We start from the raw sequence: 273666 nt of genomic DNA on the forward strand, positions 1-273666 counted from the left end.
TATAACCTTAAGAGCAGGTGATAGGAATGAGCTTTGTTAGCAGTTAACTTGGAGCTAAAAGCAACGTAGACAAAGTATATTTGTTGACAGCATAAAGGTGCTGTAGAAAGGGCTCTTAGTTAAATAAGTGGATGAGGAAATGATCTTGTCAAATGCAAGCCTGGCTGTAGTCAGCAAAGATGCTTTTACAACAGAACCTTCAAGCTTCTTCTCTTTGAACTCTTCTTGTAGTTGGTTGTCTTCCTCTGCTGCTATCCAACATTGCATAATTATGCAGCACGACAGTCCAAGAGTCAAAGTGTTTGAAGTGCTCCTTTAGCATGCCTAGTTATATTTGATGATTAAGGTAGCTGCTTATTCCTAATTGTCCATGTGCTCAACAGGCTATATATAGTTTTCATAAAGGTGCTAACTAGGTAATGCTGCATAGCGTAGTCTTCGTCTTTTAGGAATCAACATTATACTTCTGTTGTGAGGCAAATAACGAGATGAGGTGGATTTTGTTTTTAAAAAAGTAAAAACATCATGACTTTTGCCAAAGGGCAGACATTTACCTGCATGATTCTGTGCTGATGGTCAGCTCCTGAATGCAGTTATTGTGTGCGCAAGAATCCAGTGGGGCTTATGCTCTAACATTATTCTGAAGTCATACGGACTCAAAACATTAACTCTGTCTTTCTCTCCACAGATGCTATCAGACCTGCTTTTTCCAGCACTACTTTTTTGTTTCAGATTTCCAGCACCCACAGTATTTTGCCTTGCTCTAACATTATGATCAACTTAATCCTGGAATAATTGCACCTTCTGCTGCTGTTTTTAAGTTGACCATGGGGAAAGCAATTACATGTCAAGCTCTGGCAGGCAAGTCACTTGCTTTTGCATAGATTGATTAGTGTTATTGGTGCTCAGAGTAGCCTGGAATGAGCTCCACCAACCCCCGTATCCCCAATGAAACATGAAACAATGGGCTTTATTTTTATATCACTTTGAACCACAAGTCACACTCAACACAGCACCTTGCAACCGGCTGATGTTTTATTAGTGAAATGTAGAAAAAAATGCAGGAATGGTATAGATGCCCCATAGTGCTTTTGTCAGAAGCTTCATGCACACTTAAGCTCAGTGCATGCTATCCATACCTATATTCCCAGTCTATTATATCAACTAACATACATATATCTGGGATGAAGCCATCAGGAAAATCTATATTACATAGGATACACAGCGCAGAATGTCCATTCAGCTCAATCAGCCCATACTGGCATTTGTGCTCTACTTGAGCCTCGACTAGTCTCATCCAACCCTGTCAGCACAGTCCCCTTCTTCCTCATATAATTATATAACCTCCGCTTAAGTGCATTGATTCACTTCAACCATTCCCCATGACAGTAAGTCCCACATTCTCACCATTCCTTGGCTAAAGAAGTTTCTTCTGAATTCCCTATTCGATTTTTTGGTGATTATCTTACCTTGATAACTTCTACCTTTGTTCTTTTCCTCAAGTGGAAACATTCTTATAAAAACAAAAAAAACTGCGGATGCTGGAAATCCAAAACAAAAACAGAATTACCTGGAAAAACTCAGCAGGTCTGGCAGCATCGGCGGAGAAGAAAAGAGTTGACGTTTCGAGTCCTCATGACCCTTCGACAGAACTTGAGTTCGAGTCCAAGAAAGAGTTGAAATATAAGCTGGTTTAAGGTGTGTGTGTGTGTGTGTGTGTGTGTGGGGGGGGGGGGGTTGCGGAGAGAGAGAGAGAGAGAAGTGGAGGGGGGGTGTGGTTGTAGGGACAAACAAGCAGTGATAGAAGCAGATCATCAAAAGATGTCAACAACAATAGAACAAAAGAACACATAGGTGTTAAAGTTGGTGATATTATATTATGGTGAAGAGGAAGCGGTTGGGGCCAGGGAACTGGAAATTGTTGATGTGACGTAAGGTGTCAGAGGAATCACGGATGTAGGTGGGAAGGGACTGGACAAGGGGAGAGAGAAGGGAGTCAAGCCGCTTCCTCTTCACCATGGATGTCCAATCCCTCTACACCTCCATCCCCCACCAGGATGGTCTGAGGGCCCTTAGCTTCTTCCTCGAACAGAGGCCCGAACAATCCCCATCCACCACTATTCTCCTCCGTCTGGCTGAACTTGTTCTCACGCTGAACAATTTCTCCTTCAACTCCTCTCACTTCCTCCAAATAAAAGGTGTGGCTATGGGTACCCGCATGGGCCCCAGCTATGCCTGTCTCTTTATGGGGTATGTGGAACATTCCTTGTTCCAGTCCTACTCTGGCCCCCTTCCGCAACTCTTTCTCCGGTACATCGATGATTACTTCGGGTGCCGCTTCATGCTCTCGTCGGGACTTGGAAAAATTTATTAATTTTGCTTCCAATCTCCATCCCTCCATCATTTTCACGTGGTCCATCTCTGACACTTCCCTTCCCTTCCTTGACCTCTCTGTCTCAATCTCTGGTGATAGACTGTCCCCCAATATCCATTACAAATCCACCGACTCCCACAGCTACCTCGACTACAGCTCCTCACACCCCGCTTCCTGTAAGGACTCCATCCCATTCTCTCAGTTCCTTCGCCTCCGTCGCATCTGTTCCGATACCACCTTCAAAAACAGTTTCTCTGACATGTCCTCCTTCTTCCTTAACCGAGGTTTTCCACCCACGGTCGTTGACAGGGCCCTCAACCGTGTCTGGCCCATCTCCCGCGCATCCGCCCTCACGCCTTCTCCTCCCTCTCAGAAACATGATAGGGTCCCCCTTGTCCTCACTTATCACCCCACCAGCCTCCGCATTCAAAGGATCATCCTCCGCCAACTCCAGCATGATGCCACCACCAAACACATCTTCCCTTCACCCCCCCATCGGCATTCCGTAGGGATCGGTCCCTCCGGGATACCCTGGTCCACTCCTCCATCACCCCCTACTCCTCAAACCCCTCCTATAGCACCACCCCATGCCCACGCAAAAGATGCAACACCTGCCCCTTCACTTCCTCTCTCCTCACCGTCCAAAGGCCCACTCCTTTCAAGTGAAGCAGCATTTCACATGCATTTCCCCCAACTTAGTCTACTGCATTCGTTGCTCCTAATGTGGTCTCCTCTACATTGGAGAGACCAAACGTAAACTGGGTGACCGCTTTGCAGAACACCTGTGGTCTGTCCACAAGAATGACCCAAACCTCCCTGTTGCTTGCCATTTTAACACTCCACCCTGCTCTCTTGCCCACATGTCTGTCCTTGGCTTGCTGCATAGTTCCAGTGAAGCCCAACGCCAACTGGAGGAACAACACCTCATCTTCCGACTAGGCACTTTACAGCCTTCCGGACTGAATATTGAATTCAACAACTTTAGGTCGTGACCTCCATCCCCCATCCCCACCCCCTTTCTGTTTCCCCCTTCCTTTTTTTTCCAATAAATTATATAGATTTTTCTTTTCCCACCTATTTCCATTATTTTTAAATATCTTAAAATCTTTTGCCCTCTCCCCACCCCCACTAGAGCTATACTTTGAGTGCCCTACCATCCATTCTTAATTAGTACATTCGTTTATATATCACCAACTTTAACACCTATGTGTTCTTTTGTTCTATTGTTGTTGACATCTTTTGATGATCTGCTTCTATCACTGCTTGTTTGTCCCTACAACCACACCCCCCTCCACTTCTCTCTCTCCGCTCCCCCCCCCCCCCCCCCCCACACACACACACACCTTAAACCAGCTTATATTTCAACTCTTTCTTGGACTCGAACTCAAGTTCTGTCGAAGGGTCATGAGGACTCGAAACGTCAACTCTTTTCTTCTCCGCCGATGCTGCCAGACCTGCTGAGTTTTTCCAGGTAATTCTGTTTTTGTTTTGGAAACATTCTTTTTGTGTCTATTCTATCAAAACTTTTCATAATTTTAAAGATCCCTGCAAGGTCACCCCACAACTCCTCTGTTCAAGAGAAAAGAAATATAGGTATATCACTGTATTTCTGGTATCATCCTTGTAGGTTTTTTTTGCCTACTCACCAGTGCCTCTATATCTTTTTTTATAATATGGCAACCGGAACAGCACACAATACACCAAGTGTGGTCTAAATAACATTCAATACAAGTTTAGCATAACTTACTTTTCAAATCTATCTGTCTAGAAATCGACCCGTGTAGTTTTCCTTCTTTATGGTCTTGTAAGCCTGTGTTGTTACTTAGTGATTTGTGTCCATTATTGTAGCCATGGCACATGTGTGCAATAACACATGTGCTGTGCTGAACAAACTTTGACTAACTTGACATTCACATTTAAAAATATTGAAAAATATCATCTCTATTTAACAGCTTTGGAAATCATTGTATACTCAAACAAGAATAATAATGTTAAGTGTCTTAGCTTTAAACCAGGCATTTTAAAAAAGTGTTCATTGGATGTGGGTGTTGTTGGCTAGGTCAGCATTTATTGCCCATCCCTGGTTGCTCTTGAGAAGGTAGTGGAGAGCTGCCTTCTTGAACCACTACAGTCCATATGTTGTAGGAATACCCACAGTGTGGTCAGGAAGGGAGTTCCAGAATTTTGACCCAGTGGCAGTGAAGGAACGGCAATATAGTTCTAAGTCAGGATGATGTGCATCTTGGAGGGGAACTTGAAGGTAGTGATATTCCCATGCATCTGCTGCCTTTGTCCTTCTAGGTTGTGGGTTTGTAAAGTGCTGCCATAGGAGCCTTGGTGAGTTGCTGTAGTGCATCTTGTAGATGATACACACTGCTGCCAATGTGCATCATTGGGGGAGGGAGTGAATGTTTAAGGTGGTAGATGGATGCCAATCAAGCGGGCTGCTTTGTCCTGGATGGTGTCAAACTTCTTGAGTGTTGTTGGAGTTATACTCATCCAAGCAATTGGAGAGTATTCCATCACACTCTTGACTTGTGCCTTGTAGATGGTATATAAGATTGAAGACTCATCATAAGTGGCTTCACTGTAGGGAACATGAAAGGCAAGACCTGCAATGAATTACAATAAACTCAGCTGTTCAATTCAGCAGTATTGTATAAAAATGGATAAATTGAGAAACCAGATATTTCACAGCAACTTGTTTACCAATTTGCTTATCTATTACAAAGCTAAGAAGATAACTGATAATGCCACGTTATATTCATTTCTCTTTTGCAACAAAGCTTATATTAATTTCAAATTCAAAGCAGAGAACCCAGAGGCTTACAATAGTATTTAATATTTACAGGGTGAAAATTCAGAACTCAAGCACATGTAAGTGCATGCTGAATCACAGTACCCAATCTGATAAGAACCAGGAGTCAGAGAGAAAAGATGAAAAATATCTTGAGCTTCTAATAATTTTCTGGATTTGCCTTGCACCATGAGTGCATGCAAAGGAAACTAGTTCTAACAAAGAGTCATCAACCTGACAAATTAACCCAACCTTCATCTCTCACAGATGCTGCCTGACCTGCTGTTTTTAGCAGTTTCAGCTTTCTCTTTAGTGATTCATGCTAAGGTACAATTTCACAGTCCGGGCAGCTACCAGTATATACAATGAGTGCTGGCAATCAACTATTTGTCTACAGCCAGCACTTATGTGCCTCTTGTTCTTAGATCATCAAGCTCACCAACTGATGCACAATCTTGATATTCTGTTTGATCCTAAACTGAGTTTCCAATCTCACATTTGTCCCACCACCAAAACAACCACCGTTCACTTCTCCAACATTGCCTATTTTACACTTCTATAACTGCGTGTCTTTTTATTATCCCATGATTTCTCCAAGGGGAGAATTTTCTCCCCGTCTGAGGGACTAAGCAGGAGCGGGAGGGCTTGCAGCCGATTGCTGCCTACGATCAGCTGGGTGCCGCCATTTTACGTGGGCGGGCCAATGAAGGCCCGTCCAGCGTGACGCGCACCTGGAAGCGCAGAAACCTCCCTGAGGCACAAAGCTGTTAGTTTCATTATCAATAATTTAAATAAAGAGAAAAAAAAAATTTGAGACATGTCTCCTCATGTGACATTGTCAATGCTGGGGCATGTCAATGAACTTCATTGAAAATTTTTATTCAATTTCTAAACCCTTCATGAACGTCTTCCCGCCCGTGCATGAGGTTTTATGATATATCCGAAGGCAGCGTGGGCTCATGGCGTGCCCGCCAATCTTAAGCTTGGATGAGCTCTGTTCAGAATTTTAATTGATATTTAAATGGCTTTAATAGGCCTTTGAGAGGTCGGCGGGTGCGCAGACGACTCCGGTGCATGCTCGCTGAACTGAAAATCAGAATGACGCGCGGTGACATCGGGACGCACGTCCGACGTCACCGCATCATTTTACGCATCGGCAAGCGGGGCCCACCCCCGCATGCCGACCCGAAGATTCTGGCCCAACACTCACCTCATCGGTCTCCCAAATTTGAGTTTAGAATTCATGTCTCTGGATCATTAGTGCATGCCTTTGGATTGTTAGTTCAGTAACATAATCATTATGCTATCATTCCCCAACAGCTGCATTCAGTAATAGACTAATGTTAGGTTGTTGCTAAAGAGAACATTTCTATGAACATGTTGCTGTGTCAAAAAAGAGGAAAATATAGCTCAGTTCAGGAGGCATTTTCCTACCAATGCCATGAATGACATGACAAAGAATTTTAACATTTTGGGTACTGTCAATACTGTGAAAATCTGAAAGATGGTATTAAATTTTTAAAAGAAGTTCAGACCGACAAAAAGTATTAAAAAATTGGCATTTAAAAAAGTAAACCAATGTATTGGAAATGTAACATGTTGAAGATAAAAGATGCTTTTACTTGCAAAGATTTTACCCCTCCAAATAGTGTGTAACAGAAGCTAGCAACATTTATTGATCAAAGATGTTTTGACTCCATTTCTCCAACTTTTTACTGGATTAAATGGGACATATTGCCAAGAATCATTTCTAAGATACTTTTTAGTATTTCATACGGTCATAATTACAGATAAGGGAGAAGAATAAAACATAAATATGACATGCTTGAGTTACCAATCATTTTTGAATGTTTATGGTTTGAGTTTATTTTGATCATAATCTACTTTAGCCCAATAAAATTAGCTACTTACCTGGCATTTTACAGTTCAGCAATGGGGATTGTCCAGTTTCACATTTTAAATCACAAGCCAACATCACTGTTACTACATATAGTTTCTAGTTTAATTCTCATTGAAGATTGATTGAAAGTTTTACAGATCAAAAATTTACCAAAAAAACTATTATTCATTTAAAGCTGGCATACAATTCACCCATGTTTAGAGTGATTACAGCCCACTCTTATGCCCCCTCTCCATATATATATATATATATATATATAATATATTACACAATAATTTGAATCACAATATTTTATGATATTGATAAAGCAAAGTATCAACAAAATTTATCTTATTCACTTTTTTAAAACAGTCCTTAGGTTGAATACGCAAACAATGCAGTTGAAAGCACTCTTTCCCAATTATCTTTGTTCATGTTGATTTTTTTAAATGTACAAATGCGTATGTAATCTTTTCTTTAAAGAAGAATGCCAACTAGTAAATTTAGTGTGGATCTTTAAACCTTTCAAAAGCTCTCCAGTTATTTGAGGAGCTTACAGAAGTGCATACTAGCAAATGAAATAAATGGAACATGGGTATGTATTCTCTTCAACACTCTTCATTTACAGGCAGTTCCTCTCTAACCATAAGCCCCCATTATGAACATTACATCATGTCCAAAAAACATGGAACTTTCTTAGTTTATATTAAAATCCACAAAGTTTAGAATACAGAGCGGTTAAGTCTTACCGTTGTACTGGATATTTCATTTCAAAATGAACATTGAAGAAACAGATAACATTGTAGTATTTAACTAAATACACACCCCAGTGTTTCCCTGACATGCTAACTATATTCAGTTGGCTGTACAAAGTTTTGCTAGCACATTAAAGCAGCACACGGTCTTGCATAAAAGTGAGGGATAAATGATTGAACAGATGTGCACTTTGGGAAGAAATTAAAGCACAGCATGACCTCATATTTCCTTATCTATAGCTTATGCTCGTAAAAGAGGGAGACATTTCTAATGAGCAGGAACTGCAAGAGAGCTGAATTACTAAAAAGCTACCCAATGGGTAAATATTGGGAGTTCCATCATTAAAAATAAAGTACAAAACTAATCACTATATGTCATTTGTTTTAAAAATGGAAAAGTAATCAGGGAAATTATTTAAATAATATACAAAGGCAGCAATGAGTCAAAGACAAACATTTAAAATTAGTATTCAGCAGTCACACAAGGCAAGTTATTAAATCAGTTTTTACAATCCTTTTGTCTATGCAGCTGCCAAAGCTATGGACTGTAGATAAAATTTAAAACTGATGTCACAGTAAACGTGAAACTTCAGCTAAGAACTTCAAAGTACAAGACAGGAGCCTGCTAAAATGCACATTATTCACTCCAATGAAGACTAGATTCATCTCATCAAAGCAAAGCATTACCAGAAGTAACCATATTGCTCAACGTAATGAATATATACATTCTATACACCAATTCACCATTTTCATTTTAAGTTGATGTAACTGTATGTTTAAATGTGAAACTGATGTAGCATTTTCTTTGGCTCATTCTGCATCACTGGATTACTTCAACATAATTGGCAGGGTACAAGCCAACTTGTCCATTCTCCAGTCGCCCCTTACACCAGCCTTGCTCATCTTCATCTTCTACCTTTGTCAGTTCATCCCCTTTTACAAAAAGACAAGTGTATTAGTTAGGATAAAGCAACACACTTCAAGAGATTTTAAAAGAAAAAAAAGCATCATTCCTAAAGCTAAAATGGTATTCATCAAGAATGCACGTCACCCATTAAATAATGAATGCAAAGTTCAATTACATGAATAACATACTACCCATTATATTACAAATTGTTTTAAATGCTTAAAAGTAATCTGTTAGAGATACTGCACAGGGAGTTCCTTATTTTCGTAGAAGTACATAACTGTAACCATTTTAAAATGTCAAAAAAAATTACAAATCAACATTCTTTTGGTTTTCTTACTTATACTTGAATAAACTTAAAATTAGGGTACGCATTACCCTGGAGACATTAACTAGAGTAAAGTGGTACGAAAGTATAATAATTTTCATAATATTTTACTGGTTTGCTGTAAAGTAGGTGTATGGGTGTGAGTGTAGATGGTTCGGTCTGAGAGATTTAATTACTTTTGGAGTCAGGTAGACTGCAAGCTTGAAATTATCAAAAGGTGTAAAAATGTACTTGAAATGTTAATGAATGAACATGGATGCTGACTTATCAAGTAAGGCGCGAAGGGAATTTGCATTTTTAGATAAGTAAAGGGATTGTTTAGATTTCAAAGGATGTTAGTCTGTTTACAATTAGCTAGATAAGCAAGGCTAAGAAGTGCATTTATTTTTTCCCCCAAAGATTACTGACAATATTAGCAGCATGAAAGTTTTTATATTATGGGAAAGACATATGGAACAATGGAATTTATATATTAAAGAGAGAGAAACATATATAAAGGAAAATGAAAGGCTATGTTGACGACCACATAAGACCTAGTAGGAGTGTGTGAAACAGCCTTGAAGAAGCTTCCAGCCATTTGTCCACAAGTCTGTTGTGTCCAGTAACTGAAGTTGCAGAAAGCCATTTGGAATTCCGCTGTCAAGTGGGTACTGTGTTAACTTGCTTTTTTTTTAAAATCTAAAATCTATTTTTGACCTGTTGCTTTAAAGGGTGTGTATAACTGGGGCTCAGGTTAATTAGGAATTTTAGGGATTGTTATAGTATTAAGTAATTGTAGGCTAATATTTGTGCTTGAAATCTTTCATTTTGTTAATAAATATTTTAATTAAAAAAAATTCTCTAAAGGTCATGGTGGACTCATTACTTCTGAATTCAGTGTACACATCCTCTCGTAATAAATACAAATTGCAAAACCGCTGTGACAGCATGGCTAAGGTTCCTTTGTGGATTTGGTTTGCCTGCCACACTTCATCTGCCATGTCATAACAAAATCAATACAAACACCAGCCCAGGATGCTTCAGTGTTTCTGTTATTTCAAATTCACACATGCAGCTCCTTCCTATTCAAAGGACTTGGTAAATCTAATCTATTTGATTTTTAACAGAAGTACTGATTGTAAAACAACGTCCACAAAGGTCTATAGCAAATATATTTTGTTACAACAAGAATTCATCAAGGAACTTTAGTCAAAACATTGATAAAATTCAGTGCAATCTGCCCTTTTATCAGAAAACAACTTAAGGCTTTTGAATTTCTGATGAAAATTAATTGACCTGAAACATTAGCTCTGTTTCTTTGCGAAATATTTCCAGTATTTTCTGCTCTTCTTTCATGGTTTTTGTTGTGTGACTATAGTTTTCTAAAAGGATAATTAATTACTGGCTTGTATGAAGTGGGAGAAAACCTCCTCAGGTCATTATGTGTAATGATATTATAAATGCCTTCATGACTATTTCCTCCGGTCAGTACCTCTTGTGAAATCAACTCTTAAATAAAAGGCTGTTTTTTACTCAACAAACTTAGCAATGCTGTGAAGTTAGCAAATGTGACGAATATTTATTTACCTTTACCATGAGTTCACTACACATAGTGACAAAACCAGTTCTTAAATTTCATTCTTGAATGATAAAAAAAACATCAGCCCTTGTGAAATTAGTTGGTGGCGTGGGGGGAGGTGGTTGCAGAGAATGGGAAGAGAAGAACAATGTTAGAGGAACCCAGGGATACAACAAGCTTCTGCATGAAGATAATATTCCATTCAGGGGATATCAAGTTGGAATATATTTCTTCTGAAAAAGTCTACCATACAGGCATTGCACAAATTTTGGTATCTTGTAATAAATTAGCATTGTTATAATTAAACTAAGAACAGAAAAACTGCCTGCACTCTTAGTTGCAAAAAGATGTCATACAGGAAAAATGTAAAAAAAAATGTGGGAGGAGGAAAGAAGAGAATTTACATCAAATATACTGTGTCAGAAATGCTTTTAACTGATGGAGCCATATGTAGAATAAGTAAAGAATGCATGCTGTGGGACCACTCAATAGGGAAGTTATTTCAAAAGTAGACATAGAATGTCTTTTTCTCAAAGGGATAATTCAAGGAATACATTATAGCAAAGTTAACAATATGATAATTTTTTTTCTATCCTTCTTTCCTCCCAGTCTTTGGACCCTCATATCTTTATACATCCTCTTAGGTGTTGACTGCTGCTTTTTGAACAAAACTTGAGATAAATATTCAGCAACATAGTAGTTTTAACAAACAGAATATCTTAACTATTAATTATTCTAAGCTACCAGAAATATGCCTCCAGAGGATGTCAGTTTATTCCGTGATTAGAAAGGATCTTTTCTTTGTTTAATGAATGTGCTTAATTGTTCAAAACATGAGCAAGCATTATTTATATATTCTATTAGCTATCTCTTAAAAGGGAAAAAGGTGTGACCTATAAACTGTTTTTCTGTAACTATCTGCTTTTTATTCATTCATGAGATGTGGGCATCACGGGCAAGGCCATTATTTATTGTTCATCCTTAATTGCCCTTGAGAAGGTGATGGTGAGCCACCTTCTTGAACTGCTTCAGTTTGTGTAGTGTACGTACTCCCACAATGCTGTTAGGGAGTTCCAGGATTCTCACCAAGCAACAATGAAGGTATAGTGATCTGGTTCTAATGCAGAATGACAAGTAATTTGAAGGGAAACCTGCAGTTGGTAGTACTTGTACGAGCCTGCTGCCCTTAGTCTCCTAGGTGCGAGAGGTCGCGGGTTTGCAATATACTGTCGATGAAGCCTTACAGAGTTGTTGCAGGGCATCTTGTGGATGGTACACACTGAAGTCACAGTGCCTCACCAGTGGAGGGAGTGAAAGTTTAAGGTGGTGGATAGTGTGTCAACCAAACCTGGATGGTGTCGAAGTTCAAGTGTTTTTGCAGCTGCATTTATCCAGACAAGTGGAGAGTATTCTTTTACACTTCTGACACGCGTTGTAGTTGGTGAAAAGGCTCTGGGGAGTTAGAATTCCCAACCTCTGACTTGCTCTCGTAGCTACATTTAAGTTTCTGATCAACAGCCACTCCAAGATGTTGATTATAGGCTATATAGCAGTGGTAATGCTGCTGAATGTCATGGGGAGGTGGTCAGACTCTCTTGCTGGAGATGGTCATTACCTGGCACTTCTTTGACACAAATATTACTTGCCACTTCATCAGCCCTACAAATTACATTTTATTGCATTTGTGAATGGACTGCTTCATTAGCTGAGGAATTGCAAATGGAACTGATTGCTGTAATCATCCTCACTTCTGACCTAAAATGAAGAAGTGATGGTAATTGATGAAGCAGCTGAACACAGTTGAACCTTGAACTCAGCCCTGAGGAACTCGTGCAATGACAATCTGGGGTTGAGATGATTGGTTTCACACAACCATAAATTCGTGAAGCATTCCATATTTTTACACTGAATGTGGAGGGTGCAGTTAAAGGTGTTTTGCCTTAATTAAATTTAAACAAAAAAAAAACCCACAACCGTTTTTCCTTTGTGTTAGATATGACTCCAGCCAGTGGAGTTTACTGTGCCCACAACACCCCTGCCCCCAGGTTTCCCTCTGACTTCAATTTCACTAATGCTCTTTAATGCCACACTTGGTCCAATTTTATGCCTTGACTTGGAGGGCAGTTTCTCTCACATCACATTTGAAATTCAGCTCTTTAAATGCTTGGATGAAGGCTGTAATGAGGTTTGGAATTGAGCAGTCCTGGCAGAACCCAAAATGAGCAGTGATGAGCAGGTCATTGCTGTGTAAGTGCCACTGAATGGAACAGTCGATGACAGCTTACATAACTTCACTGATAATTAAGAGCAGGCTGATGGTGTGCTAACTGGCCATGTGGGAATTGTTCCTGCTTTTTGTGGACAAGACATACTGAGCAATTTTCAATTTTGTTATAGTGTTTCAGCTGTACTTGAACAGATTGATTAAGGACATGGCTAGTTCTGGAGCCCAAGTCTTCAGTTCCACAGCCAGATATTGTTGGGCCCACAACCTTTACTGCATACATTGCCTTCAGCCATTTCTTGATATCATGTGGAGTGAATTAAATTAGCTGAAGTTTAGATTCTGTGATGGTGGAGATCTCAGGGTAAAGCCAAGATAGGTCGTTCACTTGGCACTTCTGGCTGAAGATGATTCTAAACGCTTCCGCCTTGTATTTTGCAGCTGGCATATAAAAGTAGGGAAGTCTTGCTACAATACAGGGCATTGGTAAGAAAGCACCTAGAGTACTGAGTACAGTTCAGTCCCCGTACTTAAGGATTGCATTGGAAGCAATTCAGAGAAGACTCACTTGGCTGATTCCTGGGATGAAGGGGTTGTTTTACAAGGAAAGTTGAGCAGGTTGGGCCTATACTCATTGGACTTTAGAAGAATGAGAGGTGATCTTATTGAAACGTATAAGATTCTGTGGGGGCTTGATAGAGCAGATGCTGAGATGATGTTTCCTCTCGTGGGGGAATCTAGAACTAGAGGCACAATTTAAAAATAAGGTGTCTCCCATTTAAAAAGGAGAAGAGGAGAAATTTCTTCTCAGTTATTCTTTGGAATTCTATCCCCCAGAGAGCAGTAGAGATTGTGATATTGAATACATTCAAAGCTGAATTAGATTTTTAATCTATAAGGAGTCGAGGGTAAGGGGAGCAGGCAGGAAAATTGAGTTAAGGCCATAATCAGATCAGCCATGATCTTATTGAATGGAGGAGCATGGTCGACGGACAACTGGTCTACTCCAGCTCCAATTTCTTATGCTCATCTGCCAGAGCACCAGTCTGGCAGCTGCGTCATTCAGGACTCGGCCAGCTCAATCAGTAGCATATTACTGAGGACTCTATTCACAGGGTTTTAAAGGAAGCAGGTGAAAACATTATCGATGACCCAACTATAATCTTCCAAAATTCTCTTGATTTGGAAAGTGTTCCTTTAAATTGGAAAATTGGGCACGTGACCCTATTTCATAAAGGCAACAGAGGAAAACCATGAAATTATAGACCAGCTTAAATTTCACCCCTCTCCTATTTTTACTTAGTTCTGTTGAAGGGTCTTGAGGACTCGAAACGTCAACTGTACTCTTCTCCACCGATGCTGCCAGACCTGCTGAGTTTTTCCAGGTATTTCTGTTTATGGATTTGTGAAGGGTGGTTCATGCCTGAAGAACATGATACATTTTTCTAAACAGATGACTAATGTGTGGACAGGGAAAGTCTATGGATCTTATTTATATGGGCTTCCAAAAGGCATTTTATAACGTCCCTCATAAGAAACTATTAATTAAAGTTGAAGCTCTTGAAATTGAAGGAAAACTATTTACTGGCTTAGGAAATTAGAGGGGCAGGAGACAGAGAATAGAAAAAATAGGCATGCACTCCAATTGGTAGGACATAACCAGTGATGTCCAACATGGATCTGTGTTGGGGCCTTAACCATTCACTGTGTTTATTAACAACTTAAATGATGGAAGAGATGACGCAAAAAAGGCAGCATTGTTAGCAGTGTAAATTGAAGCATAACATTACAAAGGGACAGTGATAGAATAAGTGAATTAGCAAAAAACTGTGCTAAATGGATTTCATTCATGGAATCCTCGCTTTTATATCCAGAGGGTTAAAATACAAGGGTGTAGAAGTCATGCTTCAGCTATACATTCAATGACATTACCATCACTAAATCCCCCACTATCAACTGCCTGGGATTACCACTGACTAGAAACTGAACTGGACCAGCCACATAAATAATGTGACTGCTAGAGCAGATCAGTGGCTAGGAATCCTGCGTCAAGTAACTCGCCACCTGACTCCCCAAAGCCTGTCCACCATCTACAAGGTACAAGTCAAGAGTCTGATGGAACACTCCCAATTTCCTGGATGAGTATAGCTCCAACAACACTCAAGAAGTTTGACACCATCCAGACCAAAGCAGCCCACTTGATTGACACCCCATCCACCACTGTCAACACTCACTTCCTCCATCACCAATGCACAGTGGCAGTGTGCACCATCTACAAGATACACTGCAGCAATTCATCAAGGAACCTTCCAAACCTGTGACCTCTGCCATTTAGAAGAACAAGGGAAACAGATGCATGGGAACACCACCAACTGCAAGTTCCCCGCCAAGCCACAAAACATCCTGACTTGGGAACATATCACCATTCTTTCACTGTTGCTGGGTCAAAATAATGCAATTCTCTTCCTAACAGCACTGTGGGTGTACGTATAACACAGACTACAGCAGTTCAAGACTGCAGCTGTACAAGGTGGCTCACTACCAGTTTGTCAAGGACAATTGGGGATGGGTAATAAGTGTTGGCCTAGCCAGTGACACCCACATCCTGTGAAAGAATAAATTTTTAAAAATGCTTCAGCTATACAAAATTATATATAGCGGGAGAACTGTGGTGTAGTGGTAGTTTCACTGGACCAGTAACCCAGAGGCCTAGGCCAATGCTCTGGGGACATGGGTTCAAATTGCACCAAGGCAGCTGGTGAAATTTAAATCCAATTAATAAATTTGGAATATAAGGCTAGTCTCATTGATTGAAACCATGATAACTATCATCAATTGTGGTAAAAACCCATTTGGTTCATTAATGCCCTTTAGTTAGAAATCTTCCCTCTTTACCTGGTCTGGCCGATATGTGACTCCAGATACGCTGCAATATGATTGATTTTTAACTGCCTTCTGAAATGGTTTAACAAGACACTCAGTTCAAGGGGAAATCAGGGGTGGGTAACACACATGGGCCTTGCCATGAAGTCTACATTCCACGAGCGAATGAAAAACAAAATCAGCCCCTCAGGAGCTTAAACTTCCTGGGCAATTACAGCACTTGTCGCATGTCAGGGCTTCTGCAAGATCCTGCCATGCATGACAGACTTAAGTACAGATTTCGTCACTATCTCTGAAGATTCAGGCCAGTATACATGACTGAAAGAAAGTTTAGATATCTTACATATACGAGATAGTGACATGGAGCAACACTATTTAAAAATGCTCGTTTCCATGACAAAAGTTATTTTTTTTTGCTGTGTAACAGTGTAAAGTGAAGAAAAAGTGAAATTTTAGATTAAAAAAAACTTGGTTGTCTATTAGGAGTCTTGAACCATGGCCGTACATCAGGGCCTCATTGGAACTTACTATAATCCATCTCAAGGCCATTCAACATGTTACAAATTTTAACAGCTCACATGAAAGCATAGAAAAACTTAGACGCAGGGAACATAAACTGACAAAATATCTTCAACATCCCAGGAGCAAAAGTAAAAGTGTGAAAACAAAATTGGAACAAATTTAATATTGAATCAAGATGGAGGAAGAACAGGGGTCAGTATATAAGATCCAAAGTCATACTGTTCCCCAGATTCACATAGTGAATACACCATAACTAACATTTTGCTGAAATATTGAAAGCTCCAAGATTCCACATAATAAAATTATTGAAATTGCATTCCAGAAGGGCTCATTGAGTCTGCATTGACTCTTTTGAAGAGCAATTCAGTTAATCCCAGTCTCTCCCTCTTCTCCCATATCTCTACAATTTTTTTCTCTTTCAAGTATTTATCCAATTCCCTTTTAAAAGCAACTATTGAATTTATTTCCACTACCCTGTCAGGCAGCACATTCCAAATCCTGACCACTCATTACATAAAAAAGATTTGCTTCATGTCACCTCTGGTTCTTTTGCCAATCACAAAGCCCAGAATTTCAACTTCTTTCAAATTATTCCATTTAGCTTGTATTCTCTTTCCTCGTTCTTCCTGCCAAAATATATCACCTCTCACTTTTCTACATTGAATTTCATGTGCCACGTGTCCATCCATTCCATTTGCCTATGTCTTCCTGAAGTCAAATACTGTTTTCCTTATTGTTTATAGCACTTCCAAATTTAGTGTCATATGCAAATTTTGAAATTGTGCCTTGTATCTCTAAGCTAAAGTCATTAATGTATATCAAAAACTGCTGTGTCCTAGTATTGAACCTCAGGAAACACCTCCTCCAGTCCAAAATACAGCCATTCACCACAACTCTCTTTTCTACCCTTTAGCCAATTTTGTATCTCTAAGGCAATTTTGTATCCCACAGGCTTCAACTTTGCTAGCAACTGTTTTTATATGGTACTTTTTTAAACACCTTTTGACATTCTTCATCTTGCATTATCTTCATCCAACTTCTCTGTCACCTCATCAAAAACTCAATCAAGTTAGTCAAACACAATTTGCCCTCAACAAATCCATGCTGGTTCTCCTTTATTAGTCCATACTTATTCAACTGGTTGTTAATTTTCTCCTAGATTATTGTTTCTAAAAGCTTATCCACCATCAACATTAAATCTGACTGGCCTATTATGGTCAGGTTTATCCTTCTCTCCTTTTTTGAACAAGGATGTAACATTTGCAGTTCTTCAGTCCGCTGGCACTCCGCCTGCATTGAAGGAAGATTGTGGCCAGCACCTTTGCAATATCTGCTTTTCTTCCCTCAGAAACCTAGGATGCTTCCTATCTAGACCAGGTGACTTACTACTTTTAGTACCTCCATTTTCATCTCATTCAATATCCTAACAACCTCCTCATTTACTGTAGCTTTTGCAAAGACATATGATCTGGACTCACTCAGAGACCCACTTGCTAAATAAGGTGGGCAGGCCTTTAGATTCAACTAGACATCCCAGTCAACAAAAAATGGCAACCATCTTTCCAACCACTCATACTTCCTACCACAAACCAACTGAAAACAAGAACTACCCTAATAATGCCTGCCCTTGACATGCAGTTCTATCTATTATGATCCAGGAATAAAATTAGATCCAAGTTCACAGGTCTCTGGATACTCACCTGCTTTGAAACTAAGCTCATCATGTTCTTGTCCTTCATAATCATACAATGCTCGCACTCGGACTTCTGATCCTGAATGATCCTCATCAAAAGGATTATCACCATTTGTTTCATTGCAGTTGAAGGGGTTGTTTGTTTCTTCATCTGACCATTCTGTGGTGTAGTTTTGGTTCTTTTCATAGCTGCTAACACCAAATTCCAAAATATAAAAAAATTAGTTACTATACTTGGCAATCAAATTATTAATCATTAGAAGTCTGTACACTTCTCGGGCCAACTGAAACTGACAATTTTTTTGAATGTAGTCTGCACATCAAGAAACACTGATTGTGAGTCAAACTAAACAGAGTATGATCAGGGTATGGGGCAATGTATTGGTGCTCTAACATCAACAATGGAAGAGTCCAGGGTGATCACTGAGCAATTCCCCACACAGTTATCCATCTAATTTTTTCCATAGTTATGGGAAAGGGAGGTCAGAGATTATCACAGGGAGGTGAGGGGTCAACAAAGAGAAGAGTAAGAAAGTAAGGAAATCACCCTGGTCACTTTCATGTATTTCTGAGCATCTGGTTGTAAGGGCTGGTAGTAGGGTTCCTCTCCTCCCAAGCTTCTCAAGGTATTTGCAAATATGCAAATACAGCACATATAGAATTGCAGCAGGAAAAAATATAATTTTATAAATGCTAAAAATGAACCTATTTTTGATTTGATGATACTGAAAAAAGCAAGTATAAGTTGGATTTACTGTGAGGCGAAGAGATGAAGTTGGGTAGCACTGTTCAAAAACAGTTAGATCCATCACTCCTTGTTCAATTTTGCTATTTATTCCCATTTTCTAATCCAGTTAAAAAAAAAGTCAGTTGTTGGTTCAGCAGTACAGGCTCGGGGAAAGTCCAAGATTTAATGTTCAGTCTGTGCTAAGCTAGTTGCTTTCATCCAGGTTGGTGGTGGTGCAGCCACTATATCTTGTCTCATTACTCCGCATTAAGGAAAATAACCTGCATTCCTATTTCAGTGTGTCCATGCTATAAGTGCTATTGTATATGTTCCTGCTGAAGATAGGATCAGGCTCAATTGTAATGTCATGCAATTAAACATCTTGTTCACGCTCATTGTCAGATATAAAATCTAACCAAAATGCTAATGGAATGTCAGCCTTTATCCCATAAGGGTTGGAGTACAAAAATTAGGAAAATATGCTTCATTTGTACAGAGGCATCGTAAGATCCAATTTGCGGTACGGATTTGAAAAATTATCTCTGTCTTCCTCTCCACAGATGCTGTCAGACCTGCTGAGCTTTTCCAGCTATTTTTGTTTTTATTGCAGTACTGCATTCAGTTTTGGGAACTGAGCCACAAGACAGATAATGGAGGGAGTGCACCACAAATTCACCAGAACATAGGACATAAGCGGATACATTATGATAGTTGCATGAACTTGGCTTTTAATCCCTTGAGTTTTGAAGGTTAAGGGCTGATCTAATCAAGGCCATTAAAATGAAAAAGGGATCTGATAGAATAGACACAGGAAACTATTTCCTCTGGTGGGGGAATCCAGAACAATGAGGCTAATCTTAAAGTTAAGAGCTAGGTCATTTAGGAGTAAAATCAGGAAGCATTTTTTTTTTTTACACAAAGGTTAGTGGATGCGAGGACCATTTTAGCTCTCAAGCATGGTTTGAAGGGCTGAACAGTCTACTCCTGATCCTATGTATTCGTATGGAGAATTTGAATAAGGTAGTGGAAGGGTGACTATAATCTAGCTAACCATCAACTATGGAGGAAGGGTGTGAAAAATTGGCAGAAAAGGTAAAAAAATAAAGAAATGGACAAAACCACATCTTTAAGTGCTCTCATTTACTCCAACAGCAAGCTATGTTGGCAGTTTACTATTATTTAAATTCAAACAGAAAAATCAAGAGAAGCTATTTTTGGTAAAACATGCCAATTATGAGTATTAAGACAACATTATTCATTCTTGCACTCTTTCAGCTCCAGTGATGAGCACAAATACAGCTTTAATTCTTCCCCTCTCCTCCCACCAAACTGACTGAAATTTGTAAAGAACTGAAAATTCCAAACTTTTAAAAAAATTTAGCATGCAAATACACAGCAACTATTTAAATTCAATAACATGGTCGCACTAAATTAGAAGAGCCACAGGAATCAATAAGATAACCATTGTTAAGGTGGCAAGTAGTTCAACAAACGTTAGGAAGATAAAAGCAGGTAAGTGTAAAAATGGCAACTCTGTAATTAAAGAAAAGGAAGAGATATATTTAGAGCTTTTTGCAGCAGAGGCCACACTGCACAAATCCATGCAATAGTCAGTACACTGACTCTGTGGAACCTAGGATCAAGAAACATTAAGCAGTAGCATGAAAGTGTGAATTTCATCAAAAACAATCTTTCACCAACTTTTTGGTTATTGTGTTCTCCTTTTCGTCGACAGGTTTGCCATTCTCCTCTTCCTCAAATGGGTTACAACTGGAACGTATCGAGTTAGTAGCACTCCGGGCAAAAAGACTGCCATTTGGGAAACAACATCATTAAGAGCAAGCTCTTTTCACCATGAAATTCAAACAATGTGTTCCATCAGCTAATGTAAATGAAATTAGTTATGCCACTGACCAGCTTCATAAATTATATTTGTTAAACACCATTATTGTGATTTGTCTAAAGATAAAGAAGTTCACCTGCACAACATAGGGCATTCTGTAATAACAGCAAAAAATTCTTACTGATTAATCCAAATCTTCAAATTAGGTTTGTATAGACAGCCTTTTGTTTTATTCTAATATAAGCTTTGGCAGCAAAAGTTTGGTATTCTGGGTTCAAAGGTTCCCTCTGTAGCCACATCATAAATTGCAGCACAGTTCTGTGATTATTTAATCCAGAATTTCTGCATAAAGAAACTAACTCTGATATCACTTGGCAGTGGAGCAATGTAAATTTTCTGAAACCCCACTGCAACCAGCATGGCCTTGTTCAAAGCAGGAAACTTATTGGAAGTTTTTGAATGTGCTGCCTGTGATTTTCCTAGCCACATGTGAGAACCCACTGCTGGTGAAGGGTCTCCACGCTGTAAGTTTGATTCAGGCACTAATGACAAGCCTGCACAAGTCACCAAAAATGAGCATTATTTGCAAATTGTTCTGATAGTATAGTCAAGCTGTAGAGGGTGACTTCTGAAACTGTAGATTCCAGAAAGCCAGTGATTTTAATCATGGACAGATAGGGCAATTTGCTGCAAAATTAAACAGAACAATTAAAAAAAAAAACAATTGAAATATTCAGTGCATGTCATGCAGAGGTGAATTTCAAAGTTACAAATAAAATAAACAATTAAGGGGTAAAGCATTAACCTTCTTTGGTTCATTACTAAATGAAGTAATCTGGTTCTGTATCAATCTGTTGGGATGGACAGCAATAATTGTTCTAAAAAGCATCCAGGCTTCAGTATAAAACTCTCAATTCATAAGCATTGCATAACTTGATACAAGAAAATTATCTGCAAGAAGCAAAAATTCATGTGTGTTTAATTACTACATGGCTGCAATGTCTGCATTGTCAGCTCCAAGGGCTGAATCTTCTGTTTGGCGAGCAGGGGCGGAGCGTAAAACGACATGGGGTGACATCGGGCGTGCGTCCTGACGTCACCCCGCATCACTTAAGATTTTCAGATTGGCAAGCGCGCAGCCGACTTGGTTGCACACCTGCTGACCTGTCAAAGGCCTATTAAGGCCATTAGACAACTAATTGAAATCATTAATGGACAATGTCACATGAGGGGACAGGGCAGCGAAATTTTTTTCTCATCTCTATTTGAAGTTTCAAATCTGAGCCGATCTCCGAGGCAGCACTTTGGGGAAAATGTTGCCCCAAGTTCTTTATTATTTCTCTCCTGTAAAACTGGTAGTAAATGTAGAAATATTGAATCTCTTACCTGCTGTATGTGGGAGGCTGGGATGCTTGATCTCCTGTCTGATTGATACTAGTCAATGTCACTCCATCCCCAGTCTTTTTAGGTTTTTCCCTCCTACTGAGTGTGCGATTGAGGTCGGCACACCATTCCTGTTTATTTACAGACAAGAGCACATGAAAAACAAAGCATTTTCTGGCCACAATGTTGTTGCATTCTGCTAAATAGTGTATACAAACAGTAAGCATTTTCAAAAAGATGAAAATTAAAGGCCATTTTTAACATTTCTATCATTATCACCCTGTAATATAGTCAAACTAGTCATAGTAATCAGAATCTAAAATAGTATACAAATGTTAAACACTATTTTGCAAACGTATTTCTTCGCCTTTAACAGTCGTACACTGACTCGTGGCGTTTTTGAGTCAAAAGTTTAAGTAATAATAAAACACATATCCTCACACTGCCATCAAAGTTAAGACAGATTTGTGGTTCCTACATTGCTCACATATGCATGAAGACAAAACATTTGATACACATTATCTACTACCAGCCTATCTCTAACCTCCTTTTCCTTTAAAGTCCTCAAAAATATAGTTGCCTCTCAGCTCTCTGCTCATTTATCTCTATTCAGAACAATTTCTACCCTGCTCACAGCACTGAGGCCGAAGTCATGAATGACACCCTCTGTGACCTTGGCGTTGGTGTGTTATCCCTCCTGTCCTCTTCAACTTCTCTTGCAAATTTCAATATGGTCAATTATGCTATTCCTCTATACCAATTCTTCTCTTGTACAGCCATCATACAGTTTCGCTATTACTGGTCTGAATTCAGCCAGCTTATTTCCTGCAAAGACTTCTCTTCCTGCCCCTTCATTATCAAAGGTTGAATTTTGGCTCCCTCTTTTTCCTCATCCACAATATTCAGATATTCAGTAATGTCATCAGCAGGCACAGGATTAGCTTTCTGTTCACACTGAGCTCTAGCTTTCCAGCATTTTCCCTGACCCGCAATCCTCTCTGTGCCGTCAGATGTCCTGACTGTTGCTATGTCATAAATAAAGATAAATTCCAATTTCAGGTCCTGCCATAAACACCACTCCCTTGCCACTGACTATTCCCTTCCTCAATCACCTGATCAGACTAAATTGTTTCAACTAAAGTTTCAAACCCCATATCATAATCCATCAACATGACCACTTAAATACATGTCCATCCGTTCTGCTGTTGAAATTCTTATCCACTTTTATCACAGCTAGATTCAATTTTCTCAGTATAATCCTTGCCAGTTTCTCAAACCGCATCCCTCCACAAATTCTAACTCAGTTGACTGTAACCTGACTCACTCAGCCAAAACTCTTGCTTGAGCTGACATATTGACTTCCTATCCCCTAATAAAATGAATTAATCCAAATTCTGGTCTTCAAATCATCCATTGTCTTGCTCAAACTTTCTTCTGCAACTTCCCCCAACCTAACGTTCCTTATTGCACCCTTCAGCTGGTGAATTCCTACTACTATTGGTGACAAAGCCTTCAGTTATATTGGACCGAACCTTTGGAACTCTGTTCCTCAATCTATCGGCCTCTTCCTTCATGTTAAAAAAAAATCTTAAATCATATCTTTTCAACTAGGGTTTTGGTCCCAATTCCCAAACCATTTCTTCGTTTTGTTCCTTTTATTTTTGCCCCCTAATGCTAAGTACCTTGGGACATTCTTCTGCATATGGTCCCACCATAAACACTAGCAGGCATCACAGGCAATAATGAGTCTGAAACTCATTAGCAAGTCACCATCAGCTTAAGCAGTCTTTGCATGACCTCTATTACCAATTGCTGAAAGGTTTTCTTACAAATGTGTGCTTTTTTAAAAATAAACACAGATCTTCCCTCTTTGCTCCCCTTTAGGCCTGTTGAAAGCCAAATTAGAAGTATCTTCCAAAAAAGCATACAAACAGCAGCTAAGATGGAAGCAGGGCAATGATGCGTTAACTCGGCTCAAATGGTAGCATTCTCACCTCTGGTTCACAAGGTTGCACAAATTCAAGCTACACACTTGAACACAAGTCTCAATATAGCACTGCTGGAGCTTCCACCTTTTGGATGAGAATTAAACTAAGGGCTAATCACCCACCACCTTCTGGGACATTACAAGGTCCTGTAAAATTATTGGACGGGCAAGGTGTTTGCCTGGTAACCTGGAGCATTTCTCCTTCATCCCAGTGTCCATTTATTCACATGCTGTTTGCGGGAACCTTGCTGTTCAACAAATTGTCTGCATAACAAGAATGATGACACTTCAAATTAAACCATGATTGTAAAGCATGTTAGGATGGAATGGGGAAGGGATAAGCACTGTATGAATGCATGTTCATTCTTTTTTTAATGGGCCCTTTTGACTTCCACCTTATTTTTCTCCTTCCCAGTGAAGAAACTACACCTCAAGAGGAATAGTTTCATTCAGAAGATGCATCCTGAACACTCAGCACCATTCCTTAATTAAGATCTTCCAACGACCTATGTTGCCTGTATTCAGTATATCAGTGAACATGTCAACTGATTAACTACAGAGTTACTTGAAGCATTCTCTCATATTCTCTCATTTATATTATGATGAAATTTACAAACTTAACAGGTGAAAGAAAACTTACTTCATCCTGATAAATGTTAGCCAGAAAAAAAATTGGAAGAAAGGTTAAAAAATATAATACTATCTAATCTATTGTCAAATAACTCAAAATGTATTCAAAAAGCCAACATATGTTATGCTAAGATGCTGGAATAAAGTTTCCTAAATTAAATTTAGATAATTGCCTTTCAAATAAGATTGAAATACATGACACTTTTGAAAGAACTTCAACAGCACATAAGTTTCAAAGATGAGTTAAAATTGTTATCCTGGGAGTTGCAACAGTGATTACACTTCAAAAGTACTTAATTGGCTATAACGCACCTTAGCAAGGTGCTATAGAAGTGCAATTCATTTGTAGATGTAATTTATCTGGATTTTCAACAGGGTTTGCTAAGGTGCCCATAACAGGTGAATGAATTAGGTCACAGAATGTAGAGTCTGGGCAGAATGGATTGCTAGCTGACTTCAAGACAGAAACAGAAAGTGGGAGTAACTCTTTCGAGTACAAACCCCTTCCCATCTGTTTCAGATGAAGTTACATTGTTTCATAGTTTGCCATTGTGAGATTTGAACTCTTGATCTTGGGGTTACAAACCCAGTACCATAACCACTTGGCTATTTAGGCCAAGCTTAGAAAGTGGGAGTAAAGGGTAGTTATTCAGAGTGGCAGAAGATGGGAAGCAGGTGTTGCATAAGATAAGTGCTGGTACCACTGCTTTTCACCACTTGCATTAACAATTTGGACTTTGGAATCAGAAACCTAATTTCTAAATTTGCAGATGACACCAAATTGGACAGGATAGTCAATACTGAGGAGGACTGCAACAAATTACAAGAGAACATTAATAAACCTGCAGAATGGGCACATAGTTGGCAAATGAAGTTCAACGCAAATAAACATGAGGTAGTATATTTTGAAAAAAAAAACCAGGAGATCACTTACTAAGTGGAAGGTGCAAGTCTAGGTGGGGTAGAGGAACAAAGGGATTGCGAAGTATACATACAACAATCACTAAAAGTTGAGCCAGAGGTTGGCAAGGCTAGATAAAAACTTATAATTCCACTCAGACACCAAAGATTCCTGGGAGTGGGAAAAGCAATTAGCCACTCACAAAGGTGTACTAAACCTTCAAAATCAATCACCAGCTTAAAATTACTGTTACATATTTGCTAATGCTAAAAAATATTAGAGCCTAAAGTTTATTCACAGAAAATTACAGGCCCCTGTGAAAGCCCAATTCATTATACCATAAAGACCATAAGGTTTAGGTTGGCTATGGAAAAGGACAAAGAACAATCCAGAGTAAAAGTAGTTAACAGGGGGAAAGCCAACTTCAATAGTGTAAGAATGGATCTGGGCTGAATAAACTGGAGTCAAAAATTGGCAGAAGAAATGGTAGCTGAACAGTAGGCTACCTTCAAAAATGAGATAGTTCAGGCACAGTCAAAGTATACTCCCTCAAAAGGGAAAGGTAGGACCAACAAGTCCAGAGTTCCCTGAATGGCAAAAGAGATAGAAATTTAAATTAGGAAGAAAAGGCATGCTTATGACAGATGTCAGGTAGAAAATACAATTGAAAACCAGGCTGAACATAGAAGGTTCAGAGAGGAGATGAAAAAGTAAAGAAGAAAAGCAAAGAAGGAGTATGGAAAGAGATTGGCAGATAATATAAAAGGATATGCAAAAGTCTTCTATAGGCACATACATTGTAAAAGGGTGGTAAAGGAGGAGTAGGGCCGATTAGGGACCAAAAAGTGGATTTACACATTGAGGTAGAGGGTATACCTGAGGTACTAAATTAATACTTTGCATCTGTCTTTACCAAGGAAGAAGATGCTACCCAAGCCATGGTGACATAGGAGGTAATTCAGACGTTAGAAGAGTTTAAAATTGATATGGTGATGGATAGGCTATCTGTACTTAAAGTTGATAAGGCACCTAAACCAGATAATATGTATCCAAGGATACTGAGGAAAGAAAGAGTGAAAATTGTGGAGGCACTGGCCATAATTTTTCAGCCTTCCTTAGACTCAGAAGTGGTGCCAGAGGACAGCAGAATTGCAAACATTACAAAAAACTGTGTAAAGATGAGCTCAACAACGACAGGCCAGTCAGTTTAACTTCAATGGTGGGGAAACTTCTAGAAAAAATAATTAGGGACAAAATTAATAGTCACATGGATAAATGCAAGTTAATTAAGGAAAGCCAGTATGGATTTCTTAAGGGAAAATTGTGTTTAACTAATTTGGAGTTAGGATTGATGCTGTTGATATGGTGTATAAGGACTTCCAAAAGATATTTGATGCAGTGCCACACAAAACACTTGTGAGCAAAGTTATAGCTCATGGAATTAAAAGGATACAAAATTGGCTGAGTGACAGGAAACAATGAGCAGTGGTTAATGGATGTTTTAGGGCTGGAGGAAGGTTTGTTGTAGAGTTCCCCTGTTGGGACACCTGCTTTTTCTGACATGTATTAATGATTTAGACCTTGGTGTACAGGGCATAATTTCAAAATTTTCTGATGATATGAAACTTACAAGCACTGTGAACTGAGAGTAGCATAGTGCAGAACTTCAAAAGGACATAGACAAATTGGTGGAATGGGAAGACAGGTGGCAGATGTAATTCAATGAGGAGAAATGTGAAGTAATTTGTTTTGGTCGAGACAATGTAAAATAAAAGGTACAACTCTAAAGGAGGTGCAGGAACAGAGGGCCCTAGGTGTATATGTGCATTAGTCATAGAAGGTGACAGGACAGATTGAGAACATGGTTAATAAAACATACAGTATCCGGCACTTCATTAATAGGGGCATAGAGTTCAAGAGGAAGGAGGTTATGTTGAACTTGTATAGGACACTGGTTTGGCCTCAGCTGGAGTATTGCGTCCAGTTCTGGGCAACACTCTTTAGGAAGGATGTGAAGCCATTGGAAAGAGTGCAGAAAAGATTCATGAGAATGGTTCCAAGTGTGAAGAACTTCAGTTATGAAGTTAAATTGGAGAAGTTAGGACTGTTTTCTTTGGAGAAAAGAAGTTTCACAGGAGATTTGATAGAGGTATTTAAAATCATGAGGGGTCTGGACAGAGTGGATGGGGAGAAACTATTCCCACTCGTGAAAGGATCAAGAACGAGAGGACACAGGTTCAAAATAATTAGCAAAAGTGGTATGAGAAAACAATTTTTTCACATAGCAAATGGTTAAGGTCTGGATTGCACGTTCAATCCAGGCATTCAAAGACTGTTATTTTAAGAGGAAGAATATGCAGGGTTACGGGGAGAAGGTGGGAGAATGGCATAAAGTGAATTGCTCAGAAAGCAATTGGCCTCCTTCTGCACTGGAATGATTTAGTAATGCTGTGAATTTGCAAGTTCTCTGGAAGGAAATAAGTTACATTATATAGTGTCTTTAACAATAGTAAAACATCCCAGGGCACTTCACGGGAATATTATAAGCAATATATGACAATGTGCCAAATAAGGAAGTATTAATCAGATTAAAACTGCTTGGTCAAAGAATTAGGTTTTAAGGAGTGTTTTTAAGGAGGAAAAGAGGACGAGTAGTGAAATGGTTTAGGAAAGGGGGTCCAGAGGTTAGGGCCTTCTAAGCTGAAGGTGCAGCCACCAGTGGTGGGGCATTAACAGTCAGGATGCTCAAGAGCTCAGAATTAGAGGAGCAATATTTCAAAGGTTTGTGGGACTGGAAGTGACTACAAAGAGGGAGAGGGATGGAAAACAGAGGGATTTTAGAATAAAGATAAGAATTTTCAAAATCAAGGCTTTGCTTAACCAGGATGTAGGACAGTGAGATTTGGTGTGGGTTATAACACAGGCAGCAGAGTTTTGGGTGATCTCAAGTTTAGGGCAGTTAGAACATGGATGGTCAGGCAGTAGTGGATTGGAATAGTCAAATCTAGAACTAACAAACAGATGTACGGGAGTTTTAGCAAATAAGCTGAGTCAGGGGAAATTACAGAGATGGAAACAGGCAGTCTTAGTGATAGTGTGGGTGTGTGGTCAGAAGTAATCTTGGGCTCAAATATAACACCAAGGATGCAAACAGTCTGGTTCTGCCTCAGACAGTTGCCAGGGAAGGGGATAGAGTTGATGGCTAGCGAATGCAGTTTACCGAAGGATGGCAGAAGACAATGGCTTCTCAAAATTTAACTGGAGGAAATCTGGATGTTGGACAAGCAAATCTAGAGATAGTTGATGGGTTAAATGAGATTGCAATGAGCTAGCACTGAGTGTTGTCAGCATACATGTGGAAACATGCTGTGTTTTGGATGATGTTGCTAAGGAAAAGTATGCAGGTGAGAAATAGTAAGGGGCGAGGACTGGTCCTTGGGACAACACCAGAAATAAGGGAGTGGGAAGGGAAGCCATTGCAAATGATTTGCTAGAACCAGGCAAATACAGTCCCACCCAGTGGAACAGCAGTGGAGGAACATTGGAGGCCGGAGGGTGTGGTCACCTGGGTCAAAGGTTGCAGACAGGTCAAGAAGGATGAAGAGAGATGGTTTACTTTAGTCATAGTCACCAAGACGAAGTCAAAGGGACTGAACAGACATCTTCATCCAAACTAATCTTGTAATCATTAAACAATCAAAAAAAAACTGTTTACTTTGAGTTTTAAAAGGATAAAATAGGAAAGGGGATAAAAGATAGAAAGGAGGAAAGAAATCATTCAGTTATAGCTGACTATGATAAAATCAGCATGGAGACATCAATGCTCTACAACAAATAATGGGCAGTTCTGGGATGCAGCTTTACATAAAATGTTTGAAAGAAAACAAAATAACTTTTTTTGATTTCCCCTCATGATGGTATGCCGATCCTCATTCAATCAAATCGAGTTGATAATTACTGATAGTACTAAGCAGTTTTTGGTCATCTTTCAGACTTTGCCTGTTGGGTTTTTAAGAGGCTGTAATGAGGGATTTTTAGTGTGCTCATATCAATATGTGCTTTCCATAAAAATACCAAATAAATACAATAAAAATAAATAGAAATGAGTTGTTTTATGTGCCTGTGCCCAAATGATTTTTGATCAGTCAGAAAAATAAACATATGAAAAGAATGAAATAATTAAAAGGTAGTTATTGCACAATTCAATTTCAGAAAACTATTTACAGTACTATCAAATTTTCCCAAGTAAAGATTTGTTGCTTGACTAGATTTTAATTTATGAAAGTGATGGTCAGGAACATGATCTTAAACTTCAAGAAACACGTAAGGGCATTAGAAAGGGTATAGAGGTGGTTTCCCGGCTATTACCAGAGATCAGGGATTTCAGTTATGAGGAGTGATTGGAAAAGTTAGACTGTCCATCTTGAAACAGAAATGGTTCACGGAGGCTCAGTAGAGATTTTCAAGATAAGAGGTTTTGATGGAGTAGGGAATTCCTTCTGGTCAGTGGGTCAATAACTAGATGGATTCAAAATCATTGGAAAACAATCTAGAGCCGAAGAGAATTTTTTTTCATGCAGAGAGTTGCCGTCATCTGGAATGTTCTATCAGAAAAGGGTGGTGGAAGCCAATTCCATGAATAATTCTAAAAGGGAGTTGGGCAGGTAATTAAGGATGAGGAATTTACAGGGTTCTGGACAAAATTAGGGACTAAGTACAATTGTTCTGTTACAAAACCAGTACAGGCACATGTGCAGGCTGAATAACCTTCTTCTGAGTTGTGAGTTTCTAAGATTCTATGATTCTAAACAGAACGATTTTATCACCAAAAGCCTGGTGATCTTCAATATAAACTGTACAACACAGCATTTTATACAAGCTAGCAATTCAGACTTGAGAAACATGCAATTATATTCATGCATGCTTACTAATCAGTTTGAACATGCACACTCATAACATTAGTCATAGTCTTAGACTTATCAAGACAGCATGCATTTGCAAAATAAGTTACAAAAATATACAAATCACATCTTGAAAATGCACAGAAAATGTCAAAAAGCACATGGAGCTCTTACATTCATCTCCAGCTTCGGTTGTATTCAAACTTAGTGTGTCTGCTGTACAGTAGTGACTGAGGACAGATTCAAAATTTTGTAGGATTTACATTACTGCAGGGGTCTCAACCTTCTTGCTTCTGAAGTCCCCCTCCTGTGTTACAAAGCTTTCAGAGGCCCTCTGTGACATAAGTATTTCTTCTGTAAAAATATTCTCTCAATGCTGCTTGTACTCACCATATTACAGCTGCTGCTATCCTGACAATGCAAAAAAAATTGGTCTCTTACTCTCATCCCACTTGCTCTTACTCCTCACCTGACCCCCCAGTCTCCCTCTTTCCTCCTCAAACCCCACTTCCTTCACCACCTGTTCGTGGCACATCAGCCAGTCCAAGTTCTTTGGTCAATCATCTGCCAAACAGCTCTTTTCCCCCACATCGCCAACATTTTTATAACTAACAAACAAATACAAAAAAAATGGAAAATACACTTTAAAGGCCTGTTTGATTTTACACCAAATTGCACTTTTGTTCAGATTAATGTTTTATTCCTGGCGACTCCAGAGAAATCCCGAATGGTTGAAATTCTAGCTGGGGGCCAACATTGAGAATGAACAATCAAGTCTGCTCGTGATGCTTCCCTTGGTAAATCAAGACTGCTAACACATTGAAGCATTTTAAGCCAGAGGTCCATGGGAAAGTTCACAGGATCCACCGTAAATAACTTCCAGAATTTAAAGAAAAAAATAAAGGTGGGATCAAACAGGTGGTTCCAGTCCCAACTCAGGTCTCCCACCACTCCAAGTCTGTTGCACGGCAGCAGCAGTTGCTGCTCGGTCCATCCAGCACCCCCCACCACTTCCTGAGAAGGGAGAGGAATGGCAGTTGATAGTCTGAGTCCAGGTCGCAGAAGAAGAAGTGAAGTTAGGCACTGCGGGCCAACCAGCACTCCTGTAACCAGTGAATACTTGTAAGATAGCAGAAGAGAAAATGGGGGGGAAAAGTTAGTGCAGAAGTTTTAAAATGAATGTGCAAAAGGTTTTGCTGATACCAAGTGTCAATCCTAATAGCTTCCCAATGTTGACATATTCTGCTCTTTTTCCCCCAAGACTGCAGCTTGCTGTTTGAACCGATCAGTGCTTTCTCTCCTTGCAGTTACCACCTTGTCCCTTCTTCACTGATTGACAATCATAACTGTATGAAGAAGAATGGGGCAAAAGAGTTCAAATTTGAAACAGAACTGCCACTGACTCACTTCAATAGCTGCAGCCATGATGCTTGAACTGAATGAGTTGCAGTTGCTGCTGGCGATGTATGGCAGTGAGAGCACCAGAGTGAGGGGTGCAAATAGAAGAGCAGCTGTCCCAGTTAGTCCAGGGAAGTGGGAAACAACTACCCAAGCAGCATGGCGTTAGGACAAATGTGGAGAGGGACGAAATGTGCAGCAGGACCTGGGAGAAGAGCAGGGTGCAGAGCACTCAAGTATGGGGATCTGGACCCAGACTATCAACTGCCATTTCTCTCCCTTCTCAGTGAGCGGCAGGGAGTGGTAGGGCGGGGGTGCCCGGCTGGACACAGCAGCAGCTGCTGCCACCATGAAACAGACTTTTGGGAGTGGGGGAGGTCTGAGTTGGGACTGGAACCATCAGTTTGATGCCGCCTTTACATGATGGCGTATCTTTCCTTTTTTAAAATAAAATCTGATTTTTTTTTTAAACTCCTGGAAGGTTATTTATGGTGGATCCCTTGAACTTTCTCGTGGACCCTGGCTTAAAACGCTTCAATATTTTTTGAGGCTGTACATGATCAAGCGCTACATGAAAGCAATTTACAAAGAAATGAAAAATGTGGTCAGTAAGTTGAAAATAAATTAATGCAAATGATATGCAAAAGCAAGTGATGATGCACAGGTAGAAATTATACAAGCAAAAACGTCATTTAGGCATAACTGGCAAGCATTTCTAACCTCTCTATTAAAGATGCACAATACTGAAGTTTGGATCGCAATATATCACTGCACTGCAAATGATGCATGACAAATCCTTCCCTAACTTGTCAAACATTGGGGAATTCATTCTAAAAAAAGTCATCTTGAATTTAACGACCGCAATTTATGATATTTGATTAATCATTTTGTTTTATCCCACTGAACACCATGCAATTTAGTATTCTAATTGAATGCGTAGAATTTGTTAGCCTATAACATCTACTGATAGAAGTCATATTGTGTATTGTGGATTGTTTTCACAGAAGTTGTGCACATTTTATTTTGGCTTCCTTCACAGAATTGTCTTGGAAACCTTTAAAAAAAGGTTGTTTCAATTATTCTGGCATTATCCTACTCATTGGCATTGAAGTTAACATAACATTCGTTCAAATAAATGCCCATTGACTTTGGAACAGATGCATATCAGAGAATATGTTCAAAGACTCAATAAACATGTCCATCTCCACTATTCTTCCCATGACCTACATTATCCACTGTCACTGATAGTAAACAAAACATACCAGAGACACAAACTTAACCAGTAAAACCTGGTGACAGCAGAACATAGATCAAACAACAAGACCAAAACATTGGCTTCTTTTTAAATAAAGTTGCAGGCAGCCTGCACAGTATGAAAGTTGCGACAGCCTCAGTGTTTCGGTGATTGACAAAAACCCTACAATATTAACCTGTATATAGAGAACTGCCAAAATGACTCTACTTGCATTCAACAATGCCGTTGCCATGCAGGGAAATAATATAAATCTAACAGCATTTACTAACAGTCATAAAATAATGAAAAATTAGTCTAAGAAGCAATTTCAGTTGTATGATGCCAGACATGAATTCAAGGATTCAGGTGAACAACAATAACTTTGTATTTATAAAGCACCTTTAATGTAAGAATACATTACAAGGCAATTCATAGGGGTGTAATCAGACACCAAGTTAAAGGAGGAGATTTTAGGATAACTTGATTAAAGAGGTACATGTTAAGGAGTGTTTTAAAGGAAGAAGTGGTGGAGAGAATTCCAGAACTTAGGGTCTATGAAGCTGAAGACACAACCACCAAGAGTGCTGCAAAGGGAATGGAAGGTATACAAGTGCCCAAAATTGGAGGAAGGCAGGGTTCTTGGAGAGTCATAGATTGGAGGAGGTTATGGAGATAGGAAGAATTAAGGTCATCATGGGATTGTACAATAGGATGAAAACTTTAAAATCATGATATTGGAAGACCAGGAGCCAGTAATCGAGCAGAGGAGTGATGGGAGAAAATGAGACCTAATGCAAGTTGGATGAGATCAAGTTTATGGAGGGTACAAAATGAGACACAGCCTGGACAGCACTGGTATAGTTGAATCTGAAGCTAACAAAATCAAGGGTTAGGGTTTCATCAACCAATATGTTGAGGCAGGGCCAGAGACAAGCAATGTTACTGAGTTGGAAATAGGCAATCTTTGTGATGGAGAGGATATGGAGTTGAAAGCTCAGCTTAGGATCAAATAAGACACCGAAGTTGGAAACAGTCTGGTTCAGCTCGACAAAATGCAAGGAAACAAAGTTGGTGACCAAAAACAATGAATCCTGTCTTCCTAATTTTTATTTGGAGTACATCACAGCTATTCCAGGACTGGATATCAGGCAAGACGTTTGATAACATAGAGGCTGCAGAGGGGTCGAGAGGCGTGAAATAGAATTTGATGTTGTCAGCGTACACGTGGAACCTGATGACATTTTCAGATTGTGTCATTGAAGCAAATTAGAGTAGAAATAGAAGGGGGCCAAGAATACAAGGAATTCCAGAGGTAATGTCAAAGAAAAATGCAATGAACTCACTAATAATGAATTATTTATTGATTCCATCTATATTTTATTTGCAATTAAGCTTTTCTTAGCACGGTTCATTCATTATTAATTAATTAAATTTTATGTTCAAACAATGACACAATGTTATTGAATTCTGACAAGTGGCCCCATTATTGAATCAGACAGTACAAATACCTTTAGGTTGTAATGAAGTGACAATCATAAGGAAAATCATAAGAAATTAGAATACATGAACAAGCATAACAGATGGAGAAATAAAAAATAAAAAAACTATTTTTTAAATTAACCATGTTAGGGAAATAATTGCCATTAGAAGGAGTATCCCTTTGAGAATGCCAAGTCACTGAAGTAGTCGGATTTCATTCTTTGCTCCAATTAACTTGCAGCAAGAAATGGAAGAAATATAGACAAATATGTACCCTGCATAGAACTATAATTAGCTATGAGATAAAAGCAAAGAAACGGAGTGAATCAGATAAATTTCTAATTGTGCTACTGCATTCAATTCAGCTGTCATACCTCAAACTGTGGCCAGTTCATGGGCATTCCTGGACCAAATGTACCTCTGAACCATTTAAGATCCTCCTTGGGGTCTGCTGACTTAATAGCACATTCCAGCTCTTGATAAACAGCGCTATAACTTTGAAAGTAAATAACAACAAAGCTGAAATTTCTTTAGTCACACATTTACATTGTACAAAAGACTACGACAATCATTGTGTGAATGTGATTCTTCCCCACACCCTGCGTTCCCCCCCACCCTGCCCCCAACCCACTGTACTATTTCTAGAGCACATAATTCAAATACATTTGTAAAGCTACTTTATTATCAGGACACTCAAGAATTAGCAAATGAGGGGGAGATGGTGGCGTAGTGGTAATGTCATTGGACATCTAGAGGCTCAGGCTAATGCTCTAGGGGATTGTGGGTTCAAATCCCAACATAGTACTTGGTAGAATCTGAATCCAATTAATAAATTTGGAATAAAAAGCTAGTCTCAGTAATGGTGACCATGACAACTATCATTGATTGTTGTAAAAGCCCATATGGTTCACTAATGCCCCTTTAGGGAAGGAAATCTGCCATCCTGACCTGGTCTGGCCTACAATGGAGTCTAGACGCACAGCAATGTGGTTAACTCTCAAATGCCCTCTGAAGTAGCCTAGCAAGCAACTCAGTTCAAGTGCAGTTAGAAATGGGCAACAAATGCTGACATTGCCAGCGATGCCCACATCCCCTGAAAGAATTTTTTAAAAATGATTGTTTCTTTTTGAAAACCACAAGAAAGCAATGGTTTCCAGTTGAAAATCATTCAGGCTTCTGCAGCTTCTGACTCCTGGTACAATCACCAAAAAACAGAAATCATTACAGCTTCTGCAAATCCTGTCTACTGGTCCAAATGGTAAAAGAAAACAAAAGAACAAAACTGCTATAATTGCAATTCTTTTTATAGCTAGAAAGATCTTTTCATGCAGTTAAGCAATCAAAGATTTCTTTCTGCTGCCTGTAAATTTCAGATAAGAAACAAGCTTATGACCAAATCATAGCTTTGTCTGGACTTGATCTAGACTCAATTGTTGTAAAGACTTTTTTAAAAATCATCTTTGTCCCATCACTTCTTGATTTTGAGCAGCTCTAGCAAACTGGCTTATTTGAATAATCCTTCATAGTTCATCATACAGCTTTAGCTTTATGCAAGGAGCCAACTTTGTGGGGAATGTGGAAAGTCTAGCTAATAGGTCAAACTTAAAAGGACGTGGACACATAAAAAAAGATAAATAGCTGCCCAGTGGAGTAAATATCATTTCTACCATTAGAAAGTGCCAAAATTAATCTTATCGATTTGTCAACCCTTGGCAAGGCTGGGAGCAGTGAAAAGTGGTAGACAAAAATGAAGTGAAAGGAATCTCATTGCAGAGGCATGAAGTGAATTATTTGGAAAAGTAACTTCTTAAAAAATTAATTCATTCACGGGATGTGGACTTCACTGGCTGAGCCAGTATTTATTGCCCATCTCTAGCTGCCCTTGAGAAGGTGGTGCTGAGCTGCCTTCTTGAAACGCTGCAGTCCATGTGGCGTAGGTACATCCACAGTGCCGTTAGGAAGGGAGTTCCAGGATTTTGACCCAGCGATAGTAAAGGGACAGCGATATATTTCCAAGTCAGGATGGTGAGTGGCTTGGAGGGGAACTTCCAGGTGATGGTGTTCTCATCTATCTGCTGCCCTTGTCGTCCTTCTAGATGGTAGTGGTCGTAGGTTTGGAAAGTGCTGTCAAAGGAGCCTTGGTGAATTCCTGCAGTGCATCTTGTAGATGGTACACACTGCTGCTACTGTGCATCGGTACTGTGCATTGGAGGGAGTGAATGTTTGTGGATGTGATACCAATCAAGCAGGATGCTTTGCCCTGGATGGTGTCAAGCTTCTTGAGTGTTGTGGGAGCTGCACTAATCCAGGCAAATTGGGAGTATACCATCACACTCCTGATTAGTGCCTAATAGATGGTGGACAGGCTTTGGGGAGTCAAGAGGTGGGTTACCCGTCACACAATTCCTAGCCTCTGATCTGCTCTTGTAACCACAGCATTCAGTTTCTGGTCAATGGTAACTCCAGGATGTTGCTTGTGGGGGATTCTAGTGATGGAAATGTTATTGAACGTCAAGGGGCGATAGTTGGATTCTCTCTTGGAGATGGTCATTGCCTGGCACTTGTGTGGCAAGAATGTTAGTCCAAACCTGGATATTGTCCAGGTCTTGCTGCATTCGGACATGGACTGCTTTAGTATCTGAGAACTCGTGAATGATGCTGAACATCGTGCAGTCATCAGCCAACATTCTCACTTCTGACCTCATAAAGGAAGAAAGTCATTGATGAAGCAGCTGAAGATGGTTGGACTGAGGACACAACCCAGAGGAACTCCTGCAGTGATGCCCTGGAGTTGAGATGACTGACCTCCAACAACCACAACTATCTTCCTTTGTGCTAGGTATGACTCCAACCAGTGGAGAGTTTTCCCCGATTCCCACTGACTCCAGTTTTGCTAGGGCTCCTTGATGTCACACACTGTCAAATGCGGCCTCGATGTCAAGGGCAATCACTCTCACCTCACCTTGGAAGTTCAGTTCTTTCACCCATGTTTGAACCAAGGCTGTAATGAGGTCAGGAGATGAGTGGCTGGGCTCCTCTATCATTGAAGATGGGGATATTTATGGAGCCTCCTCCAGTGAGTTGGTTAATTGTCCACCACCATTCATGACTGGATGTGGCAGGACTACAGAGCTTAGATCTAATCCATTAGTTGTGGAATCCGTCTACCACTTGCTGCTTATGCTGTTTGACACGCAAGTAATCCTGTGTTATAGCTTCATTAGGTTGACACCTCATTTTTAGGTATGCCTGGTGCTGCTCCTGGCATGCCCTCCTGCACTCTTCATTGAACCAGGGTTGATCCCACGGCTTGATGGTAATGGTAGATGGGGTATACGCCAAGCCATGAGGTTACAGGTTGTGTTCGAGTACAATTCTGCTGCTGTTAATGGCCCATAGTGCCTCATGGATGCCCAGTCTTGAGTTGCTAGATCTGTTCAAAATCTATCCCATTTAGCACAGTGGTAGTGCCACACAACACAATGGAGGGTATCCTCAATGTGAAGGCGGGACCTCGTCTCCACAATGATTGTGTGGTGGTCACTCCTACATGTATGTTTTTCCCTCTTGTTGTTCCCTCACCACCTGCTGCAGACCCAGTCTAGTATCTATGTCATTTAGGACTCGGCCAGCTTGGTCAGTAGTGTTGCTACCAAACCACTCTTGGTGATGGACATCGAAATCCCCCAACCTGAGTACATTCTGCACCCTTGCTGCCTCACCTCATCAGCTGAGGGAGGGTGGTACGTGGTAATCAGCAGGAGGCTTCATGGGGTCCGGAGTTGATGTTGAGGGCTCCCAGGGCAACTCCCTCCCAACTGTATACCACTGTGCCGCCACCTCTGCTGGTTCTGTCCTGCTGTTGGTGATAGAGGTGTCTGGGACATTATCTGTAAGGTATAATCCCACGAGGATGACTATGTCTGTGAGACAGGTCTCCCAATTTTGGCACTAGCCCCCAGATGTTACTAAGGAGGACTTTGCAGAGTTGACAGGGCTGTAAATGCCTTTGTTGTTTTGGGTGCCTAGGTCGATGCTACGTGGGACATCCGGTTTCATTCCATTTTTGTGACTTTGTAGCGCTTGTTACAACAGAGTAGCTTGCTAGGCCATTTCAGAGGGCATTTAAGAGTCAACCACAGTGCCGTAGTCACATGTAGGCCAGACCAGGTAAGGACAACAGATTTCCTTCCCTAAAGGGCATTCGTGAACCAGATGGGTTTGACAATCTTTCCATGGTCATCATTAGACTTTTAATTTCAGACTTTTTTATTGAATTCGAATTCCACCATCTGCTGTGGCAGGATTCAAACCCAGGTCCCCAGAGCATTACCCTGGGTCTCTAGATTACTAGTCCAGCGACAATACCACTGCGACATCGCCTCCCCAAACTTAATAGTATAGCACCTGACCCTGTTTGATGGCTGGCATAATGGATTTGCACTTGCATGTGGTAGGTCCAGTTTAATATATTAGGGCACCCAAAGATGACAGCAATGCACCATTCCACAGAGCAAACAGTGGCCAACTTCAACATTTTAAACTACTTGTAACAAATGCACAAGAAAAAGGCATGCTTTAAAGGAATCTGCTGCCTGGCCAATATTAAACTTTTAACCAACATTAAGTTTCAATCAACACTGCTAAAATACATTATCCGGCCATTCATCACTTGCCTTACTGTGGGATCTTGGCACGTGCAAACTGGCTGCCACAACTGCCTATTTGACAACAGTAAAGGAGACTTCAAAATATATCCGCTTTGGAATGTGAAAAGCTCTATAAAGTGATTTTTTTTTTAAAAAGCTATACAACATTATCTACTATCATGACCAAAATTTGCATTACGCAGAATTAATTCTCCCACATTTATTGCTTGCCCATGCCATGCCTCATCAAACTTATATCTCTTTCCCTGCAAACTTATATTATTTTCACTGCATCTCATGCACGCCAACACCTCAATAGGGCGCGTCTCTAAGATACAAGGTATAATTAAAAGCCAGTCACAGCATGAAGTCATAGTTAATAAAGTGAGCTGCATGAAACGTAGTCATGTATTGACACCTAGGTGGGAGCAGGTTGTGTACGTCTGTCATTGTAAATGCACTCCTTTAACTTGTATCATTTCTACAAATACAACATTTATAAGATTGTAATGTTTTGGGACTGTCTCTTTAACCTAGGGTAAAATGGAGTAAAGGGGTCATGTGACCTGTTCCAAATCCTGGTTGCTATGGAGACAGTAAGGGCTAGAATGATTTACTGGAAGACGGTTTAAGATGGGGAGGGGGGAGGAGGGAGAGAAAGAAGGGTTAGAGGTAAGAGACCAACTCCAGGAGAATTTAAACGAAGCTGGAAGATTCGCCTAGCTTTGGCTAGAGGGAAGGATGTCCAGGATAACCCTCACTGTGAAAGTCAGTTCCAGGATTGTAAGTTCTCCAGCTGTAAAAGGAAAAAGGAAGCAAGCTATCAGAAACTGAGAATAACTTTGGACTGGTTCCTGGAGAATGAAGAGTTCTTAAGGGACAGAGTAAATAATGTATAACTGTGGGGGGGGGGGGTGATTTTCAGTCTTTTAAAAGTTAAATGGTGAAACTATTCTGTAGTATTTAGCCAACGTTGCTTATAGTTGGTTTGTTTCAATAAAGGTCTTGAAACTTGAAATCTTGTCGTGTGATCCTTTCAGTCAGTCAATGGAAGTTTGAATTTCTTTTAAGTTATCAGTCTCTACGGGGATTGTAACACAAGGTGGTCAATGTACATTTCCTGTGTCATGCCCAAGTGGAGTTAACACTGAACATGTGCAGCCCACTTCAGGTTCAGGTAGGCACCTCTGAAAATTTCTCGGTATTTCCTCCTCTAGTTTCTTGAGGCTAAGATGTATTCCCAATGGACAACGTTGAAGCTATCAACAGAGGCTTTTCAATTCATTGCCGACTCATGCCGTACTAATCGTGCTGGGCATGGGAGTTCCTGGGTGGCTGTAACATCTGGTGCAAATACACCTGCAGAAAGTGAGGCTTGTTCAACTTTTAGCACAAAATGGGTGAAAAACCTTCCGCCTGTTGCTGTTGAGGGGCATGGACTTCATCTGCATCGAATCAATAACCTGCAGGAGACATGCTGGCACTCCAAGATAGCAAGTTGGTTGACGAAGCATGGAATTTGGAGCCACTCAATGATCCAGGCCTTTGGATGGGGTGGGTGAGCAATGGGGAGGCAGGGTTGCGAAGGAACACATGTAAGAACACAAAGGTCAGCAGTAGGCTGGAGGAGCTTTCCTGTTCCTACCAGCTCCACAGAAAATAAAGGGTCTTATGATGTTTTATGATTGGCCTTCAGAGGTCACTTCAAGTACCGTTGGTTATGCTGTTTAACACCTGTGCAAATGAGCTGATTATGTGTAGTGCATGCTCTGCAATTTTTACCTTAAAATTGCAGTTGGAATTCTACGTTTATCAAATGACACCAATTTATATGACCTGAAACAGGCAGGCAAGCCAGTTGCCTATCTAAAGGTTCCTAACAAGTTGGTAGCAATTGTAGCACTAATGTAAGCTGGTGACACAACACCATTTTGGGCTGTTACAACTGGTGATCACAGTTAAGATCGATTCTAGTATCTCGAGCTGCATTCACTCAAGCTGAAAGCCACCATGCTTGATGAACAGTGGGATACACTCTGTTACATATGGAAAGCAAAGAGATTTCTTTAAGGTTTCCAAGAGGTGGTCACCCAAAGGCAGACACAATGATGGATGAAAAGGATTTGAAGAGGGTAAGCATCCAATATGAGGAGGAGTAGGAAGAAATCACAGGGGTCTCCTGAAAGTATTGAATATTTGTTCCAAGGACTAGAACTTGGGGTGGAACAGCCTTGAGCAACACCATGGCACTGTGGAAAAAGTGGTTGCCCAAGAAGGAAGAACTGAGTTTATGAATCAGTACTAATGGGGATTCAATAGCAAAAGTTGTGAACCATGATTCTCTTAAGCGTGCGTATCAGTCCCAAATGCCTCCCTGGTGTTAGGATAAAGAACATCATGAAGTAAAAACAGAAAATGCTGGAAATATTCAGTTAGTCAAATGACATCTGTGAAGAAAGAAACTAATTTAAACTTTTCAGGTTGATGATCTTTTGTCAGAATTGGAGAAAATTAGAGATGTAACAGATTTTAGCATGTACAAAGGCAGGGGGAGAGAGCAAAAGAGAAGATTTGTGATAAGGCGGGAGGCACGAGAGATTAAATGACAAAAGAAATGATGGCGCATGGTGAAAGCAGATGGCAATGGGACAAGTAAAGAAATAATGGTTGGGTCTACAGGAAGTATAAAGTATAAAGTGAAAAGCTGGGGACAGAGATTACAATCTAAAATTGTTGATCTTAGCGTTGAGTTTGGAAGACTGTAAAGTACCTGATTGAAAGATGTAGTTCTTTTCCTCAAGCTTACGTTGGATTTCAGCTGAACAACAAAGGAGGCCGAGGACAGAAACACTAGAGTGGGAAAGGGGCAGGGAATTAAGGAACAGAATGCACTGGGTGCAGAAGCTCTTGGAAAGAAGGAGAAATCAGGTGAAAGCTATAGTCCATGTCAAACTAACCACAAACTGGATTAATGTCCTAAGAAAAATGTTCCAGGCATTAGAAAGCAGATTAAGAAATAACAACCACAAAGATAATAATGTCAGGATTACAACATACCAGACAGTGCCGAGACAGTTGGGTTAGAGAGGCAAATGCATGCATGCTTTTTATAGCACATAGCTTAGGCTGACACTCCAGTTCAATTCTGAGACGGTGCTGCACTGTCAGAGATGCTGTCTCTGGAATAAGACATTAAATAAATTGTTTACCTGTCCTCTCCAGGCAGAGATCAAGGCCCAGGGCACCACCTGAAGATTAACAGGTTGGGTGATGTCCTATTTACAATGTATCCCTCAATCAACATTGCAAAAATGTTTAATTTGTCATTTAACAGGTTGGCGTTTGTGGAACTTTGCTATAAACAAATTGGCCCTTGCATTTCCTTACGCTGCAAAAGTGTTTACACTTAAACAGTATTTAATTGGCTGTAAAGTGCTTTGGGACATCCTGGGGTTGTGTAAGACCCTACATAAATGCAAGCATTTCTTCTGTGAATGTTATAAGTCACTTAAAATGCTGAAGGTAATTTTGTTTGTGACTACTTCAAGTGGTGCAATTATTCAATGGTTCGGTTTGACATGCTTCACAATAGACACATTATGTTATTATTTACCTGGTAGTAGAAAGGTCAAGATGTTGCTTCACCTCCAATAGGACCTCTCGAAAGAATTCTAGTCTCTTGTTTTCAAACTGCTGACACTGCTCGAAGACTTGCTCCATGTTTTCAATATATTGTGGTGTGGACTTATTCAGTTCATCTAGATTTTTCTCATACTTTTCCTTCGTCTGAAAGTGAAAAAAACCTTCATAAAATCCATATCAGAAGATGTGCCATACTCCAAATAGTATGATTTGTGAAACATATAAGCAGGACTCAAAGTGCTAGCTAACCTGCAATATTCTTACATGCAACAATTTATTTCTATTGTAATAAATAAGACTTTTCTTTTAAAACAGTATTTGTATGCAGCATTTAACATCGCAGATGAAAGAGAATGGCTGACAATCTTCAATTCTTAAATAGAATCAGACAATCTTGCAGGTCTGTTTAGTAGTTACTCTTGCCAATGTTATCACAGGCAGGTATGTTTGTAACAGGAAGATTCATAAGGACAAAATTTCTAAGGAGAAAGAAGAACATTATTTCTTTTGTTACCTGATGCAACCCAGGTTAGGACTGCTGAAACAGTCTTATGAACTGCCCCGCCATTCACAGGATCATGGCTGATCTGATTTCAACCTCAACTCCACATTCTCACCTATCCCCAATAGCCTTTCACCCCCTTGCTATTAAGAATCTATCTCTGCCTCAAAAAATATTCAAGGACTCTGCTTCCACTGCCTTTTGAGGAAGAGAGTTCCAAAGACTCACGATTCTCAGAAAAAATTTCTCCTTATCTCTGTCCTAAATGGGTGACCCCATATTTCTAAACAGTGAACCCTAGTAAAAGATTCTCCCATAAGAGGAAACATTTTCTCCACGTTGACCCTATCAAGACCCCTCAGGATCTTACAGGTTTCATTCAAGTCTTCTAAACTCAAGTGGATACAAGCCTAGCCTGTCCAACCTTTCCTCATAAGACAACCTGCCTAATCCAAGCATTAGGTTAGTAAAGCTCTCTGAACTGCTTCCAACGCATTTACATCCTTCGTTAAATAAGGAGACCAATACCGTACACCATACTCCAGATATGGGCTCATCAATGCCCTGTATAACTGAAGCATAACCTCCCTACTTTTGCATTCAATTTCCCTTGCAATAAATTATAACATTCTATTAGCTTTCGTAATTACTTGCTGTACCTGCATACTAGCCTTTTGCGATTCATGCACTAGGACATCCAGATCCCTCTACATCTCAGAGTTCTGCAATCTCTCACCATTTAGATAATATGCTTCTTTATTTTTCCTGCCAAAATGGACAACTTCACACGTTCCCACATTATAACCCATTTGCCAGGTCTTTACCCACTCACTTAACCTATCAATATTGCTTTGTAGCCTCCTTGTGTCCTCTTCACATCTTACTATCCTACCTATCTTCCTGTCATTAGCAAATTTAGCAACCATACCTTCGGTCCCTTCATCCAAGTCACTTATATAAAAATTGTAAAATGTTGGGGCCCCAGCACTGATCCCTGTGGCAAAGCACTCGTTACATCTTGCCAACTAGAATAAGACCAATTTTATGCCTATCCTCTGTTTATTGTTCTATCCATGCCAATATGTTACCGCTCTACAACATGGGCTTTTATTTTTTGCAATAACCTTTGATGTAGCACCTTATCAAATGCCTTCTGGAAATCTAAACACAGTACATTCACCGGTTCCCCATTATCCACAGCATATGTTACTTCTTCAAAGAACTCAATAAATTGATTAAACATGATTTCCCTTTCATAAAACCACACTGACTTTGCTTGATTACCCTGAAATTTTCCACGTGCCCTGCTTTAACATCTTTAATAATAGCTTATAACATTTGCCCTATGACACATGCTAAGCTAATTGGCCTGTAGCTTTCTGTCTCCCTCCCCTTTTGAATAAAGGAGTTACATTATCTATTTTCCAATCTAATGGAACCTTCCCCGAATCTAGCAAATTTTGGAAAATTAAAACCAATGCATCAACTATTTCACTAGCCACTACTTTCAAAACCCTAGGATGAAGTCCATCTGGGCCTGGAGACTTGTCAGCCTGCAGCTCCAACGATTTGTTCAGTACCCACTTCCCTGGCAATTGCAATTTTCTCCGAGTTCCTCCTTCCCTTCTATTTCCTGATTTATAGCTATTTCTGGGACGTTAATTGTATCCTCTATAGTGAGGACAGATGCAAAATGCTTATTTAATTCTTCTGCCAGCTCCTTATTTTTCATTATTAATTCCCCAGACTCACTTTCTATAGGACCAATGCTCACTTTGTTAACTCTTTTTTTAAAAAAAAATATTTATAGAAACTCTTACTATCTGCCTTAACGTTTGTAGCTAGCTTTCTCTCTTACTCTAATTTCTCCTTCCTTATCAATCGTTTGGTCATTCTTTGCTGTTTTTTAAATTCTGCCCAATCTTCTCACTGCCACCTATTTTTCATTACAAAAGCAATTACATGCTTTTTCTTTAAATTTCATACTATCTTTAACTTTAAGTTAACCATGAATGGTGGGTCCTTCCCTTATAATTTTTCTCCTTGAAATGTTTATATTCTCTGTATTCTGAAATATCCCCTTAAATGTCCACCACTGCATCTCTAGTGACCTATTCCATAGCCACCATGCCAGTTCTCTTTAGCCAGGTCCACTTTCATGCCATCATAATTGCCCTTATTTAAGTTTAAAATACTAGTCTCAGACGCACTCTTCTCTCACTCAAAATTCAATCATATTATGGTCACTGTTATCTAAAGGCGCCTTCAATATGAGGTAATTAATTAAAATGATCATGTTACACAATACCAGGTCTAGGATAACCTGCTTCTGGTTGGCACCAGAACTTGCTGTTCTAAGAAACTATTCGGAAAACATTCTAGGAATTCCTCATCGAGGCTACTTTAGATTAAAATCCCTTAAGATTATCGCCATACCTTTCTGACAAGCTCCTACTATTTCTTCCTTTATACCCCATCCTATTGTATGGTTACTGTTAGCAGGCCTTTATACCTCTCCCACAAGTGACTTGTGTTTATCATTTCTCATCCCTACCCAAAGGGCCTTTACATCCTGGTTTCCTGAACTTAGGACATCCCTCTCTATTGTGCTAATTAATTCTTTAATAGCCGATCCAGCCCTCCACCTTTTCCTAGCTTCCTGTCCTTCTGAAATGTCATGTACTCTTCAATATTCAAATCTCATTCTATGTCATCCTGCAGCCATATCTCTGTAATGATTATCAGATCATATTTATTTCTATTAGCGCTGTTAGTTCTGTTTTATTTCAAATGCTACCTGCATTCAGATACAGAGCCTTTAGCTTTGTCCTTTTATTATTTTTGTATTCTCTTGCCTTATCTGCTAATTTACACTTAAGATTTATACATCCTGTACGCTGTCCCTTTCCTATTGTAGTCTGTTTATCATTTCCCACAGCAATACCTTTTTCCCTTGCCTTGTTTCTACTCTTTGATTTGCCACATCTTCCAAATTTGATCCCTTGCCCCCACTATTTAGTTTAAAACCCTCTCTACTTCCCTAGTTATGCGGCTCACTAGAATATCAGCCCCAGCACAGTTGAGGTGTAGACCATCCCAAGGGTACAACCTGCCACTTTCCCCAGTACTAGTGCCTGTACCCCATGAACCAGAACCCACTTCTCCCACACCACTTTGAGCCATGCATTCATCTCTCTAGTTTTATGTACCCCATGCCAATTTGCATATAGCTCAGGTAATAATCCAGAGATTATCTTTGACATTCAGCTTTTTAATATAGTGCCTAGCTCCTCATACTCTCTATGCAGAACTTCTTTCCTAGTTTTACATATGTCGTTGGTAACAACATGGACCATGACAACTGGATCTTTCACCTCCTGCTGCAAGTTCCTCTCCAGCCTGAGCAGATGTCCGTAACCCTGGCGCTGGACAGGCAACACAGCCGAAAGGCCTCTCACTCTTTTCTGCAGAGAACAGTGTCAATCCCCCTCACTAAACTATCCTCTACTACCACTACATTTCCTTTTGCTCCCCCACTTGAAGGCTTCCTGTACCGATGCCATGGTCAGTTTGATCATCCAAGCTGCAGCCCCTGCTCTCATCCAAATAAAGTGAAAGAACCTCAAATCTAAAAGACAATTTTGCAAAGGCTGAGGCTCCTGCATTCCTGCCTTCTGGGTCCTCTTACCTGCCTTACATTTGCACCCTTCTGCCCCTGACTACTAACCAAATCAGAAGACCGTCTTCTAAAGGTCCGCTGGGACTGTATGTTTCTCACTGGTTCGGAGTTTCTCCATTCTAATTTCTTTGCTTGTATTCATATTTACTCTCTGCACAGGTGTTGGGAGACTCAGAGATGAGGGGGTTCCAATACAGAAAATTAGTGGCCAATTAGTGACTGCCTCTTGGTACAAAGCATCCAGGTAATTTCCCCCTTCCTTGAGGTTTCAGTGTCTGCAGCTAGGCTTCCAGCTCAATGGCTATGAGCCAAAGCTCCTCAAGACTCAAACACTTACTGCAGACATGTTTGCCCTGGATCACACTAGCATCCAGGAGCTCCCACATGCTGCAGCCTTGACACATCACCTGCCCTGCCATCCTTAACATGGTTTAATTAATCACTTAATTATATTATAGCTATATTTAAAATTAACCTTACCACCAGTTTGCATACTATTTTAAAACTTAGGACTGGAATAGACCTTAACCGCTCAACTGATATTCACCAAACAGTTAGCTTCTTTCCCTGTACTGGAGTAAGAAACTATTCCTACAGTATGAAAAAGTTAGAAAAAGCGAAAGCGAAAGGAACACCTCCTCACTGAACTCCTCCACTCACCAAACTCCCAGGAATGCACTCAGTTCCAAAGCTACATTCATTTGTTATTAGACACTGAAATACCAGAGGCTCAATACACTCTGTACCTTTGCTTTCTCCAATGTGAAGGAGTTATGGTTCATCTGTTGGGTGGGCGGGGGTTATTAGGTAGAATAAGCAGGGGGTTTCTTGGGCCTTGCTTGACCTGAAACCATGAGGCTTCATGGGGTCTAAGATCAAGTTTGAGGATGCTCAGAGCTAAGCCTGCCTTGACTGACTATATGGCCAGGGTTTTCCAGCCCAGCCTTCAGCAGGCTTCATCGCGGCGGAATGGGAAAATTTGGAGCGACATTAAAAGTCAACAGCTGTCCAAATTTTCCCAAATTTGCCCACACTAAAGATTGTTGATGGTGGGACCTGAAATTCTCGGCCTACATTATTATTCCCCCACTCTAGACCTGTTAGGGATGGTAGCTTTCCTTCCCCGTAGGAAATTATGAACTAGTTGAGCTTGTAAACTCTGATGGTCATTTCTCTTGGTGCTAGCCCATGAACTACTAGATTTAGTGAATTCAATTTCACAACATATGGATTAATGTCTGTGTAAGAAAAATAATGTACACAATGTAGCAAAAGAATGTAAGTTCTTATTACATTCCTTTGTGCACTATTTTTCAAAGGACACCGGTGCCCAGATGTTACTGAAGAGAATGTCACTGAGTTGGCTGGAGTGGGACTGTATGTTTCTCAATGATTCAATGTTTCCCAATTCCAATCTATATGCTTGTATTCATACTTACTCTCTGCACAGGTATTGGGAGACTCAGAGGTGAGAGGGTTCCGATACAGAAAGGTCTGAAAATTAGTGGCCAAAAACAAAAAGGTCTGAAAATTTTTTGTAACAAGTAATTGTAACACATTTTATGATCCATGGTGGATGCTAATGCTTCAAGGTCACTTCAAATAGAATTACTAGACTTCGCGTGGGTAGAAACATTAGTTTTCCCTTTGTTTACCTTCTATTATCATCAAGACTGTGGACCGATGCATTTGAATCAAATCACCAAAGTGATTTCAGCATTCAGTGTAATTAGTGCATGCAATTCAGGTTGAAGTCCATACTAACAACTGAACATAAACTTGCTGGATTATGTACATGTAAAGTGAAACAAAGGGCTACGACAGTGCTTCACAAACTATTTTCCAATGTGACCCATTTTAACTCAGCAGCACCTTCTGAAGGGTAATTAGGGATGGACAGCAAATGGGACACCCACATCCCATGAAAGATAATATTAAAAAACTCTTGAAAACTAACATGATCCTAGAGACTGGCAAAACAGCAATAAAGCATCTTAGTAACACTCAGTATATAATTAAAGTTTGTGTACTACAGATCAACACATCATATAATATGAAAATCTGCGTTTTTAAAGTACTTGGTAAAAATATTACCTTTATATACTCAAGTAGTTTTCAGCCTAGTTCCCTACATTCCCTGGTGACAGAACATGGAATGAATGAGACTAGGGCTCCACTGCTCCTGCCTGCTGAGACCTGGGATCCACCAAGTGGCTAGCAGCAGAGTGCGTCCGCCTGGTGAGATGAGTGGTGACATCCCCAAGCCTGCTCCGTCTCGTTACTTGTGGTGATTTCCAGACTTGGAGATTCTCTCCTCCTGGCTCATGTTGGGGGTGCCAGTGGCCAGAGGGGGGGGGTCAGAAAGAAATTCCATTAGCCAAAAGTCAAGAATTCCGCCAAATGGTGGAAATTTCTCGTCCCTGGAGACTCAGCCCAGCAGGGGTAGCATTCCTGCTTTCCCCTCATGGGTTTACGCTATCATTTGAGTGTATGTTAAAGGCAAAAAAAAAGTGGTGTGCAATTCTGCATATCCATCCATTACACGAAAGTATGATCTATGAAACCCAAGTGGTTGTGTATTCTACTGTGTTAGCCATTTTGTCACCTTGGGATAGTTTCAGAATACATAAAATAGTACAATATAATAAAATTACCTTTTGAACATCCTGCTTAGATTTTTCTACTTTATCTTGCACTTTCTTCAGTTGTTCTGGATTTACATTTGAATCAGCTTTGCTGTTTGATTCCCTGGATATTGCTATTTTCTCTTCTTTACAAGCTACATGATAGGCCTTCTTGGCAGCTTCCACCTCAAAAAATCAAAAACAAAAGTTGTTTGGTTAATTACCAATTAAACTTTCCTTTCTTAAAAAAAACTGGAAAGATGCAGCTCCTGAATTGCCACATGTAAAAGATTAGCCATAAAAGGACATATTTGGCAAAAATTAGGCCATAAATTGTAGCACTGATCAAATTATGTCTGGCAACAAATAAAACTGTATGACAATTACTCTTAATTACTCAGATTTGTTTTTATGGAATTCTTGAACAGTTTTCCTTTAATAGCAAGTTATCAGAATTACATAGGATTTGCAGCACAGAAATAAGGGTTTCCCCTCATTCTATTTACTTCATCTCACCCTAAGAACACACATCCTTTTTTGGTTTGTGAAATGTCCCCTTTTTTCCTTCATTTTAGAAAGCATCCATACTATAAACAGCAGTTTGATGCAAAGTGGTTTCTCTTTGCACTGATATTGCAGTTAAAGTGTAATTTAAAGTCAGGGCCAAATCTGACATTGGAGGTGCAGCAAGTGTCTTTCTGTTTCCTTTCAGAGTCAGTTTATAACTTGGTGTAAGCGGATTCAACTTTGTGCCAATCTCAATCTTAAACTTATAGAGCATGATTGTACAATACAGCTGTACCTCTTCTGGTCAAAAGAGTAGACAAAAAACTTGCTAGTAGTTCTCTGCTAGAACGTGTCATCTGGAGGTAAATCACATGATTCTTCCTCATTCTGTGGCCAAATTGGAGAAGATCGATCTTTGGTTTTCCCCTCCTTTTTTTGGCCTTCATTCAGAACTTAGAAATCCACTTCAAATGTGTTGCTCATAATATATTTGAAAAGATTTGTGTAATGCTATTCACAGTCTAGCCCTGATAGATCATTTGTTACTCCCTACCTCCTTCAATTTCTTGGCCCAGGGTTTCTGTGCTTTACGGAATCCATCCTCTGCCTCTTTTGTTTCTTTGAAGTTTGCCATCATTTGCTTGTGGTAGGCCTCCTTCTGCCAATTCTTGACTTTTTCAAAGTCTTCATTCATCAATGCAGACTTGACCTCTAGGTGCAGCTCACTGACCTTTTCTGCCTCAGTCATTAATGATATCCATGCTTTCTCTAAAGTTCCATACTGCGGTCCTGCAAAGATCACAAGTCAACAGATATAAGGTCATGCGCTTGTATAAATTATATTGGCTATTCTAAGCAATTCTCAAAGTATTACATTATCCACATTTAGCTTAACTTCAATTTTACTGAATGCAAAACCATATTTATATTAGTGAATGCAAAGAATCTGGATGAATTGAACAGAAAGGACAAGAATGTAATATGGGCAAGGGTCAATTGTACTTAGGCCGCTAATTTATCATAGGGTGACAAAAGAAGAAATGGTGTTCATGACATCGGAAGTGCAGCCCCAACATGTTATTTATTGCAAAGGATTTTTTAATAAACTATGTAAAATTGTATCTGCTTACATGAGCCTACTGGTGTAGGAATCAGGAGCTTTCATTGTACTACACAGTTCAACCGTTATTCTCTATCCTGTGTACCAATTCTTGGTGTCAACTGTTTTAAAAGTTAGAACCGGGTAAGACTTGACCAAGAAAAGAGACAGACAACTTGCTCCCAAGCCTCAAATCTTGAGATGACAATGCAAGTCAGATTAATTAATACATAATTTGAAATGAAAACTGACAAATTATCTCAAATGATACTAATTCAGCTCCACAAAATTTCACCTTGCAAATGGTATCAAAATATCAATTTGACAGCTTTCATTTTTGGAACATAAATACCATTAACTAGAACAGGCTATTTTCTTTACCCTCAGCAAAGTTGGTGGTGTTTAAATTACAATGTGATATTTGTTGCAAGTTTTGAGAGGGCTTTAAAAGGTCCCTACTTTCTCTCCAATTTCTTTCATGCACATGACATGCATTGGTGATGATGTAGGTGGCCAAACTCCACAGCTTCTGTCAATGGCACTCTGAACCAGTAGTTGCATGTCAGAGGTCAGAGACAACTCTCCAAGTTTCACTTCCTATTTTAAAGGTGAAAAACTCTATGGCATGAGGAGGAAATCAATCTTACATAATACAATGCTATTGTACAGCCTATGTGCTGTATTATACAGCATATGCGCCAGTGCACTCTATTACCCACTTCAGTATTATATTGCTACTGTAAAAAACAAACTAGCTGTTTATCACAAAACTGATTCTATTTACACCGAACGATTAATGCTTGTGGCTGATTTCACTGAGTGAGATCCCAAGTCAGTAGTGTGGCTGAATTTACCCTAATAATGTAAGGTTTCATTCAGCTAAATAGTATGTCTTAATAATAGGAAATTAATGCATGTAGTGATGCAACTTTTTAAAAAAAATTTTGCCTTTTTCCATGACTTATACACAAAGAAAGCTTTAACCATAACATTTTGTTAGGGACATAATTATTAATATACTTAAACACATACAGCACAGAGGTGCTTTATTGTAGAGAAAGACCACAGTAATATTTAATCATACTGTCATATGTATTAACAACTATATCTTGGTGGACAATGCAATATAACTCCCTCATTCAAACAAATATATTTATGGTGAAATAATATATAGAAGTACAAATTGGCTTCCTTCATTTACATTTGCTTTTGGTTTAAAAAAAAGCAGTAGCTAACCCATTGGGAACCATATACTGTAATGTTCTATGTCCTAAAGGCAACGAATAGAGTTGGTACATTATCACAGATTCAATTGTAATTAATTAGTGCTGGACTGAACTGCTGGATTAATTGATAATGCACTTTACAGAGTTAAAAACTGTGAGAAGAACTCACTCAGACATTTTTAAGCTTGATCCATTTAAAACAAAAACAGAAAATACTAGAAACACCCTGGCCAGGCAGCAACTGTTGACAGCACGCAAATCAGTTGACATTTGATGTAAAACTTTTCCCCAGACAGTTTTGAGGAAGGATTTATATCTCAACCATGAACTGACTTATGTTTTATCATTAGATGCCCCAAGATTTCAGATTCCCAGCTGCAGCATTTTGTCTTTTGTTCATAGTGGTACACTTAATTTTCCAATGAGTTTAGGTATTAAGTTTTCATTCATTAAAGTTTTCGGCAAAGCAAAAATGATTAATGGTGAAGGGAAGCATTATTTTTGCTATTTAATTTATATTATTTTATATTACAATTTAAAGTCTATTTGAAGATTCTTTTTTCAAAGAAAATTTTTTTTGGGATTCCATCAATGAGAAAATTTTTAGGGCCCTTTAGAAAATTTTAAAATCAGGCTTAAAGGTGGCCAATCCTGCATAAGGGAACAGGATTTGGAAAAAATCCCACCCCAATAACATCAATAATCACTGATAAATACCTCTAATCAATACATTAATGACATCAATTATTTGAATATCTGATGTTTGCCACCACTAAGTACCTCAGCAATTCTGAGAAAAAGGTTTGATACTAGGATCCCAGCTCCTAAGATATTGGAAACTACTGAAATTATGGCATATTAAGACTATATTTTAATTCCCCATGGTCCTGAATGTATTCCTCCACATGTTTCTTATACTCTGTTCCAAATCTCTGTGGAAGTGATTTTAATATGAGAGGCCCTGCTTCAATGACTTGTGCATGGCATGTCGGGAAATTTTTTTTAAAAAAAGATAATTCGACAGTAACTTTACAAGGAATTAAATAAATACTAAAGGGGAAGATTGCAGGGCTATGAGGAAAGAGAAGGGGGAATGGAACTAACTAGATAGCTCTTTTAAGAGCTGAAAAAGACATGATTGGCCAAACAGCTTCCTTCTGAGCTATAATATTCCAAGATTTGAAGCCAGCATGCATCCTTCTTCTTGTCAAATTAATCAGTTACAGTGTACATGTATTTAAGAGTATTTATTCGAATACCACTTACATTGTGCATTACACCGAAGCATGAAAGCTTAGATTAACTTAAAAATTGGCAAAGCAAGACAACACATGACTGAAACTTAATATTACCCAAAACGGAATTATCTTTCATTAAAACTGTCTGAGTTCATCAACTCCAGGCTCATCACTGTCAACAAAAAGTATTTAGGGTTTTCCTACAAAACTTTGGATGAGAAAGATGTATACAATTGCAAGATCTTTCTTTTTAATAATTGTAAAAATTGTGAATCCTCAAATTTGCTGAGAAGTACCAGAAAAGTACCATTCTAACCCACTGTAGGACACTTTTATACAAATCATAGTGTATGATGATCAACAAGCCTTGAAACAGATGTATTGTGTAACAACAAAGTTGTGATGTTACCATGCGTGCAACGAGCAGGAGGGGTGGACTATGGAACATCGCATTTGGAGAAGGCATTGGGCTAAAGAACTTACAAGAGCTACAAGCGTGGCAACAAGTTGAAACTTGCAATGACTGGGCTGATCGGATAAGTGTTGAGACAAAGACAATGGAAGGTGCAATCAGTAGAAAATGCCTGTGATGGACAATGGAATGATTGAACGCCAAACAGATAAGCTGAAATTGACTTTTGGGCAAATATGGTCAGAGACAGCAAGCATGCTGACATCATGGTAGCTGGAATGTAGCCAAGAATTTTAAAGGTCGGAGCAGGATATGATCTGTATTGCAGTCGGGAAGGAGTGATCTGTTCAGTCACTGGAAGATATGCAAGTGGTCAGTGGATCGACCACCCAGGGTGAGCCCCAGCAGCAGGGATACCAAGCAAATGGTAAGTATTGTTTTCTATAACTTGAAAATAAGGTTTAGTAATGGCTCCACCACATATAAGTGGAAATAATACTCTCCGTGTCTGTCGTTATTCTAAGAGGTCCAACTCAAAGTATTGATTTCTAAACTATCCTTCACTAAATACTTCCATAAGCTGAGAAAGAGAACTGACAGGAAACTGAATCTGTATTACTTCATTGGGAAATTGCACAGGTTAGGTTAGAGCACAATCAGACAGCGTGATAGTAGGCAATTGTTGCTTTTTCTTCTTTCCATTAAAATAATGCATTTAAAAGTAGTAACCTGATACAGTTCTATTAATACAGCTGAAAATGGGTTGGATCACTTAAAAAAAGAGTATCTTGAATAAAGACGTCCAGTCCTCCACCTGTGAGAAACCGGATTTGAAGATCACTGAAAGTGACTCAAAACAATTTGAGCTTTCTGACCTAGTGCAATTAGTGAAATCTGCCAATTTCAACCTTTGGCATAGCCAGTTTGTGGGCAGGATCTGATTCAGGCAAGTTGAATCTTGAACCAGTGTAAAAGATTATAGAAAACAGAAAAGTTTAAAAATCTTCAATATTTTGCACTGTTTCGACTGATTCCACATGGATAACACTGAACGCAGTAGCATAAGTGAGCTTCAAATAATAAATTTGACAAACCAAGAAATATGTAATATATAGCTTTAATTGACAATAAAGCCTTTTGAGAATCTTTTGATTTGGATAATCATAGGGCAAAAACTCAACCTTTACCTTTCTCTATCTGCTGTTTCCACTTTTTGGCCCATTCTGTAAGTTGTTGAGCATAATTCTTCTCTATCCGAGCACGGTCATGGAGGCAAGTCATGAGCTCACTACAGAGTCTGTGGCCATCATCAAAGCGCTTTACTGTGCGCTTATAGTTTCCAACCTATACATACCAAGGAAAGAGATTAATAGTGCTTAATGAAAATTATGAGTACTTGTTTGCTAGCTGCAAGGAAATGAAATAGCCAACTGCATCAAGTTAGCACAAAATGTAAGAAGCTTTGGTTCAGTAGTAAGACTCTTGCCTGTGACTCAAAAGTTGTGGGATCATGCCTACCCCACAGCACCACCCCTACACCACATGGTGCAATAAGAGTGAGTGCTGCATTGTTGCATGCACTCTCTGTTGGATGAGACATTAAACTAAGGCCCCAGTTTGCCTTCTCAAGTGGACATGAAAGATTCAATGACACTATGTTGAACAAGTGTAGGGAGGACTTCTCCCGGGTTGTCCAGCCAATATTTAACTCAATCAGCATCATTAAAATAAAACAGATTATCCAATCTTTGTCTCACTGCTGTTTGTGGAACTTTGTTGTACTCAAATTAGCTGCTGTTCACTGAATAGTGCCATGGGATCTTTTATGTGAGACAGTAGCCAAGGTTCAACAACTTATCTGAAAGGCTGATTGCCATGCTGCTTTGATTCTGAATATCTACTTCATTTTAAGATATATGCCGAAAAAGGGTTTTAAACCAGCCAATAGTGCAATACAGTTAACTACATGATTAGAAGAAATAAACATGGCAGAAATACTATTTATTACATAAACAATGGTTAAATTCTGCTTTTATCAATCATATTTTACATGAATGCTGTGGATTTGTGTTGAACAGATACTATTTTCTAGAGTATTCTGATGTAATTTTTTTGGTTTGTTGGATGCTTTTAACTTGATTAAGGAGAATATTACAATGCTATACAGAGATGATATCTAGAGTGGTCAAAATATATTTGTTTGGAGTCAAGAGACAGTAGAGGTACCATTACACTGCTGGGCGTATTTTATAGACCACCAACTAATGGGAAGGATATAAAAGAGCACATTTGCAAGGTAATTACAGAGAAGTGCAAAAACTATATCATAGTGATAATGGGGGATTTATAAACTGGGGTTTCTGAAATGTGTTCAGGAGAATTTTCTAGAATTCTCTGGCCCAATGAGGAAACAGCATTGCTGAATCAAGTGTCTGTCAGAGAACAATAAGGTAAGAGTGATCATAGAATCACAAGGTTTAGGTTAGCTGCAGAAAATCACAAGGAGCAATCTAGAATAAAAGTACATCATTGGAAGAGGGACAATTTCAATGGGGTGAGAACAGATATAAACCAGTTAAACTGGAATCAAAGGTAGGCAGGCAAACTGGAAATGAACAATGGGCTTTTTTTAAAGAGAAGATAGTTCAAAAAAGACGAGGTGCATTTCTACAGGGGTGGGGGGATGGAAGAGTAAGGCAAGCAAAGCCAGAGCTCCCTGGAGGATCAAAGAGATAGAAGAGTAAGATAAAGCAGTAAAAGTGTGCATATGACAGATGTCAGGTAGCTAATGCAAGTGAGAACCAGAATTCATACATAAAGTTCAGAGGGAAAGTGAAATAGGAAATAAGAGAAGCAAAGAGAGAGTACGAGAAGAGGTTGGCGACTAACATAAAAGGGAATATAAAAGTCTTCTGTTGGCATATAAATAATGAAAAGTTGATGAGGAGTGGAGATCAATTAGGAACTAAAAAGGGGATTTATGCATGGTGGCAAGCAGCATGGCTGAGGTACTATATGAGTATTTGCATCTGTCTATCAAGGAAGAGGATGCTACTGAAGCCATAGTAAAAAGGTAATTGAGACTCTGGAAGGGCTAAGCATTGATAATGGGAAGGTATTAGAAAGGCTGGCTGTACTTAAAGTTGATAAGTCACCAGGATCAGATGGGATGCAACTGAAGATACTGAGGGAGGTAAGGGAGAAAATTGCTGAGGTACTGGCCATAATCTTCCAAACTTCCTTAGATACAGGAAGATGATTGGAGAATTGCAGATGTTACGCCCTTATTCAAAAAAAGGTGTTAGAATTAACCCAGCAACTACAGGCCAGTCACAGTTTAACCTTGGTGGTAGGAAAGCTTTTAGAAAAAATGATCAGAGATAATATTAAGATAATATCACTTGGACAAACATGGATTAATTAAGGAAAGCCAGCATGGATTTGTTAAAGGTAAATTGTATTTAACTAACAAGATTGAATTTTTTGATGAGGTAACAGCAAAGGCTGATTAGAGTATTATGGTTGATGTGGTGCACATGGACTTGCAAAAAGCATTTGATAGAGTGCCACATAATAGCCCTGCCAACAAAGTTGAAACCCATGGAATAAAAGGGACAGTGGCAGCATGGGTAGAAAGTTGGATAAATAACAAGAAACAAAGATTATTGGTTAACAGTTGTTTTTCAAACTGGAGGGAGGTGGGGATCTCCAGGGGTCAATAAATACTAGGACCACTGCTATTCTTGATTTACTTAATGACTAGACTGGTTGTGCAGGGAACAATTTAAAACTTGGGACATATTACGAGCTGAGAAGGATAGCAATAGACTTCGAGAGGACATAGACAGGTTGATGGAATGGGCGGACATGTAGCAGATGAAATTTAATTTTGGTGGGAAGAACGAGGGGAGATAATATAAATAAAGGGAGCAAATCTAAAGGGGGGGTGCAGGAACAGAGACACCTAGAGTGTTTGTACATAAATTGTTGAAGGTGGAAGCAGAGGTTGAAAAACTAGTTTAAAAGACATTTGGAGTCCTGAATTTTATGAATAGATGCATAGGGTACAAAAGCAAGGAAGTTATGAATAATCTTTATGAAACACTGTTGGCCTCACCGCAGTACTATGCCTAATTCTGGACATCATGCTTTAGGAAGCACATGAAAGCTTTAACGAGGGTGCATAAAGAGTTACAAGAATGCTTTCAGTAATGAGGGGTTTCAGTTACTTGGGTAGATTGGAGAAGCTTGGATTGATCTCCTTAGAGAAGGTGGAGAGGAGTTTGTTAGAGCTAATTAAATTCATGACGGATCTAGGCAGAGTCAAGAGAGAGAAACTGTTCCCACTGACGGAAGGGCTGAGAACCAGAGGATACCAACGTATGGTGAATGGCAAAGAACCAATGGCGACAAGAGGAAACAGGTTTTATGCAGGAAGTGGTTCGGATCTAGAATGCCCTACCTGAGAGGACAGTGGAGGCAAATTCAATCATGGCTTTTAAAAGGGAATTGGATAAGCAGCTGAAGTGAAAGAAATTTGTGCAGTGCTATGGGAAAATGGTGGGAGAGTGGGACTAGCTGAATTGCTCTTGCAGAGATGGCAGGCATACGCTGGGCTGAATCAACATTCAGCTTTGTAACTATTCTATGATTCTGTAAAAACGAGCTTTCAAAATATTTTGGTGCATTAAAGGTGATGAGCTATGGCAAATACGACGAACACTACTAATTACCAATCTGTAGCCATTTCAACTTACATTAGTCATGCTTAACTGTCATCATGGCTGATGAATTGCTTTCTTTGCAGGATGCGAAGGACAGGTAAGATCATTTAACAAAAAATGAAGGATTAATATGGGCAATTCAGCTCAGCCAATGCAACACCTGATTGGCAATGAGTCACACAGGCTATGACATTCCAGATTTGATCTCCATTCTATGTCGAATTAGCTAGTTCCAGCTAATGCAGCAAAATGCACATTGCAACTATTCTCCCTATTCCTGGGAAATGAGAGGGGAAGGTAATTAGTTAGAGTAATTATTCTGGATTGTCAACCAGTGACTTGTACTGAGTACTGGCAGGCAAGGTCAGGTTTGTCTGTATTGCCCACGCGCCCCACCACCCCCCATTGTTGAATGGCACATGAGGCTCCCAAATGAAAAATGGCCATTAAGGTGTGCTACTAGATGGGTGCTAGCAATAGTGGAGTTCAGTTCATTTAAAAGAGCATTCGACCATCCACACACAAAATATACAAGAGCAGTGCTGGTCAGTCTATGCAATATTTAATGAAAAAGATCTGAAAAACTCAAAAAGGGCTCCAGCTGGATTAGCATTCAAAACAGCAACAAAGGCTGACATTCTGGGTGTGACCCTTCAAAAGGACCATTCAGAGGAAGGAAATGTTAAACTTCAACAAGTTAAATGGTAAACTTTCTTGCTTTGTCAGATGTTATTTAATCGGCACAGTATTATCAGCAGTAATGACTTTTGCTTTTATCTTGAATATTTTCAATACGTTTTGTTTTGCAATTTCAGCTCTACACAGCCAAAAGCACAAGACAGACTAAAACCTTCATGATCTCATGGTATGGTCCACAAAGGAATTAAGAGCTACTAAGGAAGCGAAGCAATATACAAGTCCAGCTTACATTGTAAACTTCACCTGACAAGTAACTTTGCTGAAAAAAATTACCTCATTACCTTGGTTTATCGAATTTTGCAGCATAGGTGGTGGTCATTCTGCCCATTACACCTGTGCTGACTTTCTGAAAATGTTACCCCTTGTCCTTTCCCTGTAGCTTTTAAATTAACATTTCAGTTAGAACTAGTCCTACCAAGTTTCCAAAACATAAACCTGTCTTTTCTTTAGTTTTGATGCTGATGGATTTGTTATGTATTTCTAACATTTTTCTATTCTTGTCTAGGAAGTATAGTTATGGGGGCAGGACCATAATGATCCAAGACTACAAAAAACGCACAATTTGCAAACATGGTTTCACTTGCTTCATCTTAAATGAGGTCTTTGCTTCTTTTTCAAGTTTAACAATACCCCCCAACTGTTTAAGCTTCACTGAAGTTGTGCCAAACAGCAATGATTTCTGTTCATTGGTGTACTACTTGCAGATGATACAAGTTGCAAGACAAATTTAGCTCTTCATAATACTGATTAAAACATGCAGGCTATGTTCTGAACCACCTACAAGATATTGAAAAACACAATATTTTACAGTAATGTGTTTTGCAACACTGTTGCGAAATAATTATTGCCATAAGCTTCACTACAGTGCTTTGTACTGAAAGAATGAAGTATTCCAAAATATAATGTTGAAACTGCTCTTAGAAATATCATGCAGCTAAATGGCACTAAACTTGTTGGTTTTTAATAAGATCCATGAACGCAGAGCAAGAGTTCAGGAAATTATGTTTTCCTGCATCCCCTCTCTACACATGCATATAATCATTTAAATATTGTATTTGATATCAAACTTAGTTGGTGACTGAGACCTTAATCAGACAACAGTGAATGAAATATGCTCTAGCAGCAGGGATGCAAGTACTAGAAATGCATATGCTACTTAAAAAGGTCTAAGCTGTACCTCTGGCAATATCACATCACTTAAAAATTTCCATGTATCCTTCAGAATATGAACATGTTGATGTTTTCTCCAACTGAGTGATATCCAATCTTTTCTTCAACTCAGCCAAAAGCCAACTGTGGCTTAAATGAAAATTTACTTGGTATGTTTCAAATTAACATTATCACGAAAGTATAATTTTCAAAATATTATTTTGATTTATTGTAAAAGTAGGTTAATAGTGGGGTTTGGATAGTTTCTCTGTGCACGTGTGTGTGTGTGTGTGTGTGTGTGTGTGTGTGTGTGTGTGTGTGTGTGTGTGTGGAGGAGGGGCTAATTGAATTGCAGACAGTTGGCCTGGAGGTTTTGCTTCATCAAAAGAAGCTAGGTTTGAAATGTTAAATACATAAACATGGCTGAGGTTTTAGAATGCGAGGTAAGGAGAATTTGCATTTCTAGATAAATCAGGGTAGTCTGAATTTCAAAGAGACAGTAGGATGTTACATCTAGCCAGAGAAGCTAGGCCAAGCACTGTATTTGTTTTTCCCAAAGGTTACTGATAATATTAGCATCATTAAATGATTTATATTATGAGAAAGGTAAAGTTCCAAAGACATATGGAAACAAATGGGATTCACATTAAAAGGGAGAAACATGTAAAAAGGAGAAGAGGCTGTGTGTCAGGGAAGGCATTGTGAGGTCTAACACAAGTGTAAGAAGCTCCAGTATATGTGCATTCAGCCAGATGGCTACAGAAACTGAAGCTGGGAAAAGCCAATTTGAATTCTACGTATTGTGGTAACTTGTTGGCATCTGTTTAAAATCTTTTTTTTAAATCGTTACCTTAAGAGGGTGTAACTGAAAGCCAGGTTAATTAGGGGTTTTAGGAGTCATTATAATAGTAATTTGTTGATCTATATATGTGCTTGAAAGTTTTTCTTTTGTTAATAAATATTTGATGTAGTTTTTTTTAAGAGTCTTGGTGGACAAATTACTTCTGAATTCAGGGCAGGCATCTCAAAATAAATTACAAATTGCAAAACTGTTGTGACCACATGATCAAGTTTCCTCTGTGGATTTGATCCACCTGGCACACATCATCTGCCACGTCACAACAAACTGGTGGCTCTTTGTGGGATATTTGAAACTTTTGACTGGTTTGGAGTTAGTAAATCTTAAGGTTACAAGTACGAGAACCACTTTGAATTCAGGAGATGATGTGAGGGATTATTTTTCAAGTGGTGAGACTGCAAAAATGGTTGTATCCAAAGTTAAAAGGTTTTGCAAGTAGAAGATATAATTCTGATTGAGTTACAGAAAGTATCTAAGGGTAACTTAACAGACTTGTCTGATAAGTTGCAGTTGAGATTGCCTGTAGGGGCAAAGAAAGCAGACATAGTTGAAATAATAACACAGCATTTGAAGTTGAAAGTGATACACGACACTAGTGAGTCACAGCTGGAGGTAGTGAAACTTCAGTTAGAAATGAGGAAGCTTGAATTTAAACAAGCAAAGGAACTGAAAATACTTGAATTTAAGGCAAAAGAAAAAGAGATATTTTCAAAAAGAAATGGAAATGTGAAAACGATCTCCAGATAGAAAAATTAGCAATGGAGGAGAGAGAGAAGGAAAGAGACAGAGTACTGACTTAAAAGGCTGGATTTTAAAAAGAGACATCAGATGCTGAGGAAAGTTCTGATGTGAAAAAGTTGTTAATCTAAAACTCAGTGGGGAGATGTTTAAATTTGTGCAAGCTCTTCCGAAGTTTGAAGAAAGAGATGTGGACACGGTTTTTATTTCATTTGAGAAGATAACTAAACAGATGAAATGGCCACAAGAAAATTGGACACTGTTGTTACAGTCCAGGTTAGTGGGTCAAGCACATGAGGTTTAAATTTCAGTCAGAAGAAATGTCAGTTTTAAGGATGTGGTAAAAAAGGCTATTTTGAGTGCATATGAGTTGGTTTCTGAGGCATACAGGCAGAAATTTAGGAATATACAAAAATAGCCTTGGGCTTATATTGAGTTTGAGAGAGTAAAACAAAGTAATTTTGACCGGTGGATGCTAGCATTAAAGATAGAGGCAACATATGCAGCTCTTAGAGAAGTAATTCTTTTGGAAGAATTTAAAGATGCAATTCCTTCAGTAGTGAGAACTCATGTGGAGAAACAGAGTTAAAATGCAAGACAAGCAGCAGAAATAGCTGATTATGAGTTAGTTCATAGATCTAAACCTTTTTCTCATCACCCTCTTAAATCAGAGAAGGATAGAAAGTGGGAAGGTGAAAGGAAGGTGGGTAGTCAGGGAAGAGAAGGAGTAGGTGGAAATTCCCAGCAAGTTTTTTTCTCAGACTAAAAAGGAAGGTGCTGAGGTGCTGGGAAGTGACACTCAAAAATTGAGGTGTTTTCATTGTAATAAAGTTGGACACACAAAGTGTGTTGGAAATTACAGGGAAAATCTGTTGGAATTATTAGGATACAGAAAAGTTCTGCAAGTAAAAATACTGTGGATTCAAAGGTTCGGGCACAGGAAAAAAACAGTGGTTTGTGTACAGGTAAAATGGGAAGAATCAGTGATAAGTAAAGAAGTGGGAATGTGCTCACAATTTATCCAAGGGGGTTCTGAGAAGCAGGGTGCAGAAATGCTTAAAGCTTTTGTATGTGAAGGGGAAGCCTTTCCATGTGTACAGGGTGGAGTAGGTAAAGATATTAAAATTTTAAGAGACAGCGGCTAGTCAATCCTTAATGTTGTGGGACAGTGATATTTGTTGTTCAGAGGGAGTATTACAGGAACAGGTGAGATTCATGGAGTGTAAATGGGATTCATGGAGATGCTAAACCTATTCCATTGTAGAAGGTTAAATTTAAAGAGTAAGTGGGAACCAGGTGAGGTGATTGTTGGAATAGCAGAAAAATTGCCCAATGCAGGGGTTCAATTTATTTTAGGTAATGATATGGCTGGGTCTTCGATGTGGGTGATGCCTAACATAGTTGAGCAGCCTGTAGAGGTGTTTGCAACAGAAGTGTTGCAGAAAGAGCATCCGGGATTGTTTCCAGATTGTGTGGTAACAAGATCACAAGCTCACAGGCCAAAACAGAGAAAAAAGGAACATAAAAGGCATGGAAAGGTGTTGAAGTTCAATTGGCCGACATTGTATTTGATAAGATTGTTCAAGAAGAGAGAATGGAGGGGAATGCAGCTGGGGTATTAACGGAGGGGGGGGGGGGGGCGGGGAGTACATCAGGTTGCTATGCCATTTGGATATGGAAATGAGATCCTGAGAATAGCTCATGAAATTCCAATGGAGGAATACTTAAGAATTAGAAGGACACAGGCAAAAATACAAAAACATTTTTATTGGCCTGGATTGCATAGAGATGTAGTCAAATTCTGCAGACATGTCACACATGTCAGGTGATAGGGGAACCACAAGCAGTGATTAAGTCAGCACCTTTAATTCCAATTCCAGCATTTGAAGAATCTTTTACTAGGGTCATGATTGATTGTGTAGGGCCCCTCCCTAAGACTAAAAGTGGAAATCAGTACTTACTGATAATAATGGATGTGGATACAAAGTTTCCTGAAGTAAAACCTTTGAAAAATATTACAGTAAAGAGCATTGTGGAAGAGTTGACTAATTTTTTTTTTTACAAGATAAGGCATTAAGCAGGCTGCCTACAGAAACCGAAGCTGGGAAAAGCTACTTTGAATTCTAACGTCTAGGGTATTGCGGTAACTTGCTGGTATCTGTTTAAATTTTTTTTTAAACTTTTGCCTTAATTGGGTTGTAACTGAAAGCCAGATTAAATAGGGGTTTTAGGAGTCATTATATTAGTAATTTGCTGACCTACGTATATGCTTGAAATCTTTTCTTTTATCAATAAATGTTTAATTTAATTTTCTAAAAATCTCTAAAGTCTTGGTGGGCTTATTACTTCTGGATTCAGGGCACGCAACACAAAATAAAATACAAATCGCAAAACTATTGTGACCGCATGATCAAGTTTCCCTAATGGTTTGATCTGCCTGGCACATATCATCTGCCGCATCATAACACATACTGAATGGAACCCAAGTAAGGTTATGCAAACATATTTAGTAATAAGTTTTATTAATAATGTTAATTAAATTTCCACAAAAAATGTACCATATACACTCAAGTAATGGTTCATATCGTGTAAAGGTTGACCCCTGATTTCTGTCTAAAAAGATCCAAACTCTGCACTGGCCACCTGCTCGCAGCTGAAGTCAAACTCACCCTGATGCATACCTACTCAGTGATAGAATCATTGAACAGCACATTAAAGGCAGCTGTTCAGCTTCTTGTGTCTGTGCACATCAACACATGATGTCAAGAGTACCATCTCACTGGTGTGCAGTGTTCCCGCAAATCCCACCCTCTAATATGGCAACATTGTATCAACATGGAACGGCAGATACCCAACCCAGTTCAAACTTAAAGTTGTCGAGACTGCACAGCAGACAAATAATTATGCAGTAGCTACAGAATTCAAGATATCAAAGATGAATGTTAGAGATTAGAAGAAGCTATCTCCACAGTTTAAACAGATGCCCAAGAATAAATGCGCAGAGGAAAGCCTAGCATGTAGCTGCAGTTGGAAAACAAAGTTACAAAGTACATCAATGAAAATCATCAGAATTGATTCTATTTCTTTCCAAATCTTTGCCCTAAAACAAGCAAGAACATTAGGTGTCGCAGATTTCAAAGCCAGCCCTGGATGGTGTACCAGGTTTATGAAGAGGAACAATTTTGTACCGTAACAGAAGGTCAATATTTCACAGTGTCTTCCAGTAGAACTTGATGGCTGATTTATCACAATTCAGCAATTTATAATCAAACATCGACAAAAGAATGGATACAGATTGGCCTGTATTGGGAACATGGATGAGACTCATGAATATTGACATGCCAGCCAATCAAATGGTGAGACAAGTTAGAGAGAAAACAGTGTTAGTGAAGTCAACTGGCCACGAAAAGAGTAGGTTCTGCTGTCATGTATATCAACGGGACAAAGCTAAAGCCAGTGGTGGCGTTCAAGAGAAAAACCCTCCCAAAACAGCAATATCCAAAAGGAGTAGTCGTGCACGTTCACAATAAAGGGTGGATCGATGAAGGTAGCTTGAAAAAATGGCTGAGGAAAGTTTGGAGTTTCCAACCAGGAGGTTATGCGAAAAAAAGTCTTCTCATTTTGGGACACATTCAGTTCACATCTTGTCGATATGTTGTTGCTGAAGTTAGATTACAAAACAGTGATATTGCAGTGATTCCTGGTGGTCTAACTAGCTTTGATCAACCATTGGGTGTCTCTCTAAACAAGCCTTTCATGAATACCATGAGAAAAAAGTGGAAGGACTAGATGATCAGAGGAGAGAAGACATTCACCAAGGGAGGCAGAAATACCGGCTCTGACATTAGCAACCCTGTGAGAAAGGGTTGTAAAAGCTTGAGATGAAATCAGAATGAAGATTGTCATCAAATCTTGCAAGAAATGTAGGATATCCAATTCATCTGACAGCACAGAATTTGATTATTTGTGGAACGATATGGCTGATGACGACATGATTGCTGATGAAGATGATGTTGATGATCCATATGTTGATGCCATTCAAGAAAAATATTGGGATGCGTTATTTGGCTCTGAAGACGAGGAGGGGAGTGATTTTTATGAACTTTAATAAACACTCATTGCATGCTCTGCTGCTAAGTAGTATTCTTTGCTGTGCCATGAAAGAAGCTTAATGCAATTGTATAAATTTGTATATATGGCTTTTGTTTTTCATGAATTTGATAAATGTGATGAATTTACTGTACACAAATTAATGTCTGACTCCATGGAGGTTATTATTTATTCATAAATGAAAATGCTAGAGTCCATTATTAAGGAAGAAATAGCAGGACATTTAGAAAAGCTTAACGCAATCAAACAGAGTCAATATGGTTTTGTGAAAGGGAAATCACATTTGACAAATTTGTTTGAGTTCTTTGAGGATATAACAAGCAGAACAAGCAGAGTTGATAAAAGGAACCGGTAGATGTAGTGTATTTGGATTTTCAGAACGCGTTCGATAAAGTGCCACATAAAAGGTTACTGCACAAGATAACAGCTCACGGTACTAAGGGTAATGTATTAGCGTGGATTGAGGATTGATTAACACAGAAGACAGAGTCAGGATTAATGGGTCTTTTTCAGGTTGGAAAGACGTAACTAGAGGAGTGCAACAAGGATCAGTCCTAGGACCTCAATTATTTATTATCTATATTAATGACTTGGAGGAGGGGACAGAGTGTAGTGTATCCAAATTTACTGATGACACAAAAACTGGTGGGAGGGCATGTTGCAATGCAGACGTAAGGAATCTGCAAGAGGATATAGATAGGTTGAGTGAGTGGGCAAAAACTTGGCAGATGGAGTTTAATGTAGAAAAGTGTCACATTTATGGTGCAAGTCCAACATTTTCATTAACACAATACAACAAATAGGGAGCAGAAGTGGACCATATGGCCTGTTAAGCCTGCTCCGCCATTCAATATGATCATGGCTGATGTTGACCTTCAACTTCATTTTCCTGTCTTCTCTCCATATTACTTGGTTCCCCAAGGCTTAAATCTGACTATCCCAACCTTAAATGTGTTCAATGAGGGAGCATCAGCAACTTTCTGAGGTAGAGAATTCCAAAGCTTCACCATCCTCTCAGTGAAATAATTATTCCTCATTTCATTCCTAAGTGATCAGTCCCTTATCCTAAGAGTCTAGCCATATTTTAGACTCCCCAGCCAGTGGAAACAATCTCTCAGCATCTACCCCATCAAGCCTCTTCAGAATTTTGTATGTTTCAATTAGATCATCTCTCCAGCTTCTAAACTCCAGAGAATATAAACCCAATTTACTCAGCTTCTCATCCCAGAGAACAATTTAGTGAACCTTCGCTGTATCGCCTCCTTGCAAGTGTATCCTTTCTTTACTGCGGAGACCAAATCCGCACCCAGTATTCCAGATGTGGTCTTACTAAAACCCTGTACAATTGTAGCAAGACTCCTTTACTCTTGTATTCCAATCCCCCTGCAATAAAGGCCAACATGCCATTTGCCTTCCTGCTTGTTGCACCTCCATGCTAACTTTCTGCGCTCCTTGTATGAGCACACCCAAGTATCTTTTAACATCATCACTTGACAAGTTTCACGCCTTTTAAAAAATATTCTGCTTTTCTATTCTTAATACCAGAATGAACAGCTTTGTACTTCCCTAGTCTATACTCCACCTGCCATCTTATTGCTTATTTAATGACCGGGACTTTTGATCCCGTCGTGGGCAGGACCTGGCACGGGCGAAGTGGCGCCCCAGCCAGAAGTCCATTGATTTGCGGCGGGACGGAAGATCACAGTGGCGGGTGGGTGCAGAAAATCCCGCTGAATAGTTCATTGATCCACCTAGCTTGGTGTCAGCAGCAAACTTAGGTATATTACTCTCTGTCTCTTCCTCTAAGTCATTAGTATAGATTGGAAATAGCTGAGTTTCCAGCACTGATCCCTGTAACACTCCACTATTCATCACCTGCAAACTTGAAAAAGCCCCATTTACGCCCACTCTCTGCCTTCTATCTGTTAATCAATCTTCTATCCAAGCTATTACCCCAACTTCATGAGCCCTTATCTTGCTTATTAACCTTTTGTGAAGCACCTTATTGAATGCCTTTTGGAAATCCAGGTATACTACATCTGCTAGTTCTTCTTCACTAGTTACATCCTCAAAAATTCTAATAAATTTGTCAAACAGGGTTTCCCCTTCGTAAAACCATGTTGATTTGTTCTAATCATACTAAGTGCATTGTCAAGAATTCCTTAATAATAGATTCCAGCATTTTGCTAACAAGTGATGTCAAGCTAACTGGGCTGTAGTTCCCTGTTTCTCTCTCACTCCTTTCTTGAAAAGTATTGTAATGTTTGCCACCTTCCAATCTGATGGGACCATTCCCAAAACTAGGTAATTTTGGAAAATCATAGCTAATCCACTATCTCTGCAACTATTTATTTTAGAACTCTAGGGTGTAGGCCATAGGTCCCAGGGGTTTGTTGGATTTTAATTCCTAAAATTTCATCAATACTTTTTCTCTCCTGTTATTAATTTCCTCAGTCTTTTTAGCACCTAGGTTACTGTCTATTTCTGGCATGAAACTTGTGTCTTCTACTGGGAAGACAGAAAATATTTGTTCAATGTCTCTGCCATTTCCTTATTTCCCATGATAATTTCCCCTATCTCTGCTTCTAAGGAACCAACATTTACTTTAGCTACTCTCTTCCTTTTAATATTCCAAGAAAAGCGCTTACAATTTATTTTAATATTTCTGATTAGTTTACTCTCATTCTAATTTTTCCTCTTTTAATCAACTTTCTGGTGGTCCTGTGCTGGTTTCTAAAACTTGCTAAGGTGTTTTGCAACATTGCAAGCCTCTTCTTTTAATCTAATACTATCCTTAACTTCCCGAATAAGCTATGGATAGGTTTCTTTTGCTGAATTTTTGTTTTTCAATGGAATGTATTTTTGTTGAATTTTGAATTGTTTCTTTAAACGTTCCCCATTGTTCATTTTTCTTTTATCTATTCTTTCACGGGAAGTAGGCATCACTGCCAAGGCCAGCATTTGTTGCCCACTTCTAACTGCCCTTAAAACTAGTGACTTCCAGAGCCTTTTAAGAAGACAGTTAAGAATCAACCACGTTTTTATGGGTCTGGAGTCACATGTAGGCTAGACCAGATAAGGACATTAGTGAACGATTGATGATAGTTTCATGGAACCATTACAGAGACTTAGCCTTTTATTCAATATTTTTTATGAACTGAATTTAAGTTCCCTGAGCTGCTGTAGTGGGATTTGAACCCATGCCCCCAGGTAACTTCCAAATACCTCTGAATACTAGTTCAGTGACATTACGATTACAACATCAACTCCTTGTGCCTTTTAGTCTATTTACACAATTAACTTAAGCAAGTTCTCCCCTCATACCTATGTAATTGGCTTTAAGTTTTAAGATTCTTGTGTATTATTGGAATATGTCACTTTCAACCTTAACATGGAATAAAATGGTATTATGGTTAATATTTCACAGTGGATCTTTTACTATGACATTACTAATTAACCCTGCTTCATTACACAATACTAGATCTAAGATATCTTTACCTCTAGTTATTCCACAACATATTGCTCCAAGAAACTGTCACAAAAACAGTCTATAAACTCATCTTCTAGACTACTCTTGCTAATTTCCCCCACAATTACATTGCCACTCCTCAGAAGAATCAGCCCACAGTTTAAACTGAGCACATCTTGAATTAAATGTTCAATCAGGGCACAAATGCCTCCAAACCTACTCAAAACTGAGGAGAAAATTTTCAGGGTTTAAAATTACAATATTGAACGTTTGATGCCTACTGAAAAGAAAATGGCCATAAAATGGCCACAATGCTGTTTGGAAGCTCCTCTCTCAACTGTAACTTCCAAATACTGCACAACCCATCCTGCTCCCACTACCCAAGAGCGCCAAACTTTATGCTTGAAGCTAAGGTGCAATGTAACAGTACCAAGATTGACCTTGTGACCTTTTTTGTCTTTTTAAACAGAGATTGACTGTGCTTTCTGTTCTCCAAGCATGAGTAAACTTATGCTATATACTGCTTTACAATATTTTGGCAACAAAAAGCAACCTAATGAACCATGGAGGTGATTTGGGAAAATATTAATGAAAAAGGAATACATTTGGTTCAGCCACTACATAAATATATGAAGCGTAAAAATTTTGCTAATGTCTTCCTCCACACTAACATCCCCCATACCAATAAACTGACATTTGCTTTACACACAAGTACCATTCCTTCACAGTTTAAGGGTGGCAATTTTCTCCAAAAAGCATAAATCGTTTTGATTCAAACTTAGCATGAAATCCCTATCCAGGTCAAAGCTGGTAACTAGTAGTGCTTTTTGCTTGTCCTATCCATTATTTTCCTAAATATATATAACCCAGTACTACAAATTGTGAAAAAAAGTGTGTATGTTTGATGAAAATTTTGAAAATTGAACCAGACTGAACAACACAGAAAAAATTGCAGGATGAAATAATAGGAAGACAGCAATTCAACCATACCTCCCAAAAGCTATCACTGGGTGCTTCAATCACAATTGAATCATCATATGACATGATGGTGCTTTACGTGTTCCAGAGCTGGCAGTTGGAGATCTTCCAAAGCTAAAAAGATAGTGAAAAATAAGTATTAGTGGAAACATAACATAGAATAACACAGTAACTAATTACTTTTCAAGCATATCTGACAGGGATTTCATCATCTCCAAAGCAAAGCTTGAACTAGTTGATCAGAAAGTATATTGGAAGGCTGTATCTAGTCTCTCTTCTGTATGCACAAGTGCACTGCTTCCCAGCTCAACACATTTCTTCTGCTAGAGGGACAGCAAAGATCTATACTGTCTATGCTGGTTGACAGGAAAACTGAGTACCGCAAGAAATATTTTTGATCCCTCTTCCCTTTCTTTACTACTAAACATGATCACAGAACTTAAAAGTATACACCCAATGTTTAGGATTTTAAGTCTTATTGCAGGCTTACAAAGCTGTATTTCAGTCAGCACACAGTGAAACCTATTCTAAGTTGCCCTGTACATCTATTTTTTTCACTCCCTTACTCTAGCCCCTTAACAGGAACTTTCAGTGGATGGCACCATATTTGATACCACTCTTCTTCTGATAAATCTTCCAGTATATGGGTGCAATTTCCCATCCGGGACCAGGTCCCGTGGCGGGGGAGGGTGTTGGGACAGGGAGTGTTTCCAGCTGCGGAGGCCGACGGGAAATCCCATGGAATCTTGTATTCCCGGCGGCATTAATTATGTAGTCGGGGGTTTCCCAACATCTAGTCAGGGGTTTCCCAACATCTAGCGCACCGGGGCGGGCTAGATGACGTGCATCTTGCCATCATATCTGGACACCATATTTAAGAGGTGCCTAGACATCCAACTTATCGCCAAGTCCAAAAGAGATGGCAGCAAGCGGAGAGAGAGGTCCCACACCTAAGTTCAGTGATACATCCCTGCTCATCCTCCTTGACCAGGTGGAGGTCAGGAAGAGTGTTCTTTACCCAGCTGAAGGGAGGAGGCAGTCGAGCCAGGAAACCAACCGTGCATTGGTGCAGGTCGCCAATGATGTAAGTGCCCAGGCTGTCCAGCGCAGGTCAGCCATCCAATACCAGAAAAGGATGAATGACCTCATCTAGTCCGCCAGGCTAATGAAGTTTCAGCTGTTCAGACTAACCACAATGAAACTGATATGTCAGGGGACAAGAGCCTCAGTGGTAACAACATAAGGTCATGCCTCATAGCCCCACTGCAATGCATCCACTTTGCCCCCTTCCCCCTTTCACATAGAGAGATCAATGCTGTATGCAAAGGGGTGGGGGGAGAATGGACTCAGGCGCAGAGGGCACCAACAACCTATGCAAATGTCATGTCTCTCTGAGCCTTATCCTTGCACTGGACGGAGCTGACCTACAGCCCTTCTGGACAACTTGCAGAGCATTAAGGCCATGCTACGCAATCAAGTGGGTTACCTCTAAGAGTGGAAATATGAGAAATGAACATGAAATTGCTATGTACAAATGTTTGCAACATACAATTCCTTTCAAATCCACCTTTTCTGTTGTCTTTGAGCAGGCTAATTTGAGGCACAACTTGGTGAGAACAGCAGAAGATGGGAGGGGGGCACCCACATCTGCAGTTTCTCACGGGATTCAAGGACAGGGCTGCCCAGCTGGCAGGTGTGGAGCGAGAGCGGGCAATTGGAGATGGGGAGACTGGATTTGGGCCTCCACCCAGTAAGGATCCATGGTATAGAAGCCTGAGGCAAAGGGTGCCTCCACGCTGGAGGCAGCTCAGGCTGTCACTCACTCTCTCTCTCACTTACAGGTGAAGAGGCCAAGGTCCGAGCCAGGGGCATCCCTGTCAGTCCTCAGCAGAAGCCCAACTCCAGGTAGGAAGCAGGAGAAAAGACAAGAGAGAGAGATGTGCACCTGTAGAAGTATTACAGCAGACACCTGCACCCTCCACCAGCCCAGAGACACACACCTCACGGTTATCAGCTCTAGTGTAGGAAGGGTCTCACACTCTTGGTGATCACCGCACAGACACGCCCATAACAGGAGGAAGCAGGGTCAGCTGGGGAAAAGACATCTGTGAGGTCCAAGTCCAATAAAGGGCCTCTGGAATCAGCCTTCCAACTAATGGCAGAGAGTCAGCAACAGAAGGGGGAACATCAGGCAGAGGAGTTGGAGGTCCTCAACAGCAGTATGTCTTCCTGCTGGCTGACAAAGTGCTGTCGACCTGTGTGTGTGCATTGAGATCTCCACTGGGAGACTGGCGGACTCCACGGAGATCCTAGTCCAGCAGATCCTGCCAGAAATGTGCACAGGCCTGAGCTCCACCACAGTAGCCATGGAGGAGCTTCTGCAGTTGACACGAGAGGGTGACAGGGCAGCTCGACCTCTCTCCAGGTGCCCTTTCCCCTCTAGAAGTCAGGCCAGGGTTGCTGGGAGGAGGAGTGGCAGCTGGACACCCCTGGGACATCCACTCAGGAATCTCACGAGGTTATCCGGCCATTCTGAATACCCTCTGCCCGTGACCACTTCAACCTTATTTTCTGGCACCACAGGGGGAGCAGCTGGCTCACAGGAGGACAGTCAAAGGAAGCCGGGGTCCTACCGGCCTTGGTTCTCCAGGGGACGGCCGCCAAAGTCATCCAAGGCAACAGGGCCAGCTAATCAGCAGGCTGCCTCCACCCCTGCTGTGGATGTCAGGGGAGCAGCTATAAGTAGTACCGGGCCAAGGAAACTCAAGAAATACTGATCATAATCAGTTGCACGGGCAAACAACTGATTATCACAATTAGGGAACTTATGTAACTATAATCACTATCACTTCATAAATGCCTACAGTCTTGTTTCAGCGTGGTCCTTAAGACTTACCGAGGTTCCAGTAGGACTTTCACCTGCAGCCATTAGCAGGATGCAAATCAGCTTCACTCTAGCCTCTGGCAGGAATCATGAACCATCAGAAGATCCCGCCATCATTTCATGCCGGCACGAAACCAATTTTTGCACCTTCTGGCGAATTCTTCCCCCACCCACTGCCATTGAACTTGCCGATGGGGGCATGGGAGAATTTCGCCCTATATATTTTGTAGAATAACAATGCCCAATCTACATATTCCAAATTATACTTTTAAACTGATCCTTTACATCTTAAAAATGATAGCATTTTATCTCAAACTACAATGAAAATCAATGGAAAAACCCTGTTTTGGAAATGCCAACATTTATCTGCAGTACCTGTTACGCCTGTATGTGATGGTGTGACTGGTATTTACAGCGTTAAAGGCTGTTACATACCTTGGAAATACTTGTGCACTTCATATAGGAAAATGTATGACTCTGCAGGGAAACATTTGTTTTTACTTGTTGGAGGTTGGTGTCACTGGCCAGGCCAGCATTTATTACCCATCCCTAGTTGCCTTAGTTCAAAGGGCATTTAAGAGTCCACCACATTGCTGTGGATCTGGAGGACCAGGGAAGATTTCCTTCCCTAAAGGACATTAGTGAACCAGGTGGGTTTTTATAACAATCAATGGTTTCATGGTCATTATTAGATGATGATCTATCATCTAATCTAATCATCATTAGACTTTTAATTCCAGATTTTTATTGAATTCAAATTCCACCATCTGCCATTGGCAGAGCATTACCCTGGGTCTCTGGATTACTAATTCAGTGACAATACCACTACGCCATCGCCTCCCCCAACATGATCTCCCTCTAATTTAGATAATGTTGTAGCTTGTCAGGTTCAGGTTTTTAAGAATCTGTATACCAAGTATAAATGTACTAAGTATAAAAATAAGTAAACAATACTTCAATATACCATAAATACTTGAACTAAATACTTATTCATAGGCCACATTCATCTTCACTAACCAATTCCTGAACTATACTGCTAATGTTTTTATGGCAAAATGGTTGTTCAATCTCTGTCTTGGTCAGAAATTTTCTGCCATAGATTGCCAAAACTATTCCCCTACCTTGCCTGCCAACAATCGAAAACAGTACTTCCATGTGATAACACCAGACTTATATTGCAGCACTTAATCCCTGACTTTGCAAGACATGTTAGTAAATAAACAAAACTTCAACAACCAGGAATGATCCAAGTTTATAATCCCTGATAGAACGAATATACTGTTTGATATGGTGTTAATGCACAATGATTATTTGTTTGGTGCTTTCAAAGAAATAAACAAACTTGGAAAAAAAAGATTTACCTAATCAAAAACTTATAGAATACATTTACTGTTTGTGCGAGCCATTTTCTTCATCTACAACATTATAGTGTTATACATGAAAGTAATATCAATCTCATTTACACTGAACTACACCCTTTTTATGTATCATAGTTTGGTGACAATGTGTAATAAAATCCAATTTCCTGCCATTTGTGCAAAAAATCTTGCAGAGGTGAAACTTGATAATTTTATCACCAGGGTGCTGGGACCAGAACAATTCCTGACAATATTTGAAGAGAAACTGGCTGCATTGAGATAGGCAGCGGCAAGGCCTTGGAGGGATTTGCAATCAAAGTTGAGAATTTTAAAATCAAGACATTGTTTGACCAGGAACCAAAGTAGGTCAGAAAGCACACAGGTGATAGGTGAATGGGGCATGGTGAACGTTAAGCCACAGCCAGAAGAGTTTTGGGTGACCTCATGTTTACAAGGATAGAATGTGGAAGATCAGTCAAAAGTGCACTGAAATGGTCAAGAGGTAACAAAAGCATGGATGAGGGTTTCAGCAGATGAACAAAAACAGAATTACCTGGAAAAACTCAGCAGGTCTGGCAGCATCGGCGGAGAAGAAAAGAGTTGACGTTTCGAGTCCTCATGACCCTTCGACAGAACTTGAGTTCGAGTCCAGGAAAGAGCTGAAATATAAGCTGGTTTAAGGTGTGTGTGTGGGGGGCGGAGAGATAGAGAACAGAGAGGTGGAGGGGGTTGGTGTGGTTGTAGCGACAAACAAGCAGTGATAGAAGCAGATCATCAAAAGATGTCAACAACAATAGTACAATAGAACACATAGGTGTTAAAGTTAAAGTTGGTGATATTATCTAAACGAATGTGCTAATTAAGAATGGATGGTAGGGCACTCAAGGTATAGCTCTAGTGGGTTTTTTTTTATTTTATATAATGGAAATAGGTGGGAAAAGGAAAATCTTTATAATTTATTGGGAAAAAAAAAAGGGGGAAACAGAAAGGGGGTGGGGATGGGGGAGGGGACTCACGACCTAAAGTTGTTGAATTCAATATTCAGTCCGGAAGGCTGTAAAGTCCCTAGTCGGAAGATGAGGTGTTGTTCCTCCAGTTTGCGTTGGGCTTCACTGGAACAATGCAGCAAGCCAAGGACAGACATGTGGGCAAGAGAGCAGGGTGGAGTGTTAAAATGGCAAGCGACAGGGAGGTTTGGGTCATTCTTGCGGACAGACCGCAGGTGTTCTGCAAAGCGGTCGCCCAGTTTACGTTTGGTCTCTCCAATGTAGAGGAGACCACATTGGGAGCAACGAATGCAGTAGACTAAGTTGGGGGAAATGCAAGTGAAATGCTGCTTCACTTGAAAGGAGTGTTTGGGTCCTTGGACGGTGAGGAGAGAGGAAGTGAAGGGGCAGGTGTTGCATCTTTTGCGTGGGCAAGGGGTTGTGCCATAGGAGGGGGTTGAGGAGTAGGGGGTGATGGAGGAGTGGACCAGGGTGTCCCGGAGGGAGCGATCCCTACGAAATGCCGATAAGGGGGGTGAAGGGAAGATGTATTTGGTAGTGGCATCATGCTGGAGTTGGCGGAAATGGCGGAGGATGATCCTTTGAATGCGGAGGCTGGTGGGGTGATAAGTGAGGACAAGGGGGACCCTATCATGTTTCTGGGAGGGAGGAGAAGGAGTGAGGGCGGATGCGCGGGAGATGGGCCGGACACGGTTGAGGGCCCTGTCACGCGCATCCGCCCTCACTCCTTCTCCTCCCTCCCAGAAACATGATAGGGTCCCCCTTGTCCTCACTTATCACCCCACCAGCCTCCGCATTCAAAGGATAATCCTCCGCCATTTCCGCCAACTCCAGCATGATGCCACTACCAAACACATCTTCCCTTCACCCCCCTTATCGGCATTCCGTAGGGATCGCTCCCTCCGGGACACCCTGGTCCACTCCTCCATCACCCCCTACTCCTCAACCCCCTCCTATGGCACAACCCCTTGCCCACGCAAAAGATGCAACACCTGCCCCTTCACTTCCTCTCTCCTCACCGTCCAAGGACCCAAACACTCCTTTCAAGTGAAGCAGCATTTCACTTGCATTTCCCCCAACTTAGTCTACTGCATTCGTTGCTCCCAATGTGGTCTCCTCTACATTGGAGAGACCAAACGTAAACTGGGCGACCGCTTTGCAGAACACCTGCGGTCTGTCCGCAAGAATGACCCAAACCTCCCTGTCGCTTGCCATTTTAACACTCCACCCTGCTCTCTTGCCCACATGTCTGTCCTTGGCTTGCTGCATTGTTCCAGTGAAGCCCAACGCAAACTGGAGGAACAACACCTCATCTTCCGACTAGGGACTTTACAGCCTTCCGGACTGAATATTGAATTCAACAACTTTAGGTCGTGAGTCCCCTCCCCCATCCCCACCCCCTTTCTGTTTCCCCCTTCTTTTTTTTTCCCAATAAATTATAAAGATTTTCCTTTTCCCACCTATTTCCATTATATAAAATAAAAAAAAACCCACTAGAGCTATACCTTGAGTGCCCTACCATCCATTCTTAATTAGCACATTCGTTTAGATAATATCACCAACTTTAACTTTAACACCTATGTGTTCTATTGTACTATTGTTGTTGACATCTTTTGATGATCTGCTTCTATCACTGCTTGTTTGTCGCTACAACCACACCAACCCCCTCCACCTCTCTGTCTCTCTATCTCTCCGCCCCCCACACACACACCTTAAACCAGCTTATATTTCAGCTCTTTCCTGGACTCGAACTCAAGTTCTGTCGAAGGGTCATGAGGACTCGAAACGTCAACTCTTTTCTTCTCCGCCGATGCTGCCAGACCTGCTGAGTTTTTCCAGGTAATTCTGTTTTTGTTTTGGATTTCCAGCATCCGCAGTTTTTTTGTTTTTATTTCAGCAGATGAAGTTGGGTGATACTGTGGAGGTGGAATGTATGCCCGGAAGCACATTTCAGAGTCAAATACGACACCAAAGTTGTAAACAGGCTGGTTAAGTCCCAGAATGTTGCCAAGGAGAGGAGTAGAGTCAGCAGCTAGTGTTACATATGTGTACATTAAGATTATTTTTATTTGGAAGTTGTAACTTGTAAATAAATGAAAGAACACCTGGTCTGAGGGGCTGGCAGAAAGGCCTGAGGTAATTGCAGATCAAAGTGTGGCCCATGTTATGTTGGTGAAGCCATGATGTGAGGTATTAGAAGATAAACAATAGGAGCCTTATTAACTATCTCGAGTAGACGGTCTGTCTTGTAAGCACTTAAGAGAGAGTTTAAATTATTCATGTAATTTCCCCAGATCAGAGAAGGGTTTGAAGGCAACTGGAAACAAGGGAAAGTTTGAAGTATCCACATATTTTTAACTTTAAACTTTTCATTTGATCTGAAAAGTAATTGATTTGCATTCCAATGTGAAAACAAATCCTATGTGTCACACTGTCAAGGAGATGGGTTGAAAGGGGAAGTTTCCTTTGATTTATTTATATCTGCTGTTTTCACAGTCTATGAGGCAGTCAGCCTAAGTGAGAAGGCAGTCTGTGTCCAGAGCAGCTTGATAGAGAGAGAAAGAGAGAAAGACAGAGAGAGAGAGTCAGCCAGCAGCAAGGAACAGATATTCCCCCTGGAGCCAGGGGTGCTGCTAATTTGGAACCAGTGTGCAAGGATGTGAGTAAGGCCCATGCTCAAACTGGAGAAATCCAAATTTCTGAGATGTTGAAGTAGGGCTGGAGGATTCACCTAGCTGGATATTAGAGGGAGAATCCCTAAGAAACCTCTCACCTCAGAATATAATATTGCACCCAAGGGTATTCAGGGTGAATTCCTGGGAACTGTGACAAATCTCAATTTGGTTCCAGGAGAATTAAACAACCACTCATGAACCTAACATAAAAAGGGATTCTCGGTTGAAACTAAAAGCAGAATGGGGAGTGTTCTGTTCAGGGTGTTGGTTTAAGATATAAGTGCTTATGAGATATAGTGGTATGTTAGTAGTGCTTGTTTTGACATTTGTCACATTAAAATTAAAGTTTTTGTTTAAACTGTGGAATCCTGTTACATGTTCTTTTCTCCAATGAAATATTGGGAAGATTGAAACCATTGTTCACGGTCCCCACTGCAAGCTCCATTCCCTATTGTTACGATCTCAGTAGAGGCTGGTATCTTTTAAAACAAAATTTGAATTTTCAGTTATTAACTGAAAATTTCTGCTCACCCGGTACTGGATATCAGATGAGAAATAGAAAGGGGCCAAAGATAGAAGGTATGCAATACAGAAAAAAAGTTGAGCTATCTTTGTATCCCAGGATGAGCTTGCAACAGTAAGCAGCTTTCGTAGACAAGAGCAGGATCCAATAGCGTTTAATCTGGTCCAGCCACATCTGGCGGTGAATGACTAAACCCAGTTATCCACCATATCCTTTCAAGACTTCACCATTGGACTTAATGGAGCAGAGATGAGGGCCGTACCAAGGATATTGGATAGGGTAATAGAGAATAATGATTTCACTGGGGACTAAGGCATCAAAGGTGAAGGTGAGGGTGCAGCTCAGCAAATCAAAATCTGCATAAACGTTGTGGCAATTGGAGGGCCAAAGCTTAGACAGTTTGGATTTTGAAAGTGTAGTTCTAAATGAATTGGGGATCGAATGTCTCTCAAGAATCAGCCTCACCTCAGTGTTAGCATAAGACCATAAGACATAGGAGCAGAAATTAGGCCATTCGGCCCACTGAGTCTGCTCCACCATTCAATCATGGCTGATAAGTTTCTCAACCCCATTCTCCCGCCTTCTCCCTGTAACCTTTGATCCCCTTACCAATCAAGAACCTATCTATCTCGGTCTTAAATACACTCAATGACCTGGCCTCCACAGCCTTCTGTGGCAATGAATTCCATAGATTCACCACTCTCTGGCTAAAGAAGTTTCTCCTCATCTGTGTTCTAAAAGGTCTTCCCTTTACTCTGAGGCTGTGCCCTCAGATCCTAGTCTCTCCTACTAATGGAAACATCTTCCCCACGTCCACTCTATCCAGGCCTTTCAGTATTCTGTATTCAGCACTCTTGCCTTCAAGTCAAAGTTGTTGATTCAAGCCCCACTCCAAAGACAGGGACACACAATCGTCAGTGCAATACTGAGGGGATGCTGCAACATTGGGGATTGTTTTTTTCAGGGGCGTCTTGCACAGATTTACAGAAATAACTTGCATTTATATAGCACTTTTCTTGGCCTCAAGACGTCACGAAGCACTTCAAAATCAATGAGGCAGTACTGTTTGCCCAGAGCAAGATATTTTGATAGTGCTCATTGAGGAATAAATGTCGGTCAGGACACTGGGAGAATTCCACTGGCTGACTTCAAATATGCCATGGAATCTTTTACATCCACCCAAACTATCCAACAGGGCCTCGGTTTAATGCTTATATCTAAAAGACAGCACCTCCAACATTGCCTCTGTACTACACTGAAAATTGTGTGCTTATGTCCCTGGAGTGGAACTTGAAATTATGACTTTGACTCAGAGGCAAGAGTGTTAACATGGAGGTGAAGCTGATGCTTAAGAAACATTGGTCACAATGGAGCATTTTCTTCGATTAGATCAGGATAATCTAGCTCATGAATAGAAGTGCCATCAAAGCACAATATCAGTGATGTAATAATCTAAGTATAAATTAAATTAATACATTCACATTTACACATTCTTGGCAGTAAAACAAACATGAAAAACAAACTTAAGCAATGAAATCCAGGCAGGCTGATAGGGAACTTGAAAGGGCATCATTATTCATTGTACTACTGTCAGCTGCAAAGTCTTCCCCTTTTTAAGGCAATTATTCAATCAGTTGCAATAATGTCAAACTCAAGCCGTTTCTCAATATCCCTGACTACCAAATACGCTAATGCTATGTGGCCAGTTATTTTTCACTATGTGCAGGGCTCTTATGCATTTTTTGGAGCTCTTAGCAGTGCAATAGTCATGATCAGCACTGTAAATAGGCAAAAGCGTGATATTAGCAGTGTGTGAAATTCAATTTTGGCAACTCAAGATGAATCTCACCTCCAGGTGTTACAGGAACTAAAGTTGCATGGCATCACCCATTATTAATGATTCAGTTGAATTTGTGCAAATTGCAGGTATCAGCATACCAGATGTGCAATGGATTAGCCTCAAACTGGGAGCGCCGTCGTCTTGATCATGGTCTTTCCCCTGCAATAGTGCTTCACCTTTCCAGCATAGTGCAGAAACTTTCTTTGTATTTGTACACAATCCCAAACAAATTTCTCATTTGTAGAAACATTGCTATTTCTACAAATTAATCTCAAGAGGGGAGTGGTGCTTTTAAAGAGATCAATGCAAGAAAAGATATATTTCACTATTCTGCCATTCTTCCATAATTTGTTTAAAAGTTACTAAACTCTTTCCATCTCTGCAACGTCATATTGTAAAATATATTGGTAATCTACAGAAGGTCTATCTTTAATTCTCCTTGGACATTTGCTCATTTTGACTAGCCTGATGTGACGTTTTCCCTCTTTCCCCTTTAGCAATCACTGTATTGACCATCCATTCATATTTTCTGAAGCTATGAAAGTTGATGATGTCACAAAAAATTTGGCCCATAACTTCCTAACTCCAGGGAGTAAAAACTAGGGCCGGGGGGTGGGGAGCAACCTCAAAGATGCGCTGCGAAGCAACCCCCCAACCCCTCCCTGAAGTTCCCAGGTAAGGGCTACATGGCAATATCCTGAGAAGTTCAAATTTCCCGAATAGTTACCCAGGAAAAGTTAGAAGAATTAAAACCACTTCTAACCCCTGGTAACTATAGTACTGCACCCCCTCCCAACCCCTCCACTGACCATCCACCTTCAACCAACCAACCTCCACACCCAACACTGACCACCTGACTCCATCCTCCTGACCAACCAACACCCCTTCCCCCAGGCTAACTGAACCCCACCTGCCCGACTGCACCCCCCCCACCGACCCCGTCGACCCACCAATCCCCACCCGCCCCAACCAATCAAGCACACCCCCCAATCCTACCCACTTACTTTACAAATTTACCTTCTCCCTGGTTTCTGAAAATGGGTGGACCTTTAAACTTACTTGCTTCAGAGCAGCTAGTGCTGTAAAAAGAGGGTATGGTTTCCTTACCTCCCACTCTCCAGCCTTCTACACAAGGTCTCAGCAACGTGCTGCACTAGACAGTTCTCACCCCGCCTGAGTTGGAAGGCTGGGCAAGAAAGGAGCAGCTGAATTTCGAGGGAAGAAACTAGGAGCAGAGTGGCAATCCAACTCTGATTAGCACTCCATGGAAGTTCAGGCCCTTTGTGTTTATTATTGCCCATGATCAAAGGTTGTTTTTTGTGAGATTAGTGTGTGTTCTTAACCTCAGAGTGGTTTGTCTCAATTTAAATTATTTCAGCAGCAAGCTCATGTGAATTTAAAATAAAGATGATCATTTATCACACTTCTGCCTCAGAGGTTTTAACACGACTTCTCACTCATGCTATCACACACAAATGGATACAGATGAGGAAAAGAGCAATAGAATTACAAGTTGAAATGATTTTAGTCTCCTTCATAGCAGGCCTGCAGTTTCTTAGCTGAACTATATCTGTAGCTGGAGTGGAAGTCAGGTTAAAAACAAGATTTACAGTAAGCTGTGAGGTTTATGGTAGTTGAGTTGCCAGGAAGTCTGCTTTCAGGTGAAGTTGAGTTGCCAGGAAGTCTGCTTTCAGGTGAAGTTGAAGGTTAGAACAGACTGGGGGTCGGGGGCGGGGGGGGGGGGGGGGGGGGGGGGGGGGGGGATTCCTTCTCCTTCTTCAAAAGTACAGCTGCTTTACCTTGGCTGCACCATCTTGCAGCTGGTTAGATGGCTTTTCAGATGTCAGTTGGAATCTCTTATGGTGTTTCTCTGCTCAGAATAGCTTCTGCCGTAACTTTTAAAAGCAGGTACAAACATGGCTGCCTTAACCATGCAAACTATGCATGCCCAAAGAACACTCCCAACTAAGGTAGTGAGTTGGGCCAATACACATCCTGTGCTGTGGCTTTTTACACGAGCATTTGAGATGAGGGACAGCCACAATACAACAAAAGGCTGACGAGACTTATTTCATATTTGTCTAACTCCCATTGAGTTTCGGTGTCTCAACTGCCAATGTTGAGGCAGGAAGACAACTTGGCTGGTATTATAGTCCTGGTTGTTTACAGTTCATCCATAAAAGAAGGATGTGTGCATTTCACAAGTGACTGGGATTGTTGATATTTTACTGAGGTATTTACTTGAGTTTCAGGTCTTATCTAGAGCCGATATTGCTAAAGTCACATGATGTGTTATCAGCCATATTAAAATCTGTTGTGTCCATTTTATAGAATACAGCTTTAAAATTTTTACTATCTTCATGCCTTTACTGGGCATGACAAAGCTCACTTTTAAAATATCAAACTCCACAATTCTAACCTAACATAGTTAACTTAAATGATGTTACTATTTATATTACATACCTATCACTGCAATCTTTTTGGCGTTTCAGTAAATCATATGTAAATCCCCTGGGCTTTCACAAATTTTAACAGGATTTGGCACTATGCAGCTCTAAATAAATTGCTATCATGTGGTCTTCAACCAAAGTTGTATTCATAGATCACAAAATAAAAACAAAAATACCTGGAAAAACTCAGCAGGTCTGGCAACATCTGTGGAGAGGAACACAGTAAACGTTTCGAGTCCGAATGACCCTTCAACAGAACTAAGTAAAAATAGAAGAGAGGTGAAATATAAGCTGGTTTAAGGGGGGGTGGGACAAGTAGAGCTGGATAGAGGGTCAGTGATAGGTGGAGATAACCAAAAGATGCCACAGACAAAAAGACAAAGAGGTGTTGAAGGTGGTGATATTATCTGAGGAATGTGCTAATTAAGGGTAGAAAGCAAGAAAAGCAAGGTACAGGTAGCCCCAGTGGGGTGAAGGAATCAAAAAAGGCTAAAAGGGAGAGATAAAACAATGGATGGAAATACATTTAAAAATAATGGAAGTAGGTGGGAAAAGAAAAATCTATATAAATTATTGGAAAAAAAAAAGAGGGGGGGCGTGGAATCAGAAAGGGGTGGAGATGGAGGAGAGAGTTCATGATCTAAAGTTGTTGAACTCAATGTTCAGTCCGGAAGGCTGTAAAGTGCCTAGTCGGAAGATGTGATGTTCCTACAGTTTGCGTTGAGCTTCACTGGAACATTGCAGCAAGCCAAGGATGGACATGTGGGCATGACAGCAGGGTGAAGTGTTGAAATGGCAAGCAACAGGGAGGTCTGGGTAATGCTTGCAGACAGACTCCATTCTCTCTCCCCTTGTCCAGTCCCTTCCCACCTACATCCGTGATTCTTCTGACACCCTACATCATATCAACGATTTCCAGTTCCCTGGCCCCAACCGCCTCCTCTTCACCACGGACTTCCAATCCCTCTACACCTCCATCCCCCACCAGGATGGTCTGATGGCCCTTAGCTTCTTCCTCGAACAGAGGCCCGAACAATCCCCATCCACCACTACTCTCCTCCGTCTGGCTGAACTTGTTCTAACACTAAACAATTTCTCCTTAAACTTCTCTCACTTCCTCCAAATAAAAGATGTGGCTATAGTTACCCGCATGGGCCCCAGCTATACCCGTCTCTTTATGGGGTATGTGGAACATTCCTTATTCCGGTCCTACTCTGGCCCACTCCAACAACTCTTTCTCCGGTACATCGATGATTACTTCGGTGCTGCTTCATGCTCTCGTCTGGATCTGGAAAAATTTATTAATTTTGCTTCCAATTTCCACCCCTCCATCATTTTCACATGGTCCATCTCTGACACTTCCCTTCCCTTCCTTGACCTCTCTGTCTCAATTTCTGGTGATAGGATAGACTGTCCACCAATATCCATTACAAGCCTACCAACTCCCACAGCTACCTCGACTACAGCTCCTCACACCCCGCTTCCTGTAAGGACTCCATCCCATTCTCTCAGTTCCTCCACCTCCGTCGCATCTGTTCTGATGATGCCACTTTCAAAAACAGTTCCTCTGACATGTCCTCCTCCTTTCTTTACCAAGGTTTTCCACCCACGGTGGTTGACAGGGCCCTTAAACGTGTCCGGCCCATCTCCCGCGCATCCACCCTCACACCTTCTTCTCCCTCCCAGAAACATGATAGGGTCCCCCTTGTCCTCACTTATCACCCCACCAGTCTCCGCATTCAAAGGAACATCCTCCGCCATTTCCACCAACTCCAGCATGATGCCACCACCAAACATATCTTCCCATCACCCCCCCAGCGGCATTCCGCAGGGATCGTTCCCTCCAGGACACCCTGGTCCACTCCTCCATCACCCCCTACACCTCAATCCCCTCCCACGGCACCTTCCCATGCAACCGCAGAAGGTGCAACACCTGCCCCTTTACTTCCCCTCTCTTCACCGTCCAAGGGCCCAAACACTCCTTTCAAGTGAAGCAGCATTTCACTTGCACTTCCCTCAATTTAGTCTACTGCATTTGTTGCTCCCAATGCAGTTTCCTCTACAATGGAGACACCAAACGCAGACTGGGTGACCACTTTGCAGAACACCTTCGGTCTGTCTGCAAGCATTATCCAGACCTCCCTGTCGCTTGCCATTTCAACACTCCATCCTGCTCTCATGCCCACATGTCCATCCTTGGCTTGCTGCATTGTTCCCGTGGAGCTCAACGCAAACTGGAAGAACAGCACCTCATCTTCCGACTAGGCACTTTACAGCCTTCTGGACTGAACACTGAGTTTAACAATTTTAGATCATAAACTCGCTCCTCCATTCCCACCCCCTTTCCGATTCCCCCCCTTTTTTTTCCAATAATTTATATAGATTTTTCTTTTCCCACCTACTTCCATTATTTTTAAATGTATTTCCATCCATTGTTTTATCTCTACCTTTTAGCATTTTTTTGATTCCTTCACCCCACCCCACCCCCCTAGGGCTATCTGTACCTTGCTTGTCTTGCTTTCTACCCTTAATTAGCACATTCCTCAGATAATATCACCACCTTCAACACCTCTTTGTCTTTTTGTCTGTGACATCTTTTGGTTATTTCCACCTATCACTGGCCCTCTAAGCAGCTCTACTTGTCCCAACCCAACCATCCACCACTCCCCCCCCCCCCCCCCCCCCCACCTCCCCTTTAAACTAGCTTATATTTCAATAGATAAAAACAAAAAACTGCGGATGCTGGAAATCCAAAACAAAAACAGAATTACCTGGAAAAACTCAGGTCTGGTAGCATCAGCGGAGAAGAAAAGAGTTGACGTTTCGAGTCCTCATGACCCTTCAACAGGTTCTGTTGAAGGGTCATGAGGACTCGAAACGTCAACTCTTTTCTTCTCCGCTGATGCTACCAGACCTGCTGAGTTTTTCCAGGTAGTTCTGTTTTTGTTTTAGCTTATATTTCACCTCTATTCTATTTTTACTTAGTTCTGTTGAAGGATCATTCGGACTTGAAACGTTAACTGTATTCCTCTCCACAGATGCTGCCAGGCCTGCTGAGTTTTTCCAGGTATTTTTGTTTTTGTTTTGGATTTCCAGCATCCGCAGTTTCTTGCTTTTATCTTTGTATTTATAGATATCTGGTTAACTGCTAAATTATTAGATATGCTGTGGTTGATGGCTTTTTCAACTGATGTAAAGATAAATCTACATAATGAACTTACCAGCAAAATTTAGCCCATGGAAGAAAGGGTAAAGTATTAGTTTCAATACAAAGTTAGCTAATGATAGGAAGCAGAGAGCAGTGGTGAATGATTGGTTTTCAAATTGGAGGAAGGTATACAGTAGAGTTCCCCAATGATCCATACAATGGCCACTAGTTTTCTTGATATATATTAATAAGCTAGAATTGGGTATGCAGAACACAATTTCAAAGTTTGTAGATGATGCTAAACTTGGAAGTATTGTGAACTGTGAGGATGGTGATAGACTTCAAGAGGACATAGAAAGCTGGTGGAATGAGTGGACACATTACAGATGGAGTTCAGTGCAGACAGATGTGAAGAACGAGGGGGAGCATCATAAAAGAGGCACAATTTTAAAGCAAGTGCAGGAACAGAGACACTGGGTGGGAGGGGGGTGTGTATGTGGGTTTGTGTACAAATTGTTGAAGGTGGCAGGACAGGTTGAAAAAGTAGTTAATAACGCATAGAGCACAAAAGCAACAAACATATGATGAGCAGTTTATAAAACACAGTTTCAGCCTCAACTGGATTATAGTGTCCAATTCTGGGCACCACACTTTAGGAAGGATGTGAAGGCTTTAGAAAGGGTGCAAAAAAGATTTATGAAAATAATTTCAAGCTTGAAGGACTTCACTTATGTGGATAGATTGAAGAAGCTGGGTTGTTCTCCTTAGAGAAAGTTAAGAGTAGATTTGATAGGGGTTCAAAATCATGAGGAGTCTAGACAGAATAGACAGATACACACTATTCCTATTTGCAGAAGGATCGAGAACAACACGCTATCAAATTAAGCTGATTAGCAAAAGAACAACAGTGACCTAAGAAAAAGCTTTTCTATGCAGATGATGGTTAAGATCTGGAATGCACCACCTGAGAGTGTTGGAGGCAGATTCAATCGGAGCTTTCAAAAGGGAATTGGCTAAGCACCTGAAGATAAAACATTTCCAGGGCTATGGGGAAAGGGCAGGGGAGTGAGACTAGCTGGGTTATTGTTGTCAAGAGCCAGCATAGATATGTTGGGCCAAATGGCTTCCCTCTATGCTGTAACCATTCTATGATTTTATTATCTACAAAAAGAATTCAAGCAATTGCATTATTACAGCACATTTATGATGTTGCAAAGTACTTTAGGACCAACTAATTACTTCTGAAACTGTCATTTTTATATGGGTGGAAGTGGCAGGCAATTTGCACACAGGAATGATATATAAGTAACCAGTTAATCTGTTCTGGTAAAAACAGAAAAACTGCGGATGCTGGAAATCCAAAACAAAAACAAAAACAGAATTACCTGGAAAAACTCAGCAGGTCTGGCAGCATCGGCGGAGAAGAAAAGAGTTGACTTTTCGAGTCCTCATGACCCTTCGACAGAACTTGAGTTCGAGTCCAAGAAAGAGTTGAAATATAAGCTGGTTTAAGGTGTGTGTGGGGGGGCGGAGAGAGAGAGAGAGAGAAGTGGAGTGGGGGTGTGGTTGTAGGGACAAACAAGCAGTGATAGAAGCAGATCATCAAAAGATGTCAACAACAATAGTACAAAAGAACACATAAGTGTTAAAGTTAAAGTTGGCGATATTATCTAAACGAATGCACATTTGTTTAGATAATATCACCAACTTTAACACCTATGTGTTCTTTTGTACTATTGTTGTTGACATCTTTGGATGATCTGCTTCTATCACTGCTTGTTTGTCCCTACAACCACACCCCCACTCCACTTCTCTCTCTCTCTCTCTCTCCGCCCCCCCACACACACACCTTAAACCAGCTTATATTTCAACTCTTTCTTGGACTCGAACTCAAGTTCTGTTGAAGGGTCATGAGGACTCGAAACGTCAACTCTTTTCTTCTCCGCCGATGCTGCCAGACCTGCTGAGTTTTTCCAGGTAATTCTGTTTTTGTTTTAATCTGTTCTGGTGTTGCTTGGGGGAAAATTAAACACTAAGTGCCTTCAGCTTCAAATTGCACCCTAAGATCTTTTACCCAAGGCTGGCAGTTCTTCAGTGTAAAGTCTCATCCAAAAGACAGGATCAGTTAATGGTAAGAAATGATAGAGCAGTAGAAGGAGATAAGGTTGAAACATTAAGTTTGAAACATTTAGAAAGATAACTGAATAATGTGATCGTTGAATTAACTGATATAGAGTGGTAGGAATTATTCCAGGCTTTGAAGGGTTATTTTATGAAAAAAGGTACAAACAACTGGACATATTTTCATTGGAGAAATGAAACTGAAGGGAGGAACAAGACAGATTTTCAAAATAATGAAAGGTATGGATGAGGAGGAAGAAAACAACCACTCTCTTGGCTAAGAAGTTAGAGGACACAAATACAAAATTCACAAGCCATGAGCTAAACTAGGATTAGGAGAACTCTTTCCTCCTGCTCCCCCTCCTCACCATTAAACTGTAGCTCAATAAATGCCCACTGAGAAGTACTAAGGATTGAAAAGATATTAAATGCTTGATTTCCCCCTCGTATATGGGGGTGAATTAGAGTTCCTTAAAGTAGCAAATCAACAAGCGGCACATGTGGATAGAAAACCTTTGATTAAATAGTGATATATAATGCATCCAGCAGTCTTGTGGGTTTAGCAGCCTTTTTTTTAGCTGGGTCTTTTCTTGCATTCTTCTGCAAGTCATGATCTTTTCCACAATGTTCAGGAAACAGAAGTGGGGGAGGTTGGGGGAATGGACAAAAATAATGTTTCTTTCAATTCTTCAAAGACTCATTTTTCTCACTATGAAGGCCTTTTACCTTGATCGTTTGACCTCGAGTCATTCTTCATCCAATGACATTACGGTCTCAGTCATCTCTAATCTCCAGCGGAACTCAAGATCGCCTTCGTTGCTGAAGCTGTAGCCAAGAAATTGGCTTTCCTTTTTCATGCTCTGTGGACTGTAGCTCGTAGCCAGTGTTTGTTTAACCAGTGGTAAACCCTAAACGAATTTTCACGCTCATGTTTTCTTTCCTAACATAGAAACATTTGGCCCTTCGAGCCTGCTCCGCCATTCATTATGATCATGGCTGATTATCCAACTCAATAGCCTGCTCCCACTTTCTCCCCATATGCTTTGATCCCTTTCACCCCAAGAGCTATATCTAACTCCATCCTGAAAACATACAATGTTTTGGCCTCAACTACTTTCTGTGGTAGCGAATTCCACAGGCTCACCATTCTCTGGGTGAAGAAATTTCTCCTCATCTCAGTGCTAAATGGTCTATCCCGTATCCTCAGACTGTGACCGCTGGTTCTGGACTCCCCCACCATCGGGAACATCCTTCCTGCATCGACCCAGTCTAGTCCAGTTAGAATTTTATAGGTTTCTATAAGATCCCCCCTCATTCTTCTGAACTCCAGCAAATATAATCCTAACCGACTCAATCTCTCCTCATATGACAGTCCCGCCACCCCAGGAATCAGCCTGGTAAGCCTTTGCTGCACTCCCTCTATAGCAAGGACACCCTTCCTCAGATAAGGAGACCAAAACTGCACACAATATTCCAGGTGTGGGCTCACCATGAAAAATGAGTCATCCAGCAACCTTCTCTCAATTGCAGACCAGATAACAAAAATAACTTTTTATCCTACAGGTGACCATTCACTCACCTCTAGCCTTCATTCCTCTCTCCCTCTGTACACCTTTTTTAATCTATCGTTTAGCATTCCACTACAGTCAGTGCTAATTTGAAGTTTCTTCTTAGCTGCAACCAAGCTGTCCTACATAGTGTATCTTCATTTGCTTGCCGCAAGTGCTAATCAAAAGCTAAATTCCATTCCAGTAAATACTTTATCTTTCAAAAGCCAAAAACTTTAAACACCAGCGTTCCAAACTGATTACAGATTGACTGTTTTTTTTTTAAAAGGAAACTCCTCTTCAGTAACATGGTCAAATTTCTTATCTGTCACATCCTGTCAGTTACCCCCATCTGGCTATTTCATGACATCACTAGAGAAGAGCTTCTATATTAAAAACACACCGACCAGTGTTTTATATTTCAAAATTTAAACAAGTTGATTGACTTGTTAGTGCACACAGATTATGCAAACAGTTTGCAAAACTGCAATGCAATATTTTTCCAGTTAAGTGATTCTACATTGTTGACGTATAAGTAAGCTTCCTGTCTGTTCACTTTTAAGTTTCCCCTTTTAACATCATTCAGTTGTTATAAAACACCTGTTGGAAATTATCTTTTACATCTGTACAGTACTTTTACATCTCTTCTCAAAGTTTAAACTGTTGCAATTAAAATCCAAATACTCCATTGTCTTGCAGCCATTTTGATTATTCTTGTTAATTCACTTCAGGCCAGAAATTAATGTGCATGTTTTTAGAAGTTCTGATTTTTTTCTTTTTCTGATGGCATTTGTAAAATCACCTGAATATCAACTTACTATAACCCTTCTTTTTATTAATTTGGAAAAAAATGCTATAGACTACTACTCTTGTATATAAAAAAAATCTCAAAAACATAGAGAAAGTTCAAAGTATTATTTTTCCAGAAGCTTTTTATCCCAGGCAGTATGACAGGTGCTACCAAAATTGTGCACTCAAATAAAAATTTAAATTTTGTTTAAATACAAGGAATAGATAGAGTATAAACACTTCAAAGTCCCACCACTGTGCTTTAAGGAGTTTGCAGTATAAGTACCTTATTCCATGAGCATAACTATCATCAAACTGATGGTAAGGACTCTATATTTCCAACTCCTACGCATATTTTCATTAGCCTAATGAAAATTTGGGTTTAATATTAAAAACAACCCACAAAATACAGTTCTTTGTTACAGGTAACAAAGGAATGTGAGAGGGGAAACAGTGCAGATGCTTATTTTTCAGAGGATGTTGGGAACTCATCAGACACAGGCCTGGAGCTGTTCTCCCTGTAAATGGCGAAGCCAGCTTGTGGGGAAAAAGAACCTGGCTGAACTAAAACTAAGTAATAAAAGCATCACTTGATCCTTTCCAGCTTAACCTCTTTGAAATCTTTCTAGGTGCTGGTTATGTGAAATACTACAGAAGATTACTCAAACCAGAAAGTAAATTAAACTTTCCAGCCCTCTGAGGGCTGTTGAAACTAACCCTTTAGTTTGTCATGGAGGCAAATCTTCCGACATTCAAACCATCATGAAAATTGCAAACATTCCATTTAAGACGAAGAGAATAATTTATAAAATTAAGAAGGTGGGACTGTGGCTCTGGAATATAGGCATGACTGGGTGTCAAAAGTTGGTTAGGATGTATAAGCAAATCATGGTACAAGCTGCACTACTGGCTTATTGCTGCTCCACTGGCTCTATCAGCTTTATCAAGAGTACATTTTACTTCTTTAGATTGACCTTCATATCCTCAGGTACCTGCAGATATCCATTGTTAACGTGTTTTATATGCATCTTCAATTGGGTGTAACAATCAAGCATTAGGCCCCTTTTTAAAAATAAAACTTACAAAAGGAATTTGCGTTTGCTCCAATGTACTTGAGTTTTGCTCTGCCATTAAAGCTTGATACTGATCAAACAGTCAAGAATGGAGACACACACCCATCCTGGATAATCCCTCAATAAAGAGAAATGAGCCAAAAGGGTCTGCTTTCTCTTAATGGCAGCTAGCAACAGTATCACAGGAACAGAAAAGTAAATTTAAAAATGCATCATATAGTGCCTCTCATATCTTCAAGATGGCCCTAAACACTTCACATCTTAGGGTACTTGAAAAGGGGAAAGAAAGATTCAACAGAAGTTACAAGAGCAAGGTTGGCGAGGGATCAGATGGAGTAGCTGTCAGAGGCACAGGAGAATAAGAATTGAATGATTATAGACCTTACCAATTGTTTTGACTTGAACAAAGGTGATGAATGACACTCCATTACCGTAGCTTTAAACAATTTCATTTAATCACACATGTACAAAGTGCATTCAAAGCAGAGTCACAATTTGACCTATAAAAAGCAGTCCTTTTAACATGGCGAGTACAAGTTGACTGCGTCACATGAACTATTCTGTTCACACCCAACCATCATATGAACACATGGTTCAACTTTGCTCATGTGGAAAAAATTTTCCGTGTGACTAATGTTCAGCAGTTTTCTTAGGAAAACAAACTATTATTTGTTGGATATGCTGATGTCTCAGATAGCAGCAATAGTAGAATCCCCAGTACAACAGCTAAGAAAAGCAAGCATGCCAATATGAACTAAAAGAATGGAATTAAGTGCAGTATTATTTAAAAATAACTCAATCCACAGAAGAGCCGTCACCATGACAGAAATGTAACAATCTGGACAAGCCAATGTACGAACATAAGAAATAGGCAGAGAAGGCCATTTGGCCCACTGAATCTGCCCTGCCATTCAATCAAATTATAGCTGATATCCTACCTCAACTCTATTTTCCTGTCCCAGCACAGGCCCCATGCACAAGTCAGTCACTTTAAATTACCACGCATGTGAGCTGCATTAAAAAAAATCTAGTGGAGTTTAACACAAAGAAATTGTTCGTGCACTCAAAAAAGAGGGGGAATGTTGCCTGTGAGGCAGCCCAAAATAGGGGTGATAAGGATGGCCACTAATAAATCTAATAAAGAATTCAGGAGAAACTTCTTTACTCAAGCTGGTTACAATGTTGAAGTTACTACCTACATAGTTGAGACACATGGCGTAAATGCATTTAAGGGAAAGCTGGATAAGTACATGAGGGAGATGAATAGAAGTATATGTTGATGGGGTTAGCTGAACCAGGATGGGAGGAGGTTTGTATGCAGCATTAACACCAGCATAGACCAATTGGGCCAATGGACTTTTCTGTACTGTAACTTCTATTTAATTCTATGCAACTTTAGCAAAATTGCAAATAATCCAGATTTACAATCCTGAATAAAATATTGCCTTTAAGGGCTTCAAGTGGAATTTAATGAATAAACCATTTAACCACCCCAGTCGCTGGGGTCAACTTATCAACTGTAGTTAATTTATTTTTAGATTTCCTTGTACCACTGGTATTTTGTCCTCTTCTGTTGTGAAAATGATGCAAAGTGCTCATTTAACAAGTCAGCAATTTCATTATTGTCCACTGTAGTCTCACCTGCGTCTGTCTTTAATGGGTCCAACATTCCCCTTTACCACTATCTCAATATATTTATAAAACCTTTCTCCACTTATCCCCTCTAATAGTTTAAATCTTTCCTCACTGCTCTTAAGTCTTACTGTTTCCTCCATGGATAACCACTCCAAGCAACAGTGACCCTCCTCTGTGTCACTCTCACCTGCTGCTTTCCCACCTTGCCTTCTGATAGTCATCTAGTTCCCCCTTGCCAACTTAGAAGCCCTAGTAAAATTGGGAATCAGAGAAAACTCCCTACTGATAGAGTCATGCCTTGCACAAAGGAAGATAATTGTGATTGTTGGAGGCTAATCATCTCAGTCCCAGAACATTGCTGCAAGGGTTCCACAGAGTCGTGTCCTAGGCCCAACCATGTTTAGCTCCTTCAATGATCTACCCTCCATAAAAAGGTCAGAAATGGAGATGTTTGGTCCTGAGATACTGAGGCAATCCATGCTCGCATACAGCAAGACCGGGATAACATTCAGGCTTAGGTTGATAAGTGGCAGGTAACATTTGTGCCACACAACTGCCAGGCTATAACCATCTCCAACAACAGAGAATCTAACCATCTTCCTTTGATGTTTAATGGGATCACAATTATTGAATCCCCACCAACAACATCCTGGAGGTTACCATCGACCAGAAACTGAACAGGACCAGCCATATAAATACTGTGACTACAAGAGCAAGTCAGAGACTGGAATTTTTGCAGCAAGTAACTTACCTCTTGGCTCCCCAGAGCCTCTCCACACGAGGGTAATAAACATCGGCCTTACCAGTGACACCTACACGCCATGAACAAATAAAAAAACCTTTCAACTCAAAACATCCTGTAGGGTGACAATCCTTTGGATGTCTGCACCAGAAACTATTTTCACTCCCAAATATTACAGTGCATACTCAGTTGAATCCCAAGCTGCACAACTTTCTGCTTGAGGAGCATAATCTTCACACACGTCATGCATATGGATTCACCCTGCATGGTATGCGAGTACAGGAAAGTCGATATCTTTATAAATTTCTGGTTAGGTCATAAGCTTATTGCATCCAAGTTCTGGTCGCCACACTTTAGGAAGGATGCAAGAGTCCTTGAGACGATGCAGAGGAAATTTGCATCTGCTCATGACCATGTACGGACGGTACTAATGTCTCACGGTAGAGCCTGGCCCTAATCACCTTGGAAATCCTTTGCCATTGGACAATGGCCCCACTCTTGAGATTGTGTGGTCATTGGTGTGCAATGACCACAGAATGAAGAAAAAAATCACTCAACAGCATCTTGCACTTGTCCAAATGAGGTTTGGGACCTGGAATGTCAGGACCCTCATAGACAATCCCAAAGGTGACAGCACAATCTGCAAATCACTCACTGGACTCATCAGCCATCTCAGAACCTATCAAACCAGAGGGGAAGCAAGTCATCCTCAACACTGAAGAAAGTGCCTAAGAAGAAGCAGAAAAGGGGATTTACCAGAATGGTTCCAGGGATGGGCTACAAGGTTAAGTTGGAGAAGGGGGAGTTCTTCTTGGAGCAAAGGAGATTGAGGGAGATTTGATAGAGGCATACAAGGTTATAGTAAGCTTAGACAATGTAGACAAAATAAAAGCTGTTCCCATTAGTTGATCATACAAGGACAGAGGACACAAATTTAAGGTTGTGGGCAAGATATGTGGCAGATGCATGGAAGAACATCTTACACAGCGCAGGTAATGGCCTGGACCTTAGTGCTTACGAGAATGAAGTGGAAATTGGCTAGACACTTAATAGAAATAAATTTGCACGGCTACGTGGTAACAGTGAGGGAATAGGACTGACTGGATTGCTCTACAGAGAGCCAGTATGGATCGATGGACTGAATGGCTTCCTTCTGTGCTGTAATAACTTAATGACCTGCATCTCCTTCAGCCATCAAATGCTGCACTCTCTCATCACTTGGCCACAGGCTCCATTTGTTGCCTCTACATTTACTTCAGTTCTCTCAGATTCTGTCAACTTCTTTTGTTCCACGCAGCTTCTGCAAAACCTGAAACAATTTATTTTCCCCACATACCTGTTACCTTTATGTTTAACTGAATTTTGGCTGCAGTCCTTCAAGGCCTCCTAAACACAAACAATTTGATGCCTTACTCCACTTCGGCAAGATCCCAGGCCTTGTTCAATATGTCCAAGCATGCAATCATAAGTGCTATACTTTGTATAAAGTACAATATCATCTGCATCGTCAAAATTGCTGAATGCTTACAAACCAACATGGTGCTCCAAGATCCAATCTGTGGATAGCAGAAATGGATCAAGGCTGCTGATGTATCCTTGTTGAATTCCACTGTAATAATAGAGAAAGCTGACAATTTTTACTACCTTGAGAGTTCATTAGACAGCTCAGGTGTCTCTGAAGAGGAGCTGCACCATTAAATAGAGATCACTAGAAGTGTGTTATCTTGACTTGTGGAAGTCAAGAATCAAACTAACAATCAAATTGCAGGCATCCCAATCAAAGTTCCCTCCAGACAGGTACATTAGTCAATGATGATCAAGAAGCACTTGGACCCAAAGGACCTAAAAAATCCCAACTTAGGCTCCCATATTGCATGGAACAGCACATAACTCGGGTGGCTGGAAACACTGCACATGCACTATTCCGCCCGAGTGGCGCAGTGGACAACAGTTGTACTGGTCATGTCCTCTTCACTTTCAAATCAACTGCTGTATCTCAAATATTGAGCCAATCCACATACAAAATTGCAAACAATGCTAGCTATTAAATTTTGTTTGTATGGACCTTTCAATTTATTTGAGTATGACTTAACTGAATATTCTACCTTCCTTGCACACTATCATCCCAAGCCAGTTAGTTGCAAAATCTTATTTGTATAAAAATATTTCAAATTACTAGAAGTACTAACATTTCCAGGAAGAATGTTCAGTAACTCTTATCTCCTTTGTGTATGAACACACAGTACAAAATAATCTTAGTAAAATGACCATGTCATTTGTGCATGAAATAATGGTGATGAAAACAATGCATGGTTCTTCTCCTTGATAAACTGGCTGACATTTAGCACCCCCTTGAAAAGAAAGAGCAACAGAAAATTGCACAAAAAATGCTCGAAAAGTTAATAGGATTCAGGTTTATATTCTTCATGTTTCTGGTCTATTACCAGCAATGACTGTAAGGAATACCAACTCGTTTGTATGCTGTAATACTAAAAATGGAGATGATATTTTACTGCGCTTCAGCTGGCAGTTCTGGTTTATGAAGAACATGGTTCATTTGAAACCTTGAGCAAAACCAAACACATTTACTGTGGTTTGCTTGTATATTAGGAATGCAACCTTGCTAACCCAGAAAATTACCAAATTTCAGTAGGAGTTATGTCTCTTTCAGCTCATTTAATGTCATCAAAATCAATGGATAGTGCTAAAAATGATTGAGATCCCAAGATACTTTAAATAGCAAAAAAAAACATTCAGTGTAAAGAATTTTTCTGCAGGAAACCAAAACAGTCATATCATAAATGGTGCTTGTTTTACAACTTCGGGCTTGGTACTGTCAACATCATTTAATCTCAGGAGAAAAACAGGTCTAAAGTGCTCCAAGTACAAAAAAGGGATTATCTTAGATTACTTTGCAGAATGTTAGGGTACCAATTTGGGCAGGAAAAAAGAATCACGTCCTCACCTTTGGCATCCTTTCTACATAAATGCCTGTTTCCACATCCCTAACCATGTGTTCTGCACAATCCATGACACTAACTTTTCAAGAACCAATACTCTTCCACGATCAGACAATGGAAAGGCAAGCTTACAGAAAATTATGCATTATTTTCCCTTTCCCATATCTCCATCCAAGGGGGAAAAAAATTGAACTGGGCAGTTTTAAATAAAGATAAAAAAATTGCTATATGTTTGCTAAAGACATAATTTTCAGTGTTTATTGGAAAGAAATGTTATTTTCCCTGGAGTCATTTTGATCTAACTAACTCCCTCAAGACATTCCAAAACCTTTTTAAAAAACATTCTGCTCACCAAGATCAAGTATATGAAAACTGTAGAATAGAACACTTCCAACCTCATGTACCGTAAGCATGATTAGATTTTGTATATTGCTTCAAACTTCGCTCCTAGTTTCAACCCTAACTTTATTTCCCTCATTTTCCACTTCAGCCACACTGAGGCTCTCTGAGATCACCAATTTAGTACTGAATGAGGAACAACTTCTGGTTCAAACAAATATCAAAAAAAACTTCATTGGTAAATGATAATATGCAGAGTTATGTCATTCCAAATACAACGCCACTACTATAACTTAGATCGTAAACTTTCGTTTTCAGGCTAATATACAAATGCCTTCAAATGGTAAACACTCAGATATCGACAATGAAATCTGCAAATCGGTGAAGAAATATACTTGGCCTTACAACTGCTTACTCATTTGAATTTCATTATCATTAAAGAAACTTTAAAACAAAAACTACAGCAGTAAAAAGATGCTGGTTTTAAACTGTAATGATGTCTTATGTTTCAGTGCTGCAATATACACATTCCACGCTCTGCAGTGCAGCAATATACACAACAAATTGTAACTTTCCTTTCAAGAGGAAAACTTCTATATCATCCTTACTTTGTAGATGGTATCTGACATGAAACAACAACCTTTCTTTAATCCAATGCATATTATAAGGCAGTTATGCAATTCAGGAAACAAATCTAATTTGTTTATTCAAGATAAATTTAAATAAAATAATTTCAGCAACTTAGGTAGAGGAGGCCTTTGGGCCCCTTGGGGTCCACTTACACTGCGGCTACCCATCTGAGCTCAGAAGCTGTCGTTCTGGTTTCAACCATGGAAATCTCTGTTTATATTGCCTGGCCCCTGCCCAGCTGGAACTACCTTGTTTAGGAAACAGCTCGGCAAAGGTCCAAATAAACAAATCAGCTGAACTGCTTCCCTAAAAATTAGAAACTGAAATGTTTACACAGAGGGGGGAGCTGGTACCTTTGTAGGAGATCATTTCTCAAATAATTGACCCTGCTAAGCATTTGTCATATCAAGTTCAACACTGCAATGGATTTATACTCCCTGTAAAACTGAAGCATTGTGGAATTAGAACCAGGAAATCACTTTGTTCTAATGCTAAGCTTTCGGTCTAAATGCATTCTTAATATTACACAAAGTCTTTCAACAGAGATTTTTGGTAAAGCAACATTGTACATTAGCAATGTGATTATCTGCACAAATCTTTGCTCAGTTATTTATATAAATAAATAAATCTGACTAGCACATAAAATACAGTACATACTTCAGTTAATGCTATGGTTGCAAACAATCTGTTTCAGCCTGAGACAGTGGCCAATAGGGTTAGGTACCAAGAAACCTATAATATTCAGTACATTCGGAAAATAACAAAGCTATCACAGTGGTGTATCAAGGATGATTCCCTGCACTTTGTCATCAACCAAAGACTCTGGATTCTAACTTTTAGAATTATTAACATGACTATAGTTACGTTCTGTAGATAAAGACCAGCCACACCAGGCTACTGTAATCATGGTTATGTAAATACGTTTGCTCGTTTTATGCATTTTCGGCATGTTTTAAAGGTTTTTTAAAAAAAATTCAAACTGTATTCTAACATATGATCTCAATCAATCCAGGCTGCGTATTCTCCTGACAAAATATCTTCAATGCAGTCTCATTCTCTTCTTACTGTCTGAAATAGGGATAGGTAGAGAGGGAATGATAAACATAGCAAGATTAAAAATCTCAATATCAATGTTTCTCCTCAGAAAATAAACAACCTTCATGATTCAGATTTTGAAGGCATTCGATCTAGTTTTACTTCAAACATTAAATATGGGTCCACTGCATAACTATTTAATAATTTGCAAATTGCTGCTGTCACCCTAAGGAAGTGTTGTTACTTATTGTTGTCAGGTTGCTCATTTACTCAAAACTGACTTAGAAAACAAATTGTTTGGTAATGGGTTCTTGCCCTGATCCCTTTCAGTGAGGAGGCTAGATCTGTTCAACTCTGCACAAAATCTGGCTGGATTCACCTTCCGGCTGCTTTTTTTTCCCATCCTGGTTAAAACATTCCTCCTTAAGGTATAACAATAGTGGTATTGTCACTGGACTAGCATTCCAGGACCCAGGGTAATGCTCTGGGGACCTGGGTTTGAACCCCACCAAGTCAGATGGTGAAACTTAAATTCAATAAAAATCTGGAATTAAAAATCAGAAGACCACCACAAAACCATTGCCAATTGTCGTAAAAACCCATCTGGTTCACTAATGGGAAGGAAATCTGCCGTCCTTACCTGGTCTGGTCTGTGACTCCAGACCCACAGCAATGTGGTCGACTTTTAAAGGTCCTATGAGCAAAGGCAATTAGGATGGGCCTGGTTAGTGAAGCCCACATCCCATGACTGAATAAAAAAATTACTGCATAGGCACCTCGTTCCCCAGCTTTAAGCATCTGAGTTCCACAAAATGTATAGGGGTGCAGTATTTAATATGACCAATGTTAATTTTAATTTTTTTTTGTGTAAAAGTAACCATTTTCAAAATGCACTTGGGAAAACATTGCTAATTTAAACCATTGCCAATCATGCAGGAAATAATTTCAGCAAACAAAATGGCTCTGGTTAGTGTCTTGTGCAATACTTTGATTAAAGAAAAAACAAACTTGCAATTATATAGTGCATTTTATTTTTTACTTTAAAAGTAAACTCATTGCATGAAAATACAGCAGCCAATTTGCACATAGCAAGGTTCTGCAAACAGCATGATATAACAACCAGATAATCTGTTTGTCTGGTCTGCTGTTCTACATAGTGGTAGAAATGAGGCTATCACCTCCATTTCTGAGTCACATTTATACAATGAAGCTGGTGAAAAACATAGCAGAGAACTACTGATTGCAAACTTTTACATATAAACACTGTTTCATACCCTGCTTTTTGTCAGTTTTGTGCCCCAAAGCAAAATTCTGAACAAGTGAATCTTGTCTGTCAAATAATTATTAAAAAGTTAGCAAAGTGATAATTTTTGTAAATTTAATTCCAATTTTTAGGTCCATTGGTAGAATTTTCCCCATTACTTGCTGTTTATAGTTGAAGAAAAGCTCAACTTTTTACTGCTGGTCCACTGCTTTCCTGTTATTAATTTTCCGGCCATGAAAACAGATTTGTGCAAGGGCAAAAATATTCAGAAGGTATGCAAACAGCAAGCCACATAGACAGTGCTCTTCTGTACTTCAACCTGTATAAATATGGCACAATGCTTCACATATAGAGCTAAACCATCAAGCAATGTTCTAGGAGTGAATCAAACAACATCTGCCATTTGTTAGTTTCACCCTTGCCCGTTTAATCTCAAAAATATTTTGTGTCACAAGCTGCTGTAAGTAGGAGCTAGAAAACTTCCAACGAGAGATACTGGGCATTTGGAATCTATGTGAACATGGAAAGCAAGTTTCACCAGATTGAAAGATTGCAAAATGAATAGTACAAGAACTGAGAAGGATGTGTAAATTAGAGCGGGTGAATTCAAAAGGAGAAATAAAATAAGCTAACTAAACATCGGATTAAGAAAGAGAAAAAAGTGCAAAAGGTAAAGTCTTAAAAAGTTTATTTTATTTCAACAATTAAAACCTGAAGGAATGCAACAATAATTTTTTGGTGCCAAGGAGGCACATTGGCAGTAATTAACATTAATTAAGTTATTAAAAGATCTGACAACTAATCCAGCCTTAATTAAATGGCTTAGAACAGGATGCTTGTGACATTTCAAAGCAGCTCTAACTTTGTGGTGTTTTGTTTGCACTTATGCTGTTATGATCCTAGCTGATGTTACTACTGGACAAGCCGGATCCCAGGGTGGAACCCGGTTTGATGGATCCTAACTTTTATATTTTGCTTAGAAAAGTGGGGGGCGGTTACTGAAAAGAATCACAGGAGTCAGCTGATGAACTTTTAAGAATAAAAGATTAACTATATTACAATACTCCTTCACCCACAAATATACCTATACAGATATATAGATTCATAAGGATAACACAAATTACAAAAGCTACCTTCTACTCTCATGTTCAATAGTAAGTACACAGTCCATGTAAACCAAAAGGGGACCTGTGGTCAGGCACACCACACTTTGAAACCAAGTGTCAGATGCTATGGTTCCCTCATCAACCCCCACCCCCACAGCCCCAGACACTTGTCACACAGTGAGCCAACCAATCTCACTGAACTTCATCTTTCACACGAGGCTTTCCAATCTCCACTCTCGAAGAACCCGCTTTGGAATCTCAGCCCAAACGACGTTTTCTCTCGGACGCCTTTCACCTCCAGGGTTCGAATTCTCCTTCCGACGTTCCTCTCCCCTGGATCACCACGTGCATTCAAGCTTTGCCTTCCCTGCACTCTTTCTCAGATACTCAGCCATGCCAACAGAACACCACTGCTTCACATGACCAAAGTAAGGAGTCAACGACCTTTGGCTGTCTCCTTGGATCTTCTGGTTTCTCACAAGCCTATTTTTTTGCTTTAAGTCCGCATCCTGCAGCTTTTTCCCTTTAAGCTTGGAGCCTTCTTCTCTGCTCCTTACTTTCACTGAACAGGATCTTTTTCAGGTTCCTGCTCTTCTCCCTTGACTTCACTTTTTTCCTGGGACCTTTCTCCTGGCCCACTCCCTGGTTTTGGAACTTTTTTTTCATTCTTTGGGACCTGTTTCCTGCAGTTCCCTCTCCTGTGTCCAGCTTCTCCTGACATCTGCTTCCAACTGAACTGAAACTACTTTTCTGTTTTTCTCTCTCTGTGGGTGCCTCCCTCTGGGCCCCTGTTGCTAGACAACAGCATAGATTTTTCTACCTTACATTTGTTTAAACTTCCCTTCAAGAGTCATAAAACCCCATTAAAATGCAGACATCTTTTAAAGTGAAACTAAAACTCCAGTTCCCCCCTTTCTTAACACACCAATACAGAAACACAAATCAAACTTAAACTTAAAGCTAGAACTCATCCCTAACACCCACAATTACAACTTACTTAAACTATCTCTGGTTCCTAACAATGCAAATACAGCAATTTCACATTGTTCAATGCATTCCAAAGGTGAGCCAGACAGCAAGGTACTGTTTCCATGAAACTAACGGCAAAGCAGCACAACTCAGAAAGAAACTTTGGATTTTCACATTTAACTGCACTTTCCATGACCTGAAGTTGCAGTAGTATTTGTGCATCATTAAAGATACAGTAAATGATTGATAATTATATAATTCTTAACCACCATTCTCAACATTTCAATCAAGCTGGCATGTTTCCAGATGGATTACCCTTTCTTTCACATATTGCACTTACCAGTGGGTTTGGCCTATACATAATTCTACACCTTCTCAGAGTAACATGCAGCAGAAAGTCTTTATACCGTACAGGCAGAAGGGTCACAACATAGCCATTGAGACAAAAGACAATAAAAACCATAATCTTATTTGAAAGCTCGGAATCTAGAAAACAGAGACCATATAGACCTACACAAGGTTCCTTAAATAAGAACAAATGTTTGGCGTGCTATTATGCTGTCAGAATCTCTCCGATAAACATTTGTTAGTTCCATTTTGAACTGGGAATTCAATTGGCTGAATCTTCCAATGAGAAGCAATCACTGTAGGATTGCCACTCTTCTTATTTACTTACCTTGCACCATTAGCTCCACATTTCCTGCCCAAACTTCCAAACCAAGTATCCTCAGAAGTGCAAAGCATAAAGTCCTCCTTCACAGTGCAAAATCATCACAAGAAGCCAAGCTGTGCCCTCTTTTTACAGCGCTAGCTGCTGTATTCTGTTAAGTTTAAAGGTCCCAAAGCCACTTCGAGAAGCTACGGAGAGAAATTAGGATGGCAGGGATGTGAGTGAGGGAGCAGGGTGGCAGGGGGTGGGTGACAGGGTAGGGTGGATCAGGGGTAGTCAGGGTTCCAGTGGGTGGGTGGGGTCAGTAGTATAGTCAGCCAGGATTTACAACTGTGTTTTAATCATTGTAACTTTTCCTGAGTAACTATTCTGGTAAGCGAGTCAGAACCATCCGAAGTCTCCAACTTTAACTCAGAGTTTTGGAGGGCTCCAGACACAGGGGAATTCACCATCAGAAGTCCAAACTTCCCAGGAAATTCCCAGGGAGCCCTTGTGTTGCCACCTCCAAAAGCATCTTCCAGGGCTGCGCTGGCTCTCTATAGGAGTAATTTAGCTAGTGCCACTCCCTTACCTTCTTCCCTAGCCCTGCACATTCATCCTTTTCAGATAACAGTCCAATTCCCTCCTGAATGCTTCGATTGAACCTGCCTCACCACAGCCTTACGTAATGCATTCCAGATCCTAACCATTCATTGCATGAAGATATTCCTCATGTCGCCATTGCTTCTTTTCCCAGTTACCTTCAATCTGCCTCCTCTTGTTCTCAGTCCTTCAACCAAAGGGAAGTTTTTCCCTATCTACTCTCCAGAGACCCTTCATGATTTTGAATACCTTTATCAATTCTCCCCTCAACCTTCTCTTCTCCAAAGAAAACAGTCACAACTCCAATCTATGTAACTGAAGTTCCTCATCCCTAAAACTATCATAAATCTTTTTTTTCACACACACAAATGTCTTCACAGCCTTCCTAAAGTGTGGCGCTCAGAGCTGGATGCAAAATTCCAGCCAAGGCCAAACCAGTGTTCTATATTAAAGCCTAGGATGCTGTATGCTTTATTAATTGTTCTCTAAACCTGTGCTGTAACACTCAATGATTTATGCAAATACACACCTATACAATCATCAGACAAAATCTGACATCAACTACATAAGCGATTGGCTAAAACCAGTAACTTTAAGAAGGTGGATTAAAGAGGAGGGGGGATTTAGGGAGGGGCTTCCAGAGCTTGGGGCCTTAATAGCCGAGGCATAGCTGATTGTGCAGCAAAACGAAATAAGGGATGCACAGGAGGTCAGAATTGGAGGAATGTAGAGCCTTCAAAAAGGTTGTAGGATGTTACAGAGGTAAAGAGCGGAAACTACAAGGATTTGAATACAAGGATGAGACTTTTAAATACGAGGTGCTGCATGTTTGGGAATGTAGGTCAGTGAGCACAGGGGTGATGGGTGAACAGGACTGGATAGAACATGGGCAGAGTTTTGGAGGAGCTAAAGTCTATGGAAGGTGGAAGGTGTGAGGCTGCCAGGAGAACATAACAATTGAGTTTGGATGCAACAATATCTTGTACTTGCTGCCATGTGCTCCCACCAGAAGCATCTTCATGGTTGTGCACACCATTCACTAAGTGGAAAAGTCACTAAAGTTGAACATCTAACTGCTTTTCAGAAGTCTCAGTTACACTGAATCACTTTTCAGCAGTGAACAGCACTATTATTTACTGTGTTTAAATTGAGCAAATGTTGAACACTATTAAATAGCAAATGATCTGGCAAACATTGGCAGATGAACATAGCAGAAACTGATGTCAAAGTAAGTCAGGCACATACATTTGAGAGATCTTAACAGTTTCATGTCCAGATTTTTTTATTATAAAAGGCACTGGGTAATTAAAAAAGTTGTTCACAGAGTTAGAATGAACTAAGTCCCTGAGCCTTTCAATAGTGAGGGACGTCAGGACAGAAGGATCGACTTTTCAAAAGTACTTGGTTAGTTGGTAGCTGAAAAGTCTTCTGTGGATAACTAAAATCAAATAAAAAAAGTAATAATTTTAGGTTTATGAATTACAAGCCAGAAGCAAGCACCATTAGTACTGATAATTCTATAGCTGTTGATGGCATAAGACAACCCAAAGACTTTATACTGAATTCTGATGGAAATGCCAACTACTCAATAAACTCGCTCTATGCAGTAACTTAAGAATTTCTTCACATACCATGGTACAAATTCTTACCTAGCAGGATGATCACAAAATCTATTGAATCATTCAAAGAGTATAAAGTTTGGATTAATGAATGAGTGAAAAGAGATGATGATAAGCAGCAGGTTCATTTTTTTCATTATATTATAATTTTTCAATGTTCACACAACTTCACACAGGCAAATCCTAAGACAGCAAGTTAGAAACCAAAGTAATAGTCCAATTGCTTTATTGGATGCTATTGACAATCCAGATTTGAAGCACAGCTGAAAAATTGCACTCAATGGAGATGCTAACATGGACTGATCCACATCTCTACCTTCATATTCATCAAGATTATCCATCAAAGGCCTGACAACAGCTTCAGTGCAGTCCATCAACAACTCTTCTGCTTTGAAACTAGATGATCCAAAACCTTGTCAATTGCAGAAGGCTGAGTGCCTGCTATATATTTTAATCATGTCCACATTTTAGAAAAAGTCCAACAACATAGTGAAACTTCTTGCCTGCGCAGGCTTAACTCAGATTGTGAAGATTGGACAAAAAATTTCCTGTCAGCAATGGGATTTCAATACCATCTAAATGCTTTCCTTTCAAGAGACTCTTATCAAAATCACAAATGACATCCTGTATGACTGTGACAAAGGTAAACTATCACTCCTCAACCTCTCTACCTGTCTGCAGCATTTGACCTGGTTGACCACACTAACTTCCTCCAACATCTCTCCACTGTTTTCCAACTGAGTGGGATCACACTCGCCTGATTCCATTCTTCTCAGTCTGCACTCCATTCCCTGGCTACAGATTCCAGCCCTTGCTTGGCAAAAGTCTGACACTGAACCGGGCTGTTTGCAACCTTACTGGTGTCATATCTGACACCAAGAAAAGCTTTCAACCTCATATCCGTGCCATCGCTAAGGCCACCTATTACCATGCCCATAACACTGCCTGGCTTCGCCCTGCCTCACCTGCTCATCTGCTGCCGAAACCTTCAATGCCTGTGTTACCTCTAGACTTAACTATTCCAACCCATCCCTCACTTACCTCTCACATTTAACCCTCCATAAACTTGAGGTGATCCAAATCTCTGATGCTTGTGTTCTTACTTTCAGCAAATACCACTGACCTATTACCCCAATGTTCATTGACCTATATTAGTTGCTGGTCAAGCAATCCCTCAATTTTAAAATTCTCATCCTTGTTTTCAAATCCCTCCATCACCCAACTCTATCTCTGCAACAAATAAAAAGAGTATTGGAAAGACTCAGCAGGTCTGGCAGCAGCTATGGAAAGAGAAATAGTTAACGTTTTGAGTCCCTATGATTCTTCTTCTATCTCTACAATCTCCTCCAGCTGCACAATCCTCCAAAATATCTGTGCTCAGCTAATTCTGGCCTCATAAGAATTACAGATTTGAATAGTTCTACTATTGGTGGTCATGCCTTCGCCTGCCTAGGCCCCAATCTCTGGAATTCCCTCTCTACATCTCTCCAATTCTCTACCTTTGTTTCTTTCTTTAAAATGCTCCATAAGCCTTCCTGCTTGACCAAGCTTTTGGTTATTTCCACATAGTTAGATTTCTATTTGTTTGATTATTAATTTCCATTACAAAGGACAAGTTAATAGATCTGCAACCATCAGGTGAATCCATTCTGAATGTGTGAACTACATGGGAGCAGGCTATTGAGTTGGATGATCAGCCATGATCATAATGAATGGCAGAGCAGGCTCAAAGGGCCGAATGGCCTACTCCTGCTCCTAGTTTCTATGTTACATTTTACCTGTAATTAGTCTGTTGGAACTTCCCCAATGTCATTGACTTGTCAAAATAGCTGTTAAATTACTTTCATGGCTTCTAAAGTACCTGGGGTACATTTCTTTCATCACAAATAATTTATTAGTTTTCAGCTCGAGTGTACAAGACCCACGTTTGACACTCAATGGAGTGAGTTCCTGTGTGCATTCCCCTGCTCAGGCATGGGGGAGAAAAAAAAAGGCGGCATCTGAAAGAAGCATTTAAAATTTCACATTCCTTGACTGCAGCTCTGGAGGACGGTTAAATTACTTAATTTCCAGTCTGTAATGAAATATCTTCAGCGAATACAGACCAGCCCGAGTCCTTTAATTTTACCAGGTGGACTTTCTTTCTAGGCAGAAAATCATTATAACCAGTGGCTGCATAGACTGCATTTACCAGGCCTGACCACTATCACAATGTTATCCTTGAAAATTCAATTTACATTAAGAGGATACAAACAGAAAATGACATTAGGAACATTACAATGTGAGAAGATTTAAATACAGGTTTATGAGGATATGGCTGAACCATAAAGATGAGCAGGGTGATTAGCAAGCCTTACATACACAAACCTAACAACTAAAATTTACATAACCAAAAGAAAAAAAAATTATCTTGATTTAATTCACTAAATCTATCCTCCAGATCCAACATAGATAGCCAATTTTTCACTGTGGGAATGACACCACACAAGTCCAATATCCAGAGCCAGCAAAAAAAAGCAAACACACTCTTAAATCCTTTGTTTCTCTTCTCGACTCCAACCCAGTCTCACTTCCTGTTTAATCAAAATCTTCCGGTGTTTAATTCTAATTCCCTGTCCTCATGGTGCTTTCTCCAAACAAACACTTCTTGTTTTGAAATAATAAGGCACTGACTCAGTTTGCAAGGATTCTACTCACTATTCACAAGAAGCAGCCCCCAACTCATGTGACAGTGTGTCAGGAGGGAGGGAAGCAAGAATGAGGGCCAGCACTTAATGGAGAGCTATGCTTAAGTGTTTTTAAGATTACTGGTACAGGACATTAAATGCCTTAGTACTTCTCAGGAAAAATAAGTTATTTTGTGTTCTGCAATTGAGAGTATTTACAATATGTGTCCCAACATAACCCAAGATAAGCCTCCCATTTCTGAGTGCAACCATCCAGCACAAGTTTGTTCGATGACCATCCCTCTTCATCTCAGGACTTTCATCCCAACCTCTTGCTTTACTGCCAAGAAAGAGTCTGAGGATTATGTTAAAATCCTTTCATGCTTTTCCACCAAATATTGAGGTAAAACTTCTGATGGTTTGTGCTAGTATTCGCTCAAAATTGGGTAAACCAGCATAAAAGATCAATGAATTTAAAGTACAAGTAATCTTCAGCATATATCCAGATTCCAGGATCTTTTGTGCTGATTTAAAAACATCACACAGGAAACCAGCCCCACCCACAAAACCAGCCAGGCCTCCAGATCATATTAATGAACATGGCATGTGTCTGCCAATTGTGTCTGCTTGCAACTGTTCAAATATGCTCTTCAAATTAAAATGATTCTTTGGTAAAAAGTCATTAGTTTTAAAACTTTTAAAATATTAAGAAAAAAATTACTAAAAAGAAACTGACTACTGGGCACCAGTGAAACTAGAACAATACAGTTTATGTTCAATTATTTAAAATCTGGTTACTCGGATGATTGATTAGACAACAACTTATATTTATGCTGTACAGACACTTGAGACCCTTATTTTTTGCGATAAACCTATTTCCAGCTGTATAAATAAGACTGCACCAAATACATCAAGGAATATTTTTTAATAAAGGGGGGGGTCATATTCTAAAACACTGCCCGATTGTACTAGTCCATGGAAGATTTTACATTTGTGCTTACACAAATGAGTGAGCAGAAACTTGAACCACAACTTCACTTCGGAAAACCAACACAACAGAGCACAGTGTGTTCAGATTGACAGTTGTGCCCCAAGCACAATTACACCATCCATCCCCAAATACGTTTTATCAAAAAAATTATGGTATAGCATCCTGTGTACAAAAAATTCAAACTCATACACTGTGTGTCACAAAACTTAAGATTTCCAGGTTTAGGATTAAGATAAAGTTATTTTGAAGAGCCAACAATTTAAAAGACAAATTTGGCTAGTGCAATAGACAGCTGTTTCCACTTCATGCAACTTTACCCACTGTTGATTTCAACCAAGAAATTGCACAAGTGTAGCTTTCCAAGGCCAGAAGGGACATTTTCAAAAGGGAATTGTCGTGGTACACAGGATAATAGAATTTTTGCTAAATAAATGCAAAAGTTTCTTTGAATTTTGAGCTGCAGCAAAATTAGCTGCTCATTTGTCTAACTGTCCTATTTATTCTCTACTAAAATATGATTAACAATACAAAAAGCATTAAGTTTTCAAAAAAATGTCAATTAATTAATTTAAATAGTTCTTTACCATATTTAAAGATGTATAGGAATAGATTATAAATTCACAGTTCACATGGTGGAAGCACATATCACAAGGTGCAGAGGTCAACTTATCCTGTAAAATGTTACATCATTCTATTTTAATGCCACATGTTGCAAAACCAAATGCCAAGCTAGGCACCAACAAAGGTTGTTGACAGTAGCAAGATATAAATGTGAATAGATAATTTGTACCTTGATTCCGGTTTCTGTATAAACCACGCTCAAATTTCAACCTCATTAGAACTATTGTGTTATAGCCTTTTGTTACATCTTTGCAACATTTACAAATATTTATATCATATTCTGGAACTTCCAGTATATTCCACAAAACAAAGCTGTGATGCTTGTATGACAGACGTATTTTATTGTTAACAGATTTTCAAAGGGATGGAGTGAAAAGTATTATAATGCAAAAGTAACATTGCTGCTGTCTGTGTCCTGCACAGAGACTGGAAATAACAGAGCTCTGAACTACGTAGAAATGCCACCTTCCTTGGCTGGTTTCTTTTATTTCAAACTAGGAAAGAACCAACAGGAATGAGGTCTATCTCCTCATATTAAAATGGCTCAGAAATACATTTATAAAATGTTAGCTTTGTAATGGACTGGAATTATATATACTCAATGCAAAAAGAGATCTCACACTTCTTTACTGCATTTGGGAGTTATATCCAAGTCCCGAGTTAATCCATTTATTTGTGTCCACATATTTCTGAAACTGCTTCGCATTCTCAGAATGTGGGCTACAGCATTATTGTTAGAGAATTAGGTGTGGTAAACAACTGTTATTGTAATTTGTAACATGAAGTATCGTATTTTAAAGAAATTGCCCAGAGTAATATATAATGACATTGAAAACATAGCAGCTTTTTAAAGTAAGGCCTGAAGTTCTGGAATACTCTTCTTACATCTCTCTACTTCACTTTCCTCTTTTAAGAGGCTCCTTAAAATTTGCCTTTTTGGCCAAGTTTTTGGTCATTTGACCTAATATCTCTTATGTGGCTCAACGTCATATTTTGTTTTATAATGCTCTTGTGAAGTGCCTTCAGATATTTTATATTAAAGGTGCTGCTGTTGTAAGAAAACTGTTTGTCTAGTAATAATTAAATAATAACATTGTAGTCAGCTGCTACAAAATCGAGTGCATCATAATTCTGCTGCAATAAAATCTTGTGCCCCAAATGTTTATCAAGAAAATTCTTAAAAATGCATACACAACTCTTGATTTATTTCTCTGGTCTAGCATCCACGGCATTCATTTGTTACGCCTCAAAATCCAATCCAATCAGACAGATATTGCAGTGGTTAGATGACTTATGGAATTTTTGAAACATTCTGCACCAGCCAGCATAGTTCAGACACGAGTCATCCTCTGCTAGAATGTAAAATTGATGAGACTCAACTATTCCTGCATTCAAGAATAAAACCTTAAATATATTTTGGTTAAACATCTTCAGAGCTATGTACTGAAGAAGTGGTAAACTAAATTTCTACATCACTTCAATGATACAATCATTAGAATGCCAGCACAATGGCAGCTAGATAACAGTGTTTCTGACCACCTGGATGTCGCATTCCTAATTTCAATCCTACTATCTTGAGCAGAACTACTTAAATACTGGTGATTGGGTGCGGTGATAAGAGTGACATTTTACTATTGTTAAGCACCTCCTAATAGCTAGTTTGAGGTTAAGGTCTGGGAGAACACTGCTTGTCCATTCAGCCAGGAATGGTATATAGAGCAAGAAAATATGGAAGAGGGAGAGATCTTAAAAAGACTTACTTTTTAAAAAAATACACTTTTGTGAAAAAATTGAATTGTTAATGCCACAATCACACAAGAATGGAAATTTGAAAGCTTGACTCACCTGTATAGCATGAAAAACTTGATGACCTGACAAGTACTAGAAAATTAGTGTCAATGATTTTTTATCTATGAATTAAAATGAAAATTGAACTCCAACTGTATTTTTGAATAAAGCATTCAAGGGCTTGTTAACCCTTATAACAAACATGATACTTTTACAGATTTATAACCATTTAAACTACCAACTTGAAATCAAATCAAACAAAAAATTTAGCTAGATTCTGTCCTGTGAATGCCACATGATACATGTACCAACAACTTTTACCACAGATTATACTTAATGGACTCAGTATTGCATTGCAACCATGTTACCATTAGCAACATTCCTGAGTTTAATTTTTCTTGGTTACCAATGCATAAGCCTCATCAAATACTGTTGATCATTTCTACCTCCCATAACAATTAGGTATTCTCTGCTGGCTGTCAACCATCACTTTGTCTTGCAAAGTAATTTAAAATACATAGGGAACAGAGCAGGTCAATTAGTCTCTCAAGAATATACTTGCCATTTTATGCTCTGCAACATTGCTAGCAGTGACATAAACTTCAAAAACTTCTTTGCAGAGCTGTCCTAATGCAAGTAACATGAATTACCTCATTAAGCTTCCCTTCATGAAGCTATTGCTGTATATATTATTCTTTTAAAATAGAGGTTTAGTCTGTGGGTGTGTCTTAATTGGATTAAAGACAGCTAGTCTGGGTGCTTTGATGTGTACTAGTTTTGAGTTGTAAAAGGGGTAGAGTGCATTTGCATTTTTTGAATAGAGCATTCAAGAAGTGGGGTGAAATCTGGCACCTAGCTAGCAGAGACCAAGCAATATTTTTGTATTACTAATAAAATTGGTACTATGAAAGGGGCTTTATTGTAAAAGAGGTGGAGTTCAAAGGGGCTGGTGATTCAATGAGATGTGCTGGATATAACCGATAGCAATGTTCGTGTGTGCAGGGCAGGGGCAATGTAAGATCAAAGCAGCTGTAAGCCTACAGCTGTCTCCACAGGAACCAAAGTGAAAGAACCTCATTTTGGATTTGTACAGTGAAAATGCTTTGCCTGGTGTCTTGTTAAGTCTATGGGTTGCTGTTGACTTAATGGAGATTAGTTTGGGAATTTGTTAAAAGTCATGATAGTAGTAATTTGTAGCCATGTGTATATATTTAACTTGTGTAAGCTAATAAAATGTTTCATTTAGTTTAGTATAAAACCTCTCGATAACTGGTGGTCTGATTCCTGAATTCAGAGTTGCATCTCAAACGTACCACTTAAAAATATAGGTTATGACTGTTGTTTAAAGTATCCCTCTGGGATTTTTAAATAACTCAGCTTTACCAACTGCTGGGTCATAACACTCCCCCAAAAATCTATGAGGGTCACTTCTCAATGAGTTTGGGATTCAATCCACAACTCCTCAGAGGGCGACATGTCTCGGCTTTGCTGCTTATTGAGGTCAGGTGATTCCTCATGAGTAAAGCATCAGAGATAACCACCCGAGGAATACTTGTCAGATGACGATGGCCACTTACAATAGTCTGACAGCATATAATTGCTCAAAGATTGAACTCTGTATGTTTAACATATTTTTTTGATTTTCTTTCATCATTAGTTTTCCTTGTAGGAAGAGAGAGAGAGAGTGCTTTATTCATAAGGTTAGATGAGAAAGGATTGGAAAAGGCTCAAGTGAAGCATAAATGCCAGCATGGAGCAGTTGGGCCAAACAGTCTGCTTCTCTTCAGTATATCATATGTAATTCTGGCCCAGAACATCCGAACTCCGGTCTCAGCCCATAGGTATCCCCGTAAACAAGATGTGCTAGGGGACCCCTTGGAAGTTCCCAGGCACTGACAACACAAGAACTGCCCGGGAAGTTAAGGCTTCTATGGGCAGTTGTCCTGCATTTAGAAATCTCGTAAACTCTGAGTTAAAGTCGGAGACTTTGGATGGTTCCGACTGACTTTGCAGAAAAGTTTTCCAAGAAAAGTTAGAGGGATTAAAACCAGTTAACTATACTACTGACTCCCCCTACCCCACACCCCCTTGACTCACCATTATCCCCTCAAGCCCTCTGGCTATCCCTCATTCGACTATTCCAGTGACCACCCAACTACCCTAACCACCTCCCCTGCCCACCAACCACCCAAAACACCGCCAACCCTACTACACAACTCATTCCACACCCTCACCCATCCACCTGCCAGCCTATTCTTTCACCCAGTTTCCTTACAAAATTACCTTCTCTCAAAGTGGCTTTGGGGCCTTACACATATAGCAGCTAGTGCTGTAAAAAAAATTGGTATGCCTTGGCTTTCCCCAACCCTTCTGCGCTATGAAGGAGCACTCTACACTCCACATTTGAGGAGGGGCCAAATCAGAATTCTGGTGAGAAACGTGGAGCGCCGGTGCAAGGAACAGAGTGGCAATCCAATGGTGAAAGCCATTCCTGGGCAAATTCAGCCCTCTATGTAACCAACGCCACCAACCAAAAATAGGTTAACTAGTTGTTCAGTTCATTGTTGTATTTGGGGCCCAGCAGTTTGGAAATTTGCTGCTGGTTTTGCCTACAAAATGACATTTCAAATGTAACTCATTGGCTGTAAAGCACTTTGAGGCACCTTGTTCTTTCTTTGAAGAGAGAGTCCTTTATTTCAAATCCATTTCATAACAATACATTCTAAAATACCACTACTTACCCACCTTGTAAAAACATTGTCCAACATATAAATTCCCAGCAAATGTAACATAGCATGATTTAGAATATGCAACGTCAACACAAATCCATTTCCTACACCTTATATTTTGCATGTGTAGAACATTTGGTAGGTTTCATGGAACTCAACAGACACAGATCACCTAATTCTCTGTAACACTTAAAAAAAACCTATTGGCTATGAATGAATCTGAAGTTTTCTTTCTAACTTTTAGGTATACCTGACTGATAAGAAAACGTACTTTGAATCAACTTTATATCAGAACCAAAGATACTGTTCTTTGAATTTACTTCAATAACTTACTCTTGTTTTTGCTAAGTAATTGGCAGTTAACTTGTTTGGTAACTTAGTCCTTACAAAAATGCTCAGTACAAGAGATATTGTATTCTGAAGAGAAGAGCAGTAGAGGAAATTCTGACATTACAGGCGTTTCTAAAAAGCCTACAAACATTTGTGTTTCAAGCTTCAAACAGATGCTTTTACAGCAGAAACTGAATCCCTCAGAAGCAGCCATGTAATTTCTCATAATTACTAGGGGACAAAAATATGATTAAATGCAATAGTGTCAGCTGCCTCAGAGGTGGAGCTGGGAGGACTCATTAAAGGTGAACATAAAATAAGTTTGTCTGAGACGCAGGTATGACAAACACAATTCTGGAGATAAATCGGGGTGTTATAGGAAGTAAATCTTCCATTAGCTTCCTGTAACTGCAAGATTTTTTAAAAATCTACTCCAAAAAAATAGAAAAATATTAGTGTTAAGTATCAAAATTTTCTTGGAATCTTGTCTTTTTGGTACTCCTAGAAAATAAATCTTGTACCTCAGTGCTCAGTGCTTCAGAAAGTTCTAAAACAGCCAGTGAGAAAACATACTTTTGTATAATTTATTTGTTTCATCTACAATATTGTATTATCTCAAAACAGTAATGTACCAGTTCTCTCCATAAATGATGTTTGACCAGCTCTGTCTTCCAGCATTATTTGTTTCAGATGTTTAACACACGGGTTTTTTCGCCTTTTACGGGTGGTGAAATGTTGTCTTTATATACAGTTGAACATACAACAATATCATGTCACACTCCACTCAGTTTAACAATTGGAATCAAGACAGTATTTGAGTTGGCTACTTTTTGGGGACTGTGCCAGCTTTTGCTAAATTTCTAGGTTGTGTGTATGTTATCAAGTAGCATACCAGGTCTTGTGATGAAGAACAAAGAACTGCTGATATTAAGTCAGTTCAGCAGCAAATTAATATTTGCAGGAGTCATGATTTTGCAGGAGTCATCCTATTTTAAATGTAAAAAAAACAGTAATGCAATTAGAGCATATGAAAAAGATATTAATAGGTATGGTGGATTTATCATAATCAAATTTGCAATCTCTGAAACATTATTATCTGTAAAACTTCAAAATTAAAAGCTTCTCTTGAATTGAAAACAAACTGCTGCAAATGTTCAAATCAATAAAGCTGAAGGTCAACAGAAAATAGATTGCCAGTACTGATAATCCAGTGGTTGTAAAGTGTACAGTCATCTTAAAATACCTTTGTTTGTGGTTTCTGATTTCTATTTAACCCAGAAACTGACTACTCCACCCTTTTTTAAATTGAGTAGAATTAAAATCGCACTTCAGTCACATGGACCAGCAGCAGCGTGAATGCTTCATTGCAGACCACACTCTCCAAACAGGCTGTGTACCCGTTTACAATTGAAATGGACAAGTTTTTAAAAAGTGGTTGTCCAGAGTTAAATTTAATGTGACTCAATGAAATGTGTTCAGTATATTCAATAGTCTGACGTCATACCAGATTGCTGTGCTATGTTGCAAGTACTCTTACAGTAAAATTTCAAAGAACAACCCCCAACCCACCCTTAAGGGCTTTACACAAAACTGACGCATATCCCCCATCTGGCAGCTTCAAATGCATTTTTAAACAACTATCTTCATTGCATATTTTAGGATTAAAAACTAGACTCTCTCCCAACTCCAGATGTTTTAATCTGTGTGGAATTGCACAATACACTACAATTGAAGTTTACATCATTCAGGAAACTCAAAACACTTACCCACAGCCTAAGGAGCAGAAAAAAAAATGTCTGTTCTTCAAATCACACATAAGTTTTAAAACCATAGGTCTCTCCCCAACGCACTCAGCATTGTTGTTCCTGCTATACAAAAATGTCTATTGATCGAACCAAGTTTAAAGTAATATTCACACCACTCGCGCCAGACACTGACCACATCCAACAAGAGAAAATCTAACCATCTACCTTGACATTCAATGGCATGGCCATCGGTGAATTCCCCAACCAACAACCTTGGATTACCACTGACCAGAAACTGAACTGGACCAGCCATATAAATACTGTGGCTTTGAGAGCAAGTCAGAGACTGGGAATTCTGCAGCGTGTAACGCCTTACTTCGCAATGTCTGTCCACCATCTACAAGACACAAATCAGGAGTGTGATGGAATACTTTCCACTTGCCTGGATAAATGTGGCTCCAGCAACACTCAAAAAGCTCAACACCAGACAAAAGCAGCATGTTTGATGAGCACCCATCCACCTCCTTAAACATTCACTCCCTCCACCACCGACACACAGTGGCAGCAGTGTGTACTATATACTATACTCTTCAATCCTTGACCTCTGTCTCCATTTCTGGAGATAGGTTATCAACTAAATTCCTGCAGACGCACAGGCTCCTAAAGCTACCCTGACTAAACTTGCTCAAACCCTGTTTCTTGTAAGGTCTCCATTCTGTTCTCCCAGCTTCTTTGTCTCAGTTGCATCTGTTCTGGTGATGTGATCTTTCACACAGGCACTTCTGATATGTTTTTCTTATACTTCCACCAAGAGTTCCCACCCAGTGTGATTGACAGGGCCCTCCAGGGTGTCTAATACATTTCAAGCACTTCAGCTCTCACCCCTTTCCCTTACTCCCAGAACCATATTCTCGACCCCTTCAGCCCCCATATTCAATGGAGGTCATTTTTGCCAGCTCAAGCATGACGCCACTACCAAATACTCCTAGCATCCCTCTTTCCTACAGCAACTTTCCATTCAAGTGCAGGAGATGCAACATCTGCCCTTTCACCTCCTCCCTTCTCACCATTCAAGGCCCAAGCACTCCTTCGAAGTGAAACAGCGATTTACTTCTACTTCTTTTAATCTAGTATACTGTATTTGCTGTTCATGATGTGGTCTACTCTAGATTGGGAAGACCAGTCATAGACTGGGTGACCACAAGTCGCCTGTCATTTTAATTCTCTACCTTGCTCCCATTTTGACCTTTCTGTCCATGACCTGCTACAGTATTCCAATGAAGTTCAACACAAGCACAAGAAAGAACACCTCACCTTTCGCCTACAGCCTTCCCAACTCAATACTGAGGTCAACAACTTTAGACCATAACTTCTGCTTCCATCTTACTCTGTATATTTTTCTTCTGGTTTGCTCGTTTCTTTTTTTAATCCCTCCAAATTACATTCTGATGGCTGCTACATAGACATCCATGACTCACCGGCACACAATCTTTCTTTCTTCACTATATACATTACCACTCACTTGGCTTTTGCATCATGAAATCTATTTTTATCTCCTCTCGCCTGTTCTCCAGCTTCCGTTTTGTTTTTGTTGCCCCTGCCCCCTTCTACTGACTTAAAAACTCTTACATTTCTATATTTCTTCAGTTCTGATGAAAGATCATTGATCTGAAACATTAACTCTGCTTCTCTCCACAGATGCAACCTGGCCTGCTGAGTATTTCCAGCATTTTTTTGTTGCTTCACAGCTTTGATTTGACTGGAAGTTATGGACTTTAACACTTACAAACTGTAGACATGGAACAAAACAATATTTTGCTCCATAAAAGCAAAATACTACAAATGATGGAAATCTGAAATAAGAACAGAAAACACAGGAAATATTCATGTCAGGCAGCATCTGTGGAAAGAAACAGAGTTAAGATTTCAGGTCTGAATGGCCCAAAGCCACTCCTTCCCAGCTGTACACCACTGCACCACCACCTCTGGCGGGTCTCACCTGCCAGTGGGACAAAATATAACCAGGGGTGGTGAAGGAGGAGTATGATGTCAGGCTGTCGTTTAACTATTCTGTGGGACCGATGTCCCATTTTTGTACGAATCCCCCAAATGTTAGGGAGGAGAACATTGAAGGGTTGAGTGGGCTACAGGTCCAGTGCCTAGGTGAACGCCAGGTGGTCCAGTTTATGTGTTTGTCAGTTTCATGTAGCAGTTTGATACAACTGAATGGTTTGCTAGACAGTTAGTAGGCAACCACATTGCTGTGTGTCTGGAGTTACATGCAGGCAAGATCATATAAGGATGGTAAATTTTCTTCCTTAAAAAGCATATTTGTAAACCAGGTGGGTTTTTATAAAAATCCAGTTGTTTCATGGCCCCCTTTAATGATACTAGCTTTTTATTTTAAATGTATTTAATTATCTGAATTTAAACTTCCTACTTGCCATGGTGGGAACAGAACTCATGTCTCTGGATTATTATTCCATTCTTCAGGATTACTAGTCTAGCAACACAACCACAATGCTACCATACCATTATACTGATTGATAGATATGAACATACATATGAATGGGGGACAACTCGATCCCTCACGTCTGCTCTGCCATTTAATAAGATCATGCCTGAGCTAATTTTTACCTCAACTCCACATTCCATATACCCCTGATAACCTTTCACCTCCTTAATTATTAAAAATCTATCTACTTCTGCCTTAAAGATATTCAAAGACTCTGCCTCAACCAACATTTGAAGAAGAGAATTGCAAAGTCTCAAAACTCTCAGAAAAAATTTCTCCTCATCTCTGTCTTAAATGAGCGACCCCCTTATTTTTAAATAGCAACCCCTCGTCCTAGATTCTCCCACAAGAGGAAACATCCTCTCCACATCCACCGTCAAGTCCCCTCAGGATCTTATATGTTTCAATGTAGTTGCCTCTTACTCTTCTAAATTCCAGCAGATACAAGCCTAACCTGCCCAGCTTTTCCTCAAGACAACCCACCCATTCCAGATATTAATCTAGTAAACCTTCTCTGAACTGCTTCCAACGTATTTACATCTTTCCTTAAATAAGGAGACCAATATATATAGTGCTCCAAATGTGGTCTCACTAATGCCCTGTATAACTGAAGCATACCCTCCCTTCTTTTGCATTCGATTCCCCTTGTAATAAATAGTAATATTCTATTAACTTTGCTAATTACTTGCTGCACTTGCACGCTAGCCTTTTGCGATTCATGCACTGGGACACCAAGATCCCTCTGAATCTCAGAGCTCTGCAATCTATCACCATTTAGATAATATGCTTCTTTTTTATTATTCTTGCCAAAATGGACAATTTCACAATTACTCACATTATACTCCATTTGCCAGATCTTTGCACACTCACCTATCCTATCTATATCCTTTTGTAGCCTCATGTCCTCTTCACAACTTACTTTCCTTCTTATATTTATGTCAGCAAATTTAGCAACCATACCATCGATCCCTTCATCCAAATCATTTATATAAATTGCGAAGAGTCAAGGCCCCAGCACTGATCCCTGTGGCACACTGCTCGTTACATCCTGTCAAACAGAAAAAGACCCATTTATGTGCCTAATCTGTTTCCTGTTAGTTAGCCAATCTTCTATTCATGCCAATATGTTACCCCATACGCTTTTATTTTCTACAATAACCTTTGATGAGACGCCTTATCAAATATCTTCTGAAAATCTAAGTACAGTACATCCACTGGATCCCCTTTATCTACAGCCCCTCTTACTTCTTCAAGGAACTCCAATAAATTGGTTAAATATTATTTCTCTTTCACAAAACCATATTAACTCTGCCTGATTACTTTGAATGTATCCAAGTGTCCTGTTATAGTCTTTAATAATAGCTTCTAAAGTTTTCCCTATGATAGATGTTAAGCTAGCTGGCCAATATTTTCCTGCTTTCTGTTTCCCTCCCTTTTTGAATAAAGAGATTATGTTAGCTATTTTCTAATCTAATGGAACCTTCCCCAAATTTAGTGGATTTTGGAAAATTAAATCAACACGTCAACTATCTCACTAGCCACTTCTTTTAAGGCCATAGGATGAAATCCATCAGGACCCGGGACTTTGCAAATTGTGGGAACTGCAGGTTGACAAGTACCACTTCCCTGGTGACTGTAATTTTCTTGAGTTCCTCCTTCCCTTCCAGTTCCTGACTTACAGCCATTTCTGGGATATTACCTGTATCCTTTATAGTGAAGACTGATGCAAAATAACTGTTCAATTCATCTGCCATCTCCTTATTTTCCATTAACTCCCTAAACTCACTTTCTATAGGACCAATGCTCACTTTATTAACTCTTTTCTTTTTAAAATATCTATAGAAACTCTTACTATCTGTCCCATACTCTAATTTTTCCCTCCTTATTAATCTTTTAGTCATGCTTTTTTTTTCCATTTGGTCCAATCTTCTGACCTGCCGCCCAATTTGCACAATTATATGCTTTTACTTTAAGTTTGATACTATCATTAACTTTTTTACTTAACCACGGATGGTGGGTCCTTCCCTTGGAATTTTTCTCTTTCTCATATTAAATAGAAGGAGATACATATTAAATAGAAGAAGATAACATACTGTCAGCCTGTAATTTTATGGAAAAATCAACATTGCATTTAATCTCAAAAGCATATTCTGATATAAAGTAAGCTATATTTTGACAGTTCCATGATAAAGAGTTTCAGATAAACTAAGAGGCTGTGTGCAGAGCAATTATTGAAAATCTATGTTTTGGAAATTATATAACAATTGCTTTACTGCATGGGACAATTGCCTGACTCAGATGTATTATTCTACAAAATCAGCACATGCTTCAAAGAATTTATAGGTTATTCAAGAATATTTAAAAGAATATCTTTCAAGGTTAATGATCATTGCAGTTTGAACCATTCAACATTCCACTGAACAAATAAAGCTATAATTGCTCAGCACATCATGGTGAAAAAGTTCCTAAGCACAAGAAAATAGAGAATAAATTCCTTGAATATGGATCACTTCACCAATGCAACCAAAGTCAAATAGTGTGAAATTATAATCATTAAGGTTTGATTCTGGCATAACAAAATCTGCAAGGCAAACACCAGATGTATTTTTATGACAATATAACTATTTTTGAAACCACTCACTGAATGAAAATAATCGTGAAAAAATGGCATCAGGTATTTTCCTCATCCAAACAAGAAAGCTACAGTTTCTAAATAAAGCTTAGAAATGTCACTTCATTTTTCATAATTATTGAATTTTCATTCTATCCCAATAAATTACTTAATTGTGCAACTGAAATGGTTTACAATTTGCTAAAGACCACTATAAATGAAATTTGAAGGAATGGAGATAACAGTTTACCAGATACAGAATGGCATGGAAAGAAAAAAAAATGTTTGCAATGTTTCACTCATTTCCTCACAATATTGAAGTAGGAATGCAAAATTTGGAGTTTGAGGGGTGGTCTGGCACAGCTTGAACAAGTCATCAAACCTTACAATTGACTGAACAAATAAGAGAAGTCCCGCTCCCTTGTTGGCATCTTTTATTCTCTCTTCCATAAAATGGCAAATTCAAATCCTAGGGGGAGAAGAAAATCAAGCACAATTCTCAACTTGACAAGACTGCAATTTTAACCTGGTTCTCCTACAATAAGTAGAAGTCCCCCTTTAATCAATACTTGAACATTTACAATATATATTACGTTACGCATTTTAAAAAAAGAATCACTACCAGCTTCATGAATATATATGAATTATAGTCCTACTAAACTTACTAGGTAAGTCTTTATCTGGGTGAGGATCTGAAATAAGCAGAGTTGGAAAAAGAATGTGGTTATAGACGCACATCCACTTAACATCTTTAATTATGTTTAAAACACAAATATGTTGTTAGGTATTTAACAAAATTATATACTTTTTAAAAAATCAAATACTTAAAAACTTGAAGTGCAGTTTTTTTTTAATTGTGGGAATAGCTGCATATTAAAAATATTGCAACTTGCTCCATTGAGGGTTTTATTTGCTTTACCAATATTAGTTTGTTAACTGCTAATTAGTTATATTTCTTTATTTGCTTTATTGTAATTTGAAGACATCATCTGACAGTTTGAAATTTAATATAAACTAATTATTATAATCTAATCCAAAAGATGATCACATCAAGCTTGCCATATAGGTAACCTATGAATTACATCTCTGAAACTGAGAAAGAAGTCACTAAACCTGAAAAATATAAATAGTTTTTAAATTAATCAAGAGGAGGGAGCTCCCCCTAAAAAATAAAGGTACTCGCAGTAATGCCTGGATTACTGATATTTTATATCTAAGAACATTGCAGATCAATGTCTACTAAAGGCTCCTTTCATTGTTTCTTCATGCTGGTGGGTTTTTTTGATACTTACTGTTGATTTTCACTCCTCCTTCAAAAAATAACATTACTGTTTAATTAAGACACAAGTTCAAATACCAGCCTGATACTCTTCCCCAAGGGTTAATGTGACCAGTTTCTGGTAGAGGGGTGGAGAGAAATAAAATATTTCAGCATAAAGATCAGTAGTGTAATGGAAATCTCTTCAATTAACACTTATCCTACAGGTGGCAGTTGCACCAAATGCTGCAAAGTGAGAAACATGGTAGGATGACTTCTTCCTCCATGTACAGTAACACTTACATTCTGCTCAGGACCTCCATTAGCATATGGGGAGGTGGTGGCATAGTGGTATTGTCACTGGACTAGTAATCCAAAAACCCACAGTAAAGCTCTGGGGGCCCGGGTTTGAATCCAGGATCTGGAATTAAAAGTCTAATGCAAAAACCCATCTGGTTCACAAATGTCGTTTAGAGAACAAAATCTGCTGTCCCTACCTCCAGACACATGTGGTTGACTCTTAAATGACTGCTGAAAATGGCCTAGCTGCTATCAAACCAGACAGGCTAGCCTGCATCGACCTAGAAATTGGAAAGGACATTGGCAAACTCAGATCTGTCAACCCAGCACAGTCCTCATTACTAATATCTTGTGCCAAAATTGGAAGAGCTGTCCCTAAGACTAGTCAAGCAAACACAGAAATAAAATTTAACTCTCCCTAAAATAAGCTGCTGCATATTTCCCACAGCTCTACATAGGAAACAATTTGAAGGAAAGTAACCACCTGGTTTTGCAATTGGTCTCTTGAGATTAATGGTATAGGAACAAGACACCTACAAGACTCAAATTAGTTCACTTGTTTGCTGCTCCTGCACCATCTATGAAGAACAGCCTTTAAGTTGTCATTTTCCTGTTTGAATGTAAAATCTGGTTACAGGGGAAAAACTTCAGAAAGACATATTCTCTGATTTAGCACAGAAATCACTTTCCAGTGAAATACTGATTTTTCAGTCAGAATGACTTGTGATTCAAAGTCTAAAGGAGATGGCATCTTTCCAGGTTAACAAAGTAAAATAGGAACGTCCATGTGATGTACACCATGTATACATGGACATACATGTATAACACCCATGGAATCATACCTCATGGAAAATGCCCCAAACACCACCATCACCACCCCTGAGGTGGTGGCACAGTGGTATACAGTCAGGAGGGAATTGCCCTGGGAGTCATCAACATTAATTCTGGGTCCCACGAAGGCAGAGGAACCAACAAGAAAAAAAACATTCTTGACCTCATCCTCACCATCCTGCGTGCCACAGATGGATCTGTTCATGACAGTATCGGTAGGAATGACCACTGTACAGTCCTTGTGGAGATAAAGTCCAGTCTTCACATTGAGGATACCCTCCATCACGTTATGTGGCACTACCAACATACTAAAAGGGATAGATTTTCAACAGACCTAGCAGTCATGAGGCACTGTGGGACATCACCAGCAGCAAAATTGTACCCAACTACAATCTGTAACCTCATGGCCTGGCATATCGTCCACTCTACCATGACCAAGTGATCAACCATAGTTCAATGAGAGTGCATGAGGACATGCCAGGAGCAGCACCAGACATACTTAAAAATGAGGTGTCAACCTGATGAAGCTACAGCACAGGACTACAAAACAGCATAAGCAGCGAGCGATAGATACAGCTAAGCGATTCCACAACCAACGGATCAGATCTAAGCTCTGCAGTCCTACCACATCCAGTTGTGAATGGCAGTGGACAATTAAACAACTCACTGGAGGAGGAGGCTCTTCAAATATCCCCATCCTCAATGGTGGGGGAGCGCAGCATATCAGTGCAAAAGAAAACATTGAAGCATTTGCAACAATTTTCAATCAGAAGTGCCGAGTGGATGATCCATCTTGGCCTCTTCCTGAGGTCCCTAACATCACAGGTTCCAGTCTTCAACCAATTTGATTCACTCCACATGATATCAAGAAACAGCTGAAGGCACGGGATACTGCAAAGGCTATGGGCCCTGACAACGTTCCTGCAATAATACTGAAGACTTGTGCTGCAGAACCTGCTGTGCCCCTAGCCAAGCTGTTCCAGTGCAGCTACAACACTGCATTCTACCCAGCAATGTGGAAAATTGCCCAGTTATGTCCCGTACATCAAAAGAAGGACAATTACCAAGTCCAACCCTGCCAATTACTGCCCCATCAGTCTGCTTTCGATCAGTAAAGTGACAGAAGGGGGTCATCAACCGTGCTATCAAGCAGCACTTGCTTAGCGACAACCTACTCACTGATGCTTAGTTTGGGTTCTGCCAGAGTCACTCAGCTTCTGACCTCATTACATCCTTGGTTCAAACATGAACAAAAGAGCTGAACTCCAGAGGTGAGGTGAGAGTGGCTGCCCTTGACATCAAGGCTGAATTTGATCAAGTGTGGCATCAAGGAGCCCTAGCAAAACTGGAGTCAATGGGAATCAGAGGGAAAACTCTCCTCTGGTTTGAGTCATACCTAGCACAAAAGATGATTGTGCTTGTTGGAGGTCAGTCATCTCAGTTCCAGGACATCACTGCAGGAGTTCCTCAGCATAATGTCCTAGGCCCAACCATCTTAGCTGCTTCATTAATGACCTTCCTTCCATCATAAGGTCAGAAGTGAGGATGTTCGCTGATAATTGCACAATGTTCAGCAACACTCGCAACTCCTCAGGTTCTGAAGCAGTCCATGTCCAATTGCAGCCAGAAAGACCTGGTCAAAATTCAGGTTTGGGCTGACAAGTGGCAAGTAACAGTTAATGACCATCTCCAACAAGAGAGAATCTAACCATCGCCCTTTGACCTTCAATGGCATTACCATCACTGAATCCCCCTCTATCAACATCCTGGGGTTTATCATTGACTAGAAACTGAAATGGACAAGCCAAATACTGTGGCTACAAGAGCAGGTCAGAGACTAGGAACCCTGTGGCGAGTAACTCACCTCCTGACTCCCCAAAGTCTTTCCACAATCTACAAGGCACAAGTCTAGAATGTGACAGAATATTCTCCGCTTGTATGGATCTATGCAACTCCAACAACACTCAAGAAGCTTCACAACATCCAGGACAAAGCAGCCCAGTTGATTGACAACCCATCCACAAACATTCACTCCCTCCACCACCAATGAACAGTAGCAACAGTGTGTACCATTTACAAGACACACTACAAGAACTCACTAAGGCTCATTAAACAGTACGTTCCAAATCCACAACTGCTACCATCTAGAAGGACAAGTGCAGCAGGTACATGGGAATGCTGCCACCTGCAAGTTCCCCTCCAAGCCACACACTGTCCTGACTTGGAGCTATATTGCCATTCCTTCACTGTCGCTGTGTCAAAATCCTGGAATTCACACCCTAACAGCACTGTGGGTGTAACTACACCACATGGACTGCAGCAGTTCAAGGCAGCAGCCCACCACCACCTTCTCAAGGGCAAGCTGAAATGGGAAATAAATGCTGGCCTAGCCAGCGACACCCACATCCCATGAATGAATAAAGAAAAATGACAAAAATCAGAATGCACAATGTGCACAAATTAGAATCAAATATCCACATTCAGCCTTGTTGTTGATTGCATCAATAAGTCACCTAATCTTGGTTTAGTGAGTTTCATTAAATGACTTATCCCCTTCTCAAGGGCAACTAAGGATGGACAATGAATGCTGACTTGCCAACGATGCATAAACTGAGGATGAATAAAAACATTGTTTTGTCCATACAACCGATACAATTTCTGCATTTCTTAGCTTGATTGAACTTTCAACAGCATGGGAGATGCTTGGTTAAAAGCAAAAATTATTATAGAAGTATAAAACACTAAAAATAAAATTAAAGAATCACAGGACTGGTGAGCCAAGTAGATTTGAACCAAAGCTGACTTTGTGACCAACTAACCATTAAATAACCAGCTAGCCTTAAACTCCACACATGCTCTACGGCTCTCATTTTAAACAGTGAGCAGAAAGGAGTGAGCAATTGCCAACTGTACACCATCTGTTACAGTGAACAGCTCACAACTTCCTTCACTAGCGGCTGTATACTGGCTTTAAAATATGCTAATTAAAATTGTTTGGGGGGAGGGAAGAGAATAGTAAAACTTGCATTTATATAGCATCTTTCACAACAAAAGGGCAGCCAAAAAGGAGGGGAAAATGCTGAATGGAACTAGAAAAAAATTAACAACTGCTCAAAAAGTAGCTATTATCTCCACAACCCTCTTAATATGTAGCAATTTTGCTGCAATCAAATCGCTTACCCTATTTTTAATGGCCTGTATTTTGTCAGTGGTAAAGTAATAGCATTCGTTGTTGACCTTGAAAAAACCTGCCCACATCTAGCAATCTCTGTGACGTAAATTTGTTGAAAGATCACTATACAAAAGACATCAATTTAAGGTAATTGGCAAAAGAATCAGAGGAAAAGAGCCAAAGAACTGAGGAAAACATTATTTATGCAGCAAGTTGTTAGGCTCTGGATAAATATTTGTAGCTGAAAATTTGCAGCGCAACAGAGATAGAGGAGGGGAATAGGAATGATTGGATAGCTGTTTCAAAAAGCCGACAGGCATAACGAGCTAAATAGCCTCCTCCTGTGCCACATCGTTCTATGTTGCACCTTTCCCATTCCTTTGGGACCAGGAACATTCCTTTGAACCAGAAACCATGTCAAAAGGATCTTGAGATGGCCTGTGAGTGATGTCATCAGGGTAAGCAGCCAATCACATTGAAGAATTTTCTAATAGCAAACTAGGAAGTAAAATACATGGATTAAAAACAAGGAAACATTTCACATTACACAAACACCAGGGACAGAGATTTTTCAGCAATAGTTCTGACTTAGTGTAAACTTGAAATCCTAGTTATACCTCATTAACAAAGCAATATTAGAGTAAAAAGGGGAAGTTCTCATCAAGCTCAGTGATTTCCACATGCAGAGATTTTAACATTATATCTCTGGAGAAACACAGACTGCAACTTCTGGCTTTCCAATTTTCACTGCATAAATGCAGCCTCCAGAAGTTGTAGTTTCAGAGAAGCAATGACAGTGAACACCAAGTTCCGCCATCATTACAGCCACAAAATCTGGGCCAAAGGATGTATTAATTTAAACAGAACTACTTGATAGAGTAAACAATGGAGACCTCAAAAGAAAATTTTAATGTGTCTAATCAACAACTCCAAATGATACCCTAAACCACAAAAATAAAAGTTTCAAGTAGTTTGTGACCATGAGCAAAACCAGATTACAGCCTTATGTAAATATAAATGAAAACTATCAATGTATATGTTTCAGGTACTTTCAATTTTGTGAAATTCACACTGTTACTTGCAACATGTAGACTCTGGCACAGGAGGATGCTTAGGGAAGAGAAATCAACTTGATTTTAAAACCACTAGGTCTGGTGATATGATGAACTCAGCTATTGAGTCTCAATGAGAGTACAAAAAAATGCTCAACTTAATAAATTTGTACAAAACATGGTAAAGCAGTAAAAAAATAAGTTCAGTTGGATTTTAGTCATTTCATTAGTTACGGTTTCAATTTTTTTTTCCTTTATTCTTTTCATGGGTTGTGGGCATTGCTGGCAAGGCCAGCATTTGTTGTCCATCCCTAATCGCCCTTAAAATAAGTGACTCTGAAGAAGGGTCACACAGACTCAGAACATTAACTCTGTTTCTCTCTCCACCGATGCCGCTAGACATGCTGAGTTTCTGCAGCATTTTCTGTTTTTGTTTCAGATTTCCAGCATCCGCTATATTTTGCTTTTATCTTGAAATGAGTGGTTTGCATTGCTGTGATTTGGAGTCACATGTAAGCCATGCCAGGTAAGAACTGCAAATTTCCTTCCCTAAAGGACCAGATTAGTTTTTATAACAACTGATAGTTTCATGGTCACATATACTTGAGGCTAGCTTTATATTCCAGATTTATTCAGTTTAAATTCTACCAGCTGCCATAGTGAGATTTGAATCCATCTCCCCAGGACATTAAGATAAAGTCAAAATACTGTTCTTGAAGAAGAGTCATACAGACTCGAAGCATTAACTCTGTCTTTCTCTTCACAGGTGCTGTCAGATGTGCTAAGTTTTTCCAGCATTTTTTTTGTTTTTGTCCTCAGGACATTAGCCTGGGTCTCTCGATTACCAGTCAATGACATTACCACTACGCCACCATCTCCCAACAAATGTAATATGATCCCCATGGAACACACCTTGTTACAGCCAGCAAAATACTTAAAACTTCCAAGTAGATCTACTTCAGAAATGAGGTGGAACACTGACGCAATCTTTAATATCGGTTAACCGGGTTACTGTTCAACAATAAATACGCCCATATATAGAATTTATCAACAGAAGCACATTTGGGCAAAAATGATCTTGTAAAACTTCTGAAATAAAAGCCCATCCTTTTTAAAACCAATACACAGAATCCACCCACCCTTCCCCAGAATCGCGAATGTATAAGCCCCTCTGTGGGAAAAAAAACTGTATGTCCCACCTGAAGTTCAGCTTCATCAAGATAAGGGAGTGATTAATGAGCCAGTTAACCTTGCTGGCGGTTTTTAAACTGCACCACATTGCTGGTTTATGACATTCAGAAACAAATTGCATCCAAGACCTTGAAGTGGACATGAAAACCTTGCGCGATAGTTTTTTTTTAACCTGCAATCATAAGACCTGGAACAGGCGGAGAACTTCCGTTCACGTTATACAAATACTATTGTGACCGCGCAGACGGATCTGTGACCTTGGAATAAATGAGAAGCTTCCACTATTTTTTTTGGAAACCGTACAACATGGTGAACACGGTGTCAGTTTGCAGGTTGGAACCGGACATGCACGTCGCTTGTAACACAGAACAAGGCAAAGCCGAACCCAGAACACATACCAACACAGTTGCGTCACTTGATGCAACTAGAAAACTCCCAAAACAAACTCTCACCTTTAAACTTTTTTCTCGGGTAGGGCGGGACAGTATGGGTTTGATTAAATAACAATCTACACTAGTCACTTACTGTCTCCTGCCCCTGTTCCCCAGCACGATCACCTGCGCCTATAATTCCCTCTGCAGTGACTAGTAGTTATCGAGGCCTTTTCCCTCCCGATCATCGGCAAACCCTCCCCACCAGATCAACAATCTGCAAAATGAAGCTCTTTTTACAAACCGCCCAGCAGCTCGAAGCTCAGCTCCCGAATTATTAAAATCCCCTCACTCTCACCGTCGAAGACTGGCCTTGTGTTTGCTGGGCTTCTTCCACACTAACTGACAGGCTCCAACACTCCCGATCGCTTTGCCCTCTCGCAGCGAACTCCCGCGCGCGCCCCGCCCCGCCCCCGCGTGTGCGCGCGCGCCCCTCCCCTCCCCTCCCCCGCGTGTCTGTGCGCGCGCGCCGCGCCGCGTCACACCCAACGCGCGCCCTGGCATCATCGAACCCGCTCCCTGCGCGCGCTCTTCTCTGGTTGAAAACAAAAACAGAATTACCTGGAAAAACTCAGCAGGTCTGGCAGCATCGGCGGAGAAGAAAAGAGTTGACGTTTCGAGTCCTCATGACCCTTCGACAGAACTTCTGGTTGAGGCTGGTTATAATTGTGATGGGAAATTCGGTTGCTGTAGACGCTTCTTTCCCTGTGACAGTCAAATATAAACATTTGCAAAGGGGATGCAGGAACAGAGAAACCTGGGTGTGCATATACACAACTATTTGAAGATGGCAGGGCAAATTAAGGCCGTTAAAGAAGCTTCCAGGATCCTTGAATTTCTAATCAGAGGCATAAAGTACAACAGCATAGAAGTTGTGCTAAACATTTATAAATCATTGATGCCCCCCCCCCCCCATCCCCGCAAGCTCCCAACTGGAGAATTGCATCCAATTCTGGGCACCCCACTTTAGGAAGGTATGGCGAAGATTTACCAGAATGATATCAGACAAGAAGGACTTCACTTACATGGAGTTAAATCAAGTGCATCCAATGATTTATAGGTTTTTCATTCTTCCACAGGATGTGGGTGTGGCTGGCTAGATCATCATTTCTGCCCAACCCTAACTGCCCTTGACAAGGTGTGAGCTTCCTTCTTAAAACGTTGCATGTGGTGTGTCATACTCACCATTCAACTATGAATTGACAAAAAAGATACATTTTCTTCCATTTTGGATGTAATCTGACACATCCAACAGTGTAGGAGATAAATGTGAATTGCTTAATCTGTACATTTTGCCTTTCTTGCCTACTTTCTTGCCACTCATGAGAATTAAGTTCTTGGAAAGCATGCAAAACCTTACTGATGCACTTATGGATTTTCATAGACAATTATATGATTTGACAATACAGATTTTCTCTGGCTTTTGTTCAAAATCTCTTCAGCAACAAGTGGAAATGCCAGGAATGAAAAAAAATTAAAGGAAAAATAATTTAAGTTTGCTGTGCTAAGAATTTAAAAGAAAAAGCTTCAGAATTCTGCAGCAGCCTCAAGGCCAGGGAGGAAGCTAGCCTTCAGAAGTTTTATGGCTGTTAGCAGAAGAACAGTTGTGTTGCAACCATTGGGAAGGAAAATAATGAAGGATAATATGGTAGTTGCTAATGCAAATATCCCACATTCAGGGAACATTAATAACCCGCCAGCCCCATTATTCAAAAAGATACACTGAATTCCCTCAACCACAGAGCAAGAATTTCAACCCTACACCCAGTAATCTGTATGAATAAGAGCACAAGAAACAAAATGTGCAGCAAAATAAACCACTCCACTGCTCTCCAACAGTAACAAACAATCCTGCCCCCACCAACCATGAGAAAGAATCGCGAATGCACTTACGGCCCACCCTCTGCCTTGTCTCACAAAATTCTGATTGGAACAGCAAGCTCACTTCCCCACACTCTAGTCCGAGGTATGATAACCTGATATTCAAATCATGTGCACCTGTATACCTGTCATCCTACTGCATAGTCCCTGATCATGTGACATCTGCTAATATTATTGTATTTCTCTCCCTATCTCCTTGGACTCCAGTTCGGACTCATGTTCTGTGCAAAGGTGATAATTCTGAACTGGGAACCTCAAACAGAAACTACCTTACTAGGACTTTTCATGTCAAAACTAATCAACACAAAGGGCAACGTGCTTCATGTTTGGGGATTTCTACAAGGCACATCAACTTAAATTCAACTCAGACCCAACATTTTTAAAGCACTCTCTGGGCTTAATTTAATAAAGGAGCATTTTCATAGGATAGAAATTACAGCAAGGAGGAAGCCATTGTACGCAAGAAAACACTAACATGGAGATGCAAATTTATAAATTGAATTTTTTTTCTAAATGTTCTCCTCATCAGAGGATGGTTTATCATTTTATTTCTAGTGTTTGTACAATCAGTATAGCTGAGAAGAGTTAAAGCACAAATATATTATTCATTGTTGATGGATTCAAGCATCAGCTTCAATATTGTTTTTTTTATTCATTCATTGGATGAATGACAAGGCCAGCATTTTTGCTCACCTGTAATTGTCTTGAGAAGGTGGTTTTAAGCCACTTTCTTGAACATCTGCAATCCATGAAGCTGTAAGCCAGGAAGTTCCAAGATTTTCACACAATGAAAATGCAGGAATGGCAGTATATTTCTAAATCAATTGTGTAACTTGCAGATGATGGTGTTTCCATGCGCCTGCTACCTTTGTCCTTCTGGTGCCAGAGGTTGCGGGTTTGGGAAGTGTTGTCAAAGAAGTCTTGGCAAATTGCAGCTGGGAATCTTGTAGGTAAACATTGCAGCCACAGTGCACAGATGGTGGAGGGACTAACTGTTTAAGGTGGTGGGTGAGGTACCAATCACCAGGCTACTTGGTCCCGGATGGTGTCAAACTTCAGAAGAACATAAGAAATAAGAGCACCAATAGGCCAAAGAACCCCTTAACCCTACTCTGCCATTGAGTAAGATCATGGCTGATCTTCAACCTCAACTCAATTTTCTCTCCCAATCCCCCTATCCCCCAATTCCCTTAGAATTCAAAAATCTATTGAGCTCAACCATGAATATACTGGGTAGTTGAACATCCACAACCTAGGGGGATAAAGAATTCCGAAGATTCACAACACTCAAAGTGAAGACATTTCTCCTCATCTCAGTATTAAATAGCCAAACACTTAGCATGAGACAATGCCCCCTAATTCTAGACCTCCCACAAGAGGAAACATCCTCTCAGCATTTACCTTGCTAATCCCTTAAATGTTTCAATGAGATCGCCTCTCATTCTTCTAAGATCCAGAGAATATAAGTCCATTCTACTCAGTCTCTCTCCTCATCACTCTCCACCTAGAAATCAACTATTGAATCTTTGTTGCATCCTCCATAAGGAGGATGTGTGTGGGACCACTACAGTGCTAAATGTGATAGATTTCAAACAGATCTAGCAACTCAAGACTGAGCATCCATGAGGCACTGTGGGCCATCAGCAGCAGCAGAATTGAACTTAACTACAATCTGTAACCTCATGGCCTGGCATACCCCCCACTCTAATCATTACCATCAAACCAGGGGATCAACCCTGGTTCAATGAAGATTGCAGGAGGGCATGCCAGGAGCATACCTAAAAATGAGGTGTCAATTTGGTGAAGCTATAACACAGGACTACTTGCATGCCAAAAAAGCATAAGTAGCAAGTGATAGATGGAGCTAAGCAATCCCACAACCAACGATTAGATCTAAGCTCTGCAGCCCTACCACATCCGGTCGTGAATGGTGGTGGACAATTAAACAACTCACTGGAGGTGGGTCGCCACAAATATCCCCATCCTCAAAGATGGAGGAACCCAGCACATCAGTGTTGAAGCATTTGCTACAATCTTCAGCCAGAAGTGCCGAGCGGGTGATCCATCTTGGCCTCCTCCGGAGGTCCAAAGCATTACAGATGCCAGTCTTCAGCCAGTGTGATTCACCCCACATGATATGAAGAAACAGTTGAAGGCACTGGATATTGCAAAGGCTATGGGCCCTGACAATATTCTGGCAATAGTACTGAAGGCCTGTGCTCCAGAACTTGCCACGCCCCTAGCCAAGCTGTTCCAGTGCAGCTACAACACTGGCATCTACCTGGCTATGTGGAAAATTGCCCAGGTATGTCCTGTACACAAAAAGGACAAATCCAACCTGGCCAATTACTGCCTCATCAGTCTACTCTCAATCATCAGTAATGGAAGGGGTCAACAACAGTGCTATCAAGCGGCACTTGCTTAGCAATAACCTGCTCAGCTAATGCCCAGTTTGGGTTTTGCCAGGGCCACTCAGCTCCTGATCTCATTACAGTCTTGGTTCAAAGATGGACAAGAGAGCTGAACTCCTGAGGTGAGGTGAGAGTGACTGCCCTTGACATCTAGACAGCATGTGACGGAGTGTGGCATCAAGGAGCCCTAGCAAAACTGGAATCAAAGGGAATCAGGGGGAAAACTCTCCTCTGGTTAACCTCCTCTTCTTTGTAACATATTTTTATATGCTTGTGTGTGTGTGTGTTTTGCGCCAGTGTGTTTACCTTTATAATATTTTTAATATCTTTACCTGGGTGGGCTTTTAGCACAATAAAAACTAACACTTGTTTAAACTCAAGAAAGCCTGTCTGACTGAGTTCTTTGCAATTAGCACGTAAACAGTTAAGTACATGTACTGATTTGGCACATTCATCCCTTTAAATAATTTTGTTTTTAAACCCACTACAATCAAGCAAGGTGAGGGGGAAAAAAGGGGGAGTCCTTTTACCCTTCTTCACCTGGTTATAACAATTTAGATAGTTATCCAATTTTCTTTTGAAGCCCTATATTGAATCAGTCTCTACTATTTTCATAGGCAGTGCATTCCATATCCTAACCATTTGCTGCATTGTAGACAAACAGAAGTTGATGCCCAGGTACAGCAAGCAATTAGGAAGGGGAATGGTATAGTAACCTTTATTGCAAAGGTATTAGAGTAATAGAGTCATGAGGCAATTACACAGGATTTTAGTGAGAAAATACCTGGAGTACTGTGCACAGTTTATATTTGTACCCAAGGAAGGATATACTTTTTTAATCATTCACGGGATGTGGCCTTCACTGGCTGCACCAGCATTTATTACCTGTCCCTAGTTGCCATCGAGAAGGTAATGGTGAGCTGCCTTCTTGAACCACTGCAGCCCATGTGGTGTATTACATCCACAGTGCTGTTAGGAAGGGAGTTCCAAGGTTGTGATCCAGTGACATTGAAGGAATGACGAAATAGCTCCAAGTCAGGATGGTGAGTGACATGGAGGGGAACTTGTAGATGTGGTATTCCCATCTATCCGCTGCCCTTGTCCTTCTAGCACAAAGGAAGGTGGTTGTAGTTGTTGGAGGTCGATCATCTCAGCTCCAGAACATCACTGCAGGAGTTCCTCAGGGTTGTGTCCTTGATCCAACCGTCTTCAGCTGCTTCCTCAATGACCTCCCTTCCATCATAAGGTCAGAAGTGAGGATGTTCACTGATGATTGCACAATATTCAGCACTATTTGCGACTCCTCAGAAGCAATCTCTATCCAAATGCAGCAAGACCTGGACAATATCCAGGCTTGGGCTGACAAGTGGCAAGTAACAATCTCCAACAGGAGAGAAGCTAACCATCGTCCCTTGATGTTCAATGGCATTACCATTGCTGAATTCCTCACTATCAACATCCTGGGGGTTACCACTGACCAGAAACTGAACTGGACTATCTATATAAATACTGTGGCTACAAGAGCAAGTCAGAAGCTAGGAATCCTGTGATGAGTAACTCACATTCTCACTCCCCAAAGCCTGTCCACCATCTACAAGGCACAAGTCAGGAGCGTGATGGAATACTCCCCACTTACCTGGATGAGTGCAGCTCCCACAACACTCAAGAAGCTTGACACTGTCCAGGACAAAGTAGCCAGCATGATTGGCACCAAATCCACAAACATTCACTCCCTCCACCACCGATGCACAGTAGTAACAATGTGTACCATCTACAAGATGCACTGCAGGAATTCACCAAGGCTTCTTCAACAGCACTTTCCAAACTCATGACTACCACCATCTAGAAGGACAAGGGCAGTAGATAGATGGGAATACCACATCTGCAAGTTCCCCTCCAAGTCATTCACCATCCTGACTTGGAGCTATATCGCCATTCATTCACTGTCGCTGAGTCAAAACCCTGGAACTCCCTTCCTAACAGCACTGTGGGTGTACTACACCACATGGACTGCAGTGGTTCAAGAAGGCAGCTCACCATTACCTTCTCAATGGTAACCACGGGCAATAAAAGCTGGCGCAGCCAGTGAAGTCCACATCCCGTGAATGAATAAAAAAGTATATCCTTCCTTGGGTACAGATATCAAAACTGCGCACAGTACTCCAGGTATCGTCTCACTAAAGTCCTGTGTAATTGCCGCATGACTCTATTACTCTAATACTCCAACACCTTTGCAATAAAGGTTACTATACCATTCCCCTTCCTAATTGCTTGCTGTACCTGGGCATCAACTTCTGTTTGTCTACAATGCAGCAAGTGGTTAGGATCTGGAATGCTCTGCCTCTGAGAGTAATAGAGGCAGATTCAATATAGGGCTTCAAAAGAGAATTGGATAACTACCTAAATTGTTACAACCAAGTGAAGAAGGGTAAAAGGACTCCTCTTTTTTTTCCCCCTTACCTTGCTTGATTGTAGCGGGTTTAAAAACAAAATTATTTAAAGGGATGGATTTGCCAAATCAGTACATGTGCTTAACTGTTTACGTGCTGATTGCAAAGAACTCAGTCAGACAGGATTTCTTAAGTTTAATGTTGATGTAAGTGTTAGGTTTTATTGTGCTAAAAGCCCACCCAGGTAAAAATATTAAAAATATTATAAAGGTAAACACACTGGCGCAAAACACACACACACACAAGCATGTAAAAATATAAGTTACAAAGAAGAGGAGGTTAACTTTTGGCCAAATTAAGATTCAACAATAAAAGACAAAGATATAAAGAGTTCCCAGGTTGTAAGTCCTTGGCAAAAATAAAAATACCTCGAAAAACTCAGCAGGTCTGGTAGCATCTGCAGAGAGGGACAGTTAACGTTTCGAGTCCGTCCTATTGCTCACAGCTGAGGCAGTTCTTAAAGACGTCCTTTGTTTTCCTCATGTCAAAGGTACTGTGGAATTTGAAGTTTATTTTTCCTTTATTCTTTCATGGGATGTGAGCATTGCTGGCAAGGCCAGTATTTGTTGTCCATCCCTAATTTTCCTTGAACTGAATGGCTTGTTAGGATATTTCAGTGGGCAGTTATGAGTAAGCCACATTGTTGTGGGTCTGGAGTCACAAGTAGGTAGACTAGGTAAGGATGGCAAATTTCCTTTTCTAAAGACATTAGTAAGCAGATGGGTTTTTACAACAATCTATGATAGGTTCATGGTCACCGTTACTGAGAGTCACTTTAAATTCTAAATTTTTTAATTGAATTTATATTCCACCATGTCCCCAGAGCATTAGCCTTGGCCTCTGGATTATTAGTCCAGTGACATTACCACTACACCACCTTCTTCCCATAGTCTTCTTTGGGATTTCTCTGCTGCCCACAGATTGATGTAGGCAAACAGGGTTCAATTTAATTGAGAAAGAGGGAGAGAGAGAGGCAAGAAGCCTTCTGCTGCTGGTGGCTTCTACTTTTCTGGTGTTAATTTTAAAGGCTGCTACAAAGCAAGCAGAGGTTTTTGTAATAAAAGAAATTTCAAAATGATGGTTCCAATCACATGACTTTTCTTTCCATGGCGATTGAGTATTCCATAGAAGGTAATTGATTGTCTCATATCTGGACAGATCTTGGTTCTTGTGTGATTATTTTTTAATATCCAAGCCATAACTTCTGAATGGCTCATTCTTCCATGTGATGAGCCAGGAAGAAAATATCAACTCTGGGGTGACCATTGTCTCTGTAGACTTTGCATCTCTGTCTTAACAAAAATGGAGCTGTATAGTGATGCAAATTATGGCAGCCATTTCAGCCCATCCTTGAAGTAATCATTGAGATTAGCAGGTGTGACATTCCACAAGAGTTGGCTGACATGCCCTATTTGTAATCTGCATTGGAAACTTCAAGAAGCTTGACAAACTTGCATTTGCAGTCATGTCAGATGACCTCTGGTAGCCATCTTAAGTCAGTGTCTTTGTTTCAACAGTTGAAGCTGCTTTTTTAAAAGAAAGTTCCATTTGTGAGTCCAGCAGATGAAATTGAAATTTAATATTTGGCATCAACAGCTCCATAACAGAAGAGAAGAAAAATCAAGGGCTACAGGGCAAAGATGGGGGAGTGGGCCTAGATGAGTTGCTCCTGCAAAACACTGGCATAGACACAATGGGCTGAATGGCCGCCTTCTGTGCTCTCACCATTCTATGATTCTAAAATCCCTCTGAACACCAACATTTAATAGTTTCTCACCATTGATGTCAGTACGCGGACCACCGGCTTTCTTTATTTATGTAATGATTTGGACCTGCATGTGCAGGGCACAATTTCAAATTTCAAGAGGAGAGGATGGTGGAATGGGCGGATGAGATTTGATATAGAGAAGTGTAAAGTGATACATTTTGATAGGAAGAACGAGGAGAAGTCATAAAAATTAAAGGGTTCAATTTTAAAATGGGTGCAGGAAGAGAGAGACCTAGGAGTATACGTGCACAAATCATTGAAGGTGTCAAGGGAGGTTGAGAAATGCTTAAAAAGTCATACGGGATCCTGAACATTATTAACAGAGGCATATTATACAAAAGCAAAGAAGTTAGGATTAACATGTGTAGAACACTGCTTCAGCTTCAACTGGAGTAATGTGTTCAATTCTGAGCACTGCACTTTAAGAAGGATATGATGGCGTTAGAGAGGGTGCAAAAAAGACTTACAAGAAAAGTTCCAGGGATGAGGGACGTCAGTTACGTGAATAGAATGGAGAGTCTGGGGCTTTCTCCTTAAAGAATACAAAATTGAGAGAAGATTTGATAGTAGTGTTCAAAATCATGAGGGGGTCTAGACAGAGTAGATAGAGAGAAAATGTGGATTAAGTAGCAGTGGGTGGCCATTATGGAGATAGTGACCATAATACAGTTAGATTTAAGAGAATTATGGAAAAGGATAAAGACAGAACAAGAACAAAAGTTCTAAATTTTATGAAAGACAAATTTTATGAAGCTGAGAGGTGATCTGGCACATGTCAACTGGTTACGGCTACTTGAAGGGAAATGGAAGTGACATACCAGAGGGAGGCATTCAAAACTGAGATTCTACGAGCACAATGAATACATGCCCTACAACGATAAAGGGCGGTACTGCCAAATCTAAAGCCCTATGGTTATCTAGAAGTATACAAGTTAAGACAAAGCAGAAAAAGAAAGCTTCTGACAATCACAGAAAACTAAATACTGTAGAAAGCCTTTCTTTCTAGAGAGGAGTATAGAAAGCACAGGGTTAAAGTAAGAAAAGTAATTAGGAAAACAAAGCCAGGATATGAAAAAATATTGGCAGGCAAAATCAAAGAAAACCCAAAGATGTTTTACAAATACATTAAGAGTAAGAGAATAACGAAGGAAAGGGTAGGGCCAATCAGGGATGTACATGGTTACTTGTGCTCTGATGGTGAAGATGTAGGCAGGGTTCTCAATGAGTACTTTGTCTCTGTCTTCACAAAAAAGAGGGTTGAAGCAGACATTCTGCTTAAAGAGGGGTGTGAAATATTAGATACAATAAGCTTAGCGAGAGAGGATATGCTGGAAGGACTGACATCCTTGAAGTTGGATAAGTCACCAGGGCTGGATGGATTGTATTCTGGACTGTTAAAGGAAGCTATGGAGGAAATAGCGGATGCTCTGAGGATCATTTTCCAAGCCTCACTAGATACAGGCAAGGTACCAGAGGATTGGGGGTCTGCGAATGTTGTAACATTATTTAAAAAGGGTCCGAGGGATAGGGCAAATAATTATAGGCCGGTCAGTCTGACCGTAGGACAGGTGAATAAGGTGGTACAGAAAGCTATTGAATGCTTTCCGTTCTTGGATGAGGTATAGAATACAAAAACAGGGACGTAATGATGGAACTGTATAAAACGCTGGTTAGGCCTCAGCTGGAATTTTGTGTACAGTTCTAGTCACCACATTACAGGAAGAACATAATTGCTCTGGAGAGAGTACAGAGATTTACGAGAATGTTGCCAGGGCTTGAAAATTGCAGCTATGAGGAAAGACTGGATCGGCTGGGGTTATTTTCCTTGGAATTGAGGAGGCTGAGGGGTGACCTGATTGAAGTATACAAGATTATGAGGGGCCAAGGTAGAGTAAGCAGGGATGCCCTGCTTCTTGTAGGGTGCATAGGTTTAAGGTGATTGGTAGAAGGATTAGAGGGGACATGAGGAAAAACTCTTCAGCCAGAGGGTGGCGAGTGTTTGGAATTCACTGCTTGGTTTGGTGGTGGAGGCAGAAACCCTTAACTCACTTAAAAGGTACCTGTATTGGCACCTAAAGTGCTGTAACCTACAAGGCTATGGACCAGGTGCTGGAAGATGGGATTAAAATGGGTAGCGAGTTTTTTTCTTTTTCAGCCGGCGCAGAAAAGATCGGCTGAATGGTCTCTTTTCTATGGTTCTACAGTTCTGTTGGTGGAAGCGTTGTGAACGAAAGGACACAAATTTAAAACAATTAGCACAAGAACTAAAAGCAACCTTCTATGCAGCAAGTGATTAGCCTGAGAGGGTCGTGGATGAAGATTCAATTGTGGCTTTCAAAAAGGAATTGAATAAGCACCAGAAGGGAAACAAACTGTAGAGCTACGAAGGGCCATGAGTGGGACTACCTGAATTGTTCTGGCAGAGAACCGACAAGGGCTTGAAGGGCCGAATAGTTTCCTTCTGTACCGTAACCATTCTATGATTCTATTTGAAAAATACTCTGTTTTTCTGTTCTTCCTATCAAAGTGATTAACCTCACATTTTACCACATTATACTCCATCTGCCATTTTCTTGCCAACTTATTGAATCCATCTATGTCCTTTTGCAGAGTCTTTGGGCAGAATCTTATTACCTTAGCCCCTGACACAATGGCAGGACCATTTTTGGGTTTGAAACACGAAGGGGAGAGTTGGTGGTCCAGTGACAAGCACACGTGATAGTTTCTCTTTACCAGAGCAAATTAATTGTCATCCCACTTCAGGGCTCCCTGACCAAATAGAGAGAGCAGAGAGGATGATGCATCCATTCTGTCAAAGGAAGAATTTCTAATGAAAGGGATCACGGCATGTGTCAGAAAAGCTCATGGCACTTGGATTTTTCAGGCTGCAATTACTACAGAAATGGAAAGATTTTTCTCTCTCATATCTGGAGGTCTGCTATGGGATCTGAGAGGCTACAATGGGGTGAGCCTTACCAAGGACAACCTCGCCAACTAAGCAGATGTGGATGGAAGTGGCCAAGGAAGTCAGGAGTGTGGAGACAGTCCTGGAGAGGATCTAGAACCTCAGATAGGAATGGTAAATGAGCGGCGTAACACACTAAGTTGTCAAACCCCACACTCTGACTTACTCAGCATCCTTTTGCATAGAACACCTCAAGTCAACATACCTTGCAACTCCACTCTCGCTGCAACCTAAAGTCACACTCACCCAAAGCCTATTGCCCTCTTGCACCCATGCCTCACAGTACCCCCCCCACAAATGGTGTCTTTCCCTCCCCCGCACACAAGCCATTATATGAGCACTCTCACTTTTCGGCTTTCTCTCCTTGCAGAAAAGAGCACACAACTTGGTGAGAGGCAGAGACCAGGGGGTTGGGGGAAGGGGAGAGTTGGTGGTCCAGTGACAAGCACTTTTTCAGCCATTGGCAATGTATGATAGTTGCTCCAATGGGAAGATCATGTTCCACAAGGTTACAATGTCAGCAGCAACCTGCTACGAGAGCTTGAATTTCCTTAGGCACTAGTACTCAGATATGCCAAGAGAGCTGGTCCTCTGTCTGTTTGGTGTGGATTCCAGTGCTATAGCTGTACTGGAACAACTAGTTCTGGACCAGCAGGGATGTTATCAGGGTCCATAACCGTTGCGCTCAGGTGATATCATATGGATTGAATCGAATTGCCTAAAGACTGGCTTCAGTGTTGGTGGGAACCTCAGATGGATCATCCACTCAGCGCTTCTAGCTGAAGATAATTGCAAACACTTCAGCCTTGTTTTTCACACTCATATGTTGGGCTCTGCTATAATTAAGGATTTGGATGCTTAGGGAGTCTCCTCCTCTCTTACGTTAATTCTTTACAACCATTCATGATTGATGTGCAAGATTGCAGAGCTTTGATCTGACCTGTTGGTTCACATAGCTGTCTATGGTGTGCTGATTCTGTTTAGCATGCATATAGTTGGTTGTAGCTTCATGAGATTGGCATCTCATTTTTGGGTTTGCCCACTGCAGCTCCTGGATTGCTTTCCTACACTTCTCATTGAACCAGTCTACCCTGGCTTGATGCCAATAGTAAACCGAAACATGGTCAGCAGCACCATTACAGATTGAGGCAGTTCAGTACTGAAGAACATAATTGCCAGACTGGGCCCAAGATGTGCAGTGACAGAACCAACACAAAAGAAAAACCGACTTGGCCTCATCATCATCAATCTAACTGGCAAAGATGCATCTGTCCATTACACTATTAGTGGGAATGACCACCACCCAGTACATGTGGCGATGAAGTCTTGTCATTAAGAACACCCTCCATCATGTCGAGTTTACAAGTTGTGGTGGAATGCAATTCTAAGGCGGCCAATGGCTCATAGCACCTCAATTTTGAGCTAAGAGGTCTGCCCTGAATCTATCTCATTTTTCACATTAGTAGTGCCGCATAATGTGATGGAGGGTGTCCTCAGTGTGAAGCCAGAACTTCATCTCAAGTACTATGCTGTGGTCATTCCTACTAATTATGTCATGGGCATCCGTGACTGGTAGATTGATGAAGATGCAGTCGAATAGGTTTTTCCTTTGTGTTGGTTCTCTCACTATGCATTTCCGGCCCAGTCTAGCAGTTATGTTCTTCAGTACTGAGTTGGCTCAATCAGTAATGGTGTTCCTGAGCCATACACGGTGATGTAAATAAGGAAGTAATCCTTTAATATATCATGAACCACGTGCTCATCCTTAGTTTCAGCCTCAATTGCATGTAGTTTTCACCTCTTTTCTGACTGCTTCCTGTTATTGCTAGAATTTACATTTTACATCTCTTGCTGCTTTTCTCTTTTGCCCCTAGTTCTGTCTCCAACCCACTGATGTTTTTCTTCTGGATCTTCCTACATTCATCTAGTGTATCTGCACTGTTCTTCCTGTAGAGATTATTTTTCCTCCTCCTTTAGTTATTGATTAATCCATTTCAAGTCAAGCTTAGATCTTGCTGGTGACAACCAACTCTACCCCTTTTTGACCCCTTCATTGTCTAAGTTGTCAGACTGCTCATCTGGCAGCCAGTGTCTAAATCAGCAGAATTTTTCCCCAATTAAATTTTGGGAAATTGACAGAGTCATCAGTATGTGTCTCAAATTCTGTTCCCTAGCCGATGATTCCATCCCTTTCTCTGTAAATTATGAGGCTAATTCCGATTGTTTACAATCAAGGTGTCATATTAGCCCCAAATGCTGACCACAAATTCTGGTCATCACTGAGACCATATATTTTCACCCCTGTAACATGGCTCAATTTCACCCCTGCCTCAGATCAGCTGCTTCTGAAACCCTCATCCATGCCTTTATTGCCTGTAAAATTCCAACGCACTCCTGGCCAGCCAAAACTTTTGCAGCCCATGTCCTAATTCACACCAAGTCCTGTTCACTTAACCACTTGCACTCACTGATGTACATTGGTTCTCTGCTAAGAAACACCTTAGCTTTAAAATTCCCATGCTGGTTTCAAAATTGCTCCATTTCCTTGACCCTCCCTATTTCTAATTTCCATCTTTACAACCCTTCGAGATGCTTGCGCTTCTTCAATTCCCAACTATCCCAGAGTTTAGTCACTCCACAATGCCTTCAGCTGCCAAGGCTCAAACTCTGGGCTTCCCTCCACAAACACCTCCACCCCTCTCTTTCCTCCTTTAAGATGCTCCTTAAAGTCATCAGCCCGAATATCTCACGTGGTTTGGTATCTTTTTTTTTGATAATGTTGCTGTAAAATTTCCCAAGACAGTTCACATCACTAAATGTAATGAGTCTACACTTGCTTTTTTTTGTTTAGTATGGAGTCTGCATGCTCAGCTGATATGTGTTCCATCTCTCTCCTAATAGAATTTAAGTAAACATCATCAGTTTATGCAATTCCCCATATGTTTTCTGCCAAGTTAGTCAATTTAAAATTATACACTGGCGCTGGTCTTCATCCCATGTAAATGACAGATTATGTCAAACTTTATTAGGTGGTTGCTTTATAATGAAGAGCAGCATTGTTAGAGATGTTGGATTCCATGGTGCTGGAGCAGGTTCTAACAGATCAATTTAAGAATCTGAAAATGGTATATATATATTTTCTTACAACTCTTGCACAATTTTAGTCAAAGTTTATATGGCTCATTGTGAGCTACAAAGAAATCTGAAATGCAAGAACCTAATTCCAAATTTTACTCTATAAAATAACTATTATTCTGACAAAGTTACTGAAAAACCTACTTTTATTGTATAAAACATTGGAGACGGTCTCTTTGCATTCCCAGATGTCAGCAGTCAATATTTACAGAAAAATTATTTTCCATTTGTAAGCCACATTTCAATTTTTGATAGACTGCAATTGTTGAGAGAAGCCCACAAAGTAGTTAATTGCTTCATAATTTTTGTTTTTCTCCCCTGGTGATACGTAAACTGCAATCAAGGTCAAAATAAGCAAGTTGGAACAGTTTTTCACCCTGATGGCTTTAAAAATTACTTCTTGGCATAAGTGATCTTCATGGCATGAGATGGTGTAATTCGGAATCCCTGTAATGCATCACGTGCAGCCCCAGCCTGTCCTTCATTTTCGAATTCCACAAAAGCAATGTCATGTCGGCCAGGTACTAAACGCACCTCTTTGAAACCAGGGAACCTAAGTTATTAAAATAGAAGCAATCTGGTTTGAAAATATGCAAATATTTCAAATAGCAAAAAACACCTTTGATTTGTAGTTTAAATTGATTGTGCAGCTAATTTATTTCAATTTTTGGCTTAAATATACTAAACAAACTATTAAGAGAAATTTTAGCATTTACGCGTACAGAACATTGAGCAAATGCAAAAACAGGAATGTAGCAAATATGAGATGCCAACTCCTGCAGGATAAAACAAACTAATATGAATGGCTTTTGTGACCATTGATGAGCAACAGATCTTTGTTAGGAACTGAAATTCTTTCTACAAATGACAAGAACACATGAAGTAGTTGAATATTATGAAAATGCGCCAATCTTAAGAACACTGTCTAGGCTTCAAAATTTGGATTTGTTGATGTGTTAATGTACAATATTAAACATCAATTCATACAACTGGTTTATACTTATGTTTAAATAATCTCATTTTAAGAAACAGTGTCAGTGAGCAAGTTCTAAACAAGCTTGGCCCTGCAAAGCTCACTTTCAAATAACTCAAATCCACCAACTTGAAAATTATAGTAACAGTGGCACTGCTGTACAAAACTGGAGACACATGCGTTTATGTCTGCAATTCACCCAATCTGCTTAATTCCCGATCTCGGTTGTGCTGTTAAGGGGGAGTACCAAACAGAAAACTGACTTTCTACAGGATTCTCGAGAGTAAAAAAAATGCTGACTGACTGTCTAAGTGGGAGAGGCAGCTGCTTTACTGCAGGTCAGCACACCGCTAGGGCTACTTAGTTCTAACTCTGCCCACCCACCCCCACTCCCCAAGGGTTCTTTTATACTTTACAATGATCATTAAGGTTCATTCACTTCTTCAGGAACCAACCCCCTGGAATTCACTTTAATGCTCAAGTGTTTCAGCTACTCTTGAGGTAATACTTTAAGGGAATCCTTGTATTAGCCTTTTGGCTAAGTGACCCTCCAACTTCTATTTAATACCTTACAACTGTGTATGCCTCAGCTCCCTGTTTTGTTTGCTGGCAGATATCCAAACTGCCTTCTCACAGCTTCCAAGCTAACTCTGATGCCTGCCTTCTGTCATAAGGCTGTGAGGACCCCTGTGGATTTCTTCCACTAGCTACAAGCTAGAACAAATCACCCAGCTGCTTTTCCCTCAAAATCTAAACTGAGATAGAGCGCCACCCGCATTCCATGCAGGTGAATGATGAAGTTAGCATTTTCTCTGCTTGAAGTGCAGGCCTAACTGACTAACATCTCCTGTGGGCTTCCTCAATCCAGTGCAGTCTATATCAAAGCAAAACTGCAACTGCCTTGGTCTGTTCCCAAGCTGAACTGCTGGCTTCTGTCAGCAAACAGATAGATAAACTAAACAAAAAACCTTCCACCCTCATAGCTCATCTGAAGAGATGGCATGCTGTTGGATGGTCTCAAACAGAAATATAAATAAATTATTTTACCCTTCAACACAAATCTTTTTTATTCATATGGATTACAGAATCATTTATATTGCTAACGGAGCTCATGAACCTTTCTCCAGATTCCCTGGGTCCAGAGAAACCCCATGTTGACAAAGCTGCTCTCAGCTTCCTTTCATCAGGAAACTGCACACAATTTAAAGCCTTTGTTGAAGTAAGGGGAGACCCTCTAGTTCTAAAACAAGCCTAATGATAGTCCTCCATTACCCAAGTGTTCCCAGTGTCAACTCTGACCTTAATGAATAAACAAAGCTATCAAAGTGTAATAAAACCAGGCTTGTTCGAATTGCATTTAGAGTTGTGTTTACCAGTTTCAACCAGATACCTCCATTTATCTACAGTTCAAACTTTAGTTCATGAAACTAAAAGTTATATTCTAAAACTGTTCAAAAATAAGGCATCACCTATTTAAAATGGAGATAAGGTGAAATTTTTTCTCTCAGAGGGTCGTGTCTCTTTGGAACTCTCTTCCTGAAAAGTCAGTGAAGCAGTATCTTTGAATATTTTTAAGGCAGAGGTGGATAGATTCTTGGTAAGCAAGGGGGTGATTGGTTATCGGGGGTAGGTGAGATGCTGATTTTAGGTTACTATTAGATCAGCCATGACCTTATCAAATGGCAGAGCAAGCTCAAAGGGCTGAATGGCCATCTCCTGCTCCTTGTTCGTACATATGAATTATGAACTAAATTTTTGCAACAATAGTTTCAGTAGATAGGAGCATCTATGTGTAATCTGAAATAATACCATGTTACTTATTGGCAAAGTAGTTAATAATTAGTTAAAAAGAATGCAAGATATAAGTGGAGCATAGTTTATTGAAAATACTTTTATTTTGGAAAATAGCTGATTTTCAAATAGTCAAATTATAAATGTTAATTGTTCTTCTGCCACTGCAAACAGACACACAAGTTCAAACCAGTTGGCTAAATGAAACTGCCTAAGCATGGTAAACCACCTTACAGATGTGGAATTTGCATCCTCAGCCTGTAGCATATTTTTCCAGTGTTGGTCAGCTTCACAGTAGTCTCAGGCGGGTGTTAAGTTGCACCCCATGTGCAACAGAGTTGCTCTGAAATGCTCTATGTAATGGACATGGAGGTTATCATTTCTGGCAAATAAAACAAACTTTTTTTCCTTTTATTCGTAAAGTGAATAAATCCAAGATAAATTTAGTATTTCCTTCAATAAAAAGGAAGTGTGTTTTGGAGAAAAAAATCCCTTTTTGCAACATTAATACATAAAACAATCCAACTAACATTTATAGGAACTTTCAATTTCTACTTACTGATTAAACAGCATGGACAACATCATCTCATTGGTCTCTTCAGGCAAATTAGTGAGGAATAGAATATAGTTGGGTGGATTGTCTGGTACCTTTGAGGGAGAAAGACAGAATGAATGCTAACGGCTATTATTTCCACATGGGGGAAAAATAAAATCAACTGTAATTTATACATCAAAATAACTTGATTAATTGGGATCTCTCAAACTGCTGGTAAATGCAATTCAATTCCTATTAATATATCACAGATGAATAATGCAACTTAAATGTACACCCTAGACATTCTGTATTATACAGATTCAATTTAACCAGAAGAACTATGAAACCCAAGTTACGTGACACAATCTGGATACTTAATATGTGAGATTTCTTCAGAGAATAGCATCATACATTTTATGATAAAAGATGCATTAACAAACACTGGGGAAAATTTATCTTATTCCTCCCTGCACTGTGGTTTTCCGCTCTACAAAGATGTTGTAATGGAAAAAGTTCGGGACTTAGGAAGCTGTTTTGATGATAGATGCCAAAATTACAACAGGCAGATTTCAAGGAAATAATGATCTGAATCTTCCAAAAAGGGCAACAGTAAACAACTGAACTTAAGTCACTGATGGTCTTTGGAACCCAGAGGAAGTCCTGTAATGTGCAGATGCGAGTTACTTATGGAAAGTTTAAACTTCCAATTTCCAGTCTTACCCTGCCTGGGCTGCTACACGATTCCTTCCAACAGTGGGAACGGATGGCCAGAACCAGGAGACTTCGCCTGCTTGCCAAGATTTATTTGGCTCTTTTCTTATCATGTGCAAAGACTGCTAAGGAGTGCAGCTTGAAGCAAATCAACTAGTGAAGCACTCCAGGATCCACAGCAGCCTGAATGCTCACCTGCCTCCTGACACTGCTCAGCAACCCTCCTGGTAATGTCTAATGTTCACCCCCCCCACCTTGACAACGCTCACCCCTACAAATCCCCCAGACTCACGTTCTGGAATCCCTGGCTCCAGTCCAGCATGTTGGAAGAATGAGTATTGTTGGGGGTCTGCAGGGAGGGGGAATGAGCATTGTTCAAGGTGAACCATGCCGGTGGCAGTGGGGAGGGGGTGTGGGCTGTGAGGGCGTGATGAACATTGTTGTTGGGGACGGTAGGGGTGGTAGTTAGGCTATGCAATTTCAGAGGTTGGTAAGTCCATTTAAAAACAGTATGTCAAAGAAGTGAATGAAGACAGACCTGAAGGGTTGTCTCTTCAGTTCATGAAGAAAAGGGGGCATAGCTTCACTGGAATAACACTCGCCATTTAGCCTCCCACTCTGTTGGTCGCTGGATTTAACTGGAGCTAGGACCAGAGGGTACAAAGGCTCCAGCTTAAAATGGTAAGTGGGCAATTTAAAAATCGCAGTCAGCGGCAGGCGTGCCCACTCCACTGCAACTGGACGATCTGGGCCAGCTTTATTCCTCAAATGATATCACAGCCATCAGATGTAAACCTATCTTCTCAACTCAGGAGAAAACAGCTCCCAATTAGACTTTGTATGAACAAGTCACAAGGCCAGACTCTTGAAAACCATTTGTATTTATATTCCTAGACCTGTTTTTACACATGGACAGCTTTAAGTAGCCTTTCCAGGAGCAAGTAGTTTTGATCCAGTTGAAGTTTTTAATTAAAGAATAACTAGAAATCCTTTACTTATAGAATTACTGTTGCAATAAAGACACTAATTTGACCTTAAATGTCTTCCAGATCCGCTGGTCAAATAAATATATATTGTTGGAAAGACATGGCAGTGCATGTGGTGTGCAATAACAGCAGTATGGGGTAGTTTGTAGAGAACATTGTGATCCACTACCTGTGGGGAAGAGTCTGCTGTGCAAGGAACTTCAACGTGCAATGGTTGAGCTGGAGTCCGAGACATTGTGGGGCATCATGGAGGGGGCAGTTACCAGACACCTTGTTCCAGGAGTTAGTCACACTCCCTTAGGTCAAGTACCACTTTAGAATTAGCCAATAGTCAGGGACAGGAAAGCGTGACTACAAATCAGGTATTTTTTAGTTCATTCAAGGGATGTGGGCGTCACTGGCTAGGCCAGCATTTATTGCCCATCCCTAACTGCCGTTGCTTAGAGGGCATTTAAGAGTCAACCACGTTGCTGTGGGTCTGCAGTCAGATGTAGGCCAGACCAGGTAAGGATGGCAAATTTCCTTCCCCAAATGACATTAGAGAACCAAATGGGTTTTTACGACAATCAGCAATGGTTTCATGGTCATCATCAGACTTTTAATTTCAGGAAGGGAGGTATCAGTATCCAGGAGATAGTGATGGAGGAGCTTTGGCCTTAGACTTTGACCAATTTGTACAAGGTACTTGCAACCTTGCGGATGAGAATAAGACTACAGGATGGATGGGCAAACTGACCACAGAGCTATGGTGCAGTAGACCATTCAAATGGGGGGTGTGATGATGATGATGATCGGAAACAATATAGCCAGGGGAATAGATACTGTTCTCCTCAGACACAACCAGGAGTTTGAAAAGGGTTTGTTGCCTGTCACGTGCCAGGGTTAAAAACATCTGTTCAGGGCTGGCAAGAGTGCGAGGGGAGGATCTAGTCGTCATGATCCATCTAGGAATCAACAACATGGCAGAACATCACTCCTAGTCTTACTTGACAGAGTTTGAGGAGTTGGGGTGCATATTAAATGTAGACCCTCAAAAGGTAATAATCTGTGGATTGTTACCCAAGTCACATGCCAATTAGCACAGAGTCAAGCAAATTAGAGAATTAAACATATGGCTGAGTGGTATAGGAAGAAGGGGCTTTGATTCATGGGGTACTGGCACCAGTACTCAGTGGGAGCTATTCTGTTGGGATTGTCTCCATTTGAACTGGAATTAGCATTCTGGTTAATCATATAATTAGGGCTAGGGCTAGAGCTTTAAGCTAAAAAGGGAGGGGCGTTGGTCAAGTAAAAGGGAAAAGGAGATTTCGAATTCTAAAGAGAAAAGATTAAGGCAATAGAGCAGAAGAGCGATTTGGGCAAAAATAAGCAGAGACAGTGTATGCATAGGTCATGATTTTCCAAAACTTCCCAGATTCTAGAAAAGGTCCCAGCAGATAGGAATTTAGAAACTGTAACACTACTATTCAAGAAAAGAAAGAGGGAGAAAACGGGATTATAGGCCAGTTAGCATGATATCAGTCGCTAAGAAAATGCTGGAATGTATTGAGAAAATTAAAAATCCTAGAATGATCAGTCAACAAGTATTACAAAAGGGAAATCACGTTTGACAAATTTTTTAGACATTTTTTGAGGATGTATCTAGTGGGGTAGATAAAGAGGAAAACCAGTACATGTAATCTACTTGGATTTTCAAAAACATTTCAGTAAAGTGCCACACAAAAGGTTAATACTCAATATAATGGCTCATTGGATTTAGGAGTAATATAAAAGCACGGATAGTGGAATGGTCAACAGATAGGAAGCAAAGAGTAATGAAAAACAGAGCATTTTCAATTTGGCAAGCTGTAAATAGTGGAGGAGTGTTGCAAGAATCAGTACTGGAGCCTCAACTATTCACACTCTATATCAATGACTTAGAAGAGACTGAATGTAACGTATTCAAGCTCATGAACAATTCAAAACTAGGTGAAATGAACACAAGAATTAGCATCAGGAATAAGGCATCTGCCCCATCATTCACTAAGACCATGGCTAATCTGATTGTGGTCTTAAGTCTGCTTTCCTGCTTGCCCCCCATAACCACCTTTGACTCCCTTGTCGATCAAACATGTACTAACTCAGTCTTGAATATATGTTAAATGACCCAGCCTCCACTGTTCTCTGGGGCACAGAATTCCACAGACTAACAACCCAGATTTTAAAAAAATGCTCCTCATCCCCACCTTGGGATGGGACACCCCTAAATTTTTAAAACTGTGTCCCCTAGTTCTAGACTTCTTCACAAAGGGAAACATTCACTCAATATCCAACCTGTCAAGTCCCCTCAGGATCTTTTGCGTCAATCAGGTCACCTCTCATTCTTCATACTAAATTGTTGAGAGTCATGCACCAAGATACCCAGATCCCTCTATACCTCAGAGTTCTGCAGTCTCTCTCCATTTAAATAATATACTGCTTTTCTATTCTTCTTGCCAAAGCAGCTAAGTTCACATCTTGCCACATTATACTCTACCTGCCAAATTTTTTCCCACTCACTTAACCCATCTAAATCCCTCGACTTATGTCCTCTTGACAATTTACTTTTCTGCCCTATCTATACTATCTTTGTGTCATCAGCAAATTTAATTACTATACACTCAGTCCCTTCATCCAAGTTGTTAAGACCCCAGCAATGATACGTGTGCCACTCCAATAATTACAGTTTGCTAACCCAAAAGTGACCCATTTATCCCCACTTTCTACTGCAAGCTATTTTAACAAAGTGACATGACTAAACAATTAACCTGAATGCAAGTTGTGTGGAAGAACACAGAGGTTGCAAAGAGATAGACAGGTTTTAAGTGGGTGACAAGGTGGCAGGTGAGTATAATGTGGGGAAGTGTAAGGTTATCTTTTAAAAGGCATGAAACTTTTAAATGTTAATGTTCAGAAAGACTTGGATGCACTCACACAAGAAACACAAAAAATTAGCATGCAGGTACAGAAAGGAATTTGGAAGGCAAATGGCATGGTGGCCCTTATTCTTGTACTCCAATCCCCTTACAATAAGAAAATCTTGCTACAATTGTACAGCGCTTTGGTGAGATCACACCTGGAGCACCATGCACAGTTTTAATCTCCATATCTAGAGGAGGACACATTTACATTAGAGGCAGTACAGTGAAAGGTCTCTAGATTGGTTCCTGGGATGAGAGGGCTGTCCTATGATGAAAGTCTGAATAAATTAATCCTATACTCTCTAGAACTTAAAATAAGAGATGATCTCATTGAAACATACAAGATTATGAAAAGGCAGTTTTCCCTGGTTGGGCAATCTAGAACACAGGCACAGCCTCAGGATAAGGGGTCAATCATATAGAACTGAGAAGATGAAAAACTTCTTCATCCAGTATATTTGGAATTCTCTACCCGAGTACTGTGGATGCTCCATCGTTGAGTATATTCAAGGCTGGGATGGATAGATTTTTAATTTCTCAGGGAATCGAGGGATAGGGGGAATGGGTGAGAAAGTGGAGCTGAGGCAGATCCACAATCGTATCAAATGTTGAGACAGGCTCAAGGGGCAATATGATCTATTCTTGCTCCTAGTTCTTAAGTTCTTAAAGCATACCTGATTTGCTGAGGAGGTAGTCTGGTTAGAGTTTGAAGTTGCCATCTGTGCTGTTCCCTAAAATTAAGAAGTAATTTGAAGTTTCAGAATATGCAAAAAGAGCTTCCAGACTACAAAGAAATTAAGTTTGCTTCTCATTTTAATGCAAGCTATTTTAACACAAAAAGTGGCGAGAATAAACAACCAACCAAGTTATTAGGCATAAAGCAATATTCCCCCAAACAATATATTGGTATGGTATATTATGGTTAAACAGTTTATTTACAAATTTCCATTTCAAAACAGAATTTGCACCATAATTTGAAATATTTTAGTAAGACATTAAGTGGATGCCAAAGAGTCTTGTCAGTAGTGAGATTTATCTAAAATAACAAGAAAGCACAAGCCCCCTTGAACATAGCAATGATTATTCATACCATCAAGGTACATTGAAATATTACATTTTATAATATAAAATAACACCCAACTTATGGCTATTTCAAAATGTTAATTCCCCCACAATACAAAGCAAACTCCATAGCCACAACTATTATACAATTTGAGTAAATAGCAGCTCAACTCCCGGTTCTAATCAGGGAAAGTCAGGAGCAGCCCAATCTGTACAGTACCATCTTTCCACCCTACCTTTCAGATAAATGTATGAATAAAAGGGTTTTCATTTAATGAGTTTACATGCTGCATCTATTCATATGAATATAGTGTCAAACATTTTAATTCACAATTATGAAATCCTTGAAGGGTTCAAATTTAAATAACAGCCTTGCAGTAGTACTACTAGCAGTTCACTAAGTATAAGATACGTTAGTACTCATCACATCATCCTACCTTAGGTTGTTTTTTTGGGAAATGGGTAATTCCTGGACAATCTAAGACCATAAACTATAAAGGCAACTACAGGCAGTTACGAAGACAACCACTGTCAAATCATCCCATCATACGGTCACAAAGCAACAAAGTGTTGAGTGTCCTCACCTGATTAGCTTTTTTATTTGCTGCAGCTTGTTCTTGGGTCTTAGCCTTTTTCTTTTCTTTTTTCTTTTCTTTATCAGCAAAGGTGCCCCTCATTTTTGAAATTATATCGGAGTCAGTTTTTGCATACTGAATGCGCTGAGGAAAGTACAAATTACTATTACATTTTTCTAGTATATGCCATCCTCCTGTCTTTGTGAACCAAGCAATTCCATATACATAACATAATGAATGCTTTAGTGGCATAAAGTTAAAAAGTAACATGAAAAATTTCTGCATTTTAAAAAAAATGTATTTGTTAAATAAGAAGTAGTTATACAAACTGTTTTCTCTTCCTCCCACCCAACTAAAACTCAATGGTTCTGCACATTTCTGGAAATTAACAATGTTTTTTTTAAACATGGGAGGGTGGGGGGGTGGGTAGGGGGTCAAAAGAAAGGTAAAAGTCAGATTTAACCTTTAACTCCTCTATCAAGCTTAGGACTACAGCAAGACAGATTTTTAAAAAGCGAAAAGCACTTTGCTGTGTGAACATACATGAACAAAAATCTCTTCATAAAATGAAAATCATCTGTGAAAAATTTGACCAAAACCTAAACAAACCACAACTAAATTGTTAGATTTGATAATACCTTTCCTGGTCTTATCATTCAAAAAAAAAAGTGCACATTTCACCACGGTACTGAAATTATTAAACAATAGTGAGAAAATTTTACTTTGGGTTTAACTACCAAAAAATTAATATTTTTAATCAATAATAAATTTACATAGCTGTTGCAGTATTCCTGTCAAAATGAGGAAAAGTTATAAAGTTTATGTTATAAAAGTTAGAGATGTAATATCAAAAAACTGATTAAGCATTCTACATAAATCACATCAACAGAAACTTTTAAACATTCAGAATACTTAAGCTCTTGCAATGGCTCAGTGAGTTGACCCATTGTATAATAGTCACCAGGAAGGTTTCAGATTCATTCTCTGTTCTGTACTGATCTCAACCAAATTTCCAGCTTTTCCGCAACGATAACAGTTTGCATTTACAAAGCATTCCCTTTGTACATGAGGATAATCTCAGCATGTTACACTAAATCAAGGGATATGGCAAGCCAGGAGCAAATGCTTATATCTAACAAAGTTTAAAAGAAAATTAAAAAGCAGGGAAAAACCTATACAAAAACAACAATTAGTGTGAAGTTTCTTCAAACTTTAAAAGACTTAATGGAATTGAAAGAAAATCTGCCAGACAGAACTAAATCTAGAAGTAAATAGGATTTAAATAAACAATACACTTGCTTGGGAGAAGGGTCCCATCTAAATTTTTTTCTATTCATGGGATGCAGACGTTGCTGGCTAGGCCAGCATTTATTGCCAACTCTAATTGCCCTCCAGAAGGTGGTGGTGAGCTGACTTTTGAACCGATGCAGTCCACATGTAGGTACACCCACAGTGCTGTTAGGGAGAGAGTTCCAGGATTTTGACCCAGCAACAGTAAAGGAACAACGATATATTTCTAAGTCACGGTGGTGTGGGGCTTGGAGGGGAACTTCCAGGTTCCCATGCGCCTGCTGCCCTTTGTCCTTCTAGATGGTCGTAGTCGTGGGTTTGGAAGGTACTAAGGAGTCTTGGTGAGCTCCTGCAGTGCATCTTGTAGATGGCACACACTACTGCCATTGTGTATCAGAGGTAGAGGTAGTGAAAGTTTGTGGATGGGGCGCCAATCAAGCGGGCTGCTTTGTCCAGGGTGGTGTACAGCTTCTTGAGTGTTGTTGAAGCTGCACTCATCCAGGCTAGTGGAGAGTATTCAATCACACTCCTGACCTGTGTCTTGTAAATGGTGGATAGGCTTTGGGGAGTCAGGTGGTGAGTTACCCACTGCAACACACACGTACTTGTCTACATTAAAAGGACATCAGCATTGGGAAAATAACATTGCCCCAGGTCAGCCATCTAGGTATAACTCATATTGGATGCAAAGTAAAGCTTCTTTCCCATAACATTTAGGGAAGATCTTGGGTGTTAGCTGTAGCAACATATTTGTACAGCATATTTACAATTTTGTCACACCTAACAAATGGAGGAAATCTTTCCCTAATATTCTTAAATCTGCGCACTGAGCATTTTCCCTTTCCAACATCAGCGCTCCTTTCCAATTAAATTCCATTACGGAGATCTACTGGGTTAGAATTGTATAAAGATTTCACATGATCCCGGAGTTGAGGGGCAACACTTCCCGATGTCTAACTGAATTAAAATGATGTAGTGCCTATTCCATTGTTTAAGAGGGAAGTTCTGGGTCTCAGAATTGAAAGTCAACAAAAGTATTTATTTCAATGCATGCAGATTCCTTTAATTGAAATGAGCTAAATCAGTACTGGAGGTTAAATCCTCTTTTTAAAAACAAAAAGAAAATGAAAACGCACATGCAATTTAGCAGCTAAAAAAAGGGAAAAGATAAAAGGTCCCATCCCTAACTGTCCTCGAGATGGTGATGCTGAGCTGGATTCTTGAACTGCTGCAGTTCATGTGGCATCAGTACACCCAGAGGGCTGTCAGGGAGGGAGTTCCATGATTCTGATGGAGCAAAGGAATGGCAATATATTTCCAAGTCAGGATGCTGAGTGACTCGAAGGAGAACTTGCAAGTGGTGATGTTGCCAAGTATCTCCAGCCTTTGTCTTCCTAGGTGGTAAAAGGTCACAGGTTTGGAATATGCTGTTGAAGGAGTCTTGACGACTTGCTGCAGTGCAACTTGTAGATGGTACACACTGCTGCTACTGTGAAAGGAGTGAATGTTTAAAGGTAGTGAATGGGGCGTTCCAAAGACAAGTATTTAAAGACCACTGGCTCCTCTAGCATGCTTTTTTTAATGTTTCATTTAAATATTCCATCCCGTTTGCCAAGTTTTTTTTGCCTCATCTGTTCTGCTGACTCCACCTCTTGCACCATTTTCTGAAAGATCATGTTACTCCTGCCAGGGTTCCCCATAGGCCTTGGTCCATGTTATCACCCTGCCTCTGCTGGGTGCCCTCTTGCTTCCACTTTCCCTCCTACCAGCACCTGCAACCTACATGGCATCCATATCACTTAAGTCATTATTATGCAACCAAACACACTATCACCCCCCACTTTCTGCTTTGTAAATGGCACTTGTTTACTCTTCCACCACTTTCATTTGCCCTGTCCTGACCCTTTGTTATGCAACCAAGCAGGGTAGATACACCTCCTCTGATCCCATTATCAATGCAAGGCAACGGTTTACATATCTCTTTCAATCTAGTATTTTGTACTTGCTGCTCAGTCCTCTCCACATCAAGGACACCCAACAGACGGGGTGTCTTCTTTGCTGAATACCACTGATTGTCTGCAAGAATGACAGTTTCGTGTGGCTTGCAATTTCAACTGCTTCATCTATGTTCACTCTGACTTCATCATGTTTGGGACAGTGTTCCAAACAAGTTCAGTGTGATAAGAAATTCTGCGGAAAAAAGCTTAGCAGTTTAGGCAGCACCTGTGTAGACAGAGAAGCAGATTTAATGTTTCAGGTCTGTGACCTTTCATCAGAACTGGGAAAAGTTAGATGCAATATGTTTTGGGCATGAGGTGGGTAGGACAAGGACAAAAGGAAGATCTGTGATAGGGTGAATGACAGGAGAGATTGAGTGACAATAGGACCAAACAGAATAGAAATGGGACAAGAAAAGAAGAGAAATAAAGGAACAAAAGATGTGCCTAGAACAGATGTGCTAACTGAAAGAGAAGAAAAATCGAAACAAGAAAAGTAAACCAATGGGGAACAAAGTTACGATTTGAAACTGTTGAACTCAATGTTGCACCCAGAAGGCCCTAAAGTGCTTAACTGAATGATGAGGTGCTACTTCTCAAGTTTCTGTTAAGCCTCACTGGAGCAATACAGTGGGCAGAGGAGAGAAATACCAGCATAACAGCAAGCTGGAGAATTAAAATAACAGGCCACTGGAAGCTTGGGGTCATACTTGCAGACTGAACAGAGGTGTTCTGTAAAGTGGTCACCCAATCTGCATTTGATCTCCCCAATGTAGAGGAGGACACATTTTGAGCAGCGAATACAGTAGACAAGGTTGAAAGTACAACAAGTAAATTGCTGCTTCACCTGAAGGAGTGCTTGGGGCCCTGGGAACTGAGGAGAGAGGAAGCAAAGGGACAGGTGTTACATTTCTTGCGTTTGCACAGAAAGGTTCAGTGGAAGGGGATGGGATGTTGGGGGTGACTGAAGAGTAGGTGAGTGTATCAAAGAGGGAATTGTCCTTTTGGAATGCTTAAAGAAGTGGGGGGGGGGGGGGGGGGGGGGGGGGGGGGGGAGATGTATTTGGTGGTAGCATTACACTGGAGGCAGAAATAGCAGAAAATGATCCATTGGATATAGAGATTGGCAGGGTGGAAGATGAGAACAAGGGAAACCATACTGTGGTTCTATGAGGGAGAAGAGGTGAGAAAAGTAGCACGGGAAATGTGGCACTGTCACGGGCCCTGTCAACCACAATAGGTGGGAAGAAGCGGTCCTCAGTTGAGGGAAAAAAAAGACATCTGAGAATCACTTGTGGATGATAGCATCAGATGGAACAGACGTGACAGAGACAGAAGAACTGGGAGAATAGAATGGAGTACTTAATGGGTGTAGGGTGTAAGGAAGTGTAGTCAAGGTAGCTGTAAGAGTCAGTGGGCTTATAATGAACATTGTCTACATTTGATTGTCTTCATTTCTGGCAATAGGCTGAGAAGTAAAAGAAGGGAAGAGCCAGAGATGGGCCATGTAAAACTGAGAGAAGGGTGGAAATTGGAAGCAAAGTGGATAAAGTTTTCCTATTCAGGATAAGAGCAGGATGTGACACTGATACAGTCATCAATGTACTGGAAAAAGTGTTGAGGGAGGCATCCTCCCAAACCCCCTCCCACATGAGTAGGACCAGAACAAGAAATGTTCGACACATCCTACAAAAAGACAGACATAGCTTAGAACCATGCAGGTACCAACAGCGGCATTTTTTATTTGAAGGAAGTGAGTGGACTTGAAGGAGAAGTCGTTCAGAGCGAGAATAAGCTTAGCTGGGTGGAGGGGGGAGGTGTTGGAGGGGACTGGTTGGGCCTCAGTTTCAGGAAGAAGCAGAGAGCTCTCAAATCATCCTGTTGGGGTATGCAGGTGCAGAGACTGGACGTCCATCGTGGAGGAGTAGTTAGGACCAGGAAATTGGAAACTACTGAGGTGACAGAGATCATTAGAAGAGTTCGGATGTAGGCAGGAAGAGAGCGGACAAGGGAGAAAATAATAAAAGAGTCAAGGTAGGAAGAAATCATTTCGGAGGGACAGGAACAGGCTGAAGTGATAGGTCTACTTAGTTAGTCCTGTTTATAGATTTTGGGAAGGATGTAGAAGAGAGCTGTACAGGGTTGGGGGATTGGGAAGCATTGGAGGGAAGGTCAACGGAGATAAGGTCAGTGACTGTTCTGGAAACAATGGCTTGATATTTGGTTGTGGTCCGGGGGGGTAGGTAGAAGGCAGTGTCAGAGAGTTGCCATTCAGCCCCTACAAGGTAGAGGTCAGTTCATTAGACAACAATAGCACCCACTTTGTAAGCAGGTTTGATGACAATGTTCAGTGCAAGCTTTAGAAGCAGCATATCCCCTCTCTGCTGGGCATGCTGTAGCCCTCGAATTTTCATCTCAGACTTTAATTTCAGCCCCAATTTTATTTCCTGCCGAGGGAGGGGGTGGTGGTGCAGAGCCTGACTGCTCTTTGTGTGTAGACTCCTTATAAAAATGTAGTTGGAATGGGGTGTATGCACCCATGCTGATAACCTCATTTTGTCTTTTTATTCCCCCATTTTCTTGGGCTGGGTGTCTCACTGTTTTAAATTTTTGCTTATTTTCTTGCTTCTTTAAATGTTTCCCTATTTCCCCCGAGGTGATCCTTTGCATCGTTTAAGAATTTTCCACTTTCCTTTTAAGCAGGCTGTAAGGTCATTTAACCTATTGACTTCTGAGTGTGCTATCTGGACACACACAGACACACACTATAGCCTCATTCCAATATATAAAGCTTGTATCATGCTTGTATTACAAATGAAGATGACAAACAGAAATCAAAAGAATAAATATTTTCCTTTACCATCCACCTTTTAATAGCTCAAGTACACAAAATATGACCACTGTAGTGTCAAATTTCACTTCAAAAGCATCAATATATTTTAAATTTCTTTTGTCTCTATTTGAATCACTTTGCACAATGATTCATTTCTTCTGCATTGTAGTCAAATTCACAACATTCTCAACCAAACGAATTTATGCATTTATTAAGAGCTTTAACCTGCCCAGGCTGCACCTCATTCCAAATTTAGAGTAAACATTACTTCACAACGTACTGAACAGTACAAGCATTAATGTTCTGCAGCAGGAAGTTTTTTTCCTTTAATCAATTAACGTCTTCTAATCATTTTCTAGCAGTTAAGGCCAAGGTTACAAATTAGGTCCTCCAACTGGACAACTTTTAAAGTTTTTTTTTAAAAAGTTGTTCATTTACAAAGGCAATTGCCCACAGCTACATCATCACTGAATAAATATACCTAATCTGTGACATGATCAAATTACAAAAATGGTGTGCTGCTTTGTGTGCATTGAAGTGCTTAAGGTGGGGTTTGGTGAGTGAATGAGTGAGTTCGGGGAAGAGGCAAGGAGGTGATCCTTTCATTTTTCTACCTTTCCTCAGCCCCTAGTGGGAAGTCGTGCAGGCACAAAGTGCCCTCGATGACTACATTTGCAGGAGGTGTCACAGCTGCAGAAACGTGAGCTCTGGGTTGTGGAATTCGAGCGACGGCTAGAGTCACTGTGGTGCACCTGCAAGGCTGAGGATTACGTGGATAGCACCTTTAGAGAGGTGGTTACAACGCAGCTAAGAAGAGAAGTACACAGGCAGAGAGGAATGGATGGCCACCACAGTATCTAGGAGTAATAGGCAGGTAGCCTAAGGGCATTCCTGAACTATCTCACTCTCTTACTGCTTTTCTATTTTTGGATACTGGTTCCTGAAGACTATAGCAAGAGCCAAATTTGTGGCACCACAGGTGGCTCAGCTGCACAGGAGGGGAGGAGGAAGAGTGGAAGTGCTATAGTGGTAGGGATTCCAAAGTTAGGGGAGCGGATAGGTGTTTCTGTAGCCATAGACATGACTCCAGGATGGCATATTGTCTCTCTGGTGCCAAGGTCAAGGATGTCACAAAGCAGCTGCAAGACACCCTTTTGGGGAAGGGTGAACAGCCAGAGGTCATGGTTCACATTAGGACCAATGACAAAAGTAGGAATAGGGATGAGGTCCTGAAAGCAGATTTTAGGGAGTTAGGAAAAGAAGTAAAAAGCAGGACCTCAAGGGCAGTATTTCAGGATTACTCCGTGACACATGCTAGTGAGCATAAGACTAGGAAGATTAAGCAGTTCAACACACGGCTGGGGAAATAGAGTAGAAGGAAGGGCTTTAGATTTCTTATGCATTGGGACTGGTTCTGACACAGGTGGGCCTGTACAAGAAGGACAGGGGCAAGGAGGTGGGAAGCCAAGGGGGAATTCAGAATGGATAGAAGAAAAGCTAGCAGTGACAAATAGAGAAGTATTAACTGATGAGGATATATCAGAGTAGTATCAAGGTAAACATACTTAGAAAAACTCAGCAGGTCTGGCAGCATTGGTGGAGAAGAACAAAGTTGACGTTTCGAGTCCTCATGACCCTTCAACAGAACTAAATTAAAATAGAAAAGGGGTGAAATATAAGCTGGTTTAAGGTTGGGGGGGGGGGGGTGGGGTTGGTTGTAGGGACAAGCAAGCAGTGATAGGAGTAGATAACCAAAAGATGTCACAGACAAAAGAACAAAGAGGTGTTGAAGGTGGTGATATTATCTAAAAGAATGTGCTAATTAAGGATGGATTGCAGGACAAGCGAGGTACAGATAGGTCTAGTGGGGGTGGGGTGAAATTAGACCAAAAGGGCATAAAAGGTATAGATTTAAAAATAATGGAAATAGGTGGGAAAAGAAAAATCTTGTATAAGGCAGTAGTTCTGCCTCATCTGGAGTGCTCCATCCAGTTCTGGGTGCCATACTTGAGGAAAGATGTGAAGGCATTGGAGTACAGAGGAGAATCACAAGAATGATTTCAGGGATGAAGAACTGTAGCGATGAGGATAGATCAGAGAGGTTGGGACTGTTTTCCTTTAAGAAATGAAGTCTGAGAACATAAGTTTAAGTCCTACTGATAGAGGTATTCAAGATCCTGAGGGGTATGGACAGGGTAAATAGTGAGAAATTGTTGTCACTCAAGGGAGCATCAAGAACTACCGGGAATAAATTCAAAATAGTTGGCAAAAGGAGTAAATGTGACGTGAGGAAAGATTTTTTTCACCCAGAGGGTGGTTGGAGTCAGGAATAAACGCCCTGAAAGGGTGGTTGAGGCAGCTTCGATCAGAAAAGAAAGAATGTGCAAGGTTTTGGGGATAAGGAAGGGAGCAGGACTAGGTAGAATGCTCTTTCAGAGAGCCAGTGCAGACTGGATGGGCCGCCTGGCCTCCTTCTGCACTTTAAAGATTCTGTGATTCTGTAATGAGAAATTGAGGGGCCTGGCTATATTTTAGAATTTGGATGGTTCATTAGGTATATTATCCAATGAGGATCACTCGTAATAATAAGATAATAGGTCTTCCGCTTGTCTGATCACCCACAAAGGGTCAAGAAGGAATATATGATGGAACAACTGAACCAGTTACAGGTTTCTGATGCTTTGCCTTGCCCATGAAATGGGAGGACAGGAAAGTACACGCATGGGGATGAAATCAACCAAAGATGGGGACAAACACCTCTGGAGGCAATATCGTGTTCTTATTTTTAAGACGTAACCAAGATAAATAGTTCAAATCTCGTCCTGAATATTGCATTGCTTGGGAAATCAATCAAAGTTCTGATCCAAAAGAATGTTACCTTTAGTAAAAGCAAAATACTGTAGCTGCTGGAAATCTGAAATAAAAACAGAAAATGCTGGAAAATCTTGGCAGGTCTGGTCACATCTGTGGAGAGAGAAAGAGTTAATGTTTCAAGTCCGTATGACTCTTTTTCAGAGCTCTGAAGAAGTCACGTGAACTTGAAATGTTAACAGTTTCTCTCTCCACAGATGCTGCCAAATGGTAGCTTTAGGCTTTTCAAGGGCATATAGGCATTCACAATAAATGCTGGCCTAGTCAGTGACAGTGAGAATTAAAAAAGCAGTTATGAATAATATGGCTTACTCTTCTATACATGCTCTTTATTTCTATGTCTTTGTAATACAATATCAATTTTCTATGACTAGTTACTTACCATAGGCTTGCCATAAAATGGAAATCCTTGTAACTGCCGTAAAGCACTTGTGGCGCACGTTATCTCTTTAAAAATTACAAATGCTTGTCCTCTCATTTTCATAGTCTTCAATGCTACAATATCAATTATTTGACCAAACTGAGAAAACAGTGCATATAATGCTCTCTTCAGCTCTACAGAGAAAAATAAAAATGATTAATTTGCTACAATTTCTCTTTTAGAACTTGATATTTCATATATTATAATAACTATTCCATAGCCAAGAACAATGTTAAATAGCTAGGAGCTCACTAATTTGTAACTAGTGGGCATGTATCCACATTCTACCATTTTACTGATATAATTATGCCCTTCACCAGCATGCTCCTTTATTTTTATTTTCTTTGTAAATTGCTTTAAATCAGTAAAATATTATCTTCCCTAAAAAAATGTAAGTCATCAGCATAGTTCTACCACTACCATAGCATATTAACCCAGTAACATCTCTGCATGAAGGACATCAATTGTAAATCAATTATCTGATCAATGCTCAACAAATGCCCTATCAGAAGAGACAAAAAACCAAATTAGATTTATGTTTCAATTACTACTGACAGTCGTCAAAAACAAATTGCCTGCTAAGTTATTCATTACTCATGCACATAAAGGAATCAAGATTTTAGTAATTTATCATGCAGGTCTGATGAAAATGAGCAGCATTAAAACACACTGCACATATTAGCACTGTAAACTTGTGTAAATATTTCCTTAATATGGGCAACAATGACAAGGGCTTGAAGAACAAACCCACATTTACATGGCACCTTTCAAATTCTCAGGAAGCATCCTAAAGTGCTTCACAGTCAATGAATTATGATTGAAGGCAAATGTGACAGCCAACCTGCATACAGCAACATTCCACAAACAGCAAAAAGGTAAATGGCCAGTTAATCTCTTTTGATGGTGTTGATTGAGGGATGAATATTAGCCAGGACTGATTTTCCATATACGTTTGGGATAAACAGATAAATTCTATTCCAAAGGATAATGTGTGCCTTGATTATGTGTTCAGGTTCCTGACATGAGGCTTGTATTCAAATCAAAGGCAAGAATGTTACACAGGCCCTAAACATGCCTAACACAAAAATATCCCAAAGCGTTTCAGAGGCATAAAATTAATACAGAGCCAGAGGAAAAATTAGGAACAGTTAAAAAAAATTAGCAAAAAGAGGTGGATTTTAAGTAGAAGAGCCAAGCAAGATTTGAGGAGAGAATTTTACTGTGGAGCCTGGTGGCTGATAGAGCAAAGGGAGAGAGGGATGCATATGAGGCTGGAATCAGAGGAACAGAAAGAGGCAAATTTTGTGGCTGGAGGAAATGGCCAACATCTTAATTTTATACTCCTAGCTGGCAAAAATCTAATTTCACTGGCATTTCGTCATACAAAATATAAAATCCATTCTGAGATTAGCCACTGTTTTTACTGCATGTGTTAGCTGACCTACGGAATGGTCTCGGTTACCCTGAGCCACCATCACCCTCATTCCATTACAAAAACATTAATTATACAAAATGTGGGCTGATAATTTCAGGGTCGAGATGTTACTCACAAATTAAGTACAAAATCCTGATTGTCATCCGCACCCTCTTTGTGGTTGCACAGAGACTTACAACTTTCGTGGAGATAGACACAGCTGTGCTGTCATGTGCCCTGTGGCTTTCTGGGCATGTCAGTAGTTCTCCTCGACATACCCTAACTTGCCCCAATGGAAGCAGACAGGGTGCAACCCTGTCAGCTTGTTTTCCAGGCTCACTTTTTAAATAAAAGTGAAAATACTGCAGATGCTAGAAATCTGAAATAAGAAAGGTCTGACTGCATCCAAGGAGAGAGAAACAAAGTTAACGCTGTCAGGCCTGCTGAGATTTTCCAGCATTTTCTGTTTTTACCCTTTTTTAAAGTTGGAGATTGGTTTTCCCTGCTTTCTCTACTCTCCTTGGATCTACTTCTGTTCCTTCTATCTCCCTTGTTTCCTTCTGATATGAACTACCTGACCCAGGTCTGCTGTGGTTCGGCGGCTTGAGAGTCAGTTTGTAGCCCTCAGCCATAACTGCGGCTGCCCTTGCAGAAGTACCTACTGTTCCTCAAGATGCATTTTTATATAATGGAGGAGGCAAGTTTTAAATTCCTCTAACAGTCCCAATTCTCTTATCCCTTCGTAAATACGTCTACTTTTTAAAAGCCCGTTAGTCGAACAGGATCTGTTTAATTCTTTTGGATTCCAAATAAGTCTATGTGGGTTTCTTATGGGAATTCCAGCATTGCTAATGATAGCTTCTGGGGCCATTCATAAGCACTTAAGAATTGAGGCTTTGGTCTTTTTGTAATTAAATGTCATGTCAGGGGACAGCGTGGAATAGATTTCATGGGCCTTGACCCTATATCACGAGTGTCCACAATTCTTGTGGCCAATGTAGTTGACCTTCTTAAAAGTGTTAAAAAAAATGTTCTCTATATCTCCCTCTTCAAACTTGGGAACAAATTTGGAGAATTTTAGGGCCTCAAAATCTGTTTCTGGGTTTTGGAGATTTGCATTGTTACTAGGCAGAGTAAAATTTTCCCTAGCAGCCTCAAGTTCTCTTAGGTCTCTGTCTTTCTGTGCCTGCAACTCCATCTCCAATGTTCAGAGCTGGAAAATTCTTCCTTTCTGTTTTCTACATGGCCCCAAACTTTTAAGTGTAAAAGACTCCAAGCTGCTTTGGTTGCATTTATCCCATTTTCTAGAGTTAAACATTAATCTTTCCTTAACTAAAAATTACCACTAAAATAGTAACATGAACCATAAAATAGATATTCATAACAGGATGCATGTGCATTGATCTTTGAAGATGGAAAGGTGTAGCAAAGTATATGGGATCTTGTGATTCATAAATTGAGGCACTGAGTACAAAAGCAGGGGAGTGATGCTGAAACTTTATAAAGCTCTGATTAGGTCTCAAATAAATTATTGCATCCAGTTTGGTCACCACACTTTAGGAGGGATGTGTAGGTCCTTGAGAGGATGCAGGGGAGATTTATCAAAATGGTTCCAGGATTGGGGGATTTTAGTTACAGGGTTAGGTTGGAGAAGCTGGGGTTGTCTTCCACAGGGATAAGGAGATTGAAGGGAAATTTGATAGAGGAGTAAGATTGTAACAGGTGGGTAACAAAAATAAAAAACGTTCCCATTAGTTGATGGTGCAAGGACTAGGCGACACAGATTTTAAGGTCCTCGGCAATAAATGCAGGGGAATGTGAGGAGGACCTTTTCTTTTAAAAAAATGCAGTGACCTGGAACTTGCTGCCAAAGAAGGTGGCAGAAGTGGAAACAATCAATGATTTCAAATGGAAATTGGACGGCTGTTTGAAGGAAATAAAACTTGCAGGACTACAGGGATCAAGTGTGAAGGTGGGAGTTAGTGGATTGCTCTGCAGAGAGCAAGCAGGGGCTTGATGGGCCCTGTAAATAACTCTACCTACACTTTAGTCATCAAAACTCCAAAGTGGTTTAATGCATCATCACCCACAGGTGTTTTTCTTTCCTTTTTGAAAGGTTAAGAAGGTTCAAGAGGGGGGCCTTGCGGCGCAGTGAGTAGTGTGCTTGCCTCTGGGCCAGAAGCTCCCGGTTCTACTCCAGAACTGGATGGCCAAGGAAGGTGATTCATAAAGCGGTCAAACAGGTTTGAGTGTCAATCTGCAAATCCTTCCATCATATACCAATGGCAGGTGCTAAGTGTGGGAGAGATTCCTGTTCAGTCATGTAACAGAAAGAAAATTGCAGTCTCTACCATCACGATAACTCCAGTCTACAACATACATGTAAAAGTGCAATAAAAACAAAAAAAAAATGCTGGAGAATGACAAACAGAAATCTGTAGAAATGCATGTTGCCACAATAACTTGGACTCCTTGGGGGTCCGGTTGGCTGGAAGGCCGGTATGGATCAGATTGGTGCCAACAGCACAGGGTTCAATCCCTGTTCCAATTGGGTGGATTTGGAACCTGCCTCCTTGTTCTACCTGTGGTGGAAATTGTGCCACTGCAGTTCAGACCTGCCTTTGGGCAGAGAACTGAAGATGATTCAAAAATTTATCTTTTCATTATCTAGATTTATTGCTGTGTGGATCTGGCTGATAAACTTTTTGTTTGGGGGATTGGTTAAGCTGCAAATATCTAATGCAACATCAGTTACTACTCCAAACTCAAAGGAGTCTGTTTTTAATATTTAAAAATTTGTTTTATAAAAATGTTTCTTCTATCCCTTTCTCTTTCACAAATGCTACAAAACATTTACCAATTGACCAGGGTCAGGAAGGGAATATTGACAGAACACTTTAAACCCCACTTTTCTCCTCCATTCCTGTGACCACAACCATAGAATTACAAAGAATATATAGCACAGAAATCCATGGCTTTAATCACAAAGTATTATCGCAACTCGAATATTTCTCTTGGGAGGTTGGAATGAAGGGCCATTCTCATCATTTTGTTTCAGTTTCCATTTTTATTCCTGACAGTAAACTCCACTTCGAACCAAGGAATAAGATAAAGGATTTATTGCAGCACATCCACTTATGTCAAATCCCATAGCTTTTATTTTATAGCATAATTTTCTTTTCAGTGCTTCCTTTCATCAGCACAAACTTTAATCAGCTGTGTCTTAACACATTGGTGCTCCGACTTATACAGCACATCTAAAAGTGAAGGAAATACTCAGTTGGCTACTATAAGAACTGATCAACTTCATTTTAAAATGAGACTGAACACTAGCGACAGTAAGCATAGCTGGGCTCCTGTTGGAGAAAATAACTTGGGGGAACTGTAAAAAAAAATCCACTGTAACTGCCCCATGATTTTCAGTCAGTGTGTTTTTTGCTCATATCACATGTCTTACAAATAACGCACCTGAATTACAGGGTCAACATATCAGTATGTTGACTGTGGAGGAAACTTCAGTGCCACTTACCTTCCTTTTTAACTTTATCATTAACGTTGTTAATATAAATTGTCTGATTAGGTCGGATATCCATTGCTTGTGTCTAGTAGATCCAAACCTTAAATTTAAAAGGGAAAAACATTATAAATAAACTACAACGTCTGATTAATTGCAACTGGAAATAAACTGGAAAGCTGCATCAGGCCCACCTGTCCCCCAACTCCACTTCAAGCCAAACTCCAACACCTCAAAGCTTAGCGTCCCCAGTTCTGAACCCACAATCTTTAGTTTCCCTGTCAACAACTAAACTTCCAATGCTAGATAATACCCCTCAGGTATTATCCCTCTCCCTTAAAAACCTCAAGCATCAGACTTCAAAGAAAAACCTCAACCTCTCTTTCCTTGTAAATTACATCATCTCCACCTTCCTTTCTTCTCTTAAGTCCTTGAACATGTTTTTGCTTCTCCACATGCATGTCCATCTTTTCAGAAACTCCATATCTGAATCTCTCAAATCAAGTTTCCACCCTGTCTTAGCACTGAAATGACCCTAACCACAGTCACAAATGATATCCTTGGTTAATGTGGCCCTGGTACATTATGCCTCCTTGTCTTCCTGATGCCTTTGACAGTTGACCACACTGTCTCCTCCAGTGCCTCTCCTCCATTCTCTAGTTTAGTGAGCTTCCACTCTTAGATAATCTGATGCTTGAGCATCTCCACAAATGTTACCTCATCTTCACACCATTACCTCTGTAGTCACCCATGTACCTATCGTAGCATGTTTCCTCTCTCAATTACATGCTTCTACATGTACAATAGCAACACCCAGCTCGCAACCTCTCCACTGCACATCACGTTGCTTGTCCAATATTCAGGCATGATTGAGGCACAACCTCTTCCAGTTAAAATGTAAAGGTTGAAGCCGTTTCCATCTTTGAAACACTGCTTATCTCCCACTGAAATCCTTGTCCACAACAAACAACTATTCCAATGTGCTCCTGTTCAGCCTCCACACCCTGTAAACTCAAGCTCACCCAAAAGTCTGCTCCCTGTACCTCATCACATACCAAGTCCTGTTCACCTTTCACCCTGTCCTCGTTACTGTGATGGTTTCTGGACCACTCCAGTTTAAAATTCCTGTGTATAAATCCCTTCATGGTCTTGTCTTCCCCGCCTCTAAACTCCTGCAGTCCAGCCCCAAACTCTCTTGCTCTCTGATCTTTCGAGCATCCCTCCTCTTTTAGCCATGCCATTGGTAGATATGCTTCTGACTCCTCACACACTATTTTATTCACTATGCTCTTGCAACTCATTCTTCTAAACCATTAAAACCCATCTTTGGTCACCCCACCCAATAGTTAGCATCTATTTTATTTCTGAACACCTCTGCAAAGTGCCATGGGACATTTCTCTGCATGAAAGAAGCTGCAACTCTGAGGGTTTGGGAGGAGGAAAGAGGTCACAACCCAGAGGTCAGGGAGAGAGGATCTAGAGCGACCAGGAAACGAGATGTTCAGGAAGCAGGATCAGCAGCGAGGGGGAGGTCCTAAATGGAGTTTGTGAACAGCCAGGGAGCTGAGGACGACAATCACTTGGTTAAGAACATCCAGATCCAGATGAGGAGATGGCCATCAGACCTGTTAGAAAACCAGATTGAATATGGGCAATAAACACTGGCCTGGCCAGGCCAGCAATGCCCACATCCCATGAATGAATAAAAAAAAATGTGAAGAGCTCCCATGTTTGATACCTGCTGTCAACAACAGATGGTCAAAGCCTTCCCTCAGGATTATAAATGCCAGAATTAGAAAGTGGAAGGCGCAGGCCATGGATTCAAGACTTACTCTGGACATCGGAGCCCACAATCCAGGCTGACATTCCAGTGCAGTACGGAGGAAGAGCTGCACTGTCAGAGGTGCTGCCTTTCAGACAGGACGTTAAACTGAAGACACTAAATGTCTGCCCTTCCTGGTGGACGTAATGGCACTATTTCAAAGAGGAGCAGTGGAGTTCTCCCCAGTGTCCTGCCCAACATCTATCCCTCAAGCACCATAAGCAAACATGGTCAGTTCATTATCAAAAAAAGGTACATACAAATGTAAATTGTTGTTGGAACAAAGTCAATTCTCTCCTCCCATTGATCATTTATTTTAAACTTCCAAAATTCCACCAGAGTGCACACAAGCAAAACGTCAGCTAAATCTACTTTCCTCCACTGCTATGTTATTTTACACTCCGTCTACTCTACATTGCCCAAAAGAACACAAGTGATGTTCATGAGATTAACTACATGATAGCAGTCACAAGTGATTTTGCTCAAGAATTAATACATTTTTGTTCACCCCATTAATTTTTCTTTCAGTATCCTCTTTGTCAGCTCTACAATCAGTTGGACAATCTTGTTGACGCACCGACATTGTCCCTAGCCAACACACCACGAGATGTAATTTGGTAAATTGTTAAAATCGCTGGATTGGGCCTTAATCCTCCAGTCTACTGACGGAGAAGCAGAATTGCTGCTGGCTGGACACTAAAACCTGCAGCTTTAAACCTTCACACAACGTGCGGCTGATTGTAAAGCGGCGCAGGGTCCGGTCAAACCCGGCTACCTCTGGGAGGGTCAAACAGGAGGCTGGACCAGTGGCAGAGGCCGCTCTTCGCCTGGACCGAGGCAGCTCAGACTTCCTGCCGGTCAGACTGTATCTTTCCCCGAGGCCACGGCATGAGTTAAACAAAATCCTGTCCGTCCATGACTGCAGGAAGGACACCTCTAAACCGGGTTCCCCCTCCCCACAACCCGCCACGCTCCCGAGTCCCCGGCTTCCTCCCCGCCGCGGCCGCAACTGCGTCCCCGTCCCCGTCCCCGTCCCCCCGGGTTCTCGGCTCTCCTCTCCTCTCACCGCCGTATCCTCCGGACCTCCTGCTTCCCACCGCCGAGTTCCGCGCTCCCAGGTTTTTCTCGATTTTTCTCGGGCTCCTGCGGCGCGCACTGATGACCTCATCAGCTGCTTCACTCAACGTTTTCTCTCCAGGGGCTGCTGAGTATTTTTAACATTTTGTTTTTATTTCAGATTGCCAACATCCACAGTATTTTGTTGACATACTGGACCGTGGTTTATGTAGTGTAATCTTTTATTTTGGGTTGTTAATGGGTTACTTCTAATCGTTTAAAATGCTAATTACACACATCACCACAGCTAGTGATACAACATCACATGATTTGGTTTCTGGTATAACCTGGTGGAAGATGTGAACCAGAGCAGTGGTTCCTGTTTCATATACCTCTGCAGACACATGAAAAATAGTGATGGAGAAGTCTCTACCATTGTCTGAAAGCCTTGAGAAGGTGGCAGACTTAAATAAGCAGAAGCATAGCCAAAATGGTATTGTAAATTTGCCAGATATTGCATTATGTTAGGCCTCACTGCAAAGGCAAACGGTGAGCAGCAGGTCAGTATGCTGTTATTATATGATGGGTGACTGTGTGGATGATATCCCTGTCATGCAGAGTATCAGAGGAGAAAGCCACATATAGTGAAGTAGTCAAAGCACTTGATACATATTCTAACCTAAGAAAGAATACCATTGTTAAGTGGGCTAAATTTAACAAATATAACAATAACAATATAAAAAAGGAAAGCGGTCTCTACATTGGAGAGACCAAACGTAAACTGGGCGACCGCTTTGCAGAACACCAGCGGTCTGTCCGCAAGAATGACCCAAACCTCCCTGTCGCTTGCCGTTTTAACACTTCACCCTGCTCTCTTGCCGTCTTTGTCTCCGGGCTCACTTATTTGGGCAGGAGTCCTCTCCCTGTTCAACGGATCCTTTTACCCACCTCCAATATTCTCCCTCCACCTGGACCCCTCCCTCTGGATTCTTACCTTCTCTTGATCTTTTCATTGAGAACTGTCGGCGCGACATTAGTCGTCTCAATTTCTTTGCTCCTCTCACCCATTCTAATCTCTCTCTCTCTGAACTTACTGCACTCCGTTCTCTCAGGTCCAACCCTGACATTGTCATCAAACCCGCTGACAAGGGTGGTGCTGTTGTTGTCTGGCGCACTGACCTCTACCTCACGGAGGCTGAGCGTCAACTCGCAGACACTTCCTCCTACCTCTCCCTGGACCATGACCCCACCACTGAACATCAAGCCATTGTTTCTAGGACTGTCACTGACCTCATCTCCTCTGGGGATCTTCCTCCCACAGCTTCCAACCTGATAGTCACCCAACCTCGGACGGCCCGCTTCTACCTCCTACCCAAAATCCACAAACAGAACTGTCCTGGTGGACCGATCGTGTCAGCTTGCTCCTGCCCCACGGAACTCATTTCTCGTTATCTTGATTCCCTTTTCTCTCCCCTTGACCAGTCCCTTCCCATCTACATCCGTGATTCCTCTGACACCTTAGGTCACATCAACAATTTCCAGTTCCCTGGCCCCAACTGCTTCCTCTTCACCATGGACGTCCAATCCCTCTACACCTCCATCCGCCACCAGGATGATCTGAGAGCCCTTAGCTTCTTCCTCGAACAGAGGCCCGAACAATCCCCATCCACCACTACTCTCCTCCGTCTGGCTGAACTTGTTCTCACACTGAACAATTTCTCCTTCAACTCCTCCCACTTCCTCCAAATAAAAGGTGTGGCTATGGGTACCCGCATGGGCCCCAGCTTTGCCTGTCTCTTTAATGGGTTATGTGGAACATTCCTTGTTCTAGTCCTACGCCGGCCCCCTTCCGCAACTCTTTCTCCAGTACATTGATGATTACTTCGGTGCCGCTTCATGCTCTCGTCGGGACTTGGAAAAATTTATTAATTTTGCTTCCAATCTCCACCCCTCCATCATTTTCACGTGGTCCATCTCTGACACTTCCCTTCCCTTCCTTGACCTCGCTGTCTCAATCTCTGGTGATAGATGACTACAGCTCCTCACACCCCGCTTCCTGTAAGGACTCCATCCCCTTCTCTCAGTTCCTTCGCCTTCGTTGCATCTGTTCTGATGATGCTACTTTCAAAAACAGTTCCTCTGACATGTCCTCCTTCTTCCTTAATCGAGGTTTTCCAGCCACGGTCGTTGACAGGGCCCTCAACCGTGTCCGGCCCATCTCCCGCGCATCCGCCCTCACGCCTTCTCCTCCCTCCCAGAAACATGATAGGGTCCCCTTGTCCTCACTTATCACCCCACCAGCTTCCGCATTCAAAGGATCATCCTCCGCCATTTCCGCCAACTCCAGCATGATGCCACCACCAAACACATCTTCCCTTCACCCCCCTGGCGGCATTCCATAGGGATCATTCCCTCTGGGGCACCCTGGTCCACTCCTCCATCACCCCCTACTCCTCAACCCCCACCTATGGCACCTCCCCATGCCCACGCAAAAGATGTAACACCTGCCCCTTCACTTCCTCTCTCCACACTGTCCAAGGGCCCAAACACTCCTTTCAAGTGAAGCAGCATTTCACTTGCATTTCCCCCAACTTAGTCTACTGCATTCGTTGCTTCCAATGCGGTCTCCTCTACATTGGAGAGACCAAACGTAAACTGGGCGACCGCTTTGCAGAACACCTGCGGTCTGTCCGCAAGAATGACACAAACCTCCCTGTCGCTTGCCATTTTAACACTCCACCCTGCTCTCTTGCCCACATGTCTGTCCTTGGCTTGCTGCATTGTTCCAGTGAAACTCAACGCAAACTGGAGGAACAGCACCTCAGCTTCCAACTAGGCACTTTACAGCCTTCCGGACTGAATATTGAATTCAACAACTTTAGGTCTTGAACTCCCTCCTCCATCCCCACCCCCTTTCTGTTTCTTCCCCCTTCCTTTTGTTTTTTCCAATAATTTATACAGATTTTTCTTTTCCCATCTATTTCCGTTATTTTTAAATCTTTTATGCCCCCCCACCCCCACTAGAGCCATACCTTGAGTGCCCTACCATCCATTCTTAATTAGCACATTCGTTTAGATAATATCACCAACTTCAACACCTCTATGTTCTTTTGTTCTTTTGTCTGTGACATCTTTTGATTATCTGCTCCTATCACTGCTTGCTTGTCCATACAATCACACCTCTCCCCTCCACTTCTCTACCCCCCCACCCCCCCCACCTTAAACCAGCTTATATTTCACCCCTCTCGTTATATTCGCTCAGTTCTGTGGAAGGGTCACGAGGACTCGCAACGTCAACTCTTTTCTTCTCCGCCAATGCAGCCAGACCTGCTGAGTTTTTCCAGGTAATTCTGTTTTTGCTTTGGATTTCCAGCATCCGCAGTTTTTTGTTTTTATAAATTTAACAAACGTACCCAATATCAGGGGGAAAGCATTGATGCATTCATAAATGACCTGTATAGACTTGCAGAGGGCTGTGAGTATGGCAGTTTGAAAGATAACTGATTAGAGACAGCATCATCATGGGAAGTGTTGGATGATACCTTGTATGACCACTTGCAGTCTAGAGATGATCTGACCTTAGCAAAGTCAATCCAACTGGGCAGACAAGTTGAAGTCAAGAAACCGAATCGATTTGAGGTGACGGGGAGAGCACTACCTCAAAAGCAGCAATGTCAAATATAAAAAAGGAAAGCTGAAGACAGCATTCCATATAACTCTGTCCAGAAACAAAGCCAGTGTACCTGTTTATACCAAGAAAATTTCCTCATTCATTCTAACCAAAGGTAATGAAGGAAATTGACTCCATGTTGAAGCAAAGGGTTACTTCACCTGAGACAGAACCAACAAGCTGGTGCTTGGGGATGGTCCCAGTGTCAAACCCCAACTGATCTATCAGAATTTGAGTAGATCTTACACAGCTGAATGCAAAGTTCATCCTATGTCACTATGCAACTACCCCTCGATGAAGAGTCTAAGTTGCTCACAACCTTCATTAATCCATTTGAAAGGTTTTGTTTCAACAGATTACCCTTCAACATCACATCAGTGCCAGAAATCTTCCAGAGGACAATGTCAAGCATTCTAGAAGGACTGGATGAAGTTGTATTTCACTTGGATGATGTCCTTCTCCATGGGTCCACTCAGACAGAATATGATACTAGAGTGCGAGCTGTTGTGCAATGCCTAGAGGAAGCCAGACTTGTACTCAATAACAAGTGCAAATTCTCGCAGTCGACTGTCAAGTTCCTTGGGCATATTGTGGATGCATCTGGTTGATCCACAGAAGACATGAGCAATCAAAGAGGTTCCAGCTCTTCGGAACGTAATTGAGCTCGAGATTCATAGGTATGGTAAACCAAAGTCGGAATGTTCCTGCCCAACCTAGCTGTCGTCAATAAGATACTATGTCAGCTGTTGTGACAAGACAATACATGGTGCTGGGAGGAAGCACAACAGAGGTCTTTTGAGAAAATCAAAGATATTGATATCACCTGATATTTTAGCTCAATATCATTGTTGCAGATGCATCTTCTACAGAATTGTAAGCTGTACTTTTTTGGATACAGACATAGGGAAAGTGCAGACTAGTTTAGTATGCATTTTGTTCACTGACTGAGACTGAATGAGATATGCGGTGATAGAGAGAGAAGGATTAGCTGCTACATGGGAGAAGCTCGTATATTATGTTCTCGGTCTCCACTTCAAGGTGGACCACAAGTCCTTAGTGACACTTAAAATTTTGAGGAGTTATCAAAAATGCCTCCATTAGTACAACAATTCAAACTGAGGAATGTGAGGCTTGATGCAAAGACAGAGTATGTTCCAGGAAAGCAACAAAATGCTGTTGATGCTTTGTCCTGCATCCCAGTGGCAAGGCCCAAACAAGATGATGTAGTCCTTGTTGAAGAGGTAGAAACCTTTGCATTGACAACAACCACAACTATACCAGCAACAACTCAGTGACTGAATGAAATCAGAGATGCACAGAAATCTAATGAAGAATGAGCTTAGGTCAGAGAGTACTGCATCAAAAGGATGGCCAGCATACATGCCACACAATCCCATTCTCGCACAGTACAATGAACCGAGAGGATTACATCTCAGTATAGGTGATGATTTACTCATCTGTGACGAGAGAGTGGTCAATCCTAGAGTTCTGAGACTTGATATACTGCAATGATTGCACCAAGGACATTTAGGCATCACAAAATGTTGAGCAGGTGCAAAATATTCTGTTTGGTGGCCAGGTCTCTCAAAGTTGCTGGAAGAAATGATATCAAATTGTATTACTTGTGCTATTCATTGTCAGGAAACAAGAGAACCGTTGATGCCATCTTCCTTTCCATCAAGACGATGGAACATCTTGTGATGGACTCTTCGTTCACAGAGGTTAAAATGTTCTTGATCATAGTAGACTACTACTTCAGATGGATAGAAATCAAGCAACTGCAGTGTCACACACTCCTGAAGCAATGATTACATCGCTGAAAGAGATATTTGCAACACTTGGAATCCCAGAGCTTATAATCTCAGACAATGGACTGCAGTTTACCAATGAATATTTTAAGGAATTCATGGCATTGTATGGATTTGTCCATACTACCAACTCACCAAGATACCCTCAAGCCAAAGGTGAAGCTGAAAGAGGAGTGGATACAATAAAAGCATTGCTGAAGAAGAATGATGACATCCAATTTGTACTTCTGAGCTATTGTTCAACTCCACTCCAAAATGGTCTAGCACCATGTGAACTCCTAATGGGAGGAAAACTGAGAACTCTACACTCTCTGTCTCACTCACGCACTCACTCACTCTCACACACGCACACACACACACACACACACACACACACACACACGCGCCACAAGTACACACTTTGATGACTTGGACACACGCGCACACACACATGGACCACAAGTACACGCTTTGGTGACCTGAACAAAGTGAGAGAGAAAGAGGACAAATATTGTTCTAGCCAGATGTCAAACATCACAAGACATGTAACTTGCCAGACCTGCAGCCAGGAGAGCCAGTTTGGATCCATGACCAAACTTGCTATGGACAAGTGGTTGAAGAGACACAACATGCACAGTCCTACCTCATCCAAACAGAGCACAGAACAGTGAAAGGGAACAGACATGCACTTGTTGTCATACAGAAGAAGCCTCCTACTCCGTGGAAGCAGTCATTACCCAATCAACCCAGCCAGGGATGTTACATTCATCCACCAATCCAGATAGCAACCTGACTGGTGAACCTGATTCATCAGAATTAAAGTGGTTTGTTTGATCTTCTCAATACAGAAATGGGAATCCGAGACTTGGTGGTGGGGGAGAGAGGGGAGATGTAGTGTATTGTGTTATATTGGATATTGGGTTGTTAATGGGTTAATTCTAATTGTTTAATATGTTAATCATAAATTGTGTACATCATCACAGGAAATGATACCTCACATGGTCTTGTAAAGCTTCATGGAAGATGTAAGCCGGAGAAGTAAGATGTTTCAATAAGGTTCCTGTTTCAAATACCTCTGCAGACTCGTGAAGTATTTTGTATTGGTCTAACAACACAAAGAATACTTTAATTCCCAAAATCCTAAAGGTAAAACTCCACCCTAACTCATTGTGCATCCCTCCAAATATCTTCCACCTCCTAGCAGTGACTCACTTCCCTCTGTGCTGGTCCAGTGGTATTCAATATACATTGGCTATTAGACAATTATGCACATCTAGATTCTCTTTCTGATTAGTAAATAGAAAATAATAGACGCTGTCATTGAGATATCCTAAAGCCATCAATGAAGCTGAAAGAGGAGTGCATACAGTGAAAGCACTGACCTCAGTGCTAATATTCACATAGTGTAAGCATATGGGCTACAATCATTTGTTAAAATGGTAAGTCAAAAATCAGAATGTGATTAATATTTGATCACTGAGCATTTTCTTACCTTGACAACTTGCATTTATATAGCACCCTAAATGCAGTAAAATATCCTAATTTGCTTCACAGAGGCATTATCCAACAAAATTTTACACTTAGCTACATGATACGATATTAGAGTAGATGAGCAAAAGTTTGATCAAAGCGAAAGGCTTTGAGGAGTGTCTTAAGGTGGAAAAGGACGTAGAGTCACAGAAGTTTAGGGAGCGATGTTAGTTGCGGCTCATTTGGTAGCATACTCACCTTAGAGTCAGAAGGTATTGGATTCAATTCTGACTGGAGGACTTGAGCACAAAAATCAAGCTGACTGTACTGCACGAGCAGGGAACCGCTGCACTATCAGTGCTGCTGTCTTTTGGATGAGATGTTAAATAGAGGCCATATCTGCCCTCTCAGATGGATGTAAAAGAACTTACGGCACAATTTTAAATTAGGTTGCGAAGAATCAACCCAAATTAGTGCCAGAGTGAGAGAAAAAAGCTGTGTGAATTGTGTGAAAATGAAATAGCTGCCGCTGCAGCAATGAATGCACAGCCACGGCCTATAATGAATCGGGAAGCTGATGGTGTTATAGAGACATTTGAGGAGTTTAAACAAAGTGCAGACATGCATTCAATAGTTTTCTAAAAGGCATTAATGAAGAGGAAAGGGTCAACTACATCATTTTACTAGGCAAGAGAAAAAGGGTTAGATTTGTTTTAATAGCTGGGAGATGAGTGAGGATGACAGTAAAAACCCAGGCAACATTTTTGAAAAATTCAGCACACATCTCCAGCCAAAGTCAAATCATCAGCTCCATCAGTATGAATTTCAAAGCCTGAGCCAGTACAAACACCTGTTTAGACCACACTTTTGGAAGGATATATTGGTCTTGGAGGCAAGCAACATAAATTTGCCAGAATTATACCTGGACTAAGTGTTAAATTACAAGTAGTGATTACACAAACAGGTTGCATTCTCCGGATTATAGAAGGTTAAGGGATGATTTGTTTTCAAATATTATGGGGAATATATAGAGTAGATCAAGAGAACTTATTTAACTAGATGTTTAGCACTGGGGGCAGAGTTTAAACCTATAGAGCCAAACTTTTCTGAAGTGAAATTAGGAAACACTTTTACATACCAAAAGTGGTAGAAATTCAGAACTATCATCTGCAAACTGTAACTAATGCTGGATTAATAATTTTTAAAACTGAGATTGATAAGATTTTTGTTAACCAAAGTATTGATGGAAATGGGGCAAAAGCAGGTATATGAAGTTGGATGCTTTGAATCAGATATTCTGGTTTATGAACTGACCAAATTGAAGTTTCTCAATATAAAGAAAAGACTGGAAGCATCAGAACTCAAGCCATGATCCAACTATTTTATCTAGCCCTTGATAAAAATCAAGCCTGGAGGTGTCAAGCAATCATTTGGTTTAAAAGTCTAATCTATTTTCTCATTCACAGCTCTATAATTTTAATTGATTTTCAATGTGCCATTCCTACCAATCATTGAAAATAGGAGCAGGATTAGGTCATTCGGCCTTTCGAGCCTGCTCCACCATTCAATATGATCATGGCTGATCCTCTATCTCAATGCCATACTCCCACTCTCTCCCTGTACCTCTTGACACCTTTAGAGTCTAAAAATTATTTATTTCCTTCTTAAACATATTCAGTGGCTTGCCTTCCACAGCCTTCTGTGGTAGAGAATTCCACAGGTTCACCACTGTCTGAGAGAAGAAATTCCCTTAACTCAGTTCTAAGTGGCCTACCCCGTATCCTGAGACTGTGGCCCCTTGTTCCAGATCCCCCAGCCAGGGAAAACATCATCCCTGCATCCAGTCTGTCCAGCCCTGTCAGAATTTTATACGTTTCAATGAGATCCCCTTACATTCTTCCAAACTCCAGTGAATACAGAAACAAAAACAGAAAATGCTAGAAAAGCTCAGCAGGTCTGACAGCATTTGTGGAGAGAGAAACAGAGTTCATGTTTTAGTCTGTATGACCCTTCTTCAAACGACAATGGTTTCATAGTCAACATCAGACTTTTAATTGCAGATTTTTATTGAATTCAAGTTCCACTATCTGCCATGGTAGCATTTGAACCCAGGTCCCCAAAGCATTACCCTGAGTCTCTGGATTATCAGTCCAGTGACAATACCACTACACCACCTCCCCTTGACCATTTAAACAATACTGTGTCATTCTATTTTTCCTACTGAAGTGGATAACTTTCCACTTATCCACGTTTCACTGCACCTGCCATGTATTTGCCCATTCACTCAACTTGTCTAAATCACCTTGAAGCCTCTTAACATCCTCTTCATTGCTCATATTTCCACCTAGTTCTGTGTCATCAGCAAACTTAGAAATAGTACATTTGGTTCCCTCTTCTTTATCATTGATATATATTGTGAATAGCTGGGGCCCAAACACGTCCCTGCGATACCCCACTAGTCACTGTCTGCCATCCCGAAAAAGACCCATTTATTCCTACTCTCGGTTTCCTGTCTGTTAACCAATTCTCAATCCATGCCAATATATTACCCCAATCCCATGTATTTGAATTTTGCACACTAACCTCTTATGTGGGACTTTATCAAAGCTTTCTGAAAATCCAAATACACCACATCCACTGGTTCTTCCTTATCTATTTTGCTAGTTACGTCCTCAAAAAACTCCAGTAGTTTTGTCAAACATGATTTTCCCTTTCATAAATCTATGTTGACTTTGTCTAATTCCGTTGATATTTTCTAAGTGTCCTGTTATCACATCCTTTATAATAGACTCTAGCATTTTCCCTACCACTGATGTTAGGCTAACCAGTCTGCAATTCCCTGTTTTCTCCCTCCCCACTTTTTTAAATAGTGGGGGTACATTATTTGCCACCCTCCAGTCTGCCAGAGCTGTTCTAGAATCTATAGGAGTTTGGAAGATGAAGACCAATGTATCCCCTATTTCCATGGCCACCTCCTTTAGTACCCTGGGATTTATCGGCTTTCAGTCCCATTAATTTCTCCAGCACTACTTTTTTAGTGATACTAATTTCTCCTTCACACTGGACCCTTAGCTCTTAGCATTTCTGGGAAGTTATTTGTGACTTCCTCTGTGAACTAAAATGGTTGTTTAATTGCTCTGCCATTTCCTTGTTCTCCATTATAAATTCTCCTGTTTCAGAATGTAAGGGACCTACAATTGTCTTCACTAATATTTTTCTTTTTACATACTCGTAGAAGCTTTTACAGTCTGCTTTTATGTTCCTTGCAAGTTTACTCTCATACTCTATTTTTCCTTTCTTAATCAATGTCTTGGTCCTCCTTTGCTGAATTCTAAACTGCTCTCAATCCTCAGGCTTGCTACTTTTTCTAGAAACTTTATTTGAGCCCTCTTTGGATCTAATATTATCCTTAATTTCTTTTGTTAGCTATGGTTAGGCTACTTTTCCTGTTGCTTTTCCTAATCTTAAGCATTATTTCATAAATATTACCAATATTGTTGGCAGCTATGCTAATTGAAGATCCATTATGTCTTCTTCACTTGGTATGTATCTGAAGAATTATGTAGGAAATATATGAATTAAGCCAGCTGAAATTTTTTCCAGAAAATAATGTCCCAGATCACAATGTTGATATTCTGATCTTTAAGGCAATTTTGAATATCATAGTCATATTTTTTGACTGCTGACCATATCATGCTGTTTTAGTTTCCATAACTTGTATTTTATAACAAAGAGCCAACTGTACAATAGTAATTCCTTGTCAGCTAAGTTATATGGGTATTAACAACTAGCTAATAACAAGGCTACAGCGAAGTAAGTTGATACTTTTCACACCAAATACGTTTGGAACATTTAAAAAAATGTTTATTCTTTCATGTATCTTTGGAAAGGTTAGCATTTATTGCCAATCCTGACTATCTTTGAATTGAGTGGCTTGCTAGAGCTATTTCAGAAGGCAGTTAAGAGTCAACCACATTACTGTGGGTTTGGAGTCACATGTAGGCAAACCAGGTAAGGATGGCAGATTTCCTTCCCTAAAGGGCATTAGTGAATCAGATGGGTTTTTAATGACAATCGCCAATAGTTTCGTGGTCACCATTACTAAGAATAGCTTTCAATTCCAGACTTTTATTAATTAATTGAATTTAAATTCAATTGGTAGAATAAGGGGAGATGGTGGTGAAGTGATAATGTCACTGGACTAGTAAGCCAGAGGTCCAGGCTAATGATCTGGGGACATGGATTTAAATATCATCATAGCAGCTAGTGGAATTTAAATTCAATTAATAAATCTGAAATTATAAAGCTAGTCTCAGTAATGGTGACCATGACAATTACCATTAATTGGTGAAAAAAGCCATCTGATTCACTATAATTTCTTCAGGGAATGAAACCTGCCATCCTTACTTGTGATTCCAGACTGTGGTTGAGTCTTAACTGCCCCCTGAAATGGCCTAGCAAGCTCCAAGTTCAAGGGCAATTAGGGATGGGCAACAAATGCTGGACTTGCCAGGGATGCCCACATCCCACAAAAGAAAACATATCAAGAGATCAATTTTAAACCTCCCCCAACCTCACCCAACACCTGGCTTTCTGGTTGGGGGTTTAAAATGAAAGGGGGGCTTACACCCTCTATGTTCCTACCACTCTGCCCCCCACCCTCCACAACCATTGTAATTTACCAGATAATAGGACAGGCAAGGGCTCACTTTACATTCTTCAGCACAACAGTCAATTTTAGCTGGTGAAATCAGGAAGCCTACACAAGGCCAACCCTGAAAAATACACCATGGTTGTCAAACAAGAAGCTAAGTGCTCCTAATACAATATTTGCTCCTGCCCATTGGCCCTAACATCACTCATACAGGATTTGGGAGGGAGACTGTGACAGATCATTTAAATAAGGCATGGAGTTAAGATGGCTTGAGCCTTGACTTCATGCTGAGCTCTCCCCAAGAAAAAAGCGCACAAAACAAAACATTTGAATGCTACATGTGCTAAGAGGAATTTCACCGTCATATTTGTCCTATTATCTCCAAAACACAGCTAAGCATTAAAGCGAGTTGTGTGACATTATAAAATATGGTAATAGTAACAAGAAGCAAATTGCAAACGGCAAATTACTTTTCATCATTTATTTTGCACGGTCAGGACAGCTGTATTTATAGACAGCATAGATGTTTAGCTGCTTCCAGAGTTTTTTTTCACTTTTTAAATATTATTTCCAAATCGTGGTGATAGATCGTCCTAAATCTTTTGCTCTTCCAGCTTTTGAACCAAATGTCTGACCCAGGCGATTTTTCAAGTCACACTCAGCTCCATCATTCACTGCCAATTCTTCATCACAACTGACAAAAGCAAAAAAATGAAGAATTTGATTTAAGTAGATTGTCTTTAAAGTTTAGAATAGTTATTTGTTTAGCTGAGGATTCGTCAGTCATTTTGTATTTTTCTAATGTGCATTGTGCTTTGAGTATGATGAATAATACATTGGGTATGGTAATTAATACAATGGTTGACATGTATGAGTTATCAGAGCTTGGAAAATCTGATAAAATAATTCAATCAGGGAAACCTTTGAAATGGCATTGAGCCACAGATCTATCCCTTTAGATCTTCCAGTGCTTTTGAAGAATTTGTAGGGCTACAATCTTTTACTAAACATGTGGAGGGACCTGTTTCCAGGCACCTCTAGGTAGATGGCAACATTCTAAAGCATTCTTATGGACCAGTTGTGTCTGTGAGAATCTAGACTGCTCTCCTTAGACAGGAACATGATTCTTAATAATCTCACCAAGTCTTGTACAGGGGGATAAATTGGCCAAGCAGAGCACTTAGTGGTTTTCTTGACATTGTCACAAGTTCTGTTGAATCTTTCAACCCAGAAGGGGTTTGTGAATGGCTGAATGAGGAGACCCTCCCATGAAGATGATGTCCAAACCCATGCAAGTCCCCAGATGGAGGGCATAAAGTTCAAAACTAGGTTTGTTTCAAATTACTTTCTCAGGTTATGATTTTGCAGGCTTCCCTATATCTCTCATTATTATTTACTCTTTGTTTTGACTGTTGAATAGTTTGAATGGTACCAAATGTCAACTGACACCAGGATTGCTTTGCAGTATTATCCCAATCATTGCTAAACATGCTGAACAAATATTCCCTTTCAAAGGAGAATTTTATATCATAAGATATTTCCTTTCAGTGGTATTGTCTGCAGGAAGGGAATAAAAGTATGCAATATCCAGCTCTATCCCTCTCACTACTATCTCTGGTTAATAAAAAGTGTATTGGAAATACTCAGCAGTTCTGACAGCATCAATGGAGAGAGCAACAGAGTTAACGTTTGAAGTGGAACATGGTTCTTCAGAACTCAATATTTGGTTCCATGGCTACCACCTAATACTGGCCAACCAGCTGCCACCCAGCTTGGTTCCCACTAAAAATTCACATCCTGGCCCCAAACTCTGACCCTACTCTGGCTCAGGCTGAGCTTAACTACATGCAACCTCGGTGCCCTGTTTGGCACTGAAGAATGATTTAAATCCAATGTTATCCATACCAAGATGTCTGTTTCCACCTCCAATGACTGTGCCGACCTTTACCTTTCCCTCACACCTGCTAACATTGAAACCTTCATTTACGTCTTCATCACATAACTCTCAAATACTCTTTCTATCAACTTCCTAAATCCCATCCTACGTAACTACAATTAATTCAAAATTCATCATCCCACACTAGCTCTATTTCACCCTTTTCTCTTGGCTTCCTGGCCCCAGACTCATTGAATTCAAATTTTTGTCTTGATTTACAATTCATGGTCATTGTCCCTCCCTACCTGCGCAATCTTCTACAGCCCTGCATGTCAGCACAAGTCCTTTGTTCCAGCCTTTTATGCATTCTTGTTCTTACCAAGCCTTACCACTTTCCCATCCTTCAAATGCTTCCTCAAAACTCACTTTCTTTGATCATATCTCTGTTCATTCTTCCTAACTCTTCTCTCACTCCTACTTGGGATTCATTTTCTCCTCCGTGAAGTACTTTGTATATTTTACCATGTTAAAAGTACAACACAGATACAAGTTGTGCCTGTTTCCTCCTTGGATGGATCAGATTTAATATGTCTTTTGTTTTTGATTAATCTCAGTGCCTGTTAGTGCTGACATTCCTTCAGTGACAATCAAATGTTGATGTTCTCTCAATGCCAGTTGGTATCATTGAATTCCTAATACATAAAGGTTTAAAAACATCTTCAGCACTGCAAGTCCTAACTGGACACGGCTACATTTAGTAGTCTTACTGTCATTGCATATCTCATTTGGAACAATACAGGAAGTAGCTGTTCATGAACTCAAGATAAATTTGATAAGTCACAATATCATGCTTAGACCTTGTTGCAAGCTTTTTGATTGAAAGTGCAAATAAGCTTCACCCAGGGGAAAACAAACTAGTGCACTGACACAGTTTCTGGGACTTCACATGTTTTAGAAATAGGAGATTACATGTCGCATCACCTATTTGCAACATCAGGACAGCTTTCTCATGTAAAAACTTTCCCCAGAACCTATCAAGCTGGGCAATATTTTTAGTGCATACAGTGGATGCAAAATAAGGAAGAAATAGCAATTGGCTTGGATTTATTTTCAAGCTATGTCTCGGGGTATAAAACTCAACTATTCTGTATTTTTTCTTGAAAGGTTTTGTGACAATTATAATTTCATTAACATTTTTATATAAGAAACCCAAAGTTTTAGATTATTATTTGTGAATAACTTACAGGATGACATAATTGTCAAGAGCTTCTTTGGAAGGATTTTTGCTCAACTTGCAATCTGGTATATCGCCATTAGGTACAACAATATTCAATGTGTCATTGATGAGATTGTATTTCATGATTCGGTCATTAGCTGTGCTGGATGCCAGTGAAGGAGAAGCATTCACCTACATGGGGAAATAAATCATTTTACAAGAATAGAAATGTCTACAACATGTAGAGCTAAAAAACGGGATAAAGCTGGTTTTCAAGCATGGGGATTGTGAACCATGATTACGCTACACTCAACTGAGGCGATGTAGGAAGCACACAAACTTCAAACTGCCTGCTCATCACCATTGTGACATGCAGCTCAGTCCTGCTGATTGACTACACAAGAAAATAGGGGTACAGCGGTGTGTGTGGTTAGCACAAGTTAACCCTTCTTAAAATCTTCTTCCTACACTTCTTAAAATTAGACTGCACCTCTTAAAGGTGAGGTGCAACAGATGGTAGAACGTTCTACACAAAAGTGTTCTTCTGAAGGAATAAAGTGCCAATGAAACAGCAGGCCAGAGGGATGGTTCCCAGGTTCTCTGACATGGCGCTGGAGGCCCTAATCCAGGAGGTCGAAAGGACGAGTGATGTCATCCGTCCACAGTGATCCAGGAGCCCTGCAAGACATAAACTGTGAAAGATATGGAAGCAGGTAGCTATGGTGGTTAATTCAAGGAATGTGAACAGAAAGACCTGGCAGCTGTGCTGCAGAAAGTTCAATGACCTCACATGATTGGTCAAGGTCAATAAAAGCATCCTCAAATACCACATCCTACCAACTGCACTACCAATCTCACATGTCACTCAATGCACCACTCACCCATCAGTAATCTCTAGCAATCATGACTAAACCTAAGATTCATATGCCCCGTTTCACTCTCACATACTTATAACTGCTGTAAGCCTGCCTCACACCCACATCTTGCAGTTTCCACATACTGCCAGCTACTCAATTAAGACAGCCACATTACCAAAGCACGCTCACAGCAATACATTCATTGACATCCTTCACGCTTGAAGGATAAGGTGAAATATAACATGAGGGAGCACTAGAGAACCTGCAGGGAACAGGCACAAGCTAATGTCCTGAGCCACTTGGAGACTGTACTACAAATTATTGAGAACATCCATGATGGTAGTATTTTCCTGTCTTGTGCATCTTCTCAAGTTCCACTTCACCCTCATCCTGCTATGTGACATGAATTACAAGCTGCAGGTGGTGTGACAACCAACCTCTTCCTTCCCAGTCATGCCTCAACACCATTCATTCACCTCAACCTTTTCTTTTTACATTTACACTTTCAGATACCCAAAGAACTGCCATGTGGTCAACCTGTGCAGCCTCACATTGAAGCAAGTGAGCAAAGCAGCATCTGAAGAAGCACCATCACTTGTTCTAACAGCCAGTCACTAGCTCAGCTATTGGCACTATGAGTACTTTAGAGGGTAGTGTAGAGACAGGAGCAGTGCCTGGTGAGCCACAAACACAAGTAGATTCCAGCTATGATACCACAAAAATGATACAAGAGTGGTATAACTTTACATTAAAGAATATGATCACCTATCAGTTTTTTATTAAGACCAATATTACAGCATCCTGGTACAGAACAAGATTTAAGCTGTTTTTACTGAAAACAGTATAACTCAGTCTTCACCATTTTTTAATGGTGATCACCATGTTGGACACGTAAACAGAGCAGTGCCAAGGGAGGCTTTTCAAGGCACCAGAGGCACTATTATCAGTGAGGGCAGAAAAAGGGCCTGTCCCTGCCACGTAATTGGATGGGCCCTGCAAGTCATTTTCCCTAATTGCCTGGCCACTGCACCATCATGGTTGGCTGGCCCCTTCCAGACCACTCGGGCATCTTGCTGATTTCAGGTCCTCCAGTGGGATAACCGCCTCCTGAAATAAATTTCGCCCAATGTCTGAGTGCTGCAGTGGAAGCTCAGATGGAGGTCATGATATCCATCTTTGTTGCCATGCAAGCCAAGCTTAGTGTCATACGGACCCAGAATGCTGCCATCAAGGCTACAGATACCAGTGCTCAAAGGGCATCAGGATCTCGAAGCATCCTGCAACCTGTGCTACAGCAGATTACTAGGGTTGCTGAAGTGCCACCTCAGAAGAGTCGCTGCTGTTCTGTGGTGCTGAAACCTGCTGTCCCCTGTTATGACAGCATTGCTGCTCCAAGCACTACCACTCCCTGCAGATGCTCCAGCAAGCCAACTCAGAATACTGATGCCCATGCTAAGATAGTGCAGTCCAAAGCTGGGCCCTCAAGGCCCAGAGCTGCTCGAGGTCATCCTAAAAGGTCATCCGCAGTCCTCCCCAGTGAAAATCAGCAGCCCATTCCATCAGCCATGCTGCAATCACTGGGATAGCACCGTGTGGGAGCACTAGGCCAGACAATGGCAACCACAAGACAGGAACTAAGATCATAAAATCATAAGAAATAGGAGCAGCAGTAGATCATTCAAGTGCCAGGCAATGAGCCATCTCCAACAAGAGAGAATCTAACCATCGCCCTTTAACATTCAACGGTACTACCATTGCTGAATCCTCCACTATCAACATCCTGGGGGTTACCATTGGCCTGAAACTGAACTGGTCTAGCCATATAAATACTGTGCCTACAAGAGCAGGTCAGAGGTTAGGAATCCTGCGGTGAGTAACTCAGCTCCTGACTCCCCAAAGCCTGTCCACCATCTACAAGGCACAAGTCAGGAGTCTGATGGAATACTCCCCACTTGCCTGGATGCATGCAGCTCCAACACTCGAGAAGCTTGACACCATCGAGGACAAAGCAGCCCGCTTAATTTGGATCTAATCCACAAATATTCACTCCCTCCACCACCAATGCACAGTCGCAGCAGTGTATACCATCTACATTTTTACTTCTCTTTAGCTCGAAGAAGAGTCATACGGACTCGAAACGTTAACTTTGTTTCCCTCTCCACAGTCATACCTGCTGAGTTTTTCCAGCGTTTTCTGTTTTTATGTACCATCTCCAAGATGCACTGCAGTAACTCACCAAGCCTCCTTAGGTAGCACCTTCCAAACCCATGACCACTACCATCTAGAAGGACATGGGCAGCACACACATGGGAACACCACCACCTGCAAGTTCCCCTCCAAGCCACTCAAAAACCTGACTTGGAAATATATCGCCGTTCCTTCACTGTCACTGAGTCAAAATCCTGGAACTCGCTCCATAACAGCAATGTGGGTGTACCTACTTCACATGGACTGCAGCGGCTTAAGAATGCAGCTCAGCACTACCTTCTCAAGGGCAATCAGGGAATGACAATAAATGCTGGTCTAACCAGTGACGCCCATGTTTCATGAATGAACTTTAAAAATTGGCTTGTAAAGCCTGCTCTGCCATTCAATAAGATAACGCTTGATCTGATTGTGGCCTGAACTCTGCATTCCTGCCTGTCCCTCTAATCCTTGATTCCCTTGTCAATCAAAAATTTATCTAACTCAGCCTTGAATATATTCAATAACCCAGCCTCCACTGCTCTCTAGAAGAGAATTCCAAAGACTAACAATTTTCTGAGATCAGAAATTCCTCCTCATCCCCATCTTAAATGAAGACCTCTTATTTTTAAACTGTGTCCCCTAGTTCTAGATTACCCCATGAGGGGAAACTTCCTCTCAGCACCTACAATCCCCTCAGAATTCTACATATTTCAATAAGATCACCACTCATTCTTCGAAACTCCACTGAGTATTAGTACTAATTTGCTTAACTTTTTCTCAGAAGAAACTACTTCATCCCAGGAATCAGTCTACTGAATATACTTGGAATTGCTTCCAATGCAAGTATATCCTACCTTCAGTATGGCGAACAAAACTGTACACAGTATTCTAGATGCAGTCTCACCAATGATCTGTTCAATTCCATCAATGCTGTCCCGCTTTTGTAGTCCATCTCATTTGCAATGAAGACGAACATTCCATTTGCTTTCCTAACTTCTTGCTGTACCTCCATGCTGAATTTTGTTATTCATGGAGACTAATATCCAAATCTCTGCACCACAACATTCTGCAATCTCTCTCCATTTAAATAACATTCTGCCTTTTGATTCTTCCTGCTGTCATGCCAGTACAGGAATGAAGATACTACATTTTTAAAAAAATCTGAATTCCTTTTAAAATGGACACGGATGATCTGTAAGGTAAAAACAAAAAACTGCGGATGCTGGAAATCCAAAACAAAAACAGAATTACCTGGAAAAACTCAGCAGGTCTGGCAGCATCGGCGGAGAAGAAAAGAGTTGATATTTCGAGTCCTCATGACCCTTCAGCAGAACTGGGTGAATCCAATGAGAGGGGTGAAATATAAGCTGGTTTAAGATGGGGGGTTGGGGGGGGGGGGGGGGGGTGGGGGGTGGGGGGAGAGAAGTAGAGGGGGGTGGTGTGGTTGTAGGGACAAGCAAGCAGTGATAGAAGCAGATAATCAAAAGATGTCACAGACAAAAGAACACAGGTGTTAAAGTTGGTGACATTATCTAAACGAATGTGCTAATTAAGAATGGATGGTAGGGCACTCAAGGTATAGCTCTAGTGGGGGCGGTGGGGCATAAAATATTTAAAAATAATGGAAATAGGTGGGAGAAGAAAAATCTATATAAATTATTGGAAAAAACAAAAGGAAGGATCAGAAAGGGGGTGGGGAAGGAGGAGGGAGTTCAAGATCTAAAGTTGTTGAATTCAATATTCAGTCCGGAAGGCTGTAAAGTGCCTAGTCGGAAGATGAGGTGCTGTTCCTCCAGTTTGCATTGGGCTTCACTGGAACAATGCAGCAAGCCAAGGACAGACATGTGGGCAAGAGAGCAGGCTGGAGTGTTAAAATGGCAAGCGGCAGGGAGGTTTGTGTCATTCTTGTGGACAGACCGCAGGTGTTCTGCAAAGTGGTCGCCCAGTTTACGTTTGGTCTCTCCAATGTAGAGGAGACCGCATTGGGAGCAACGAATGCAGTAGACTTAGTTGGGGGAAATGCAAGTGAAATGCTGCTTCACTTGAAAGGAGTGTTTGTGCCCTTGGATGGTGAGGAGAGAGGAAGTAAGAGGGGATCTGTAAGGTGGCTGCTGAGAGGACGCCTGACGTTTGCAAATTCAACAGCCTAGCAAACTTTCTGGAAAATTCCAAATTGTATTTTAATTGGTAGGGGGCTCCCTTGAATGGATACGCCTAAACAGCAGTCTTCTGGGGAATTTCAGACTTGCTATTGTCAAGGCTTACTCCAAAACACAGGGACAATAAACTCCCAGATTTTCTGACTCCAGGTGTGCCATGTAACAAAGGAAGGCTATTGAGACTGAGTATCCACAATGAAGTGTTGAAGACCACTATCTACCTCCTATTATATATCAATGACTTTTGCCCATGTGACTGAAAACTCCTTCGCTATGCAAGACCATCATTTGCCTTCCATTGTGTATCAATGGCCATTCATCATCTGCTCAAAACTGCCCTGTGCTTCTGAAATCCTTTTATTTAAAAACTGAGAGAGACCAGGCTGTCCGCAGAACACTAGCAACAACATCACAGCCGCAAAGAAAGGCAGTCATTTTGCCTTTTTGAGACCTGTGAAACTTAAAGTCTTTTACAAGCCTCCTCTTGCCTGTATTAAACAGCTCTGAGTTCACCTGAAAGAAATTGGATCTCTGGTTACCATAGCCATCAGGGCCTGTCTACACGACTTGCTGAACAGTCTTTACTTTGAAAGAACCCTGACGTTAATCTGAATCTGACCAACCTATAGACTGTGTCACACGCCATCTTATATATGCTGATGACTTATGTGTCACTGCCCAAAGCACTGATTTTAACACCATGGAGAAAACGCTTTCTGAGGCCTTGAAGGGACTAACATCCGACTATGAAGAAAACCACCTTCGCGCAAACCCATCAAAGACGCAAGTTTGTGCATTCCACCTCAGAAATCGTGAAGCCAAACGCCAGCTTAAAGTAACCTGGTGTGGAGCAACACTGACGCATTGCGAGCACCCTATCTACTTAGGAGTCACCCTTGACAGATGCCTCATCCTCAAGAACCACATCGAAAAGACAAAGGCAAAAGTGAGCGCACGAAACAATATCCTAAATAAGCTCACTAACACAAAATGGGGAGCAAGCTCGAAAACATTGCGAACCAGTGCACTCGCTCTTTGCTATTCCACTGCCAAATATGCCTGCCCTGCATGGGAAAGATCTACTCATGCTAAGAGGATGGATGCTGTTCTGGATGCAAGCTGCCGACTTATCACAGGTTGCTTAAAACTAACAAACACCAACAGCTTATATATCCTGGCGGGTATCACTCCCCCTGATATAAGAAGAATGGTAGCCAGCAAGAAAGAGCAACTCCATCAAACATCAGATGAGAGGCACCCTCTCCATGGTCATTCACCTACACCCAGCCACCTAAAGTCAAGGAAGAGCTTCATGAACAGTGTTGTTCTATTACAATCAACCCCATCTGAAGCCCACATCGCCTTGTGGAAAGACTGGCTCACCAGTCTCGAACAACCCCCAGCAATGGAAATTCTACCGGATGAAAGCCTTCCCCCAGGAGCTAATTGCAACTGGGCAACTTGGAAGTGCCTTAGCAGACTTAGGACTGGTGTAGGTCGTTCAAAGATGTCACTAAGCAAATGGGGATATACAACCAGCCCGACAATTTGTGAATGTGGAACTGAGCCACAGACTATGCAACATCTCCTGAAATGCTTATCACTAGAGGGACCCTGCACTGTTGCAGATCTTGCCGAATTCAACAACAAGGTGCAAAAATGTGTCCAGTTCTGGCTGGGCCATGTATAGGCTGTCCATGGACACGATAAGAAGAAGATCTGAATCTGACCCCAGCCATCTGAACTTACCTGAATTTCAATTCCAGAGTCTGAAAAGCTCCCTTCTTCACTGGACTCTCAAAATCATGTGAACTACTAACTTGTCTGTTTGGTTTCAGTATTTGGAGAAGTGCACTACTTTCTTTAATTGTATCTTCCTTGGGTGTGTGTTGTGTGATTGATATAGCAATAGACCTTTCCGGGATCAATGTGTGAATAAATAATATTCCTTATTTAAATCCATGAAAGTCTGTTGCTAGTGACTTCTAAATTGACCACACACTTATGGCAGGGCGAGGTTGGGGACACACATCAGCCTTATAAAAATTAAACTACACTGATTACAGCAGCAAGGAAAGGGCATTGGGGGTTTCAGTCTATCTCTCTCCCCTGACCTTAACACTGCCAAAGTGAACAACCTCATATTTTCCATATTATACTCCTTTGCCAAATTTTTGCCCAATCACTTAACCTTTCTATATCCCTTTGCAGACTCTTTGTATCCTCATCACAGCATGCTTTCCTACCTATCTTTGTATCATTGTCAAAGTTGGCTACAATACAGTCAGTCCCCTCATCAAAGTCGTTCATATATATCGTAAATAGTTGAGGCCACAGCACTGATTCCTGAGGCACTCCACTAGTTATAGTTTGTCAACATGAAAAGGACTCATTTATCCCAACTCTCTGTTTCCTTTTATTTAGCCAATCCTCTATCAATATTAATATGTCTCTCTCAATACCAAGAGTTCTTATCTTGTGCAGCAACCTTTTACGTGGCACCTTGTCGAATGCCTTCTGCAAATCCAAACACACTACATCTACTCGTTCCCCTTTATACAATCTAGTTGTTTCATCCTCAAAGAATTCTATTAAATTTGTCAAACACAATTTCCCTTTTACAAAACCATGTGACTGTTTGATTGGATTATGATTTTCTAAATGTCCTGCTACCACCTCCTTAAATAATGGATTCCAGCATTTTCCCAATGACAAACGTTAGAGTAACTCGCTTATAGTTTCCTGCTTTCTGTCTTCCTTCTTTTCATAAATAGTGCTGTTACATTTGTGGTTTTTCCAATCCGCTGGGACCTTTCCAGATTCATGGGAATTTTAGGAGATTACTGCCAAGGTACCCACCATCTCTGCAGCCATTTCTTTTAAAGCCCTAGGATACAAGTCATCAGGTCCAGAGGACTTGTCATCCTTTAGCCCCGTTAGTTTCCCTAGTACTATTTCTCCAGTGACCATGATTGCTTTAAGTTCCTTCATCTCTTTTCCGCTCTGATTTTCTACTACTCTTGGGGCTGAATCTTCCAGTCGGCATGTGGGGCGGGCCTGACACGCCGACGTGTAAATGACGTGCGATGATGTCGGGCGTGCATCCTGATGTCATCACGCGTCATCTTGATATTTCGTTCAGTAGGCATGTGCCAGAGCCGACTGCAAGCCGACCGAAATGTCAACGCCCTATTAAGGCCATTAAAACTGTAATTACACTAATTAAGAATGCTGCCCATCCAACCTTAAGGCTGAAAACCCAAGCGGCCTTCACATTTTTCAGGAAACCTCATCCACGGGTGGGATGAGTTTTCCTGAAGCTTTTATAAATTGAATAAAGTAATTTCCCCACCTTTACAAACATGTCCCAACTCATGTGACACTGTCACATGAGGGGACATGTTTAAATAAATTTTAACATAATTTATTAAAGTTTTTTTATTGTCTATTCAATCTCCCTGAGGCAGCTCCGTGTCTCAGGGAGATTGCTGTGCCCTTTGGCGTGTATGCGCAGAAGGGCGCAGGCCGTGACTCTCCCTCCTCCCCTTGCCCGCACAGGTAGCACTGCGCTACCAGCCTCATGTTACGCCGGGCAAGCCTTAATTGGCCTGCCCGCGTAAAATGGAAGCGTGCAGCTGATCGTGGGTGACGATCCGCACCCACCCCCGCCCCCACCCCCGCCCAACTGCCATAAGAAAAATTCTGCCCTTGGAATACTTTTTGCATCTTCTGTGACGACAGCTATAAATACTTGTCCAAATTCTCTGCCCTTTTCTTCTTTCCCGTTATTAATTCCCCAGTCTCACCCTTTAAGGAATCAACTCACTTTAGCTACTCTTTTCCTTTTTATATACTTGTAGATGCCTTTACTGTCTGTTTTTATATTTCTTGTTAGTTTTCCCTCATACTCCAATTTCTCCCTCTTTATTTATTTTTTGTCATTCCTTTGTTGGTTTCTAAAATTTTCCCAATCTTCTGAGCTACGATGAATCTTTGCAGCATTGTATGCCATTTCTTTCAATTTGATACCGTTTTTAACTTCTTTATTTAATCACTGAGGCCAGGTTCAAGGATGAATAGTTCAAATTTGTATGTATTACCAGAAGTGCAATTGACAAATTTGTGGAGGAATTTATTTTGGTGGTTTCTATTGCAGGATTTTGGCCAATAGGACTCTGTGATATTCAGCGGCAGAGGAATGGAAAAGTGGGGATTGTGCGGATGTCTTCAAGGGAACCAGAGTCTGATTAGTCTCTCACATACAGCCTGTACAGAACATAGTGTTCTGGTTGTCTCCTTCCTTTCTCCTCCTCTTACTCTTCTTCCTCTTGAGATAGTCACTGAAGACCTGGTGGTAAGGGGTCCACCCTGCCAAGAGCCAGCTTATGTATAATGCAACAGATTAGCTCAAGAGTGGAGACACACTCAGGCAAAGATTGTAGGGCTCCCCCCAGTGCAGCCCATGCAGGAAAGTCATTTTCTTAGAATGCCGATGGCTCTTCCAAGTCTCTTGTATGCATGCTGTACACATGGAGTAAGGGGTTGATGGGAGTCATGAGCTATGCACAGAGAGGGTAGTCCATGTTACCTAACAGCCATCCCATGGTTCATTGTGGTGACTTGAATATGGCAGGAGGGGCTGACTAGTGCAGGATAAAAGTGTCATGGCTTGCTGCCAAAATGCAGGGGTGAGAAATTTCCACCATTTGGCAGATTTCCAACATTGGCTTCTCAGAAATCCACCATTTTAAATTTCTGTTTTGGGGCCAGTAAGCAGCTTTAAAAAAAATCACAGCTCGCTGCCAGTGAGGGGGGGTTCTGACTGCAGAGTTGTGATTGGAGAAGCAGTGAGCAGGGGAGAGACAGGAGATTGCTCCTCCAATCACAGATTCTGCCTCTCCCAAGCTTGCTGCTTCAGCTCCTCTAATCACAGGTTTCCTCCCTCCTGCTCTTGCTGCTCCCTCAGAGCCGGAATCTATGATAGAAAGAGCAGCAAGAGCGGGAGGGGGAGAGGGAACCTGCTGGAGAAGCTGGAGCAGTTATTCTGGCTGGTTCCTTTGCCACCAGGCTGTACCATTACCAATCATTCGGCATCCTGTGAGAGACCAAGGAGAGGAGCAGAAAATGAAAAAAGAGAAGGGAGTCTCCACCAGTAACGTGGCCAGAACAGGCTCGGGGAGCCATCACTCAGGCTGGTGCCTGGCTCGGTTTGGCCGCTGTTCCCAACCACAGCTCGATCCACTCCTGGGAATTGAAGGGCACTAATTTAGTCCCCTTCACTTCTTGTGATACTTTGTTAAACCACCAGTGAATTATTTATTAACTGGGTAGACTTTGTGGGAAAAGGAGGGGGGCCTGTGACTCGTAAGGAAGGTAAGAAGAGGGGGGAATGGTGTTCCCAACTCCCAAATCCCAAACCTGGCTGTCCTCACACGCTGGACTGGACACGGCATTCACCTGGATACATGCTGTGGTGCTCAGATTGCAATTAACGCACGGTCTCCACAGAAGATGCCCTCACAGCACACCCACAATCCTCTCCCTCTCTCTCCCCTCTCCCTCTCTTTCCCCCTCTCTGTTCTCCCAACCTCTCTCCCCACTTCCACCGTCCCCACTTCCATCTCTCTCACCACTTCCCTTTCTCTCCCCCACTTCCTCCCCTCCCTTCTCTCCCCCTCCAGTTCGAACCCTCTCTCCCCCTCTCCCCCCTCGTCTGTCCCCCAACCTCCCTCTGTCCAGTATCACTGATACTTGGTAGGGTTTGTATTCTATTCCTTTATAATGAGCTAACTGGAAAGTCAGCATCCTGGCCAGATCAGGTGGCTATTAGATTTAGAGTCCAAAAATCAGCCCAACTGCATTCATCACAGAGCACATTCACAATCCCACCCATTCAAAGAGGCCTAGAAGCATTTGCATTTCACCACAGATCATGTAAAGTGCTATTATCTTCCAGTCTCTCATGCTGCAGTGACTTAGCTGCTTCATGCTGTAATGTGTACATGATTCCTTCTCACAAAATGTTTTCAGACCTTTTTGTCTTTGGCCACTCTCATCCCTGAAGAGGGCAAGAATTCACTGACATGATGCTCTGTGCATGGTTGTACACCAATTCACATTAAGGGAATGGAACCCTTTGTGACTCTGGTACATCTCCCTGTTGAAACACAGTGTCAGCAGAGCCATGTGCATGCACTGATGGCTCCCCACACCATTCTGAATCCCACTACACTAGCAAAGCCACGTTCCCACTCCTACTGCTTCTCTCCAATTAGAGAGAAGACAATCAAGTTCTCACTCCTTGACTCATAACCTCTGTGGACTGGCTATCAGAATCGAATTGCCACTCCACTCCTAGTTTCCTACTTTGAAATCCAGCTGCTCCTTTCTAACACAACCTTCTGACTCAGGCCAGGCAAGAACTGTTGCAGCAGGTTCCCAAGACCTTGTGGGCAGCTGAATCACAGATAGGGATAACATGCCCCCTTTTTTGCTAGCTGCCGTAAAATAGATAAGTTTAAAGCTCCATCCACTTTGAGAAACCAGGGAAAAGATACGTTTGTAAGCTAATTGGGTAGAATTGGGGGTCAGGGGGGGTCAGTTGGTCGATGGGGTGTTGGTTGGTTGAGAGGGGTCAGGTGGTTGGGGGGGAGTTGAATAGATTGGGTGGTCGGTGGGTGGGTCAGGTGATCAAAGGTGAGGAGGTGGGGAGGTGCTGTGGTGGTCAGGGGTGGGGGGAGTCCCGTGGCATGTTGGGGGCAGTAGTCAGGGAAGGGTGTGGGTTTGTGGGGGCTGAGAGTGTTTGAGAGTGGTTCAAAATGGCAGATCATATGATTAGCATTAGACACTGAGTGATGTCACAATCTGCCTACTGATATGTCTACTCTGCACGATTCCATGCCATTCTGCACATGGGGAGGTGGTGGACCAGTAACCAGAAATGCAGAGTAATGCTCTAGGAATCAAAGTTCAAATCCCACTATGGCATGTTGGTAGAGTTTGAATTGAATAAAAATCTGAAAATAAAAGTTGAATGATGACCATGAAAACATTGTCAATTGTCGTAAAAACCCATCAGGTTCACTAATGTCCTTTATGGAAGGAAATCTGCTGCCCTTACCTAGTCTGGCCTACATGTTACTCCAGCTATGTGACTGTATGTGGTTTACTCTTAAGTGCCCGAGCAAGCCATTCAGGAAATTGGATAAGGAATGAATGCCAGATGGACCGCCTGGCATTGACCTAGGCACCGGAAACACCTACAGCAAACTCAGCCCTGTCAACCCTGCAAAGTCATCCTTACTCCTTACTAACATCTGAAGGCTTGTGCCAAAATTTGGAGAGCTGAATCACAGTCTAGTCAAACAACACAGTCATACTCATGGAATCATACCTTACAGATAATATCCCAGACATCGCCATCACATCCCTGGGTATGTCCTGTCCCACCCGTAGGACAGACCCAACAGAGGAGGCAGCAAAGTGGTATACAGTCGGTCGAGGGTTGGTTGGGGGGGGGCAGTGTGGAGTTGCATGGGAGTCCTCAGCATCGACTACGGACAACATAAGATCTCATGGCATCAGGTCATGGCAAACATGGGCAAGGAAACCTCCTGCTGATTACCACGTACTGTCCCCCACCCCGCCACCTCAGCTGAATCGCTGCTCCTCCATGTTGAATACCACCTGGAGGAAGCATTGAGGGTAGCAAGGGTGCAGAATGTACTCTGGGTGGGGGGCTTCAATGCCCATCACCAAGAGTGGCTCTGTAGCGCCATTACAGACTGAGTCCTAAAGGACATAGCTACTAGACTGGGTCTGCAGCAGGTGATGAGGGAACCAACAAGAGAAAAACATTCTTGACCTCATCCTCACCGATCTGCCTGCCAAAGTTGCATCTGTTCATGACAGTATTAATAGGAGTGACCACCGCACAGGCATTGTGGAGATGAAGCCCATCTTCACATTGAGGATACCCTCCATCATGTTGTGTGGCATGACTACCGTGCTAAATGGGATAGATTTTGAACAGATCAAGCAACTCAAGACTGGGCAGTCATGAGGAACTGTGGGCAGCAGCAGAGCTGTACTCAACTACAATCTTCAACCTCATAGCCCGGCATATCCTCCACTCTACCATTATCACCAAGCCATGGGATCAACCCTGGTTCAATGAGGAGTGCAGAAGGACATGCCAGGAGCAGCACCAGGCATACTGTCAACCCAGTGAAGCTATAACACAGGACTATTTGAGTGCCAAACAGCATAAGCAGCAAGTGATAGAAATAGCTAAGCACAACCAACGGATCAGATTTAAACTCTGCAGTTCTGCCACACCCAATCATGAATGGTGGTGGGCAATTAAGCAATTCATTGGAGGAGGAGGCTCCACAAATATCCCCATCCTCAATGGTGGGGGAGCCCAGCACACCAGTGCAAAAGATAAGGTTGAAGCATTTGCAACAATGTTCAGCCAGAAGTGCCTAGTGGATGATCCATCTTGGCCTCCTCTAGAGGTCCCAAGCATCACAGATGCCAGCTTTCAGTCAATTTGATTCACTCCACATGATATCAAGAAACGGCTGAAGACACTGGATACTGCAATATTGTCCCAGATAACATTATGCCCTGACAATATTCCGGCAGTGGTACTGAAGACTTGTGCTCCTAGCCAAGCTGTTCCAGTACGGCTACAACACTGGCACTTACCCGGCTATGTGGAAAATTGCCCAGGAATGTCTTGTACGTAAAAAGCAGGACAAATCCAACATGGCCAATTACCAGCCCATCAATCTACTCTCGATCATCAGTAAAGTAATGGAAGGGGTCATCAACAATGCTATCAAGCAGCACTTGCTTAGCAATGACCTGCTCTCTGATGCTCAGTTTGGGTTCCACCAGGGTCATTCAGATTCTGACCTCATTACAATCTTGGTTGAAACATGGACAAAAGAGCTGAACTCCCGAAGTGAGGTGAGAGTGACTGCTCTTGACATCAAGGCAGCATTTGACCAAGTGTGGTATCAAGGAGCCCTAGCAAAACTAGAGTCAATGGGAATTGGGGGGAAAACTCTTGTGGTTTAAATCATACCTAGCACAAAGGAAGATGATTGTGGTTGTTGAAATTCGATCATCTCAGGTCCAGGACATAATTGCAGGAGTTCCTCAGGGTATTGTTCTAGGCCTAACTATCTTTAGCTGCTTCATCAATGACCTTCCTTCCATCATAAGGTCAGAAGTGGGGATGTTCATTGATGATTGCAAATTGTTCAGCACCATTCGTAACTCCGCAAATACTGAAACAGTCCATGTCCAAATGCAGCAAGACCTGGACAACCTTCAGGCTTGGGCTGACAAGTGGCAAGTAACATTCATGCCCCATAAGTGCCAGGCAATGACCATCTCCAGCAAGAGAGAATCTAACCATCACCCTTGTCATTCAATGGTATTACCATCATTGAATTCCCCATTATCAATATCCTGGGGGTTACCATTGACCAGAAACCAAACTAGCTATATAAATACTGTGGCTATAAGAACAGGTTAGAGGCTAAGAATCCTGTGGCATATAACTCACCTTCTGACTCCCCAAAGCCTATCTACCATCTACAAGGCACAAGTCAGGAGTGGTTGCTTGGATGAGTGCAGCTCCAACAACACTCAAGTAGCTTGACACCATCCAGGACAATGCAGCCTGCTTGATTGGCATCCTATCCACAAACATTCACTCCCTGCACCACCGAAGCACATTGACAGCAGTGTGTACTATCTACAAGATGCACTGCAGGACCTCAACAAGCATCCTTAGACAGCACCTTCCAAACACACAACTGCTATCATCTAGAAGGACAAGGGCAGCAGACACATGGGAACACCACCATCTGGAAGTTCCCCTCCAACCCACTCACCATTCTGACTTGGAAATATATCACCCTTCCTTCACTATCGCTGGGTCAAAATCCCAGAACTCCCTCCCTAACAGCACTGTGGGTGTACCCACACCACATGGACTGCAGCGGTTGAAGGCAGCAGCTCACCACCACCTTCTCAAATGCAATTAGGGATGGGCAATAAATGCTGACCTAGCCAGCGAAGCCCACATCCAATGAGTGAATAAAAAGTAAATGGTGGGCTGCCCTGGAAATGTCCAGAAGCCAATTGGCTGCCATTTTCAGCATCTTGGGCTCCTAGTACTGACACCAGTGGCACTACTGAGCACAGTTTGGTGGCCATAGACTGAAACAACTGATTGTTGATAACATTTCTCTCTCCCTTCTTGCATGCTTACAAGATATCTTTGTTCACCCTCTCCTTTGAAGTTAATGACTCAGGGTGTGTGGTTGCATGGACAACAACACACACCCCATATTTTGGTTACTATTCTTTTTGTGCAATGGTGCCTCATTCTTTTCAAAACGGCCGTGATGCATGTTAAATTGGGCTCCATAGCATCACCAGTGCAGCTGCTGTGGAAGCACCAAAGACAAATAATGGTGGCTGAATGCTTCTCGCTACATCCTGCATGGCTACCCTAACTGACAGTGCACCTGCGTGGGTGTACCACACTGGAACTCGAAGAGTGGGCAGATTGTAATATCAGTCAGCCTCTCAGCTGATTCAACACACACTCTGCTAATTTGGACCCCCAGGTACAGTTAATGACCTCTTCTTACATGCCCCAAAAAGGCTCTTGACGAATTCTCCCCCAAGATCTTTTACATCCATCTGAACAGACAGAGGGAAACTCATTTAACATTTCATTGAGAAATGTCACCTCTTATATTGCAGCATTCATTAATATTTCATTAGTATTTCATGGAAGTTTCTGCCTAGATTGTGGCCCTGAATTTCCATAGCCCCAGTGTTACACTCGTGGCCTAAGTCATCCAGGAGTGCAACAGAAGGAGTAAGCAGACAGCTGAGACCTGAATATGTCGAATCTCAATCCAAGGCACAAGACATTGAAATTTGTTTGGGAGAGAACTTCTGTCTGTCCCAAACATGGCTTATGATGCCAGAGTGGATGAGATCAAGGGAGAGAATTCACTGGCCTCCCCAAGGCTGAGCAGCCTGGAGGTCAGAATGAATCCAAGATATAGAAGCAGTTGTAGGGCCAGATCGAGTCCCATGTCCTGCCCCGGTCTTCCTTTAAAATCCTGGCTGCAGTATGGTTTTCAAACTCTTTGTGAAGACAGCCAATTGGAACGATCAAACAGTGGCATGGCAGCTTAAAAAATGATTTACCAGCACCACTTTTCATATACTTTCCCTCAGTGACAGTAATGCGGTTACCGATCATTTTCTTAGTAATTAGATTATCTGGATGCTCGAAGGGTTCAGAGGTCATTGTGGTTCCAACTGTGGAGCATAAACAAGATTTTTTGGCTGCTATTATTATTCAATGTTAGGATCCTTTTTCTGCAACTGAATTAAACTGTTAACAACAAGTTATAAATCGCTGAATTATATTAATACCAATCTTCAGTTATTCAGAGCCATTTACCTCAATAAGCCAAGGCTTCAGTTTGCTATCAATGATAATGTCATAGCCATAACATTCAAAGCAGTGTTTGTCATTGATCATCACAGGCTGCAAAAACAAAAAGAATAAAATTCTCAGGTGAAATGTCATAATCTGCATGACTGTTAAAATAGGCATGAATTTTTAAATGGATGACAGCTCACAAAGAAGTTATTTTTTGTCTTTTGTGCAAGGCTTAACATTAAATGGACATTGCTTCTGTGTGCAATACAATTACTATTTGACACAAAATGATAAGAAGGTGAAGACTGGAGAAATCATAATGCTGTTGTGAAAAATGATTAAAAGCTCTCAGACACTGACAGGCATTTATGTTAATCATATTTTGAGGGAATTAGGGATTCATCACTATTCAAGGGGGAAAACAATATTAGGTGAGCCTTTGATAGACATGTGTCCCCTTGCCCAATGTGATTTATGCCAGCTTCCTTATTTCTGAAGACTACCAAAATTTGGATTCAGATGACAAAATGTGGTGGAGATTAATTCCACTGTTAACAGAATTTGGGCCCACATTTCAAGGTGGGAAAAAGGCATGTTTCAACACACCTAGAAAAACAATCAGGATAGCTATGGATGATATCCAGAGATGTTATAACAATGCAACAGACTTTGTCTCTAGCAGTAGCATACAGAAGCAGAGGAAAAGGACAGTGCTTCTTAAGTTCCTTGTTACCACATTGCTTTGGGCAAGAGACAGAAAAATTATCCCAATGTATGTGGGCTCCACAATTGTAAAAGGGCAGACTATGTCTGTGTTTTGTATCCTGGAATTTCAGCCAGCTTGGCAGTAGTGGTGCTATCGAGCTACTCTTGAAGTCCCCCAACCAGAGTACATTTTGTGCCCTTGCTATCCTCAGTGTTTCTTCCAAGTGGTGTTCACCAAGAGTGGCTCGGTAAAACCACAACTGACTGAACTGAAGGACATATCTGCCTGACTTAGGCCTGCAGCAGGTAGTGAGGGAACCAACAAGAAGGAAAATCCTGCTTGACCTCATCCTCACAATTTGCCATTTACAAATCTGTGCTGGCTCTCCTTAATTAGCTCAAACCTCTTTGTTGATTTTTTTCCCACCTGATTATGGATTCCAAAACCTTACCCAGCACTGATCTTAAACAAACTGACCTGTAGTTGCTAGGACTGTCCTTACTCCCTTTCGTGAATAAGGGTGTCATGTATGAATGAAAATGGACAGACCACCTGGCATCGACTTAGGCACTGGAAATGACAATGGCAAACCCAGCCTTGTCGTCCCTGCAAAACCCTCTCTGCTAACATCTAGAGGCTTGTGCCAAAATTGGGAGAGCTGTCCCACAGATTAATCAAACTACAGCCTGACATAGTCATACTCACAAAAACATACTTGACAGAAATGTCCCAGGACCCATGATCACCATATCCCTGGGTATATCCTGCCCCACTCGCAGAATGGATCCACCAGAGGTGGTGGCACAGGGATATATAGTCAAGAGGGAGTTGCCCTGGGAGTCCTCGACATTAACTCTGGTCCCCATGAAGTCTCATGGCATCAAATCAAACTTGGGCAAGGGAACTTCATGCTGATATCCACCTATCGCCGCCCCCCCCCCCCCACCTCAGCTGATGAATCAGTGCACCTCCACGTTGAACACCACTTGGAGGAAGCACTGAGGGTAGCAAAGGTACAGAATGTACTCTGGGTGGGGGAACTTCAATATCCATCACCAAGAGTGGCTCGCCAGCACCACCACAGACCGAGCTGGCCAAGTCCTAAAGGACATAATTGTGAGACTGGGTCTACGGCAAGTGGTGAGCAAACCAACGAAAGGGATCCTTTTTCTGCAACTGAATTAAGCTATTAATGACAGAAATTATAAATCAATGGGCAGGATTTTACACGTCGATGAACAGGGGTGGGGCCCGCTCGCCGACACGTAAAATGACACACGGTGACGTTGGGGGGAACTCCCGACATCACTGCGCCTCATTTAAATTTTCAGGAAGGTGGGATTGCAGCAAAATCAGCTGCCCACCTGCCGACCTGTTAATGGCCAATTGAGGCCATTGACAGAGGCAATTAAATAATTAAAGGACCTGCCCGTCCAACCTTAAGGTTGGTGGGCAGGCCAGGAGCCCCGGCTCGAATTAGAAAAAGCATGAAACCTCATGCACGGGTGGGATGAGATTTCATGTAGGTTTTTAAAAATTTTGATAAAGTTTTGGTAAAAATTATGGACATGTCCTAACTCATGTGACATTGTCACTAGAGGGGGCATGTTCGGGAAATTTTATTTTTCTATTTTTAGGTTTACGGTCGATCTCCCTGAGGCAGCACTTAGCCTCAGGGAGATGAGTGCGCTCTTTCGTGCGCATGCGCAAAAGAGCACACTCTTGATTTTGGGAGTTCATCCTCCGTCTGCACTGGGAGCCAATCAGAAGCGGGCCTGTGCATGCCCGCCATTCAACTACTACCCCCCCCCACCCCCGACATGGGGAAAATTCAGCCCACTGAATTGTATCAATGTCAATCTTCAGTTATTCAGCGCTTGACCTGGTCTTCACCAATCTGCCTATCGTAGATATGAACATGACAGTATTGGTAGGAGTGACCACCGCACAATCCTTGTGCAGAAAAGGTCCTGTCTTTACACTGAGGATACCCTCCATTGTTTGTGTAGCACCATCATAGTACTAAGTGAGATAGATTCAGAACAGATCTGGGAGCTCAAAACTAGGCATCCATGAAGTGCTGTGGGTCAGCAACAGCACCAGAATTGCATTCAACCAAAATTTGTTATCTCATGGCCTGGCATATCCCTCACTTTATCATTACCATCAAGCCAGGCGGTCAACACTGGTTCAATGACAAGTGTAGGAGAGAATGCCAGGAGCAGCACCTAGCATACCTAAAAATGAGGTGTCAACCTGGTGAAGCTATAATACAAAACTATACCCATATTGAATAGCAGGAACAGCATGAAACGGAGCTAAGCAATCCCACAGCCAACGGATCAGATCTAAGCTCTGCAGTCCTGCCGCATCCTGTCATGAATGGTGATGGACAATTAAACAACTAACAAGAGGAGAAGGCTCCACAAACATCTCCCCTCTTCAAAGATTGGGTAGCCCAGAACATCAGTGCAAAAGACAAGGGACAAGGTTTAAGAATTTGCAACCTTCTTCAGCTAGAAGTGCTATGTGGATGACCGATCTCAAATACCTCCTGAGATTCCCAATATTATAAATCCCTGTCTTCAACCTATCTGATTCACTATAATCACAACTAATATCAAGAAATGGCTAAAAGCACTGGGTATAGCAAAGGCTATGGATCCTGACAACATCCCAGCAGTAGTATGGATGACTAGTGCTCCAGAACTAGCCTTGCCACTAGCTAAGCTGTTCCAGTACAGCTACAATGCTGTCATCCACCCAACATTGTGAAAAATTGCCTAGGTATGTTCTGTCCACCAAAAGCAGGACAAATCCAAAGCAGCATTAATATCTTATTGGTCTACTCTCGATCATCAGCAAAGTGATAGAAGGCGTCTTCAACAGTGCTATCATACAGAACTTACACAGCAATAACCTGCACGCCAATGCTCAGTTTGGATTCTGCCAGGGCTATTTAGCTCCAGACAAAAAGCAAAAAACTGTGGGTGCTGGAAATCCAAAACAAAAACAAAAATACCTGGAAAAACTCAGCAGGTCTGGCAGCATCTGTGGAGAGGAGCACAGTTAATGTTTCGAGTCCAAATGACCCATGGGACTCGAACGTTTACTGTGCTCCTCCCTGCAGATGCTGCCAGACCTGCTGAGTTTTTCCAGGTATTTTTGTTTCTATTTAGCTCCAGACTCATTACAGCCTTATTCCAAATGTGAACAAAAAGGCCGAAGTCAGAAGTTGAGGTGAGAGTGACTGCTCTTGACATCAAGGCAGCATTTGACTGAGTGTGGCATTAAAGGGCCCTAGTAAAATGGAAGTCAATGGCAATCGGGGGAAATCTCTCCACTGATTGAAGTCATATCTCGCACAAGAAAGGTGGTTGTGGTTGTTGGAGGCCAATCATCTCAGTCTCAGGACATTGCTGCAGGAGTTCCTCAGTGTCCTAGGTCCAACCATCTTCATCAGCTGCTTCATCAATTACTTTCCTTCCATAAAAAAGTCAGAAGTGAGTATGTTCGCTGATGATTACACAATGTTCAACACCATCTGTAACTCCTGAGATTTTGAAGCAGTCCATGTCCACATGCAGCAAGATCTGAACAACATAATCTGATAATTGGAAGGTAACATTTGCATCACACAAGTGCCAGGTAGTGAACATTTCCAACAAGAGAAAATCTAACCATCTCACCTTGATGTTCAATGTTGTTTACCATTGATGAATCCTTCACCATCAACATCCTGGAGGTCACCACTGACTAGAAACTGAACTGGACTAGTCATCTAAATATGGTAGGCCTCAACAACAGATGAGAGACTGGGGATTCTGCAGAGAGCAACTCATCTCCTGACTCCCCAAAGTCTGTCTATCTAGAGGTCAAGAGTGTGACGCAATACTCTCCACTTACCTGGATGATTGCAGCTCCAAGAATACTCAAAAAGCTTGACACCATCCAGGACAAAGTAGCCCACTTGATCTATTACCTTAAACATTCGCTCCCTCTGCCAGCAGCTTCCAAACTCATGAACTTTACCATCTAGAATGACAATTAGAAGCAAATGCATTGGAACACCACTGCCTGCAATTTCCCCTCCAAGCCAAAGGCACCATCCTGACTTGGAAACATATTACTGTTCCTTCACAATCGCCAGATCAAAAACCTGGAATTCCCTCCCTAACAGAAATGTGGATGTACCTACACCACATAGACTGTGGCTTGGCTGTCTTGCCTCCATTTAAATCAAAAGTTGGTGGGTTGGAGGTTGATTGGGTTCAAGTTTGACATTTTTAAAATATTCACATCCAACCTGACTCAAACCCGCCCACTCTTTGGGGGTTAAGATTGTCCCCAGAATTGATTACATATCAGAGTCCTTTTCAATATTTTCACACCTCTTCCTCTTCTGGATACTCACTAAATGTTAAAGTTATACTCACAGCTACAGCTTTCAGTGATTGTACAATTATCCAGTAGATTTCGTCAAACAGTTTATCAGTGACCTTCTTTCCTCGTGTGCTCTCAAGGTAGAGTTTCAAATTTGCCACACTCCACTTTCCACCATGAATAGGATTATAGTCATCCTTTAAAAAAATAGATGAAAAGCATATTTAAAAAGCTTTTGATTGTTACATAGACTAAGGCTTGAATTTTCAATCCTGGGTCAGGACCATTGCCAGCTTTGCAAACCCGGTTCCTGAAAAACAGCCCTGGAAGTTCTGATTTTTGCTTGGGGATAGTAGGGGGGAGGTGTAATGAGAGTTGTGTTGACAACCCCGGAAACAGTTTGGAAGCAGTATAGGGGCTGTGAGGTGCACAGGCGGGCTGGGAAAAAGGCTGGCTTCATTGATTCAGCACATTGTCCCAGTTGCAAAAATCCCCCAAAAAACAGCCCTCTAGCCCTCAACCAACACACTCTCCATGCTCCATCTATGCCAACACATGCCACCTTCTACCCCTCCACCCAACCCCCATGGCCCTTCATAGCCTCTCTGCCAACCTCTGTCCCTCCACCCATCCCCCATGTTCCTTTTTGGCCCCATGCAAACTTGGTGGCAACTCAAGCCAACATATGCCCCCCACCCACCACCATTTTCCCTTATACCCTTCATGCCAACTCATTCATAATCCACTGTGGGCAGACCTCAAGACCCATGCTTACAGGAAATAAAGTATTGATGAATTAACTAATAAACAAAACACTCTCATTGCTAAGAACCCATTCACTACATTTAAATTCAGAAACTGAACTAGACTAACCATATAAATACTGTGGCTACAAGAGCAGGTCAGAGCCTAGGAATTGTGTGATTGAGTAACCCACCTCCTGACCCCTCAAAGCCTGTCCACCATCTACAAGGCACAAGTCAGGAGTGTGATGGAATACTCCCCACTTACCTGGATGAATGCAGCTCCCACAACATTCAAGAAGCTTGACATTGTCCAGGACAAAGCAGCCTGCTTGACTGGCACCACATCCACATAACCTTCACTCCCCCCACCACAGACGCAGAGTAGCAGCAGCGTGTACCAGCTACAAGATCCACTGCCGGAATTCACCAAGGCTCCTTAGACAACACCTTCCAAACCCACGACCACTACCATCTAGAAGGACAAGGGCAGCGGACACATGGGAACACCACCACTTGGGACGTTCCCCTCTAAGTTACTCTCCATCCTGACTTGGAAAAATATCATCCTTCCTTCACTGTCACTGGGTCAAAATACTGGAACTCCCTTCCTAACAGGACTGTGGGTGTACCTACACCACATAGACTGCAGCGGGTCAAGAAGACAGCTCACCACCACCTTCTCAAGGGCAACTAGGGATGGGCAAAAAAATGCTGACCCAGCTAGCGAAGCCCACATCCCATGAATGAATAAGAAAAAAATTCCTTCAACCACTTAATCTCTTATAACAACAAGCATTTGTATTTGTAGTCCTACTTCAAAGAGCTGTCAATCAAAGTGAACTGACAGGCACCCCATTGTGATAATGCTAGCTTGTGAAATCAGTCATGCAGCACTAATCCTATAATGATAGGCTTACGTGAGTTCTCAGAGTGAAATAGCAAGCAGTGATTTTTTTAACCCTGCAGACAGTTTTTTCAAATTTTTAAAGGGAAGGGGGTTTAAATGTCTTGACAGCTTCCTTGCCAGCTTCCTTGATGATTCCAATGAGCTTATCCACTTTTTAAGTCTACCTTTAACAATCCCAAAGGGCACTTGATCTCTCCCAAGAGCATCTTACCTCTCCAAAAGGGCACCTTACCCCTCCCAAAGATGTTCAGGAACATATCCTAAAAGCTTCCTTACCGCTCTAAAAGGATGCCCAACCTCTCCAAAGAACTCTGCTAACTTTAAACCTTCTCCTGACAGGTCTAAAGTGCACAGGCTGTGTTTTTGACACCCTGCTAACAAAAATTGGATCTGACTGAAGACAGCTGCACTTTAACATGTGCAGTTGCCTCCATGAACCACAGGCATGCAAAGTACAACACGTCCCTGTTATCCTCCTAAGAAAATGGTGGGGGCCAGGTTCAAGGGCATGGCTTTTGACCTCTGGCACCATTTTGGCTAAGCCGGGAACCCTCTTCGCCTGCACGAAAATTCAAGCCTACGAGTTTAAAATAGTTTGCAATGAACATGAAGTTCTCTCACAAAATTACCCATCATTTGCTACTGACTGACACCAAATTGGTAACTGTGTACAGAGAAGCCAATAATGGAAGAAGGAACACTCATTGGAAGCAGGGGCAGTCTTCTAAAGTTGTGGTTGCAGCACAAATTAAGAGAATTTTATGTTTCATCTCATCCATGCAGTGTCTTACATCAGAACAAAGAATGGAAACATAATCCTGTTCTTTGGCATGTATGCTTCTCACTTTCGGGAAAACAAAATTCACCAGAAAAAAAAAATGATTGAAAAATCTTTTCCAAAGAATTGCAGGTAGCCTACTGGAATTTTGAGGATGTGATCATGTGCGCAGATGACTCAGAATTCCCTTGGAGGACTAGCATTGCAATTGATTTTATTGCAAGCAGGCCTTACCCCATGTTTCTGTATTGCAACATTTGTAAGATGCACAAACATGTTGTCCAGTTCATTGGTACTTGGAGTGTATTTGACAGTGCAGAAGCGGCAAAAGCCCAGTTTATACCTAGAAAAAAGATTTTTAAAAGATGTATTTTAAATGCACAAAAGAGTGGACAAATAAAGACTTTGGTATAACACAAGAAAAAAAATTCCAGCTTACGTCCCTTACGATTTCTCCCTTACGATCTTAGGTATCTGTAGCTTAGAAAACATGTATAAAATACCAGGCTGCAGCTTACAAGTGCAAACCTAAAGTTACATTCTGACACTGTCATCTTACATATGGAGACACTCAAAGACATCTTGCTGGACCCAGGAAGCATTCCTGCCCCATCTGGTTAACAAGAATCCCACATAAGTGTGACATTTTTAAATTTATCTTGGCCTCTGGTGGCCCATTCATGAACTTGCACCACAGTTAAGTTTAGCTCTCCCACTCACCATTCCCACTAGTTGGGGAGGGGGTTAAAATCAACTTCCACAGTTTCTATACCCTAGACTACTTCTAGTTTGCATTGTCAGATGTCTGTACCTTGGCATTTGCAACAGGTATTTATGAAATAAACTTCCAATGAATGTCTGTGTTCGAAAGATGTATCCAGTGGAGATGCATCCACAGATCAAATTTAATAAGTTTTAATAAATTTAATAATCGTTATCTGAAAATAAATTGATTGAGATTTGAAAATTGATTTAACTTACATGTAACATTTTAATGGACGAATTGAGGTTACTAGCACATAGAAACGGAGGTCAAACTTCTTCCCACCAATTAGTAATGGATTGTCTATGTAGAGGGAGATGACATAAGTTTCCTTGCAAGGGGCAGTCACAAAACTGCAAAAGAAATGAAAATCAGTAGTGGCATCCGGGACATTGGTGGTGGGCCTTGCATCGAGGGTCCTCTCAGACTGGAGGGCATGAGGAGGTGAAGAGTAAGTAAGGTGACAAAGCCCCAAAAGATATGTCTGAATTTTCTTTACAGGAACCTAATAAACCTTTGGGCTTTGTAGCTGCTTTTCTCCAACTGCAGGTGTTTAAAGTACTTATGTTCTTGCTACCATTTCCAGGTACGAAATTCTGTACTAGAATGTGACTGAGCCATTCCAATGACCTAGTCTACCACATTGGCATTCTACCTATCTAACACCTGGGGAAAGGAAAGGGAACAACATCAGAGCTACTGAGTCCCATTTTCGGTACCTTAACTGAGGAAGAATGTCAAAGCCATGGGGAGAGTCTGAAAGAGATTCACTAAACTGATAGCAGGGATCAGAACCTTTAATTATGGGGAGATAATGGAGAACATGGGCCTTTTTCACCACAATAAAGAACATTTATTAGAGATGGTCTGATAGAGGTGTTCAAAGCTATTAGTGTTTATTAATAAGCTAAATAGGGAGGAACAATTTCCACTTGTTCGTGAGACTTTTTTCTCTTCTGTCCTTCTGTCTTTTTTGTTTCTTATTTCCTTTTGGGTGGCAATGGTGCATGATACAGTGTGATGTGGCAGGGAAAATAGCCATCAACAGCTGCAAACAACATTTGTGGCAGGAATTGAAGAAAAATGTGAAAATGTAATCGGCAAAGCACAAGGACAATGACTTCGGTCTTCCCCGTACAGTCAAAAAACCCTGAACACAGGTCTTTGTGTCGCAGCTGGTTCAGTTACTCTGTTGTGTCTACTGAAGAGCACTCTTCAAAGTTCCTCACTAAGCCTTCATAGGACCTCTGTACTCTGTAAATTCCTTGGCAGGTGGTGGGGGGGATGGGTTGGGGGTGGGGAGAGGGTAAAACATTGAAGGGCACAAGCTTTTCATATTGAGTTTGAATCCTCTTTCCCTTATGCTCTTCTGCTGTTGTTCTTTCTTCATTATAATGGCAAACAAGTCTTTGTTGATTGAGAATTCCATACTTAGTCCACTGTTCCTCTCACTTTGGGTGGGGAAGTATATCCTGAGGTCTCATAGTTCTACGCAGTTTATGAGAAGCCTAATATTGTAAATGGAGGAAATAAAGCAAAACCAAATGTTTGCAAAATTCTTTCCAAGCTCTGGTAATTGGTAGACAAAGTTTCAGCACTCCAGGCTCAAATGTTCTTCACTTCCACCAGTCTCAGCTACTACTGGCAACAGTAACAGAAAAAAAAAAATCACGATAAGTTACCCCAACATATTGCAAGCAGCTCCTGAAATCGCCACACACTAACTCCACTGCATCTCATTATAATATATTTAAATAAGCACCACACTCTGCCAAGCAATTTACAGAGTACACAGGTCCTAGGAAGGCTTAGTGAGGAACTTTGAAGAGTGCTCTTCAGTAGACACAACAGAGTAACTGAACCAGCTACTACACAAAGACCTGTGTTCAGGGTTTTCTGACTGTACTGGGAAGACTGAAGTCATTTTCCTTGTGCTCTGCCTATTCAAGCCAAGTCCCTATGGAGCTGACTTATTTTCACAGAGTTAAAATCGGACCATTTATTTCTATACTCACTTAGGAGCTTTGTTATCACGAGACCATTTCTTGATTTGCGAGAGTTTGTTGATAAGGAATATTCCCTTTCCCTGAGCCTTTCCAGAGGGTTTCATGATCCAGGTGCTGCTTGGATTTTTCCTAAATTCTTCCACAAACATGTTATAGTCTGTCGGTAGCATAAATGTAACTGGAACGAAATCTTTAAAAACACAAAATTAATCCTTGAAAAATTAAACTTATGCAATAGTAAAATCAAAACCAGACTGTGCCAGTGTAAAAATAGCACCTGTGACTTATTATAAAATGATGCGCGGTGACAACGGGCAGGCATTCTGACATCACTGTGCATCAGTGAGATTCTTGCCAAACTGTCAAAGGCCTATTAAGGTCCGTTAAAAAGTAATTAAAATAGTTAAATGAGCAGCCCATCCAACCTTAAGGTTGCGGGGGGTAGGCAAAGAGCCCAGGCGGCCTTTGAATTTTTCATGAAACCTCATCCATGGGGGAATGAGGTTTCATGAAGTGTTTAAAAATTCAATAAAAATTTTCAAAAAAATTCATTAGCTTGTCCCAGTTCATGTGGCACTGTCACACGAGGGGACATGTCTTAAAAGTTTTTAATTTCTTTAATTTGATATTTAAAATTTAAATAAATCTCCCTGAGGCAGATTTCTGTGCTCTTTCCTGCGCATTGTGAGGGGAATTGAACACAAAAGTAGGGAGGTTATGCTTCAGTTATACAGAAACTAGCGAGAGCACATCTGGAGTATTGTGTACAGTATTGGTCACCTTATTTAAGGAAGGATGTTAATGCTTTGGAAGCAGTTCAGAGAAGGTTTACCAGACTAATATCTGGAATCAGCGGGTTGTCTTATAAGGAAAGGCTGGGCAGGTTAGGCTTGTATTCCCTGGAGTTCAGAAGAGTAAGAGGCAACTTGATTGAAACATGTAAAATCCTGCGGGGTCTTGGCAGGGTGGATGTGGAGAGGATGTTTCCTCTTGTGGGAGAATCTAGAACTGGGGTCACTGCTTAAAAATAAGGGGTCACCCATTTAAAACAGAGATGAGGCGAAATATTTTCTCTCAGAGGATCGTGAGTCTTTGGAACTCCCATCCTGAAAAGGAGATGGAAGCAGAGTCTTTAAATATTTTTAAGGCAGAGGTGGATAGATTCTTGGTAAGCAAGGAGGTGATAGGTTAACGGGAGTAGATGGGATGCAGATTTGAGATTACTATCAGATCAGCCATGATCTTATTAAATGGCGGAACAACCTTGAGGGACCAAATGACCTTCTCCTGCTCCTTGTTCGAATGTACTGCCAGCTGTTCAGCTATAACCAGCATATCACCCAAACACATAGCAACACACCCATTGATACGCTTCCCTCTCTCTTGCAGGACAAGGTGGCACATAACATGCATTAGGAAACAACAGAGAATCCGTAAGAGACAAGCATGCTTATATCTCCTGAACCCCTCAGAGGAGATAATGCTGGGAACTATTGGGCTGGCAGTGACTCATGCCATTGCAACTGGTGTTGCAGAGAACATCCAGGATGACAGTATGTACCCAAGGACTTCTGCCTGACCAGCCAGAGCAGCCTCTAGACAAAGATCATAAACATACATCTGATGAAGACATGCTACCACTCGATATGACATTTGCTGAATCCAACTTAGATACTGGCACTACTTCAGAAGGTTGTTTAGAGGCAGGATCAGTACAATGTAAATGAATGACCACAAGTGGGCTGAGTTAGGCCAGGGGAAAGGATAGTGCAAGTGCCAGCTAACTAGAAGGCAAGATTGCAGGCGAGTTCTGCTGCAGAGGCCTCAAATGAGGACATCAATGGAGCATTGCACAGGAAAAGGCAGATGAGCACATACACAGAGATGGCTGCTGCATTGGCAAGCTGCTGCAGTGCCGGTTTCACTGTCAGGGAATATGGACAAGTGCATCTCCAACTTAGCATAGGGCTGTGCACAGGGCTCGGAGCCCAACTTTCTAGTGTGGAAATGATGACCAATTCCATGACAGCGCATGTGAACCAGACAAGATGAAGGATTTGGTGGCCAATGCCTCAGCTTCCATTGCAGCACAGTCAGAATCATCCATTGTGCTGCAATGGAAAATCAAACTGAGATCCACCTTTGTTGCCATGCAAGCCCAGCTTGCTGCCATGCTAGCTCAGAGTGCTGCCATCGTGGCTGTAGATACGAATGCTCAAAGGGCCTTTGGGACTTTTACAGCTGTCCAGCAATTTGTGCTCCAGCAAATTGTTAGGATTGCTGAGGTGCTGCCACAGGGTGTGGCAGTGGCTCCAAGATGCAAGAACCTGTTGTCCTCTCTCAGGAGGAGAACATGTGTGCTTCCATCACTGTCACTCCACCAGTGTCTTTGCTGATGCCTCTCAGCCAACCAATCCAGGTTTGTTTTCTCCCAAGCTGAGGTGATGCCAGGTTCTCAAGGTTCTGAGCTGCCTGAGGTCATTCTGCAAGGTCATTGCAGCCTCCCAACAGAAAGTCAGGAGTTCCACCAGCCATGCTGCATCCACAGGGGTAGCACTGTGTAGGAGTACTAGGCTTGGCAAAGGCAACCACAAGACAGGAACTAAGGGAGCACAAGGGTGAATAGTTCAGTTGTATCTACTATTGAATGTGTTGTTGGATAAAGTTGTTATGAAATCATTTTTTGTATTGCCCTTTATTTCAGGATTTTGGCCTAAAGGACACCACATAACAGGTCCATAGCAGAGGGGTGGAAAGGTGGGTAAGTGTGGAGCAGTGGTGGTGTGGGCATATTTTCTTGGGAGCCAGAGTCTGATTAGCCACTCATGAACAGCCAGTCGAGAGTGATGGTGCCTCCTCCCTTTCCCCTCCTCCACCTCTTCATCTTCCTGTGGTGCGCACCAAAAGCCTGGTGGTAAGGGCTACACCCTCATGAGAGCCAGGTCGTGCAGGATACAGCAGACCACCATGAATTTGGAAACACTCCTTGGTGGGTATTGTGGTCCTGCCCCCGAGTGGTCCAGGTATTGGAGTTATTGTTTTAAAATGCTGATGGTTTTCTTCACCATGTTCCTGGTCGCAGAACGGCTCTTGTTGTACACGCTGTCCATGAGTGGTCTAATGGCAGAGGAGACTTATAAGCTATGTCATGTAAAGTGGGTAGCCCTTGTCACTCAGCAGCTATGCTCTGGTTTGTCGTGGTGGCTTGAACATGGCAGAAATGACTGACTGGCACAGATTAAAAGCATCCTGGCTAACAGCCATTCACCAGCATGATACTCTGTGTGCCAGCTGCATGTTAAGGGAGGGTGCACGTGTATACAGCTGATGGCTCCTGTCATCATTCCCTCTACATTGACAAAACCACATGCCCGCATCGGCTCCTTCTCTTAGCTGGTTAGAGAGAAGGAAAAGAAATCCGTCTCCTTGTGCACAGGACCTCTGTGACATCCCTGATGTAGGGATGCAAGGTGAACTGTCAATGTTGGCTATGTCACTGGCTCCAGCTTGGAAAGGTCCTGAGGCATAGAAATTGAGGGCTACGGTGATCTTGACCGCCACTGGAGCGTTAGCTGGCTTTCTGCGCAGCCACCTTCAAACTCCATTGAAATTCTTGAAAATGTCCAGTGTCACTCCCTTCTAACTCTAACAACTTTTGTGAGCTCCTCCAACAACACAGCTATCATGAACTATGCAGCAGCAAAAGAAAGTTAAAGGCACCTCACCTGAAAGTCCCATGCTGACCCTTTTAAATAGCACTTGTGGGGCGGGAGCCCTCATGCAGCTGAGCACATGGTCAGCTGAGAGGAGTTAAGGGAGGGCATTAACAGGATCTGTGAGATTGGGTGCCAAATCAGTGTTAGTCACTGAGTGTTGACACGATCTGCCCAGCCTGCACGATTTGCTTCAGTTCTTGCTTGTAATCACTATTCAGTGATCTCAGTAGAAAGTGAGATTGTTTGGATGCTGGGTGAGAGTTCAGGATTGACTGTGAAAAATTGGATAGTGCACACTTGGAAAGTAGCCATCTGTCCAAGGGATTAGGAAGCTCCAAGCAAATGTGCAATCAAACCTTATCTTCTGGGAAAGAGTTAAAGGAATTAAAAACTGAAAGGAATTTAACAAAATAACACACCTTAACAAAATACCTCCAGGACAGTGTTAATTTGTATTTAGATTTGATAACTGCCTTTTTCTTGGCATCAAAGAATACTGAGCAGCTGAGTTTCCTTCTATAACCAAAAAACAAAACTAACAGCTGCTGTTCTATAAATACATTAAACCCCTAGAGTGGCCAGGCATTACTCGCTTACTAAGAAAAATATCCTGTCTGTAACCAACATCATTTACTAGATGCTTATACAATGGAAGATTTAAATACAGTTTAAAGTAAACATATTTAAATAAGCAACAAGATCGTTGGATGCATGCATATCCTATTTTAATACAAATTGGTAGGTTTCTGCTGTGAACTTGAATTTCCATCACTTGAAATGCAAAATATTTCCACCAATGCATTTACCAAACTGAAACTCTATCTTAAATTTGGATGTGTACTTTTATTGTGCTGTGTTAGGGGTTGGTAAGTGCAATGTACAAGGTCTGAGAATTGCTATTTTTTGGGGGAGTGGCAGGAGCTGCCAAGGTTGGATCCATTATCAAGAAAACTAAAATCCTGTGGTACCACCTTTTAGCAGTACAGACAACTGTAATAGTTCATTGGGACTCCTCTGGCAAATATATTACATTATGATACCACTTGCAGAATAAATGAAAGCGTGATGTTTTTGATAGAAGGTCGGACTAGTCTCTCACTTAAAACTTGTCCACCTTATGGTCATGCATGTACTTTGTCAGAATAGCAACTGTCATCACATTTCAAAAAGTAAAGTGTTTTGAGACATTTCAATTTAACATATGAACGTACGAATTAGGAGCAGGAGTAGGCCACTCAGCCCCTTGAGCCTGCTCTACTATTCAATAAGATCATGGCTGATCTGATAGTAATCTCAAATCTGCATCCCACCTACCCCTCATAACCTATCACCCCCTTGCTAACCAAGAATCTACCCATCTCTGCCTTAAAAATATTCAAATACTCTGCTTCCACCACTTTTTGAGGAAGAGAGTTCCAAAGTCTCACGGCCCTCTGAGAGAAAAACTTTCTCCTCATCTATCCTAAATAAGTGACCCCTTTTTTTAAACAGTGACCCCCTAATTCTAGATTCTCCCACAAGAGGAAACATCCTCTCCACATCCACCCTGTCAAGACCCCTCAAGATCTTAAAGGTTTCTATCAAGTTGCCTCTCATTGTTCTAGACTCCAGTGGATACAAGACTAACCTGTCCAGCCTTTCCTCATAAAGCAGCCCGCCATTCTTGGTATCAGTCTAGTAAACCTTCTAATTCATTTACATCCTTCCTTAAATATGGAGACCCATACTGTACACAGTACTCCAGATGTGGTCTCACCAGTGCCCTGTACCACTGAAACATAACCTCCCTACTTGGTAATCAATTTCCCTCACAATAAACAATAACATTCTATTAGCTTTCCTAATTACTTACTGTACCTGCATACTAGCCTTTTGTGATTCATGCACTAGGACACACAGGTCCCTCTGAATTTCAGAGCTCTGCAATCTCTCACCATTTAGATAACAAGCTTCTTTGTATTTCTTCCTGTCAAAATTAACAATATCACATTTGCCCACATAATACTCCATTTGCCAAGTTTTTGCCCACTCAATTAACCTATCTATGTCATTTTGTAGCCTCCTTATGTCCTCTTCACGACTTACTTTCCTACCTATCTTTGTGTTGTCATGACATTTAGTAACCATACCTTTGGTCCCTTCATCCAAGTCATTTATACAAATTGTAAAAAGTTGAGGCCCCAGCATTGATCCCTGTGGCACACCACTCATCACATCCTGCTAACCAGAAAAAGACCCAATTATGCCAACTCTCTGCTTCCTGTTACCTGGCCAATCTTCTATCCATTCTCCCATTATCCCTCCTTTTATACTTTAGCCTACCAAAAAGTTACAATTAGGGGGCCTGTACACCATTACCACAAGTGACTTCCTGCCTTTATCATTTCTCATCAAAGCTCAAACCGCTTCTACATCCTGATTTCCCGAACTTAGGTTATCTCTCTAATGTGCTAATATCATCATTAATTAACAGAGCTACCTCGCCACCATTCCCTAATTTCCTGTCCTTCCTGAATGTCACATACCCTTCAATATTCAAGTCCCAATCGACATCATCCTGTAGCCATGTCTCTGTAATGGTTATCAGATCGTACTTATTTATTGCTATTTGTGCAATCAGTTCATCTGTTAAGTTTTGAATGCTACGTCCGTTTAGATACAGAGCCTTTAGTCTTGTCCTTTTATTATTTTTGTAGCATCTAGTCTTATCTGCTGATTTATCCTTTGATTCGTACATTCTGTCCCTTCCTGTCACGTTCTATTTATCATTTCCCATATTACTACCTTTCTCTCTTGCCTTGTCTCTACTCTTTTGTTTACCACATCTTCCCAAAATTGATCCCTTGCCCACACTATTCACTTTAAAACCCTCTCTACTTCCCTAGTTTTGCCGCTCATGAGGACACCAGCCCCAGCATGGTTCAGGATGTAAAAAAGGCCAACATATCATTTGATTTCCTAATTGTTTGTTGTAGCTGCATGCTAACTTTTTGTGTACGAATACACCCAAATCTCTCTGAATATAAACATCTACAAGTTTCATATCTTTTAAAAATATTCTGCTTTTTTATTCTTATGACCAAAGTGAATAACATCACAATTGACCACATTATGCTCCATCTGCCACCTTGTTGCCTACTCATTTAACTTGTCTATATCTCTTTGCAGCCTTTTTGTGTCCACCCATCCCGGCTTATCTTTCCACCTAGCTTTATATCAGCAACAAACTTAGATACATTACTCTCTGTCTCTTTGTCTAAGTCACTAATATAGATTGGAATTGCTGAGAGCCCAGCACTGATCCTTTTGGCACTCCTCTAGACACAGCCTGCCAACTTGAAAATGTCCTATTTATTCCTACTCTCTGCTTCCTGTCCATTAATCAATCGTCTATCCACGCCAATATATCATCCCCAACTCCATGCGCCCTTATCCTGTGTATTAACCTTTTGTTTGGATTTCTAAATCTCCCTTCATTCAAACCCTCCCCTCAGTTAGTTTAAAGTCATTTCCCCATACTCTGACCCTAATTTCTGGTGCACTCTTATTTTTGTACACTCTATCCCTTCTTGTCACACTCTTGTTACCATTACCCATATCACTACCCTGCACTAATCCTTGTCCTTTCTCTATAACGTTCCAAATCTCCCCTCATGTGAGGCCCACCCCTCCATTTAGTTTAAAGCCCTCTCTTTTTCTTCTTCAGTTCTCTGCCTGAAGGCAGGTCTGATCCACAGTGTTATAATCGCCCAAAGGTAGGTCTCAAATCCACCCCAACCAGACCAGGGATCAAACTCCATGCTGTTGGTACCAATCTGATCCACATCAGCCATCCAGCCAGCTGAGTCAACCAGATCCCTGCAAGGAGTCTGATTTGCTTTGGCAACATACACTCCTCCATGTATGTTGTAGCCTGGAGCTATGATAGAGATTCTATTTTCTTTCATCACATAACTGACCAGGAATTTCTCCCGCTCATACTGCCTGCCATTGGTGTATTGGAGGGATTTACAAGTTGACACAATCTGTTTGGCCACATTATGAATGCACATTTCTTGGCCATCAAGTCCTGGGTGGGACTTGAACCCAGGGCTTCTGACTCAGGGGTGGGGATGCAATGACTTCACCACAAGACCACCTAAAGGCCTTTCTATACGGCTCAGCTGAAACTCTAAATTTGTGTTTTTGCTTTATACCTGCTATCTGACGAATATTTCCACTATTTTCTGTTTTTGAGAAGAAAAGAAACTATACAAAATGTACTCTAGAATCTAGTTATGGTGTTTCTCTAATGATATACAAGCTGCTTATATTAATGGTTCTATACCAATGCGCAGAATTTTCCGTGCCCGCTGGTGTTGGACGTGTTTGGCAGCTTGGAGCAGACAATATGGCAAGAAAGCCAAAAATCGGTTTCATGATGTTGTGAAACCAGTTTGCAATCGTTCACTCTGCCCGTCAATGGCGGCCACGTTCCCCGCTGTTGGACGTCGGGAGCTACATTGTAATACATCTGCATGTCATTATAAGGCCAGCCCGCTGGAATCATGCCCCTACATGTTGTGTTTCACAACTGTATGTAAGCGACGTGCACCTGGCGAGCTGTACATCACTTGGGACTTTGAGGTTTGTTTTCCTACCTTGCTTCGTGCAGCATTCGCGGTCATCAGCACCAGGCTTCACAGACAGCACCACATCACTTTTAGGGGGACTCACGGGCAGGTCTCTACCTATCAGTTCAGCCATATGGCAGGAATGGCTTTTCAATGGCTGCAGGGCTAGGGCTTGCTTCGGGAAGGGGGAGAAGTGGCCTCAGGCAAGGGAACAGGCTGCAGGGTGAGAGCTGTACAGGTCAAGGGGGTTATCCCAGGGTGCGTGTGGGGGCACAAGTTGACCCGTGCAAGTGGTCTCAAGATGGTGAGGACTGAGGAGGCAGTCTCCAGAGGAGATGAGGCCAGATGGAGATGTGAGGGTATGTGTGTGGGAGTGAGTGGTGATGTCTCTTGAGCTGGCAATGAATGAGACACCAGTGAATGTGTGATGAGTTTGCGTGTGTGAGTTTAGCGTGATCAGCATGGGTGAGATCATTCATCCTCTTTTTGCATTGGATGGCCAACCTTTTCTGTGCAGCGTTGGCATTGATCACCACTGCCACTGCCTACCAAGCTGGAGTGGTGAGATTGCTGGACCTCCTGCAACCAGAGCCAGGATAGAGGACATCACGGCAGGCCTCCACGGTGTCCAAAAGGCATTCCAGGGATGCATCACTGAATCAGCGGGCGGTAGTCTTCTCCCCTTTTGGGGCCATGTCTTTTTTGCAGCAGTCCTGGGCTGGAAGCACCAAGAGATTTGCACACGGCTGCACATTAAATATGGCGCTTGGCGTGAGGAAGTGGCGAGGTGACCGTGTGGCGGGCGAATGAAAACCTGCCCGCCATCGAAACGGCGTGTTTCCTGAAAATGCATGATTAATGAGGCAGGATTGGGACGATACAGCGTGAAAAGCCACCATTGCAGCGGGCAGGTAAAATGTTATTTAACCACCCGCTGCCGCACTTCGTGCAAATCTGGGACGATTCCGTCCAATGTGTTTTGCAATTGTTACAGGCATGTAATTTGTCTTTGGTGGCAGTGTAAAAGGGCAATATTATTTTGGCCTCTTTTTTTATACCCGTTGCCTGATATTCAATTCCATTCAAGTCACTTGAATCAAGCAGTGGGCTGGGCGTGTAACAGGCGGCCAATGCCATACCATGTGTTCTGCGCTACCACCCAAGATGAATCTTTACCTCTCTATTTTTCCTTTCAGGAGACAAAGCAAACAAAGTAATAAACTGTGGTTAAAAATATTTATACTTTTGAAAGTACATTAGTGGAATAAAAACGTTAATTTAACAAAATATGTAAACTTACTACAACCTTCAATCTGTCCAGTAGTTATAACTCCCAGCTAGTACGATGCAGACTGCAAATTGGAATTTGACTAGTTAGGTGGTCTAACTGAAAGATATGAAAATCATAAGTAAATCCTATTTTTCTTCAGTATGTGCAATCAGCAATGATAAATCTTAACTGTTAGGCAAATGGTGATGTTAGATGAAGCTTACATGTGACAGCTGTACGCATTTGGAAAAGATAGTTCCAAAGGCTCACAGCACATATAAAATGCAACACAAATAACATTTTTATCAGCTGAGTTTCATCTGTTTAAATTTGCATTCCCTAAAATATAACTTCTTAAATTTACACAATTTCAAAAGGCTTATTGTTAAGATTATAGAGTTTAAGTTTTACTTTTTCTTGAGATAGTTTATCAATTATGTTAACACTTATCTAGATGTCAAGTACACAAGATTTGTAGATACATGAGCAAAAAGCAAAAAAATGATAGAGTGGCTTTATTTAGCCAAAGGCAGATGGGGGTAAAAGTAATGTAAACAGTGAGGAAGGATATCTTTGTATCTTTGACTTTTTTCTGGATCAGTATGTTTTTAATTCAACATGGAAGGAGGCGGTGCTGGATCCAGTGATTTAAATTAAGAGAAGAAAAGAACAAAAGGAAAGATGGAAGGAAGGTCTAATTTACATTTATATAGCGTAATTGGTGGGTTAAAAGAAAACCCTGAATGCTGAAGGAAGTCAGAGAGGATCTGACTCTATCTGTCAAACATGCTAGGAGATGAAAGTTATGTCAGAAAACTGGAACATTGAGGCCATGGCACATCTGTTTAAAAGGGGAAACTTTGTCCAGATGAACAGTTATTGTCTGGATATCTATTGCCCAGTCATCCTAATATCAGACGTGGGTAAGTTTTCAGAGGCCAAGTGACACAGGATAAAATTTTAAAAAGATATGAGTTAATTAAGGATAGCCAGCGTGGATTTGTAAATGACTAGTCATTTTAAACAACTTTAGTAGGGTTATTTGAAGAGGTAACAGATCAAAGAAGGGACAGATAAGAGAATTGTGATTAATGCATTTTCTTGGCATTGAAGGAATGTAAATAGTGTCGCATTCCAGGGGCCAGCACTGTTCTCAATGTACATATGATCTGGACTCGTAAGAGACAGAGGCTAGACATCCATTCACGTCCACAATTGGAAAGAAGTGAAGTACAGCATTGCAAAAGATCTACCATCTCTTGATCTGGCTCTTGAAAGCACTTGCTCATATACTGACACCTTGTTGCTTTTAACGGGTAAGTTAGAACACGGTCTGCATGTAGTGACTCACAGCGAACAAATGTGCAGGAGTTAGGAGACTACAACTGTCAGTTTACTGGAATGCATAGTTGCATATCAATTCTGCCACAAAGGACTCTGTTGCTGACTCTGATGACCCAGCCTACCAAAAAAAATAGATTGGGAAATGTTTGGTGCACATGGTGAAATTCATCATGATGGAGCATCTTATGACAACTCTGACAGCTTTCATAGAAGTACAAACTGTTGCCATGGAAGTTCAGACAACAACTATGGCAGCAAACACGCTGACAAGTGCTCCACGAATAGCCTCCGTATGGACTTGTGTTCAGTCCCCTCCCTCTCATGCTCCCTGCACGGAACTTTAAGGAGTGATTGAACACTACAGAAATGCCTAGAGGTCAACAGATAACCATAAATACTAAACCAGCAACTAACCTGCGTGATCTCTTTAAATAGCAGTGGCTTGGAGGCCTTCATAATGATTAGCAACATGCTCTCATAAGGCCAACATGCTCTTATAAGGCCAATACATGGCATATGAAGTACTAGGGTGCTCCAAAAATGGAAAGGGATCATCACCTTTGTACATTATTCTAACTTTGAAAACTGCCAGTGTACAATCCTTACAATGGTGTTACCTCCTATATCAATGGGCAATGCATTTCTAACCTGCCATATTGGGGACTTAATAAGCCGCTTTACATCTGAGAAATGGGTTGTATGGAGCCCAATTTCTAGGCTATTTTGGATATGTTCAGTAAATTCTTAATTAAGCCACTAGATGGAGAGATTCACTTTAAGGACAGCAGAATTTGGAATTCGCTTCTTGTGATAAACAATCAGTGATTAAGCACAAAGACTGACAGATGTATTTACACTGATGTACTGGAACATTATTAAAAAGCACAGAATGTTTCCCACCAAAGTGCAGTTCACAAACTAACAGAAGCAGTACAATAATGATGAGGTAGAACAAAAACAAAAATACCTGGAAAAACTCAGCAGGTCCGGCAGGATCTGCGGATAGGAGCACAGTTAACGTTTCGAGTCCGAATAACTCTTCAACAGAACTAAGGAAAAATAGAAAAGGGAAAAATAGAAAAATATAAACTGGTTTAAGGGGGGTGGGACAGCTAGAGCTGGAAAGAGGGCCAGTGATAGGTGGAGATAACCAAAAGATGTCATCGACAAAAGGACAAAGAGGTGTTAAAGGTGGTGATATTATCTAAAGAATGTGCTAATAGGTGACATTAAGGGTAGAAAGCAGGACGAGCAAGGTACAGATAGCCCTAGTGGGGGTGGGGTGGGGGGAAGGGATCGAAATAGGCTAAAAGGTAGAGATAAAACAATGGATGGAAATACACTTAAAAATAATGGAAGTAGGTGGGAAAAGAAAAATCTATATAAATCATTGAAAAAAACAAAAGGGAGGGGAAAAATCAGAAAGGGGGTGGGGATGGAGGAGAGAGTTCAGGATCTAAAATTGTTGAACTCAATATTCAGTGCGGAACGCTGTAAAGTGCCTAGTCGGAAGATGAGGTGCTGTTCCTCCAGTTTGCGTTGAGCTTCACTGGAACAATGCAGCAAGCCAAGGACGGACATGTGCGCATGACAGCAGGGTGGAGTGTTGAAATGGCAAGCGACAGGGAGGTATGGTAATACTTGTGGACAGACCGAAGGTGTTCTGCAAAGCGGTGACCCAGTCTGCGTTTGGTCTCTCCAATGTAGAGGAAACCGCATTGGGAGCAATGAATGCAGTAGACTAAGTTGAGGGAAGTGCAAGTGAAATGCTGCTTCACTTGAAAGGAGTGTTTGGGCCCTTGGATGGTGAGGAGAGGGGAAGTAAAGGGGCAGGTGTTGCACCTTCTGCGGTTGCATGGGAAGGTGCCGTGGGAGGGGGTTGAGGTGTAGGAGCTGATGGAGGAGTGGACCAGGGTGTCCCGGAGGGAACGATCTCTGTGGAATGCCGCCGGGGGGGGTGAAGGGAAGATGTGTTTGGTGGTGGCATCATGCTAGAGTTGGCAGAAATGGCGGAGGATGATCCTTTCAATGCGGAGGCTGGTGGGGTGATAAGTGAGGACAAGGGGGACCCTATCATGTTTCTGGGAGGGAGAAGAAGGTGTGAGGGCCGGACGCGGTTGAGGGCCCTGTCAACCAGCGTGGATGGAAAACCTCAGTTAAGGAAGAAGGAGGACATGTCAGAGGAACTGTTTTTGAAAGTGGCATCATCAGAACAGATGCGACGGAAGCGAAGAGGAGGCGGTTGGGGCCAGGGAACTGGAAATTGTTGATATTATGTAGGGTGTCAGAGGAATCACGGATGTAGGTGGGAAGGGACTGGACAAGGGGAGAGAGAATGGAGTCAAGATAGCAAGAAATAAGTTCCATGGGGCAGGAACAGGCTGACATGATTGGTCTGCCGGGATAGTCCTGTTTGTGGATTTTGGGTAGGAGGTAGAAACGGACTGTCTGAGGTTGGGAGACTATCAGGTTGGAAGCTGTGGAAGGAAGATCTCCAAAGGAGATGAGGTCAGAAACAGTCCTGGAAACAATGGCTTGATGTTCAGTGGTGGGGTCATGGTCCAGGGAGAGGTAGGAGGAAGTGTCTGTGAGTTGACGCTCAGCCTCGGCGAGGTAGAGGTCAGTGCGCCAGATGAGGCAGACTGCGTTTAACTAATAACCGTCCAGTAAATCCAATCCATGCAGTTCCATCATGAACTATTCATTTGATCAATCTCAAAACTGTTGTTTTCTAATGGCTTGGTGCAGAAAATGAATGGTCTAGTGCGGAACTGAGTGAGGTTCAACTACCAGTTTATGCTATGCTAAGAATTGGGAAAATTCTGACGGTATCCCTGCTTAGAATGACAACGTAGTGTTTCCTTCCAGAAAGTGTACATGTGGGGATATCAGGTGAAGACAGGATTTTGATGCTCTCCATATCCAATTGCCTGCTGCCACTCATTGCCAAAACTCACACAAAAAGGATGGCTGTGAAGGAACCATTGCCCATGGGACTATACCCCAACACCTTCAGGAAAGGAGGGAAGAAAATTTAAGGGCAAAAGTTTGACAGAAGTTTTCCCCAAACCTACTCCAGTACATTGTGTAAATTCTTTCTATCCTGCCTAGTCTATTTAGTTGAGGTAACTTGTATCACTTCTAATCCCTTTGGTTAATCCAGGAAACTATTCAGATTCATTCACCAGATGGGAGAAATCCAAACTTTTCATCTTCCTTTTACACTGGGAAATGTAAGCCTACCACATCTTCAACAGAATTACCTGGAAAAACTCAGCAGGTCTGGCAGCATCGGCGGAGAAGAAAAGAGTAAAAAAAACCCACTAGAGCTATACCTTGAGTGCCCTACCATCCATTCTTAATTAGCACATTCGTTTAGATAATATCACCAACTTTAACTTTAACACCTATGTGTTCTATTGTACTATTGTTGTTGACATCTTTTGATGATCTGCTTCTATCACTGCTTGTTTGTCGCTATAACCACACCAACCCCCTCCACCTCTCTGTCTCTCTATCTCTCCGCCCCCCACACACACACCTTAAACCAGCTTATATTTCAGCTCTTTCCTGGACTCGAACTCAAGTTCTGTCGAAGGGTCATGAGGACTCGAAACGTCAACTCTTTTCTTCTCCGCCGATGCTGCCAGACCTGCTGAGTTTTTCCAGGTAATTCTGTTTTTGTTTTGGATTTCCAGCATCCGCAGTTTTTTTGTTTTTACCACATCTTCAATGTTGGTGAACAATTTAACTGCTAACTGCACAACCTGCCCTTTGTGTGTTTTGCTTTTACTCCTGAGTTCTCAATGTATGCAGTTGGGAGAAACTCCATGTTAGTAATGTGGAGTATAATTAGAATTATAAGCAACTTTAATAATTTTAATAGAGGAGCTGGTAAGACTAAGCTTCAGGCTCATGTGACTTACAAGTGATTTTTCTGCAAAAACATGGTGCAAGAAGAAACAATTGCGGCAGGTGAATGGTATAAAAAAGATGAATTACTTTCTCTGGTACTTCTGGAGATTGCATTGAGCTGCATGGGAATGGAGCTGGAAAGAAATAATTGCACAACTATCCAAAAAGCTGCACTGTGCGCTGGACAGCCATCCCAATTGTTCCAATGCTATAATTGATGACAAAAACAGAATTACCTGGAAAAACTCAGCAGGTCTGGCAGCATCGGCGGAGAAGAAAAGAGTTGATGTTTCGAGTCCTCATGACCCTTCGACAGAACTTGAGTTCGAGTCCAGGAAAGAGCTGAAATATAAGCTGGTTTAAGGTGTGTGTGTGGGGGGCGGAGAGATAGAGAGACAGAGAGGTGGAGGGGGTTGGTGTGGTTGTAGCGACAAACAAGCAGTGATAGAAGCAGAATATCAAAAGATGTCAACAACAATAGTACAATAGAACACATAGGTGTTAAAGATAAAGTTGGTGATATTATCTAAACGAATGTGCTAATTAAGAATGGATGGTAGGGCACTCAAGGTATAGCTCTAGTGGGTTTTTTTTTTATTTTATATAATGGAAATAGGTGGGAAAAGGAAAATCTTTATAATTTATTGGGAAAAAAAAAGAGAAGGGGGAAACAGAAAGGGGGTGGGGATGGGGGAGGGGACTCACGACCTAAAGTTGTTGAATTCAATATTCAGTCCGGAAGGCTGTAAAGTCCCTAGTCGGAAGATGAGGTGTTGTTCCTCCAGTTTGCGTTGGGCTTCACTGGAACAATGCAGCAAGCCAAGGACAGACATGTGGGCAAGAGAGCAGGGTGGAGTGTTAAAATGGCAAGCGACAGGGAGGTTTGGGTCATTCTAAGGAACGCAAGCTCCAACAACTCATCGACACCAACACCCATCTAGGACCCTCCACCCCTGCCTGTCCCTCCGTCCCCACCCCATCTTCCAATCCCAACCCCAGCCGTGTATTCACTATACCCCCTGACCTTCCCCTCTCCGATGCTGAACGTTCAGTGCTCAGCAAAGGACTTAGTTTCATACCCTTACGCCCTCACCTCAATGAATTTCGGGCTCGGCATGATACTGAACTCTTCTTCCGCCGTCTTCGTCTCCGGGCTCACTTCTTTGGGCAGGAGTCCTCTCCCAGTTCAACGGATCCTTTTACCCATCTTCAATATTCTCCCTCCACCTGGACCCCTCCCTCTGGATTCTTACCTTCTCTCGATCTTTTCATTGAGAACTGTCGGCGCGACATTAGTCGTCTCAATTTCTCTGCTCCTCTCACCCATTCTAACCTGTCTCTCTCTGAACTTACTGCACTCCATTCTCTCAGGTCCAACCCTGACATTGTCATCAAACCCGCTGACAAGGGTGGTGCTGTTGTTGTCTGGCGCACTGACCTCTACCACGCGGAGGCTGAGCGTCAACTCGCAGACACTTCCTCCTACCTCTCCCTGGACCATGACCCCACCACTGAACATCAGGCCATTGTTTCCAGGACTGTCACTGACCTCATCTCCTCTGGGGATCTCCCTCCCACAGCTTCCAACCTGATAGTTGCCCAACCTCGGACGGCCCGCTTCTATCTCCTACCCAAAATCCACAAACAGAACTGCCCCGGTAGACCGATCGTCTCAGCTTGCTCCTGCCCCACAGAACTCATTTCTCGTTATCTTGACTCCCTTCTCTCTCCCCTTGTCCAGTCCCTTCCCACCTACATCCGTGATTCCTCTGACACCTTACGTCAGATCAACAATTTCCAGTTCCCTGGCCCCTACCGCTTCCTCTTCACCATGGACGTCCAATCCCTCTACACCTCCATCCCCCACCAGGATGGTCTGAGGGCCCTTAGCTTCTTCCTCGAACAGAGGCCCGAACAATCCCCATCCACCACTACTCTCCTCCGTCTGGCTGAACTTGTTCTCACGCTGAACAATTTCTCCTTCAACTCCTCTCACTTCCTCCAAATAAAAGGTGTGGCTATGGGTACCCGCATGGGCCCCAGCTATGCCTGTCTCTTTATGGGGTATGTGGAACATTCCTTGTTGCAGTCCTACTCCGGCCCCCTTCCACAACTCTTTCTCCGGTACATCGATGATTATTTCGGTGCTGCTTCATGCTCTCGTCAGGACTTGGAAAAATTTATTAATTTTGCTTCCAATCTCCACCCCTCCATCATTTTCACGTGGTCCATCTCTGACACTTCCCTTCCCTTCCTTGACCTCTCTGTCTCAATCTCTGGTGATAGACTGTCCACCAATATCCATTACAAACCCACCGACACCCACAGCTATCTCGACTACAGCTCCTCACACCCCACTTCCTGTAAGGACTCCATCCCATTCTCTCAGTTCCTTCGCCTCCGTCGCATCTGTTCCGATGATGCTACATTCAAAAACAGTTCCTCTGACATGTCCTCCTTCTTCCTTAACCGAGGTTTTCCACCCACGGTCGTTGACAGGGCCCTCAACCGTGTCCGGCCCATCTCCCGCGCATCCGCCCTCACTCCTTCTCCTCCCTCCCAGAAACATGATAGGGTCCCCCTTGTCCTCACTTATCACCCCACCAGCCTCCGCATTCAAAGGATCATCCTCCGCCATTTCCGCCAACTCCAGCATGATGCCACTACCAAACACATCTTCCCTTCACCCCCCTTATCGGCATTCCGTAGGGATCGCTCCCTCCGGGACACCCTGGTCCACTCCTCCATCACCCCCTACTCCTCAACCCCCTCCTATGGCACAACCCCTTGCCCACGCAAAAGATGCAACACCTGCCCCTTCACTTCCTCTCTCCTCACCGTCCAAGGACCCAAACACTCCTTTCAAGTGAAGCAGCATTTCACTTGCATTTCCCCCAACTTAGTCTACTGCATTCGTTGCTCCCAATGTGGTCTCCTCTACATTGGAGAGACCAAACGTAAACTGGGCGACCGCTTTGCAGAACACCTGCGGTCTGTCCGCAAGAATGACCCAAACCTCCCTGTCGCTTGCCATTTTAACACTCCACCCTGCTCTCTTGCCCACATGTCTGTCCTTGGCTTGCTGCATTGTTCCAGTGAAGCCCAACGCAAACTGGAGGAACAACACCTCATCTTCCGACTAGGGACTTTACAGCCTTCCGGACTGAATATTGAATTCAACAACTTTAGGTCGTGAGTCCCCTCCCCCATCCCCACCCCCTTTCTGTTTCCCCCTTCTCTTTTTTTTTCCCAATAAATTATAAAGATTTTCCTTTTCCCACCTATTTCCATTATATAAAATAAAAAAAAAAAACCCACTAGAGCTATGCCTTGAGTGCCCTACCATCCATTCTTAATTAGCACATTCGTTTAGATAATATCACCAACTTTATCTTTAACACCTATGTGTTCTATTGTACTATTGTTGTTGACATCTTTTGATATTCTGCTTCTATCACTGCTTGTTTGTCGCTACAACCACACCAACCCCCTCCACCTCTCTGTCTCTCTATCTCTCCGCCCCCCACACACACACCTTAAACCAGCTTATATTTCAGCTCTTTCCTGGACTCGAACTCAAGTTCTGTCGAAGGGTCATGAGGACTCGAAACGTCAACTCTTTTCTTCTCCGCCGATGCTGCCAGACCTGCTGAGTTTTTCCAGGTAATTCTGTTTTTGTTTTGGATTTCCAGCATCCGCAGTTTTTTTGTTTTTATCTCTGTGCTATAATTGATGATTTGTTTGCACAATCATTTGTTCTATACAACATTAAGCACTGTGCCAGGCCTGTCTGTTGCACTTGTTGGACATAGTCATAAAAGAAGTGAAGCGTCAAGAGAGTGTAACAGTTGGGAATTTGGCGAGAGGGAGAATTTGGGGCAGCTTGGAAAGGAGCTGCTGTTTTTTGCCCCCAATACCCGTAGTGGTTTCTGCCAGCTTGAAGTAAGTATTTCACATTTTTGTCTTATGTTTTAGTGCTTAGAGCAAGCCAGTGTCTAGAAAAAAAAACTTAACAACAAACTAAAAAATAGATATAAATAATATAAATAATCTGGTCTATGATGTAGCAGAGCCACAGAGTTTGTGTGTCTGAACTACTGTGTGGACACTGAGACTGTCCCAGGTGAACACATCTGCAGTAGTTGTATCTGTCTCGAATCCTTCCAGCTTAGGGCCCATGAGCTGGGGTGTGATTTGGAGACACTTTGATGCATTAGGGAGGGGGAGCAGTATCAGGAAAGTACGCTCCAGACTTCTGGTCACACCTCCTAGAGAGATGTAGATTCAGACTGGGGTTGGTGTGATTGATAGTGTGCTGAGTAAGGCTTAGATAAGAAATAAGGAGCAGCAGCAACCGATCCTATTAGTAGGTACAATATAATTGTTGCCTGTGAGTATAAGATTGTTGGAAGGAAAAGCCAGAATGCAGGCCATGGCACCTTGGAACAGGAGACTGTCCAAAGGTTGTGGGATGGTTGGGGCAGGGGTGAGCGGTAGGGGCTGGAGGAGAAGGAGAAGCATAATGCAGTGATTGCAAGGGATTTAATAATCAGGGGACAGATAATATCCTTAGCAGACAGCATCAACAGTTACCTGAATCTTGAACCGGCTTGAACGGATTGTGTGGAGCATCAAGTTCTGTTGAAGGGTCATTCAGACTCAAAACGTTAACTGTGCTCCTCTCCGCAGATGCTGCCAGACCTGCTGAGTTTTTCCAGGTATTTTTGTTTTGGTTTTGGATTTCCAGCATCCGCAGTTTTTTGCTTTTATCAAGTTATTTTGTTCCATGCTGGGGTCAACAACATAGAGAAGAGTAGGCAAGCCTACTCAGAAAGTACCAGGTGCTAGAACCTCATGGTAATAATCTCTAGATTATTACCCGAAACACACGTAAATTGCCATAAGGAGAAGAGGATTAGGGAGGTGAACATGTGGCTGAAGGAGCGATATGGGGAAGAGAGGTTCCATTTCGTTGGACACCAGCACCACTATTGTGACAGGAAGGAACTGTACCATTGCAACAGACTCCACCTGAACCAGGCTGGGATCAGAGTCCTAGAGGAATGGGTAAATAAGGCAATCCACAGCTAAGCTAGTAAATGGGTGGGGGCAAATCAATATTAAATGCAGGCATGATAAATGATGAAAATGCATTGTAAAGATGCATTTGATGATGGATTTAATGATGATGCCCATCGCATTTTAGTAAGAAAAATAAAATCATACTGTATTCATGGGGCTTTAACTAAAACAATGGGCGGAATTTTCCCAGAATTGAACTAAGTACGGTAGTGGGCGGGTAAAATGGAGTCCTACCTGCTGGTGAAAATGGCAGGTTTTCACGCCTTATCTTCCCGAGCCCACCTGGTTATATATTCACTCCGGCAAAACCCACATTTCCATGGTAGGAGGGATCTCATTTGTCCGCCCACCATCACCCCACTGTTGCATCACACCAGCCACCATCTTTAAAAGGCAGCCGCCAGCAAAGAGCTCATCACCACCAGCTCCCCACCACTGCTGGGAGACATGGCCAGCAAAGGAAAAAGGACTGCAGCCCCCCAGCTTCAACGACGGGTCCCTCGAGTGACTGCTGGCTGCCACGGAGGCCCAACGGGATGTGCTCTACCCCCCGGTCTGGCTGCAGGACGGGTAGCAATGTCACCAACCCGGCTTGGGAGGCGGTGGCAGTGGTGATCAGTGTGAATGCCCTGCAGAGGAGGACAGCCACCCAGTGCCATAAAAGGATGAATGATCCCCTCCACTCGGCCAGGATAAGTCACTCTTTTCATCACTCCCAACTCACACACTCACAAACCCATCACACATCCACAGGGCCCTCACTCACTGTCAGTTCAAGGGACATCACCATTCACTCTTTCACACACAACTTCATTGTTCTCATCCCGTCCATGGGACCACTCACCATCCACACAAGCCAGGCGTACTTATCATCTGGCCCGGCAGACATCCTAATACACTCTCCCCATCTCTATCCAGGCAGGACAAACTGGCTCATAACAGGAGGGAAAGGTCACAGACAGTTGGAGCGATGCCAGAAATCAAAGTTCTGACAGAATTTGAAAACAGAGCCATCCAGCTGGCCGGTGATGACCAGGATCGGTCCTGTGCTGACGGTGAGGTTGGCGCTACTCTACCAAGTGAGGATTCAGCAGTGCAACATCCATCAGGCAAGCATGTTGTGAGTGATGTGTTCTGTTTCTCTCCTTATCTCTCCTTGCTTTCACAGGCACAACTGCCAAACAGCTGACAGAGCCCATGACCCAGGACCTCCAATCAAGCCCTGAAGAAACATCTGAAGAGGAATCTGAAGGCACCCTCCCTGAAGACCTGTCACAGAGCTCACTCACATCCTCCACCAGCGCAGAGACACACACTTCAGTGGGACCTAGCTTTAGAGTAGCCTCAGGATCACAACCTGGTGAGCACATTGCACTTTCTGATCCACAGCAGGCAGAGGCAGGGACTTCCCAGGTCCCCGGCACTCAGAGGATTGTTGGAGGCCAGAACGTTGCTGAGTCCGAGTCAGATGACAAGCCTCTGGACTCGGTCATGTCACAGTTGCTGCAGCTGCAAAGGCAAGCTCAGGAACATCAGGAAGGGATGTCCACTGCACTCTTCAGATTGCAAGGCACAATGGAGGAGTCCGTCCGTCTTCAGGCTGAGGTGATAGTGCCGGCATGTCAATGCACCGAGGTCAATACTGGCAGGATGGCGACTGCCATGGAGACCTTGGTCTAGGACGTCACTCCTGCACTGATGCCATAGTTGGCCTCCAACAGTATGTATGCGAGGGGGGTGTTGGGCAGCTGGATCTCACTCCAGCTACCCCTTCCGCTCATGAAGTCAGCCAGGGGCCCCCGGGCACTCATAGGGAGGAGGATCAGTAGGTACACACTCCGGAGCCATCCACCCAAGTGACTCTATGAGTGACCAGCCCATATGACTCCCCTCTTCCTGTGAACTCTGCAGATCCAGCTTTACAGGCCGAGGAGGGTGTTACTGCCACACAGCAGGACCCTGAGAGCAGGCCGGGGACCTCCAAGCCTCGGCCCTCCAGAGGATGCCCACCAAAGCCATCACAGACAGGGCGTCACAGTCAGCAGGCTGACTCCACCTCTGCTGTGGATGTCCGGGAAGCACCAAGACGTAGCAGCAGGGTTAGAAAAGTTAGGTAAAAGTAGTTGCACAGCCTGGCCACGGGTGTTGATCACTTGTACATACTGTTCACTATTGCCAATAAACTCCTAAGAACGTTTCCCTGCCTGTGGCTCCTTGTTCTGATGAGCAGTGTTGTCACTCAGATTTTTTATTTAAAAAGAGCGCGGAGAGCGAGGGGAGTTCATTTTAAAAAGAGCGCAGTGAGCAAGGGGAGTTCATTTTAAAAAGAGCGCGGAGAGCGAGGGGAGTTCATTTTAAACAGAGCGCGGAGAACGAGGGGAGTTCATTTTAGAAAGAGCGCAGAGAGCGAGGGGAGTTCATTTTAAAAAGAGCGTGGAAAACGAGGGGAGTTCATTTTAAGAGCGCGGAGAGCGAGGGGAGTTCATTTTAAATAGAACGCGGAGAGTGAGTGGAGTTCATTTTAAAAAGAGCACGGAGAGCGAGGGGAGTTCATTTTAAAAAGAGCACGGAGATTGAAAATAAAAGGAGGGGAAGCTGAAGAGGAGTGGCCAGTGTGTGAGTGGCCCAGTGAAGGAGTGGAGCTTTGAGGCTTTGGCTCAAGAGGCTTTGATGAACAGAGGCTGAGGACGAGCTTGCTCCCAGTGGGGTAAGGCCGGGTAAGTTCCTTTAATTAAATTAGGAGTAGGTAATGGAGGCAGCAGTTAGGGCAGTCGAGTGCTCCGAATGCAGCATGTGGGAAATCAGGGATAGCACAATTGTCCCTGATGACTACACCTGCAAGAGATGCATTCAGCTGCAGCTCCTGACAAACCAAGTTAGGGAACTGGAGCTGGGGCTGGATGAACTTCGGATCATTCAGGAGGCAGAGGCAGTAATAGACAGGAGTTTCAGGGAGACAGTCACCCCTAAAAGTCAGGAGGCAGGCAGCTAGGTAACTGTCAGGAGAGGGAAGGAGAATAAACAGAAAGAGCAGAGCACCCCTGTGGCCGTTCCCTTCAACAATAGGTGTACCGTTTTGGATACTGTTGGTGGGGACGACCTACCAGGGACAAGTTGTAGTGGTCGCGTCTCTGACACCGAGACTGGACCCTCAGCTCAGAAAGGAGGGAGGGAAAAGAGGAGAGCATTAGTGATAGGGATTCGATAGTTAGGGGGACAGATAAGAGGTTCTGTGGGAGAGATCGAGAATCCTGGATGGTCTGTTGCCTCCCTGGTGCCAGGGTCCGCGATATCTCGGATCGAGTTCTCAGTATTCTCAGGAGGGAAGGTGAGCAGCCAGATGTCGTGGTCCATGTAGGGACCAATGACTTGGATAGGAAGGAGGAGGAGGTCCTGCAAAGAGAGTTTAGGGAGTTAGGTGCAAAGTTGAAGGATAGGACCTCCAGGGTTGCGATCTCAGGAGTGCTACCTGTGCCACGTGCTAGTGAAGCTAGAAATAGGAGGATAATGCAGCTAAATACGTGGCAAAGGAGATGGTACAGGAGGGAGGACTTCATGTTTCTGGACAATTGGGCTCTGTTCCAGGGAAGGTGGGACCTGTTCCGACGGGATGGTTTGCACCTGAACTGGAGGGGGACTAACATCCTTGCAGGTAGATTTGCTAGTGCTGCTCTGGGGGGTTTAAACTAGATTTGCAGGGGGAGGAGAATCAGAGTGAGGTGGAGGAGGATAAAGGTCAAGCGAGGAATGCATGTATAGACAGAAATCTAAGGTTTGTACGGGATAGAAATGTTCTCAGGTGCATCTATTTCAATGCAAGGAGTATTGTCGGAAAGGCAGATGAGTTTAGGGCATGGATTGAACATGGGATTACGACATTATTGCTATTAGTGAGACTTGGTTGCAGGAGGGGCAGGACTGGCAGCTCAACGTTCCAGGGTTCTGTTGTTTCAGACGTGATAGAGGGGGAGGGATGAAAGGGGAAGGAGTGGCATTACTAGTCAGGGAAAATATCATAGCTGCGCGTAAGCAGGACAGCCCGGAGTGCTCGTCTACAGAGGCCATATGGTTGGAGCTGAGGAACGGGAAAAGGTGTGACCACACTAATAGGGTTGTATTATAAACCGCCCGATAGTCAGAGAGAATTGGAGGAGCAAATCTGTAGAGAGATAGCAGACCGATGTAAGAAACAGAAAGCTGTGATAATAGATTTTAACTTTCCACATATTGACTGGGACTCCCATACTGTAAAAGGGCTGGATGGCTTGGAGTTTGTCAAATGTGTTCAGGAAAGTTTTCTAAATCAATATATAGAGGTACCACCGAGAGGGGATGCAATACTTGATCTCCTATTAGGGAACCAGACAGGTCAGGTGACAGAAGTATGTGTAGGCGAACATTTTGGGTCCAGTGACCACAATGTCATTAGTTTTAAGTTAATTATGGATAAGGGTAGGTCTGGTCCTCGAGTTGAGATTCTAAATTGGAGAAAGGCCAATTTTGTGGAAATGAGAAAGGATCTAGGAAGAGTGGATTGGGATAAGTTGTTTTCTGGCAAGGATGTGTTCAGTAAGTGGAAGGCATTCAAAGGCAAAATTTTGACAGTGCAGAGTTTGCATGTTCCTGTCAGGATTAAAGGCAAAGTTAACAGGCATAGGGAACCTTGGTTTTCAAGGGATATTGGCGATCTGGTTAAGAAGAAGAGAGGTGTATAGCAGGTATAGGCAACAAGGAGCAAATGAGGTACTTGTAGAGTATAGAAAATGTAAGAAAATACTAAAGAAGGAAGTCAGGAAGGCAAAAAGGAGACATGAGATTGCTTTGGCAGATAATGTGAAGGTAAACCCGAAGGATTTCTACAAGTATATTAAAAGTAAAAGGATAGTAAGGGACACAATTGGTCCCCTTGAAGACCAGAGTGGTCGTCTATGTGTGGAGCCTTACGAGATGGGGGAGATCTTAAACAGTTTTTTTGCATCAGTATTTACTCAGGAAACTGGCATACTGTATAAGGAAGGAAGGGAAACAAGCAGTAGTGTCATGGAACATATAGAGATTAAAGAGGAGGAGGTGCTTGCTGCCTTACAACGAATAAAGGTAGATAAATCCCCCGGGCCTGACATGATATTCCCTCGGACCTTGAGGGAGACTAGTGTAGAAATTGCAGGGGCCCTGGCAGAAATATTTAAAATGTCCTTAGCCACTGGGGAGGTGCCGGAGGATTGGAGGGTAGCTCATGTTGTTCCGTTGTTTAAAAAAGGCTCCAAAAGTAAACCAGGTAATTACAGGCCAATGAGCCTGACGTCAGTAGTGGGTAAATTATTGGAAGGTGTTCTGAGAGATCGGATATATAATTATTTGGACAGACAAGGGCTGATTAAGCATAGTCGGCATGGCTTTGTGTGTGGTAGGTTGTGTTTAACGAATCTTGTAGAGTTTTTCAAGGAGGTTACCAAGAAAGTAGATGAAGGAAAGGCTGTGGATGTTGTCTACATGGACTTTAGTGAGGTCTTTGACAAGGTCCCACATGGGAGGTTAGTTCAGAAAGTTCAGACACTTGGTATCCATGGAGAGGTTGTAAACTGGATTTGAAATTGGTTGTGTGGGAGAAGCCAGAGAGTTGTAGTGGATGATTGCTTCTTAGACTGGAGGTCTGTGACTAGTGGTGTGCCTCAGGGATCTGTGCTGGGACCATTGTTGTTTGTTGTCTACATCAATGATTTGGATGATAATGTGGTAAATTGGATCAGCAAGTTTGCTGATGACACTAAGATTGGAGGCATTGTGGACAGCGAGGAAGGCTTTCAAAGCTTGCAGAGAGATCTGGACCAACTGGAAAAATGGGCCAGAAAATGGCAGATGGAATTTAATGCAGAAAAGTGTGAGGTGTTGCATTTTGGAAGGACAAACCAAGGTAGGACATACACAATAAATGGTAGGGCACTGAGGAGTGTGGAGGAACAAAGGAATCTGGGAGTTCAGATACATAATTCCCTGAAAGTGGTGTCACAGGTAGACAGGGTTGTAAAGAAAGCTTTTGGCATACTGGCTTTCATAAATCAAAGTATTGAGTATAGGAGTTGGGATGTTATGGTGAGGTTGTATAAGACATTGGTGAGGCCAACTTTGGAGTATTGTGTGCAGTTCTGGTCACCTAACTACAGGAAGGACATCAATAAGATTGAGAGAGTGCAAAGAAGATTTACTAGGGTGTTGCCGGGTCTTAAGGAGTTGAGTTACAGGGAAAGATTAAACAGGTTAGGACTTGATTCCTTGGAGCGTAGAAGGATGAGGGGAGATTTGATAGAAGTTTACAAAGTTATGAGGGGTATAGACAGAGTAAATGAGAGTAGGCTCTTTTCACTTAGATTAGGAGAGATAAACACGAGAGGACATGGCTTTAGGGTGAAAGGGGAAAGATTTAGGGGGAACATTAGGGGGAACTTCTTCACTCAGAGAGTGGTGAGAGTGTGGAACGAGTTACCATCTGACGTGGTAAATGCGGGCTCACTCTTAAGTTTTAAGAATAAGTTGTATAGATCCATGGATGGGAGAGGTCTGGAGGGTTATGGACTGGGTGCAGGTCAATGGGACTAGCAGAATAATATTCCAGCACAGACTAGAAGGGCCGAATGGCCTGTTTTCTGTGCTGTAGTGTTCTATGGTTCTATGTGAAACCTTTCTGTGCAAGATAAAGGCAGATGCCTCAGTCCAGGGCCTCTTCCATGTGCTCTGTGCAGCCTTCAGACCAAAGTGATGGTCCAGTCTCACACTCCCTGGAAACATTATTGATGCCTGCACCTTGGCAGTGCTGGTCGTTGCTGCCAGAATGTAGTGGGCAGGTGCCACAGAGTTCTCATGTACTCTCTGTGTGCTCTCAGCATCTTTAAGGTGTGTTTGCCCCCCATCACACCATCTGTGGCCAGTGATGTTGTACACCTGAAGAGCTGAGGTGCTGAAGGTGGACACAGCATCGGATTAAAGTTTCATGGTTGTGTTTCTGAATGACCCTGATCATGGAATGCAAGAGAGCTGCCCTCGGCCAGACAGGAGTCAGACATTCTCAGAGGCTATGTGAAGATCTATGGAGTGTCCTCACTGCCTGTTGTCATCATCCTCCTGTGATCGAGCGACTATTAGGGCCTCCACTGCATCCCCATGACAGGAGCATTCTCACAGAGGGTATTGGCGCTGCCATAAGCCAGACTGGAGTCAAACGTTCAAAACTGCAACGTGAGGATCCATGGGGACATCTCACTGCACGTTGCCGTCATCCTCCATAAATCTGGCAGTTATGAGAGTCTCCTAACTGGGCCTGCCTCATCTAACCAGTGCGAGAGCCTTATCCCTTTTGTTGTCAACACAGGACCCACTCACCCTCATCCCTGTTGGCGTCCTCTTCATCGGAGGCAACGTGCTGCTCCTCCATTTCCTCCTCAGCCAGCTCCTCTCCCCATTGCAGCGCCAGGTTGTAATGGGCGGAGCAGATGACGACGATGCGTGACACCCTCTGTGGACCGAATTGCAGGGCTCCACCAGGCTGGTCCAGGAACTGGAACTACATCAACATCCTGATGGTCTGCTCCATAAGTTGCGAGCTGCTGCATGAGTCTCATTATAGTGTCACTCTGCTGCAGTCTGACGCTGTTGCATGGGTGTCATCAGCCACGGCCTCTGCGGGTAGCCCTTGTCCCCAGGAAGCCAACCCTGCAACCTCTGTGGACCCCGGAAGACTGCAGGGATCTGCGAGCGACTCAGGATGTAGGCGTCATGCATACTTCCTGGAGATCGTACGCATACCTGCAGGATGCATTTCTGGTGGTTGTTTACCAGCTGCATAGTTCAGTGAGCCCACTGAGTGTAGTGATGGAGACCTGAGCGCCACATGAGTGTCAATCATACCCTGCACCTTTGGGAATCCCGAGATCAGGGCGAATCCAATGGTCTTTGCAACCTGGCTGTCCCGGTCCCGGGCGAAATGCACAAAGTTGTGTGTCATGGAGAAGTTGGCATCCGTGACCTCATGGATACATTTGTGGGTGGCAGATTGTGAAATCCCTCAGAGGTCACCTGTGGAGCCCTGAAAGGATCCACAGGCACAGAAATTGAGCACCGGGGCCACTTTCACAGCCACTGGCAGTGGATGCCCTCCATGACCCTTGGTGCCAAGTCCTGCAGTAAGTGGTAGATGTGAGCCATCAAATCCCTAGACACGCGCAGTCATCGGCGACTCTGGTTCTCAGTCATCTGCAGGAATGGCAGGCGGCGTCTATAGACCTTGGGTGTCATTAGGCGCTGACCAGCCACGGCTCGCTGTCGCTCCTGGACAGTGTGTGCGGGAGCACCAGCTGCCCCTTCTTCATGAGGTTGCTGCACCTGCCCTTCCATGGCCAGGAGCCTCAGTCGCTCTCTCCTCCATCTTCTACGATCTCTGTAGGCCATTAGGCGTACAGCTAGGTCACCAGAATCATGATCCTGATGTGGTCCTCCTGTATCATGAAAGAGAGAGATGTGGTTATCATGTATTTAGCACCTTTCCTGGCCCTGTGTGATTGCCCCTTAATGATTCCCGGAGAGTGCTGGTCACCCTTGGATGGCCAGAGATGAGTGCGCTGCATGGCCGTTCTGTCAGCCTGCGACATGGGGAACACTGGTTCAAACCAGGATGCTGAGATTGCAAGGGGCTGTGAGTGCCTCCAGCAGTGACCTGCTACATGACCAGCGTTGGCGAGGAGATTGTACAATGTGTGCAGTCCAACTGCTCCGCAGTCCAATACAGTGTTGGTGGACTTGAAGTCTGTGTCGGGTGGGTTCAGGGTGTGGTGGTGGTAAGGTCTGGAGCGCTTGGTGGCCCTTTGGTGCCTCCGTGTGGCTTGCATGGGTGGCCAGGCTAGGAGCCCGACACCAATCTGCGCCTGAACTGTCTTAGTTGCTGAGGCCTTGGTCAGTTTATACAGGTGACCCTAATGCGTGGCCACTTCCCTCGCTTACCCTGCCCCCCACCTCGATTGCCTGTGCGCAGGATGCAGCGCCAGGGCAGCACTTGACCCCCCCCAACACTCTCAGCAGTTGCCTCCGAGGCTGGTCAGCCCTTGCCCGCAGATACCCCCCCACCCCTTAGCAGTCGCCTGCAGGGCCAGGCATCAGTTGTCCCCGCCCCCCCAGGTACCCTTGAGGCCTGTAAACAACGAGCTGTGAAGAACGCTGCTGCTCACTCACCTCAGATCCCCCAAAGTGAAGGCCGCCAAGTACACGTCGCCTGCGTGTTGTTATGAAACACATCGGTATGCTTTCCCGCTGATGTGGACAGACAATACTGTGGGGTTCCAATAGCCTGGCAGGACGTCCTTTTAATTATTACAATTAGCTCTCCGCCGACTGATGACGGGAAAAGATCACGACCTGCCTTCACACCATCTAGAAGTGGGTCCCGCCAAATTTTCCACGCACGCCGCCAGCAGCCTGGGAAAACTCCGCCCAATGAGTTTACTCTATTGTATCGAATTAATGCAAATCATATTGAGGAACTATGCAAGTTTCAAATTTAACGCAGAGCTCTGTAAACTAAATTAAATGATTGTAAACTAATCGACATCGCTGGATAACGGTCTGTTGGAAGTAAAAACTTCAGTAGAGATCACATAACAGGTTAAAAAGTACAGTCAAGAATCTTCAAGATAACTTTATATATTGGAATTCAGTCAGTGTATCCTGAAAAATAATAAATGCAGGAAGAGAGTGTCAAGGAAGTAAGGTGCCAATATATCTTACCTTAGAATATAAAGTCTCTAAGGAAACACACACGACATATCCTGCATCAGAATACTATAAATGTCATGCAAAACTGACGTAGTTGAGAAATGCATATCCCTGAGCTTGTCTAAATTGGCTTAGCATAAAAGGCAATTACCTTTTAGATATAAGCAAAATACTGCAGACGCTGGAAATCAGAAACAAAAACAGAAAATGCTGGAAAAGCTTAGCAGGTCTGGCAGCATCTGTGGAGATAGAAACAGAATTAACATTTCGGGTCCGTATGAACCTTCTTCAGAGCTAAATTTTTCCAGCATTTTCTGTTTTTGTATCTTTTAGATATATTAGCTTCAGGTTAAGATGTCAAACATAAAATGAAGTCAATTCAAAAACATAACGTGCATAATTGAGGGGGAGGGTTAAGGGTTGGGGGGCAGTGGGGCGGAGGGGGAATGGGGCAGAAGGGGAATAAGGGGCCCAGAAACAGGAGAAGCATCAGGGCCCATGATTTCTCTCCTGGGACCTGGTTATAAGGTCTACAGGAAAGATAGGGAAAATATTAATTTTAATATGCAGTATTAATTTGTTAGAATGATGAGTGGAGTAATATTTTTGGGGATGATTGTATTATATTTTTTGTTTCTACTGATTACAGTTGTTTTGGCTAATGCACTCCACATTATTGATGCTTTCTACATTGAAGATTAGCAATTGTAATATATATGCTGAATCCTAGAACTTTTAAGTTTTGATTATTTGGAATAAATACAGTATATTGTTTTACATATACTGTTAATTAAGTTATAATATTTTGCCACTTTGATCCCAAATGACAATAGGATATACAACATGGGTACCTAAGTGAACATATTTGCCATTTTCATCCTTTTCTGCTAGAGGACTTCCCTCTTTTTCGAGCTCTTTGCGATAACGCTTTATGTTCTTAATCATCAAGTCCTTCCTGGTCAGCTCGGAGTGGTTGGGGAAGTGGTTTACAATCTGATCATCTGAAAGACGGTAGCCATTTTCAACACTGAAGACATTCCGGATGGTCTGTACACTCATCCTGCATGGTAAAAATAAGACCAGAAAATTGATTGACGGAATCTCACTTCCTGTTAGGAAATATAAATATGATAGCAGGCAACATAAAATGCCCAAAATTTAGTACACTCAAGGCCATTAGGTTAGCTGCTGTGAGGAATGGAAAAATTCACTAAGTTCTCATTCTCAGGATGTAAGTGACTCTGGCAAAGACAAAATTTATTGCTTATCCCCAGTTGCCCTAAGAATATGGTTCTGGGCCTTCTTCTTGAACCACTGCATTCCTTGTGTTCCCATAAAGACTTCATTGAATCAGTTGGGTTTTACGACAATCCAGCAGCTGACACAAGCCTTTTTTAAAAAAAACTGATGTGTCTTAAGCTAAATTTAAATTCTCAAACTTCCAGGTGGGATTTGAACTTACGTCCTACTGGAATATTAGTCCAGGCTTCTGGAAGAAATAACCACTACACTTTCAGCTTGACATTCCTGACTCCAACAAATAAACCAAAGGAAAATAGATTACATTCTTTGGAATTATAATTCGGACTATTGTTATAAAGTGTTGAGTACTCTACTTGTATAGACATTAATGGATTGAAGAACACCATTATCATAAAGTGAACCAAAACATCTAGAGGTTGTGGTTTATTTCACTGTGGTACAATTCTCAAGAGTGAGGGTTCTTGGATTTCAACCCAAAGGCTTGAATTTTACTTGATTGGGCAGATGAACCTGTTGTGAGGTGTTGGCCTTAGTTTGGTAGGTATTATTAAGGAATTCATAATCTTAGGTCATTCAATGGTAAGTATTTATTAACTACTAGAAAATATACACATATGCCAACCATGCTACTGCCAGGTGAGCTGGGTTGCATGGCACCATCTTCATCAGCTGCCAGCTGTTGAGGCACCTCATGCCCATCCCCCTCCTCTGAAGCTGTCGCTCATTTAGTGTCTTCCTCTGGCTCCAGCTCTATTCCCCTTCTTGGGTGACAGGTTGTGCAATGCATAGCGGATGATGATGATCGCGATAACCTTGAGGTTGCACTGTTGTTGGGCTCCCCCAGATTTATCAAGGCATCTAGACTCATCTTTAGAAGGCCAATGGATTGCTCACTGATGGCCTTTGTTGGCAGCAGTTGTATATGTTTTGCCTGTGTGTTGGTACTGTGTACAGAGGTAAGAAGCCATGTCTTCAGTGGATATCCTTGTCCTCCAGTATACAGCCATGAAGGTGTTCAGATGGCCAAAACTGCTGAGGCAATTGAGACTATCTATGAACGTACGAGTTGTGGCAGATTCTTGGAAACATCGTGCACACCTGCATAATCGCTTAAGGTAGTTGCAGATGACTTGAGAATTCAGAGAATGAAACCCCCTTCCTGTTCACAAAGAGCATGATATTAGAGAAAAATCACCCAACATTCAAGTAGGAATGCAAGGTTAAGATTTTAAAAATTAAAACATTTTCTATAAACTCTGTCCTGCGATACCTGTTAGTTAGCACTGTTCAAATACTCCAGCTGCTTTATGGGAAGCAGGCTGAAACATAATATTAAAATGGGGCCTTAATGAGCCTTGGACACTTACTAGCACATCAAGGTGCATCCTGGATGAATGGTTGGCCTCAGGACTCTGTGTTCAATTGTCGGGAAGTTGATCTACAATAGACATCAGCTCAGTTCACTGGCAATGCCATCAGCCATTGCGTTAAGGCCCAAATTCTTTTTTCCATGTCTCTCTTTTTAAAGGGAGGGATTCATGTTGGGCTATGGTTGCTCAGAATGTGGCAGTACTCCAGGACCTTGCTGAAATGAGGATGCTCTGTGACTGACCTGGAGAACTGGCAGGCTATTTAACTGAAGCAAGTGTTTAGGCGGAGGTGCTAGCATAGTGGTATTGCCACTGGACTGGTAATCCAGAGATCCTAGGGTAAAGCTCTGGGGACCTGGGTTTGAATTTGGCAGATGGTGGAATTTGAATTCAACAAGAATCTGGAATTAAAAGTCTGATGATGACCATGAAACCATTACCGATTGTCATAAAAACCCATCTGGTTTACTAATGTTCTATAGGGAAGGAGATCTGCTGTCCTTACCTGGTCTGGCCTACATGTGACTCCAGCAATGTGGTTGACTCTTAACTGCCCTCTAAACAAGGGCGGTTAGGGATGGGTAATAAATACTGGCCTAGTCAGCGACGCCCACATCCCATGAACGAATTTTTTAAAAGTGGAGAGCTAAGGTGATAAGTTACCCCCATAGTTTTTTGAATTGCTACCTACATACAATCCTGGGAGCTGCTTAAAAATTACAATGAAAGAGGGACATTTTGCATTGCATCATGTGATTAGTTCTAGGTTCCTTCAGTACATTTTGCTCTTGATGGATCTGCAATGTCCTGACCAACCCTTCCTGTATTTTATGGGATTGTCCTGTATTTTAAACAATTGTCCCACGGCCCTTATGAAATCTCCCCAGGACGCCATTTGTCCTGTACTCTGTAACCTCGTCAGAGCAGAAACCCAAAATCCGGAAACACCAGTTGTCCAAAATTTTTTCAGCCACTCTGCAATTCCCATCCTCACCACTTGTGAGGCTGCACCAGCCCTGGATCAATCGATCACTGAACTATCAGACTGCTACCTGCCTGTTGTGTGTGGCAGAGAGGGGACTAATTATTGTGTGTGTGGGAGAGAGGGGCTAACAACAGACCAGTTAGTATAACTTTAGTGATAGGTAAAGTTTTGGAATCCTTAAACAGATTGAAAAAAAATCAACAGGCACTAGAAGAGGTTTGAATTAATTAAGGATAGCCAGCAAGGATTTGTAAAAGGTAGATTGTGCTTGACTAATCTAATTGAATTTTTGATGAAGTAACTGAAAAGTTTGATGAAGGGGGTGCAGTGGATGTAGTCTTTATAGATTTTAAGGAAACGTTTGACAAAGAGTCACATAAAAGACTGGTTAACAAAATTAAAGTTTATGGAATAAGAGGGTCAGTGTGCAATTGGATAAAAATTATTGGCTTAAGGACAGACATCAGTCAGTCATGATAAATGGTTGTTTTTCAGAGTGGGGGTGGTAAACTGTGGTGTTGCCCAAGGGCCAGTGTGAGGACCACTGCTTTTTTACCTATATATAAATAATTGGATCTTGAAATATGGAGTAAGATATCAAATTTTGCAGATAAGACCAAACTTGGATGAATGACAAACAGTGAGGGCATCGATAGCCTAGCAGAATGGGCAGAGGGGAGGAGAGAGGGGGCTAATTACTGTGTGGGGGCGGATGAGGAGGGAGAGGGGCTAATTATTGTGTGGGGGGAGAGGAGAGAGAGGGGCTAATTACTGTGTGTGGGGAGGAGAGAGACAGAGGCTAATTACTGTGTGCGGAGAGGAGAGAGAGGGGCTAATTACTGTGTGTGGGGAAAGGAGAGAGGCTAATTACTGTATGTGGGGAGAGGATAGAGAGAGACTAATTACTGTGTGTGGGGGGAACAAGAGGAGAGGGGGAGAGGGGTCTGATTAGTGCATGATGGGGGGTGAGGGGACCAATTACTGTGTGGGGGAGGAGAGGGGGTTAATTACTGTGTGAGGGGGAGGCGGGTTAATTACTGTGTGGGGGAGGTGGGTTTCATTACTGTGTGTGGGGGAGATGGGGGTAATTTTGTGTGGGGTAGAGGAGGCAAATGACTGTGTGTGGGGGATAGGGGATTAATTCCCGTGTGAGGTGGATAGGGGGTAATCACTGTGTGAGGCGAAAAGGGGATAATTGCTGTGTGTGGGGAAAGGGTGTTAATTACTGTATGCAAGGAATTGGGGGTAATAATATGCATGGGGAAAAGGGGGCAATTACTGTGTGGGGGATAGAGGGGGGTAATTACTGTGTTTGAACCATAACGAGTGGTTCAGGTCTGGAATGCACTGCCTGGAAGTGTGGTGGAGGCAGGTTCAATCGAGGCATTCAAGAGAGCATTAGATGATTATTTGAATGGACACAATGTGCAAGGGTATGGAGAAAAGGTAGGACAATGGCACTAGGTCATAATGCTCATTTGGAGAGCTGGTGCAGACACGATGGGCTGAATAGTCTTCTTCTGTGCCGTTAAAACTCTGTGATTCTGAGAGAGGTAAATACTATGCCGCTGCCTTTGGGTCTTTTTCCCTTTCGCATAGGCACAATGAACCCCTGCCAGCAGCCCCAAGGAGCAGAGTAAGTGCAGGAAGAGTGGGACTGCTAGATTGACAGTGTGTCCGCAAGTTATTTCCCTCAGTGAAGTGAGACCCCTCTCTCCCACCCCCACTTTCACCACCCCAGCCCCTTGGTTGAAGTGTCTCTTACTTTATTTCTTAAGAGTTGGTCACCCTGATATCTCTTTCCCATCCAATAACCATTCCACAAAGCATTATAGGCACCACGGCCTCTAAGGTCATCAGATATAATAAAGTATTTACAAAACTGTTGCAGAAACAAAGTGCAAACAAGGCAAACCTCAGGACCCTTCATAGCTCGAATGTGACTTGCGTCTTTTGGTTTTGCTTATTTGCATTTATTATGGTCCATTTATTCGCAAGGTTTTGCATTCTGATCTTTGCGGTTTGGGCATTGTGTTGCATCTTAAGTTTCAGGAGGTAAAGTCTGTAGAATCATAAGAGAAACTTTATTGACCATGCTTCTGAACCTGTTTCTCATGTCCCTGGCCAGCCAAGTCTCCTTTGGTAGAGCTAAGGGAAAGTAAAGAAAAGCATCAAGGTATGTTTTCTGGCTGCATGGCCAGTGTCATAGGAATAGAGTAATAGGGGGCCAGAAAATCAGTCACAGATCCATATCTTTTTTTATTATTCATTTACAGAATGTGGGCATTGCTGGCTAGGCCAGCATTTATTGCCCATCCCTAATAGTCCTTGAGAAGGTGATGGTGAGCTCCCTTCTTGAACCACTGCATTACATGTGGTCTGGCTACACCTAAAGGGCTATTAGGAAGGGAGTTCTAGGATTTTGACCCAGCAACAGTGAAGGAACAGCAATATATTTCCAAGTCAGGGTGGTGAGTGGCTTGGAGGGGAACTTGCAGGTGGTGGAGTTCCCATGTATCTGCTGTCATTGTCCTTCTAGATGGTAGCAGTCGTGGATTTGGAAGGTGCTGCCTAAGGAGCCTTGGTGAGTTTCTGCAGTGCATCTTGTAGATGGTACATATTGCTGTTACTGTGCATCAGTGGTAGAGGGAGTGGATGTTTATGGAAGGGATGCTAATCAAGTGGGCTGCTTTGTCCTGGATGGTTTCAAGCTTCTTGAGTGTTGTGGGAGCTGCACTCATCCAAGCAAATGGAGAATATTCCAACACACTCCTGACTTGTGCCTTGTAGATGGTGGACAGGCTTTGGGGAGTCAGAAGGTGAGTTACTCACCACAGGATTCCTAGCATCTGACCTGCTTTTATAGCCACACTATTTATATGGCCAGTCCAGTTCAGTTTCTGGTCACTGGTAACCCCCAGGATGTTGATAGTGGGGGATTCAGCGATGGTAACGCCATTGAATGTCAAGTGGTGATGGTTAGATTCTCTCTTGTTGGAAATGGTCATTGCCTTCTGACCTTACAATGGAAGGAAGGTCATTGATGAAGCAGCTGAAGATGGGTGGGCCGAGGGCACTACCCCAAAGAACTCATGCGGTGATGTCGTGGAACTGAGATGATGGACCTCCAACAAGCACAACCATCTTCCTTTGTGCTAGGTATGACTCCAACCAGTGGAGAGTTTTGCCCTTGATTCCCATTGACTCCAGTTTTACTAAGACTCCTTGATGCCACATTCGGTCAAATGCTGTCCTGATGTCAAGGGCAGTCACTCTCACCTCACCTCTGGTGTTCAGCTCTTTAGTCCATGTTTGAGCCAAGGCTGTAATGAGGTCAGAAGCTGAGTGACCCTGGCGGAATCCAAACTGAGCGTCAGTGAGCAGATTATTGCTAAGCAAGTTCTGCTTGAAAGCATTGTTGATGACCCTTCCCTCACTTTACTGATGATCAAGAGAGTAGACTGAAAGGCTGGTAATTGGCTGAGTTGGATTTGTCCTGCTTTTTGTGTACAGGACAATCTCTGGGCAATTTTCCACACTGCCAGATGGAATGCAGTGTTGTAGCTGTACTGGAACAGCTTGGCTGGGGACACGACAAGTTCTGCAGCACAAGTCTTCAGTACTACTGGCGGAATATTGTCAAGGCCCATAGCCTTTGCAGTATCCAATACCTTCAGCCATTTCTTGATATCACGTGGACTGAATCGAATTGGCTGAAGACTGGCATCTGTGATGCTGGGGACCTCCAGAGGAGGCCGAGATGGATCATCCACTTGGCACTTCTGGTTGATGATTGTAGCAAATGCTTCAGCCTTATCTTTTGCACCAATGTGCTGGGCTCCTCCATCATTGAGGATAGGAATATTTGTGGAGCCTCCTCCTCCAGTGAGTTGTTTAATTGTCCACCACCATTCACAACTGGATGTGGCAGGACTGCAGAGCTTAGATTTGATCCATTGGTTGTGGAATTGCTTAGTTCTATCTATCTTATGCTTTATGCTTATGCTGTCTAGCAGGCAAGCAGTTCTGTGTTGTACCTTCAACAGGTTGACACCTCATTTTTAGGAATAGCTGGTGCTGCTCCTGGCAAGCCGCCCCGCATGCTTCATTGAACCAGGGTTGATCCCCTGACTTGGTGGTAATGGTAGAGTGGAGGATATGCAGGGCCATGAGGTTATAAATTGTTGTTGAGTACAATTCTGCTGCTGTTAATGGCCCACAGTGCCTCATGGATGCCCAGTCTTAAGTTGCTAGATATGTTCGAAATCCATCCCACTTAGAATAGTGATAGTGCCACACAACATGATGGAGGGTATCCTCAACGTGAAGGCGGAACTTCATCTCCACAAGGACTGTGCGGTGGTCACTCCTACTGATACTGTCATGGACAGATGCATCTGCAGCAGGGAGTTTAGTGAGGATGAGATCAAGTATGTTTTTCCTTCTTGTTGGTTCCCTCATCACCTGCTGCAGACCCAGTCTAGCAGCTATGTCCTTTAGTACTCGGCAGGCTTGGTCAGTAGTGGTGTTATCAAGCCACTCTTGGTGAAGGACATTGAAGTCCCCCACCCAGAGTACATTCTGCACCTTTGCCACCTTCAGTATTCCTCCAAGTGATGTTCAACATGGAGGAGCATTGATTCATCAGCTGAGGGAGCGTGGTAGGTGGTAATCAACAGGAGGTTTCCTTGCCCATGTTTGACCTGATGCCATGAGACTTGATGGGGGCTGGAGTCGATGTTGAGGACTCCCTTGGCAACTCCCTCCCGACTGTATACCACTGTGCCCGCCACTTCTACTGGGTCTGTCCTGCTGGATCTTTGCCACTATTGCATGGAGCTTCCAGTCGAGCTTTTAAACGGATCTAAAATATGTTCACCCAAAATAGGCACAGGCTTCACTGAAATATTAGAGTGCGTTCTGATTAAGTACAATGTGATTTATCATCCGTTTACAATATGCCTGCACTTTACGCTCCATTCAGCTAAAAGAAAGTTCCGTGCAGGATGGAGCTTTTCAGGCTTTGAAGCTTTTTAGCATTTATTTTAATGTCTTTTTTAATACCGGTGTTTGCTAATTTTTTTGGCAATTTATGCAAAATATTTTCATCTTGTATTTTGTCACAGCAGCACAGAATATTTATGCGGAATTTAAAATAGCTGAATATTGTCTGCTAATTCATCTGAAGTCTAAGTGTAATTGAAGCAATTCCACAAAGGGTAGAACAGAAGGATCTAAAAATCTAGGGATAGAGGAGGCGCTTCTAAAATACAAATATCTATCGGAACTCAGGGAAAGAAGAAAGGAAATAAAGAAAAGCAAAATACAATGGTTACTGGAAATCTAAAATAAAAACAGAAAGTGTTGGAAATACTCAGCAGTTCAAGCAGCACCTGTAGAGTGAGAAACAGAGTTAACCTTTCAGGTCCATGACTTTGCACATAGGAGGTCTTGTGGGGGGTGGTGCAGTGGTAGTGTCCCTACCTCTGGGCTAGAAACTCTGGGTTCAAGTCTCATGCCAGGATTTGTTGGCCACAGAAGGAATGTTTGTAATGCAGTTTAACAGGCTGATAATCAGCCCATGAATCCTTCCTCAGCTTCCTGGCCCTCTGCTTAGGGAGGGGAGAAAAAAAAACTATGTTTGAAGATTATGTTTTAAAATAATGACCTTCCATCACTAGAAATGTGATACGTTTTAAAGAGGGGAAATGTGGTAAGCAGGATAGATTAAATCACAAATATTGATGAGAGGCCAAAAGGAATGATAATGAGAAAAGTAAAGAAACAAAAGATGTGCCTAAGCGAAGGTGTGAATAGTAGAATGATGATCAGTTGCAATCCAAAAGAAAAACTAAGAGCAAGACTGAGAGTGCAGAGTTTGCATGTTCCTGTCAGGATTAAAGGCAAAGTTAACAGGCATAGGGAACCTTGGTTTTCAAGGGATATTGGCGATATGGTTAAGAAGAAGAGAGGTGTATAGCAGGTATAGGCAACAAGGAGCAAATGAGGTACTTGTAGAGTATAGAAAATGTAAGAAAAAACTAAAAAAGGAAATCAGGAAGGCAAAAAGAAGACATGAGGTTGGCAGATAATGTGAAGGTAAACCCGAAGGGTTTCTACAAGTATATTAAGAGTAAAAGGATAGTAAGGGACACAATTGGTCCCCTTGAAGATCAGAGTGGTCATCTATGTGTGGAGCCTCACGAGATGGGGGAGATCTTAAACAGTTTTTTTGCATCAGTATTTACTCAGGAAACTGGCATACTGTATAAGGAAGGAAGGGAAACAAGTAGTAGTGTAATGGAACATATAGAGATTAAAGAGGTGGAGGTGCTTGCTGCCTTACAACGAATAAAGGTAGATAAATCCCCCGGGCCTGACATGATATTCTCTCGGACCTTGAGGGAGACTAGTGTAGAAATTGCAGGGGCCCTGGCAGAAATATTTAAAATGTCCTTAGCCACTGGGGAGGTGCCGGAGGATTGGAGGGTAGCTCATGTTGTTCCGTTGTTTAAAAAAGGCTCCAAAAGTAAACCAGGTAATTACAGGCCATTGAGCCTGACGTCAGTAGTGGGTAAATTATTGGAAGGTGTTCTGAGAGATCGGATATATAATTATTCGGACAGCCAAGGGCTGATTAAGGATAGTCAGCATGGCTTTGTGCATGGTAGGTCGTGTTTAACGAACCTTGTAGAGTTTTTCGAGGAGATTACCAAGAAAGTAATGAAGAGAAGGCTGTGGATGTTGTCTACATGGACTTTAGTGAGGCCTTTGACAAGGTCCCACATGGGAGGTTAGTTCAGAAAGTTCAGACACTTGGTATCCATGGAGAGGTTGTAAACTGGATTTGAAATTGGCTGTGTGGGAGAAGCCAGAGAGTGGTAGTGGATGATTGCTTCTTAGACTGGAGGTCTGTGACTAGTGGTGTGCCTCAGGGATCTGTGCTGGGACCATTGTTGTTTGTTATCTATATCAATGATTTGGATGATAATGTGGTAAATTGGATCAGCAAGTTTGCTGATGACACTAAGATTGGAGGCATTGTGGACAGCGAGGAAGGCTTTCAAAGCTTGCAGAGAGATCTGGACCAACTGGAAAAATGGGCCAGAAAATGGCAGATGGAATTTAATGTGGAAAAGTGTGAGGTGTTACATTTTGGAAGGACAAACCAAGGTAGGACATACACAATAAATGGTAGGGCACTGAGGAGTGTGGAGGAACAAAGGAATCTGGGAGTTCAGATACATAATTCCCTGAAAGTGGTGTCACAGGTAGACAGGGTTTGTAAAGAAAGCTTTTGGCATACTGGCCCTCATAAATCAAAGTATTGAGTATAGGAGTTGGGATGCTATGGTGAGGTTGTATAAGGCATTGGTGAGGCCAACTTTGGAGTATTGTGTGCAGTTCTGGTCACCTAACTACAGGAAGGACATCAGTAAGATTGAGAGAGTGCAAAGAAGATTTACTAGGATGTTGCCGGGTCTTAAGGAGTTGAGTTACAGGGAAAGATTAAACAGATTAGGACTTTATTCCTTGGAGCATAGAAGGATGAGGGGAGATTTAATAGAAGTTTACAAAATTATGAGGGGTATAGACAGAGTAAATGAGAGTAGGCTCTTTGCACTTAGATTAGGAGAGATAAACACGAGAGGACATGGCTTTAGGGTGAAAGGGGAAAGGTTTAGGGGGAACATTAGGGGGACTTCTTCACTCAGAGAGTGGTGAGAGTGTGGAACGAGTTACCATCAGACGTGGTAAATGTGGGCTCACTCTTAAGTTTTAAGAATAAATTGGATAGATACATGGATGGGAGAGGTCTGGAGGGTTATGGACTAGGTGCAGGTCAATGGGACCAGTGGATTAATATTTCGGCACAGACTAGAGGGGCCGAATGGCCTGTTTTCTGTGCTGTAGTGTTTTATGGTTCTTTGGTTCTATGCACAGGGAAACAAAATGGGGATAGAGATCCAGATGGAAGGAGGTGAGAGCTCCAACAAAGAATCAGCAGGCAGGAGATCAGCTCTCTAATCATGCCTGAGCGCCGGTGCCTCAATAGGCAAAGGTTTTCTTGGCAGGTTGCTGTGGAATAGGTGAGCACACTTTGCCAATAGCCAACAAGGTGCCTTTCATTGGAGAGCTAACCCCCGTCCTTGGGTCCCTGCCTCTTTCCAAGCTGTGCAGTCTCTCCTCCTGCAAGGATAGCTCACCTCAGTGCAGTCCCTTAGATTCCACAGTGGGATGTCCAGGTAAGAGTGAGAGATCAGGGAGGTAGTTTTCCCCCCTCTCTTCTCCATTTCAATGGTTGCTGCAGCCTGAAAAATCCAAGTGTAACTGAGCTTTTCCTCCCCATGCCATGATCCCTTTAATTAGAAAACCCTTCCTCTGCCAGAATGGATGGGGCATTCTGCCCTCCCTAATTAGTCAGGGAGCCCAAAAGTGGGATGACAATTGGTTGATAACGGCAAAAAGCAATTGCCAGATGTGCTGTGTTGTATCGTTCTTGCAGGGAGTAAAATGAAAAGATTCTGCCCCGGAACTTAAAAGAGTGCCATGGGATTTTTTACATCCACTTGAGAGCACTGATGGGTTCTTGATTTAACATTTCATCTGAAATATGGGCCAAGATTTTATGGCCCCTCCCACCCAACTGGTATTATAGTCCCACCAAACTAAATGGAGATTTAAATGGCTCACCACACCCACTGCAGGGAGACATGATTTTATGCTGAAGGGTCTGAAGTGGGACTTGAACCCACAACTTTCCTGACTCAGAAGCAAGAGTGCTAGCACTGAGCCATACCTAATATACATTAGCAACAAGTTACAAAGTCTCTATTCTGTAGGCAAATCAAGCTAAAATTGATTTTAAAGCACACTAAATATAGGTTAAAGTGGCACTATAGTAAGAAAGCACACCAGGAAGATCAGCAGGCATCAAAGTTGGACTACTCATACCTGTCATTATTCCACAATCCATAGCTACATATCCTGGCACAGCTGCCTGGAAATTACTGAAGGGAATTGCTCCACAGATGCTTGAGTCAGCAGGCACTGGCTGAGTGGCGACATCCACTGCAAAGAGGTCAATATTTTCCATGAAGGGTGTTTTTTTTTTATTCGCTCATGGAACGTGGGCATTACTGGCTAGCCCTGCATTTATTGCCCACCCCTAATTGCCCTTATTCAGAGGGCATTTTTAAGAGTCAACCACATTGCTGTAGGACTGGAACCCCATGTGGGCCAGACCAGGTAAGGATGGCAGATTTCCTTCCGGAAAGGACATTAGTGAACCAGATGGGTTTTTCCAATAATCGACAATAGTTTCATGGTCATCATCAGACTTTTAGTTCCAGATTTTCATTGGATTCATTTTCCACCATTTGGTATGGTGGGATTTAAACCCAGGTCCCGAGTTCATTCACTTGGGTCTCTGAAGTGTGAAACTAGAACATCATTTTCATGGGAGACTTCGTGCAACTTAATATAAACTGGGAAAATTTAAGCAGTCTAGAATAGAAACTAATAGATGTAATGCATGAATATATTTTGATCCATTCTTCAAGGAATCCTTGAGTGGCCTATCTTAGTCTTGAATATTCATTAAAGACCAAGAATTGTACAAGACATGGAAGACATCACACCTCTGATAAAGCTTAACGTGACCTTGGAGCCAGAAATACTTAATTGCCAAGTACATAACTTTAAAAGGGCTACATTTAATAAAATAATGGAACAAGTAAAACAAATAAATTGGAGAAACTTGTTTGACAACACTTCAGTGGAGGATACTTTTAAAGGTGTAACATTGAGCATGCAGGATAAATACATTCCCAAAACCAATAAGACCAGATTAAGCAAATACAACACATAGAAACATAGAAAATAGGAGCATGAATAGGTCATTTGGCACTTCAAGCTTCTCTGCCATTCAATAGGATCATGGCTAAACCTCTATCTCAACGCTATACTCCTACTCTCTCCCCATACCCCTTTACGCCTTTAATGTCTAGAAATCTATTTCCTTCTTAAATATATTCAGTGACTTGGCCTCCACAGGGTTCTGCGGTAGAGAATTCCATAGGTTCACCACCCTATGAGTGAAGAAGTTTCTTCTCATTTGAGTCCTAAATGGCCTAGCCTGTAACTGAGACTGTGACCCCCTTGTCCTAGACACCACCCCCCCCCTCCCCACCTACCCCGAGCCAGGAAAAACATCATGCCTGTATCCAGTCTGTCCAGCCATGTCAAAATTTTATGTGTTTCAATGAGATCCCCTCTCATTCTTCCAAACTTCAGTGAATACAGGCCTGGTCAACCCAATCTCTCCTCACACGACAATCCTGCCATCCCAGGAATCAGTCAGGTGAACTTTCCCTGCACTCCCTCTATGGCAAGTGTATCCTTTCTTAGGTAAGGAGACCAAAACTGTACACAATACTCCAGGTGTGGTCTCACCAAGACCCTGTACAGCTGGATTAAGATGTCCTTACTCCTGTACTCAAGACCTCTCGCAATGAAGGCCAACATACAATTTGCCTTCTTAACTGCTTGCTGCACCTGCATGCTTGTTTTCAGGGATTGGTGTACAAGGACACCCAGGTCCCTTTGTACATCAACATTTCCCGATCTATCACCATTTAAATAATACTCTGCCATTCTGTTTTTCCTACCGAAGCGGATAACTTGACACTTATCCACGTTATACTGCATCTGCCATGTTTTGCCCACTCACTCAACTTGTCTAAATAGTATTGAAACCTTTAACATCCTCCTCATCACTCACATTGCCACCAAGTTTCATGTCATCAGCAAACTTGGAAATATTACATTTTGTTCCCTCATCCAAATCATTGATATATATTGTGAATAGCTGGGGCCCAAACACTGATCCCCATGGTACCCCACTTGTCACCACCTGCCACTCCAAAAAAGACCTATTTAGTTCCACTCTCTGCTTCCTGTCTACTAACCAATTCTCAGCTAAATTGACAAATTACACAGTAACAATGTGAAGTCCATGAATTGTATTCAAATAGCTAAGATGAAGCTGAAAGAAATCTTAAGATTCTTAGTAGAATCATCATTAAACATGTTCAACCATTGCAAAGCAATATTCATAAAAGCTAATAGGATATAGAACAACAAAATCAAAACAATAGAATATAAGACAGAGGAAATATGACTAAATGGAGTGGTGTGTTGGCTGATGTTATTGACAAGAGTCTGAGTTACAAGAAAAGACTAAAGAGACTTGGGCTTTCAAACCCAGAAAAGTGGTGTCTGAGAGCGGAATATAAAATTGTTAAGTGTGTAGACAGTTAACTCACAATATTACTTTAAATTAAACTCAAGAACAGAACTGGGGACACAAGTTCAAACTAGTAAAAGGCAGCTTAAGGGCTGATATCAGGAAATTCCTTACAGCAAGAACGATCAATGTCTGGAATAAACTTCTCGATAGTCCAGTGGAGTTGGGAACTCAAGAATCATTTAAGATCCTACAACTGGATGCTACAGTGGGAGGACATTAGGATCTCTCTGGATGGATGAATTAATATGGGTGGATAGCTTCCTTGTCTGTAATTGTCTTTTGTATGTACTGTGCTTTTACTTACTAACAGTGGTGTCTTTGCTCTTGGTCATTGCAAGTTCTGTCAGACCATTTGCCCTTATGTATAATGACAAAAAGTGGCTTTATGTTAGAATGTTGCCTCCAAAATGCATCAGAAGTTACTCCTCTACATGATGTTTGTGTGTTTCCTGTATACCTAACTGGCTGTGAGTGAGAAGTGAATAAAATTTAATAACTGAATGATATTAACCTTGATCTTGGGGAAGATTTCTAGATTCATTCTTCCCTACTTACTCCATCTTCTTAAATGCAATAATGTCCAGGGCTTGTAACTTATTAAACCCTCCCCTGCTCCAGTTCAAACCAACTCCCTTGTTTGTTTTGTCTTTGAAGCAGAGCAGTAGTCTTCACTTGTCAGTTGAAGGAGCACAAATACAATAAAAGTTTTGTGCTGAACCTGCAGCTCATAATGTGTCATGCTGCTAGGTTACATAGTAACAAAGTACAGTAGTGGAAAAGTCTATGAAGTTCATTGGCCTGTTGTATTACACTAATTTTATTTGTGAAACCTTTGAAAAGATCAATGTGCTGAGATTTTCAATAGTAAGTTGCATCTAGAATGAGTGTTGTACTGGAGTATGTCTATATATGACAAGCAATGAAAGATCAGTAAGGTTGTGTGAGCAGTGAGTGTAGGACAAACTGAAAGGTAACACTTTGCAGCACACATACTTGGGACATCTACAGTGAGGGTAGTTCGCATGCACTTACTGCCACTTTCCATCAGCATTGCTGTATTGCTGTTCTTTTCAGGATATTGTTCTAGAGTTCCAGGCACACTTTCCTTCACCCATCTCAAGCAACAATACTGTATCTTCACTTCACCAACCATCAAAGGCTTTGGATACTGTGCCATTCCATCATTTACTCTCAAACTCTGTTTGTTGCCCTCATATTCCAACCCCTCCCCTCCCAATATATTGGCTTTTGTCAAACACTTGTTCCTCCTGCTGATGCAGCTTACTTGCAGCCTTTAGAAAAGTTGAACTAAGTTTTTTCCCTTTCCAGACTTCTTATGTGCACAATTCCCTCTCATTCCCAGCTTGGTGGAGCCCCAGTGCCAGGAAATATGTAGTCTCGCAATTTATGGCAGATTTCAGAACATCCTGAAGAGCTGGACAAATGACCCAATTTTGCTCCAGTTACACTGCTTCACCGTCTGATCTTAGAAACCTTGCGGGGATGGGCACTGTAAAATGTCATTGCATAGGGAAGTTGCTTTCAACAAATTATTCCATGAATGGTTTTGATCCACAATTCCAAAGACTGCATCCTCAGTAATCAAATCAGAACCAATGCATTTACTATTAAACAATGTACTCACCAATAAAAATTCCAGTCTTCACAAGTTGATACCTTGATCCAGCCTCTTTTTTCAAAGTTATTTACAAGGACAGACTTGTCAATGTCCGTTACCCATTTCACTTTCCCTGTCATGATTTTTCTGAAGCATGTGAATGGCCACAAATTCAGTTAACACTGTCAAAGAAAGACACAATACTGTATTCGCAAAATAACCCTAAGATCTGTAGGAATCTGTACAAACCTTATATACTTTGGCCAAAATTTTCATCCTAAATTCATGGATTTTTGTTATTTCTTGAGGGAAAACTCTTAACATTGTTATGGCAAAATGGATGGTAAATGCTGAAATGCTCAAATCCCAGAGGGAAACTTGAAACAGCTGCCATTAACTGTTTTGCAATTTGTATTTTTATTTTGAGATGTGTGCCTTGAATTCAGTGGTAATAAGTCCACTGAGTCTTAGAGGATTTTTTACAAAACTATATGAAACATTTATTAATAAACGTTTTAAGCACATATATAGGTCTATAAATTACTACTGTGATAACTCCTAAATCGCTAATTAATCTACCTCCCAGTTACACCTCCCTTAAGGCAACAGTAAAACAACATAGATTTCACCAGACCCAGGCAAAGCACAGAATACCCTGGACAGTGATATTTAAAACTAATTCTCTTAGCTTTGGTTCCTGTAGACAGCAGTTGGTACATCGAGGCTAGAGGCTTTTAACACTTGTTAGATCTTAGAATTCCTTCTTCTTACACATAACCTCATCTCCTTTATACAGGTTCTCCCTTTTTAATGTAAATTCCATTGTCCCAATATGTCTTTGCAACTTTACTTTTTCCATAACATAAATCTTTCATAGTACTCATATTATCAGTAAACTTTAGGAAAAATAAACACACTGTTTGACTTAGCCTCCGTTAGCTAGATGTAACACCTCTCCATGTCTTTGAAATTCACAACTCTGGTTTATCTAAAAATGCAAATGTTCTTCACACATCCCATTCTAAAACTTCAACCATGTTTACGTATTTAGCAGTTCAAACCTAGTTTCCCTTCTGATACATGAAAGCACCCAGACCAGCTGTCTGTAATTCAGTCAAAACCCACAACCCACACCTACACAGAGAGAAACTAATCCAAACTCCACAATTAACCTACCTTTACAATCAATTACAATAATATTTTGAAAATTATTAAATTTTCATGACAGCATTCTGTTGTACTGGTATTTTTGTAATTCAAAGATATGAATGTGTTCAAAACCCATCATGGTAGTTTGTGAATTTTAATTCCTTTTTGAAATTCTGGAAATAAAGCTTGTCTGAATCAGTTGTGACTCCAGTTTCATGTTAACATGGTTGACTCTTAACTGCCCTCTGAAGTGGCCCAACAAGCTACTCAGTTGTATTGAATGGCTCAATGAGCCACCACTTCCTCAGGGGCAAATATGGAAAAGCAATAAAAATCAGTCTTGCCAATGATGTGCATATTGGGAGAATGAATAATTGAAATCAGTTAGAAATACATTTGTTGCTAGCAAATCGGACTGCCCATGTAATTTTGGTTATCAGCCATCCAACCATTTTATAATATCCAGTTCAGTAGTAGCATTCTTGTTGTTGTGTCAGAGGGTTCAAGTCCTATTCCAGAAAATTGAGCATATAATGCAGGCTGACACTCCAGTGCAGTACTGAGGGAGGAAGTGCTGTTCTGCCTTTTAGATGAGATGTTTAACCAAGGCCCTGCTCGAGTCCTCAGGTGGATATGAATGATCACTACTTCAAATAAGAGCAAGGCAATACTCCCCACTGTCCTGGCCAAATTTATCCCTCAATCAAATTCAATGAAACAGGTTTGCTCTGGATTTTGTGATAAAAATAATACTGAGGCTGTAAGACTTACCATTATTAAGAGTAAATTGGGTAACAACTTCAGAAATCTCATATGTAGTTAAATGTGGAAATATGGAAGTTGGTGTCTGATTTGCTCTCCTCCTCCTCCTCAAGCTTCACTACACCAGTACCTCACTGATAGAGTCAGCGTTAAAACAAATGAAGGGTGTGAAGTTGTGGTAGTTAGCCACTAAACACACCAGAAAATGTTAGGGCTGGTGCATTCAGGTGTAAGTGAATTTTTAATGGTGTTTTAAGTTTTAATTGCTTCCAAACAACCTCTCTGGCACTGAAAACTTAATGTTACAAGTGTGGAGTTCCATCTCTTCATAATTTAGTTATTATTGGAGATTTTTTTAAATTAAACTTTTCTTTGTCACTTTTCTCTCCCTTAATCCCATCTTTCTTCTGCTTACTTTTGTTTTCTGCACATGATTTTACATTGACTTAAACATTCTGATTTATACTTCCTGGTTTAGACACTGCATGCCTCAACGTGGACTCCACGGCCTGATTTTTGAAAATCCAAACTGTTGCTTGTTCTGCTTGCATATTGCACTGATTCCCCGTAGCGGGCACACAACACTGAAAAGGATCTCAATACTATAAGAAGGCAGCTCAACACTACCTTCCCAAGGGCAATTCGGGGTGGGAAATAAATGTTGACCTTGCCAGCATTGCCCACATCTCATGAGTAGCTTTGACGCTGACTGCAAAATCCAGGCCAATATTTGGTCATTATCACATTGTTGATGTGGGATTGTGCTGTGTGCAAATTAGCTGCTGCATTTCCCACATTACAACAGTGACTGCAGCTCAAAAGCACTTAACTGACTGTAGAATGCTTTGGGATGTCCTGAGGTTGTGAAAAGCTCTATAGAAAAGGACATAAAATAGAAAGTGCTGAAAAAGCTCAGCAGGTTTGGAGCCATCTGTGGAGAAGGAAACAGAGTGAATGTTTTGTGTCTCATTTGACTCTTCTTCGGAACTTTGCTTTTATTTTATAGAAATGAACATCTTTGTTCCTGTTTTATAACGAGCTGTCACCCAATGCAAACTTCCCAACAGCAGAGCTTGCCACTGCTAGTTTCATTGACTTCCACCTTGCAGTGGCACCTACCACTATCACTGATTCACATAGTTACAAGGTCTGTTGCTCAGACCCATCAATAGTTTTGATGCAGTCAGTAAATGCATTTCTAGACATGTTCTCTTCAAGATACGAAATCGGTTCAACGGATCCCGCTGGTCGAAAATTGTCGCACCAAAATATTCACCAAATCATTTTTTTTTTGGTAATCACATTCATTTGTCTGTCTTTCCTTTTTCTCTCCTTGCTCCTTTTTGACGCAGATCAGTTCCAGTAAAACCAACTAGGTATTACTTTTTGAAAGGAAAAAGTTGTTTTCTACACAACCTCCAGTTCTAAGAAGACGCGTGTATGTAATTGAAAATCGGCTGCACCCACCTCTCGTCCAAAACTTACCTGGGCGAGGACACCAGAAAAATTTTAAACTAAATTTATCCGCGTCTTCTGTTTCTTTTGCATATTAGGCTGTTCCTTAGCAACCGTTAAGGCTGAGCCCGGTAGAGGTTGAGAGCGCATGAGCTGTAGGATTGCCAAGATTTCAGGTCCTGAAATAGAGGAAAGAATAAATTGCGAAGCCATTTAGTAGTGTGCTCAGCTTGTTTACTTGTTATATTTGTGTTGTTTGGCTATTTGTTGTCAGCATTTTGACCTCATTGCAATGTTTCTTTTTTTGAGACCTGAAACCTTAAGTAATGTTCGAATATTTGTATTCTTCTTGGAATCTAGACTTCTGCATATATTATGGTTATGACTGAATACGTAGAAACATTATGACTGACAGAATAGCCTGAGGAATATCCATATATACATTTTGTAGTGAAATACGTAGAAGATTACATTACTTCCCAAAAACAATTATGCCTGTCAGTGGAAAATCCCGAAAATCTCGGATTTCACTACTAACTGCTTCATTGTTTGCTTATATTTCAGGACCAGAAAACAGCATAAAAATGGACAAAATTGTGGACCACAATTCCCAAAATATGGCTTCAATATTCCATAAACCTCTCCCATAATCATCAGAAAACAGAAGCTGTGACCATTCAAATCCTGCTTCCCATCATGTGCCAAACCCAGATTTCCTTTTACAACAGCAACAACTTGTATTTCTATAGCACCTTTAACTTAATAAACAGTCCCAAGGCATTAAAAACAAAATATCACACTAAGCACATAAGATGATATTAGGGCAAATGACCAAAACCTCGGTCAAAGAGGTAGATTTTAAGAATTGTCTATGACGGAGGAATTAAAATTGTGGATCCTCAAAAGAGGTTAGAGGAGTACAGATACCTTGGAAGGTTGTAGGGTTGGAGGAGATTGCAGAGATAGTGAGGGATTTAAAAAACAAGGATGAGAATTTTAAAGTTTAGGCATTGTTTAACCAGGAGCCAATGTAGGTCAGCAAGCACAAGGGTGATAGATAAAGAGCCTTGGAATGAGTTAGAACATCAGTTGATTATTCCATTATGCTGCATCTGAAGTGTGCCTCTCATATTGGGTCGGACTGCTCAGTTAAAAGCTATAGTTAGCAAGAACCTTACAAAAGCACTATTTAAAAGGCTCATCCACTAGTTACTAGTTTGTCCTGTTAACTACTGAGTTTTTTGGTTATTTCCTGTCAAGTTAACCTTGACTTCAGGGAACAACTTTGTGCTGGTGCTGAATTGTTTTTGTCTGCTTTGCAAACAGTTCTTTCAAGTGGTGTAGTAGCAAATTTTGAGATGCAGGGTCTCGAAGAAAATATTTGGCCACATAATTTCTAAATCTACTATCATGTTGTTTTCCTATGTATTAATCATTTGAGTCCCCCAAAATCAGTAAACAATGCTTTTTAAATGAAAAATATTAGTGCCAGTAGGCAGTAGGCATTTTATTTTGAACCGAATGGCATTTTGAATCATTAGTTTTTAGCATAGCTAGAATTTCATTATGCAACATTGTATAGATTGAAAATCTGTGATCCAAAATCCTCAGGACGCAGTGCGTTTTGGATTTCAGATAATTTTGATTTTCGGATACCGCACATAGGACTAGACCTACTTAAATTACAATAGCCTAAGCCTAGGCTGGCCATAGTCTAAAGTGAATAAATGGCTAGAAAAGTAAGATGTATCCAATTGTAAACTCACCTTCCTATTCCATAAGCCTCAATTTTGTTAAGCAGCCTTTTATGTGGCACCTTGTAAAATGTTTTCTTACTCTGGACCCCGTTAAGTATCACAGCATCAAGTCAAACATGGGCAAGGAAACCACCTGCTGATTACCACCTATTGCGCTCCCCCCACCCTCACCAGCTGATGAATCAGTGCTGCTCCATGTTGAACACTACTAGGATGAAACACTGAGAGTGGCAAGGACACAGGATATACTCTGGGTGGGGGACTTCAATGTCCATCGCCAAGAGTGGCTCAGAAGCACCATTATTGACCGAGCTGGCCGAGTCCTAAAGGACATAGCTGCTAGGCAGCATCGACAGCAGGTGGCGAGAGAACCAACAAGAGGGAAAACCTACCTGACTTTGTCCTCACCAGCCTACCTATTGCAGATGCATCTGTTCATGACAGTATTGGTAAGAGTGATCATTGCACAGTCCCTGTGGAGACACAGTCCTGTCTTCACATTAAAGATACTGTCCATTGGGTTGTCTACCAGCATGCTAAATGGGATAGATTGTGAACAGATCTAGAAGCTCAAAACTAGACATCCATGAGATAATGTGGGCCATCAGCAGCAGTAGAATTGTATTAAACCACAATCTGTCACCTCATGGTCCAGCATATCCCCCACTCTATCATTACTATCAGGGAATCAACCCTGGTTCAATGAAGATTGCAGGGGGGCATGCCAGGAGTAGCACCAGGCATACCTAAAAATCAGGTGTCAACTTGCTGAAGTTATAACACGGGATTGCTTGCATGCCAAACAGCGAAACAGCATGCAACGGACAGAGCTAAGTGATCCCACAACTACGGATCAGATCTAAGCTCTGCAGTCCTGCCACATCCAGCCGTGAATGGTGGTGAACAATTAAACAACTCGCTGGAGGAGGAGGCTCCACAAATATCTCCATCCTCAATGATAGAGGAGCCCAGCACATCAGTGCAAAAGACAAGGCTGAAATATCTGCTACAATCTGCAGCCAGAAGTGCCGAGTGGATGATCCATTTTGGACTCCTCTGGAGGTCCCCAGCATCACAGATGCCAGTCTTCAGCCAATTTAATTTACTCCACATGATATCAAGGAATGGCTGAAGGAACTGGATCCTGCAAAGACTATGGGGTCTGACAATATTCCAGTGATAGTACTGAAGGTTTGTACACCAGAACTTCAAGTGCCCTGAGCCAATCTGTTCCAGTACAGCTACAACACTGGCATCTACCTGGCTATGTGGCAAATTGCTGCGGTATGTTTGTCCACAAAAAGCAGGACATCCAATTCAGCCAATTACCTTCCCATCAGTCTACTCTTGATCATCAGTAAAGTGATGGAAGGTGTCATGAACAGTGCTATCAAGCGGCACTTACTCAGCAATAACCTGCTCACTGACGTTCAGTTTAGGTTCCGCCAGGGCCACTCAGCTCCTGACCTCATTACAGCCATGGATAAAGGAGCTGAACTCAAGAGATGTGATGAGAGTGACTGCCCTTGATATTGAGGCTGCATTTGACACAGTGTGCCATCAAGGAGCCCCAGGAAAACTCGAGTCAATGGGATTCGGGGGAAAATTCTCCACTGGTTGGAATCATACCTAGCACAAAGGAAGATGGTTGTGGTTATTGGAGGTCAGTTATCTCAGTCCCAGGACATTGCTGCAGGAGTTCTTCAGGGTAGTGTCCTCAGTTCAACCATCTTCAGCTGCTTCATCAATGACCTTCCCTCCATCATAAGGTCAGAAGTGGGGATGTTCGCTGATGATTGCAAAAAATTCAGCACTGTTCATGACTTCTCAGATACTGAAGCAGTTTATGTCCATATGCAGCAAGACCTGGACAATATCCAGGTTTGGGCTGACAAATGGCAAGTAACATTCACGTCATACAAGTGTCAGGCAATGACCATCTCCAACAAGAGAGAATCTAATCATTGTCCCTTGACATTCAATGGCATTACCATTGCTGAATCCCCCACTATCAACATCCTGGAGGTTACCTCCTAAACCTGTGATCTCTACGACCTATAAGGGCAGCAGGTGCATGGGACACCAGCACCTGCAAGTTCCCCTCCAAGTCACACGCCATCCTGACTTGGAAATATATCAGCATTCCTTCACTCTCACTGGGTCAAAATCCTAGAACTCCCTCCCTAACAGCACTGTGGGAGTACCTAAACAACATGGACTGTAACGGTTCAATAAGGCAGCTCACCACCACCTTCTCAAGGGCAATTAGGGATGGGCAAGCCTAACCTGCAATGCACACATCCTGCGAATGAATAAATTAAAAATTTGCTACTCACCAATCCTCTGGCATCTCCTACATATTTAAGGAAGATTGAAAGAATAAGGAAAGCCCTTCTGCTATCTCCTTCCCCACATCCTTTAGCACGAGATGACTTATCTGCTTTAAGCATAGCCTGCTTTTCCAGTTCTGAAGGAGAATCATACAGACTCAAAATATTAACTCTGTTTCTCTCTCCACAGATGCTGCCAGATCTGCTGAGTCTTCCCAGCACTTTCTGTTTTTATTTCAGATCTCAAGCATCTGCAGTGCTTTGCTTTTCTTTCCAGTATCTCCTCCCTTTCAATTTTCACACAATCCATTGCCTCCACTATCTCTACAGTTTACAGGGGTTGGGGGGGAGGGAGGGGGGGTGGTGGTGTTGGTGGTGGTGGTGGTGGGTTAGGGTGGGCGAGAGAAGTGGCCACGCACTCAGGAAATCTGTAGAAAGTGACCATTCCTTTGCAACTGAGAGAGTTCAAGCGCAGTCACATTGATATGATTGGGGTTGGGCTCCTAGCTTATCTGCCCACTCAAGTAACACAGATGCATCAAAGTGCCACCAAATTCTCCAGAGCTCCCCCAACCCTGCACCCCCACCCCAGGCTACAAATTCATGTGAATTTTAATAAACTGCAGAGCAGTTGGACTGCACACGTTTTACAATCTCCTCGCTAAAGCTGGCCATGTAGCAGTCACTGCTGGAGGTGCTCACAGCCCCTTGCCATGTCAGCATCCCAGTTTGGACCAGTCTCCCCCATGGTTCAAGCTAACAGGGCAGCCATGCAACACACTATTCTCTGGCCATCCACGTGGTGGCCAGCACTCTCCAGGGAGTTAAGGGGCTGTCACGCCAGGACAGGTTCTTAGTATGCCCATGCTAACCACATGTCTCTCTCATTCTGCAGGAGGAGTACGTAAGGATTATGGAGCCTGGTGAAAGCTGTATGCCTGATGGCCTACAGGGCACAAAGAAGACAGAGGAGAGAGCAACTGTTATGACCGATGCAGTTGGTAAAGTGGAATTATTTTTTAAAAATCCCAGAGGGAAACTTTAAACAACTGTCATTACCAATAATTTTAAGTATTATGTCTGAGATGCGACTCTGAACTCAGGAATCAAACCGCGAGTTCTCGAAGTTTTACATTAAACTAAATGAAACATTTTATTAATATATACAGGTTAAAATATATGTACACATGACTACATATTACAACTATCATAACTTTTAACAAATTCCCAAACTAATCTCCGTTAAGGCAACAGTAACCCCATAGACTTAACCAAACACCAGGCAAAGCATTTTCACCTTACAAATTCAAAATGAGGTTCCTTTCACTGTGGAGCCAGTTGGAGGCTTACAGCTGCCTTTGATCTTTCATTGCCTCTGCCTGCACACCCAAAAACTATTGAATTTAAACCTACCAACCCCATTGAATGTTAATTCTCAATGTATCAACAACCTCTTTGAACCTCACCTTTTAACAATGAAACCCCATTCATTGTACCAATTTTATTAGTAATATAAACATATTGCTTTGTAGCTGTTAGAAAGGTGTCATGTTTTCACCCAATTTCTTGAATGCTCTATTCAAAAAATGCAAATACATGCTATCTCTCTTACATATCAAAGCTAGTCCTATCAAAGCACCCAGACTAGCTGTCTTTAATCCAATTAAGACAAACCCTCTGACTAAACCTCTATTTTAAAATAAAAATGTTTAATAGCTCATGACATCCCCCTCCTTATCAGAAAATGGACCGTCATAATTCTAAAAGACGGCTTCATTTTAATAACCCATCTCACACTATCTCCTATACTCATTACGCTATTACATTACCAGATGCATGCATTAACATAACTATATATATAGTGTATATATATATATATACACACGCACACACAAGGGTATCCAGGTTTTTTTTAAATGTCCTAATTTCCTTTAAACTTCAAACTCTAGATGAGGCATCTACGAACAGATTTTCTTTTCCAGCAATATGTATAATACGTAGATTAAATGGTTGTAACCAATGGACTCCATCTGAAAAGCCTTATATTTTTGTCACAAAATCTGTCCAAAAACTTCAAAGGATTATGGTCTGTATAAACGATTGTTTCTGATGAATTATTTGCAACATAAATTTCAAAATGTTGCAATGCTAACACCAAACTCAAAGTCTCTTTTTCAATCGTTGCATATCTTCTCTGTTGTATATTCAGCTTCTGTGAAAAATACCCTATCGGTTTTTCAATTCCAGTGTCATCTTCTTGTAACAGTACAGCCCCAATGCCTTCATTACTTGTGTCAACAGCCAACTTGAATTACTTGGCATAATTGGGTACAGCCAACACTGGTGTTGTAGTTAATACAGTTTGCAAACTATCAAATGCCTTCGGACACTCCAGTGTCCATTGAAACTTCTTGTTCTTTTTTAATAGTTCAGTCAGTAGAGCAACCACTTGGCTAAAATTTGGTATAAATTGCCGGTAAAAACCACTCATACCAAGAAATCTCAAAACTTATCGTTTTGTTGTAGGCACTGGGAAATCCATGATAGCCTTGACCTTCGCAACCCTCGGAGCCACCTAACCATGTCCAATGGTATGGCATGGATAAGTAACTTGTGCATTCACAAATTCACTTTTAGCCAAGTTCATCACCAGATTAGCTTCTTGTAGTCGAGTAAATAATTCTTCCAAATGCTGTAAATGCTCCTCCCATGTCTGACTGAAAACAATTAGATCATCAATATAAACTGCACAATTACTTAGACCTGCAATTACTTTGTTAGTCAGTCTTTGAAATGTCACAGGTGCATTCTTCATGCAAAATGGCATGAATTTAACCTGATATAGTCAGTTTGGCATCACGAAAGCTGATATCTCCTTTGCCCTCTCTGACAATGGTGCCTGCCAATATCCTTTTAGCAAGTCAATCTTTGTGATAAATTTCAATTGTCCCACTTTCTCAGTGAAATCCTCCTACCGTGGTGTGGGGTATGAATCAGCTTTTGTCACCACATTAACCTTTTGATAGTCCACACACAGTCTTTGTGTTCCCTCCAGTTTCGGTACCAGTGCAATAGGCGAACTCCAGTTACTGCAACTAGACTCAGTGATATCATTTTGAAGCATGGAATCAATTTATTTTTGTACTTGTGATAACTTTGCCGGATTTAACCTATAAGGTTGTTGCCTCACTGAAGATGTTATTTCTATACGTACATCATGTAAAGCTAAATGTGTTTTTCCCAACTTATTTCCATAAATAGGCTTGTGTGACTGCAATAACTTTTTCAAATCACTGACACTTGCTTGGAAAGTAACTCAATATTGCATTTAAATATTCAATCACCCCCTCATTATCCAATATGATGAGGGGAAAACCAATTTCAGAGTCCTGCACTTCTACCTCTTTCTCGTCATCCACCATGCTAACACCTCTTTTTGTTCCTCTTCTCTATCAAAGTACTTTTTAAGAATATTTACATGACACACCTTCTGCTTCTTTCTTCTATCTGGAGCATTTATTAAATAACTTACTTCACTCAATTTCTTTTCAATCTTGTAAGGCCCACTGAATCTTGCATTTAATGAATCCCCTAGTACTGGTAACAAAATTAATACTTTCTCTCTAGAAACAAAACTGCGAATTTTAGCCTTCTTAGCTGCTTTTGCTTTCATCACTTGCTGTGAGATCTTTAAATGTTCCCTAACTAACTCACATGCTCTGTTCAATGTTTCCCTGAAATTTGATACGTAATCCAGGAGAGTAGTTTCTGAATTTTGACCCACCAATTTCTCATGAATCAATTTCAGTGGTCCCCTTACCTCATGACCATAAACTAGTTCAAAAAAGCTAAAACCAGTCGGTGCATTAGAAGCATCTCTAATAGCAACTAACACAAATGGAATTCCCATATCCCAATCCTGTGCATAATCAAGACAGAATGCTCTTATCTTAGTTCTTAAAGTTTGATGCCATCTTTCCAAAGCTCCTTGTGACTCCGGATGATAAGTTGTTGACTTAAACTGTTTTATCTCCAAACTGTTCATTACCTCCTTAAACAGCTGTGACATGAAATTTGACCCCTGATCTGATTGTTTTTTTTTTTAGGTAAACCATATCTTGTGAAAAATTTAATTAACTCCTCCACAATCTTCTTAGTTGTAAAATTTCTTAAAGGTATTGCTTCAGGTAACCTAGTAGACACATCCATTATTGTTAATAAATATTGATTTCCACTTTTATTCTTAGGGAGGGGTCTTATACAATCAATCATGACCCTGGTAAAAGGGTCTTCAAATGTTGGTATTGGAATTAAAGGCACAGGCTTAATCACTGCTTGTGGTTTTCCTGTTACTTAACATATACAGCAGGTTCTACAGGATTTGACAATATCCCTATGCAATCCTGGCCAAAAAAAAACCCTCTGTATCTTTTCCTGTGTTTTCCTAATTCCCATTGGAAGTTCATGAACAATCCTCAGAATCTGATTTCTATACTCTAATTGGATAACAATCTGATGTCTCCCTCCACATTTCATTTACTGAGACATGATCTGATTGCCACTTTCTCAGTAATATATTCCCTTGAAGATAAAAACACACTGGAATACATTTTGCTTTGGTTTCTGAATAAGCTTTCTGATGTAACTGTTTTAATTGCAAATCATGTTTCAGTAACTCCACTAACCTCTGAGTTAAACACTTCAACTGAACTGTCCTGCATTGCTTCCTCCTGAACAATGTTATCAAATACAGTGCCAGCTAATTGGATTTCGACACCTTCTTCTTGCCTTTGAACTGCCTGTTTATCTTGTGTATTTTGTTCTTCCCTATGGGCTTTTGATCTTGTTATAACACAATCAGGAAACGATCCAGGATGTTCATTCTGTAGCACTTCTGTTGAAAACACTTCTACAGGCTGCTCAACTACCATAGGCATCACCCACTTTTGTGATTCAGCTCTACCATTACCCAGAATAAATTGAACCCCTGCAATGGGCATTTTTTCCTCCACTCCAACTATAACCTCACCTGTCTTCCATCTGCTCTTTAAATTTACCTTCCACAATGGAATAGATTTAGCATCTCCATGAACCCCACTTATCATCATCTGCCCCTCCCTCTGAACAACAAATATCACTATCCCACAACATTAAGGATTGACTAGCCCCTGTGTTTCTTAATATTTAACATCTTTACCTACTCCACCCTGTACACATGGAAAGACTTTTCCTTCACGTACAACGTCTTTAAACATTTCTGCAACCAGCTCCTCAGAATTCTCTTGAGTAAACTGTGAACACATTCCCACTTCTTTACCTTTAACTGATTCTCCCTGTTTTACCTGTACACAAACTATTGGTTTCTCCTGTGCCTGAACCTCAGAACCCGCAGTACTTTTACTTCCAGAGCTTTTCTGTAACCCAACAATTCCTACAGATTTCTCCTGCAACCTCCAACACACTGACTTTGTGTGTCCCACTTTATTACAATGAAAATGTTGCAATTTTCGAATGTCACTTCTAACTTCAGCATCTTCCTTTTTGTCCCGAGAAAAAAACTTCCTGGGAACTTCCAGCTACTCCTTCTCTTCCCTGATCATCTGCCTTCCTTTCAGCTTCCCACTTTTTATCCTTTTCCAATTTGAAAGGGTGATGGAAGAAGTTTTAGCTCTATTAACTAACTCATAATCATCAGCTATCTCTCTGCTTGTCTTACAGAATCAACCCTCTGTTCCCCCACATGATTTCTCACTACCAAAAGGAATGAATCTTTAAATTCTTCCAAAGGAATGACTTCCCTAAGAGCTGCATATGTTATCTCTATTTTTAACGCCCGTATCCACCGGTCAAAATTGCTTTGTTTTACTCTTTCAAACTCAATATAAGTATGCCTAAGCTGTTTTCTCATACTTCTAAATTTCTGCCTGTATGCTTCAGGAACCAACTCATATGCACTCAAAATAGCTTTTCTCACCACATCATAATTCACCAACATTTCTTCTGAAAGCGAAGCATGTACCTCAAGCCCTCTACCTGATAACTTAAATTGTAACAATATTGTTCAGTTTTCCTGGGGCCATTTCATCTGTTTAGCTAGTTTCTCAAATGAAATAAAGAATGCTTCAATATCTGTTTCCTCAAGCTTTGGAAGAGCTTGTAAAAACTTAAACATATCCCCACTGAGTTCTACTCCAGAGTTAAATCCTTCCTCACCTACTGGCATCTCTTTTCTAACTGCCAAAGCTTTCAGTTGGAATTCTCTTTCTCTCCTCTTTACTCCTTCTCCATCTTTGCAATTTTTAATTCCCTTTTAAAAACCATTTCTCTGACCTTTGCTTCTAATTCAAGCTTTTTCATTTGTAACTGAAGTCTCACTACCTCCAGCTGTGACTCACTGGTGTCAGGTTTCACTTCCAACTGTAGATGCTGAGCTATACTTTTAACTGTATCAGATTTCCTAGCTCCTGCAGGTAGCCCCAATTGTAACTTATCCGCCAACTCTGTTAACTTGCTTTTGGTCTTTTTCTCCACCCCAAAAAGAGTTATCTCTTCTACATCCAGTCAAATCTTAGCAATTGCCAAAGCCACCTTGCAGTCTCACCACTTCTAAAATATCTCACCAACTCCTGAATTAAAAGTGCCTCTTGTACTTGTAAGCTTTAAGATCCACCAATTCCTAACCAATCAAGCAATTAGAAATATAATCTATCCCGGCATTGCCCCCAATTGTTATGACCAATGCAGTTGGTAAAGTGGAGTTATTTTTTAAAAATCCCAGAGGGAAACTTTAAACAACTGTCATAACCTATTATTTTAAGTGTTATGTTTGAGATGTGACTCTAAACTCAAGAATCAGACCACGAGTTCTCGAAGTTTTGCATTAAACTAAATTAAACATTTTATTAATTTACACAGGTTAAAATATACGTACACATGGCTACAAATTACTACTACCATAATTTTTAACAAGTTTCCAAACTAATCTCCATGAAGGCAACAGTAACCCCATAGAC

General features: G+C 41.5%; 3 protein-coding genes across 12 annotated transcripts; all 3 read right to left on the minus strand.

The window, feature by feature from the left end:
• Positions 1-7151: 7151 nt before the first annotated feature.
• On the minus strand, positions 7152-130318 carry LOC121293187 (protein kinase C and casein kinase substrate in neurons protein 2-like). Of its 9 annotated transcripts, XM_041215979.1 has the most exons (13): positions 130203-130278; positions 122335-122361; positions 122057-122138; positions 70720-70821; positions 55169-55325; positions 50560-50795; positions 49530-49685; positions 42666-42838; positions 34778-34898; positions 21877-22004; positions 20349-20456; positions 17928-18112; positions 7152-8738 (listed from the first exon to the last, which is right to left on the minus strand). In XM_041215979.1, the coding sequence occupies exons 4-13, from the start codon at positions 70771-70773 to the stop codon at positions 8626-8628; spliced, it is 1431 nt and encodes a 476-aa protein (XP_041071913.1). In that variant the 5' UTR covers positions 70774-70821; positions 122057-122138; positions 122335-122361; positions 130203-130278; the 3' UTR covers positions 7152-8625. The 9 variants fall into 9 exon arrangements, with proteins under 9 accessions (XP_041071913.1, XP_041071912.1, XP_041071916.1 ...); XM_041215978.1 differs by lacking the exons at positions 122057-122138; positions 122335-122361 and having other exon boundaries at positions 130203-130318; XM_041215982.1 differs by lacking the exons at positions 122057-122138; positions 122335-122361 and having other exon boundaries at positions 17928-18109; positions 130203-130303.
• Positions 130319-144642: 14324 nt separating this feature from the next.
• Positions 144643-171463, minus strand: snrpb2 (small nuclear ribonucleoprotein polypeptide B2). 2 transcript variants are annotated; one of them, XM_041215375.1, is made up of 7 exons: positions 171315-171463; positions 168442-168529; positions 163460-163632; positions 154096-154230; positions 153124-153180; positions 147838-147926; positions 144643-145067 (listed from the first exon to the last, which is right to left on the minus strand). In XM_041215375.1, exons 2-7 carry the CDS (start codon positions 168503-168505, stop codon positions 144908-144910), a joined length of 678 nt encoding a protein of 225 aa, XP_041071309.1. In that variant the 5' UTR covers positions 168506-168529; positions 171315-171463; the 3' UTR covers positions 144643-144907. The 2 variants fall into 2 exon arrangements, with proteins under 2 accessions (XP_041071309.1, XP_041071310.1); XM_041215376.1 differs by lacking the exon at positions 171315-171463 and adding an exon at positions 170259-170388.
• An 11986-nt stretch (positions 171464-183449) lies between these two features.
• On the minus strand, positions 183450-259340 carry LOC121293337 (probable tubulin polyglutamylase TTLL1). Its single transcript, XM_041216291.1, has 9 exons — positions 259228-259340; positions 243505-243713; positions 212964-213144; positions 211167-211301; positions 210420-210528; positions 207808-207951; positions 202684-202770; positions 186006-186169; positions 183450-183579 (listed from the first exon to the last, which is right to left on the minus strand). Exons 1-9 carry the CDS (start codon positions 259338-259340, stop codon positions 183450-183452), a joined length of 1272 nt encoding a protein of 423 aa, XP_041072225.1.
• Positions 259341-273666: the final 14326 nt, after the last annotated feature.

Source organism: Carcharodon carcharias, chromosome 21 (genome assembly GCF_017639515.1).
Source record: "Carcharodon carcharias isolate sCarCar2 chromosome 21, sCarCar2.pri, whole genome shotgun sequence".
Taxonomy (NCBI): domain Eukaryota; kingdom Metazoa; phylum Chordata; class Chondrichthyes; order Lamniformes; family Lamnidae; genus Carcharodon; species Carcharodon carcharias.

Coding starts and splice junctions, on each gene's coding strand:
- LOC121293337 (XM_041216291.1), bottom strand. CDS start 259,340: ATGACAGGGAAAGTGAAATGGGTAACGGACATTGACAAGTCTGTCCTT. Junction 211,302..212,963: donor CGTGATAACAAAGCTCCTAA/GTGAGTATAGAA, acceptor TTTCTTTTGCAG/TTTTGTGACTGCCCCTTGCA. Junction 186,170..202,683: donor TGAAGCCTTGGCTTATTGAG/GTAAATGGCTCT, acceptor TTCCCCATGTAG/GTGAATGCTTCTCCTTCACT.
- snrpb2 (XM_041215375.1), bottom strand. CDS start 168,505: ATGGATATCCGACCTAATCAGACAATTTATATTAACAACGTTAATGAT. Junction 153,181..154,095: donor CAAATAAAAAAGCTAATCAG/GTGAGGACACTC, acceptor TCTTAATTTTAG/GGAACAGCACAGATGGCAAC. Junction 145,068..147,837: donor TTGTCCATGCTGTTTAATCA/GTAAGTAGAAAT, acceptor TTAATAACTTAG/GTTCCCTGGTTTCAAAGAGG.
- LOC121293187 (XM_041215978.1), bottom strand. CDS start 70,773: ATGTCATATGATGATTCAATTGTGATTGAAGCACCCAGTGATAGCTTT. Junction 55,326..70,719: donor CCAGTGATAGCTTTTGGGAG/GTATGGTTGAAT, acceptor TGGTATGTATAG/GTTGGAAACTATAAGCGCAC. Junction 20,457..21,876: donor CAGCCTCCCACATACAGCAG/GTAAGAGATTCA, acceptor CCCAAATGGCAG/TCTTTTTGCCCGGAGTGCTA.